Genomic DNA, 251,860 nt, shown 5'->3' with positions numbered 1-251,860 from the left:
TAAGGTATGCTCATGTAGGGATTACATTAACTGATTTTCCAATGATAACCCAACTTTGCATTATTTGGTAAGCCCAACTTGGTTATAATGTATTGATTTGTTATATGTGGCTGAATTCTGTTGGTTAATATTTTGTTTAATATTTTTGTTTCTTATATTCACAAGTGTGATTGGCTTTTTTGTACTGTCTGTTGATTTTGGTATCCAGGCTGCATTAGCATCAAAAATTATATTGAGGATTGTTTCTTCTTTCTATATTCCTTATAATATTTTGGGCAATTTTTGAACTATTTGCAATTATTGAATTTTTGGTCGATTTCATTGATGAAGCCATTGGCTTGTAGGGTTTTTTTTGTGGGAAGACTTTGACTACCAATTCAATTTCTTTAATGGCTGTAAGACTATTCAGGCTTTCTATTTCTTCTTGTGTCATATGTGGTCTGTTTTATTTTTTTTTATTTTTTTTATTTTTTTTTTTAAGTTTTTTTTTTTATTTATTTATTCATGAGAGTCAGAGAGACAGAGAGAGAGAGAGGCAGAGGCAGAGGGAGAAGCAGGCTCCCTGCCTAGCAGGGAGCCTGATGCGGGACTCAATCCCAGGACCCTGGGATCATGACCTGAGCCGAAGGCAGATGCTTAACCATCTGAGCCACCCAGGCGCCCTGTTTTATTTTTTATAAGAATTTGTCAACTCAATCTAATTTTCAAATGAAAAGGCATAAATTGGTTTGCAATACCCTCTCATCTTTTAAAAGTCCCTAACAACCATAGTTTTATTCCCTTAGTCATGTTTTTTAAGATTTTATTTATTTATTGAGAGAGAGAGAGCACCAGAGAGCAGGAGAGAGTAGAAGAGAGCAGGAGCAGAGAGGAGGAGCAGAGGGAGAGGGAGCAGCAGACTCCGAACAGAGTAGGGAGCCCAATGTGGGGCTCGATTCCAGGACCCTGGGATCATGACCTGAGCTGAAGGCAGATGCCACCCAGGTGCCCCTCCCTTAGTCATTTTTAATTATTTAATTTGAATTTTCTCTCTTCTTTAAGCAATTTTTACCCCACATTTTTCAATTTTATTAATCCTCTCCAAAAACAACTTTTGTTGTTAATTCTCTATATTTTAACTCTGATCTTCACTCTATGCCCTCATGTTTATAATATCCCACTTTCTACTTTTTTGTTTTTGTTTGTTTGTACTGCTGTTCTTGTACTAACTTTTAAAAATGGATGTTTAGTCAACTATTTTTATCCATTTTTCTATTCCAATATGAACAGTTTAAACTATAAGCTTCTATGTGTTGCTTTAGCTACATTCCACAAATTTATATATATTTTTTCATTTTACTATGTCATAAATATTTTCTAGCTTCCATTATAGTATCTTTTTTGAAAATGCTAGTATATTTCTTGAGTATAATTTTTCTGCTTGAATTTTTTTAATTGACATGTAGCATAATTACTTTGGGTCAGAGAACGTACTTTATGATTATAATCTTTTAAATGTGCTGAGATTTGCCTAATAAGCCTACATACAGTGATTTTTATAAATGATCCATATGTGTTTGAAAACAAAGTCTATTCTTCAGTTGTTGGGAATAGTTCCCTAACTTCATTAGGGCAAGTTTGCTAATCTTATATCTTCTTGTTTTTTCCACATGTGTTATCAATAACTGAGATAAGTATATTCATGAATATGAATCTAGTGTAAGAAATTGCATTATTTTATTATTTTTTTAATTTTATTATGTTATGTTAGTCACCATACAATAAATTATTAGTTTTTGACGTGGTGATCCATGATCCATTGTTTTCGTATAACACCCAGTGCTCCATGCAGTACATGCCCTCCTTAATACCCATCACCAGGCTAACCAATCCCCCCTCCCCCCTCCCGTCTAAAACCCTGTTTGTTTCTCAGAATCCATAGTCTCTCATGGTAAATTTCATTATTTTAAAATCAAAATGAAATTGACTCCACCAAGAGTTGGTGAGAACTTTGAATCTTTGAATGTCATCATCATCATGGGTTCCTCCATTTGTAGGTCTTGGAATTGAAAGTTTTCTGGTGTTCAGTGCACACTCATTGCCCCAAATCATATAGATTCTTGCTTCAGTGTCAAGCAAGGTCCTTGATGGAGCTGGAATCCCCAGGACTGGGCTCCAGATCTCTAGGGGCACCATTCAGCCTCATCTCTGAATTCCTGTCGTTTCCAGAGCCTACACATTCATGATGGTGTAGGTCTCCATTGCTCGTGACTACTATAGACCATAATCTTCTCCCATTCTTGGGGTAACTCCTCCCAACCTCCCTCCTGTCTTAGGACTCTTCTTATCTCTTACATTTTGTTCTCAATAACTCCTCCCTCAAGAACCTTTAGAAGCTCAACTCAAGCTACTCCATCCTGGACTTAGTGTTGGAAGAATGAGATGCTGAGAGTTAAGATCAGGTACATGTACCCCCCAAAAAAATAGGTATCCATCATTCCACACAAAGGTCAGCACCTGTGTAAATATACTAACAGCTGCCTGGCTTCATAATGTTTCTGTATCGAGTTCCTGCAGTACCACTGAGGAGGCAGCAGTGAGTGGTTGAAAGTGCACCTGGCAAGCATCAAAATCCTGGGCTCAATCAGGCTCTACTTCTTACTTGCCCCATGTTTTTTTTTTAAGGTTTTTATTTATTTATTCATTTGAGAGAGAGCAAGCATGAGCTGGGGAAGGGTCAGAGGGACAGAGAGAAGCAGACTCCCCACTGAGGGGGTGAGCCCCACAAAGCTGAATCCAGGAACCTGAGATCATGAACCTGAGATCATGACCTGAGCTGAAGTCAGATGCTTAACTGACCAAGCCACCCAGGCACCCCACTCCTGCGTTAAGAAGTGTATTAACTTCTTAGTGTCTCTTTCACCATCAAGTGGGGACATGAATTCCACAAGACTGAAGTCCATGAAGGCAGGGCTTGTGTTTCATTTACTTTTGAGTCCGCTGGAACTAACTTCATATCTGCTCTTGTAGGCCAGACCTTTGTTTTGAATGAATGAGTTAATGAATTTCTAGCTCCAAGATAGAGAGGGTCCTTCCAGGAAACTGCATTGTTATTACCTTCCTCTTATATATCACAGCAATGTGAGATATCTTCAAATATCCTTTCACTTACCCCAACCTCAAGTCTTCAGATCAGCTCTCAATATTTTGGTATTTTTCAGAAATTGTTTAATATAAAGTCTGCCCAAGGAAGAGATAGAGGTCACTTAAAAAAAAGGCCTAGAGATGTTTTCCCAAACTGCCTATCATTTGAATACTTATATCTTAAGATGTGTGCAGAGTCCATTTTTCACTCTCTAGTGCCCCAACCCTCCTTCATACCACAGACCACAGCAGGTCAGAGCCACAAGCACCATGCCTCTTCAGATGTGGTCCACAGAGATTCAGGAGATGCCCCATCTCATACCTCAGATGTGGTCATTATGTACAAGAATGAACATCCTATTTGACTTAACATTATTTTATAAATCAAAAGGTCCTTGGTTTCTCTTTCATTTTCTCTATGACTGGCGTGTTTGTTTCATGAAGATTAATTTTCTTCTAATCCCATGCCTTTGCTCAAGAAAGGAAATCTCATTGCCTAGAACACAGTGTAACCATCAAAAACCTCCCCACCTCCGAAAGGCCTGGACTCATGTGGCTTGATTTTGCATCACTTACTTATGTGATTTGTGTGACACTCCATAGGAAGAACAGGGTCCTTTCATATGGGTTTGTCACGAAGTCTCCAGTAATAATCACAGCTCAGTCTCTTGCTGGCCAGAGTCACCCCCGGCAGCACACACACAAATGAACATCACACATTTACAGTTCAGCCTCCCTCCACCTGTCTTCCCCTCCTACTAGTTTTTCCCTCCTTCACCTGCCTTCCTATCATCACATGAATAATCATTTGTTTACCCATCCTAGGATGGCTGTCCATCCTGAGTCTTCCTCTTAATTCAGTTTTCTCTGAGAGGTAGAACAGCTCAGCGCATATGCTCTTGAGTCAGACAGACCCTCATTCAAATCCCCTTTCTCCTGCTTCACAGCCATGTGAAACTGAATAAAAGATATTAACAAGCACTCAGCTTTAACTGAGCAAATGCCATAGAAGGCATTAGTGTTTTCTTCTTCATTGGAATAGAGCAATTTAGCTGTAAGCATGGACTGGACAGCGTTGGTTTAAAACCCAGTGACTGCTACATAATCCCACTTCCAGATGCTCTGGGCCAGAGGAGCACAAAGGAGAAGCACAGACATGCACCCAATGTCAAGTCACAAAATAAGAGGGGCACCTGGGTGGCTCAGTCGGTTTAGCCTCCGACTCTTAATCTCACCTCAGATCTTGATCTCAGGGTTCTGAGTTCAAACCCCTTGTTGGGTGCCTGGAGCCTATAGGAGAGCAGGGATTTCTTCTAAAGAGAACTGTCCTACTGACCAAGTTGAGAATGGTTCCACTGTTAAAAGGGAACAATTATTCTCCACCATACATGTTTCCGGCGGCGGGAGGGGGAGCGGAGCCCTCCCTTACTCTTGCTCTGTCCCGCCCTTCCGCTCTCTCCCACAGGAAGAGGCAGGACCTGCCCTGACCAGAAGTGGATTTTTCTTGCTTGGTGTGTCTTCTCTAAAGAAGGCAGGTCATTTCCTCCCCTCCCTACCTTCCACTGATTTCTTGGAAGATCCTTGCCTTCTAGTCAGGAGAATTTATGGCTTCATAACTTCTACCCCGAATTCTTTCTCACAGTTTAACTTCCGCCCCTACCTCTTCCTTAGGCTCTTAAGAGGCAACCAGCCTTGGCTGCCAGCCTCTGATGCCTGCTGGGAGGTGGAAACGGTTCATCTGGAGCTGGGTTGAAGCTCCCAGGGACAGCCTGACATGCTTTTAGCCACGCCATGTCTAATGCTGAGCAGGCTGTGACCAACAAGCCCCACCACGGTGCGTGCCTTATGAAAAAGTGCTGTAGGAGACTGGTCTTCCTTCCCAGTGAGGAAACGTGGAGGGAGAGTTCAGCAGTCCCACCAGGGGCCGCTTCTGGCCATGCACCTAGCCCTGCAGTCCCCGACAGATAGGATGTGTTTTAACCTCCAAGCAGAGTCGGCTCGAGTCAACCTGAAGACACAGAGCCACATCACAAGTGAATTTGGGAGGATTCTAGTATCTATATGACGTCTAACTCCCAAATGTGCTCATACCTTAGAACTGAGACTGTTCAAGAGTGAGGCTGCTAAGCTGTCCTGAATCTCAGACCCTCTTTTCTGATCTATATACATGCATATATGACATTTAATCATTTTGCAGAACCCGAATTGCATAGAAGTGAAAAAGTCCTAAGCAGCCAGGTGGTCCACTTACAAAGTGCTGCTAAACATCTGGTAAATAGTCACATGGTCCCTAGTAAGCACATCCACATCCAGGAATTCCTGGGCTAAGGTTGGTTATTCCATATGCAGCTTCTCTGTAAAAGAGTTCTTCCTTGAGTTTGGCCAATGGGCATCCCCGCTGAGTCCAAATATTACCTTTCTGGATGTTCATTCATGCACATAGCTGAAGACATTTACTGGCAGCTTAATATTGCCATGCACCATGCTGGGTCCTGGATTGATGGACCATAAATGTAACCCAACTCCCAAGAGAGCCACTGAACCGTGCCTTCAGTCATTCCTCCATCACTAGTCTTGCATTCCTTCATTCCTCTCGTTCTCCCCACTGGACTTGCTCTGGCTGGCCTATATCCCTTAGCAAGTGTATGTCCAGAAATGATATTGGAACCGGTTCAAAATGGAATAAATAACTCCTCTTTTATAATCCACTTTAGAAAATGGACCTAAGTTTAGGCAGTCATGAGGAAAAACAGGTTAAGAATAAAGGTTTGGGAGTCAGTACAGGGAGAAGTATCAGTTCATTCTCTTATCTTGGGTAAGCAAAGCAAATTGTCAAATCTGGTGTCAGCAATTTTACTTTCAATTTGTATCACCGGGGCAATTGGAAGGAGTCCTGAAATAATGCATTTGAAGTGCTTCGTATGGTGTCTGCCCCTTAGCTCATTAAATGTTGGCTATTCTGTGTATCAACAAAACCGTATGTTTCTTTTCACATGTGCTTCTGATCCCAGGTGTTTGTGACACAGTGCAGATCCTAACATCACTGAGTTCCCGCAAGTTTGTTAAACTTGCTCTGCTCCTTCAGCCTGCTATTTGGGATCCTGCATTCATCATATAACCTATTGTCCTCATGTAACCTATTCATCAAATAACCTATCGGGCTTGTCTTCAGTGTACCTTCGATGTCCTCATCCTAGTAAGGTGTGGATAAGTAAGGTCAAGGGCAGAGGCCTGGAATCTGTCTGTGGAAACTTCCTTCCAGATGAGTGTTGATCTTTTAATGAGTATTCTTTGGCCATGCTCATTCAGCCAGTCATGACCTTGTAAAATCTCAAAATCATTTTATGAAGTCCCCCCAGAATGAAATTTGGCTACCATTTTGGTATTATTTTCTTCAGGAAAAATGCTGTGTCTATGGAACATGAAAAACTCCTCTAGTTATTTTTTTCATAAAGTTCTTACATTTCACTTGCTTCCTCCATAAGTCTGTAATTCAACATTTTCTGGCACAAATCAGAATCAAATAATATGGCTTGCCTCGAAAGAATACTACTTTGTGAAAAACTTTAATGAGAAAATGAATGAAGCTACTTTGCTTTATAAAATTAGTTCGAAATAAAAATTACAGGTTAGAAAAATATGCATAGTTCCTTCTATATAGAAATAACTTGGGTTGCTTTTTAGATAGTATCAAAAGAATATGCAAATATTGTCAAGCAGTTAGCATTAGCCCTTACGGTTTCAACGTAAAGTTTTTCAGATTGGTCAGATAAAGACCATCAGACAGGCTGAAAGAGGCCACATTGCCAATGAGAAAGGGAGCAACGGAGTACATGGCTTCAAATATGCAAGCCTACTGAGTTGTGGCTGGTCTACTGGGCAATTTCAGGGTGGTTTTTAGGGAGGCAATTTTAGGGAGGTTTGATTGACCAGAGGTGCTTAGAACAAGCTAGAAGACAGGCCATATATCCATGGTGTGTAGGCAGAATTCTAATTTGGCCCCCAAGATTCCCATCCCCTGGTGTGCATGCCCTCCCTAACCCTCTCTACTGGAGTGTGAGCAGGACCTGTGAATATGATGGGTTGTCACTCCTACGATTGTTATATTCTATGACAAAAGGACTGTTTCAGATGTAATTAAAGCCTCTAATGAGGTAAGTTTGGGTTAATTTTAAAAAGGAGGTTATTCTGGGTGGGCCTGGTCTAATCAGGTGAGCCTTTAAAAAATGTCCTAGAGATTCAACATGAAAGAGAGTCTCCTGCTGGCCTTGAAGAAGAAACTGCCTTGCTGTGGAGAAGGCCATGTGGAGAGGACTCTAAGTGGCTTCGGAGAGTTGAGAGTGACAGCCAGTAAGGAAATGGACCTCAGTCCTATAATTGCAAGGACCTGAGTTCTGCCAACAACCAGTGAGCTAGGAAAAGGCATCACCATCCTGACTCCTATCTGACACCATCCTATCTGAAACACCAGGTTTCAGCCTGGTGAGACCCTGAGCAGAAGACCCAGTTACCTTATGCCTGGACCCCTGACCCACAGAAAGTGTGAGATAATAGATGTGCATTGCTTCCAACTGCTGGGTTCGTGGTCCTGTGTTCCTGGGCAATAGATAACCAATACATATGGGGACGAGTTAACAGTAGGGAGGAGAGAGGCTCAGAGGGCCCATAACTCAGGAGGACATGTGCAGAGTCAACTGGCTTCCCCGATGGTGTATTTTCATGTAGCCACAAGAAAACCTATTCAGGACTAAGATTTCCCACTGAACATCGCACATGGAGACACAAATTCTCTTTCCCTCCATTGCAGTGGTTCTCAGACCTCAGCATGCATCAGAATCACCCGAAGGGCTTGTCAGAACCCGTGGCGGGGCCCTGTGCACAGAGTTTTTGATTCAGGAGGTCTGAGCCAGGGCCTGGGAATCTGCATGTCTAACAAAAGTTCCCAAGTGAGGTTGATGCTGCTGGCCCTGGGACCTCACTTTGAGGACCACTGATAAATAAAGAGGTTCTAGTTACTTTTACTATTTGACTTCTATATCCAACCTTTTTCTCATTGGATATAAAAACATTTTAACACATTTTTAAAGCTAAGTTTAAGATAGAGAAGCGACAGAAATTGCTATAACTTTGAGTAGTCCAAAGTGTTTTTTTTCTTCTCTGAGTAGCCATCCCAGAACTTGTATTCAGGTGGAGTGATGAGAGACCAATTAACCCAGGCTTTAAATAAAGTCATGTTGTGTCCACAGGTAAAGGTCCATTTGGGGGCCTGCGGGACATCCGTGTTTTCCCTGTTTGCTATCAGCTCCTAGCTCCAGAGCATCAGCAGTCTCTGCTGCGCCCACCATCCAAGGCAAGGCCCCCCCAGGCCCTTGTTCCCAGGTGACAGGTGCTGCAGAGACACAGACACGTGCTTGGGAGGGGCAGTGACTCCCTGAACGTATCAGTCCTGACAGACTTCTTTCTTCACCATGGACCTTCCAAGACTTGTCCAAGGCATCAGACTGGGAGTAAAAATGAAGTCTTGCCTGAGATGTGAAAAGAGCAGGGATGCCACAAAGTGCCCACAAAGCTATTGCAGGGATTCCACTAACGACAAAGCCCCAAAGACCACTGAAGACAAGAGTGGACAGATCTCTCGCCAGGAGAAGCGATACTGTGCAGGGACAGGGAGTGTACGTGAGGGCAAACCGAGAGATGGGGGAAGCAGAGACAGGAAAGGTTCATATTCAATTACGAACATGAACTGAAGAATGCTCTGGAGTTAGATTAAGGCAGAAGCACATAGCTAATGTTATTTTGAGATGTAATTTAAGCATTATTTATTTGTGAGAACAGAGCATTATCATGTTATCCAAAATTATCTCAGTGGCTCACGCTTGTCATAAAGCTTGCTAATAATCTGGGTTGAGGAGGGGCGTGTTGGAGAACCTAACTGAAAACATCTGCTAAAATTGAATATGGTAATCAGGTCTTATTTTTATTATTTTGCTCATGATATAATCTTGGAGGAATGGAATTGAGTGACTATCCCAGTAAACTCGTATTTATATGCAGAATGTAGGTGTCCTTGACTTTGCATTCCAAAATAAAGATGACTGATCTTTTCCATTAGAAAGGTTTGGGTCACCCCAACTGCCAACTTTTATGCTTTTATTTGTTTTTTCTCCCTAAGGAGATACAGGCACTTTATGGACCCTTCCCAAGCTGCTGCAAGATGACTGATGGTTGGACTTCTTTTAATCCAAGTAATGCAGAGTGTCTGAAGCTTTGGTAATCGGATCATACTGACTTTAAAGACCACTGCCAAAATATCCATAGCACAGAGGTTTGGCAACTTGATTTAATCATAGCAAAAGGATTACAAAGTGCAAAACAAGCCCCAAAACAGCTATGAAATGGGCCAATTCAGAAACTGACTCAGGCTAAGAAGTTGTTCAGTGTCGCTGTCTCTCACTTGCTTTGTATCCCACCGCTCAAATTGCCTTCACCTTGGCCAAGGTTGGAGGCATTTGTGATGCACGGAAGAGAAAAGATGTCAAGGGAAATCGACTTGAGATCATAGACACAGTGTCTGGTGACGTGTCAGGCTCAGGGCCGGCGAGTCCCCAGCCACGACACCCAGGTCATCCTGGTGTGGGAAGACCTGGCGAGGTCCTCTGAAAGGCAAGGCACATGGCAAATTTAGAAGCTGTCCCTTGTTTCTTTAGAGTGAGAAATTGTGGCTCTCCGTGACGCTTTATTCATCAACAAGAATACAGTTTGCATTAAGGCTTGTTTGCCGTTCAACAAATGTATTATGATCACAGCAGGAATTAAGGGTGATTCTGTGACCAGGCGCTTATATGGAATTTGTCACAACCTCGGCTTTAGAGGCCCCTTTCCGTTCTGGGCACAAATACGGAGGTTCCAGTGTGAAACCTTTGGTCCTTCTGCTCCAGAAGAAGCTAGGAATAAGAGAGTGAGCAAGAAGGGCCTGTAGAGGCCAGCGCCATTTGGACACCAAATACCCCATTGGTTTGGCTCTCACTTGCATGAGTTCCTGGACAAAACAAAATTCTAGCACAAAACCCAAAAGCTCAGCACACGTTTCTGTTGGGCAACTTGAGTCGCTAAAAAAAAAAAAAAGGTGCAAATGCAGACTCCTGCATAAATCTGATTTGCCATGCTAGGCCAAGCTTGTTTTATTACATACATTCTGCATCCTAAGAACTAATAACTTCATATTGTAAACATTAAGCATACAGAGTTAAAATTCAAGGCCACATTCTATCATTGATTGTCTCTTTTGTCATGTATCTTTGGCTGGCCGAGATCAACTCGTAGTGTATAAATGCATAAGTTATATAATTATTATATAAAAAGAAAAAAAAAACAAACATTGACTTGTATACTTCATTCTGACAAACGCACAGCGTTCGCGACTCGAAGGGAAACCGGGGCCTCTGCTTAACCCAAATGCCTAGGTGGTTTCGGATGGCAGCTACCAAGAAGGCTACCTCTCACCTGACCCTGTGGGGACCAGAGCCCCCACCTCACGATGAGGTCCCGAATGTTTCTTTTAAATATCAGACAATTCCAGTTAAAATTTTCTTTTGACAAACAAACAAACAAAAAAAAAGAGAGATGCATATTTTTGTTTCTGAATTCTACTACTCCCCCCCCCTTCCTCCGCTGCGCGGTACTCTTCTTCTTAACACTGCGTTTGGTAGAACACTGACCAATTAACCCACACGTCTCCTCCACTCGTTTCTCCAAGTCTCCGCACTGTCCTAAGTCCAGTCTCTACTGCTTGACAAGGGTCTCTCCCAGCCCCGTGGCCTCCTCTTCCTGTGCTCCCTCCTCTTCTACCTCCTCCAGCCCTCTGTCTACACCCACACGCTCACTGTCCGCACACGTTCTCAGCCCCACCGCCCCGCCGGGTTCACAGTTCCACAATACTGTCAAGGAGTAAGTTGGCAGCCTTGGGTCGTCTTCACAGCTAGCGAGAGCCGATGGCTCTCCACTCAATGGAAAGAATCTGATTTCACCCAAAAACAGCAAGTGCCGCTGAGTTCCATGTGGCCGTTGGTCCATGGGCTGCAGTCTCTCTCTTCTCTTTCTCTTTTTTTTTTATTTTTGATATGTTTCTATTTTTAAATACAGGTAGTTTTCCTTAAAATGACATTTCGATGGTACATTAGGTCAAGACTGCGTTACCACTATCACTTTACTCTCCTCCCCCCTTGGCATTAGCAGGACCCCAAACTCTCCTCAGAAGTTTGGACACTTCTTAAGAACACTTTCTTTGGCACTTTGTCCTTGTGATGTCATGCTTCTACTTACAATGTCTTTTACATGGTATGTCCATATCCATTACATTTGTAGCATCCTCTTTATTCCTGTAGTAATACTTTAGTAATTCCCTCCCACTAAGAGTCTTTGGATCTCTCCCCTGGATTCCTTCCCCTAGAGCCAGTCAGGCGATTTCATTCCTCTTGAGGCACTTTTGATTCACGTTCTCCAATAGAGTTTGTAGCAATTTCTTGGTGATCGTATGCTGTTGGGAAAGGCCTCCCTCCCGGCTCTAGTAGTAAGTGCCCAGATGAGAAGGCATATGGCTGGTGGGAAGCCTAGTGTTGGGGTATATACCTCCCGTTGGCGAATTCCAGTAGGGGTTTGGGGCGGCGAAAAAACTGGACGATGTCACAGGGAGGGCCGGAGGGTGGGGGGCCACGAAGTTCATCTTCTGTGGGTGGGCGTGATAGGAGCCCATGTAAGGGAGGTCCGAGGGGTATTTGTACAGAGATGATTCTGGAGGGTGGGGCTGCAGGGCCTGGGCGATCCCGTGGAAGTCAAACTTGTAGGCATAGCGCTTCCCGTGGACTTTGGTCATGATATTTTTGTCATAGTAGTAACGGAGGGCACGGCTGAGTTTATCGTAGTTCATATTGGGTTTGCTTTTCCGTTCTCCCCAGCGCCGGGCAACCTCGTCAGGATCGGTCATCTTGAATTCCCCATTGGTGCCTTCCCAGGTGATGCAGTTGGAGTTTGAGCTATCTGAGAGGAGCTCCAGGAGAAACTGCCAAAGCTGGATCTGTCCACTCCCTAGGGAGGTGGGAAAAGGAAACGGGACACCCATGAGAACAGGCTCTGAGCTAAAGGCTTTGTTTCTTCAGTGACAGAAGTGGGCACTAGTGGTGTTCCACGCAAATCCCCTTAACCCGGCCCGTGCACCCATCCCTCAGCTGCTGGGGGTGGCCGCAGCTCTCGTCCTGCAGCTTCCCTCCCTCTTCTTCAGAAAACTGCCCTTGGATGAAGAGGAGCTGCTTCACCCACCCCAGGCAGCCCACGGCCCGAGGGGCTGACACCATGGACCAGAGGCTCATCTCCTTGCCCCAGGGAGGGGCCAATTCTGTGATGCTGTTCCTACTCCGGAGGTCCTCGCAGGATCAGACCATGGCAAGGTTCCGGCTAAGGCCACCAGCCCCCCTAGCTCGACCCCTGCCCTTTTCTGCTTCGTCACCGCCTCTCTCCCAGAAACATATACTTCATTGATCACTTGCACAGGTATATCCTTACCCCAAGCTCTGTGTCTAGGGAACCTGACCCGAGGCGAGGATCCTCGGTGACTATCAGGCGGATCCACTGATCCAAGTCCTTTATGGAATGCAAAGAATTCCTATGGGGCCAAGTTTAGGTTGGTCCCATCCATTTCTGACTTCCTTAGAAGACCAGCCAAGTCCACTTTGTGTTTCAGGGGTGAAAGGGTTTATTTTTCCTCTTTTGTGAGGCAGAAAGTGCCATTATGTTGATGGCAATAATGACTTAATACCATTTATATTGGCAAGGTCAAGTAAAATAATAAAAGTCAGATTTAGGAAATGAACTTCTAAAAGTTTATGGAAAAACATAGAGAATGGAAGTAAACACCGTTATTTCTAACATAACATTTTGCTGGCACCCAGAAAGCAATTCTGTCAAAACTTTTCCTAGAACAGAATTAACCCACTCAGAATGAGGAAGTTTAGAAAATAGTTGGCTCTTTTTCAAACCAGATCACCTATTTCCAGTACTTAGGCAACTGCATCGTAACGGAAATCCACGTGTTGCCCCTGCTCTGCAATGCCAATTGTGTTCAGAAGAGTTTCCAGAAGAAGAACGGTGTGTGGCTGCAAGGATTTTTGGGGAACCAACGAGACTCCAGCTTTGTCTGAGATCTCATTTAGTCGGGGATGCACAGTCAGAATTTTTTTGATCGCACTGGAGATGCGTGGATGTGGCTTTTAGGTTTTATTAAATTCCGAGAAAAATCCAGGCACATCATTCTAGCCACGTTACACTACTTTAAGATGATTTACGGCTCCCCACAGGAGAGAAGCATGCAAATATCGACAGCAGTATTGAGCACCGGGAGAAGCTAAGATGTGCTGAACAGATTTTAGAAGCTTTGCAAGCAAATAAGAGGCATGTCTTTCCTCCCAAACTCCAGCTACAGCATTACCTCGGGCTTATACCATAAAGATTACTTTTATTACACGATCAGTAAATATCAATTGATGTGATAAAATGATTAAAGCAACTTTAACTGGCAACCCTTCAGGGGACTGATGTCATGTAAAAATCAATTATAAATTTGTTTTTTTCCTAAATCCTCCCTCCTCCCTAGCTCCCTATATAAACTGTCCAACTCGTAAGTCCCTGTTTCCACACTGGCTACATGGAAATGGATATGTTTGTGAATTCATCCATACAATAGCATCATGAGAAAGGTCAGCCTTTTCTGAATGTGTTCTGGAAAATTATCATTTTCAGTCTCGCAACACATTTGAAATATATTAACAGCTTGTCGTTCGTCTCAATGGAAACCTATGCTTTTTCCGAACCACATATTCAAACTGTTCCCAATCAAGTTCTATTGCCCCCAACATCTCATTAATATGCATTTAAAAAAAAATACAAAGAATGGTATGAGAAAACCATATGGTTTTAGTATATATATTGTAACCAAAGGATTACTACTTGAAAAAAATTCCATATCGGACCTGGGAATAGGGAAAAACATGGATTTTTTACTTAACATTCCAATGTATGCTTCAATATAAACACATAGAGTTGTCCGAAAATAAATATTCACTGTCAACCTCCTCCCACAGAGAGATTAATTCTACAGATTTTGCATAAATACACAGACCTTCCTAAATAGCCAGAAAAATACTTGGCATTTATTCAAACCTTGACATTGCTCTTAAGAATCTGTCCCTTGCCCATTTCCTTTGTAAACATGTATAGAGAGAACCAGTGGACAAAAGTGGTTCCTATCTCTCCTGCTCCTGAAGAACTAGAAAGTCAGGGACCTAAATTCATGGCTGGAAATTCAAAGATGAGCAATTTCTTATCAGACCATTTTACCCAGCAGCCTTTAAGACACAGGGCTCAGGCCTCGGAGCATTTCAAGTGTCTATGGGAATCAGAGATCTATAACAAAATTCATCAGCTTCCAAATCCGAGCACAGAAGCAAAAATGGAAAATCAGGGGCGCCTGGGTGGCTCAATTGTTAAGCGTCTGCCTTCGGCTCGGGTCATGATCCCACGGTCCTGGGATCGAGCCCCGCATCGAGCCCCGCATCGGGCTCCCTGCTCCACGGGAAGCTTGCTTCTCCCTCTCTCGCTGTGTCTCTCTCGGTCAAATAAATAAATAAAACCTTTTGAAAAAAAAGGAAAATCAATTCCTGTTTAAGTAAATATTACAAAATGCAACATGACGTCAAGCTCATTCATTGTTAAATTTAATATTCATAACAAAATCTGTTGTATTCGCAGTCTAGGGCAGGTTTTCTCACTGTGCAAGAATTGTCAAGGATGCACCATGGCTGCTGAGAACTCGGCCAGTGGTATGTTAACTGAGATCCTTGTGGCCACAAATTTCAAAGCAATTAAAAACAGTAACATTTACTGCACGATAAAGATGCATTTTAGAACATACAACAGGGAATCCAAAACAAGGATACCTAAGCTTTAGGAAGCCTAAGAGGGGTCTGGGTTGCTCACTGGCCAAGCCAACAAGTGAAAGAGAAGCTCTTACATTTGGGATCTGCCCTCCAGCAGCCCCACGACCTCCCCCTGGTCCATCACCTTCCTTCCGGAAAACCCTTCACATCTGTTTTCTAGACCTATCTTGGTAGCAGCTTTGAAACATCAGTAAGGCTTACCGACTTTTGCCCTGGTTTTGTCTAAGGTAATTAACCAAAAAGCTAGGACTGGTGGGAAAAACAAAGACCTCGGCTGTCCACCCACAGGAGAGCCCAATGGGATGAAGGGGGGAGGGGTGCAGCCTGAAATAGAAGGCAATCCTTTAATTTTTAGAAGAAAAGTGGTCTCTTAATGCAATTAAAAGAAAAGAAGAGAAATAACAGTAGCAAAGAAGGTCGACTGAGCAGAAAAGGGCAAAACATCCAAAAGGCTTGTAAAGCACAGAGAAAAGCAGGGCTGGGAATGACTCAGCAGCTGTGGGTCCAGTGGGGGGGGGGGGTGTCCCCAGAGCAGGGCACCTCGGCCGCCACCTGACAGAGGGGCAGAGCAGTAAAGAAAGCAGAGAGGGGTCCAACGAGCACCACGGTGTCAGCCCTTTGGGACCACGTTCTACCGTAGCCGGGCATGCTGCAGAGAAACCCGTGCACACAGCCTGGCCCCTCCATCATGTTAAGCTCCCGGCAGCAGGCGCGTCCCAGGGGGAAAGCTTTGCCCCCGGGCTCCGTGTAGCTCCAGGCAGGACTCGGGAGAGGGCAGGGCAGTACAGTGGCTGGAAGCACCACTTTGGAAACATCGCGGCCTCTGCTGAGTCCTGGCGCTGGCACATACGGGACCTTGGGCAGCTCACCCAGCTCTCCGTGCCTCAGTGCCCCCCTCTGTAAAATGGGGGTGAAGGTAATAGTACTATCTCGCTGGGTCACTATGAGGATGAACTCGGTGCACGAAGGTTTGGACTGAAAATCATGATTTGTTTGAGCTGAAAACCAGAGTTTAAAGAGAGGCACACACCTTGCCTAGAGCTACAAGATGACAATAGGAAGCCAAGTGCCCCCCCCATCCCGTGCACCCCGTGCCCGTTGGCTGTGAAGAACTGCAAACAGTTATTTTCAGGGCGGGCTGATGGCCACTGAAAGCCTACTATGTGCCGGGCACTGTCCTGAACACTTTACATGTGTTTTTTTTAACCCCCCCCAATCATGTGACAGCCCATTGTAGAGGTGAGGAAATTAGAGCCCAGAGAGGTACAGTGACTTATCCTGCTCAAGGTCAGCAAGGGTTGGAACCCGGACTCCAAGCTTGGACGCCAAATCACGGAACAAACCATTGCTTCCAGGCCCGGGTTTCTGCACACACCTCCACACTCCCGACTCCTCTCCAGGGTGTCCCTTCCCTGGGCCCGGAGCTTGGGAGGTTCCCAGTGGGAGACTGGACACTCCCAACTCCAAACAAATGGCAAAGGCATCGCTAACACAGGTCTCTGGGTGCGCGTGAGGCTGGACACGTTTCACTCCCACCATTAAAGAGTCTCCAGTTAGCATTAAAGGAGCCACTGGACATAACCCAAGAAAGCACTTTCAGTCCGTAAGAGAAGCCGCATTAAATGTGCAGCCATTCTGATGGGACAGAAAGCCGCTGCATGGCTTATAGGTGACCCATGACATAATTGTGCAGGGACTCAGCTCTCAGCAGGAGAGCTACGGCCCATCAAATGCACATCGAATGAATATCTGGGTCGGGGACACTGAGATGCCATCATTGTTCTGTGCATGTATACACTATGATGTCACTTTCCACTTCAAATGATTAAGACGAGTTTGCACTGTACAAAGAGCGAAGGCAGGAATTTTAAGTGATGACGGATTTATTTATCAGAGAAAGGGGAAACCGAATCAAACAGGAAGAGGCATTCTCATTCACAGGAAGATAAAAGACATTCCGGGCTTGGGGGGAGAAGACCACAGGAACACAACTGACATGCGGCCCAAGGAGAGACAGAGAGAAGGCCTAATTCGTTATAAACGGAGTAGAACAAATCTTTACCCTCCAGCCCTGAGTGGGGATGTTGGCACCTTCCCCAGGCCCAGGGCGGACAGTCTTTGCGATACAAAGTGCAGTCTTCACCCCCAGTGCGAAGCTGCTGACCTGCCATGGACCGAGACATTTTCCCAGTGCCTGAACACTCCTTGAACTAAATGGAAATCCTTCCTTTCTGTTCTCTTGACCTCATTCTCCAAGCCCTCCCTCCTCCCTCATGCTTACTCAGGGACGGCTTAGCTCAAGAAAATAAAACCGGACTTTGGCGACAGAGAGTCAGGGCTCAAATCCAGCCTCCCTTCTTATTGGCTGTGTGACCCAGGGAAAGTTACCTAATGTCTCTGGACCTCCGATTCCTCTTCTGTAGGAGGAAGATAATGACGAGCCGGGGCTCTCAAGGGGCGGCACCATGGACATGAGTGCTTGCCCAGGCATTACACAGGGTGGGAGCTATTTGTTACTTCACGTGATTGTATTAACGTCCCCGGAGTGCTTCTGCTTCTGTTCCTTTTCCTTGTTCTAATCTATCCTGAACGCCGCTGCCAGAGCCGTCTTCCTGAAGCACCACTGATAATAGTCATCTCCAAACACGGGAATCATTTCTGTTTGAACAGTTTTGGAGCATCATAAGCGAGCACAGGGATGAAGGGGGACCAGAGACCCAGGAGCCTTGGCCACCAGTTGGATGCTTGCTGAAGAGAACAGAGCCTGTGGCTCCATGAAGAGTGGACAGGGTTGGAACCACCTGCGTTCATTTCTCCACCAGAATGTAAGGTCCCTGAGGGTCAAGGACGGTGTCTCCTTATTCCCTGCATTCATTTATTCAACAAATAATTATCGAGCGCCTGGTCCAGTCTCCAGGGCAGAGAAGGAAACAGAACAGTCCCTTCTAACTGCTCAGATGCCCAAAAGGTATTTGCTGAACTAGTTAACGTTACCTAAAACTGAATGTGAATGCTGCAGACACCCAATAATGAAGATATTTCATGTTCTCAAAATATAGATTCCCTTGCTGGGATGCATGCTGATTGAATCTGGACTTTTCCATTTCCAGCCCGATTTTGGCCTCAGTGTTTAGGAAATATACATTCCAGCTTGTCCTTGCAATAGGCCTGTGTCATCTTGGCGTTTGGATGTGCCGTTGAGAATATGCAGCATATGCCGTGAATTTCTGAGGCAGATGCCAGCACAGCTGGTTCTGATCGGTATACAAACAAATCAAACAGTTTGGTGGGCAATGCAATGTGATGACAAGTGACGATCCTTGGCAAGGGACAGGTCACAAGTGGGCCAGTTAAGAACGTGCACTTTCTTCTAGCCTTCAAGTTCAAAAACAGACCGTTCATTGACGATGATCCTGGATCTGAAGCCTTACGGTGGAAATTAAGGTTCTCCTTTTCAAGATATTATTTAATCGGCTTGTGTGATGGGTTCACCTGTGTCTCCCGAAAATGCCTATGTTGGAATCCTAACCTCCAGGATCTCAGAATGTGACCTTATTTGGCAATAGGGTCTTTACAGAGGTGATTAAGTGAAAGTAAAATCAGGGTAGGTTCTAATCCAATATGACTAGTGTCCTTATAAAAGGAAATTTAGACACAGACACACACAGAGAGAGAAGACAGGTAAAGAGACACAGGGAGAAGACAGCCATCTACAAGCCAAGGAGAGAGGTCTGGAACAGATCCATCCTTCACAGCCCTCGGAAGGAACCAACCTTGCCTGACACTTAACACTTTGTCTTTGGACTTCTGGCCTCCAGACTGAGACAATAAACGTCTGTGGTCGAAGCCCCCAAGGGAACTGATACAGCTTAGATTAGCTGATACTGCTCTTTGCTGAAGCTAAAGTCTTAATTCATAATATGACCCATTTTTTTTTTCCATTTAGGCAAATAATCCAATGAGATCTAAACTCAACTTTGTTCAGTTGAAGGGATTTCTCACCGATACAAGTTAAACTTACAAAACAGCCATGGCCAAAAAGGGTAACTTTGTTAGGAGCAAAATCACCAGCATGATCTCACCTGGGTTTGCAAGGCGGCTACTTGTTGGTCCAAGAATCTGATAAGGATCTACAGCAAAAAGAAAAGAAGTCAAATCCCAAAGACCTCATCATGATTTGGTATGAGGTCGCTGGAGGCATAATGCTGACCCACTTGTGTTTCCAGATTTCAGGCTTGAACGTACCCCCACACCAAAGTCACCTAGCACCACTTCCTGTACTGAATAAGATGTCACATGGAATCTGAGCGAAGTTTCTTGCTAAAGGCCTCTTAGCTGGTGGCCAAGCGCAGATTTGGCTCGGGGTTCCCGACACCCAGCTCTCTCCATCCCTGGACGGAAACTGGGCAAACGTGGTACGTCCCCTCTTGGCCCTGGTGCCATGTGGGCTGTGTCCCTCAGCACACTGGTAATCTCCACCCTCCACTGCGCTCCACATCGGACCTGGCAAAACGCTGGCACACTGAACATGGCTTGAAGGTGAAATGAAAACTCATCTGTCAAAAAGCAGCAGCCTGCGTGCAACAGTGCTTTCTCCATATTTACTGCATAGATTTCAGAAATGTTTTAGCAAAATCTCAAGCTATCCCTATTGAAAAGACTGATGATTTGGTCCACATTTTATATATGGAGCCATGATAAAGAAGACAAAATCACATTTATTTCATTTAGGAAGTGACACATTTTCAGAAATACGCTGCTAAATCTACTTCTTTTTTGATGGCCAGCAAGACGTTCCCTCAAACATACCTAGCTGAGGACGCTGGTCTTCGGTTTTGGGCACTGCGGAAGGAGACGGTTGAGCAGCTGAAAATCCAAAAGCAAAAGATAGAGTTAGCTGTAACTTCTATTTGACCATTAGTCTTTGATGTGTTATACTACCATTCCATCGATTATCTTAGTTATTAACATAGTAGTCTTGCTCTTATACTAAGCTGCGTTTAATGGCAAGAGAAGTGCCTTTCTAATGAAACCAAATGTAGACATTGTAGCAAAAAAAAGAGGGCACTTTAAATTATTTTAAAAATTTATAGAGCACTGTTTCCAAAACTAAAAAAAAAAAAAAAAAAAAAGAATTTGAGATACAGATTAAAATGAATCACAGTCTAAACGAAACAGAAAAAGGGAAATCACCAGGAAAATAAAATAAAGCCACGGATACTTTTAAACATGGCCAAGATTAGGAAATCACCCAGTATTTAATCTGTGCCCAGACATCTCTTGAGACTTGCCTTTGTCCTTGTTGAAATACATTACATCATTTGTTTTTTTTTTTGTTATGGAAGTATGGAAGTAGGTATAACCCCAGGAGAGAAAGAATCATTGCCTTTAAAGATCAGTTGCACTTTGTTGCCAATGGAACAAACACTTCATGCATTGAAAAAGCATAGATTCGCTGTAGAAATTGTTATGTGTTCCAAAATAGTTATCTACTGCCTTGTGACATGCAGATTCAAGCAGCTGGGCCAACACTATACCTTTCGACTGGGGGGTGGGGTGGCCGTGACTAGTCCAGGCTGATCTCCTGGGTGGGTCATAAGGTAAATCTGCAAAGACAAATGAATCAACTGAAAGATCAATAATGTAATTTTATAATAGATATAATCTCTGTTTTTTGTGATTGTTGTAATTTTTGTGTTTATTAGAATAAGTATTGTGGGTGGAAATCCAGTAATCCAAAGAAATACCCAACCTGTATTCCATTAGATTTGGGTTTTACCTAGAAATTATCGTTTTGTTTATTCTATTGATCTAACATTTTCACCCATTGAGCTAACAACTCTCACTGACAGATTCTTGCAGACTTTGATGAGTCTTCCATAGAAACTTCCTACAATCACAGGTCAAGACCATATTAAGAGTTTCTCACGATCTACTTTGACCTGCTTCTACCTGCGACCGACCTAAATTCATCCCTTTGTTACCTTCATGACTCATCCAGAACAGTGCTCACAAATTTGGTTAAGTCCACCAATCCTTGCTCGAGGTCTGCCCCTAAAGCCACCAAATGGCACTTAAGTTCCTTTCTCTTTTTCTTCCTTGGAAATGAGCATGGCCATCTTATCCCCTTACTGGCCAGCTGCCTCTCTTGGTGACCCCTCATTTTCTCCTTATAATCTCACCCAGTTATATTAAATCGATCTTAAGTGTCCAGTTCTTTTTCTATGTAAGTATCTACTTTTTGTTTTTCTCCAAATGAATTTAGAATTTCTCTAAAAGAACTGCAGGAAATCAATCTCAAGATTGAAATAACATTGCCCATGCAACATGTTAACAATGAGCCTAGGAGCTGAAGCATAGGGGCACCTGGGTGGCTCAGTTAGTTAGGCATCTGCCTTCGGCTCAGGTCATCATCTTGGGGTCCTGGGATCGAGCCCTGCATTGGGCTCCCTGCTCAGTGGGGAGTCTGCTTCTCGGTCTGCCCCTCACCCTGCTCGTGCTCTCTCTCTCTCTCAAACAAATAAATAAAAATTTTTTTTAAAAGTGCTGAAGCATATGCCATTGATTTCCTTGTATTTACAATGCATTATCATTTGTCTTGTAAATCTTCATTGCACTTCGCAATACAAACTTAACTATACTTCTGCATCCCCAACGCAAGTTCTATTAACGATTATGAAGACTCTAAGTCATTTCAAGGTTCTTCCGAAAACATACTCCAGAACATTACCATGCATATTCTTACTAACTGTGCATACATAAAGTGATTTCTACACGAAATCTCATCACAGATCCACTTCAAAACTATGTCTTCTTGGATTGATGGGGACTCACTTCGATGCCATGTGTAATTCTGAGCCAACTGAAAGCCACAGGCAGATACTTCAGCACACCTGGAAATCGCTACAAAATCTCACTCAAAGTGCAGGGCAACACAATGAGTCTGAAGCCTCTCTTTAAACAGATGATTTGACCCTGTTTTAGACTGGTAATCTGGTGGATCAATCTTCAAAAAGTTTGACTACATTGCTCAAGATGCATCTCTTCCTATTTTCGGATCCCAAAGAGAATACCACTGAAATGCAATGTGAAATTCAACCCAGAGTTGCCTTAATTTATTTGGTCTGTTTGGCTACAAGCATCTCGATCAGTGTGGTCTCTGAAATCCTACCCTCTATAGCTTTGGTTGAGTAAGATAATTTTTCTTTTTAAACTCTGCTATTGCTCACCCCTCCTTCTCCACTGGCATTTTTGCAGTTTGGACCATAAGCCTTTTCCCACTCAGCTCCTCAGAGTCTCACTTTTCTGGTGCTGGGGTTGCACATGGGAATTAAATCTGCAGCTGCTATCAATTTACAACTGAATTTCAACTTAAGTCTCTGGGAGCCCTTTGCACGTGGATACTCATCTAGTCGCATTTTGTCTTAAAAAAAAAATGGTCAGCCAGAGTTTCAGTTTGAAAATTGTCTCAGAAGGAAAACTGGACTAGCAAGACGAATATAACAGCATCTAGCCGAACTCAGGAGCCAACAGGCGCATCTTGACAAGGGGCTTCGGTTGACTGAATGAAAAAGCAAGTCAATACTGAACTATGTTCTAGATCCTAGATCTCAAAGTGTGGTCCGCAGACCAGCAATATTAGCAACATCTGGGAGCTTGTGAGAAAGGCAGAATGTCAGTTCAGAGCTACTGAATCAGAATCTGCATTTTGACCAGATCCCAGGTGACCTGGGAACACACTGAACCGTGTTTGAGCAAGCCTGTTCTAGACAATTTCCAGTACTTATTTCTAGGCAGGAATCTGGGTTCCTACAGATAACGATCTCAGAACTACTACCTGAGCATGTCAGTGCAAATGAATAAAAGTGTGCAAAGAGCTCTAATTTGGGTCCTTTTTACCAGAGAGAATGCTAACAGAATGAACAGCAAATGTCAGCAGGTTGGTCCACTCCCACTTTAAACATAAAAGTATTGCTCATGAAATGTGACTGGAAAAAAACACCCAACTACTAAGAGAAAAATATTTTGAAACCCTTTATTCATAAATCCTTCTTGGGATGTATAACCATGTTCCATCCTCCCTTGAAAATAAGTCAGGACCTAAACAACACCAAGTCTGATTTTTAGCCAAGAATTTGAGATGTTTATATGAACGATGATTAACATGTTCATAAACATATTGCCATGGAAGATAAGTAGGCTTTTGTTTTTGTTCATGAAATTCTGGTCCAATGCTTCCTTATCAGCTACCGCTCACGCGCTGTGGGCACTGAGCCTCCCTCCTGTGGGAGGGGACACTGGGCAAGACTGAATGAAGCCACACCGGGACAGGAGGCCACGGCGGGGCCCCCTCCAACCACAGCACCCCGCAGCATGGCTAGCGCTGGGCAGCTCTCCTCCTGGGCTGCTTGAGAAACTTTGACTCCGTGCACATTTGCTATGTGCCCCTTACTAATAGTAGGACACAGAACTTCTACTATCTTACATTTCATTTTTGGCAGTCAGTTCAACACACTCTCCATCTCTCTTGAACTGTGATCTTTGAGGTAATTAACTCATACACTTGGCAGAAGGTCCCATGTCAGAGAAGAACTGCTTTCTAGCACTGGGTCTGCTATTTCTTCTGTAACAGGCTGTGTGTTTAGAAACCAAAATTCATAAAAGGCATTCAGGGGCAGCTTAGGGTTACCACAGAAGTGTGTTTTATGCCTTGATCCAGATCAAGAAGCACAATACTGAAAATAAGGAGTTTGACTAGTGTTGGGTCCCTCCACACTAGCACCTTGATTTATCTCCTGGGAGCTGGGATTGGTTCCTGTTTTTGTATGAGACTCCTCCCCCCCAACTCACTCCCTTCCCTGGGCATCAGTGAATCAAGACAACATATATATTCTATTCTCCTTCCTGCAGGGTTAAGTCCACCAAGTTTTGTATTCTGCTTTCATCAAGCTTAAAGACGAACATCCTCTAGCCCTCAGGATGTCTACCTGCCCACTTTATTTTTTAATGGACCAGAACTTAGACCACAGGAGAGCTCATCCTCATTCTGCAGGATCCGCACCATGTTTGCAAAGCTGAGCTGAAGGGCCCTGGCTGGTATGGGGCGGGGGGGGGGGGGGGTAGGGAGGATGAGATCTGCGTGCTGTCAGTGAACCTGGATGCTGCTGCAAAGACAGAAAGACTGAGAGCTATTGCTTAGGACCAACCGATAAACCCCTACTCAATGGAAAGAAGTTCTGGAGTTAACCCTAACGTGATTAAGTCTCTCCTTTGTTTTCCTCCAGACCTTCCTCCAGGCTTCTAAAATCCTCTATCAAAGACATGGAAATCTGGGAACATCTTGCATTCCTTTGTCTCCTAGCTGTGCAGATCGCTGTGGTGAGTCTAGCCAGGGTGCGGGGGGGTGGTGGGGGGTGGGGGGTGGGAAGCAAAAAGTGCATTTTTAGCCATAAGCTGGGATATAGCTTTACATAGCACCTGACAGAGGAGAACGTGCATTAGCTGCATTGCCTTGGTGCTCAATTGGTGACAATGTCACCAAGTTGTGAACTCCAACGGGGGAATTGCTTAAGATGCTGAGAAACCCCTGAAGAGCACCAGCTGCAAAGCAAAAGTCAAGGCTGCATTTGCTGGCTCAACCCTCCAGTCTCTTTTGAGAACATTCTAGATGTGTGTTATGATCCGTGGATTGCATGCTGATGGAGGAGGAGAGACGGGATTTCAGAATGTCCCCGTTGGCATACACCAGAGCTTTCCTATAAACTGCCCCTAGGATGCCAGGCAGGGTGGTACATCATGAGGTCAAAAACCAGCATGCAAGTTTCGATGAGTCAGACCTGTCTCTTTCATGTCACCTGAGACCTCAAGGGGCCATGGCTCCAAAAGGCATGTGTTCAGCAAGGAAGGAGGGTACTTACAGGAGAGATGGAGAAAGAGCTTCTAGTAGTTCTAATGTGACACAACCCAAAAAATGCATGAGACATCCTAAAACCATGACCATGAAAAACAAAATGTAAAATGATATGCCGATGTGCTAATGCATTATAAGAGTAGGGGAGAGACGGACCTAAATGCTAACTCAACAATGGGATCATGAAAGGAGGGTGTATTTTGAATCAGGAACATTTGAACAAAGCAAATAGGAGCAAGCCTGGGAAGAGAAGGGAGAGGTATGAACAAAGCAGTGAAATGTCCATGTGTGCATTCCTTCAAGGTCAATCCCTGCCTCCACCTAAGTAGAGCAGTAACTCTCTTCTCCAAGGTCAAACCCCTGAATCTGGCTGTCAGCAAATAGTTCTGGCTTGTTCCGTCTGATTCAAAGTCTTTATAGCTCATATCCCAAATTGTGTGTATCCCCCTTGACAATCACAGTAGCAGTTATCAAAATAGGTATTTTTGATACAAACTGAGTCTCAGAAACGTACTTTACTGGTATGGAGATATGGAGGTGTGATCTCTTCCAGGTCACACACAGATGATGGCCCCAAGGAAGGCCTTATCAGAGCTATGCAAGGTGCATCTGACTTGGCCACCTGTCTTTCCTAGGGCCGAAGCACAGAGGGGTGTCCCAGACATCACCTCCCAGCTCTCCCTCTCCATACACCTGGGAGACCGTATCTTCCAAATCTACTATATCCTAAAATATGAAAAATAAGTCGTTCCAGGATTCACTGTCCTATGTAGCAACAAGCAACCAGCTAGCTGGTCTGATCATTGGGCTGTACCAATGGATTTGGCCAATGTTGTGATCTTTTGACAAAACTCCAACACTAGCTCATGATCCCTGGATTTTGCAGCTCAGTCAGGGGCACCCATGAGTAGCTTCAAACACACAAACAAGCAAGCAAGCAAACAAGCCCTGGACCCCCATTCTAGATAGCGCTTTTTTTTTTTTTTAAGTATGGATGGAAATATTTTTTAAATGCTCACAAAACCTTTGTGATTTTCCTACACTTCTGTTTGTTTTCCCAAGGATTCATTTATAGAGGTAAATGGTGGGGTTCTTCGTGGTCTAGCTCACTCTAGACCCTGGGTCTTGTCCCCAGTTAAATGGCCTGGAAAGTCTCTAACAGGACAGAGGTAAGTAAGCACTTTGGCTAAGCCTTTCCATCGTGTTCCCCAGGAGCAGGGCAGCAAACCCTTCCTCCAACGTTGGAGAAGAGGATAATCACCAGCCTGAAGGTACTAAGGTGGTAACAGGGTAATGTCAGAGTGGGAGCAATTCTGAGAAGCTTCTCCGCTCATGCTATTTAGCTCACTGGTCCCCAGTCTTTCTCACTGCAAAGAAACAGTGGTGCCAAGCTTAGCGCCCTGGACGAGTTCAAAATGAATCTTGTGTAGCCTGGACGTGAGCCAGACGTCAAAGGGCAACAACTTGTGTCTAGGAAGACATGAGTCTCAGATCCATGAACGGATATGGAGAAAACAGGTTAAATACTTATGTGCGTGAGTCTAGATCCAGCTCTAGGTGGCTCTACCGAAACATCGAGACCTTTGGGCCAAGTGCACATGTGCTCCCATGAGCTGGGTCCTTTGTACCTCCATGGCCGGCGCGCAGGAGGGACTCCCTGGACATCTGTGGAATGAAGAGCCAGCTCTCTGAAGACAGGATGCTTTCTGAAGTCTGGCTCATCCTCATGCTCCCAGGATGTAACATTGTGCTTGTCACTAATAAGCCCTGGATAATATTTATTTTTTCATGAATGATATGTAAATCAATTACCTAGAGAAATCCTCAGGAAAGACATAAGGTAAGAGTCTGTTGTACATTTTATCTACCACATGCTTCTGCCCTGAAGGAGTGGCTCTTGTGACCTGCTGGGAGTCTGTCCCTAGCGCTAAGGGGATTCCTCGTGTAAGTCCTTTCATGACCTCGAAAGCAGACGGATTCCTTATTGCCAGGCATCCGGGGCCCATCCTTGCCCATCTGTCTTTTAAAGCAGCTCATTAAGGGGCTGGTCTGCTTTGAATTCTGCAGTCAGGGACCTTTAGTGTGATCTTTGAATGAAATGGTCTGACCGAATTTCGGCTCCCAATCCACAGAGGCAGAATGAGACTGCTCAGGACTCCCTTCAAGACCGAGGATCCTCTCCCTCTGACTCACGTGACTTAAGTCACGGATCTCATGGGACATCCTGGGATGTCTCTCAAGGAACAGATCACACAGGGGGGTTTTCGTACCTGGCCTAGTTGTAATTCTTTGCGTAGCTTCAGGATATACTGAAGTATTTGGGAATATAAAAGCTGCACCCCCTGCAGACAAAAGGAAAGACAAAACATGTGAAGGTCTGTTGTTGTGGTGGTTGATCTCAGCAACAGTGCCAAATCTACTTTGCCCTGTGACACCAAAGGGAGGCACCCCTCCTTAAGCCTGCTGCTCCAGACTTTGGGGAGGAAGGGATGGACAGGCACAAGGGACAGAAATTGATTCTGACTACGGAAGTGGATGGCAAACTGTCCTGTGCCCCGTTCGTGATAAAGTGTCTTGTGTTTTGATCTTACAGCTTCTTGCTGAAGCCCATCTGTGTGTCCATCTCCCTGCCAGCAATCTCATTTTATTAAAAAAAAAAATTCTATGGTGCGATTTTCATTTTTAAATTGCATAAAAATCCATAAAACATTTGAGAGAGCCCTTGGAAAGTCGTACCAAAGGATTACAAATATGTTGCCAAAGACTATATGGATCTTATTAAAAATGATTCCACATCTCTATTCAAATGCATGTTTCCCGGTCTCTCTCTCTCAATCAACGCCCCTGTCATTAGCAGAAAAAAATTCCCTTTCTGCAGTTAGGTCCATTTGGAATTGGTCGTCCTTTTCTTCAATTGTTCAATGTTCCACAGTCACGAAAGTAAGGAAAACAGAGCTTTCTTGAAACTTTCCCCTTGGTGTTATACATTTTTTTAAAACAACTGTGAAATTATCAGAAAATGTGTATAGCTCAAAGGTGTTTCCTAAGAGAAGGAAATTACTTTGTCTAAGTTATTTGTTATTTCTGGCCACAAGGTCATTAATAGGCTGATGTGTGTAACCTACGCTGAAAAAGTGCATGACTGACTCGAAGCATTTTTTTTCTTACTTTACATTAAAACACAACGTTCTGAATATTGAGGACCAAGATTAAGCAGCCATTTCATTGTAACACTCAGACCTGGACTCACTCACATGACACATTTTAAAGTAAACTGGCAAATGGCTGGAACACGGCTGTGCTTCCAAGTGAGGCTTCTTGGCTTATAAGCGGGTTACCCACACCTTGCCAGAACACGAAGGTTTTCCCCTAGCCTGGGTGGTGGCAGAGGGTCCCCGCAGGCTGATACAGTGGGGTGAGCAGCCTGTGGCCATGCTTCTACGATGGTCTCTATCAGGAGGGAGACAACGGAGGCCAGCCAGGAGCACATTCGTCCGCAGAAAGCCAGCTTCTACTATGGGGGGGCAGGGGGGAGGTTAGCGGGGACGAAGGATCCTGTTAAACTCTACTAGGCTCAGGCAATACATAAAGAGAACGCAGAATCTGTGGTTAGAGACAGAATAGCAGGGATTGGGTTAGCCACTAATTTCATATCCTCCAAAATTATAACACAGCTTCCCTTTCAACAAAAGCTCACATAAAGTAACGAACGAGCATTCCTTTCTACTGCCTTTTGCCAATGTCCGAAGTCTGTGCAAGAAGACTAAAGTCAAGACAAGTCAAATGTCCTAAAACGTTTTCTAAAAGGGAAAAATAAAACTCCTGCTTGTCCTAATACACATTCCTTTAAGAATGAAAAGGAAAAAAAAAAAAAGGAAAAAAAAGGAATACTAAGGGCCCCTTTTCATCGAACATGCTTTTAATTTCTACGGTCAGCACAGCGCGTATTTGGGGACTAATAGCAGCAGATTATAATCCAGCAAACATGAGCTAAGGCTATGGCTAAAGGCTAATTCTGCACATCAGCGGGTTAAAGAAGTCCTTTGATTGTCAAAGGGAGCGGGCAGTGCTTGGAAACCAAAGGGCGCCCCCTGCCTGTAGGCTCTGGTACCTCCCGCAAGAGCCTCCCGCATGTGCGGAACCCCTCAATCATCCTCTCTCCATTCTGCCTTCCTGATGCGCTGCCCATCCCGCGTGCCACCTTTAAAGCATGCTACCTGTGGGCAAGACCCTGCATTTGTCCAGTGGGCAAGGGGCAGGGCCAGCATTACCTGTGTTTCTAGCATGCATTAACCGTGGAGAGTTTTGTAAGGCTTTATCAACATCATCTGAAGTCAAATGTGGAAGAGGCGCTACAAAACAAAACAGAAGGAACATCAAAATGAAAAAAAAAAAAAGAGAGAGCGAGAGAATTACCTTCCTTTAAAAAAAAGAAGAAAGAAGGAAGAAAAACACCTCCCCACTCCCACCCTGGTATCCTGGGCTGCTTGGAAATCTCTCCATGGCCCTGCTGCTCGTTAGCGTGTTAAACCCTAGGTGGGCCCATGTTTAATTCAGGGAGTGAGTGATCGGGATGCCAGGCAAAGCGTTTACACCAGAGTTCACACCGCCCCTCTACTTCTGTCCCCTGCTAACCATGCTTGACATCTGACAAATTAAAGCATGCAGCAAACTTGGTGAATTCATGCCCCTGATCGCCGATATGCCATTCCCATTCTGTCAGGTGAAGCCACATCTCATGATCCCAAATGGAAACTTTCCTCCTTTCGTGTGCAGGTGGGATCTGGAGGGGGCTTGGTTTAGCGTTAGGGAGGATAAACCTCATAATTCCCATCTGGTAAGAGACTTTCCATCCGTTTCTTTCTCAGTTTGGGGCACCATGGAGACTCAGTCATGTGTGACCAGATAAAGCTTTGGTTCCCTTTGCCGTGTGATCTGCTCGGTGGAGGTGACCCTGCCAGAGCCAGCTGAAGGCTAACGTGACTTTTTGGCTTCTGGGAAAAGCACTGGCTGCTTCTCATCATGTTCACCTACATCCTGGCCTGGTAAACCACTGGTTCTCTCAGACCCTAAATGAGAATGGAGGGCAGGAAGAAGCTGTCCACAGACTGTTGTGAACGCTCTCAGCTCAGGCTAGCCAGGACCCGCACGACAGTGATCTCTGCCCCGAGCAGGGACCATCTTACTCTCTCTGAGGTAGTGCAGGTGCGAGAGAAGGATGTCAGCGTTGTAGCTCGGGGTGAGCCTCTGGAAGTCGTCCTTGGTCATCTTGCACAGTTCCTTCCCGTCGATGTTCTGGAACAGCAAGACGTCGACGTCCGGAAGGCCATATTCTTTCACTGCCCACTCCAGCCACTGCCGGACATGGTCTGTACTCCACAGCGTAGGATCTGGAAGGGAATGGAACATAATCGATCAACTCCCGAAGAAACATTTCCAGGGCAGAGCCACCTCCCGGGTGGGATCCCAGCAGTGCAGCTTTCCAGAGCGACCCCTTTTCCTGCTGTCCCAGAAGAACAGCCTCCAGCCTGACTCAGTGACCTGTCAAAAGGAGGTGTCTTGGGGGAAAGACAAAAAAAAAAAAAAAAAACTCCAACTGACTCGCACGCAGAGATCATTGCCTTTAAAGGGAATTGTTCTGGAAGTCTAGGATCATTCACACCATTGCCCTCTGGTTGCTTAGAAAATCTAAAGTTCAATGTGGGGATGATTTTTGTTTTTGTTTTTTTTAATCATTCATCTTTTTCACTTACTTTCACTTTTATTTATTGATTTAAAATTTTTTTTAAAATGGCAACTTTCTTTCCTTATTAAACTACGGGCATCTTTATATGAAAATAAAAAGTTCAAGACACAGATCAGGAAGGTGTTAATTACCATCACACAAAACATGTATTTGTACATAATACTGAAAAATACTGACCACAAAATTGGAAATAAAAGTATAGGTAAACCAAAACCCCAGCACCTCCAATGAGCTAGTATTTCTAAGAGAGAGCTGTCAGTTCCTTGCTTTTCCCTCAGAGAATTTGGTTTTGCACCTACCTGGCACCTGCAGGGTAGGGGATGGGCTGGTGGACTTTCACACCCTACAGCATGCTGGCAACGTCATCGTGCTCTGCTGCCACTAATGGGAGGGGACCTGGGTGGGATCCCAGAGGGCACAGCCCCGGGGAGACAGAGCAGGTAATCCCCGATGGATATACAACTGGGACTGTCCCACCTGGACACCCCAGGTGGAGGGATATTTAGGGCCCCCAAATACTGGCAGATGGAAGACACCCAGGCAGAGAGCAGGAGCCCAGAGTTCGAATCCTAGGGTCTCTCAACTTGCTGCAACCCCTGGAGACTGCTTCTCCTTTCTGTATCTGTTTTACATGTAAAAGGAGAACCTTGGCCTTGGTTCTCTGGACAGGCCCTTAGAGGTCGGGCATGCTGAGATGTTCTGATCATAATGAGTGAGAATCCGGTGTAAGGATAAGTCATCCTTTCAAACCACTTTGTAGCTAATAGCTCTAGAACCTTGTTTGGTCTTACTGATGTTTCGGGCTACTCAAGCGTGGGACACATTGAAAGAGATTTCAAGTCTACAAAAGGAAATAGCAGTAACAGTGAGAAACAGCCAGAGAGTCACACCACCAGAGTTCTCACCTCTTCCCTTCCTGCCTTCCTCCCTTCCTTCCTTTTTCCTTCTCTCTTTCCGTCTCCCCTCCCCCCATTTCACACACTAATGTTTCATATCTTTTTTAATTGAAAGAAATTACTTCAAATCCAATGGAAGTCACCCCTTCACTTCCCCCTCCTGAACACTCCAGAAGCAACCACCATCTGAACTTGATGCACACATCATCCCTATGTATATTTGAATACTGTTGCCATATCAACTATATGTACTGTTTGTGTTTTTAAACTTAACATGAATGATACCTGATTCGCTTTTGGCACCCACCACTGTATTTTCAAGATGTGTCCAAGTTAATCCATGTAAGGGTATTCAATCAGGTAAGCAGCTTTTGGGCCCCCTCACATGCATAGACCCAATTTACTGACCAGTGAATATCTGAGTGTCCACCTCCCTGGGTACATGTGAAGGCATCTGCATTGGCCCACAGCCCTGGCTCTATACTGGAATCACCGGGAGAGGGGAGCGTTGAACCTGGTCTCATCCCAGAAGACTCTAACTTAACTCTGCTGGAGGGCAGCCTGGGTATCGGAACTATTAAAAGTTCCCCAGTAATTCTTATGTGCAGGCAAGGTTCAAACCATCACCCCCAGGGCCTCACTGCTCAAAGTGTGGTCCTGGGATCTTGCAGCATCAACATCACGTGGGACCTACTTCAAAACACAGAATCTCAGGTGCCGCTCCAGACCTGCATTTTCATCAGATCCTCAGATGATCCATGTGCAAGCACGGGGAGGTGCTGGCCTGAAGGGAGGACCTAGATGTGCAATTGTTGGGGTGTGGGGCACATAAATGTTCATTTTTTCTGGTTAGGATGAGATTTCCACCAATTTTGTAACACTCACACTCTCAACCAACAATCAGTGCATAGAATCTGAAAACCAGGGAGCACTCTGGTTCTGTGCCATCTGCAAAACCTGAAATGGCAGTGTTGACAGGAAGGTATGCACATTCCTGTGTAATCCAAACACACGGGAATGCTCTGTTAGTCTGTGAAAATGGAGTGTGTATATGGAAGGTTAACTTGTCCACCATTGAGTTCAGATGGCTCTTTGCCATTGGGTCAGGATTTGACCTTGGGGGATAAAATGGTCAAAACTCCAGACTGTTTTTATAAAAGATCTTCTTTCTTCTTTTTCTCATGGCCTGTCATAATTCCTCATTATACTGATACGGATCATATTTAAGGATCCCCAATTCAAGCCTGTGCCCTTCGGTTCTGTGTGGAGGACAGTCATGACCTCTCAGACAGAAGATCCTCCCGTCCGCCATCCTCCCCAGGTCATTTTTCTTAAATCCCACCACCAGGTATTAGCCAAACCCTTCATAATTGTGTTTTGTTTTGTTTTATTTTTGCCTTTAACAACCTAGAAGGACTATTTTGGGGGGGGCAGGAGGGCTGGTAACCACTTCCTAGAAATCAGTTCATTCTGGGAATGCATTTTCTTCTCTTAATGGTTTAACTAGATATTCTAAAAATGATATATAAATATCTTCCCGAAAGTCACAGGCTTCATGTTAAAATGGTAAAATGACATCTTAGGAAGATAGCCAAAAAAAAGAAGTCTAATCTCTCTGTGGTCCCTTGGTGTGCTGCTAATTGGTTTCCCTTGCTAAGCCCAGGGCTGTCATGGCTCATTCAATTTTCCTTTCAGGGACTCATGGGCGAGACCCCAGGGACCAATTCCTCGACCTGCATTGTTCTTATTACCAACATTCTCGCTTTGGGTTGGTGAAACGGCCGTTCTCCTGTACTGTTGGCATGACTATAAATCACTACCACCTTTCCAATGAACAATTCGGCAATACATTTGAAACGTCTTTAAAAAAATATATGTGCATCATCTCTGAACTAAAAATTCCACTTCTAGAAATTTATCGTAAGGAAATAATAGAGGATGTGCGCAACGATTTATTTTCAAGGATGTTCTTTGTAGTGGTGTTTATAATAGCATAACATTGGAAACACCCTAAATGTCCAACCAAAGAGAACTAGTTAAGTTGCGGCACATTTAGGGATGTTCCTGTGATACTTGGAAACTAAAATTATACTGCTGAATAGTTTGATAGGAAAAAATGCTCTAAGTGGATTAAATTGAAAAGTTTGAAAACATTATTGAAGCATAATTAAACTTTGCAAAGAAATGTAAATATACCCATGGAAAGAATTTTGGAGGGCTCAGCAGTAAGAGGTCAACTGTTGTCTCTGGGGAGAGGGTGATGGAGATTTTTAGATTTTTTTTCTTTTTCACTAAACTGTATTTTCTCTTTTTCTCTCCAATAAACATAGTACTTAGGTTAAAAAATTGTTTATAAAAATATATTCTTCTCTTTTTCAAAGTCAAAACAACATCTTATGAAGGATTTAAATACATATATAGATATTGGGACCTATTTTGAAATATATATATTTTATGTATTTTAATATATATATATAAAGAGGGCACATGATGTGATGAGAACTGGCTGTTATACGCAACTGATGAATTACTGAACACTACATCGGAAACTAATGATGTACTATATGTTGGCTAATTAAATAAATTATATATATATATTTGTTAAAGTGTTTTTATAAAACTTTCAAGGGTATAAAATTTTAATCTCCCTTTCTTATGCAGTTTACTAATGGGGATTGCTTCCTTTGAAAAGAATAAAGTTACACAAGGTTGGGTTACTTCTGTTATCTTTTTGGGAATTGATCTCCACATCCCTGCCCTATAAGTTTACAAGCAAAGAATATGAAAAACAAACTATGGCCATATGATAGAGTAAAGACGGACAGTCCTTTCTGACCTGTCCATGGAGTGCCATTATTCCGGACCTACTCTGGAGGTGTCGTAACAGAGAACACTTCTCAAGAGACAAGCCCAATCTCCCACACATGAAGCACAGGACCCTGAGTTTGCCAGATCCCACTGTCTTCATAGGTGTCATTCTCAACCACTCCCATCCCACCATCCTATAGCCACACACAGCTGCCTGCCATCTCCTGAACCAATGTCCCATGCCTATGCCCAAACACCACCCACTGTTTGCTGGACTAGCCCCTTCTTGTCCCCTCTCCTTCGCTCACCGCCTCCTTTGGGCATCTATCCTCGATGATCTTGAGAGCTAAGCACTTATAATGACCCTTTGGGGCTGCACCAATGACAGCCCCACAGTGATCCCCACCCTCCCCAGGACCTGGGCCCAGCATGGATGCTGTAGCTTAGGTAGCGTTCTGTGGAGTTCAGGTCAGTGTGTTGGGTCCCAGCTCTCCCTTCAAATCCATAGAGAGCCCAGTAGAGTCTCTCGGATCTCCTCCATGACCCATAGTATGTCAGCAAAGCTTTCTTCTTCTGTCCCACCTTGCCATCACAAAAGGGGGCTCACAAGGTCCCACAAGATTCAACAGACCTCACCTCCTTCCCTGATGCCCAACTATGCATGGGAAGGAGAACGGGGAGGGGGCCACAGAATGGATCCCAGTCAAGGCATCACCTTTGGCTATGTTAAGGCATGCCATTCCACACCTTCGGGCCCCAGTGAGCAGCGCGACTTAGGCCCCGTCACCTGACCTCATGATGGAGCCTGCTTTTCCTCTTCTAAAAACAACACGCAGAACTCAAGGACCTAAGGAATGACTCCCATAGGAGAAGGACTACGATTCATTTAACTCAAGTAAGAATTACTGAGTATTTACTGTAAACACAAGTACGACGGGAGATTCAGAGGGCGGCCAGGAAAGGGAGAGATGCCAAGGAAAAAGGTAAAGTTTTCACCAGAAGCGCTTGGCTCGAACCTGCATTAACGAAAAGCATTTGACAGAATTCGGGTGACAGAAGCAGGGAGAAGCCTTTTAGTTTAGGGGAACAGTGAAAACCCAGCTTCATACCCGCAGAGGCATGAAACACCTGAGGTGTTGAGGGAGCAGTGAGAAATGGGGTGCGGCTGGAGTAGAAGACTGGAGAGAGAGCACACAGATGTAGGAGGATGGAGATGAAAGTTGGGGTCCCATCAAACAAAGCCTTAAGTATCTTGCTAAGAAGCCTGGACTTTATGATCTAGGGATTTCAGAGTCGCTGAAAATGTCGGAGGAATCAAATTACAATCACATCAAGCACAGCAAACTCGGTGGTAAAATAAAAGGCTTTATTGGGAGCCAAAATACCAGTATTTGGGTTTGGATTCAACCATTGACTAGATGTAAACATTAACCTTTCTGACACTTGTTTTCTTTTTCTGTGGGTAATTAAGTGAATGTTAGGGGAATAGAAAAGTAAATGAGATAATGTATGTGAAACACTCGGCCAACAATAACATGGCAGAGAAATAACGCATCCACACAGTGGATTTCACATCGCAAACTCTGCTGAGATGAGCTAAACAACCTCCTATCGCAGGACCAGCCTCTTCCTTTAAACAAAAAAGTCTGATTTACACTTTATTTTGAGAAGCTTTTGGAGGTGCTTCTGTCAGATGAATCATGAACCGCTGAAGATAAGTTGTTTTGTTTTCAGCCTCCAGGCCAATTGTTTGGAAAACAGCTGTGTCATCAGTCCACATTTCACGGACATCAAAATGGTAAACCCCCGGAGTCCAAGGGAAGAGGGAAAAAGAAGTCATCTGCCTCTGAAGCCTCTTATTTGTATCTTCGATTCCATGGTTAATAGCCACAAGTTTTACGAAGGCTATTTCAGTACATTGAAATGAAAAGAAAAATAATAAAAGCAAAGCTGAGAGTTCAAGAGTTGCACCGTTTAAATTACTGTTGGGGGGTGGGGGGGGGCAAGCGGTGCGTGGGTGGCAGGTTGAAATTATTTTTACATTTCCCTGAAACTGTTTTCTGACCTAGTAGCGTTCCACTGCTGCCAGGAAAATATTAAGTAGGTATTTAAATCAGGCAAGAGGATATTGCATTGCCGAAGACGGACTGAATCTTCACGAAACAGAATACCTCATGCAGGCAAACATCCTGTTTCAGAGACCCCCCCCTCCCAGAGGAACGAATAAAAGTCAGGTTAAGCAAGAGTCAAACTGGTGAGAATAGCAGCCCTAGTGTCATTTTTCTCGAACAATATCCACGTAAAATATTGGCTTCCAGATAGAAAAATCATCCTTGTTTAAGAAAAAAATACCAACAGAAAATGTACCCCTAAGCCATATCACAGTCCTGTGAAGTCTTTGTTTATAAAACCAGGCCCTGGGCAAGTCTGCCAATCTGCTGTCCAAGACGCTCAAAAGCCTGCAAAAATAAGATTTAACATTTCGCCTCCTGGTAGGGAAAGACTTTACATTTACAAAACACGTTCACCAGCGAGAACTGGCTTCACTCTGGGCTTCACTCTACCACAGACTGAAATTTGAACTCAAAAAACCTATAGTCAAGGCTGTTTCTGAACCTTTAAATTTCTTAATTTATAGATGAAGTTCAGTTATCATTTGGATAGCTATTGATTTCTAATTTTTTTGAATTAGGGAATTAGCCAGTGAATGAAGTATATGTAACACTGATTTTTCTTTTATTCTGGTTGTTCTTTTTTTGGTGGCCTACTGTCTGGTCAATTTCTGCAAATGCCCCTTGAGAGTTTAAAAAGAATGCATATTCTCTAATTGTTAAGTGCAGGGTTTCTACAAATAATCATTGGATCAAAATTGGTAACATATACCTAATTTTTAGGTCATTGATCTATCAACTATTGAGAAAGGCAAATTTAAATCTCTCACCTGAAGTGGATTTGTCCTTTTCTCCTTACAATTCTTTACATATTTTGAGGCTATGTTATTATGTACAAGTTCATCATTGTCATATAGTTTTCATGAATGTAACCTCTTCTATTTATTATTCTATTTATTAACCCTCAATTATCTCCACTAGTGCTTTCTGCTTTCTCTTTCCACTTTTGTCAGGTTTGTTTTGATTAGAATTTGACTAGTACCTCTTACTCCATCTGTTTGCTCTCATTCTTTACAATGCTTTTGTAAACAGTGCTTCACTGACTTTCGAGTATTTTTTTAAAATCTAGTCTATCGCTCTGTCTTTAATGGCAACTTTGGCCTCCTTACACGTATTGTTACTGATCTGATTTCTGCCACTTTACTGTGTTCTATTTACCTTGCTTTGTATGTTCTTTATTCCTCCTTTCGAAGTATCTTATTGAATCGATCTATTTTTCTTCATTCCCCTTTTTTCCCCTTTCTCTACTGGTTTGGCTGTTTAACATTCTAGTTCTATTTCTTTACTTGTTACTCTTTAAACAAAATCCACATTTAATCACCAAATATATCCTTCTCCCAAAGAAAGCAACGAATTTAGAAATCTTGAGCTCTCATCACCTATCCTTCATCTTATATGGTGATATTATCCAATGTTTTTATGCTACCCTGTTGTGCTCCCTACTTAGGATGCTGTGGCTGATACTCTATAACCATTTCTCTTTAGATCTATTCTTGTATCAACCAATTTCATTTCTCCCATTTCCTTCTTATCTCACTCCCTTCTTCTAGGATCCATTTTCTTTGTTTATTAAATCTCTTGTTATTTCCTGAAGTGAGGGTCTGTTAGCAACAAACTTTGACCCTTTGTTTGAAAGTATCTTTATTTCCCCCACAATTTACAGAATGGATTACAATGCACTCTTAATGAAGTTTTTCATCACATTCCTCTGAGGTTTATTTCACACTGGCTTCACCAAGCTACTAAATGAGTCTGTGGCAGGGGAAAAAAAAAAAAAAAAAAAGTTAAGAGCCCAGAAGAGAGCTAGAATTGTGTCAGTTTCTCCAAGCTAACTGAAGATTTTCTTCCACTGCCCTCAGTGTTCTGTGTCATTGTTGAGAAGTTTGGTGTCCTTATAACTGACATTGTTTTCAGATAGTCTTTTTTCTTTCCTGGTTTTTAAGTACTTTGTCTTTGGTGTTCTGCGGTCTTGCCAGAATGTGATTAGTGTGGACTTCTTCTTATTTATTTTTCTCTGTCTTATGCTTCCCATATTTGGAACATGGTCTTATTCATCAATTTTGAAAAGTCAGATTTTATCTCTTCAAACATTTCATCTTGTCCATTCTCTTGATTCCCTCTTTTCTGGAACGTCTATTAGATCTACCCAGCACATTATCATGAGCCCCTTCCCTGCCCTTGACCTACGCTCATACTCCATCTCTTGGTCACTGTCCTGCACCCTGAAAACAATTTCAAGTCTACTTTCCTTAATTCACTCTTTGGCTTTTTCAAGTCAACTGTTTAACCCATCTATTGAGTTTCTGATACTTTTGAATCCTTTTTTGTGTTTCTAGGAGTTCTCCTGCTTCTTCTTCAAAATTATCTGTTCTTTTCCATAATGTCTTGCTCCTCTCTTTCTGGTTCCTTCTATTGTGTGTTTAACCACTTTTAAATCTACTTACTTTATATTCTCAGTCCCATGCTTCAATTATCTAACATTCTTGAGGGCTTAATTATGTTGTCTGTTGTTTCTGCTGAATCTTGGTCTAGGTAGATTGTTTCTTCCTGTTTTTGTAATTTGGAGCTAGAGTCATCTTCAGTGAATCTTTATCTGCAGGAATCCTGTAATGTTTGGATTGAAGACATGTCTCTCCAAGAAGATCTCCTATGTCCTTCTGCCAGGTGTCTGAGGTTGTCCTTAGCCCATGACCACTTTTTGATGCTTAATTTCTCAGCCTGGGGTTGCTGTGAGAAACACAGTTATGTGCATATGTACATAGAGAGAGATCAGGTCTAACTCCCTGCTTTGTGGAAGACCAAGAACTCATCTCCTGCCCCTTTAAGACCCAAATCTCTGTATTATGGACACTGGTATCCCACCCCCATCCATGCCAACTGCGAGAACCAGGTGACACAGGAGGGTGGAGTACTCTGTTCTCAGCTCCTTCCTTGCTTTGAGTCGCTAAGGAACTCACTGACTTTCTTCCCACAGCTAGGCATATAAAAGTGTGTCAGACTCCATGCTACATTTTCAGGTGCTCTGCAAGAGGAATACCTTAAGTTCTTTTTAAGCTCAACATTTTACTAGGACCAAGAGTCTTCTCGGCATATTTTTTACCTATTTACTTCAAAACTTTTCCATTTCCAGTGCACCCATCAACCTAGCTCATGCTATGCTCTGTTTCATGCACTTATTCATTAATCGATTGCCAAAAAATTCATTGTACATATTAATCATGCAATACCCTACAAAAGAGTCAAACACTGTAAGAAAATACACCTAGCCTCAGCCTGTTTGAGATTCAATAATTTCATTAATTATTTTATTCAAAAAACACATGACTAAATTATTTTTGCTGGGCTCTAAACATACCTTTGACATTCTGACATGTCAATCTATTTCACTGGAGGGAGTCATTCTCAACTTTTCTTGAGTGGGTTATCTAGTTTTTGGATTTTGTTTTCCTTCATTTCTTCCCTGTGTTGCATCTCCTTGGTTATTCCACAACAACGCAGCTTATGCTCGTGGTGTTTTAGATGCAATGACCTGTTCCACTTTCACGTTTCTCCCTGCTTGGGTTCTCTTTCCAAGGGTTGCCATAACAGAGTACCACAAGCTAAGTGGCTTAAAACAACAGAAATAGGTTGTCTGAGGCTTGTGGAGGCTAGCAGTCTGAAAGCAAGGTTCAGCAGGGCCCTGACCCCTCTGGGGCTCTGAGTAGAATCCTTCCCTTGCCTCGTCTCTCTTCTGGTGGCAGTCAGCCATCCTTGGTACTCCTTGGCCTACTGCACCAGTTCAATCTCTGCCTCCATCATTACAAGGCCTTCTCCCTGCGTGTCTTCACATCACCTTGCCTTTGTGTGTGTGTCTGTGTCCAAAGTTTCCCTTTTTATAAGGACACTGGTCATTTTATTAGATGCACCCTCATGAGCTCATTTTGACTTGATGCAATCTAAAAATACTCTATTTCTAAATAAGGTCATGTCTTCAGGCACTAGGAGTTAGGGCTTTAATGTACCTTTTTGTGGGGCCACAATTCAACCCACTCCATATGCATATGTCAGCAGATCTCCCTCTTGAGTCTAGGGATTTCTCCCAAATGCTTGACCCGGATATGAAAAGAAAAGCTATAAGTTTTGGAGGTCTTACTATATCTTCAGCATTGTTTATGCACTTCACATGTATTTTCTTATTTAATCCATACAGTGTCATACAAAGTAGGCATTACCATCATCCATATTTTGGTGCAGCTGCAGGCCAAAGAACACCAAAATTAAATGACTTTCCAGATCCCAGAGCTAGAAAATGGCAGATTTTGGAACCCAGGTATGGTAATCCCTGATAAATGACTCTTAACCCTAAGCTCTACATGGCCCCCAGACTACCTTGTGGTTGGGTGTCCCATGGGTAACTTAAACGTGAAATAAACTGAACCAGTTCATCTATCTTCAATTTTTTTCTATATTCATTAACATCCGTCCAGCCACTCATGCTAAATCTAAGCTATTTTCAATCCCACCCCAGAAATGTAGCGGTTATGTGCTGAGCAACACAGTAGACTCTTTTGAACATCTCCTCTAGTCTTTCTTTTTTTCCTTAGTCTCCTTTGAAAAGGCCATTTCAGAATCTCTGAACAAATTAACAAATGCATCCCACCATCCCATGTCCTTGTGTTCCTCCCTGGGTAATTCTGATAGGGTAGCACAGGAATGAGAACTCAGACTCCAGAGTCAGACAGGCTCTCCAAATTATTGCCTGGGACATCCTGAGCCATGATCTTGGCTTTTCTAGTTTTAGTTTCTTTACCTGTAAAGTAAGAATAATAAATAATACCTACACCATAGGGTGCTTATGGGATTTAAATGAGATAATACCTTTTCTCCAAAGTGGATGGCCCAATGCCTGACAACACTCAATAGATGGTAACTGTACCATTTCTGTGTTTACGATTTCGGCCACACATATAACCCCAGGGCAGTTTCCTCAATCACTACCCAGCTTATCATCTAGGAATATAATTCACTTTGACTTTAGGATTTAAGTTTTAGCTGGTTTGGTTGTCTGGTTGCTTGACTTGGTCACAGAAGCAATTTAAACAGCTTATAGAAACACACTCCATGATGTAGACATAGCGGGAGAGATCCTTGGGAGTGTTCAGTGGTAGGTGAAATGAAGACATGTCGTCTTACCAACAAGTTCTGTAGCTAGACGTGAGCACGGGCTCTGGTCTTACCTACCTGTGTGAGTGTCCCTGGGAGAGGCGCATCCCTTCCCTCTGGGGCTCCATGTTCTCATGTGTAAAGGAAGAGGTTTGTGATTGTTTTCTCTGTCAACCCGACTGGATCATAGGACATCCAGACATTTAGTTAAACATTATTTCTGGGTGTGTCTGTAAGGATGTTTCCAGAAGAAATCAGCATTTGAACTGGAAGACTGAGTAAAGCAGTCTGCCCTCCCCTGTGTGGGTGGGTGACATCAATTAACCCACTAAGGACCTGAATGGAACAAAGAGGTGGAGGAAGGGAGGGAGGATTTGCTCCCTTTGCCTGGCTTTTGAGCTGCGACATCCATCTCCTGCGTTTAGGTCTCTGGCTTTCATGCTTTAAGACTCAGACTGAGGGGCGCCTGGGTGGCTCAGTCGTTAAGCGTCTGCCTTCGGCTCAGGTCATGATCCCAGAGTCCTGGGATTGAGCCCCACATCGGGCTCCCTGCTCAGCGGGAAGCGTGCTTCTCCCTCCCCCACTCCCCTTGCATGTGTTCCCTCTCTCACTGTGTCTCTCTCTATCAAATAAATAAAATCTTAAAAAATAAAATAAAATAAATAAGACTCAGACTGAAATCTACACCATTGGCTCTCTTGGGCTCTCAGTTTGCAGACAGAAGATTGTAGGCTGCGGGACTTCTCAGCCTCCATAATCACATGGGCTAATTCCTCATAATAAATAAATAAATGGGGAAGGGGAGAGAGAGAGAGAAAGAGATTGGTTCTGTTTCTCTGAAGAACCCTAATACCAAGTTGAACTAAGATCATCTAGAGGCTTGTACCTCCAACTCCTGTGACTCCATGATTCTTGCTAACTGAATCTGGATTACCATTAACTCAATAAATGCACATTTACTGACCTCTGCACACAGGCCACGAGCTTGCTGCTGCTTTGTCTGGTGGTTAAGAATGTGGAAGACATATTCCCCAACTTGCAATCTAATAGAATAGACAGGCTCATGAATAACTAACTCTAATACAGGTTCAAACATAATGGGTTTACCGTCTGAGCTTGGTCAGTGGGTATACTCTTTTTTTTTTTTTTTTAAAGATTTTATTTATTTATTTGACAGAGAGAGACACAGCGAGAGAGGGAACACAAGCAGGGGGAGTGGGAGAGGGAGAAGCAGGCTTCCCACCGAGCAGGGAGCCCGATGTGGGGCTCAATCCCAGGACCCTGAGATCACGACCTGAGCCGAAGGCAGACGCTTAACGGCTGAGCCACCCAGGCACCCCATTGGGTATATTCTTCTATCACTTGTTATTCATCTGCTTTCAAAGCCCAGCTTGGAGATATTTAGGAGGAATCGTGTGAAAGCCATGTGAGCCCTCTGCCACTCCAACAACTCAAAATCTTGACTTTACAATAAGTCAGACCAGCAAAGACTCACACTGGGCATATGCTCTCTATCTGCATGGAGCTGTTCTCTAATACAATTCACTCTGTTTATAAAGGATGTTGCAAGAAACACGCTAGTGAAATGGAGCACTGCAATCACGTCAGAATGATGGTCATTTCTACAGTCTCAGTGGACCCCAAAGGTAAAGTCCAGGGATCCTGTGTGTAGGATTCAGAATTGAGAAAAACATCACCTTCCCTGTGAAACTTCTTTGTGAAAACAGGGATTATGTCCCCACATGACTTTTTATTTTGGCTGCCAGGAAGCTCAAAGCCATCCGATATCGTGGCCAAGCTCATGGTCAAATGTGGTCAAAATGGCTGCATTCTTCTTTCATGTGATTTTGGTTTTCCATTAATATTTTTAATTGCCTCAGGACTGATTCTTAATTTCTTTTTGATCAGTAGTTTGGTTCGTGTATTTATCAGTAGCCTAGTTCACAAGGCATATCAAATCCTCCATGGTACTAAATGGTATATGTGTATTTAAGTATGAGATGTATTCTAGAATATAATGTGGAACAAAATAAAGCATGATAATAAAAGAATTGGTCAGATGTCTTATGAGAAGCAAGTAAGTTGCCAAAAGATTAAACTTGGCTTCCTAGACAGGGGGGGTTGCCCTGAAGAAGGATTTGTGAGCAGAGAATGGAGGAAGGGCATTCCATCGGAGGGAACAGCACGGATGGAGAAACACGGTTGTGGTGATGGAGAGGGTGAGGAGAGCGCGGGACTGGGGGGCAGGATGTGGTAGAGAAAAATGGCGCAGCCTGCAAAGGCATTTAAGAATTGTATCATGAACGGTACCAAGGAAGCTTCTCTTGACCATTCATGTTTATTGTCATCTCGTTCCTCTGATGTTTTGAACCATTTGTCTGAATCAGTCATTTGAGCTCTTAACCCCACACTCTCCTGTCAGGAACCACTGACTTCATGTGGATGGGTCTAATCTACTTCTGACTGGCTCTGGTCACTTCCTCTGTGACGGGCATAAGAGTAGCAAGTCCTCACTGAACACCTCATGAGTTGAGGAGAAGGGACCCAGTACGGAGGGTCTGAGGAAGACAAAATACCAGGAGTTCCAGCCATGGGTGTTTGGGGGGCAAGAATAGGGGATCTTAGGGTACCTGGGTGGCTCAGTCGTTAAGTGTCTGCCTTCAGCTCAGGTCATGATCCCAGGGTCCTGGGATCGAGTCCCACATCGGGCTCCCTGCTCGGCAGGAAGCCTGCTTCTCCCTCTCCCGCTCCCCCTGCTTGTGTTCCTGCTCTTGCTATCTCTCTCTCTGTCAAATAAATAAATAAAATCTTAAAATAAAAAAAATAAAAAAAAAGAATAGGGGATCTTAAATCATATAAGAGCTTTTATTCATGGTGACTGAAACACACTAAGCGCTCAGTGAATGAATGAATGAAGCAAACAAGCAAATGTGACAACTGTTTATCTCTGAGACTTCTGATTGCCAGGAGTGCTCGTGCTCAAGGTGGATATTTAGAAAATAAAAGTAGAAATGTTTGACTGAGGAGTCATTCAATTACCTCTGAAACTAATAATACACTATATGTTAATTAACTGAATTTAAATTTGAAAAAAAGGAGAAATGTTTGAAAAGTGCAATGCTTTTGCACCCATTTTAGGGAATAAAAACAGAGAAAAGGAAAAAAAATCTTTCAAAATGATGTAAGCTGCTAAAACCCGATGTCCTGTTGCATTTTGGTCAGCATTTTGCAACTTTCAAGAAAAGTGGATGAAGACTGCGCCTTCCTCTTTGTTAGCCTTGTTGGTTAGCACATCGCCAGATGCATTGTCAATATGGAAAAAGCTACAGGGACCGCCAGAGCTACAGCCGGCACCCAGAGGGACAGCATCCCCGATGGCAGATGCTTCATGAGATGTCGTTAAACCTAGGTGCTTTAGAATACCAGCTCCACGGTGCAGTGGAGATCCATTTGTTTCTCAACGGTGATCTATGTTCACAGACTTGGCGAGGCAGACGTGGGAACACATGGAAGTCAGATGCCTACATTGTGCCTGAGTTGTCTTTGCTGTTGATAGGAATGCAGCCCAGTGCCTACAGACCTCGTACTGTGCTTGGTCCAGCTTGTCAGAATGGAGCCCAGGGATCCATCTCACACTGTATTCTGTGCCTTTAACCATCCTGGGTTTCCCTGTGGATGCCTTGACACATAGCCTCTGCAGATTTTATTTTATTTTATTGATTTTATTTTATTTTTATTTTTTATTTGAGTATATTTGTCACACAATGTTACATTAGCGTGCCACCAATGATAGGTCCCAAAAATACATCCTAAGGGAGAAGCATTAGGAAGACAAAATTCCTTCCCACCAAATGGGTGACTCTTCATTTTTTAAATTGTTTAGAACATCAAGTGAAATTGTTGGTTATTTCCTATCTTCCTGGCCACTCCTTCTTCTAAAAGTAACCTAGCCTGCCTTTATTGAAAATGGTTAATGTGTATTTAAGTAAAATTTATTTGGTGTCTTCTATTTAGATTAGAGCTTCTCAAACCGTATTATGCATGAAATCACCCAGAAAGTGCATCAACAATGTGGAATCCTTGAGCCTCCCCACATTCAGATTCAGGAAACTTAGAAATGTGCATTTTCAAATCACAAGTCTCCCAGGGAATCCTGATGCAAGTGGTTCTGATCGTACTTGGAGAAACATTTTCCCATCGATGTCCAAATCCAGCTGAGCCAACCAACAAAGTGCCATTTCACCAGGCCACACATGTCTAGCTCCTCGTAAGACTGATTTCACTGAATGACCTACACAGAATAATCTACAACCATGTCAGGAACAGCCCAACCCCGTGAGATATAGACTTAGACATACAGATGTACACCAAATGGACAGACAGACAGACAGGTAGATAAAAAAGTACCAATGTGATTTATTGTCTAACTGGTGTACTTTGAGAGGGAGAGGCACAATCCACAATTTTTCCAGGACACCAGGTATAAGCCAGGGCTTTCTGGAATGTCTGCTGGTCTCACTGATTGAGTGTTTTTCTCATGACTTCCCTGCTCCTCTCCTATGACAGACCAAGGAACACATTTTTCTCTAGACTCAGAATGAACAGCTGGGCCATCCTTCCCATATCACTTTCCTTTTTATCTTATGAACACTTAATCACGTACTAATTGAGGCATCCCCTTCCACTGCCTGTGGACACCTTGGAACCGAATGACACCCACCTCTTGCAACTGTGCAAGATTTAAAAGTTTGAGTTTTAAAAGCCAATGTTTAGAAATAAATAATTTTTTCAGCTATCTTTATGATTTGCACTTGTGAGTGTCATTCATGTGTTTACCTAGTAGGAACTCTATGTGCCAGGTGGAACCAGGTGTGGAGAATTCCATCTACGTGTGCAGAGCACTCTATGGCCAAGATGTGCCTGCATGAGGTGCCTGGGTCCCGGGTCCTGGAACTCGGGCTGAAGGTACAGAGGCAGCAGCTACGGAGCTGCCCCCAGGGTCTGCAATCTCATGGCCACATTGGGGAATTATCTGGATTGTGCAATGCAGCTGTATGTGTGCGTGTGCGCGCGGTGGGGGGGCTTGTGGAGGTGAGTGGTTGGGTGTGGGGGGATGGATGTGTGGTGGGTGGGTGCGTGTGGGTGTGGGGTGTGTGTGTTCATCTGCGTGTCTGTGTATGAGCACACATACATGAAGCTTGGCCAATAACTGAAAGACTCACAACTTGCAAAATCAGCCACAACTAGGTCTCTTACAAACACTATTAACTGAATAACTGCCTGCATTGGTGTGAAGCAACCAAAGGAGGGAACAGCTGAAAGAGGACTTTCTTCAGGGGATGAAACCAATCTTTACACAAAACCTTAAATATGAGCCAATCTGCATGACCATCATTCCACCCATCCAACTGACATGTAATGAGCACCTACTACACAGTATCAGGAATGGTGGATGCTCTGACTCAATTAAATTGGTTCTTTGCCTCTTCCCCATATAAATATCTCTCCTGTTTTCTCAACATTTCCCTTAAGGTAGAAACCCTCCAGTCTGTCCCTGTTGGAAATGATACTGATGACTTCAAAGCACACTGAACCCCTGAGAGAAATATGACCCCAGCGGTAAACAGGGTGAGTGGCACCACGCATTACCTCCTGGGTCTGTGATTCTATGAAGAACCAAGACAAGAATCTCTCCTCGGAATGGTTCTCCCATCTTAGAGAATGAAAAACTTTGTTTGCCTGAACTGAAGAAATGACACTCTTAGGAAACAAGGCTAAGGGAGAGACAGGTGTGGGTGGGTGCCCTTTGGGTTCCTACCTCATTCTGTTCATATCCAGATAGCAGCTGAGGCAACAGCATCCCTGCCCTCCATTTCTCCCCAGGAACACCCTTGCTCTCAGCCTCTTTTAGGTTGCCTGCTTTGGACACTTGCATCTCCGTATTTTTCCCCATCAGCAGGAACCCCCTTCTGTTCTCCAGCTCAGGAGCAAGTCAGGGTTTCCGGTAAGTAGCTCAGCTGCCGTGATCAAACCAAATACAGGGCTTCCGTATAAAAGTCAACTGCCTTTCAATCAATATCAAAACCAGTTTTGTCCCTGTCATCAGGCCCACATGAGACTCCACCTCCGCTGTTTCCAGTAAAAGTCTCACAAGATGCCTCAAGATGAGGGATGGCCCTGAAGGATAATGCCTTTCATATCAACCACACGAAAGCAGCTTCATGCAGTTTGCTGAAAGCCACCACCACCCCACCACCCCACCCCGCCAGTGACAATCCTGAAGTGAAGCTCAGTCCACGAGCCCAAGCTGGATGTTCAGCCAGGTCCTCTGTGCTTCTCGGTCTATATGGAAGGCGACAGAAGTCCATGAAAGTGATTGTACACAGACTAAGGGGCAGTAGGATGGGGATCATACACAGACTAAGGGACAGTGGGATGGGAATCACACCACAGAGGGGACTGGAGCCCATTCACCATCACACTTCATAGAGATGAATTTAGGTGACCCCTAGAGCAAGGCTGAATCAAGTTTGTGCAAACCTCACCCACACACAGGTATCCTTTCATCCATTCTCCCCTCAGTTAATGTTCCTTGAGCACCTACTGCATGTCAGGTGCTGTGCTTGGCCACAGAGGTTGGGCCTTTGGGGGGCTGAGGCTGTATGGAGGGAGGAAGCTAATAAGCAAATGGTCACATGAATGTGCAGTATAATGACAGATGGGAGTGAACACCATTAAGACAAATAAGGCAGGCGGGGGCTGAGGTCCCTGGGTGGAGTCGGGAATGGCTCTAGGTGGGGGGCCCTCAGGAAAGGCCTCTCTGAGGAGACATTTGCACTGAGCCCTGATGAAGGACAGAACTACCTGGAATCAAGGGTTTCAGGCTGAAGTGACAATAAGTCCAGGCTCCTGAAGCAGAGCCACAGGGCGACCAGATGGCCAGCCTCAAGGAGTGACAGAGGGGAGCCCACAGGGTCTGTCTCAGGAGCCGAGACTGAACCCAGCACCTCCAGGAAAAGAACGAAGGGGCAGGAAGGCCTATCTGAACTCTAACTCAGCCTCTTATTAATTGTAGGCCCCAGAAAAAGTTAGTTGACCTCTGGGAGCTCCATTTTCCTCATCAGAGAAATCATGATAAGGATTCCTACTTCCCAAGATTTCCTGAGATGGTGTCTCCAAACTGCTCACCAAAAACCCTGACATTGACTAAAGACTCAGGAAATCATCACTGTGGCCCTGGTATTTTGGGTTTTATGCAGCATGTTTCCTCTGAGGAGCTGTGTGTAAGTCACCTCTCCTAGTCCCTTCAGTTTGGCTCAACAAGTAAGTTCCTGGCATTTCCCTCAAATTCACAGCTATTGCTTTGGTTTGAGTTTAGAATTACTTCTGTGGCAGAGAATTACTCTGGTTCTCAGAATCTGTATTGTAGGTCAGGGATAGCTGGAATTTTTGACTTTGAGAACAAGCAATACATAGCTCCCAGCTTTTTATTTTGCCAGATAAGATTTTTTTTTTCAAAAGCCTACCATCTAGTATGAGTAACACTTCATTAAAAAAAAAATACCTAACACCAAATAATCTCAGAGAAAGGGCAATTTTTCCCTTGAGAGATCACTTCATGGATTTCCACTCTCTCTCTCTCTCTCTCTTTCTCTCACACACATACACACACAAACTGATCGGTGGACATTTCACCAAAGGTGGCCAGACTCCTGCTGGCCTCCATGTACAATAGGTCCTCTAGACCAGTGAGGGTGATGGAAGCCAGAGGCAGGAAGAGAAAGCAGAATGGTGCTCTGGAAAAGCACAGTTTGTGGACTGAGCAAAGTATGAGCATCTGACCTGCCGGGACGATGACTCTGCGCTCGTTCGTGGTCATGTTTGGGGGCGGCATGTGCTTCTCCTCCATGTAGCTGCCATAATTCATGCCCACAGTGTCTGGGCTGCCCACCATCTTCCCGCCTTTTGCCATGCTGCATTCATCCGGGGAGTTCCTGAAGGGGAAGAAGATAAATCCTCCCATTATTGCTGCCACTGAGAAGCCTGCCTCCCAGTCTTCTTATGATACACAGAGAGAACCAAAGAAGGGCGAGGTGGGGAGGCTGATGAAGGAGGAGGAGAGAAGAGAAGCGTCAAAGGGCAAATACAGTGTCTGCTCTGGGCTGAATGACCGTGTCCTCCCAAAACTCCTTTCTTGAAGGCCTGACACCCAATGTAATGGTATTTGGAAGTGGGGCCTTTGGGAGGCGATCGGGGTCCCCATGAAGTCATGAGGGTGAGGGCCCCCGTGATGGGATTAGTGTCCTTACAAGAAGCAGAAGAGACCAGAGGCCTCTCCCTCTCTGTCTCCTCTGAGGATATACAGAGAAGCTGGCCATCCACAGCCCAGGAGGGAGCTCTCCCCGGACCCCAACCCGCCAGCAACTTGGTCTTGGACTTCCAGCCTCCATACCTGTGAGAAATAGATTAATACATTCCTGTCGGGTAAGCCCCCCAGGCTGTGGTCTTTTGTCACTGCAGCCGGAGCTGGGCTAATACGGTGGCCATGCTCGGTTGAAGGACAGGCCAGGCATGGGGGAAGCAGAGCTGCCACCTGGCTTCTGTTTCTTAAGCCAACTCCTTCTGAAACTGTCATGTCAAAACTCCCCTGGCAACAGGTGTTTGGAAACACTTGCAGGGAAGAGCATGCTGCCATTGTCCTCTCTCTGCAACTCTCAACGGGCTGTGTACGCAGATGCTTGGAGGCGACACCAGCTCAGAAGGCACTCTGCCAGGCTTATCCTAGAATGACAGTCCTCTTCTAAAACTCAGAATGAAATCCTGTTTTCCAGTTTCAAATCCCTACCGCCGATCTTTCGATGTGGAGCTTTGAAGGCTCACCATGTCCCCAGCGGAAGTACAGGCAGGTAGGGCAGAGACGCAGGCAGGCCTGGTACCCTGGGAGGCAGTGGGAGAGAGCACTCAGCAGCCCCGAGGCTGGGATGGGGTGTGAAGCCAGCTCTGAGGATGCAGAAAGGGCCCAGCTGCTGGCACCCGGGTAACCGTTCACAGGGCTACTGTTACTAAGGCAGCCACGGTCATTTGGATCAAGACAAACCTGCCTTTTTTTCTGGAAATATATATAGTCAGTGAGATTTGAAGGTTATAGGATATGGTAAAATATCTAATGGGGAAACCCCAAATGGAAAATCCAGCTTAACCAGGAAACAGAAAAATACGTCGATGCCTCTTTGAAGGTGAACCCACAGATCGTTAACTCAAGATCACTGTAGTTGAGGGATCCTGAGAGTTGGGTTACATCTTCTAAGGTGGATTTCTGGCAATTGCCTCCCGGGTTCTACCCAACACAGGGTTTTAGTGCTCTTTGGAATCTCCAAATCTTCACTGGATGTCGGATTTCCCTCCCATGTCTCAGGCCTTGAGGTTGTGGCTCCACTCCAATGAGCTTTTCTTCAACTTCTCCAAACACCTCACTAGTTGGAGCTCTGCAGCCAACTTGTGGAATCATGGAACTACAGGCCTGGCATGGACCTGACCTTCAAGTCTCAGAAGGTCAAAACCATCTGAGGCAGAAGGGCACTCTCTGGGTGGGACAGGGCTGGGGTGGGATGGAGAAGTTCATTCAAGAGCCAAAGGCATGGCAGAGGTGTGGACAGAAAGGGCAGACTGAGGGGCAGTGCCCTGGGAAGAGTTCATTCAGCATCTTTAGAACTCTGAAAAATCGAAGTTTCTTCCCAGCATCACTTGCACACATGCCTGGTGCTGATGGAGGGACCTTAGGGCTGATGGTGAGGAAAGAGCAGGTACGTCTATGGGTAAAGATCATGGTCAGGGTCAGAGGACTAGGGCCCTACCACAGGCCTGGAAATACATGGTCCTGCTTCATGGCATCCTCACAGCTGTGCTAACACGAAGGAAATTTAAAAACAAAAACAGTCTGAGTTCCCATGGTGCAGATTCTCTATATTTCCACCGCTGCCTACACATGCATTACTTCCTGCTGATGCTACTTTTCCTGGCTTCAAACACTTATCTCTAGAAGCCCCATCCTAATATCACAACATGGAATGTCTTCACTTGAGACTTAGTTTCCTATCCCTTTGGAAAATTCCATCAGTTGAGTGGAGGGTGTGTGTTTTGCTCTATTTGCCTCAAGGAGAGGAGTTACTAGGGACTAGAGGACAGAGTCTAAAAGATTTGGTTCTTTCGGGAAAAGGTTTTAGATGCTGCTCAGTGGATGAGCGTGATTCGATGAAGTCTAGGTGAGCACTGCAGGTTCACTCATTTGCTCATCTGTTTAGACCGCTATAGACCAGGCACCTTAAATCCTCTCTTCTCCAGCAAGACAGGTAAGCTTTCTCTTTCTCAAAGAGATCTTAGCACTCCTATGTTCATCCATCCGGCTTCCATTGTGCAAAAACTGCCACGTGAACCCCTCAGACCTGATCTTCAAAAGCTGCACCTTCGGAACATTGTATTCTGTTTTAGCTTCAGAGGAAGAAAGAATGGAACCTCATTCTTGATCATTTCAAATAGTTTTTGTAAAAACTCTAGGGGAACGGCAGCCCCAAAGAGGGGAGAGGGTCACACCACAGGCCTCCAGCATGCTGGACTCAAGCAGGTAATCAAGGCACAGGGGTCCCAGATGTGCTGTTCTTGCTTCTCAGTCATTTCTCCTTGTTTATCCTCTTGGGAATTTTCACAGCCCCAAAGCAGCATATATAGGGGTGAGCCCTGTCCTGTGAGCCTAATCATTATCAGTCCTCTTACAGCCTGGGGCAGCAGGTGCGGGCACCATCTCTATTTTTCAGAGGTTTAAACCGAGTGCATAAAAGAGAATGGCCTTGTTCAGGCTCCAGAGCCAGGAGGGGTCTGAACTAAGACGTGAAGCTGGACAGCCTCACCCACTGTCCACACGCAGGACGCCTCCACCAAGGAAAGGGAAGATGCCGTCCTTACCAGGTAAAATAGGCCTTAATTTCAGAAAGGCATTGAGACCTCCCCGCCCATATGTTACTCTGGTCAAGGCATGCACTGCCACACATGCACAGTTCCTATTCTAGGACATCACTGTAGCCCCTGTTCATTACCCGGCATGGCAGGTGTGGGACCCAACCAGGACACGTCTTAAAAAAAACCTAAGTAAGAGACAGAGACAGTTCTTGGAGTAGAAAATTTTCTTCAGAGGCATCTATTTAGACACCGCTTTATTTAAGGAAAAGAGAATCTTAACATGATTCAGAGAACTGACAAGTGTCTATTTGAAAGTCTCCCAACAAAAACATGTTCAGCTCGTGGCCCAGGTGTGATAAGGAAAGCCCCATGCTGCAGAAATCTGTCTCCGGGCTTACTGCACTGTGACTCCACAGATGTTGTGCATACTGACGTTTGCAAGTCAGCCCGGAGAAACTTCCCAGGAACAGTTTGGTATTCCACCGGCATCAAGCCCTGCCTAAGAGAGAGGGTCACGTGATCTCTACTCCACCATGATAAGGACTTGGACGTTCAATGCATTGCTTTTGAAATGCACATAGCAAAGAGCATCACTTTAAATATTGTATTCTTAGTATTTGCACATGTGTTTTCCAGCGGTTTCTGTAAAAGTTCTAAGGCAATTCATTAGATGCTTGCTAAATGGATAATCGTTTGGTGAATGTGAAATGTCTCTGTCTTATTGTTTGGGGGATGAATTTCTTTATTGCAAATAGGCATCACTCAAGATATTTCTCTCAATGATTCTTTCTTTTGGGGGCACACAGAAGTTATTATGGAAATCAAAATCACAATGAGAGATCACCCCACACCTGTCAAGATGGCTAGTACAAAAAACAAAAGATAATAAACGTTGGCTAGGATGTAGAGAAATTGGAGCCCTTGCACGCTGTTGGTGGGGATACAAAATGGCGCAGCTGCAATGCAACAGAGAATGGAGGCTCCTTGAAAGTCTTTAGAAAAGGCAACCATATGACCCAGCAATCTCATTTATGCATATTTATCCGAAAGAATGGAAATCCGAATCTCAAAGAGATATTAGCACTCCTATGTTCATTACAGCACTATTCACAATGGTCAAGGTGTGGAAACAACTTAATTGTCCACCCATGGGTGAATGGACAAAGAAAATGTGGTGTATACAATAGTGGAATGCTAGTCTGCTTTAAAGGAAGGAAATCCTGCAGACTCTGACAGGGCATGAGCCTTGAGGACGTTATGCTGAGTGACATAAGCCAGTCACAGAAGGACAAATACTTCGGACAAATACTCCCCTTTACATGAAGTGTCTAACGTGGTCAAATTCAGGCAATTGAAGTGGTTTCCAGGAGCTTAGGGAGAGGAGAAATGGGGAGTTCCTAATCAACAAGCATCAAGTTTCAGTCAAGGGAGATGAAAAATCTCTTGAGACCCGCTCTCCAATATTCTACCTTTGGTCAACAATAGTGTACACCCCAAAATTTGTTGAAAGAGTGGGTCTCATGTTAAGTGTTCTTACCACAATAAAATAAATTTCTGTGTCTTGAGGCACCTGGGTGCCTCAGTCAGTTAAGTGTCTGCCTTTGACTCAGGCCATGATTTCAGGGTCCTGGGATCAAGCCCTGTGTTGGGTTCCCCACTCGGCAGGGAGTCTGCTTCTCCCTCTGCCCCTCCCTGCTTGTACTCTTCCTCTCTCCTGCTCTCTCTCTCAAAGAAATAAATAAAATCTTTTTTAAAAAAAAAAAAAAAGGATTACTATGTCTTAACCACATTCTCAAATGCACATTTTCAGGTCTGGGTTCTATTTGTAACCCGAAAACCACCAGTCCGGACAATCCCATAGAGAATGTGGCATCAGTAGAGGGAACAGGAGCTGGGAGGACAGCTCTGTTACAGCAGGAGAAAACCTACATTGGGCTGAGGTCGCGTCGGGAGGGGAAGGCTGGTGCAGAGGGAAGAATTTTGTGAAGGCATTGGACAACAGCTGGGGTGCCATATCACTTCACAATTCCAATTCCCCCACCTCCCCCTTGGGGCCACATAGCTTTAGAAGTCTAGTCTCAGCAGCAACCTCTCAGATCTCCCTGGTGTGTGTGCATAATTGTGGTCACACCAGGGAATAGTGCTGAAAGCCCCTTCTACCTTTGTGATCAAAAAGATGGGCATTGATGTTCTTCTTCAGATAACTGGGCACTCATGCCCAATTAAGTTGGCTTGTTGAGCCTCAATGAACGAACCACTCGTAAAGAGTATGTGAATTGAGATAATGAGCACTGACTTCTTATGACACAGTGGTATTTCAAAATAACGGTGAAGGGACATGGCAAAGAATATCAAATAAATTGGAAACTGCACTAAATTTAAATTCAGGTGAGAAATTGGACATGTCCCCAAACCCCACTGGGTTCTCATAGACTTTCAGAATCAAGGGGCTGGAAGAAGCTCCATTCCCAAGCCCCCAGGCATGACTCTCTAGAAGATACTTAGACCAACAAATGTTTAGTTTATGTGAACATATTTCCAAAGAGGAGATTCCATCATTTTCCTCTGCAACTTTAGAGTTATATTTATGTGGATGTGTGGTGGTTTTGAATATATTTTATTTCCCTACCCTTCCTCAAACTACATGTAGTTTATAAGATTGCATACAAGACAACATGATATAAGGCAGATATAAAAATGCATACAAATGCATACAAAATGATAACATGAATAATCAAAGGAATGGAAGTGAATGGAATGTAAGGCAGAAAAGGAATTAATCATGAAATAATATCAGCACTTTGAGTTGGCTTACTCTTTATAGCTGCTAGAGGTAGGACACCTATTTATCTCTGAGCTTCCTACTAGCCAAAGCAAAGAAGGAAGTGTATCCTGTTACAGTTCAAAGGGTCTGAAACATAAAGATGAACCAGTTACTCAGCAGAAGCAGAAGTTTCTCTCATGGCTTCTCCTGAAGAGAATGGGCGATACAGCACGCAGTTCCCAGTGTCTGATCACAGATCCAAAGCATTCCACACAGCACCAGGGGACTGGTAACAAAACGGTGCTCCAAGCACACAGGTCTCAGCTGCTTCAGCTACAGAAATCAAGAGACTACACGTGCTCAGCTAGTCCTCCATACTTGCCATTTCTTGACACTCTGGAAAAAATCAGGCAACCTAAGAGATCAGGGAAGGGGTATCAAAAATAATAGAGGGCGCCTGGGTGGCTCAGTTGGTTAAGCGACTGCCTTCGGCTCAGGTCATGATCCTGGAGTCCCTGGATCGAGTCCCGCATCGGGCTCCCTGCTCGGCAGAGAGTCTGCTTCTCCCTCTGACCCTCCCCCCTCTCATGTGCTTGCTCTCTCTCATTCTCTCTCTCTCAAATAAATAAATAAAAAATCTTTAAAAAAAAAAATAGAAATAATGGAAAGGCAAAAAGATCTTGAGAGATGGAATGCTATATGTTCCAGTTTCCACAATCTTCTATTTCTGTGCTTTAAACACAAATTCGCCTCTGAGAGTGCCTAATGCATTGTGGGCAAACAAATATTTACAGACCTTACTTGATTTGAACCTAGGCTGTAGGGGTCCTGAGTCCAAGCACTTGGCCACCACACTCTAGGACCTCACCTGGTAAGTCCACATGAACAGTCCCTCTCATGGACGTGAAACATAACTGAACGGACCTCAGAAAACTCCGTTTCGTTACTGTTGGGTATTTTCAGAAGGATATCCTGGGAGTGGCCCCGAAGGCGGTCATGGAGAGATTTGCAGATGTGAGCTGAGCAGGGGTACCCACGTGCAGACAAGTCCTCCAGGGAGAAGCCAAAGATGGCGTGTTGATGGGGACATACGTATGAATTTTGATTAGTCTAGGTTTTTTTAAAAAAAGGTTGATCATCTCAATTTCCAGTTGAATATCAAATGCTTCCCCCCACAATACTTCCTTGAGGTACTCAGCACTGAGCACGCTCGGCAGAGATGATGGGCTTACACTGGCGAGCACGGGAGGAAATCCAAGGAGAGGTCCCCACACTAGGAGGCACGGCAGGAAGGAATCTGATCCAGAACGTGGGCCCAAGAACTGAGGACCAGGACAGAAGCTGGACCATTGGGAAAACTAAGTCAGTCTAAGGTTTTAAGATCAAGTGGAACACAGCCGGGGACAAAAGCTTCATTTAGCTGTTGCTACACATAATACCTTATTTTTAAAAGGGGTAACGCACCTGTGAAAATGTACTGAGAAATTAAAGCCGGGGCTTTGTTTTTGAAAAATAAAATAAACTTGGCATCTGACATCGGTTTTCTCACATCAGAGACTACTTACAGCAGGAGAGATTCCATCATGGAAAGAGCCCACAGTGAATGGCACAGACATGGCCATTAGCTTGACAAGAATGGAGCCTCAGCCCTGCGCTGTGGTCTGTGCTGCGTGAATGGACCTCATTTATCCAAGAAGGTCGCCGAACACAGCCCCAGGCGACAACCCTGAGCTCACTAGCCACATTAAATCTGTGATTCACCCTCACTTCACAACAGTTAGCGGAGGCCCTAGGGCCTTAGAAAAAGTCCAAGGCACGTCAAAATCAAATCTGGAACATCAATATACTTCTAGAAGTGGGTAGAGACAAACCCACAAGCCTCTTGAAAATCTACCTATTTTTCCAAGACCCATTCTTCTTCTTACCCCTGAATTCCTCTTGCCCTTAAGAGAGAACTTCCACTGCCTTGCCGTCTACCACATGCTTTACTTCCAGATTGATCTTCCCCAAATACAAACCCATGCTGGGTACGTGCAGCCTAAGCCCTTCATTGGGCCATAGCACCTTTGGATAAACCCACACTCCCTAGATCCTCCCCTGGCCTTGGGTCTTCTCAATCCATTCAGCCCCTTTAACCAGAGTATTTATGGAGCAAATCTCTCTGCCAGGCCCTGTCCCAGGTGCTGGGGATTCGCCGGTGTCCCTATTCTCTTGGTGTGTGCATTTGAGTGAAGAAAGCCCTCTCCCTGACTCCACCTACCTTTGCCCTCGAAGACCATGTTCTCTATCACCCTGACTCTTATGTGGATAAGCAAGCTAACGTTACCCTCATGCAGTCTTCAGCTCGTCACTGTTTACTAGAATGTGACTATCTTCCCGAATGTTCTTTTTAGTTTATTGGGTGATGAAGCTATGTGAGAGAAATGCAAAGGTTTTATTTGGCGGCTCTGCCCTAAAAGCCCAAAGAGGTCAGTTCCGAGAGAGGGCCCTCCGTGGGAGGTTGGCCCGGGCATGCATTCCGGGCCTGTCTCAGACCCGAATACCAAAAAACCCTTCTCAGGTGGTTTTCTTCCTAAGAACCCTAAAAGCACATACTTACTCCTAATCGACTGAACAAACTCCTAATCGAGTTTCATAGCATGAATTGAGGTAAGTCACCACAAAAGGTATTTTCAGGACCCCAGACAAGGAAGGGATTGTCTGGAGGGCGCCGGGGTAATTTGTGGGTCTGTTTTATTTCTGAATCAGAGGCAGTGGAAAAGCTGCTTCAGACCCCATGGCCTGAGCAGCGGGTGGAGCTCGGCAGTGATTCATGGAGAGCTCTCCGCTCAAACTGAAACTGTAGATGTTTGTCTTCGCAGCTGTGTGTTATTTTTACCCTTACTAAATATGCTCTCTTACACCTGGAATCCCAGTCTCTTCCCTCCAGTCCGGTCCCCTTCCCCCTCTCCAGAGCAGCTGAAGACTCAGTTAATTAAAAATCACCACCAACTCACCAACAGTTAGTTCTTTGTCCCTGAAAGGGGTTTGTTTGAAGGTTCCCTGAGTTTCATTATTGAAGTTTTTATTTCTCTTTACAGCTGAGAATGGATATCAGCAAGATCTTGAAATCTGGGGAGAATTGCATCCTTTTGGGATTCGTCATTTGGAAATAAAATATTCTATAGAATAGGATCTCTATAAATAGTTACCTGCTCAGGATGAGATGTGGCATATTTTCTACCTTGGGAGTTGTCTTTTTTTTTTTGCTTGGAATACTTTCATTTGTCAGAGAGGAAAGAATTAAGCCCAATAGCCACCAAGGTGCTTCAGGTTTTTATTTTCACAACAGGCTATGTAAATTCCGGTTAACCAAAATTATTTCACTTTCAAGACAGAAAATGCCAAAGCGGTCCCCCTGTCCCTTTGCCAATACCCACAGTGATCCGATGGGATTCCCATGCACCATAATGGGGAGCAAGACTCCTAGGCCTTCTTCCCCTACAAAATGGCGCCCATCCACTTGACATCCCAAGAGATGGCAAAGACAGTTGTGAGTGGCTGCTGAGGAGAGGGGATGAGGAGAGGTCTGCTCCAGACTGAGAAGCAAGTAGCAGAGCCTTTGTCTCCTTCCTGACTTTTCCCTGAGTGAGGCTCTCTCAGTCCGTGTCTCATTTTTGCAGCCCAATGAACTGACTCAAGGCCCCTTACGAGTAGGACAAGCTAGGACTAACTGACCTCACCATCACCGTTCGGAAAATTCACTAGCTTGCAAGTCTCCAACACTGTGCCACCCACACCTTGGAAGACGGCCGAGCTTAATTAGGAGGCATCTTGCAGGCCAACTCCATTCAGAACCCTGAACCAGAAAGGAGCGTATGCGGTTGTTGTTGCAGATTTCACTGTCCTAACATAACACACAAAGTCTTATAGAAATTGCAGGAAAATACACATTAGTCAAATCTCAACGAGTATAAGTAGAAAGGCGTGGAGAGAGAGCAGTCCCAGCAAATGACTTACAAGTATCAAATATTGAGTGTTGCACATAAAATGAGGGAAAGTGGCATTAAAAGACCTTCAGCCGAGATTCCATTCTGTAGGTGGTTGCTGGGCACAGCTCAACACAAACAACATCAGGTCCATGAACCGTCACCAGCCTAATACTGAGAAATTTTTTTTATTTTTAATGTCACCCCAGCAAATATTTACTGAGAGCCACCAATATACTTGAATGGCAAGTCTCTTCATGACGCTTACAATTTTTTTAAAGATTTTATTTATTTATTCCAGACAGACAGAGAGAGAGAGAGCATGAGCGGAGGAGAGGGGCAGAGAGAGAAGCAGGCTCCCGGCTAAGCAGGGAGCCCAACGTGGGGCTCGATCCCAGAACCCTGGAATCATGACCCGAGCCGAAGGCAGATGCCCAACCAACTGAGCCACCCAGGTGCCCCCATGCTTACAATTTTTAACATGTGGTTTTGTTTGGAGACATCTGACAAAGGTAATGTGAAGGCGAGTGTAGGTAAATTGACCTGCTGTAATAAATTCAAATGAGATGCAAGTAAATGGTTTTTAAATGTGTACTACCTGCAAGAAATCAAAATGGTCAGGGTTTGGATGTAATGCCTCTGAGACAAGAGACAGAACAGTTAGCTTGTCTGTCCCATGGAGGAAGCTCTGTTGTCTGGCTAAAGGAAGCAGCCTGAGGGAGTAGAGAGGAGTCCAGGCCTGGAGTCCAGGGGCCCATGACAGGTGGATGTAAGCAAGTTATGAAAACGTTTGGAAACTCAGTGGTTTTCATCTGGGAAAAAAGGGGTAGAATCATAATGCCATTTCATAAATTTAGTGAAGAAATTGGAAGGGATATTGTGTATTGAAATCTATGAATAAATAACGGTATACTATGAAGATCCTGATGAATGTTGCTCATTCTGGACGCCTTCTTTCCTGCCCCGAGGACTGGGTCACACCCTCATGCCTGCTACGGCTGGGCCCTGAACATCGCTCTGTTCTGTACTCGTCCCGGGATCCCACAGAAGTTTCTTCACCTTTGATGGGCCATGAGCTTCTCTTCACCCATCTTCATGGCAGCTAACACAGTGCATGATGGAAACACCAACTAAATGTTAACTTAGGGCAGGTTTTCTCAGTTTTACACTATTGACATTGGGGGCCAGACATTCTTTTCGAGGTGGAAGGAGGGGATCCTCTCTTGTATATTATAGGATGTTGAACATCTCTGACCTCCAGCCACTAGATGCCAGGAACACCCTCAGGTTGTGACAATCAATAATGTCTGCAGACATTGCCAAATGTCCCCTGGGGCACAATCACTGTGGTTAACAACTGCTGGTTTCATGAATTAAGATCCACTGAACTTGGGCAAGGAGGCAAGAGCCCCTCCCATTCTGCCTGGTGTTTATGAGCACTAAGTACGTGGCCCCAACATCTGGGCTGGTACTTGGAGGGGTCCAGGCCCTAATCTCAGGAGGATTCCCAGTGTGGTTTGTCTACACCTCGTTTGGGGTATACCCCCAAACCCTGGGTTCATCCCCACTTCCTTCTTTCTTACTCTGTAGATCCGACCCATCAGCAAAGCACATCAGTTCTACCTTCAAAATACGTCCAGAATGCCATCACCTCTCCCCACCCTCCACCCCTGCCATTCTCACCCAGGCCCCAGCATCCCTTACTCTAACTCCTGCAGAGGCCTCCTAGCGGGTCTTGGCTTCAACACAGGAGCCAGAGAGATCCTGCTACGTCTGAGTAACATCACGCCCCTCACCTTTGCCTGCAGCACCCCAATGGTCTCCTAGCTCACTCAGAGTAAAGCCCACAATCACTCGACCCCATTGCCTGTTTGTGGCTTGGGTCACTAAATGTCAGTCACAATTGTCCTCTAACACTTCAGGCTGACCTCGGGGTCTTTGCACTTAGCATCCCCTTTTCCTGCAATATTCTGCTGTTTAACCAGAGGGCATTCTCCCTCGCTACCTTTGGGACTTTATTCAAATGTCACTTTCTTAGAGGTAATGCTCTCAAGCCACCCTACCTAGGATGGCCACCCCCTTTCCTGCTTTATTTTATTCTTAACATTTACCATGATCTAACTGGCTATATATTTTAATTAGTTATCTGATTCAGTGGCCATCTTCTGCATGAGAAAATGAATACAGCAGGGCAGAATTTTTGTGTGTTTTATGACTGTATGTTAAGTACTTAGAACAATGACTGTACACAGTAGGCACTCAATAAATACTTGTTGGATGAATGAATGGCCGCATGCATAATCAGTATGTCTGATGCCAAGATGGGCCAATCAGGCAACTCCATTTTCTGTCATCTTCATTACACCGCGGGTTGTATGCTCATTACATGTTATGTCAAAAGCCCTTGCTATCCGACGCCAGGCTGGAGTTATCCACCCAACAAATCTTCTTCCCAGACCACATAGAGAGGCAAGACCCAGGGTCCCCCGCACAGGCTCAGCCAGGCAAAACCCCACTATGGTGTGAGGTGAGGGAGGCGCTCCTTGGCCCTGGCAGACAGACCACCCGGGAGCAGACCAACCTCCACACGTTGTATTCTCCAGAGCCTTCACTCTGCAGGTCACTCAGTTCTCATCTCCCTGGATCCTGCAACAGAGCAGTGCTTCTCAGACCAGTGAGCATGGGAATCCCCAGGGGGCTCATTAAACCACAGAGTGCTGGGCTCCAGCCCAGAGTCTTGTCTGATTCAGGAGGTGCAGGGTGGGCCCAAGAATCTGCCTGTCTAACCAGCTCCCAGCTGGTGCTGATGCTGCTGATCTTGGGGCTTGACCTTGAGAACCACCACACCAGGGAACCCGCACCTAACTGACTCACACGAGAAGTTAATGACCCCAGGTGGTTTGGGGCTGGAGCTGGGGCAGGATTCACAGCGTGGCACACAAATTCAGTATGTTCCCGCTGCGATGAGCTTCCAGGTGGGCCTACATGGGATTTTCCTCGCCTGTGGAAGGATGCGGGAGATGTCCAATGCAACACGCCTGAGATCCGGCTGGCTCTCTGAGTCAGAGATACTTAGATGCTGCTCTGCGCACAGGACTGCCTGCCTACTCGTGGAAGGCAATTTTGTCGTGGCCGTAGGTGTGCGCGCGTGCGCATGTGAGTGTGTGTGCGTGTGCGTGTGTGCGTGTGTGTCTTGGCCTGTCCGTAGTGGCTTCAGCCTTAACAACCTCACAGCCAATGAAGGCCATCAGCAGGGGGCTCGCTTAGAGGCCAGGCGAGCAGCGCGCCCCCCTCCCCACCCGCAGGGCCTCTGTGTGTACCGCACCCGCAAACAGCTGGTTCAGCTTTGAGAGTGCACGGACGCTTCTCCACTGTGTGACCACGTGGGGGTTTCTCGTGCGTCAGGCTGGAGTGAAGAAAGGGGGAAGGCAGGGTGGTCGTGGACTACTGAGGCTGAGAAATGATGTCCTGCGTCTACACAGCGTGCAGTGAGATTAGTGTCTGCATGCACCGTACCCTCTGATATGGTAGCAGCCAAGCCAAACCCACAATTACTTCCCCGTTGGCTCACAAAGCAGTGGTTCCTTTCTCTCCTGTTTTCCTTTTATTATTTTTTATGGAGGGCTATTATAATGGCAACAGATTTCTTTTCACCACTTGTATTTCATTTCAGGAGCTTGTGAGCACATAAAGGCTGAGGTTTTGTAGAATTCCATCGTTTGGTGAGGAACGGAGTTCCTCCCTCCTCCCAAAGCACTTAGTCTTTTCCTCCTACGGGTAACGGGCAGATAGGGGTAAGATGGTATTCTATGCAGAAGGAGCTAGGTCAGATTCAGGCAAGACCCAAGCTACAGAGTGCTCCTGTCCTTGGGGGTCTCTGCTGAAGAGCAATGAGGGGCCGCAAAGGGAACAGCCCACATGTTGCAGCCAAAGTCCAGTTTTTGACTTAGGTAAATTCTCCTTGAACTTGACTTCAAGAGGTGTGTGTGCCGCATAAAAGTCCACCACATGAAAGCTCACAGCTATGACAATTAGAAGAGGCTGCTGAGCCGGGGGCCAGGAGGTACGCTTCTTTTCTTGCTTCTGTCTCTAAGTCCCTGGCACACCTGGCCTGAGGCTTCTGGCTCGGGGGAGCTGGTGGGGAGCTGGTGGGAGGTGGTGGCTGCCTCTGGAGAGCTGCTGGGAGATGGAGTGTTCAGGAGCTACACCCCTGTCCCTGGTGCTCACACCTTCCTCTACAGTGTCTCTGCCACGAAACCTGCAGGGCAGGACCCCTTTCTCCACGACCCTGCCCCTGCCCCTGATATCTCAGGTAGGGCTGGTACAGCCAGGTGCCCATTCAAGGTCTCCAGAACGAAAGCAGAGTGAATACAAGGTCAGGTCCTCTTGTATTGAGCTGGAACTGACGTGTGTAAGTAACACGCAGTGAGTCAGCAAACCCGGCAGGTCCGATCCTCAGCCATCTTCTATCTGCTGGTCGGACCTCTAGATGAAATAAGCCTTAGCTACGCCAATGGATCTTGAGTATCCCCTTCCTCCACACCCCTTCAGGCAGCCTGCCGTGCTCTGCAGAGCAGACCCTGCCTGGCCACCCACCTCTCAGTACTCTGCTGGGTCCCAGGGAACTACGAATCTGACATACCATCCCCTCTACCACTTCCCATCTAGCCAGGCTGAGCCCCTTAGTGACAAGGAACTGCCCACCCCAGGGGAGCCTCGGTTTGGAGGTCCGAAAGCAACGGCTCCGCCGACCACTGAGCAGCACAGGCTCTGGGAGCACCAGATATGGCCAAGTTTGCTGTGTCCATCTGGCCAAGGCATCACACCCAGCGACTCAACCCAGCACTAATCAAAGTGTTGCTGTGAGGATTTTGCACGGATGCTGTTAACATCTATCATCCATTGACAGTAAATAAAGGCAATCATCCTTAATACTGTGGGTGGGCCTCATCTAATCCGGTGACGGTCCAAAGAGCAAACACTGAGCCTTCCCTAAGGAAGAGAAAGACTGCAGGACCAACTGCTGCCTGAGTTTTCAGCCTGCCAGCTTGCCCTGCAGACCTCAGACTTGACAGCCCATACAACTGCCAGAGCCAATTCCTTAAAATAAGTGTCTAGCCTATCGGTTGTTTCTCTGGAGAACTCAATGGACACACCAGGCCGGCCCCACTCAACTCCAGCAGACAGCTGAGCTCTGGCAAGGGTGGGCAGGAGCCCTGTATCTGTCTCTACTACAGAGAGGATCAATGCATGTCACCCTCCTGTCTCTTGGGGGTGCGTAACGATGACACTTGGTTACCAGCTGACATCTTCATCAGAGCTCAACTCCACAAAGCCTCGGAGGTTCCTGAAGCCCCTCCCCCCCATTTCACACCAGGCCTGCCATTTTCCATCAAGGAAGCATATGGCCCTTGATCAAAGGTAGATGGAGTCAGCCGTGCTCTCTTCACAGACAGCACCTGCCAAACATACCACCATGGATCCGAGAGGAAGACAAGGATTAGGAGACTGACTTCCCTCGGTGGCCACCACCAAAACACGTCACAGTTTGCTTCAAAAGCTGGAACTGCCTTTGAAACTCCTGTGATGGGAACATTCGGAGCAATCCTAGAATTTTGTGAGGGTCTAAGAAAGGAAGGTAGTAAGGTTACCATTGTTCCCTCACAAGAAAACTGATCAGTTCCTCCAAAAACGATTGCATTTCCCAGAAAAGTGACCCACTTTTGCACCAAAGAGGAACGGCCAAAGGGCCTGTCCCCATCAGCCGGGCTGAGGAATGTGGGAAAACCTTCCTGGGAGCTCTGTCCTTCTTGGGGACCCAGCCCCTTGGCCAGGCTCGGCGTTCCTGTCCCGAATCCCTGTGGGGACCTCCTCAGGCTGGAAAGGCTGGCCCACGGCCCCAGCCAGGTGGCAAGTGGATGCTGGCTACTGATGGGAAAAGAAATGGTGTCCACTTCTCCTGCAAGACAGCAGGCTTCTCCTATTTACATGCGGGGAGAGCACCACGGGAACAAAAGAAGGTTTTGTTTCTGCGACACCATCCTCACCTCCTCGCTCTGTCTCCTCCTGAGGCTGCTAAATCCAGGCTGGCAATTTCTGGGGCTGGTCATAGGCCAGGCTCCAGAAACAAGGGATAGGGCATGGCTCACTCTGCTCATGGCTGGCTGGAAATCACCTCAGTGCCCTTTGTCCGAAGTCTTCCTTCCCACTCTCTCCCACAGGCAAGGTCTCTCTTACACACACACACACACACACACACATGCTGATGTATTCTGGGCAGCTAGCCTTGGAAGAAGTACTAAGTACTCTCAGTGCTCACAGCATGACGACCAGTTAACGAGCGTGGAAACATTCTATCGGATGGATAGGTTTACCTGTGAAATACGGACACGTAACCATCAACTGGCCGGGACGTGGCTATCCTGGACCCTTTGACAGCATTTTCTACCAAGGTCCTTCCATCTTCTCGGGACTCTAGGAATTACCGCCTTGCTGGGCCTGCCTTGGCTTGAATTCCATTTAAAGGACCAGCATCATAGCAAGATTCAACACCAGAGTTACCATTCCCATTTTCCAGAAGCAGCCAGATGCACCGAGGGCATGGACTTCTCGGAGCCGGGGAAAGCTCTAACATCTGTGGTCTCCCTGTTTGGCACGTCAGCCTCACCTCAACATTCCCACTAAGGGACTGTGACTTGGCACCTTCATCAACTACAAGTTGACGCAATGATTTCCAGCGCTTATAAAACATGACAATTATAAAAAGCGCATTTAGCATTAGATATATATGTAGCAAAAGGGGCCTATTATAGTTGCAACAGAGTGGAAAATGCACTGGGTGTGGAGTCAAACACCCCTGGTTTGAATCCAGTTACTTTAAGCTGTGATCTTGACTTAGCCAGAAAATGCTCGAGCCTCAGTTTCCTCTTCCATCGAATGGGGACGAGCACTCCTCACAGGGCTCCTTGGAGGACTGATAGCTCACTAGATATAAAAGGGCTTTGTACACGATACAGCACCAGCAAGTGTGAGCTCTTCTTATGATCCCACGTCAGACTGTGCAACATTTAAAAGACATTATCCTGGGGCGCCTGGGTGGCTCAGTTGTTTACGCGTCCGACTCTTGATTTCAGCTCAGGTCATGATCTCAGGGTCCCGGGATCAAGCCCCGCCTTGGGATTCTCTCTCTCCCTTTCCCCCTACCCCTCCCCCTGCTCATGCTTTTTCTCTCTCTCTCTAAAATGAATAAATACATTTTTTTTAAAAAAAAAGAAAGAAATTATCCTTTCTTTGTCCTGAGATTTTACATTCTTTCTGGATATATCTGGGGTCTTATATCATAATTAAAATCAACTTTACTTTTCAAACTCACAGCTGATGAAATGCTTTTGAGTGTCAGGGAGTATTCTGCATTTGATAACACATTCTGTTGTGACCGGCATATCGTGACAAACTCAGGAAAGTTAATACTTAGGCATGCCATCAGAGCAGGGTTGTAAGCGTAAGTAAAGACGAGAAGAAACAGCATGGTGCATTAGAGAAGGGGACAGAGGAGGGAGGAGTGGGGGGGGGTGGAGGCCATATGAAGTAGACCCGTTAGCCAAGTCATACGGCTTGGACATAACGCTGCATTGCCTGGCCACTAGTTGACACTCTCCCTCCATAAAAACTAAGACAGCATTATTTTCCAGGCAATAAAAACCTCAGAGATGAATTCTGCCATATGTGGGCACAGCCCCCCTCCCACAGAGCCTGTGTGCCTGGGAAATAGAATCGAACACCACATCTTCAAAGAGAGTTCTCGGTAAATATACCGAGGTTTTACAACCTCTATCCTCAACACAAACCACTGGAGAACACATTTTCTCAGCTTTGCCCCGTGTTACCGTTCCATGGCCTTGCTTTCTGAAACAATCTTTGGAGGAGCGTGACTCATTTCCATTTGGCCTGATCAAGGGATAGGAAAACCAGAAGTCCCGGAGAACAGGAGTCGGGGGTCGCCTTACCTTGAGCCGTTCACCTGGTTAGGGTTACATTCCATCTTGATGGTGACCCTGGCTGGGGGTTGAGACAGCCAGTCCTGCTGAGGGACGCGGGGGCTCATCTTGGATGTCTGTCCATAGTCGCCGGAGGAGGACGCGGTCATGTCTGTCTTGGTCAGGTGTGGCGTCCCGTAGGCACACTCAAACAATGACTGGTCCTCGCTCACAACCGATAACGCTTCCTGAATGCCCAAAGAAACACACATTCAGGACACGCCGAAGGACAGTCATGCTTCAAAGGGCTGCTGACTTTAGAGTCATTTCTAACTGGGGGCCACAGTTTAGGGAGCTTTCATGGTATATCCAGTTCTATGTCTGAGGAGAAAAAAGTAGCTGGTTTTCTTCCCTCCAGACTCTAACAGTTGGAACCAGCCAGCCCGGGAAAACTTTCCTGCGGGTCTCCGAGCATCTCCAGCTTGACTGCAGCAGTGCGGATAATACCCACTTTAATCTCAACTCAAGGAAGTTGAATTTCAAAGGTCTTAGAAGACATCCAATTGCATGTGTCATTATTTGACAAATGCAATCTATAATTCAAGCAGACAGGGTACAGAATGGTCATGGAGATTAAAAAAAGAAATGGGATGGGTAACACCTAAGAGTCTGGCAAAACAGCCACATTCCCAGGAGATTTAAAAGAAGACGCAGTTAGAAGAAGAAGAGTAAGGGGACGTGGAGCCCCGGAGGACAAACGTACAAAGATACGAATTTTTCCACTTCGAAGTTATTAGCTGAAATAGAGTTTCAAGCGGTACTTCCATGATGGCGAACATCTGGATGATAAATGAACCAGGAAAAAAAAAAAAAAAAAAGCTGTGAATTATCCAGATGCCTCCAAATACCAGGATGTTTAAAATATCTGGATCACTGACTAGCTCTTTTTCTCCTTTATTTTCTGTTCATATCTTTGGTCCTTTGCATGATTTGGTGAAAAGACAACAAGATTCCTCATTGTTGTATCATCAGTTCTTCTGGGGCTTTAAGTCCCACAGGTGGTTAGCTTATGGCTACACTTATATGTTCTATGGCCAGATCAGCAAAGGCAAATCAGATTTGTACATTTCAACCACTTGAATGATATACCAGTGTAGCAGAAGAACTATAAGACGATCCAATTTTGGTTTCTAGCACAGGAAAAAAAAAAAAAAACCCGTGTGATAGCTCATTTTTATTTTATCCCTTTGGCATCCTCAGTATGGCTACTAACTGGTGAGAAGCAAATGCTGCTCAGGTCATACTTTAAAAAAAAATGAAAATTTTGATGCTGGCGGGGGGGGGGACTGTGGAGAACTTCAGTCCAAACTTCTCATCCCCAAATGAGAAAATATGAGCTCCAGAAAGGTCCAGAACTCACCACAAAGTGAGCTGTGGAATTAGGGACACGTCGGACTGGTGTTTTATCACTCACTCCCTCAGACTACGAAGATGCCTTTCTTACATTTCTTGGTTTGGGATATTGTTACATTAGCACTCCCTTCTTCTTCTTCAAGTTGATATTTAAATAAATAAGGACGTTCCCTTTTAGTCACAGAGCCTTACGAAGCAGCATTTCTAAGATACAGACCTCCCTCCTTACCCAGAAGTAGCAGGATCCTTAGGGAACACATGCAATTTCACAAAGGACCCCTCCAAACCCGGTGTGTACTCTGCCACTCGGTCCCCCGCCTACCCAAGGACTAACTTCACAAGTACGTGAACTTCATTACCAGAGGCCTTGCGCTAAGAATCAGTGAGTAGGAAGAACCACAAGGCACAAACAGGGCTCTGGCCCCCAGAGTGGTGGCCAGGTGCCTGTGCATACATAACACCCCGCCACCCCCAACTTCTTAAAAATCCCTTGAATCACAGCGTGTGACACTTGGGACAAGAGTAAGCTGGCGGTTGAAACGGTAACACAAAACATACAAAAGGACAGGTTGTGCCAGCCAGACAGCCAGAATCAGACGCGAGGAAGGGAAAAAAAAAAATCCTAACTAAGGCATCTTTGAATACAGGGCAAAATCAAACAGCAACCACAGAGAGCAACAATACGAGGCAGGAACACCGAAGCTCGGTGTGTAGCAATGGGCACGGGAGGCGTCAGGACAACATGAAGACATGGCTCTCTCTCCTGGTCACAAGGGGAGGGAAGGAATCTGAGGCATCTAAACTTCCAGACGTGGGTGTAAACGTGAAATCGGCATCACGGCACGGACTTAGTGCAGGAGTGCTCTTTAATAAAGACATAAACCAAAGCTTCTTATATAATGCTTGCAGAACAGAGTCTCCCTTCCCATAGCAGCGCTGCACAGAGAGGTTTCGCACACTCAGAATGGGAGACAAGGCTGACAGCCGCCCCCCACTCCCGCCTGGTCCCGCAGACTCCCAGCCCCGCTCCAAGGGGGATAATACACTACGTCATGTTAGCGTCAGCTCGCCCGTGAAGAGAAACATGAATAAATGTGCGATTGATCTCAGAACTTGGAAGAAACAGGGGAGGTGTGAGGGACAGGCTCAGTTTTAAATTACAAGTGAAAAAGAAAAAGATTTTCACAGCAGGAAGAGTCACAACGTCAGAATATTAGTAGACCTCCCAAGGTAAAGCAGGGTATTTGTGCAAACCCTTCCAGGGACCAAGCAAATGGAGAATGAGGTTTAAAAAGTGGACCGAAATCGGAGAACTAAGACAAGGCTCCAGTATGTGTTTGGAGGGTGAGGAACCCATTCCCACATCTGGCAAAGCATTATTTCAGCACATGGTTTTCTAAAGAAAGAAATCAAAGTTAATTGAGATCGATTTAGGGGGAAAAAAACGTACAAAGCTAAAGATAAGGGAGACACACATCTTTTCTTCATAGCTTAAAATTCTCCTCAAAGGGAACATTGCATAAAAAATGAGAAAGGTGATGTGATTCAGAATATCAAAGGTTGCTTTCGTTCACTAGAGGAGAAAGGGCCCACAAAGTGAGGGAGCTTCAGGATAAACATCTCAAGAAGAGTGAAAGATAATCCACATTCTGGAAAGATAGAGCAATTAAAAAAAAAAAAAAAGCATGCCCCAAAGTGATTATAACTAACCCAAGAATGCTGAACACCTAGAATTAAGGTACAGGTCAGGAAAAGGAAACACACAAAATCAATCTCTTTCTCTCTCTCTCTCTCTCTCTCTCACACACACACACACACACACACACACGCGCGCGCGCGCGCACCCATGTAGCCCATTTTAACAATGCGGGGAATAAAAAGAAGCCGGAGGGTGATTTTCAGACCTACTTCAATAGGATAATCACTAGAATTAACCGCTGCTCTTCAGAGGCAAGCAAGCAGTAGACGCCACAGAGCAGCAGAATCTCTTTGTTCATCCATTAGACTTAGCTATAATACGAGACGCGGGCTTCATCATCCCTTTGGTTCGATATGAATGACAAAGCCTACTGCATAGGATTCTCCCACCCCAGCAGCTCTGGGACTTCAAAGCAGGAGAGAATCTCGCCCAGTAGGATTAAAACCAGAACGGAGCTCTGAACACAAGCTGGTAACCAGGAACACATGAATCCCTCAACTCCAGCTCAGCAAGGGACTTCTGGCCTTGACTGACGCTGTCCCTACTTCCCTGCCTGCCGCCTGGCTTCCCTCCTCATCCGTGGCCACCTCACCTACCTACCTGCCTACCTGCCAAGGTGCTGGCTGATGCCTGAGTTAACATGTATAGGTTATGCTCTCAGAACCTTCGGCCAGGCGCGGGTCGGGAGAAACTGCTGTGGTTGCTTTATAGCAGAGAACTCAAAAAAAACCAAAAAAAAAAAGTCAAAACCTGGCAGGAACGTGGCATCATAGTTTTATATGCCTGCCTCTATGTTACTATAAAAAGACCTGAACTTTAGATTGGTGTGTGCTAGTGTGCGGGGGTGTTTTTTTCTGTAGCTCCTGGAAAGTTGGGATAGTCCGATGTGGCAAGTGGCAGACTACCAATGTCATTTTTTATGAACTTATGAGACACACATAAATTCTAAGCAAATTGCCCCCAAACTAAAGGTGCTGATGTGTTACTGCTAGAGTGTTTATTATTTCATATGAATACTGAATACACCAATAACATACGAGGACCATTCCTTTGGATCTTGGTCATGGGACAACCGTCGACGGATAGTTCCAGAAAATGGGGGAGTTCTCAAATGGATGGTATTTCATAGTGTGAGACAAAAATTTGATTTATTTTCAAGGAACTAGTTGTGGGTACAACAGAGGATCCAAATGCTGAGATTAAAAAGATAGTAATAAAAAGTCAAATGCACTTTGTAAGCACACTGACATTTTCGGCAAAAGATGTCAGGGATCCTGAAGCAGATGAATTCCTTTCTGTAACAGATGAATATTTTTGAGAGCCTCCTATATTTCAAGGAAAAGAATTAGAAAAATGGGGTCTGGGCTCCTATTTGCTTCTACTTCGTGATCCCCCATGGTTAAAAGTACTATATTGCTAAGCCAGAGAACCCAACGCACTTAGATTTCCCTGAAAACCGGGCTTGATGTGGAAGCGAGTCTCAGAACGATCAGCTCTTTCACAGCTGGAGCCAAGTGAAGCCCACAGAGGGACACGGTCCTTCCATGGTTTTCAAAAATTCAGAAGACAGCCAGAACTCAACGTCTACAGAACTGGATTCCCAAACCCATCTCCAGCCTCCTCAAGTGTCATGCGCCTCCAGCAGTTAGGAAAACAAGTGGAAAAACTAAATGGAACAAGCACGCTGAGTAAGATGATGGTCATGCTTTAGAAAACATTCTTAAAGAAGTCCTTGTTGTCACAACACAGTGTCCACTCCAGGAAGCCCGTGTCATCTGAAATCAGGAGCCTGCCTCTTCCACTGGGCTTCTCAGCACATTAGCACCCAACACAAAACTCTTCCTTAAACTTCTCCCACATAAAGCCAAGGAGAATTTGGTGCACCACATAACTCCACACCCTGCCATGAGTAAGAAATCTTTTAGCCACTTTCTCTGGACTCACAAACAGCTGATCCATCACAGAACACCCAGGTTTCCCTGTTAATGAAGTGCTTTGCATGCATTTCTTTTTAAAGCCTAGGTCACTGACTTTAAGATACACCATTTTTCATAGTTTCCCAGCTCTGAAATCTGGATGCATCTTACAGTCAATGGTGTGCCATACTTTATGGGCAGCACGTCTTCCTCCTTGGTGGCGGGTGAAATAATGGTTCATTTTATAACCGGTGGCATCTTAAATCTATGAAATATGGTCATTCGGTTTTGACAACAGTCCCATAAAGTCAGTCGTCATTCCTGGATGAGAAAGCGCGATTGAGGAGAAGAGTGACGTCAATCGTGCGGACTAGATAGAAGCAGGGTCCAGAGCTCTGTGTGGCATCCCTCCGTCAGGCTTCACCCTCGCCACTGCCTGGACCTTATGAGAAGGAAGGAGAGGTCAGGCTAATGGAGGTCACGTGCAGAGGGCTTCCTGACCCGGTCTTGTCAGGGCCATGGAAAGAGCAGAGCTGTTATCATAGATAAGAGATGGAACCATCTAGAAAGAGAGGCTGTAGAAGGAAGAGGTGGGAGAGAGTGAGGCAATAAATGCCCAGAATCCCAGGATTTAGGATGGAATTGAAGTATCAGCAGAAGATGGAAATGAACCCTCTAAGTCCAACAGACTCTCCCATGAACTTACAAGCTACGCAGCAATTAGGCCCCAGATAGGTTTCAGTATTTCTTACATAATCAACAAATCATAATCGACATATTACATATGTAATCAACATATTACATAATCAACAGCTGTTCTTTTCTTTGGTCAATCAGATTATTCAGACTCAAACTGATGGTTGCGTATTGGAATGCGTTCATCATAGGTGGGTGCCTGACTTCTCTCAGCGAATAATACACAGGAAAAACAGGGCAGGTGGGAACACCATTTATAAATATGATAGAGCCAATGCCACTTGGTGGCCTTAAATGGATGTCTGCAGACCTAATGATATTGGAAAACTATTTATTAGGTTGTCTCAAGCTTGATTGTTTATAGCTTCTCTTCGAGGCAGACCCCATGCAGTGGATGCTTTTGGAAAGTCACCTCCTACTCACATTTCGGAGAGAAAAAAGCAACACAAACAGAACAGACAATGCACCTAGGGGAGACCCCTGCCCCCCACCATTCACCCAAAACCACACACCAACTGCTCAGGAGTTTTTATTCTAAACATGTGTGTTTTTGCATTTTTGCATTCAGATACAACATATCTGAATCAGATTGCCGACATATCATGTAATAAGAAACTTCATCTGACCAGTGTATCTTTTCATTACAACACACACACACAAAAAGCCAAATATTAAGTTACACAGGACTTGTCAAGCTGGGCGCGAATCATGCTTGCCCTTTCTTGGTATTCTTTTCTTTTAACTCTTCAGCGCGGGAAACATTAAAATCATAGATTAAATGCAGCATCTAGCTTTGTGTCACGTTTTTCTCATTTAACACGTTGTTATTTCAGTCCTTCAAAAAATATAAAAAATCTTGGAGTAACCTCAAAGGAAAAAACGCACGTAGGCAAACGAAGTCCATTTAAAGAGCGTATTTCTCCAATATGGTATCGTGACGGTCTCGGACAAGATGACAACACACAACGTTAGCTCTGTGCTAGGAGAACGAGACATGGGACTGGAGCAGGGATAAGGAGATACATCCAGGTGTGCGGATACACGCTGACACACACTGATACACACCCACCTCTGTCTACAATCCATTTATCCATCCATCTATCATCATATTTACTCATAGAGCACTTGAGGGGACCTTCACATATTCCCCACACTCACTGGGACAGGTGTTGCCTAGATAATACAGAGAACCTGAGTTCTCTCCTTTCCATCTTTCCTCATTTCTTCCTGTCTCATCCTAGAAGGTCCTTTCCCTCTGCTCAGTATATCCCTCTGGAAAACAATGAGATGAAGATGGGCCCCCTGATGACTTCCTGTCCAATTTCTCTGGTCTGAATTCACGGGGTGTCTCCTTGGCTCTGATCAGGCTGAGGTGGCCCCCGGAATTACCTTTGCTCAGATACTTCTCCCCCAATTCCTGCATTTATTAAAATATAAGCACTTTCAGGGCAGGATCCTTTCTGCATGTGTTACTAGCATCAGAAAAACACCACGTTTGCTGCTGTTCCTATTAACCATTAAAGTCATGAAATCCTATTATTACAGCCCCAACATGACGCAATAAGTAGGATCCAAAAACATCTATCACATCACAACAAAAGACCCACGCTTAGGAGATCACTGGGTTTTGCAGCCAGTGACCAGGAACCCAGAAGCTGTGTCACTGGTAATATGTCCATAGTCACCCTCATGGAGCACATGACCGCACAGGGTCTTGCCTTAAATCTGTGTAGGCATAAACTGGGGACTCCATGTAGCTAGGAATATACAAATAAAATAAGGCTTCCTGGAAAATGAGAATTCCAAAGCAAGGAAGAAGCATTCACTGGGGCCTGGAGTTTTGCAGAAAAATTTCCAAGAAAGAGTAGTTCTATCCCACACAATGAAAATGAGCTTTCAATGAACCTGGAGCAATTAGAAAGCCAGCAAACATAATTTTAAAACAACTTCTGTTTACTTGCTCGGTGAAGCGCAGGATGCCCTTTCGAATATTTGAAAGGACAGCAAAAGGAGACTATTTCTCCCAGCGATCAAAGGGTGCACAGTTACAGATCTGCAAGATGAGTGTGTCCCAGAGACCCACCACGCAGCTTGGGGCTGGTGTTAACCACACTGTGCTGTCGACTTAAACATTTGCTATGAGGGTGCATCTTATGTTAAGTGTTCTTATCATACACACAAAAATAAATAAATAAAGAGGGAGGAAGGAAACTTGTTGAGGTGATGGATGTGTTTATGGCCTGGATTGCGGTGGTGGTTTCATGGGTGGATACTCATCTCAGACTCATTAAGTTGTATACATTAAACACATATGGCTTTTTGTGTGTCAATCAAGCCTCAATAAAAAGGTTAAAAAAAAAAACTAAAGGAACAATATGTAAGTGATGTTAATAGCTTCTTTGTTCTCCTACAAAGAAATGTATTTCTTTCCCCCCCCCCAGCAGGTTTCTTTCCTTCTTTAGAGATGAATAAAAAGTGTGAAAACATGTGTGGAAGCATCCTGTTTGTAAGTTTTAGGTGGGAGTTAACGCAAACAATGCAACCACAGTCTCCCCGCCCCCCACACACCCTCCTGTGCCCTTGGCTTTGTGTGGGGCTGGAGCTCCATGTTTGGTTTTGTTTCCCAAATCACCGCCATCAGAGAACACTCAGAGATTATTCATCAAAAGCCTTCATCTTCTTCTTATCCAGTTTTTATTTTTAAGTAATTCATTTGAGATGAAAAGATTTTCTTTTCACTTTTTAAACATTTTTTTAAAGATTTATTTATTTATTTGAGCGAGAGATTGAAGAAGGGCAGAGAGAGAGAAGGAGAGAAGCAGACTCTCCGTTGAGGGCAGAACCTGATGTGAGGCTCGATCCCACAACCCACGAGATCATGACCTAAGCTGAAATCAAAAGTCAGATGCTTAACCAACTGAGCCACCCAGGCGCCCCTCTTTTCACTTTTTATAACCAAATTTAGGATAAACATGAAGATGACCACAATGTAGGAAATAACACAGTAGAGCATGGGGCATTGGTTCTGGGGTCTGAAGACCCGAGTTTGAAGCCAGATTCTGCCCTTGCTCCCTGTGCCACCTTGGGAACTTTGGTGACCTCTTTCTGCTCCAAGGATGGGAGCTTGTTGGAGATGCAGATTCTGGTCTCCAGCCCTGCTGAATCAGAGTCCACTCTGTAATAACATGCCACGTGCCCTGGGGATATTGCATACTTGCATATTCAAGGGCAAAGAGAGCTGCCTCGCTCTTGATGGAGGCTCAATTTCTTCAACTACAAAGACAGCGTTGATAACAGCTGCCCAGCTCCCAGCCAGGTCCATGTTAAATGGACCAAATGAGCCAGCATATGTAAAAGGTTTTTAAAATCTTAATGTTGTACTTCAATTATTATCACATTACAGAAAGTTGATGTGCCTGACCTGAATTCTCCACATGGTTCATGGTTTGGACTATCCATTTCTAGTCATGTTATTCTAGCAAGTCAGATGCCAGAAAAGTATGATTCTCTTATGTGCAATTAGTCACTTATCTTTTTAAGTACTATGTTTAAAAGCCAGGTACCTTTATCTAACATGGGTCAGAGAATAAGTGAGCACCTCTGCTTTTATTGTAAAGAGGACATGAGTCACTTTAGCCCCATTTAACCTTTTTGGTTCCTGATCAGTGCTTGTAGAGTTTTTGGTTGTAATTCTACATTAGTTTGTTTGATATCAACTAAATATAAGTTTCATGTGAGAAAGTATCTGGATCCTCTGGTCAAAACTGTAGCTTCAACTACTGGTACATCCCTTGGCATGCTGTTGGTATTGTCTATATGAGTGGATGGATGGATGGATGGATAGATGAATGGATGGATGATGGATGGATGGACGGCCAGATGGATGGATAGATGGGTGGATGGATGGATGGATGGATGATTGGATGGATGGAGACCCCATGTTCTTATAACATAATCCCTAATTCTTTCCCTAGAATAGCCCATGGCACACAGTTGATGTTCCTCTAACTCCCAAAAATGTCATCTCTTCCAGCATGTGGGATCCCTGATGCTTTCTATTTTAACTTTCCCTAAAACTTTCATGGGTTTTTAATAAACTTGTACAAGGACGTGTTTCTACAGCAGCTTGGCTAAGAAACTCATGGGACCATGCTATCCTCATTTTTGAAGCTTATTTGCCAGGTTGGAATGATTCAGGTTTCAAGAGGCACACAGGACCCTCAGAACAGCACCCACAGTCTTTCGCATTTTTCCTCTGTTGGAACAGTCTATTTCTGAACACGAAGGGCGGGACAGCCTATCATCCCTCTCATCTTCAGAAGGAGCTCCATGAAAAACAGGCGGCGCTATGCTTGGCCTTTTCAAAACACACATGCGTATGCTAAAAATACAGTGCGCTGCACATCTGGAATTGGTCTCATCCATGAATCTCTGACACATGGATTCATTGTTTTCGATAAAATTCCAAGAATTTTATTCATGAGAAAGTTCTGGCACAATGGAAAACCCGGGCAAGCACAAGCTAGGAGCAGCAGATGTCCCGGCCTCCGCCCACGGCGCTGCTGGCTCAGCTCATTCTCATCGGGTTTCGCTCTCGTGCCTTCAAACTCCCAATCCAAACTTCCTTACAAAAGGGAGCAGTACAGCAGCCTTACTTTAAAAACAAAATGGAGGCACTTCCTCCCAAATGGGTGTGTGAGGGCAGATCCGACATGCACGTGTCAGGAGGGGCACGTCGGGGTGTAAAAACAGCAGCAAGAACGCAGGGTCACTGGGTCCAGACACATCTGCTCCCTCAGCACAGCTCAGGCCTAGGGCCGTGACTCTTAACCCCCAAAATGAGGGTCTGCTCTTCTGAGGTTTCCTAAGGTCCCTTCTTGCACCAAAATGAGATCTATTTTATTTAATTAGTGACATACTCTTCCTGCCAGGTCCAAACTGCAAGCTCCACCTTCTCTATCTCCGAGCAGATGTGGAGACGTGGCCATGGGGGAGGGGTGGTGGCGGGGGATCTACCCCCCTGTGCTTCGGGTGCCAAAAAGGTTTTATAAGTTCAGCTTAGAGGTTAACTATAGGCTCTGTCCGTGTTGTCCCGGATTATAATCTCCCATGTCCTGTGGATATCCTCTTCCTTGCTCACCATGAGAAGGTAGGCAAGACCCTGAGAGCTCACTTCATGTGTTCAGGTGTGATTAGGACCTAATCTCCTTCGTGAGAACTCCGAGGCTGCTTGGCACATAAAGCACAGCAGTAATAATAAAGTATGGTTCTACTGACCAAGGTCTGCAGAAGCCCGGACGATCGGGTGAGGGAGGGAGCACAGGTATGAAGCCCCCCCCACCACGACTCATAAGGTCCAAAGACCTCCTTGTTTCCATCCCCATCCCCATCCCCAAATAATTGTTGGCACAGACTGCACACCATATAAAGCAGAGTCGAACATGGACACTTTCTCTCTCTTAGACACCGACTCCCACTGTGGACGGAGCCAAGCCCTCACCCACTGTGAGGGTCCCCTCCCTGCCAAACTTCTGCTTCGGCTCTGTGAGTGATGACGCCGCCCTCCCCGGGGCCGGGAGGCCAAGCCTGTGCTTTGCAGATTTTCCAGGACATAAATCTACCCTTGTTGCTGCTCAGGAAGGAGACCAAGTAGCCAGGGTATCATAACCTTTGTCCCTTCTCTGGGCTGAGCTCATTCTTCTCCCATGATGTAGCATCGAGCACCAGGGAGTACCCCGCCACTGGAACACTTTCATGCACCAACAAGCTGGTTGCCAATGAGACTTGAATTTTATGACTCTGGAGGCGTTGATCTCAAAACCTAATACGTTTGAATTCTTCAATGTAAACTCGTCCAACAATTTCAAACGACCCCTACATATATCATAACTCACAGTGCTCTCTTAGAGTCTAGCTTGAGCCCCTCTGTAAATTGGTCTACTTAGGAAGTCAAAATCACTCTTTAAAACTCTGCAGAACAGCAGGTGGCCTAAAAATTTTCATGAGACCTACGCAAGGATCTAAACCTCGGCTCTTGGATTGCCTCCTTATTTGGGACCTCCGTACTTATTGCACGAACACTCATGGAGAAAGCAGAACCACTGATGTCCATGTGTACCCATCTTTTCCATGAGAGAGAGGAAGTTTCCAGTTGTACAGGCCCACGCTGCACAAAGATACCTCCTGGCTGGGTGAGGGTGGGCACCTGCCTGCCAAGCCCTGTGGCCCATGCAGAGCTAGCTCCCGTCAGATGGGTGGGGTTTTCTGTGTTACTCACAAACCTATTTTGCAGAACCAGCCTATGTGTATATCACACACGGCTCAGTCTACTTAAAAAGGGCGACTTACTTAGAACAAAAGATGATTTGCCTTCCCTGTCTTCTAACTGGAAGACTTGCACTGATCACTACTATAAGCATAGGTGCACTTTAAATTAATTTAAAAATTAAAATGATGTATGCAGCGCCATGTAGCTGAAGTCACGAAGCCACTTCTGCCCCTGTTGAATCTTACGCCGCGAGCTCCCGATCTAAAAGCGAGCAGACTAACACCCCTCTAAAGTCCCGGTCAAGACAGGCTCCCGCGGGCCCTGACATCCGAGGCTGGCTTGCTCCTAACGCAGTGGACGCTGATGCCGAATTCCCACAATCACAATGCACTTCCACAGAACTCATCCTTGCATGTGGGTCTCACTAACGTCCACTGGATTTGCACTCATGTTAATGTCACTAACCTTCATTTTTGCTTCCAAGCAAAAGAGTATATGTGTGTCCGTGTGTGTCTCGGCAGATGGAGGTGACTAAACACAGCCATCCCTACTTAAGTATTTAATGGATTCTCCTCCAACCTTGCAGTCAGGGCAGACTTTGCCCTGCCAGGAAATGAGCTCTCTGTAGCGCCATCAAATCTATACGTCCAGCTTTCCCTTCATTACCTATTCAAGTGCAGGCAATAGACAAACTTTAGAACTCAAAATAAAAGGGCGCCTGGGTGGCTCAGTCGGTTAAGCGTCTGCCTTCGGCTCAGGTCGTGATCCCGGGGTTCCCAGGATCAAGCCCCGCATCGGGCTCTTTGCTCGCCGGGAAGTCTGCTTCTCCCTCTGCCTCTGCCCCTCCCCTCAGCTTGTGCTCTCTCTCTCTCTCGTTCACTCTCTCTCTCTCTCAAATAAATAAAATCTTTAAATCAAAATAAATAAGTACGTATTTGTAGAGTGCATTAGAACCTTGCTGTTCCAAGTCGGATGCTGGGACTGACAGCATCCGCATCCCCTGGGGCCCTGTTGTATATACAGAATCCACGCCCCGCCCCAGAGCTACGGAGTCCAAATCCCGATGGATAAGATTACTAAGGTGAACTGCATGCACAAGAAGTTCTGGGAACTGGGTTAAAATGTGGTAAGGGGTCTGAAAAGAAGGAGAAGGCAGAGCAGAGTGAGGAGGGCCAGGAGGAGAGGGGCAGACTGCTGTTTTTAATATAGAGTGGTCAGCGAGGTTCTCGTGGGGAAGGCGAGGTCTGAGCAAACTTAAGGAAATGAGGGAGCAATCCAAAGGACTCCTGGGGAGTGAGCCTCCCAGGTCACTGAGGCAGAGGAGGGCTCCAGGGTTGAGGTGGGACACTGGGATCAGGAGCAGCAGGGAGGAAGTGCTGTCCAGGGGGAGGGAGAGTGTGACTACTGGCTGAGGAGGGTATCCCGGGGAGGCTGAGGTTGGGCAGAGCCGTGGGCAGGACCTGGCGTCCTGGGAGTGAAGGGGAACCAGGAAAATGTCTTCTTTCCTGAGATGTATAATAGTTTCACCTTATAAGGGTTCTGCAAAGAAAATTCTTTCTTTCTATCTTTTAAGTGGTATTATTTTCAAAACTAAATGTGATCAGAATGCATGCATTATGCATACCGTGTGGACACCAAGAGTTACACCTAATAAGACATGATAGCCGTCCTTTGCCTCCTGTGCGATGGGAACTTCCAGGCATCATCACATACAGAAACTCTGGGAACTCAGGATGCGTGCTTTTCATTCAGCCGGTACGTGGCCAGGACCATTTTTGTGCAACTTTGCACATATAGAAAATACCTCGTTGAGGCTTCCCCGCATCCTGGCCACCTCCTATAAAGGGCAGCCCTCAGGGAAACCAACCACTGGCAGTCAAAATGAACGACAGCACCGAAGTGCTCCTCGGTCCTCAAGTCAGGGCTTAACCCGGGGGCTGATGCTGCGAGGTGTGCAGGTGTTAATAGCTCTAGATGGCGAGCAAGCTGCAGACGGCAGGTGTTACTTCCACTCGGCTCACCTCACGCCCCAGCAAAAGCTCCAGAGCCAGAGAAGGGATTCAGGTGACCAGCTATTTCCTCTTTAAACAAAAGGATAAACCTGCTTTAGGACAGAAGCTTTCAGAAGAACGGTTTCTACTCTGCTTGCCTATCGAGAACCCCGAATTCTCAGATCTTTATCAGTGGAACGTGCCTCCTCGTTGATAAAGGGCGATGCCCCTCTTGCTAAGGAATCTGAATCCAGTGTCCAAATTCAGTGCATAGTCTGGGTACTAGTTTCTTAAGGCTTCAAAACAAAGTAGCCCAGATGAGGGGGTTATTTTTAAGCAACAGAAATTTCATCCCTCACAGCTCTGAAGGCTAGAAGTCCAAAATCAAAGTGCCAGAGGGGTTGGTTCCTTCCCAGGGCTGTGAGGGAGGGATCTGCTCCCAGTCTCTCCCCTTGGCTTCACAGAGGGGACCCCTGTCCGTGTCTCAGACAAGTTTCCCCTCTTTCTAAGGACACCAGCCATGTCGGATTAGGGCCACCCTGAGGACGTCATCTTCACTGGACAACCACTGCGAAGACCGGCTCTCTGAATAAGGCCACGTTCTGAGGTTCCGGGGCTTAGGACTCTAACACATGAATATGGGGGCACCATTCAGCCTGTCGCCGGCTAGAAGTTCCCAGAGAGCAGAGAATGTGTCCATTTCGTTCATTGCTGTCCCCACCTGCCCAGCAGAGTGTGAGGTACCAGACTCAGCACTACAGATCAGTGGTTCTCAAAGTGTGTTCCAGGAACCACCTGGGGGTCCCAGCACCCTTCCAGGCAATCTGCTGCTCCGCCCTGTTTTCGTAACATATGAAGATGTTATCTGCCATTTCCATCCTGAGCCTCTGACAGGAGTGCAGGGAAGCTATCCAGAGACTACAGGACATGGGACAGCAGAGGAGACTGAACACAGAAGCAGATACGAGAATCCAGCTGTCTTCTATTAAACCAGACATTAAAGAGATTTGCAAAAATATAGAACAATGCCGCTCTTCTCACTAAATATGTTTTTGGGAAATATAGTTGTTTTTCACAGAAATGTGTTCTTTACATTAACACATCATGAGTCTATTACTGTTATTTTTAAATGAATTCATAAATAAATGTCTCCAAAACATCTCAGTTTTTGTTTCTAATTCAGTAAATGTCAAGAGATATAATTCCTATAAACAATGGCTTCTTAGCAACGTCAATCATTTTTAATGATGTAAAGGAGTCCTGAAGCCACAAATTTGGGGACCACTGCTGCAGGGATTTAATCTGGCTGGGACACGGTCCATCTTCTCTGAAGTAACCCACAGTCTTATAGCGATAATGTACTTTATGAAGAAAATATTTTTAGTAGCTAAATGCTACAAAAAAAATGAAACCTGTTGGCCATTCCCATAAGTTGACAAAAGGGAGTTCTTATTTTTATTAAAAAAAAAAAAAAAGCCAATCCTGAGTCTCTGAAGATAGCACTTAGTGATGTGTTACGTTTGGAACTCACACACTTCAAAAACCAAGAGTCGGGGAGACTGGCATTTTCATGCCTCCCAACGGCTGAGCGCAGGCCCCCAGACTCTCCGACACTGGACACAATCTACTTAAGAAACGGGCTGCCCATCCCCTCCTAGCTACAAACTACCCACCCACATCTGTTTCCAGCTGAGACTTCTGGAAAGCACTGTGTCTTTTGGCAAAATGGGAGGAGGTCTGTTGAGGGACCACAGACCAGCAGGAAATGAGCAGAGGCTGGAGACCACCTACCCGCTGCCAAGCTGGCTGTGGTTTTGGGGCAGAGCCAACTTGAAAAAGTGGTCCTGGGGCCACGGGGCTACAGAACCCCAGCACAGACGCCCTGCCCATCTCCTAGCACGTCCATTTTGGTGCACTTGGTGCATCTGTGGATTGGGAAGTGGCACTCTCCAATTAAGGCTAAGGACCTCTCTTTTATTTATTTTTTTTAATGACCAGGATATTTTAAGTTCTAAATTCCTCTCTTAAATACTCAGACTTTGGAAGATCCTCCCTGTTTATTTCCTTGCTGAAGATTACATGTCATGTCTCATTTTAAAACAGATTCTCAATAAAATAAAATAAAATAATAAAATAAAAAAAATAGATTCTCAAAGGCATTCAATTCAAATAACCAGTAGTTGGGCACCCACAACCACCAAAACAACCCAGTAGGCAGTGGTGGTAATGACAGAAAGCTGGATTGTCCTCAAAATTGATTATTCTAGACAGACTGTAATTACTTGAATAGAGGGACAAAATACCCGGGGAGAATAGAAGAACAGATTCAGATTTGTCAGGACTGGGGAAATGCAGGCTCCCTGAGAGCAGGGGTTTCTTTCTTTGGTGACTTGGAAAAGTGCCCACACACAGTGCTCCCATGAGGATTATCTGTCATGGAAATTCTTAGTATATGGGTGCTAAGTGCAGTGCTCATTTGTAGATTTCTTTCATGGTGGAGGAAGGAGGGAGGCAGGAGAAAGGGAGGAAGGAACTGGTGTTCATGGACCTTGAAGAATGGAGGAACTGGACAAGTTGAGATGGTGAGGACTATTTTCAGGTGGGGAACCAGTGACAAAAAGCGCAGAAGTAGGACCATCCTCTTTGAGCTGGAGAAGACCCAGGAAAACGAGGGTGAGCAGGCTGTGGAAGCTCAGATTGGATCCACAGGCTGGTCCTCATTTCTGCCCCATCCAGAGTCTTTCATTCTGCACAAAACATGGGCCTCTTACTTCCATGTTCCCATAACTATCTCTCTCCATCCTGGTCACCACCGTCACAGCCTTTCCATCAATGATATTAATCACCTCATCTAGTTTGGGATTATTTCCCTCCTATTTAGGCACACATTTGATTATGACTTAGATTAATTTTAGAATGTAATTCTTTTGTTCCGCATTAATTTCCTAAGATGGCTCTCATGGGCTCACAATCCTGGAAGACCCACTGCCCGATGGGAAGGGATATATGTTGGAAGCAAAAATAAAAGTCAGCAATTTAAAGAAAGCCAAGTTTGGAAAATTCTAAGGACGGGCAATTCTCCATATGATAAAATGGCACTGACAACCCAAACAGGCTCAGGGTCTGTGGAGAATCAACTCATATATCTGAACCACGACTTGCATTAGCCAACGTCACAGACAGTTAATTTCTTTGGTTTGGGACTATGGTCTCTTCTGAATGTGGGACAACTCACAACAAATCGCGAGGTCGTGTGTACACTGAAAAGCAGGGCTCCTTTACAGGAATAATAATCACACTGTGTCGGGACGCCTGGGTGGCTCAGTCGGTTAAGCGGCTGCCTTCAGCCCAGGTCATGATCCCAGAGTCCTGGGATCGAGTCCCACATCAGGCTCCTTGCTCAGCAGGGAACCTGCTTCTCCCTCTCTCTCCGTCTGCTTGTGCTCTCTCTGTCAAATAAATAAAATCTTTAAAAAATAAATAAATAAATAAAGATTTTAAAAAAAATAAAAATAAAAAAATAATCACACTGTGTCACCCTACAGCCCCCAACTAAAGTCCAACTTCCCAATGTCTCCTGGCCCCTAGAAACCCTTAACTCCTGCTGCAAAGAGAGGTCTTGAGCTTGCTATTCTTAATGACTACCCTTGCATTCACTTGCGAACGACCTGAGCAATGAAAGTAATTCCCAATCAACCGGAAGAGGCAGGTTAACTTGGCAAGGGATGGCCAACATCATCTGACTTTCCAGGAAGAACCTCCCCTTCTACTAATTCAAGAAACATGTGCATGTGCTGCTGAAAACCAGGATCTGGTTCTTGGGATTACAGTCACGGAGTTAAGGACCCTGCTCCTTATCTGGATGAGGTGCCACCTTGAATTTCAGAGAGAGATCCGGCACACCACAAAGGCCATAAGCAAGAGGCACATCAATGTCAAAGCTTTTGCTGTCAATGTTTCCGAGGGTGTATGTTCATTCAGAAGAGGGAACGAGCTGGTGTCTTGCCCTGTTGCCCCTAAACCAATCTCTTCCCTCCTCCCTGGCCCCAGGACTTCTATACATTATATGTTCCCAAGAAGGAGTCAGACACCAAAATCTGAAATCAGAAACACATTTTCAAGCAAGTGCATGACGCTAGCAAGTTAGGAGCAGTGGAGGCAGGTGTGTTGGTGGGGATGGAGGAGGAGAAGAGGAGGGAGGTCAGGAGGAATTCTGTGGGAAACCTGGCAGACCCACAATAAGGGGTCTTGAAATCGCCAATGTGTTCTCATCAAATTGCTGATTCCAAAGGACTTGGATCTGAGGCCAGAGAGGGCTCTGCTAATTTGCATCTTGACTTTGGGGTTTCCAAGAATTCATACTTATATCTCAGCACCCAAACAACAGAAAAGCAGGACATGTTCAAGTCACACAATCCGTCGGTTAATTCCAAGGAAAGTCTGCATACCAAAACAAAATGTATACTCTTCTGGCATAGGAGGGAGAAGGGAGCCAAATTAGCAAAATGCACAAGCACACTAGCAGTGTGTCTGTGCAGGGCTACACGGACCTGTCACCCATGTGTCACCCACGCACCATCCACGCACATGGGCTCCATGCACACCCAACCCGGGGTCATTCAGGCCATGGCTTGTTACCCACTCTAGGAGTCACTCAAGCCTTTGTCTTGCTCCCTCCAGCTTCCTGCCTTCTTAAAGCATTCACTGGCCATCAGCCAATGGGGGGAAAAGGTGAAATTCCACTCAATCCACGTCGTGACTTATCAGTGCTTCCAGGAAAAGGCCTGTGGTGGAGAGCCAGGGAAGTGAGATTTGTGGTTCATGCAGATCTGCACCTTCCTCATTACCCAGAAGGTCGGTCAATCAATAATTCTTATCTCCCAACTGGCATGGCCCTGCCTGGCTTCTTACTCTCTCCAGCGGGGCTGCCATAGGGCCCTGCTGAGCTTCCGTGCAGCTCGGTGCAAAGGGGAAAATGTGTACTTCTCTGGATGTGGAGTCGGAAACAGGGGTTAACGTGGAATAGACACTGTGAGCTTAATTATTTTCTAACAACAAAAATTAAACTTGAGACAAACAGAGATTTCTCAAATTCCTTTAGCACCAACCTCAGTTCTTAAAGATCTTTTCCTTGACAAGGACCGATAGAATGACTTTGGAGCTCTGGGATGCCCTAATGAGTGCAGTTAATGATGCTAAAAAAGAATGTCATGATAGAGACAAGAATGAACATTCTGAATTCCCCTTTGGCAACTGCCATCCAAGGGGATTCTTGGGAGAGGGTCTTCAGTTGACCTAACACCCCATGAAGCCACCCTAAATAAACATGCTCTCTCAGCCAAAGCGGTGTGCTCACTCTGAGAATGTGACTGGAAGGCAAGGCCTCGAGCCCCTTGTCCAACCAAAATGCAAACCCGAGGCCCCCATGGAACTGAAGGGACCCCTGGGGGCCCCCTGCCACCATAGACACGTTTCTAAGAAGAACGGTTTCAGTTCTTCTTAGAAAGCCAAGAAACGTGTGCCAAAGTTCAACCTTGTCTTCAGACTCTGGCCACACTTATTTTTAATATTAAGTCTATCCATCTATGAGCTCGTTAATTCACTTATACCAAGCATTTATTGACTCATGAGTCTGGGCCATGTACTGGGACACAACTTCAGGACCTCTCCCAAGACCCAAGGGTTCGATCTACCTGCTAATCATACGTCATGATTGTAGAAAACATTCCCATCTCTCTGAATGTCATTTCATAGAAATTCAGTCATCAATGCTCATAAATGTCATCTATGGGAGCTGGGCTCTAAAGCTTCAAGAAGATCCAACTTTCTCAGAAAAGTCACTGAGTACATACGGATATAATTATCTGCATTCTGTTTTCCCCTAGAATCATTGTATTTATCGCTTTGAGCAATTTTCTTTCTTTCCTTTTAGGAAATATTGTGAAATATTTCCTTTTCTCTTAGGCAATATTAATTTGTAAGAAATGAGTTTTATGATATAATAAGTGACTTTTCATATTTATGTTTGAACAAAGTGAGGAGTATGAAACTAAATTTCCAGGCAGCTTGTAAGCATGACTTGCTTTTCCTTGAGAAAGGAAATAAATGTACAGGCTTATTGTCAACATTAATGAGGTAATGTTGGAGTAGGAATTATAACCCCTCATCTTCCCTCCTGTGGTGCTGCTCCTAGAGTATGTTTACACACCCAGTCTCACTTGGATCTAATATAATCTTTATACACTACAAGTATTAACACCTGCAGTAGGTTACAATGATCTCCCTCGGAATCTGTCCTTGTAAGAATATCATTTGTGTTGCATACGGATGTTTACAATGTATATATAACTTTGTTGCCCCTCATGGTTTCTCTGTCTGTCTCAGGCCATTAAACTGTAAGCTCCTGGAGGGCAGAGACATCTCTGATTCACTTCTGTGTCTTCAGGGCCGACCTGTCAGTCACTAAGTGTGTTCATTTAGTGCAGCCTTGCTTGGTGACTTAACAACCTGGAGCTACAGAGAGGCTCTCTGTGACATGGGGATGCAACTGCATCCATCTGTCTCACCTGTTCTGATCTATAAAACAATTAATACAATGTTGGGCATAGAGTAAGTACTCAAGTGTTCACCGTGAGTGCTGCTGCTATTCTTGTTATTTATACTAAATTGAAGTTCGTGAAAGTAAGCAAACTTGTACAAGGCGATGTGGCAGAAAGAAAGGAATATCAGGGATTCCGTGTCCTGGTCTGCAGCTTTAACTAAGCTACTAAACAAAGTCATAGGATTTTGGGCGCCTGGGTGGCTCAGTTGGTTAAGCGACTGCCTTCGGCTCAGGTCATGGTCCTGGAGTCCCGGGATCGAGTCCCACATCAGGCTCCCTGCTCGGCGGGGAGTCTGCTTCTCCCTCTGACCCTCCTCCCTCTCATGCTCTCTGTCTCTCATTCTCTCTCTCTCAAATAAATAAATAAAATCTATAAAAAAAATAAAATAAAATAAAATAAAAAAAAAAAAAAAAAAAGTCATAGGATTTTTTTTTTCAAAATCATTTCCATTAATACAATTTTAAAAATCATTTACTTGAAAGGATTCCCTGTATGTCTTTTCTTGCCATGACGGCCTTTACCTTACTAAATACATACTGGACATTTACACGCTGCAGAGCTGAGGGGACAGAAATAGGAACCCTGGCCTCCCTGTGCAGTGGCATCTCTTCTCCTCAACATTTTACATTTTATAATTCCATCGGTCACACTGTTTGATCAATGCAGCCTCGCACCAGGAACCAAGTGAAAATGAGCCAGCTCTCAGCACAGAAAGAGGAAAATCAGAAGTACAGTCAACTTTGGCACCATTACTTTCTTTATATCTGTTTCTAAGAGTCTGTTAAAATTACCTTACTATTAGTAGTTGAGCACGGTGTTGGGTGAGTTCATGTTAAGGACTCACAAGAGGTCACCACAGAAGACGGGAGGGGCTGGGTTTCCAGGGAGGATCTGTTAGGAGTCTGTTAGTTCTGAGGGGCCTTTGAGACCCTGAAAAATCTGAAAGGGGTTCCCTTTCCCGGGGATCCTCATTTTCCACAACAGGTTTATTTAACACTAACATTTCTAAGTGCAGTCAGAAGAGGAATTGCTCTCCATCATTAACAAATAGATGGGGCTTTGATGGGGTGCCTGGGTGGTTCAGTCAGTTAAGCATCTGCCTTCGGCTCAGATCATGATCCCAGGGTCCTGGGATGGAGCCCCGCATTGGACTCCCTGCTCCATGGGAAGCCTGCTTCTCCCTCTCCCACTCCCCCTGCTTGTGTTCCCTTTCTTGCTCTCTCTCTGTCAAAAAATAAATAAAATCTTAAAAAAAAAAAACAAATAGATGGGGCTTTGAATCACGCTGACTTTTTTTGGCCAACAAATTCTCAGACTTTTGATCTTATTGTTCAATTCAGGAAAGAGGGGGATTAAATCGAATTAAGCAAGGAGGCTAAACTCATTTTTTTCACTTGCAGAAAGCTAATTATAGTTTGGTCACTGAGTAATTTTATTATCTGCCTGAGATCTTTAATTAGGTTTGATGTTTATTATGAAGCGTGGCAGATTTCCTTGGAGAAGCAGAGCTGGGATAGAACATAAATGTTCAGTGTCACTGAATATATTCAGAAGAATGAGACATCGGTCTTTTTAATTATTCTAGCAATTCATCATTCCCTCATGAGCTCTACAGACATCACCATTCTCAGCAGGAGGAACTGGCTGAATTCTGGGCAGATGGTCTTCTTTGTACACTTAAGGCATCCCTGGTTCTGTCTGTGAATGGCCAGAGCCCCCCCTCCATGGTCATGGCCACCCAAACGCCCACATGTTCCCGGGCACCCTCCCGCGTGGGAGGCAAGAGGCAGCTGCCTCTATGTGAGAACCACGGTGTGGTCATTACCCTCCCAGCTTTCTTGTCTTTCCTCACTTCAATATTTAAATCAAGTGCTGGAACTATGTACCTGATTTCATCACTGAACTCCATAATCTCACTGTGGTCTTCCTACAAATTAACATAATTTTTACAAAATCTCTAGTGTATATGTATCACTCACTGGCATCCACGACGGCAAACTGAGCTCTAATGAATCTATAAACCAGAGAGCTGAGGTGGTGCAGTGCCCGGGCTATGGAGAAACCCAGCGTCTACTCCCGCAGGCTTGCCACGGCACCGAGGCACCTTGACCTTCCCTAGCTCGTCGTCCAGTCTTACGAGTGTACGTCAGTCCTGCGCGGTATGGGCATGTGGCTGAGCTGACGCACTCTGACAGGCTCCCTTAAGTCCTCATATAATAGATCGTGTTCTGGCGCTCCATGAAATGGATGTTAGATTAGCCATTATGCAAAGTCATTTACTGGACTATGAGTTGAGCACTTGACCGTTTCATGAACACCTTTCGATTACTGTGTTACGTGATCCTTTCACCCCTCTGTATAGACATTGAATAGATTTTATGATGCCTGGTTTATAAAGACATGGGTTGTGTTCCCAAAGCTTGACTTGTGAGTCTGTTGCTTGTAACTTCTCACTCTCTGACTCTCCCAGAGAGACACGTTATGTTCCGGGTGAGTTGGGTGAGGCTTCCACATAAGGGGCTCATGTTTGCAGCCCACATGGAGCTAGGCACCCGGTGCAGGGCTCCTCAGAGAGAGCCCGAGGCCCAAGTTGTGGGAGATGGAGCTCTGAGAGTCAGGAGGGAAAGGAAAGAAAGCAAGCCTTTTGAACAAAGACGTTCCTAAACTGCAATGGCAGGGGGAGGAAAGAAGTCTCAGCTACTAACGCAGCTTCTCTTTCTCATGACCTCGGGAGGAAGTAGCTCAGATGCGCAAGGCTAAGCTTGTCGGCCCTGTCTAGGTGTCCACGGAGCTCACCTCTCCTGTTTTCCCATTTCGAGGAGCCCCAGCAGGGCCCAAAGGATAAGAGCTTTGCAGCCCCGTCTCCACACTTGAACACGGCTGCTCGGGCCGACCCTCAGCTCCAGGCCAGCAGAGCCTGCGAATGGCGGGCTGCCCGGGATCTGCAGACCTGTTTGAGGTCAACTTCCTTCTGAGCTGGGGCTTTGAAGCGTGGGGCACTTTCAGAATACAGCATGGTCTACAAAAACGTACTTCAAAATGAGACGGAGGAAGTGCTCAAAAAAAAAAGAGAAACAAAAAGAGTCAGAGACTCCTCAAAAGCCCACAGGAACCAACCTGAGAGAGAGTTCCCGATGCCCCAGCGGTCAGAGTTGGAACAAGCTGCACCACAAAATAAATCACAGGAGTATCGGATTACGAGTATCGGATTACAACCTGAAGTGCAAACTAAAGATCCAAATACCTCTCCTGATGTGAACAAATAAGGCAATCAAGTAACTAAACAGGGGAGAAGAGACAACTCTTCTTTAGAGAAAAATCCCAAGTGATAAACGTAGAAGGAATGAGGGAGAAAGAAAATCAGCATCAAAAGCCCACAGTCCCAGCAGCTGCAGGGAAGGTGTACGGACAGGCAGCCAGCACTTTAAAGAGAAACAGGGTATCTGAACACCCTCCAAGTATCTCCTGCAAAATGTGTATTGATTACTGTTGTTATACTGATATACGTCCACAAAATCTTTGACACTTCTGGAGCTTAATTCCCCTCCCGCGTGAGTGTGGACTGCACTTAGTGCCTACTTTCAGTTAACTGAACTGACAAGGAATAAGTTGTAGCAAGAGGGAAAGCAGTAACTTTTTGGTGGAGAAAACCAGCAGACACCACCTTCGCCAATGATTCGGGTCAACATCACCAGCAGGAAGGCAGACTGACATCATGTATCCACCCGATCGGAGGCAATGAGATGGACACATCACCTCCTAGGTGTTTTTTCCCGAAGCACCTACAAGCTCTGCCTACCTGGGACAAATCCCAAGTGAAGCACATTCTACAACATGCCTGACCAGTGTTCTTCACAGCCATCAGGGTCGTGAAAGACAAGGAAGAACATGACACTCTCCCAAAGCAGAAGCCAATGCAATGCGGCATCCTGTTTCAGAAAAAGGACATCAGTGGAAAACTGGGGGAATTTGGATAAAGTGTGTAGTTTCTTTAAAAGGAGGAGGTAGTATTGTTTTCTACAAAGAATGAGTGATAGATATTTCGGGCTTTGCTGGCCATGTGGTCTCCTTTGAAACTACAGTGCAAAAGTGGTCAAAGACAACACATAAGTCAATGGGTGTGGCTGAATTCCAATAAAACCTTATATACAAAGAAAAAGCCATGAGCTGGATTTAGTGCGTGAGCCAGGCTTCCTGACTCCTGGATAGTAACATTGTATCAACGTCAATTTCTCAGTTTTGACAAAGGTACCCTGGTTATGAAAGACAATAACACAAGGGGAAACTAGGTAAAGGGATATGGGTACTCTCTGCGCTATCTTTACAACTCTTCCGTAAACTTAAAATTATTTCCAAAAAAAAGTTTTGAAATGAAGTAGAAATAATTGGGGGAGTTGGGTGTCATTTTTGGATGGCCTTTGTTACCCCAACTCTGAACTTTCTTCCCCCAGGGACTGTATTCAAAAATTGGTCGTATGCATGGATCACATCCCACCCTCACGGCCAGTTCCATGTTTCCTGTGTGTTCTCTGCACAGAATGAGCGGTGTCAGGGTCCTTACAGCAGATGAACATGGGAACAGACTGCAAGACATGCTTCCTGAGTATGAGGGAGTCTCAGCCTCAGATTGGGTCCCCAAAGGGGGCCAACAGGAGTGCCTTTGGACAGTCGTGGCCTCATGGTGCCTCTGCTCATAAAAATGGCTGAACAGATCCCACTAAAACATAGGTCATGTGCCATCCGAGACTCGGATGCTGAGCAGTTAGGGATTTGTTACACATGACGGGGAGCGAGGAAAGGTTTTCCTGCAGAGGAGTAGCACACCAAGCTTGTGGAAGGTGGATCCACAGAAGGGAGGTATCATACTCATGAACCAAGAGCACAAGTTGGCTAGATCTGGTGGGGTCCACACCCCAAGGCTCCAGGAGCAGGCGCGTGGCCAGGAGAATACACTCTCGGCTGGGGCAGGAGAGTGGAGCCTGGGTCTTCTTAGTGAGGAAGGACCAAAGGTCCTGATCTGGAAGCTTTAATTGCATTTCTGGGGGCATTTCTGAACCTGAAGTCTGACACCCAGGAATCTCCCTTTGGTGCACCCTGGGCTGCTTGGGTTGAGTAGGGACCTGCTAATTACCTCTTGAACGTAAATTTGTGACTCAGGACATAGCGCGGACACTGCACGGACACTCTGTACTGAACCGAGCCACCGTGAGCAGTCTCCTAAATCTGATTTCCAATCCCTCCAGCCCCGCTTCGCTGTCAACCACACTCAGTCCAGGCAGGTGAGGGCTCGACGAAATAATTCGTCTTTAGCATAAACTCCTTCATCTCACTTGTTCAGCTTTCCATTGTTCTTTGGGATGCTGAGCCCCCCCTTTTTTTATATTAACATGATCTTACATTCGGGGCGCCTGGGTGGCTCAGTCCGTTAAGCAGCTGCTTTCGGCTCAGGTCAGGATCCTGGGGTCTTGGGACCGAGCCCCACATCCGGCTCCCTGCTCAGCAGAGAGCCTGTCTCCCTCTCCATCTGCCTGTCACTCTGCCTACTTGTGCTCTCTCTCTGTCAAATAAATAAATAAAATCTTAAAACAAAAAACATGATCTTACATTCAATTCTCTATATAAAACCATTCTCTCCCTCTCTCTTTTTGAAAAATACTTTAAATAAGAAAACATTTATTTTAGATACCAGTGAGTGGCGAAATAGGAATGATTCAAACTTAATCCTGCCTTGACGTATGGGAAACTGACTCAAATTTGGGAGTGTCAGAAACCAAGAAGTGCTTACAAATACCCTGGAGGAAATGTCCTTCAACTCCGTGGCCACAGAGAAAACAGTCCAGGTGGGAGGTCATGGGGAAGATGGGGTTTGGGGATGCTGCCATTTTGTGAAATGAAGCTGTATTTAAAGGCATGAAATCGATAACATTTTAAAGTTTACTTAAATCCTACCTATGTTAAGTGAGTGGGTTTGGAACTAAACAGGTATAAATTTTAAAAACAGATAGATGAGACAGAGACAGATAGATATGTAACCTCAAAGAAGGAAGTTGGGAAAATGAGCCTAATGGCTTTCTCAGATGGCATCAGAGTAGGGCTAGGCTATAGAAGAATGGCTAGAAGTCTACTCATGAGCAAATCTGTATTTAAGGAGTGTTTCCTTCCCATAAGCAGGAAAATGTAGGAGGGCAATTCTTGTTGATGTGAGTCACCAACTGAGTCATTGTGAGAGGCAAGCCCCATTGTTGGTCCTAGAATCCACTGACAAAAATGGTCATGCCTGAGAATTTCCTGTCACTTCTCTCAACCCAATGGTCCCCAAAGCACTCATGGCTTGTGTATTCCTTAGAAGGACGCCTCTGGGAAACGGTGAATGTCTCAAGGGGAAAGCCAAGAAATGGGAATCCATTGGGCGCCATCTTCCCAAGTGTTCAGACGTCCCATTGTCTGCACGTTGGCCGAGCGTCTTGGGCTACACCTTCTTCTTCTCGCCCCAGGTGCTCTAGGGTCACAGAGCCCCTCTGGGTCCCCAAGTGGGGGCTGTGCTCTGCCGTCAATGCCACCATCCCTCCAAGGCTCAGGAGAGACCCCGCACCAACAATTCCAACCCTCATCCTGCCTCTCTTCTCCTCCTCAGCTTTTTGCCCTGAAAACCATGGGCATCTTGAGGGTTTAAAAAAATCTCATCAAGCCACGAGATAAAACACCCTGCTGTTACAAGGCCACAGAAAAACCAAGAGAGTCCCGCCCATGTAGAAGGTGGCAACTGTCCCTTCTTTTCCACATAAAGAAACAGAGTGAAAGGGGCAGGAGTGGGGGATGGGCAGAATGGGTGAAGCAGGGTGGGAGGTGCAGGCTCCCAGCTATGGGGTGAATAAGTCACAGGGTGAGAGATGCAGCAGAGGAAACAGGGTCAATGGTACTGTAACAGTGTGGGGACACATGGTAGCGGAATTACGCTGAGCAGGACAGGAGAGGAAGGACAGGGAAATGGAAAACTTAGCTTCCTCGTTTTTATTTGGAGAACATGTAATAAGTCTCTAACCAAAAAAATTATCTCCAGGCTTAATGATAATTTATCCTCAGGGAGACGGATGAGTCTAGGTAAAGGAAACATTATAGACACGATAGGACTTCGTGACAATAACCGCTGTGAACAACATATCACAGCATCGCAGGATCCCTAAGTGCTTGTGTGAACTCATGCATGGAACCCACAAACAAGCCTTGGAAAGGAGGGCCTACTGTCACACCCATTGTAGGGATGGGGAAACTGAGCCTTTGCAAATTGACTAAGTTGCCTAGCGCACATCAGCAGGAAGCCCCAGCATTCTAACCCAGTTGCCTCCGTCCGTGCAAAGGGCCTGTCTAACCACTGAGCACGCCACACCAAATGGCCTGGGACTGAAGTAGCTGCAAAGTGGTTCTGAGACATAGGAAACTGGAGAATGCTGGAAACCAGCGCAGCCCGTGAAGAGAGACAACATATAGGACACGGGATGGAAGAAGAAGGGATGGCAACCTAAGTAATCGACGTTTTTCTCCACGCTTTTAACTCTGGGCCCCTGAAAAGGGCACCCCTCCCCCTTTCACTGGTACCCCACGGCCAAGGCATTCGCCAGTCTTGTCACACCTGATGGAAGGCTGCACCGGACTCCACCTGACACAGATGAGGTCTTTGTTAGCGAGGAGGTTCATCGCACTGCTGCCTCTGAGGAATTAGGTCACAAGAGGCCACAATGCCTCTTGTGTATTCAGCACCTCTCCCCACCGACCACACAAGTATAGTCACTGTTCTCAGCCTCCAAGCCTGTCCCTGCCTCAGGGCCTTTGCCCTTGCTGTTCCGCTCAGCGCACAGCACTCTCCCATGGGATATGCAACCACGGTTCTCACGTTTCCTTTCTGTCTTTGCCTGACAGCCTTCCCCAGTCACCTTATCAACACTGGAGCCCCTGTAACCCTGCCACCCTGTGTGTCCCCCACACTTTTTACTGCTGATAGATTCTATCATCACTGTCCCACTGTGCCCTATTTGTCTGTCACATCTCCCAACCCCTCTGGATCGAGACCACTGCATGAGTCCATCTGTCCTGCTTCATACACACCGCCCCCCGCCCCGCACCGATGGTCACTGTGCGTGTCCAACACATCATTAATAAATAAATAAATGAGTTGATTCCCACATGCCAAATCCCAAAGGGATAACGTGGTATTGCTCGTCTGCCATGCTCCTGGAAGAATTTGAGACACACCATAGACATGAAGCTGCCTGTCATCAAATAAAGAAAAATCTGCCTGCTGTCTTTAGGCAAATACGTGATGAGCTCTCCAAAATTAAACCGAAGTCTGAAATGGGCACAGGAATTAAACGAAAGAGCCTCACTGCAGGTGCCCACTGCCACAGAAATTCAGTGTGGACGCAGCAAACAAAACCCCCCACCGCTTAGGTGGAGGGCCTTAAGAATGAAGATCTGATCGGAAGACAGTTTTTAAAAAAATCTTCAACAGGGAACAAAGCCTGTAACATGTCATTCTGTATTACAAGAGCAGGGTCCTGGCCAGAGAGAGGCAATTGCTTTTGCCTTGGGCCTTTTCACGGGAGTGTGGGTTTAAGTGGCCCGATTGTCCTGGCTGTTTATGAGCCCGAGCCTTCGTAACACCCCCGAAATGTGTTCTCCTAAAGATGTTCCCTGAGATATGACAGCGCTCTGCATTGTTTCTCTGCATACCACATTCATATCCCAGAGTAATCCGCCTTTCTTTTAACGGCTGATGACAGCTCCAATGGTTGGGGGAAAATCAGTTGAAGGAAAGGGAAGTCTTGTCGGAAATGAGATTAATCTTGTAACGAGTGTTCAGCTCTGATAACCCATCTGGGCACACAACTGCTTAAACCGGAGAGCAATTAACCTTCACCCGACAAGCTCTGTCCAACCGTTATAAACATTAAAGAGACAGAATCCTCCCCTCCTCCTTGTAGACTAAACAACCAGATTTGAATTCCATGTAAACGGCCTCTTTCTGCAGATGTGCGCCGATGACAAAGGCCGGGGGAGAGGCGGGTCACGGCTCTGCTCGGAACTCAGGTAACCTGGACCTCAGCTCGAGCCCCTGGAGGTCCTTAGCGTGAAAAGTCGCTCAGGGCATTTTTAGATAAAATCACTAGCTGTAGGGTAGTTGGGTTTAGCTGCTTTCATGCAGGAACACATATCTGCTAACAGCAACACGACTTGAGTGGGGTTTTTTTTTTTCCTTTTCTTTTTCTTTTGTCCAACAGTAGAGACATTTGCATGGAGCTGGCCCCTTGCTTGCACTGGGTTCCTCTCCTCCAACCACGCAGGGTACTGCATGAGTAAATGCATCTTGTGGTCACAGAAGGGGGATTTTTTTTTTTTTTTTTAATCTCTGAGAAGTCATTAGCTTTCATGAAGAGCAAACCTGTGATCTTGCCTTTATCAGCACATGCTGTAACCGACTGGGCTAACCAAGTAGGCCACGTACAACACCACTTGGTTAGAGTACCCTCTGGTGAAAATAACTCTCACAACACTGAAGAGAAACCTCTGACGTCACTTAACTTACCAGTCAGGCAATAGCTTTCTGGAGCATTCTTTAAAGATTTATTTTTCTTTATTTGAGAGAGAGAGAGAAAAAGTGCATGAGCCAGAGGGAGGAGAGGGAGAGAGAGTCTTAAGCAGACTCCCCGCTAAATGCAGAGCCTGAAGCAGAGCTCGATCTCATGACCCTGAGATCAGGACCTGAGCTGAAACCAAGAGTCAGACGCTCAACTGACTGGGCCACCAGATGCCCCTGGAGCATTCTTTTATACGGGGCCACTGGGTTGTGTTTATGGACATGGTATTAACAGCAGACAGATAAACGATAAGGCCCCTGTGCCTTAGAGGCGGCTACAGACCGAGGCGGGAACATGATAGACCCCACAGAGCACGTGAACAAGAATACGTGAGCACATGTACAAAGTGACATGAAGGACAGAGGCTATGTACAACCAGGCTGTCTGCTAGTGGGCCTTCCCTCAGATTCTAAAAAAACAAGTAATAAAAGGGGGGAAATGAGAACATTCACTTAGCATGTTCTAAAATTTCTCTCTCCCAAGGTTTCAGTCCAGGCTTCACGATGGCCAAAGACAGCTCTCAAAATACTCCAGGCTGACGTTCAGTCTCATCTTACCCCTTGAACCCGGTTTCTTTTTCCAATGGGTAAGTTGTGACATTCGAGGCCTCGCGGATGTGTTTGTACATGACGGGGCTGAGCTTTCAAGGCCGGTCTCACTCACACCGGCTTCTAGTGACACAATGAGAGAGGAGTGTGGGAGAAGTGCAAGCACCCTGTGGGCCATATTACTACCCCAGGGACACAGTCGGGAGACCGTGCACTGCGTGATCCACAATGCTCTTCCTGCCACTCCTGGGCAGGAGTCGTGAAGGACACCCTGAGGGACTCACCTCTGCCTCACAGGGCTTTATGTCACCTCTGCATTTGCAGCTACATGAGATGCAAGCAGAGCATTCCTTGGGTCCAGTTTTCCCAGTCGCGCTGGGAGCTTTCCCGTGTCTTAGCCAGAGGCAAGGTGGAGACGGGCTGGTCAACTTTTCATCCCGGGGGGACCATCGAGTGCCTTCCAAGTAGACAAGGGCGCACACAAACAACATAACAAGAGCTCCTGACTGGTCCTTGATTGAAATTTGCATGTCTTTCCCAGGAAAACCTTGCAGAGCCTTCATGGTCAGGGCTAAGATGAAGTTCACTTGTTTGTTTAGCGACAGATCCACGTCACAAGACATGACACCGGCAGATATCAAAGCCAGAAGACAAAAATGAAATCATGGTGCCTGCCAGTAACACGGGACATGATGCCATTTTATGAGCTTAGTCTTAGGGCCGTGGAGGTTCAGCTTGAGGACTTAAGCGAAAAAAGCCACAGGAATCACTTTTTTTTTTTTTAGTAAGTTGTAAACAGCACACTCATCCATGCGTCTACACTGGGCCGATGGGGAGGGTGATTGGCTGCCTGCGTAACCAGGCCCCCACGTGATGCCGATGAGCCCTGTGGAGGCCCCAACCTTGCTGCACTTCTTGACATCCACCAAGTAAAACTGTGAGATAAGGAAAAACCACAGCATCACACCCAGTATCTTGTGAAACTGAAGCAGCTGTAGGGCGAACGCTGCCTTACAGTGATTTGTGATTTTGATCATCACACTGGATTTCACGGTGTGATGGCTGACATGCATGCCGAGGAGCCCAACGTGCTTTTCCGGGAAACTGACAGCATTCACAGATTCCCGAGTGGTCCTTGCACAAGCGTCATGCCGGAATCCCAGCATCGGCACTCGGCGGTGAGGATGATCGAGGAGCGGCCGCCCGCTCTTCCAAAGCCCGAGAGAAGCTGCCGAGCTGGAGACCTTGTCTCCCCCCTGCCTTAACGGTGCTCCCCACCCACATCCACCTAGAACCTCAGGATGCGAGCTTACTTGGAAATAGGGTCTTTGCAGATGTAATGAAGGCAAGGATTGGGGGAAGATCATACTGGAGGAGGGCACACCCTAAATCCAACAAGAACACCTCTGGAAGGGACCAGAGAGGACAGAGCGGCCAGATACGCAGAGAGGGCAATGGGTGGACAGCGGTGGAGTTCAGGGGATGTGGTGACAAGCCAAGGAACGCAGGCAGCCATCTGAAGCTGGGAGAGGCCTGGGACCCACTCTCCCTCACAGCTGCCAGAAGCACCTGACCCAGCTGACACCCTGATTTTGGATTCTGGCCTCCTAAACCGCAAGACAATAAATTTCTGTTTGCAAGCCACCGGGTTTGTGGTTATTTGTTATGACGGCCCTAGGAAACTAATACGCTACCTGTGGACAGTTTTTAACAAAATATTTGCCATTTGGGGGCATGGTATGGCCCACTGTTTGCCTTATAGAATTAGCACACTTTCCAAAAGTGCTTGAGTTTATGCCAAGAATTAGGTAAATCCCTGGTTGCAGCAACCAGAGAGAGTCTGAAGTTTTCAGAATAATGCTAAATTTGCTAAATTTTCCATGTAAACTCCTTTGTCTGACAATGCCCTGGTTCTTCTGTTTAGGAACTTCTCTGCTTATACCACTGGGGGAATGAATGTCTGGTTCACGTTCTAATGAAAGTCATCGTCACGTGGGGAGGTGTTTTCACAAAGATCTTTAAATGTCTCAAAATTTTATTTGTTTGAAAATAATGTTAGAAAGTAAAAAAAAAAAAAGCCAATGGAAATTAAAATTTAATTTCTTTAATTTCTTTAGTATTTTTTCCAACCAGCATTTGTGGGCAAATTAGGCAAATTATGATTGTTTTATGTGTATTCTCTCCCCAACAACATCTTAGTTCTCTTAAGAATTCCTTTTAATTATCCTAAGAACAATTAAGAGTGTACGGACCTGAAGTATAATTGGGTTGAGAAACACTGGACCCCTCCATGGCTAATCCAGTTTCCTCTAACTTTTGGACTCCCAAATAAAAGTGTTTTGTTTTTTGGGGATTTTTTTTTTTTTTTTTTTTGCCTTTTCTTTGACTCCTTAAAAACTAGATCATAGTTTTTTGTTGTCGTTTTGTTTTTTTTGTTTTTGTTTTTGTTTTTATAGATCATAGTTTTTGCTAGGAGCGGGACCAAGTCAGATTTATTCACATATGCTGCTGAAGACGTGTTCCACTTAGGGAAAGATTTTGGTACACGTTTGGTCATGTGTTCATGTGTTCGTTCATTCAACAAACATTTTGGAGCAGCACATCACATGCCTGTGTTAGGCGCAGGACAAACAGTGAACCAAATTCATAAATTATGTTGAAAAACAGTTCACAGAAAAAAATATTACCAACATAACAGAATACATTAGGTTTTAGGAAAGATCACATTTTCTTTGGCTTATATAGAATGCCTGAACCAGTAAGGCTCCCTAAGTTAAATAATATGTTTGCTAAACTTAAAATTTCAGTAGGAAATCCAGTTTTATTATCTGGCTTAGATAAGTCTGGTGTTAACTGCTATTAAAGTTCATCTTTATTATAAAGCAGATTGTCCTGCAATCGAATACAAAGAACTTAGCTATTTATGAAAATGTCCTACCACATCATACCCACTGCAGATGTCATTTATATAATAATTACAGTAGAGTAAGCGCCACCTGATTCACCGGTGATTATGGAAGCCCTCTGTGTGAACCAGTACATCGGAAACCAGTGTATGTTTTAAGAAATTAAGTTGGAGCTTCCCTGAAATTTCAAAGGAGTGGCTGCAGTAACAAAAAAAAAAGAGAAACAAATAGTGCCCATCATAATGCATTAAACACAACTACATTGCTGCGTGCCCAGAAAGACTTTCTGCATAATGGATTGACCCAGCTGAACACAGGCACGACCCGAGGCAAACCTTGGACATATAAACAGTGTAGGTCTTGCCACTTAGCAAAAGTGAAAGCACTGCTTGGTTTTGCCCCATCCGGACAGGTGTCATGTAACAGAACGCAGGCTGCCAGAACCGTATTTCTGCTTCTAGTTTTCATGTGGAAAGCATCTCCAGCTGTGGCCCAGAGAGGGGCATACACTTATCGGGCACACGCTCACAAATGTTCCAATCACAGATGCTGGACAGCCCCGTGATCATCTCCCCTTCCCTAACATGGGCAGGTTCTTTAGGACACACATGCTTAAGTCTAACATTAGGGCATTCACAGGTGACACAGGGACATTCAAGACACTGGTCCCAAGATATAGAAATAATTCTGTCTTCTCATAAAGCACAACTTCCCTCATCAGCTGTAGGGGCAACTAACACAATGCTGTGCAGATAATAAGAAGTCAATAATTGCTCTTTGTATTAAATGAATGGATTCTCCACAACATGTGGGCAAGTGTCACCGTACTAATTAATGCACTCAGTCATGCATTTATCACCCAGGTAGATAGTCATTTGTTATTGAATAGATATCTAATAAAGGCCTGCTGCTTACTAGGCATGTTCATCACGAATAAAAAATGACATGATGACAGCCATATAACTTAAGGCACAGAATCCTGAATTCTAACAACCAGTGTTTTGAGAGTTTCTGGTCTTCAAGGAGGTTCCCCAGGTCCTTAATCATGGACATTAGCTGGCAATATGAGAATCTGATAGATGCTTCCTCTCCTCCTGTAAAGAACGAACCAGCTGTAGTAACCGTTTCAAACTAGCATTTGACTTCTTCTACTCTAGGGCCCCTCCAGAGACCAGCTGTCGCTCCCCATTGCAGGAATGCATTCATTCATTCACAGAAAAGACGAAGGAGGTGACAGTGAACACCTCACAGTCCTCCATCTTGGTTTTTCTATGGATCCTCAAAATTGTTGGTTTTCTGGGCTCGTGAAAATGCAGCTGAGTTCAGCGGCTAAAACTTTAAGTCACATGTTGCTTGAACCATTGAATGAACCCCCAGTGGGGACTCTTTTATGGTGTGTCTACTATCCTCAAAGAAATAGCCTGAGAAAGAAGCAAATAATATATAGGGAAAGACTCTCATTTCTTTAGATGAAATAGATCAATGTCTCTTTAGATAAATACCCAAAACATATTGGAGGATACCTTTCAAAAGTCGAACACTGAAACAAACACAGTCAAGAATGGATTACTTCAAAAAAAGCAGATAAGCTATGAGAGTAAATTAAATACTAGGAACAAGACTAGGGTGAGTAACCAAAGAGCTCCTAACAGCAAACATTGTTTGCACCTGAATGCACGTGACTCAATGGGCGAACCATCAAGATGCAAGCACTATTCTCATAACTCACTCTGTTCTACAGATGATCAATTGAGGTGCAGAAAGGTGAAGTCACCTTGCCAAGGCACTGTGGAGATAGGATCTGCCTCAGGCAGGCTGGTTCTGCTCCACAAGACAGAATATGGAGACTTAATCTCTAAAGAGGATGATAAGAAATTCAACCCTTACTCCTCTTTTCTTCTCCATTCTGGAAAAAAAGGAAGTGAGTAGGAAAGGACTCTTAAATATGAGCTTAATTTCTTAAACGTTATTACTTTCTAAAGAATATGTCTCTGTGCATGGAAAAAAGACCAAAAAAATAAAATAAAATAAGTACCAAGTCTTCACAGACCCTTCATGGTGTAAAATCAATTATTTTAATTTCCTTTTCTAAATGCTTATTTTCTAAATCCTACAATAATTGTTTTTGAAATGGGAGGAAAAGAACAAAGGTTTTATGATTGTTGTTGTTTGAACAATATGTTATTCAATGGATATATTGAACGTGTATCCACTTCAGGCTAAAGAAAACAAGACAAAACAAAACCAACCACAAGCCCCAGTCAACAAGCAGTGGGGATTTGCAGGGAGGATGCCAATAGGGTATGCTCCATCCCGTATCAAAGTCAAGCCCATCGGCTGTAAAGCCCTGCACCAGCATCACAAAACCATGATTCTGGGGGCACTGGAACCAATATAGACTGAGAAGATCAGAGAAGTCAGTTTGCAAAGAAGCAGAGGTGGTGGAAGGTAGCCTCTGAAAGGAGGCATGTCGGGGGACGCCTCAGGGAGTTTCAGCAAAACCTAACAAAGCTGCACAATCAAGGTGCAGAGGAGGAAAGCAGTCTTCACTCCAACAGGAGGATCCTAAGATTTTAGCGTCTTCCAACAAGATGAGCAGAAGTATATCAACAAATGAAAATATCTCTTTGGGCAAGTCCACGTCAACGCAAGCTAGGTATGTGTACTGAGTGATTGTAGATAAAAGCATTAGGGTATACTCATGTACTAGCCTCTTCATGAGACAGGACTACATCTAAGCACGTCTGGCAGCTTCTCGGGGTCAAGTACAATCGGCCTCCCCACCTGGCGGTCATCAACACCTTTGGAGTAGGTATGGGAGGAGGAGCCCTACCGGACACTGTGCTCCTGACATTGCAAAGCAAAGCGCCCAGGAGCTTTTGGATCATCAAAGGAGGTGCTTTACCATGATGTGACCCAACAATTAAAGGCAGCTCAGTTTTCTGATTATTTTCAGGACCTGTAGGAGATGCGGGCGGAGGTGGAGGTTTCCGTGTTTGGAGTATGTAAACATCACTCTTTGGAGTTCTGCCCATACTTGACTTGAGTGGTTTTCAGGTGCTGTTTATTTTGTTTAGTTTATTGTTCAGTGTTACTGTTTGTTGACTTGGTATATTATTTTCCCTTACAAAGGGGCCAGTCGGTAAGGACACATCCTGTAGATGGATAATTGATGATGCCCCATTGTTCAATGTTTGTGTGTTGTGGTTTTATGTGCTTTGGTTCAAAGGACCTAAACAATGCATTCACTGGAACTTAACAGCCGGTGTAAAATCAGCACAGAGAACAATCTGTGTTCTGAGATTTTTGTACCCAAATCTGGCGATCTCTGCTTGCTTGAAGAAAGCAAAATCTAAAATGACCTTTACTCTAAATAACCCCAGAAAAAAACAAACAAAAAAAAAAAAAACTGCACTTGAATGTCCAAGAGGCTTATTTTCCACCAACTACCAAGGCAGACTCACTCATCATTCACAGTGATTCACAGGAGAATGAGGTGCCTCCACGACACACCTCTTACTCACGGACATGACTGTCTGGTTACACTTATCTCCGTCAACAACAGCAAGCAGACAAGAGCAAGGATGGGAACGAGGGACTGAAGCCACGACTTTAGAGACGCTGGATTTTCCACAGCTTCGAGATAGAGGATCCTGCCAGAAGATCTGTAGCAACAGGTTTAGCCCCCTTGGAGAAGAGATAGCGAATGGCGAGCCACACATGTGCGGGGAAGTTTCCAGTGGGAGCCCTTCCTGCTGCCATGTGCCTCTGGCTGGCCTGGCTATCTGCGTAGGAAGTGAGCGCAGGAAGTATCTGTCTACAAACCCTTTATCCTCAAGGCAATTGCTGCAGCAGCATTTTACTGTTTACCAAAGCAGTAAACATGTGATCTAAAAAAAGATGTTTTCCATCCCCAAAGAACAAGGCTTCACCAAAATATATGTGTGCTTATTTCATAAGCAGCCTCTTATCAAAACTGTTTGCGGTACGATTGTGCTTCCCATAGAAGTGAGTCAATGGGAACGGCTTTTTAAGGAGGACAGAAGGTAACTCTGTTGGGAAAGCCCAAGAAACAAACAGTGGTTTTCTTCACAGGGACACTTCTCTAGCGAAGTAAACTTTATTCCTCCTCTAAAGCTTCACGCAGACTTAACAGAGCTCATGGGCTCTGGCTCAAAAGGCCAAGTCAACAAGACTATTGCGTGAACTCACATGGGTGGGATGGATAATTCCCAAGTCAGATAATTCATAGTCATGTGTATTTGACCTTGGACAATATTCTTATTTTACATGTGGTTCTAAATGCACTTCTAATTCTAAGAGTTCACATATGGTGAAGTAAAAGATAGAACTCGAAAGCCGACGTGTGGCTAGGGGTTTTGATGACATTTACCAGGCACTGAGTCCAGTCTTCCCAGTACGTCTTTCTCCCAGACTGAAGAGCCTGCCTCGTCCCAGGTCCCTGGGAGGAGAGAGGCCGCAGAGAATCCGGGACACCCAACGTGATGTGAAATGTGATGTGAGCATCCTCAAGGGTCAGAAGGGTCCTTCCTCCTCATTACTGTTGTCCCTTATGGTTTTGAGCCCTCCACTGGGTTGTGAGCTATCGCCAAGAGGGAGAAAGAGGAGGGAAGGAGCATGGAGGTGAGAAGTACAGAGAGAAGCAGGGAGTGACAAAGCCCCAAGTGTCTTCTCCCAAAGCGGTTGCGCATAGACTCAGCTGCAGGTCACCTCCAGGGCAGATAAAGAGCTGTGAGTAACGGAGAACTCGCTGTCTGTAAGAGTTTTTACTTCATAATAAAGGAAAAAGAACATATTAGAGGAACACTGGCTACTTGGAAAAAAAAAAAAACCAACCTCAATTCACAAACTGTTGCAGAAAATGAAAAGAGAAAAACAAAAAGCTTTTGTGGATTTCCTGATTTTATTCCTAGAAGAAAAATTTATTTGACTCGAGTGAATAGTAAAATTAGCTAACGTTTATTAAGTACTTCGTATGCACTCAGTAACTTTCAGTTAATCTCACCAGGATCCTGGGAGGTAGGGACTATTATTATTCCCCTCTCACAGATGGAAAAACCCAGATATTGTGAGGTTAAGTACTTGTCAAGGGTGAAAGGCCAGGAAGACCATTTCCATTTTCCCCAAGAAGGTGCAAAGGCCCAGGAGAGGTGAATTCATCTGCCGGCTCCCACAGCATTAAGCTCCGGCCATCGTCTCCCAGGCTAGCCCTTTCCCTCCTCCCCTCCCTTCCCCTGAAAGCAAGATAAGACCAATCCTTTCCCCACAGAGGCTATTTTAAGGATGCTGTGAAGACACGGAGGGTTATCAGTGTCCCCCGGGCACGAGATAAACACAGGCTGCAGGTGCTCTACTTCACCTTCAGCTTTCTGTAGCTCTTTGGAATATCAGGGAATACACACATTCAACACAGATCCAAGGAGCACTTCGCAATATTAAACCACACATACTTTTTTTTTTCTTTTTTAACTTGGAGCAACGTCTTGGGAAATCTACCTCAAATTGAGACACAAACTAATTGTGTTGACAAATTCTGAAGTGTTGTTTCAACAGCTTCCTCTTCCTCAAAGGTGAGCATCCCATGCCTACGGTTAAGTCTGAAAAATAAAACTCAGTAAAAGGCCCAGTGGGACCCAAAGGGGACGGGATGATGCACTTGCTACCAGCCCTGGGGGGAACATGCATACGAGAGCAGGGGGAGTTTTCTCTTCAGGACAGACTCTGCATCCATGAAAAAAAAAAAAAAATCAATCTGCTCTTCTGTAATTTTATAAGGGGAAGAGAGCTGTTCAGTCACCAAGGTGGAATGATTTAAAAGTGGCTCTGTGAAATTCAAGAGCGTGGGTTCTTTGCCTGATACGTTATAAACATTCTTGACTACGTTCTCCAGAACTTGACATGCATTGTCTTGGACAAAAGCATGGGAAGTAACAGCCCTGATGTCCATGTTATGACTGGATTATGATGTGGCTTTAAAAATAAATAATTCTGCTTGGCCTTGGCATTTCTTTTCTACGTGTCTCAACACTTATCTGTGCACAACAGAAGGTTACCGTTCTTCCCAGCGTTGAATCCCACGAGCACCCCGCTGAAAGACTTGTAAGGCCTGATGGAAAACAGGGCTGCGTTTTTGTGGCTGATGCCAAGGCGAGAGCAAGGAAGTGGACACTTGGGATGAGGAAATTTAAATCAGCAGCTGATTTGGAACCTGGAACCACTGCCCCTTGGATATTGCCAAATATGGGAAAGAATTCGTGTCACCAAGCAAATACAGATGGGTGCTGGAGTTCTAGGTCTCGAATTTTCTGGCATTTTATCTTGATTAGTCACCAAAAGTAGAATAATTGTTGCCTATGGAGTTTTTCACACAAGAGTAGCAACAAAATTAGCCAGTTACAATAATTTTCATTATTCAGTTACTTCATGTATCACTATGTCATTTGATACAACAGTCTTCTACACAGCCATTTAATATTTGAGGTGAGGGCAAAGAGCAGGAGAAAGAGATCATAGGATGATAAATTGAGGGGAGACAAATGGATTCGTGTTACCTAAGCAAGATCCTCAGCCTCTCTAATCCTCTACCCTTGTGTGTACAAAAAGCAACACCATCTGGGGGCATGAATATCACAGGAGATAATGTGAATGCCTAGCACAGAGCCTGGCCTTTCTTTATGCAGTTATGAGGATAATGTTAATTTGGATTAGGAATTCAAGATACAACAGCTACCTCTTAAAAACATTTCTCTAAAGCTCTTTTAAACACCAATTCAATTCTATGTAATTAGTTTTTATTTAACTAGGAGAAATATCTCTAAAGAAATACAACTTCCATTTAAAACCTACAATAATGATTAATTACTCTGACATCTTAATTTTCTCTTTATGACTTCAAAGGATTTTAATTTTTAAAAAAAACTAACAAAAAAATTTTTTTAATTTTAACAAATATTCATTGAACCCCTTATCCTTTGCCAGTCGCTGTTGAGGACAAAAAAGAGGTGGGCAGGCTGTCAGTAAGAACGAGTTCCAAGGCTCGCACAGGTCCGTATACATGAAGTACTCACAGAGTATTCACACTCGAAAACACAAACAGAGCTGGGAGTATGTGCTGACAAGAGACAATGAAGCGTAAGAGAACGGACAGAATGAAGAATGATCTTAAACTTTAGAAAACATGCCTCAGCCAAGTTCAATAAGGGGAATGTGTGGGAAATAAGTTTGATCAAACAGAATGAAGGCATGAATAAGAAATAGATCCAGAGGTCACAGTGGCCACCGGTTGAAATAGGTTCACAGCAAAAAAAAAAAAAAAAAAAAAAAAAAGTAATGAAAGACTATAAGTAAGGAAACACAAATAAAAGTGAGATGCCGGTTTTGCCTGTCAGAATGGCAAAGACTCAGAGGGTAAAATGTGCACAGTTGTGTTGAGTGCATGCAACTGGCCTCCTCCGTGGCTAGAGGCAGGAACGGGTACAATCTTTCTGAAGAGTCAAGTGGCAATTTTTTTTTAAATTGACAAATATTTAAATTGCCAGTTAAAAATATGACTTTAAAAATACGTATGTCCATTGGCCCAACAATTCCTTTTGTAAGCACTAGTAGTAATAAAGTGAATTTCAAACAAATAGATAGAGAATATATTGCAATGTAAATACCGAAAAATTGAAAGCAATATTATTTGCTGAAATAGAATATTGGTTATATAAATGATAATACTTATTTTAGATGGGATATAATGAAGCCTAAAAATTCTGCTTATGGAAAATGTTTAGTGGCACGGGGAAATTCATCTAAAACAACGTTAACTGAGAAAACCTGGATGGATAGTCAGGTGGATAAAAGGACAGAGAGAAACATACAGTAGGAAAACACACACCAAATGTTAGTAATTTTCTCTGGCTGGTTGGGATCAGGAGCAATTTATATTGACTTTGTAATGATTTTTTTTTTTCATCTTCTCTACAGTGAGAATGTTTTATTACTATAGTTTGTGCAAAACAACAAGATGTATTTTTCAAAATTAATGAGAAAACAGAACAGTGGAGATATTCCAATATTCCTATTCGTGCCCTAAATCAGGAGCAAGATGCCCTGCAGACCTCTGCCCTCCTTCAGCAAAACAGCAAAGAGCCTCTGCCCTCAGAGCAGAGCTAAGCCAACCCTCTGACCGGCCACACCTTCAATGACCCCCTGCATGCTCTACCTCCCTGTGTGTTTGGTACCTGCCCTGCTGCACACTAACCCAAGGACCCCCATAAGCTCCTCCTCCTCCTGACTTCTCCTAGCTTGGTGCCTCCCAGACCCAGGTGTGGCCTGCCCTCGGTGGGAGACCACGGTACTGACACGTAGAAGTGACCCTGTTCTTTTTGAAAGCACTGGAACAGAGTTCTGTGTGGCTCTGGGCTTCAAAACCGAAGCAGGATAAGGAAAGGCTCAATCAACTGGGATGGTCCAATGGCATCTGCCGTGTATGGAGCACATATGGGACGGAGGCTCTATAGACTTCAACTCATACCAACACAGAACAGGATAGCCATTAGAATCCCATTTTACAGGTAAGGAAACTGAGGTCAGGTGAAGTCACACAGGGCCACCTGACTAGCCGGGATCCAAATGCAGTTGTGCTTGTAGCGGCCACCTGATGTAAGAAATTAAGTCTCAGGGGCCGTGTGACAGAATCCCCAGGGCAGAAAACAGCTATCCTCCATCCCGTTGGAACAAAAGGAGGAGGTGGGTCCTGTGGCATCTGAGGTGTTTCCTAGCCCCGAAGATCCTGCCAGAGCACAGTGTTCCACCAAACACTAGAAGGGCCTGGACACTGTCTCTGTCACTCTTCTCGGAAGATCTTAGACTTCAGAGAAACTCATAGTCCTGGCTTTCCCACGGCCTCCTGCACGGCGAGTCTATTCTGCATCAGCCATGAAATCAGTAGATCTGCCAAATTACTGGGATGCCACAGTGGAGTTTTCTGCTGTGGGTCAACACTTCTACACAGGGAATCTTACTCCGAAGTTCTAAACACAGAAGTAATATTTTCCTGAAGGCATCGGCAATGGTTGTTTTATTTATTTTATTTTTAGGTATGCTTTTTCAAGAAACCTAAATAAGCATAAGTATGTGTGTGTAGAGATTTTTTTAATAAAGGTCTATTTTGCTAAATAACGATAATAATGAGATAATCACTTCAAAGAAAATGTAGATAATTCAGAAATGATTCAGGCTTTCAGAACATTCTCTGAGCGCAGAACAATCCTACGTCAGAGTGTTTAATGGCAAAGAATCCAAAAATTTCACTGTTCCCTGTTCTCCTTTCCACGGTCACTGAGTCAGTGCCCCAAGTGGACAGGTGCACACACACTCAGGGAGCTGGGGAGACATGTGCTGCATCCGGGGGGGCCAAATTGTATCGGGGAACTGCCCACGAATGCAAGCAGCAAGCACTTTAAAGTAATGGCCTGGACTTCCACTTTCAGGCAAGGACAGAAGATCAGGGCCTGCTCTGAGCACATGACATTTATATTTGACATTCCTTCCACTGTCACTGAGCTCCCCCCCAAAGTAAGGAGGGTTGAAACAATTCTCATTCCGCATAAGCCAATGGGCTGACGAAAAATCTCATGCCTAGAGCCATTCAACTCATTAACCATATCCACCAAACCCCTAGGAGATGAACTTTTTTCATATAAACCTGAGCTTTTTACTAACTTTCCCTTCACGCATGATGGCAAATATTCAGAGTGCCCGCTATGTGCAAAGCATGAAACATATAAAATAAGCAATATGTTTTTAAATTAACACCATGTTTCAATCATCATCAAACCCTCCAAGGTCTGTTAAATCAAAGTAACTTCTTTAAACAACTAAATGAAACAGTAATAGTGTGCTCCCTCATGGAGCCTTGTAACTTTCCACATCCTGTCTGTTTCCTAAGATGCTTTCACTGGCACTGCCCTCTCCTTGTCCTTCAATGTCAGATCTCCGTGATAACGGAAAATCCCCACATTCCCATTCTAAAGACTAAGGATCTTGAAACCCTGGGATCAGGGATTGTAACGTGGGGTTCACGGGCCATCAGAGGAGTCCAAGAGTTGAACTGTACTTGGACAGAATTTGCTTGCTTTATCATTCTAAGTATCACATTATATGCATTTAAAAGCATTTATCCTGAGACAGGATCATAGACTTCATTAGACTTGCCAAGTGACCCAGGGCGTAATGAAAGGGTCAGGGAAGTTTCTGGGAGATTGGATTAAAAGTCCTAACCGAAGCACAACCAAAGTTCCAAGGCTAACAACCGGCTCCTTGGAGTCTGGAAGCAACACCATGCTGTTCCCGTGCAGAAGGAAGGAAACGGGGTGTTAAGCACCCTTCAGTTTTGTCAGATGGTGGAAATGGCAAAAAGCAGATGGAAGTACCAAAACTGATCCATGAATTACCTATGGGGACATCACCCTTGATGCTCACATGTTTTTATGAGAACTCTTATAATCTGATCCTAAAATCCATGGACACTTAGAGATAAATGGGCACTCTCAGATAAGCCCCCAAAATTCCTTTACTTCTTCCAATGGAAACTTCTATTCCCAGTTCCAAACACCAAGAGAAAATGATGACGAGAGTCACAAAGACGGGATAAAAACATCTAACTTTTCATAGTGCCTCACAAGGTCTTATAAATATTAATGCAAAAATAAAAAAAGACCACTCCAATGGGGAGTACCAAATTAAGTGTATCTGATGCTTAATCGACTAATTGATTTATTTACTGAAACAACAACAACAACAAAAAAAAAGAACAGAGTGTGTTTGAGACTAGAAATTGCCTGTATGACAGACTGTTTCCTAATTCCAACAGACAGCCTTAATTTTCCTTATGCTAATTTGAGCTTTGCACTCACATAATTAAAACTGCTGTCAACAGACTCGGGCCGCCTTTTTCTACTCTGTAAACAAGTCTGTAAAATCATCTCATTACTTTACCCAGGAAGCCCAACAGAACATGTTTTAAAGGAAGTTACCTATAAAGATGGGCTATTTTATTTGAACAGAGGATTAAAAAGAATCTACTTGAAGTTATTTTAAAGTTCACCTGAGATATATACAATATACATATAACCAGTGCCATCAAATGTTAAAGCAAGCATAGTATCCTGGACAAGTGTTAACTATGACCCAAAATTTATTCTGGAATCACAAAACATTCAAGCTTCAAAATACCTTCATATCTCCAGAAATGTATGCTTCGAATTAAACAGTATAACACATTTTGTATGTTTCACAAAACATACCCCACATTCTAAAGGACAGGCTGTTATTTCAGTGTCCTTCAATACACTCTTTTTTTTTTTTTTTTTTTGGAAACACACAATTACACTCAAGCTATTCAAAATTCACAAAGAATATTTGATTTAATTGTTATGAAACATGGACGCAATTAGGAGTGAAAATAGGAATAAAAAGGGTAGCATTTTGCATTATAAAATCAAATAATTTCTGCTCATCTAGTTGAAAGAGGGGCACATCAAACCCCCAATTTTAAAATTCTTTCCCATGATAGTTACATTTCAGGAGATTCCAATCCTTGAAGCCAAAGAAAGAAAAACCTCTATAAGGTTAGTCTTTGATACATGATTTTTTCATATATATTACTGAACATTCCATGAAAAATAAAACACACCTTGAGAAGTAAAAACTGAACAAAGCTTTTAAGACACAGTTCATATGGTGGGTATTCATCATACCCTCTAATACAGACATTTCAGATGCCAAACCAAGGAGGGTCTTTGAAAATGCTTTGGCCCAATTCTGGGCAAACTTCCATATTCATGAGCTTTCAAATTAACCAAGACCCTGGATGAAAATACAACCAAATGCCTCCCGCCTATATGCAACAAAACGAAAGACACGCAACTACTAGAGCTTTCTTTCTCTTCCTTTCAGTTATGTGTTCGCTGCTGATTTTTCTCATTTCTACAAATGTCACCAAGGCAGGGAGGCCTTGAAAATATTTCAGCAGCCCACACTTCACAGACTCCATGCTGCGGCCTTGCACTAACCATCTGACTGGCTTCGCTTACAGGAATTAGGCCAGGTTTAGGTTCCCAGGCACATGGATTCACCTCCCCATTAATTTCTCTATGCTATCTACTAGCGACATTTGCAAGAAAAACACATCAGACCACATACCCCAGAGCCCAGAGCAGTGGTCGGCCACCACTCTTCTAGTCCCACAAACCAACAATGACGAGCAAGAACGTATACTCACAGCGCACAGAGGAGTAGTATTTTATTAAAGATAACTATGTCACCCAACAAACCGAATTACCACCATTTGAGTTATGAGACCACTCCACTCTCAGCATGAAGGATCCAAAAACCAAGTCAACATTTTCGTGTCCCATGACCAGCCGCCACTCGCCAGGTATCTCTTCGTTTCCACTGGGGCTGGCTGGCACCCCTGAGGCTAAGGAGTCATTCAAGAGCATCCAGAAGATCAACATTTACCAGCCCATCTTTTTCTCCGACCCTGCCCTCCAACCTCTCCGAGTCCATTGCCTTCCAGCAGATCACACATCCACGCACCGCTAGGGATAGTTAAAGAATACGAAAATTCAGACGAGCTCCAAAAAGCCTTTGCAAAAGTCATCCACAGCACTCAACAGTGAATTTAGAAACCCCAATTTTTTTCTGAGTTTGAAGTTTTTAAGCCTTGCGGATGGTTGGAGTAGGAAAAAGGAAATTTACTAGGCAGTGCAGAGGAAATCTTGTTGTCCTCTATTGTGGCAGTGGGGGTGTTGCCCAATCCTGACTTATCTGCCTTGATAAAGGAAACCAAAGAAAAGAGTAACAAGCACAAGATTTTGTCAAACAAAAAGGAACCCTTTCCTTACCTTAATAGTGCTGGCCATAATGCAATCAAGTTTATTGATCGTTAATAAATGTTAATAATAATTATTGCTTCTCTCTGACCAGAAAGTAGTTTTGATGAGGTTGTTTAGAGCGGATGAGATTGTGCTAAGTCTGGGAAATGAAGTCAGCCAATGGCAGGAAGAGGTTTCTATTGGTCCTGGCGGCCCAGCCCGAAGAAACAGGATATTTGGGAGTGGAGAGATAAGGGACCCTGAAAACAATGTTGTTTTTCTTGATGATATGCAGCCAGGAGATTTTTTTTTTAATTAAAAAAAAAAAAGGCATCAATTGCTTGGGACAAGGACTGCCACAGCAGGTGTGACTTGGTGTGCGGCCGCCGTGTGACACGCTGCCCCGGGGCAGGATGCAGATGTGGTGGGACTCCGCATGGCTTCACACGGGCCACAGGCACCTCGGAACGAGGCGCAGAGGGCCCCCTACAGCTGGGGGTCGGGCCTTCGGGGCCCCCCCGGCTCCCTGGACCTGCCCCACGACTGGGACTCAGGACTTGAGCCCCTCCTCCCCACACACTCCCTGTCCCTTTCTCCCAAAAGGAAACTCTGCAGGTAGACCTTATTTCACGTTAATGGAATAATAATACATTTGCTTGCGGACTTTTAACGGCAGTTAAAACGTGAGTTTTCCAGAAGAGTTTCATTTTCTCTTTCCAAATACATGTGATTTTTATTTGTTCCACAAGAAACCAGCTGCAAACACCAAGACTCGAGAACCAATAAGGTAAGCGAGGCAAATAAAGGGAGAAATAACCCTGTCAAATCCTCGTGTTTAAATATTGATTTAAAATCCAAAGAACTAAAAATAAATAAATAAATAGATAAACAAATAAATAAAACCCAAATAACTAAAATCATACTACAAACGGTTTATAGGGTGGGCAAGCCGATCCCGCTCTGACAAAAGTCAATGTTGCAGACCACAGACCCTGAGAGAACGCTTGGCTCTGCACAGATGCCACGTGAAGACCTCGTTAAGGGTTTGAAAATCCCAGCTGCAAGTTCAGGGCCCCACGTCTGTTTTCCACTCAAAGGAAATACAGCTAATGGAGGCCTGAACATTCCTTAGAGGATTTCAGGCCTTTAATTACTCATTTTCAGGAAATTACTTGTTCTCTGGAAGAAACAACGTTTTGCTTTGAATCTCGCTACACGAAAGTGGGACCGACTGGGGAAGAGGTGTGGTCTCCACAGGGGACCCCGCAGAACAGGAGAGACCAAAGCCTGAGTCATTCAGCAACGCTCGGGTCCAGGGGTTGGACGGGCCGGGGAACGGATTTCACTCAGACTTCAGGCCGGCATCTGTCCGAGTTCTATAAACTGGCCCGGGTTCCCATATCTCCTATCGTCCCCTGACTCACCCCCTTGTGTTAGGATAGAAGGACGAGGAGGAGGGAGAAAGAGACAAACCAAGAAACAACGGACGACAACAAAGGGAAAAGAGAAAATAAAAGAAATCCTGTTCTGGGTCAAAATCAGAACCTTCAAGTTCTCAGCATCTACACTTGGAGGGGATGTTGATTTCCCCTCTTTTCATCTCTGAACAATGAACAAGATGGCAGGCTGATTATAAAATCTTGTTTCCCTGAACATTTCAAAGCACTGAGTTGTTTTATCTGGGCGGCTTCCACAAGGATTCAGGAGTGCTGAGAAAAACGCTCTCGGCTCCACCGGGATTCCTCGGTTCTGCTCTCCCGAGAAGCATCAACTTTAAATGTTAACCCCAGTACCCCAGTGAGCCGTGCTCCTACGGCTTCCCCAAAGAGCAGCCTGAAACAGGATGAGCCTGGGGAGAAAGTGCTGCCTGGTCTTCCCTCACCCTCATCTCCTGGTTCCTAACCCACCTCGCCCCTTGTCTTCCCCCAGAGACCTCATTCTTCCCAGAGCCTCTGCTTTTAATTCCTTGGTAATTGCTTAATTCAGCTCTGTAAACAGTGAAACCTCTTAACTCTTTAGGCGGAAATAAATTTCCAACATACAGAAACAAAAAAATACAAAGGACTCTAAATAGCCTTCACCCAGTTACCCCAACTGCTGATAATTTACATCATTTGCTTTGCTTTCTCTCTCTCTCTCTCTCTAATATTTATGTATAATGTCTATATGTGTATATTCACATATATCCTTTATTCTTTAATTAATAAAAATATTGTTTTAGTAGAGACTAATTTTTTTGCTTGGATACTTAACCAGATGCTACTATTTGGTCTACTTCCTGAAGATTCTATCCATGTTTCATCGTGTCAAATTTTGAAAATGCACACAAATATAGAAAGTGATCTTTATTAGATCATGTATGAGTTGTAATTCCTGCCACGAATTTTTAGAAAGTCAAATCTTCCTCCTTTCTGATGACAAGATGTTCAATTGATTCTTAGCATCTTCAAAGACAATAATTCCTGATCTCTGGAATAGCATCATAGAATCCAAGCCTTGTAGTCTCTGAATATTTAATGCAAAGTTATTTTTTTAACTTTGATTGGCTATTGATAGTATAAGGCATATCTATTAATTAGCATATAGTAGTACAGCAGCCACTTCCTAAACATTATCCTGGGGGAATCATCCAAAGATAAAGATATCACTTTATCCTTCCCTTCACACCTACCCCAAGCCTACACCTGCAGCTGGCCTCAGCACCAGATCACTCAGCAGCCTAAGGATTGGGCACCTTCTGACCAGGCACCAGCCCTCCTGGGGGGAAGACACCCTTCAGGTAACCAGACAGACTCATGTCAGGGGCCATACAGAAGAGAGGCACCACCTGGGGGCCATCCTGTCATAAGCCTGCAGGACAGACAGGGTCCTTCTCCACCCTCCCCGGAACACAGTAAACACCACGCTGGACTAGTATGGCCTCCCCGTGTCTGTGGACATCAGAGCCCATGACTAAGTTCTGCATTTCTATTTTTACCTACCCATCATGGACCCATTACCCACAACTTTACGAAAACACTTTATAAGCCTATTCCTATCTTGAAAATGAAAAAAAAAAGGATATAATGTAAAATCAACCATACATTTACTATCATGATAAAAGGGGCACTATCATTTTTGGTCTTAAAACCATGTCTTCCCATTTTCTAAAGAGTCCACAAATTCCCATCCTTGTTCTGTCACTAACTTCTCTGGGTGGGATACACAGAGGAAGGTCAAGAGTTGAGACCCTTTAGATGAAGGCAATATCGTTCTAAAAGTGGTATATGAGCACAGCAAAGACATAATGAACCATAATTTTAACTGGAGACACAAAAGAAGGTTTGCTCATGAATGATTGATCCCTGTATTAAACATCCATACATTGGGATGCTCATCATCATTGAAAATATTGCAGGAAAATTATGTAGATCAATACTCAATAATACGGAAAATTGTTATGATATTAAGCCTGGTAAGTTAAGAATCCGGTGATAAAGGAGAATTATATCACAGACCCATTTTGCTAAAAGGAAAAAGGCAAGACAGAAACACTAGGAGGCTATATACTACGCTACTAATGGTAGAGACTCTTCCTTTTCTTGTTTGTTTTCCCTCCTCCTCCTTTGGTTCATCGAGATTTCCAAACATTTACAGTAAGTAGAAATTGAATTTTAATGTAAAAGTTCTAGGAGTAACATGTAATGTGCTGTGTTTTTATAACTATCTGTATAACACGCAGCTCGCAATACCTACACTTGTCAAGCTCTACGTGTGCGTACCAAAGCTCAGGGTTCCTTTTTAAATGTCTACAGCAAGAAGAGAGTAGTTCTTTTTTTTTAAATTAATTTTAGTGACGAAACCCAGAAGATACTCAATGTGTCTTGTCACAGCCATCTCACCAACATTAACCCATCCAGTCAGGATTAATAAAGTGCCTTTTGTACGCCAGGCACTCTGGCCAGCTCTAGGAACTAGCAAGGATGACCGGGCTCTGTCATCTGAGTGTCCTAGCATTCAGAAAGTCTGTGTTTGTTTACTTAAATTCCGCCCACATAAAACTGCAGAGCCTGGAAGCAACCCATGAAATGCAAACTTTTTAAGGGTCAAACAATAGGACAAAGTGCTCTATATTGTCCCTAACATGACACATGAATCTTAAAATGTATAATGTTTGGATTATTCATGAAAGCCCTGCAAGAAGGATGTCCCAAGGATTCTTGCCAGGGACATGCCTGAGATTATAGATAAGGATCCAGCATCTGGAGCTGCCCCCACAATGGAAAACTCCATCCCTCAGTGGAACTTTTCCGTCTATGCCAATTGGAGGATTTGCCTGAGAACATACACAGCAGAAGGCGCTCTTGGCCACCAAGGTCACTCATTATATGCCGGTTAAGGACCGTTTTTCCATTCAAAGCATACTTGGTGAGCACAGTTTCACTCCATTGGGGAAGACTCTGTGTGTGTGTGTGTGTCTGTGTGTGTCTGTGATGCCCTCCAGCGACACATTAAGATATAATCCAATTACAATTTAAATAACTATTGTTTCAACACCTTCTCGAAATGTTTAATATATTCTTCAGCATCTTGGTTGATTTGAACTCATCTAAACCGAGGAAATTGTTATCACATACTAAATCCTCAACTTCTCAACACCAAGTTGCAATTTCCTTAATTTTGAAGCGTGCGTCAGTTCTGTTCTATGGGCTCCAATGGAGCAATGATTTCAATGAACGCAATTTCATAAGCATCACATATATTCTCAAATTTTGACAACTTTGCTCTTACCTAATTCCCTATGCCTCTAAAAATGCAAGAGTCTTAAAACCAGTATTAGGAACCCTAAATATGTCCATTTATTACTCCGGACTATAAAGAAAAGAAAAAAAAGAAAGAAAGAAAACCCTAAGAACAATTATTCTGCACAATAATTTAAAGGAACTTATAAATTTCCTGCTTCAGTGGATCATGATTCAATATACAATGTGTGAACCATTAAATGCATCTCAAGGTCTTCATCCATATAACTGGGCAGAGATAAGCAGAGCTGTCACAGTCTTCAGATTGCACTGGTCACCATGAGGCACGGTGTACCCACAGGGCAGTCTAGCACCCACGCCACAAAACTGGAGGGGACACACAACTGGCCTGGGGCCATCCCACCTAGCAGTCCTGCTCCTCTGCCCTCAGATCTTGAGTACTATGTCCCAAGTACTTCCTCAGCAATCACCCCTGGCCACCCTGAGAAGTTATCTTGAGCTGTCTAAATTAACTTAGATTTTGATCTAGTTAAGACTTTTAAGGTTTTTACGTGCGTCAGTCTGACTTATAAGATACTGGATATCAGCCTCTATTTTTGTCTTGATATTTCATAAATTATTTTGTAAAGAAACTACATACTACTTTTTAAAGAAAGTGAAGTTGCATGATAATGTCCCCCACGCCCCCCCACGCCCGCATAATGGAAATTCACAGAGGCGTCTGCACTAGACAACTGCTCTCCCTGCTTTTATAAAGTCTGTTTTGAGTCAGATTCACGTGGCCTTTCTTTGTATATCACTTACTATGTTTCCGTATTTGCTAATTTATTTATATCACAAATGGAATCAGAAATGAAGCCAAGGAACAGAACGTTTGTCATAAATAATGCATTTGCATTTGCAAGAACCTGAAGCAGGCAAGATTTAAGGGAGTCGTATGCCTACACTTGAAGGCAGGTGTGTGCACGAGTGCGTGTGGCTGTGGTTACACTGTATCCTCCGGGCACTGTGCCTACCCCCTGTATTTACCCTCCAGGCACTGCGCCTACCCCCTGTATTTACCCTCCGCGCATTGTACCTACCCTCTCTGCACTGTGTCCTTTCCCTGCAAAGTGATGTGGAGGAGGCTCTTTCCCTCTTGGGGGTAAAGCGTGCACTTCAAACGGAAGCAGGCCAGTCCTTTTCCAGCTGAGCCTTGCCGAAATGTGTTTAGTCTGTTTAAACGCACTGACTCGAACTATAATGTAGGTTAATTCACCGTCTTCATTGGATCTCAACGCAAATCTCAGCCCATATTTTGGGAAAAACTACAGTATTGGGGGGAACAAATGGAAATGTTCTTTCTCTATCAATTGATAGGCCAGAAGACAAGCTGGGATCTGCCTGGTGGATGCTATTTTAACCTTTACTTACAGGCACAAAAATAATCCTGCCTCACGAATTTTAGGAAGCAACCACCTATTGGCCAAAGAACTTCACTGGTTTGTTTACTTGCTAGCTAGAAACCAGAAGCCTTGCAGGGACTTTCCTTTCAACTGCTTGAACTGTTGTCACTAGAGGGTGCTAAATGTCCCTTTAAAAGGCCCTTAGAGGGACTATGGGTATGACTAATTCTTCACTTGACACTTTTTGAATTGGTATCATTATCCTACATAGTCGTCTCATTTTTATCCATTCATATTAAAATCCAACATGCATAATGCGGAAAACTTTCTTGGAAAATTTATACTGTTCATCAGTATAACCTAAGGAAATATACCTGGATAAGGAGCAAAGATAAACTATACAGATATGCACCTACGATAAAGGCATCACTTTTCTGGGTGAGATTTAGCCACGGAAACTCTAGAATTGTTCTACACCACTACCAGTAATTCCAAACCATAAAAAAATATTCTACTTCCCAATAATTCTAGATGGTTAGATATGTTCCCCCATGCAAGTCCCATCAAGTTAACAGGTCAATTTTGAGTGCACTTGTTTTCTGTGTAATCAATGCTGGTATCATCCTAGCACCTTGCCTAAACTCAGATGTTACAAGATCCTTTCCAGAGATGAGAATTGTGGGAAGGATGTGGATTATACCATAATATGTGAGAGATACTTTATAGTACCTTCAATTTTTTTTTCATTATAATTTTGGGGATATGTTTATAAGGCATCACTTATAAAAATGACATGCAATGTTAAAATATATAAAATATATATTAAATAAAGTAAACTTTAAAATAAGAGGGTCTTCTTGAAAATAATCCTATTAATGTGATTACACTGACTTCTAGGTCATCTAAACGCTAAACACTTAATGCAAAACACAGTGCCTTGGAAATGTTTGCAAAAAAGTTAACTGATTTTGCAACTTTCCTCTTTTTGTCTTCACTTGTATCTTATTTTATTTTATTTTATTTAGGGTGGGGGAGAAGCTGAGGGAGAGGGAGCAGACTCCTCTCTGAGGGCAGAGCTGGACGCGGGGCTCCCAAGCAAGCTCCACACCCAGCATGGAGCCCAACGTGGGGCTCGATCTCACGACCCTGAGATCACGACCTGAGTGGAAACCAAGTGTCAGACGTTTAATCCACTGAGCCACCCAGGCGCCCCTCACTTGTGCTTTAAAATGTCTGCAGTTTTTCCTTTCCCCCCTTCTACTTTGGTTCCTATACCGAAGAAGAACGAGGTCAGTGGGTGACACTTGCTTGTGTTCGGGGCTGTCTGGAGGCGGCGCTGCGTGGGGGTAAGGCTCCGACCTCAGAGGAGGCCACAGTAACTGTGGTTGGCCATGGATTTTCCTCTGCGTCTGCCAGTAGAGCAGAGGTTCATTTCCAATGCACTCTACGGACGGATAACTGGACGGATAATTAAAGCATTTTTTCTTCATCTATTAGTCTGAGATTTTTAAAGGGAAACGAGCTTCACCCTTCCGCGTGCGTGGCACAGAGCGGAGGGGAGGGGACGAGGCGTGGGAAACGGTAGCGGGGGGCCCCTTGCCCAGCCTCCCCGCGATGCCACTCTAGATAAAAGGCACGGGCTGAGGAGCAGAGCAACTCCAGGCTCAGCAGAGCTGGCATCCACACTACTCCTTGCCCACAGTTAGCAGCTTAGGTGGAAACTGAGGACTGGGAGTGCCCAGCGAACGTGGGGGTCACCAAGGGAGGCTGACACAAATGTGCTGGAGGGGAAGCTGGGTGATACCCCTCAGAGAGCAGGAGTCTGGCGTAGCGCCTTGCTCGCGGGGGCCGGCCTCATCCTCATCCGCTCAGTGGGTCAGGGAGCCAAGGACTTTCCATTGGCAGATCAACTGGTGACTCTGCAGGTTTTTCAAGGGAGGAGTGAGCACGCACTGAGCACCCTGCTCAGTGCCCCACAGACCAGGAGCAGCAAACCCGCCCCCCGGAGCCCCCAGGGCTCTGTCACTGTGAGGGCACCGGGCAAGCGCTTGCCGAGTGAATGAGCGAATGAAGCGTGACAGCGCCAAGAAGAGTGCTGGCCAGTGGGCAGCCCGGAGAGGCCCTCAAAGGCCCAAAGTCTGACTTGAACTTGAGACTGCACCAGGATGAATGAATGACGTACTTCCCGCAGGGAGAGGCCTTGAGACAGGCCCAGGCCACCCGTGGCCCAGCTGATGAGGCGTGGCGGAGACCAGGTGTGGTCACACCACAGTCTCCTTCCTCCGTCTTCAACAGAACGTGCCCAGCATCTGGTTTTCAACTGCTTGCTGACCAGTTTCTGGGGAGACTGTCATTCCAAGTTAAGATGAAAGCTGGTACTCGTGAGCCAGCCGCGCCTCCCCCACGCGCACACACACAGTAGGGAATGGTAATAAGGGAGGCAGACAGATGATGATGAAGAGAGTGACAGGTGCTGAGAGACAGAGAGGCTGGCTGGCTGTCCCACCACCATGCCCCGTCCCCCAAGTGTCCAGGCCACATGACCTGGCTAACTTTAGGGGTGACTTTCTCGAGCAATTCCCCCAGATCGAGCCATGGGAAGCGAAGAAGATAAATGGTCTCTAAGAGACCTTCCAACTCTGTATGTTACAGGATTTCCTTCTCAATAATTGAACTAACTCTACCGGGCAGTGAGAGGATATTCAATAATAATAATAATAAATACTGAGTAAATAAACAAGCAAATGAAGGAGTATATGCCCTCTATTTTGCCTGCATCGTGATATATTTACAATAAATTTATCTGAATTTCAAGTTAAATAATAGCTCCCCTTTTTATGCTACATAGCCCTTGCAATTTTCCAAAGTAACTCTGACTAAAATTATTTCCAACTAAGCTATTTCAGCAATTGGGTTGGTCCCACATGCAATTATTGAAAACAATTAGAATGACAGATCCATTGCATTTCTAGACATTTGCCGTATCACCCATGGCGACTGTATTTCCAGATAGCCCAACAAGATTTCCCATCATATGTGCCCATCTAATAAGGTGACATTGACATTGTTCCCATCAAAAGGTGGGGTCCATGTCCCCACTCTTCGAAGCTGAGAAGACCTGTCACTATAGCGTAAATTCAGCTATGTGCCTTCCAAGGCTGCCTCTAAAGATGATACAGCTTCCTTCTGATTTTCTTGGCAACAGCCACGATATAGAGAGAAAGCCCAAGGCACATGGAGGGGCCCTCTGTAGGCATTCCAGTCCTGAGTCCCACCAACAGCCAGCACCAGCCCCAGGGGTGCAAGTGGGGCAAACTTGCAGATGACTCCAGCCCCCGGCCACCCCTTGACTTTAACCATCTAGGAGACCCTGAGTGAAAAATGCCTCTCTCATCCCAGTCAAGCCCTGGTACCATGACGGACATAAATAATAAAATGTCATTGTGATTTTAAGCCACCAAGTTCTAGAGTGATTAGTTATGCAGCGAAAGGTGACTGGGACACCCTGAGACATTCCCTTATTCAAAAAGACTTTTGTAATATTGTTACAGCAACAAATCTTCTTCCTATGTGCTCGTTCATCCAATCTTTACTGGCATTATGCTCAGCATTGTGTCAGGCGCTGAAGATGTGGGAAAGAAGAGAAGCGGACTTCAGCCAAACACACACCAAAGAGCACATATTAGTTGGCGGGCGGAAGATGCCAAAATTACAACAACATTGGACTCAAGAGAAAGAACCTAAGAGGCAAACATCAGGAGCTCTTCCCTCCCCTCTTCCCCCCACTTCCTCTCTGCTCATTACAGATACATGTATCTTGGGGTCACCTGAGCCCCCCAGAGTAGGGCCCCCCGCCGCCCCACTGTGACTTCCCTCCTCAGTCCCTGCCCCAGCCTTCCTCCTGCTGGTGCCCTGTTCCCATTTTCTGGAAGCATCTCTGCCCATCAACCTTAGGTTACTTTCCCAAGGAGACGTGGGAAAGCTTTAATTTCCCCTCTGTGACTCCTACAGAAACGGGGCTGGTAAATGAGAAGCAGAGGGAGAGGGTTCATTACCCCCAGTTACTAAAAAGAAAAGCCCCAGTGTTTGGAAGGTGTTATTATTTCCCTTGAAACATTAGCTCCTGGAAACCAGGGGCTCTGTCCCCCGTGCAGTCTCTCAGGCTTCCAGGATGCCACGGGGGCTCCCATCGGTCAGTTCTGACCGTAATGAGAGCCATCTGGAAGGCCACATGGTGGGCCCAGCCACCCGCTGCACTAGAGCTCCACATGGGCCGGGGTGAGACGCTCAGGGACACACAGTGGGGCTCCGTCTCCCAGAACCACAGTCCAGGATGCTCCTGCCCCCAAAAAGAGCCGGACAAAAGCAGCCGTCCTGGTGGAATTTCTCCCCCAACATCCATGAGGCTTCTTAAAAGAAGGTAAGTTCTCTTGCTTTTAAACTCACATAGGAATTCTTGTGGATGAAGCGCCTTTCCTGGTCCCAGCAAGCCGGAGCACCCAGACCTCACCTCCCAGACGCTGAGACATTCGGATCGGGGATATTGGATTCCCTGTTACTGAAAGCTGTTTCGAACGTTTCATCAGGAATGGAAACCATTAATGTGTCTCGCATGCCGCTCTGTTTTATGGAATTCTTGCACGGGGGAGCTCTTTTTATTGTATTATTTTCTTTAACAGCCAGAAAACTGGGAAGTTCACAAAGACATTTTTCAACTGCCTGAAATGACCCCTAACCTGAGAGGTTTTTGCCTAATCTGTAAATTGGAGTTAGAAGTATTGCAGTACCTTTGGAGTGGGGGGTTCTTTGTCTGTAAAAGAGCAGGGAAACCACTAACAATGAGGCTATACATACCTTGTGCTTCTTTGTTAGTGACTATAAACCACAAGCATATGGGAAGCATCAGTGGCCACCTTGTGCTGACCCATGGAAGTTGAGGCTAATCCAGACCATTCTTAATAACTCAAAACTGCCACCCTTTAACTTTCTAATTTTTTTCTCACTTACAAGTGCAAAAAAGAATTGACAGTACGCATTAAAGTCCATTTCCTTCTGAACACATACAGATTTTCTCCGATAGGAGCCAGGAATAAACGCTGTCCCCACTCAATTGTGCAGCTGTGAACCGAGCCTGTTCCAGCTTAGGTGCTCATCGCCTTTAACAAAGCACCATCGAGAAGGGGAGAATTTATGCCGAAAATTCGATGTTCCTGTTGTTACCTTTTCCCAAGCACCAGGAAGTGCAGAGTTAAGTGAATTATTAGACTGTTGGTAAGTAAGAAAACAGAGGTTTCGCAGGGAAATCCAGCCATCCGAAATGCTTCCTGAGCATGGAAACCGTTTTAATTTCCAACCATCTTCCTGAATTTAAAAGTAACGAATGTATGCGAAGGAGAAAAATCAATAGATACAGAAATGATTCATAACTCCCCAAATGAAGAAATCAATCATTCTGCACTAAATTTGAACATTCTATCGATACTATGTCTAATCTGCTAAATCCAAGAGGAACTCTTTTAACATAAAATCAAATACAAAATTGTTTCAGACACTGAATATTGTTTTTTGCCTGAAAGCAGACACAAGGTGGAATGAGTATAGATGCAAGGCTAGACATTGATTGATTTTTTTACAACTATCAATACAGCAATGACATCGTCATGCGACACAGGACTTCCTCATCTTCCACTGAAATTACGTTGATGCAGAGATATAGCTGGAAAATGAGAAGACATAATCATATTACCACATTTCATTGATGGGAGACTGTGGACGGTAGATGTCATGCATGATCTAAGGCATCACAAGGAAAGAAAAAATAATTCTGCCCAACAAAATTAGTCACAATATTTTCTTATCCAACAGTTGTAAGACACATCCCAATTTTTTAAAATAAACATGTGCCTCAGAATAGATGAGATAGAGTCTATTTATGAAAGAGCAAACCATGAAAGCACTAAAATGTTATTTGGAACAGACCACAGGGGTTCTCAGCCTCAGCACTGTCAACATTTTGGGTTGGATAATTCTTTGTTTTTTTGGGGGGGGGGCTGTCCAGTGCATTGAAGGATGTTTGCTAGCATCCCTGGCCTCTGCCCGCTAGCTGCCAATAGCCCCTCCCCTACCCCTAGTTATAACAACCAAACCTGTCTTCACACATTGTTAAATGTCCATGAGGATGGAGTCAAAATCACGCCAATTGAGAAACACTGGAACAAAGCAATTCAATTTGACCAGCTTCGCGATATAATTTAGGCTGTGTATTAATGACAGACTGTCAGCCAACTGGAAAGTGTATTATGGGATGAGATGTATTGATCCAAAAACCATTACATAACAGAGAGCTGGTGCTCAAACAAGAGTGTGTATTGGACATCCCAACAGACATGATATAAAAAAAAAAAAAAAAAACTTGGAAAAGTGCTCAACAACACTCATCATCAGGCAAATGCAAATCAAAACCACAGTGAGATATCACCTCACACCTGCTAGGATGCCGATTATCAAAAAGAAAGAATAAAAGTGCTGGCAAGGATGTGGAGAAAGGAAACCCTGGTGCACTGCTGATGGAAATGTGAATTGACACAGCCACTTCGGAAAACCATATGGAAGCTCCTTGAAAAATTAAAAAACGAACTACCTTATGATCCAGCAGTCCCACTTCTGGGTGTTTAACCCAACAAAATGGAATCCACTCTCTTGAAAAGATATCTACACCTTCCTGCCATGTCGACTGCAGTGTTGTTCACAACAGCTAAGACATAGAAACCACGTACGAGTCCAGGGACCGATGAATGGATAAAGAAAAGGTGGTGCATACAGACAGTGAAATATTACTCAGCCATAAAAAAAAAAAAAAAGGGAAATCCTGACATTTGCAAAAGCATGCATGGACCTTGAGGATCTTATGTTAAGTGAAATAAATCAGACACAGAAAGACAAATACTGTATGATCTGACTTACACGTGGAGTATTTAAAAAAACAAAACTGAACTCATAGATACAGAGAACAGACTGGTAGTTGCTAGAGGCAAAAGAAGGGTGAGTGATTTGAAAAACCAGAATTTGGATAAAAGTAAGTCACTCTCACAAGATCTCACCATTTATAAACTATCCAATAAATATTAAAAGAAGTTAAAGAAAATCAAAATAAAGAATAATATTTTGGGCCTATCCATATGACAAAAATGAAAAAGTTTCATTTTGGCAGCACTAGTAAGGATGTGAAGGAAAGAGCACTCTCATTCATGTATATTAGGAATGAAGATTAAGATCTTATCAAAAAATAATTTGTCCTTTCACTCAGCAATTTCTATTCTGGAAATCCACCTTTTAGAAACAGTCTCAATAAACAAAGACATGGGTGTAAGAATATTCACTCTAGCACTCTTTTAGTAATAGTTAAAAAATGAGAGTAAGTTGAACATCTATCAATCGAAGGCTAGATAAACATATTACACAGTATTAAGAAGAATGAGACAATCTAAATTCACCACGTAGAAAATGTTCCAGGTATATTAAGTTCAAAAAATTACCAAACATAGGGCACCTAGGTGGCTCAGTAGGTTAAACATCCAACTCTTGATCTCAGCTCAGGTCTTGATCTCAGGGTTGTGAGTTCAAGCCCTGAATTGGGTTCCACACTGGGCGTGGAGCCTACTTTAAAAAAAAAAAGTTTGTAAAATAGTAAGACTTGTTGGTAAAAGCTTCTTGAGGGAAATTAAATTTTAATTGGGTCCCATGCAATTAGCATGTGTTCAAATGGTAGGAAAAAAGTGACAAAATCTTTTAGGAATAAAATTTTTAAACTTGGGTAAAGGATTTGGTTCAAAACGGAAGGTACAAAGAAACTATAGGCTAAGATTATTCTGAAAAAATTGTGTCAGAGTGAGGAAATATCTTGACAGCTACAGACAGGTATTTGTTGCTGATTCATTTGAGCAATGAGGACTCACAAGAACAATCCAAAGGACACCTGACATAAAATGCTTCTGATTAGAACACATTTTATGACATTACATGAAGAGATGCCTGTAGAAATTATGTGTATCTTAATTCTCACTTGAACCAGGTTTGGTTCTGAAAATAAAAAGTGGTCAATATGAGCTAGATTAAACAATTATGTTACTGTTTCTGTAGCTAATACCTTACATGGAAGAGGCGAAGGTATTAATCTTAAGAAGTTAGGAAAAAACAAAGAAAAAAGGAGGAAAATAACAAAGATATGAGTAAAATTAATAAAATAGAGAATGACCATACAGTGGAGGAGCTTAATAAAGTCAAATCTTTGAAAAGATAAGTTATTTATAAGTCCTTGGTGAGTATTTTTTTTTTTTTTTTTTTTTATTCATGAAAGTCAGAGAGAAAGAGAGAGAGAGGCAGAGGCAGAAGGGAGAAGCAGGCTCCCCGCCTAGCAGGTAGCCCGATGCGGGACTCGATCCCAGGACCCCGGGATCATGACCTGAGCCGAAGGCAGACGCTTAACCGTCTGAGCCACCCAGGCGCCCCAGTCCTTGGTGAGTATTAAGGAAAAAAAGAGAGAAGGTAAAAATAGCTTAAGAATGAAAAAGGAGCCCTTACTACAGATCTTACAGACTTTAGAAGGATTATAAAAGAACATTATAAACAATTTCCTATCAACAGATGTGAAAGTTTAGATGAAATAGATAAAATCTTTGAAAAATATAATTTGTCAAAAGTTCCAAAGAAAAAAGACAAAATCTGAACTCCTAGAATTATTAAAGACATTGATTTAATCATCTAAAACCTTCCCAAAAGAAAACTAGAGAAATGGAAAAAGGAACATTCCAGGCCCAGACTGACTTAACAGCAAATTCTAACATACATTTAAGGAAGAACTAATGCCAATCTTATATGAACTGTTCTAGATTACAGAAAAAAAGAAAAGTTTGACTCAAAATGTGACTAAGATGTTATGAGAAAGAAAAATTATAGGCTAATCTCACACATAAAAGCAGATGCAAAATAAACTGAACAAAATCTCAGAAAACCAAATCCAACAGTATATGAAACAGAATAATGTATACTAATGACGAAGTTCAGTTTATTCTAAGACTGTAGGGCTATTTCAATCAATGTAAATTATTGAATTTAAATTGTAAAGGAGAAAAATCATGTGGCAATCTCAAATAAAAGAGGGAAAAACATTTAATAAAATTCAATATTGATTTATGATAAAAATTCTTAGTAAATTAGAAATAAAAGGGAACTATCAATCTCATAAATGGTATCTATGAAACCTTATAGTAAGCCACATACTTTAATGATGAAACACTGAGATTCAATCCTAGGAGAAAAGACAAAGAGGCTCACTATCACCACATATATCACAAATTGTACTGGAGGTCCTAGTCAATACATAAGGTAAGAAAATGAAGTAAAATGCCAGGAGATTAGGGGAAAATAGATAAAACCTTAACTATTTGCAGATGATAATCGTTTTTTTACCTAGAAAATCCAAGAGAATTTAGAAATACATCATTAGAATTGATAAGTTTGGGAAGTTTGCTAGCCATAGGTCAATATAGAAAACTCAGTTTTATTTTTATATATCATTAATAAAAAATACAATTTTAAACAATACTATTTTCATTAGCATCAAAAATATCTTAAAATACAGGAATAAATTTAGTACAAGATGTGCAGGACCTCCACACAGAGAACTACAAAACATAATTGAAAGAAGGGTTAAATAAATGGATAACTATACCATATTCATGGAATGAAAGACTTAATCCTGTAAAGATGTCAATTCTCTTCAGACTGACCAAGAGATTCAATGTAGAGCCAATCAAAATTGCAACAAGATTTTTGTAAAACTTGACAAAGTGATTCCAAAATTTATGTAGAAATGCCCTGGGTCAATAATTAGAATAGATGCCCTGAAAGAAGGGTGAGGTAGGACAACTTGTTCTATCCAACATCATTACAAAGGCACAGTAATTAGGTCAGAGTGGTATTCACACACAGGTATGAACAAACAAAACAATGGAAAAGAAAAGACAGCCCAGAGACCGATTTACACACATATGAACACACCGTTCATGACAAAGGTGGCATGAGAGCAGTGAAGAAAGGAAGAAATCTCTAGAAAATCATGCTGGAGAAACAGGATATCCATATGGAAAAAAGCAACCTGACAACTAACCGATTCCATCAAGAGTCAAAAATTAATTCCAGACTAATTATAAATATAAATGTGAGGCAAAACAATAAAGTTTCTACAACATAATATAAAAAGGTAGCTTCGTGACTTTGGGATGGGAAAGATTTTATTAATAAGGCATAAGATCACTAACTATAAAGGGCAAGACTGATAAATTGAACTTCATTAATAATTAAGAAAAAATTAAGAAATTTTTTTCATCAAAAGACACTACTAAGAGAATAAAAAAGCAAGCAATGGAGGGAGAGATGATATTCTTAACACATCTTACGTACTATTCATATCCAGAATATGTAAAGAATACCTGTAAATCAATAAGAAGACACACAACCCAGTGGAAACACTGGGAAGAAAACTGAACAGTCATTCATAAGAGAAGCTCCAAATGCCCACTGAATATATGAAAAAGTCTTCCACCTCATTATTAATCCAGGAAATGCAAATTAAAACCACAATGAGAGAACAGAACACATACATCAGAATGTCTAAAACGAAGAAGACTAACAACACTTTTTGGCAAAGATATGGAGTGACGAGAACTTGCACATGCAGCTGGGGTTTAGAAGATATGAGTCAGGGTTCTTAGAGAAAACACTCTATTCAAAGAGGTAACAGGAGAGAGTTTCACAAAAGAACTTACGAAGGTCAGGGGAGAATTTAGTAAGCGCTAAAGGGTGATGAAGTCCTGAGGGTTAGCACAAGGGTAAGCCATCATGATCCTCAGGCTCAATTCCTTTTATATAAAGATTAAAAATGAGGCAAAGCTATACTATAGTGACTAGGTGTGCACATTTAGATGAGAAAGTACAAAGAACGGCAAAGAAGCAATGATCAAAAATTTAAGATAATATTTACCTTAGAGTGAGGAGCGAGGATGGGGTGGGGAACAGGTGAGTCTGTTCCTGTATTATAATTAATCATGGTGTATGTGTCTTTTTCAGGTACTTTCCTCTGTGTGTTACACTTTAAAATTTTAAAAGACTAATAAAAAGGTGTGCGTAACCATGAGATATTAGATGTTAGGCAAGCATTCTCTTGTTCTCGCTGATAACGTTGTATCTGGCTACATGGGGAGGATATAAATCAGGACAGAGACCCTGATCTGGGAGAAAGGAACAATCGAGAAACACTTTGCCATCCGATCAGTTTCCAAACAAGAGAGACTCAGATCAGGTCATAGAAAGCATTTTGTGTAAATTACCTTTTACATAGTCCCCTCTTTGAAAGAAGGAAGGAAGGAAGGAAGAGAGAGAGAGAAAGAAAGAAAGAAAGAAAGAGAGAGAGAGAGATAAAGAAAGAAAGAAAGAAAGAAAGAAAGAAAGAAAGAAAGAAAGAAAGAAAGAAAGAAAGAAAGAAAGAAAGAAAAAAAGAAAGAAAGGAGGGAGGGAGGGAGAAAGAAAGAAGGGAGGGAGGGAGAAAGGAATGAGGAAAGAGAAAGCTGCAGAGCTACATTTTCTCTTCAGGCCAGCAGATCAAAACTTTCACATGAGGAATACTTTTACAGGCAGCCACAGGAAACTCGGGGTCTGGCAGTGAAAAAGGGGTAATTTTGCCTTGCACGCATGTATCAGTTCCACTTTTTCCAGGTGGGAGGAAGTAGGGAGCATCATAAATACTTCTCATGACCCTCACCACTCCTTGACGAGGGTCACCTCCGCGAGGGCCCTCACCCAGGAGATGGTGTTCATTTAAAACCCAGACCACAAATCAGAGCCTTTTATAGATGCCGAGGAGCAGCCCTCCGAGCGAGCGACCAGCTAGTTCGGTATTCCCCAGCCAGGCATAAGCTTGGCACATCAGAGAAACAGACAGAGGACTGGAGCACTGTGAGCCAGGGCAGAGTAATTTCATCCTGCGTCTGCAAGGTGGGCAAAAGCCAGATCACACTGAGGGCTTTGGACTTACCCCAGTATGGCAGGAAGCCACTGGGGCTCAAGAACATATAGAGACTCTATGATCTGACTCACACAAAGCAAAGGTTGGTCAACACACGAGACAGAAGCTGGGAGAACCCAGCTAAGATGCCATTGCACCACCCGGTAAGGGATGAGGGACCAGGAGCTCCTGGAGGAAGAATCGCCAGGCGGGGCTGCTACACTGGAGGTAGAAAGTAAAGGAAAGAAAACCAGACATGATCTGTGGTCTCTGGTCATTGTTTTGTTGTATGCCTGGCCTTAGTGACCAGGAAGATAGTGTTTGCACTTTCCAGAGTTGGGAGAGACTTGGAAAATTCTAGTAGAGGGAGGGCAGATCAGGATTTGTACTCAAAGTCGAAGGCACTTATAAACATGCATGTCGAGATTCCAGTTAGGAGAGGGTGATCAACAGGGAGGCAAGATTGTGTGGATCGTTGAAACGTAGGTGGTTTTTAAGCCACGTGCTGGGATCACATTTTTTAGCGGTGGGGGGAGAGGTGAGTTAGACGACAAAGAAGAGGTGAATGAAGCTGGGTCGTGAGCTTCTCTATCACTTAGAAGCTGAACAGAGAAAAGAAGAGGCAGCCTATGACCTCGGGGCAGGGCAGGACTTGGCAGCAGCGCTGAGTGACCACTGGAGATTTGTGGTCGAAGATTTAGAGACCAGCCAGCACTGTTCTGCGTGTTTTCTCAGGCAACCTTCAGCAGCTCAAAGTGCAGTGACTATTATGTGGGCCAATCATCACAAAAACTTAATAGGTGTGTCTATTATTAGCCAGATTTTATAGCTGAATGTATGGAGGCACAGAGAAGTTAAGTAACTTGCCCAAAGTCCCAGCCCATGACCCAGGAGGAGATGGTTCTAAAGACGGAGGTGAGAACAGGAATCCATGAGCAATGTGTTTCTAAATCCACATTTCACATCCAGAAACACTAATAGGATGCTATCTCAAAAGGAAATAAAAAGGTACTCTGGGACAAGAGCAGCTCATAAAAAAGAAAACTTACAAAAAGACAAAATGTGGAATTTAAATTAAGAACAATACTCAGAAAAAAAAGAAAAAAAAAAGAATAATACTCAGGGTTATCAGGAAGGGTATGGTCCATATAAATACAATGTGAAGCATCACTGTGTGTGAATCAAATGAGAAAAAAAAAAAACACGATACAAATGATGGTTCACTGAATTTGCTTTTAGGAAACCGTAATTCAGGTTTTAAATTTTGGAAGCTAAAATAAAATAGGGAGCGACTTAAAAAATGCAGGAATTTGCCGCCTAAATTAGGCATAAGGATGACAGAGCACCTCTGAGCAGGCAGGAGTCAGCCTACTGGGAACTCCCAAGCGAATGGACTTAATTTGGTAGTTATGATCATCGTAAGTTTGCTCAGATAAGCATGTGCAGATCTTGGCACCCTTACTTGTGATATTCTTGATCAAATATTTACAATTTGTGGTTTGAATATTAAAAACACCGCCTGAATGAAACTCTGATATCTCTAGGTAAAGGTAATAATTAGGCCTCAGGTCAGCTCAAGTTCTCAGTGTAAAGGGTGATAATTTGTGTTCTGTACAATAATTACAGATAGCACCATATGAAAACAGAGAGTTTTCTCTTACAGAAAAACTGCTTAAATCTATACCTAGAGTAGCATTAATAATGTTTCATATGTGGTCTCCTCCCCGTGAATAAGCTGAGAAAAAAAAAAAGGTTTGCCTTTAAGAAGAGGTATAAGCATGGCCTGTTTCATATATAAATTTTGCTCAAACATAGTTATTAAATTAAAATATCTAAAACAAGATTTGTCCTTTTCTAAAATGCAAGGTAGGATTTACTTCTGAAGTAATGGTCTTTACAAAATACGCATTTTTGGTTTCCTTTTTCTTATTATATCTATAAATCTACTAATAAAAGGTTTTGTCTTGATTTACTAACATTTGAAAAGATGGATTATATTGGTATGGGAAGAAGAGGATGTCATAAATTAAAAATCCATACATGAACTGTATTCTCTTACTTACAATATGACAAATGATTGTGTAAAGTTACAATCAATAAAAGCTACTTGAAAGTTATAAAACGGATTTGGCCATAACTGCTCTACTAGTAATGTTAAAACACTCCAACTATTTTTAATTATCAGTTTATGGTGTGGATCAAGCATGTCAAAATATTTCATTGTAATCAAGCAATCATCTACATAGGGCTTCACATCTCAATGTGAACCTTTGATCAAATGTTTCCCAGGTATTTAACAAAGTTCAATAAAGGTCCTGTCTCATAAATCAATTTCAGACCAGACAAAAGGAATAAGCAAATTCTTGTTTATTTCAGTATTTTGTAAGTCAATTTCAAAGACAGCTGTTATTCTCATGTGACTTTTCAGTAGAAACCTGAGCAATCTCGCTTTAACAATCTGTTTAGATACGATACGATGGAAATAAAACAACAAAAAAAGAAGGTATAAGCTCTATTAATCTATTTCTCTTGGACATAAAATATGTTTGGGGAAGAAATGAGTTGTTCCATATGAGCTAGGGTAGTTATTTCTTACGTGGGAGCAACTTTGGCTCTGCACAATGTTTTATCAAAGGAGGCTTTGTGTCCGGGTGAGAACGGTTTTCCATTCAAAATCATTTCATTAAATGCCATTGGATCACACGCTTCCAGGTTCCCTCCCTGAAATATGGCCTATATAAAGTTCTTTAAAAAACACACATAGGTGGGGGAGGGATGCTAAAAATAATATGGGTTAATGTTTATATTCTGCTTATGTTTTCTAAGTAGCTCTTGCCTGGGCCCTCAGTCTTTTTAAATAAATTATCCAATCACTGGTTGTCTGTCACGGATAACAATCCGTTATGTTGAACCTGTACCTTTTCATAGAATCAAAACAGCAGTGTTATTGTTGATACATCTTCTATAACACCAAGTCTGTGTTTATAGTAAACATTCCAATGAGCATCTGTCACTGACATCTCCCCTCAAAAATACTCGGAAAAAAAAATTTCTAAGAAAACACCTTCTCTTTTCTACTTCACCTGGAGAGTGGCGTTGGTTGTTATAATAATGACATACACCACTAATTCATCATATGCCAGGAATCACAGTAAATGCTTTATATACATTAATCATCTGAGTTCACTCTTGCCAGAATCCTATGGACTGTGTGCTATTCTTCCCACTTTACAGATGAATCAACTGAGGCTTAGACAGACTAAGTCCTTTATCTAAGGTCAGAACATAGAGGCAGGGCCAGATTTGCAACAAAGCTCTCCCTGAGCAGAAAACGGGCGGTCATCCCCACCTACCCCTCTGAGCTTCCACCCTTGGTTTCTGTCCTGGGTCTGATCCTCACGCCATTCATTACTGTAATTCTCAGTAAAATCCCAGCTACCCATGTGGAATACTCATCTATATCTAGCCCCAATTTGCTACTGGATTTCAATGTTATTTCATATGAAAACAATCAATAGCAGAAGGGGCCTGAGTCTGGTTTCAAAAACATAATTCGAAAGGAATTCACTCTGGAAGCCCCAAGACGCCCAGTGATCTCCGACCAGCACCCTGGAAAAGCTTCTCAGGTACCTTCACTCTTCTCTGGATGCCTCCATCCATCTAAAAATATACATCTGCCTCCTCCTGCCCATAAACAGAAACAGAGAGTTCCAGTATCCAAAGGCAAGGCTCCTCTTTTAAAAGGCACTTTGTTTTTGTAGGTGTTCAAGGATTTGGAATCAAAGCAGCAGAATTATTAAAATTAATCCAATTTTCTTTCATTTATTTTGTTAGTTCATACCTCTAAAAGATATATTTTGGAAGGCACCGTTCAACCCAACCATTTACAAATCAAAGCTTTCTCTGGAATCCCAGAGACCTAACCCAAGCTAGACAGCGACGCGCTACCCAGCTCCTGAGCCCTCCCCACTGGAAGGAATATGGAATGCGTTATTTGATTTGTGCTCACATTTAATTACAGTGTCAAAAATCTAATTTAAATGGCTTTAATCATCTGCCAAAAGTATGAGTCTTTCTGGCTTGAGTTTCTATAAACAAAGAATAAATTCAAATATATCACAAAGTGGCAGCACCTCGTTGACCCTGGACGAGAAAGGGCAACAACCATTGCTCTCTGGGAAGAAAGTCAATGTCTTCGTAGACATAACTCTTTGCCGGTCATTTCAAACGATGAGACAGAACAGGCACGAAGCTGAATGAGCTACCTGCACCCAAATCCCACAGCCTCAGTCACCCCAACCAGCCGCACCCGAACAGAGCTGCTGCTGACTTGCCCCCGCTCCATTCTGGAGCATTTTCCAAAATATCATTGCATGTCTAAAATGTAAGAAGCGTGATGAGCACTGGGTGTTATACACAGCTGATAAATTGTGGAAAACTACATCTGAGGCTAATGATGGTATGTTGGCTGATTGAATAAAAAATAAATAAAAATAAAATAAAATATAAGAAGCCAAAGATCCCTGATAACAAAATGTTGTTATTAGAAACTCCAAATTACAGGAGAGATGATAAGAGGTTACATACATTTTCTTCCATGAGAGGAACCACCTGGCTGAGGAAGCCCCCAAAAAGCAAGGAACTCCAGAGCCAAAAACAGTGTCCCTTATTTTGGAAATATTTAAAAGTCTTTAAGGAGAGATGTCAACCTCAGCACTTCGGGAAATAACTTCGGCCTCTTCTGTTTGAAATCCTTCCTAAAAAAAATACAGAACTGGTGCAAAGCACAAGAGCTCATGCTAATTCCAAACAATGAGACCAAAAGTCACAAATTAAGGACCATCATCGTAGAAGGTATGCATGCTGCTTTCCACATTAAGCCACAATCAGAAGGAGTAGAGGTTGAGGCAGAGTTAATAGCACTTGTAATTATAGCAAAAGATCAGAACTTAATTTTAAAAACTAAAGGGGAAATTTATTTCATATATTCCAAGAAAATGAGTAAAGACGACCCAAGAGAACTCCCAAGAGCCATCTCTGCCGGTGTGATGTGGATGAAATCATGGGCAGTGAAGGTGACCCCACTCACATCTCCTTCCTCGCACCTGTCCCACCACCTGGCCTCCGGCATTCACGCTCTCAGCTCCCTGCCCTCGTTCTCTGTGAAAGGCCACGTTCACGCTCACGGTGGTCCCTGCCTCGCAGACTGCTGCCTTCCACGGCTGCCCAAGCTCTGACCCTCCTCTGATTCGGGTCTGTGCATCCAAATGCCCGCCAGACGGCTCAGCTGGAGGAACCCTAGCACTTCGATGAAACGTGATCCAAATGGAGAGCAGCGGGGTCCTCCGTGCTTTCCCTCCATGCGCCCCACAGCCCTCAGTCCCCGAGCCAAGATAAAGCAGCCGGTCGTGAGCCATCTCACAACCTCAACCCCTCCAAGTAACCCAGCTCCGAGATCCCACTGACTTTGCTTCCTAACTGTTGCTACTTCACTGACTTCGGCCACAGCTTTTCACGGAGAATCAGAGGCATTAACTATATCCTTGGGAAAAGTGATGCCCACACACCTCCCACCTCCAATGGCTCACAGGAACTGGCAAAAAAAAGAGGAGAAAGCAAGCCTGAAGTCTCACGGCCTTCCCCAGTCCTTCCGGAGTTCATATCTTTGGTTGAGATATGGGTCTGTGGGTATGAAAAGGTGGTAGACTAGAAGCCCGAGGAGCCAGCCACAGGGGTGAGCCAAATATCCAGCTCGTTTTTTCCTTAAGGCATGAAATCAACAGAGATATACTCAGATTCTATTTCTTGAACATAACACCATGTTGACTACTGTGGGGAAAACGGTAAACTCTCGGGTGGGGGGTGTGAGCTCGAAGACACATGGATTGCAAGAGAAGTCTTGAAGAAGAGAAGGACTGAGAGGTTCACTGATGTGGCCTGTTACACTCCCAGTGCACGGGAACACAAGGAAAGTGATGTTCTCTTCTCTGGCCTGTGGAAGTAGCATAATCCATGAATGGACCAAATTCCCTAGAAGCAGGAACCCTGAGCCAGAGGCGATTAAAAAAGAACTGCAACCACCTCTGCACCTCTCTCTCTCACTGAAGTCCATTTGTAAAATATTATGCTAGATAAATTAGCTTTATCTACCATAATGTGGATCACAATTCTGTCTGTGATGGCAAAAAATCTGGAGACTACCTCGAAGAGTCAAAGCAAGACTATAAGGCTATATTGGGAGTCTATACAATGTCACCAGGGACTATGTCATGGCAGAAAAAGGTACTCATAATTATACTGACAAACAGATGGAGCAATTAATAACATTCCAAGTGAACAACTTTTCATTTTAGTAATTTAAATCATTTTGTTTAATTTTTAAAATAAATTTCTTATTTCACATGTAAGGAATATAACTTGATTAAAATAAATCAACATATTAACTAAAAGACTAATACTGAAAAATATCAGTAGATATTACTTCTGTGTGATGGGGCCAAAGAGGGTTTAATTTCTCTTTTTACTAACTGTATTTACTAAAAGGTCTACCATTATTAACTTTGTATTAGAAATGTTACTTTTTTTTTTTTTAATTTTTTTTTTATTTATTTATTTGCAAGAGAGAGAATGAGAGACAGAGAGCATGAGAGGGAGGAGGGTCAGAGGGAGAAGCAGACTCCCCGCCGAGCAGGGAGCCCGATGCGGGACTCGATCCCGGGACTCCAGGATCATGACCTGAGCCGAAGGCAGTCGCTTAACCAACTGAGCCACCCAGGCGCCCTAGAAATGTTACTTTTTAAAAAAGTACAAGTATATTAATGTTATTAAGACATGGGAAGGCATAAAATGAAGCAGCAAAAAAAAAAAAAAACATAAAGAATTGGAAAATTATGTGAAGTATTCTGACTGTGGCCATAGTAATCAAGAAAAATCCTCGTTCTGAGCATCTTATTAGACGATGACATGGAATTTTCACCATCTGCCAGAATCCACCAGTTTATATAGTAAGAGAGTCCACTGATCTCCATCCTCATATCTGAGAGTCATTTTCCAGGAGAGACAGGGAGCAGCCCAGCGAGCAAAGTCCCGGGCAGGAACAGACACAGGGCCTGCCCCACCCTTGCCTGCGGGGAAATTCAAGGCCGCCATATTAAACTGAAGCTGTGGGAAGAAATTTCCACCTGGCCTGAGGACAAGAGTGTGGGGTCGTCCTGGAAGGCCAGCATTTGCTACATTGGGGGTTTCTTGGAAAAGAAATGCTCAGGCTCCCTCCTCAGGCTTCTGGAATCAGAACTTCTGAGACAGGCCAGGGAATCATGTTTAACTTGTCCTCCAGGTTGGAAACCCTTGTGAAAGGTAACTCCCTGCGTGCTTGGTACAAGGATAATGCTCGGTGAACACTGAGGAATGACTGGCTAAATAATCCCCAGATCATTCCTTAGAATATCAACTTCCCAGCCAGCATGTTGGCGGCCACAGATGATAAACAGGACTGTGGTCACAGTGAGTGTCTGAAGAGGGCACCCTGATTCTGGCTGACGGAAAGGGCACCCATGGCCTTGTCTGCCTCTGCTCCTTGTAAATGGGGTCCCAGCCCCACTTCTCTAGGAGGGACGCCAAGGAAAGGAGGAACTTTCCACAGAGAGCAGGATCTGTTAAAGACCAAGGGGCAACTGAATATGATGTGAATGGCTTGCCCAAAAAAGCTTTGAGGTCAAAGGTGACTCAACAGGTACCCCGATAAAACCTAAATGTGACCTCAATAACGTGTGATTTTACAGAATTTTCTTCAGCATGCCAAGGAGTTGGGCACCATGTAGTCTCCTGATTATTAAGTGACTTCGCTCCCAGTAGGGTTGTGGATTAGTTTCCTGGGATGGCCCTAGAAGCCCAGACAGGTGGTCCAAACAACAGGAATGTCTCACAGTTCTGGAGCCAGGAGTCTGAGCATGAGGTGAGCAGGGCTGGTTCCTCCGGAGGGCTGTGAGGGAGAATCTGCTCCATGTCCCTCTCCTGGCTTCAGGGTTGCTGATAATTGTTGGTGTTCCTTGGCTTGTAGATGCATCACCTGGATCTCCATCTTCACCTTCATGTGGCATTCTCCCCGTGTTATGCATGCGTGCATACGTGCATGTGTCTGTCTGTCTGTCTGTCTCCCAATTTCCCCTTTTGATACGGACACTAGTCCTACTGGATTAGGGCCCACCCTATTCCAGTATGACCTCATCTTAACTTAATTACATATGCAGTGACCCTATTTCTAAACGAGGTCATGTTCTGATGCGCTGAGGGGATTAGGCTCCAACGTGTGAATTTCATGGGGACATAATTCAACCAAAAACAGGTTGTTTGGTATTACATACTCTAGGAAGCTGTAGCGAACTTTTTCAAAAATGATTGTTTATTGAGTTTAGTTTAATTCATTTGTGAATATCCTTCTTGGCAAGATTTAGCTAAAATATTCAGCTGCGCCAGGATATTAGCATTAACAATAGAATGGTCTTTGAATACCAAGTCTGTGTTCCAATTAAAATTCATAGCAAACTTTTCAGGTCTAAAGGAAATAAGGAAATCATTGTCAACCTTTTGAGTTATTTCCTTTCAGTTATGTTTCCAAGTGTACGTTTGACAAATAGTGGTGTGTAAAATTTTTTTTGCCAAAAATAACGGGATTTTCTGGGTACATCATTTCAAAAATCTGCTTTTTTCGTTAATTATATTATGACTATCTTTCCACGTGGATACATAGAGCTTTACATTGTTATTTTAATGGCTGCCTAGGACTCCCTTGAATGGCTGGGTCAGGGATTATTGCTCACTGGTTCTTCCCACATGTGAGGCACAAGGCCACCTCTGCGCCTTTGTCCTTGTTCCTTGTGCTGGGAAGGCATCTTCCCCCATTCATTCATATGCCCAGGTGCCCCTCACCTTCTACAAATAATCGCTCAGACTGTGCCTTCTCTGCAGGCTTGCTGCCGCTTTAGGAAAAACCCCAACTCCTTCTTTCCTGCACCCCCTGTTTTTCTCTGCCCAATTTTTCCTCATCTCACTCAACACCTTCCATGCATCCTACTTAATTACCTTGGGAACCACCTCCCCCGCCGGAATGAAGGCTCTCAGTGGAAAGGGATTTCAGACATCCGGGCAGTTTTAACCCTGGCCAAGAGCAGTGCTCAGCATGGTGCATGTACTAAATAAAAAGTGTTCAGTGATGGAACCACTTTTTTACTAGTAGAAAATCAGGTCACTTCTGATATTCCAATAATAAGAACAAAGTTCTTCTTAAACTTGCCCAGTTATTCAGTTAGGGGAAAAAAATCTAGAAATACTATTAACTTGCAGGGTACAAATGTTTTAAAAGTGTGTTGGTGCCAAAATTGTACCTCCCACTCTATTATCAAGCTTACAACTTATAAATTGTAATTATAAGTTAATTACAAATTGTTTTCAGATACATTATCACATTTAAATCACCCAATAATCTAGCAACAGCTAATGGTATATTAATTCACCCCAAAACCTATCTAGTCCTGAGGCTAGACATTTAATTGAAACATCCTCATCTGGAGTTCACTGAGGGAAAAACTGGTGTTAAGTTTTGATCCAACAGAGGGATGAATTTGAAATTTAGTTCTCAGGAGCCAACTTTTTAATAGCATGTTTTCAGCCCATCCTATGGAGGTAATTTTCAAGGGGTAAAGTTGAGCACTTTTTACAAGATTTGGAGATAATCAATTAGAACATGGTTTAAAAATTCTGAATTGAAAAAAAATCTTCCTGCATTTGTTCTCAGACTTAGTATTATTAATCACATGTCACATAAACAGAGGCATGAGTAGGTCATGGTTAAAACCCCATGGTTAGGGGACCCTTGTTTATCCTCTGCTATAGACAAGCCAGTGTCTATGGCATTCGGATCTTAGTTAGGAATGAGCACTAAAATCCTCAGTTGCCCAAGTGTTTGTCTGTCTGTTTAGAAAATGAGCTACCTGTCGGAAGTTATTCAGAAATTCACTATGCTTAAAATTTTTAATAAATTCCTTAGGAAGATTTTGAAAAGTTATTTTATTTATTTGTTATTATTTCAAAGGATTTTATAAAGCCTAATAAATTCCTTAGTATTTATTTATTTCGTTATCACTATTACTTTTTAAAAAAGTTTTTAAACTTCATGTATTTCTCAGTAATTTCCTGGACACATTGGACATTTCCAACCCTTGCAGTGATGTGGGACCATGTGACAGGCTCTGGCCTATCTGTTCATAGACCAGAAGTGAAAGGTGTCACTGATGTCCTCAGGATCATATAGTTCAGATATGAGTTCTATGTGCTCATCTTTCCCTGCTAAGGTGGCCCCAGAAGCCAGGTGTTGATAGGACGGTATCCTAAGATGGCAGAACTTCCATCAGCCCGGGTGCCTCAGGGACCATGTGGTAGCACATGAAACAAACGCTCATTAAGTTAGGCCACTAGGATTTGGAGATCATGTGTTCCCACAGCATGACTTCGTCTACCCTGATATCACACTCCTCAGAGCTCCATTAATGGGGTCACCAACTTTACCATGGTGTTCTTACATTCCTGGAAGGATGGACCGAACCAGGAAACTGCCTGTCATTTCTTTCACTCCTCGGGCCAGAATGTGAAAGCTTTCCAATTTGACCCAAACCCATGGGCTCAGGTACGCACATCAAAAGACAAGAACACAAAGGAAAGTTCTCATACCATGAAAACTTGCTTATGGTGCCTGAGTGGTTCTTGCTTCTTCTTCCATATCTCAACCTTCTCACTCACTATGCATTTCGGGTACATAATCAGACACCAAATGCATAATGCTGCCCCCAGAGGAGATATAAGTGAGAAACAGTCACTATATGTAATATCAGTGTCATAGATGAAAACACAGGGGAGGAGCAAGATGGCGAAGGAGTAGGAGACCTGGATTTCATCTGGTCCCAGGAATTCAGCTGGATGGGGATCAACCATTCTGAACACCTACGAACTCAAGAGAAGATCGAAGAAAAGAATAGCAGCAACGCTCTGAACAGAAAAGTGGCCACTTTCTGGAAGGTAGGACATGCGGGGAAGTGAATCCGAGGCGATATTCGGGAGGATAGACGGCGGGGGAGGGGGCCTCCGACGGCCGCTTCTGGCAAGTGATAGAGCCGCGGAGCACAAAATCGGAACTCTTAGAAGTCCGCTCGCTGAGGGATGTCACTCCAGTCACTAAGCGGGAGGTGGAACCCTCGCAGGACAGTGTGGTCTCAAGACCCTCGGGTTCACAGAAAGACCGGGGGTGCCTGAGTGCGGCAGAGCTCCCAGGTATCGGAGCAGGGAAGCCGGCTGCAGAGACGGAGCTGAGGCGCGGGCTCTCAGCTCAGGGTTGCCATAAACCGTGATCCACGGCACAGTCTTTTTCTTTTTTTTTCTTTTTTCTTTCCTTCCCTTTCTTTTCCCATGGTTTCAGGTCTCTTCTCATTTGTTTAGTGTATATTTTCTGCGGACGTTGTTACCCTGTTAGCATTTTGTTCTCTCATTCATCTATTCTCCTCTGAACAAAATGACAAGACGGAAAAAATCACCTCAAATAAAAGAACAAAAGGCAGTACCGACTGCCAGGGACCTAATCAATACAGACATTAGTAAGATGTCGGAACTAAAGTTCAGAATGACGATTTTAAAGATACTAGCTGGGCTTGAAAAAAGCATGGAAGATATTAGAGAAACCCTTTCTGGAGAAATAAAAGAACTAAAATCTAACCAAGTCGAAATCAAAAAGGCTATTAATGAGGTGCAATCAAAAATGGAGGCTCTAACTGCTAGGATAAATGAGGCAGAAGAGAGAATCAGTGATATAGAAGACCAAATGATGGAAAATAAAGAAGCTGAGAAAAAGAGAGATAAACAACTACTGGATCACAAGGGCAGAATTCGAGAGATAATGGATACCATAAGACAAAACAACATTAGAATAATTGGGATCCCAGGAGAAGAAAGAGAGAGAGGGGCAGAAGGTCTATTGGAGCAAATTATAGCAGAGAACTTCCCTAATTTGGGGAAGGAAACAGGCTTCAAAATCCAGGAGGCACAGAGAACCCCCCTCAAAATCAATAAAAATAGGTCAACACCCCAACATCTAATAGTAAAACTTAACGAGTCTCAGAGACAAAGAGAAAATCCTGAAAGCAGCTCGGGACAAGAGATCTGTAACCTACAATGGTAGAAACATTAGATTGACAACAGACCTAACCACAGAGACCTGGCAGACCAGAAAGGACTGGCATGATATACTCAGAGCACTAAATGAGAAAAATATGCAGCCAAGAATACTATATCCAGCTAGGCTGTTATTGAAAATTGAAGGAGAGATAAAAAGCTTCCAGGACAAACAAAAACTAAAGGAATTTGCAAACACTAACCAGCCCTACAAGAAATATTGAAAGAGGTCCCCTAAGCAAAGAGACAGCCTAAAAGTAACATAGACCAGAAAGGAACACAGACAATATAAAGTAACAGTCACCTTACAGGCAATACAAGGGCACTAAATTCATATCTTTCAACAGGTACTTTGAATGTAAATGGCTAAATGCCCCAATCAAAAGACACAGGCTATCAGATTGGATAAAAAAACAAGACCCATCGATATGCTGTCTGCAGGAGACTCATTTTAGACCCAAAGACACCCCCAGATTGAAAGTGAGGGGGTGGAAAACCATTTACCATGCTAATGGACACCAAAAGAAAGCTGGGGTGGCCATCCTTATATCAGACAAATCAGATTTTAAACCAAAGACTGTAATAAGAGAGGGGGAAGGACACTATATCCTACTTAAAGGGTCTATCCAACAAGAAGATCTAACAATTGTAAGTATCTATGCCCCTAACATGGGAGCAGCCAATTATATAAGGCTGCTAATAACAAAAGCAAAGAAACACACTGACAACAATACAATAATAGTGGGAGACTTTAACACCCCCCTCACTGAAATGGACAGATCATCTAAGCAAAAGATCAACAAGGAAATAAAGACTTTAAATGACACACTGGACCAAATGGACTTCACAGATATATTCAGAACATTCCATCCCAAAGCACCAGAATACACATTCTTCTCTAGTGCCCATGGAACATTCTCCAGAATAGATCACATCCTAGGTCACAAATCAGGTCTCAACCGGTACCAAAAGATTGGGATCATTCCCTGCATATTTTCAGACCATGATGCTTTGAAACTAGAACTCAATCACAAGAGGAAAGTTGGAAAGAACTCAAATAAATGGAAGAGCATCCTACTAAAGAATGAATGGGTCAACCAGGAAATTAAAGAAGAATTTAAAAAATTCATGGAAACAAATGAAAATGAAAACACAACTGTTCAAAATCTTTGGGATGCAGCAGAGGCAGTCCTAAGAGTAAAGTATATAGCAATACAAGCCTTTCTCAAGAAACAAGAAAGGTCTCAAATACACAATCTAACCCTACACCTAAAGGAGCTGGAGAAAGAACAGCAAATAAAGCCTAAACCCAGCAGGAGAAGAAAAATACTAAAGATCAGAGCAGAAATCAATGAAATAGAAACCAAAAGAACAGTAGAACAGATCAACGAAACTAGGAGCTGGTTCTTTGAAAGAATTAACAAGATTGATAAACCCCTGGCCAGACTTATCAAAAGGAAAAGAGAAAGGACCCAAATAAATAAAATCATGAATGAAAGAGGAGAGATCACAACCAACACCAAAGAAATACAAACAATTATAAGAACATATTATGAGCAACTCTATGCCAGCAAATTAGATAATCTGGAAGAAATGGATGCATTCCTAGAGATGTATCAACTACCAAAACTGAACCAGGAAGAAATAGAAAACCTGAACAGACCTACAACCACTAAGGAAATTGAAGTAGTAATCAAAAATCTCCCAACAAACAAAAGCCCAAGGCTAGATGGCTTCCCAGGGGAATTCTACCAAACATTTAAAGAATTAATACCTATTCTTCTGAAACTGTTCCAAAAAATAGAAATGGAAGGAAAACTTCCAAACTCGTTTTATGAGGCCACCATTACCTTGATCCCAAAACCAAAGACCCCATCAAAAAGGAGAGTTACAGACCAATATCCCTGATGAACATGGATGCAAAAATTCTCACCAAAATACTAGCCAATAGGATCCAACAGTACATTAAAAGGATTATTCACCATGACTAAGTGGGATTTATCCCTGGGCTGCAACATGCGCAAATCAATCAATGTGATACAATACATTAATAAAAGAAAGAACAAGAACCATATGATCCTCTCAATAGATGCAGAAAAAGCATATGACAAAGTACAGCATCCTTTCTTGATCAAAACACCTCAGAGCATAGGGATAGAGGGTGCATACCTCAATATCATAAAAGCCATCTATGAAAAACCCACAGCGAATATCATTCTCAATGGGGAAAAACTGAGAGCTTTCCCCCTAACGTCAGGAACACAGCAGGGATGTCCACTATCACCACTGCTATTCAACATAGTATTAGAAGTGCTAGCCACAGCAATCAGACAACAAAAAGAAATAAAAGGCATCCAAATCGGCAAAGAAGAAGTCAAACTCTCACTCTTTGCAGATGATAGGATACTTTATGTGGAAAACCCAAAAGACTCCACCCCAAAACTGCTAGAACTCATACAGGAATTCAGTAAAGTGGCAGGATAGAAAATCAATGCACAGAAATCAGTGACATTCCTATACACCAACAACAAGACAGAAGAAAGAGAAATTAAGGAGTCGATCCCATTTACAATTGCACCCAAAACCATAAGATACCTAGGAATAAATCTAACCAAAGAGGCAAAGAATCTGTACTCAGAAAACTATAAAATACTCATGAAAGAAATTGAGGGAGACACAAAGAAATGGAAAAACGTTCCATGCTCATGGATTGGAAGAACAAATATTGTGAAGATGTCAATGCTACCTAGAGCAATCTACACATTCAATGCAATCACTATCAAAATACCATCCACTTTTTTCAAAGAAATGGAACAAATAATCCTAAAATTTGTATGGAACCAGAAAAGACCCCGAATAGCCACAGGAATGTTGAAAAAGAAAAGCAAAGCTGGTGGCATCACAATTCCGGACTTCAAGCTCTATTACAAAGCTGTCATCATCAAGACAGTATGGTGCTGGCACAAAAACAGACACATAGATCAAGGGAACAGAATAGAGAGCCCAGAAATGGACCCTCAACTCTATGGTCAACTCATCTTCGACAAAGCAGGAAAGAATGTCCAATGGGAAAAAGACAGTCTCTTCAACAAATGGTGTTGGGAAAATTGGACAGCCACTTGCAGAAGAAACTGGACCATTTCCTTAACCACACACAAAAATAGACTCAAAATGGTTGAAAGACCTAAATGTGAGACAGGAGTCCATCAAAATCCTAAAGGAGAACACAGGCAGCAACCTCTTCAACCTCAGCCGCAGCAACTTCTTCCTAGAAACATCACCAAAGGCAAGGGAAGCAAGGGCAAAAATGAACTATTGGGACCTCATCAAGATAAAAAGCTTTTGCACAGCAAAAGAAACAGTCAACAAAACCAAAAGATAACCGACAGAATGGGAGAAGATATTTGCAAATGACATATCAGATAAAGGGCTAGTATCCAAAATCTATAAAGAACTTATCAAACTCAACACCCAAAGAACAAATGATCCAATCAAGAAATGGGCAGAAGACATGAACAGACATTTTTCCAGAGAAGACATCCAAATGGCCAACAGACTCATGAAAAAGTGTTCAACATCGCTCGGCATCAGGGAAATCCAAATCAAAACCTCAGTGAGATACCACCTCACACCAGTCAGAATGGCTGAAATTAACAAGTCAGGAAACGACAGATGTTGGCGGGGATGTGGAGAAAGGGGAACCCTCCTACACTGTTGGTGGCAATGCAAGCTGGTGCAGCCACTCTGGAGAACAGTATGGAAGTTCCTCAAAAAGTTGAAAATAGTGCTACCCTATGATCCAGCAATTGCACTACTGGGTATTTACCCCAAAGATACAAATGTAGGGATCTGAAGGGGTACGTGCACCCTGATGTTTATAGCAGCAATGTCCACAATAGCCAAACTGTGGAAAGAACCAAGATGTCCATCAACAGATGAATGGATAAAGAAGAAGTGGTATATATATACAATGGAATATTATGCAGCCATCAAAAGGAATGAGATCTTGCCATTTGCAACGACGTGGATGGAACTGGAGGGTATTATGCTGAGCGAAATAAGTCAATCAGAGAAAGATATGTATCATATGACCTCACTGATATGAGGAATTCTTAATCTCAGGAAACAAACTGCGGGTTGCTGTACTGGTGGGCAGTGGGAGGGCTAGGGTGGCTGGGTGATAGACATTGGGGAGGATATGTGCTATGGTGAGTGCTGTGAATTATGTAAGACTGTTGAATCACAGACCTGTACCTCTGAAACAAATAATACATTATATGTTAAAAAAAAAAAAGAAGAAGAAGAAGAAGATAGCAGGAAGGGAAGAATGAAGGGGGGTAATCAGAGGGGGAGAGGAACCATGAGAGACTATGGACTCTGAGAAACAAACTGAGGGTTCTAGAGGGGAGAGGGTTGGGGGGATGGGTTAGCCTGGTGATGGGTATTAAAGAGGGCACGAACTGCATGGAGCACTGGGTGTTATACGCAAACAATGAGTCATGGAACACTACATCAAAAACTAATGATGTAATGTATGGTGATGAACATAACATAATAATAATAAATAAATAAATAAATAGATGAAAACACAATGGAGCAAGATCAAAAGGCTTCCTTGTTCTTCTAAAATGTTTCTCCGGGGTTCACACAGACAAGAAGTGAGTCATGACTATAGATTACTTTGATCATACTTCTCTTCGAGTAATACTGAAGTAGTTATCTCTAGAGTTGTGGCCCATAGGACGTCCATCTCCCTAAAAGGATTGTGTATGAGCATGGACTAAAGTTTTGCCTAAAACATTCCCCATCCCAAGGCCATCTGGATTCATTCACTCATGCGCTGCAAAAACATTTGTTTATTGAATGAATACCACGTGCCAGGGACTGTTCTAGGTACTAGAAATACAGCGATGAATAAGCCAAAACCTACCTCCACGGCACTTACATTCTAGTGTGAGAAACAGACAACAACAACAAAAAATCTATAAATAAATTTATAATATGATGTCAGATAAAGATACATAGGAAAAACTTAAAATAGCCAAAGAGATGAGAGATGGCTCTTTTTGGATGGTGTGGTCAAGGCAGGACCCTCCAGGATGACTCTTGAGCAGAGAGCTGAAGATTGTGAAGGAGTAAGCCATAATGATTTATGAGGGAGAATGTTCTGGACCTTGGAAACAGTGAGCACAAGGACCCTGAGGTGGGAATGAGCATGGAATATTCTGGAACCAGCAAGAGCCAGTGTGGCTGCAGCAGAGTGAGTTAGTGACTCTGGGAGACAGGCCAGATCATGTATGGCCTTGGGAACATCAGAAGGAATGTGGATGTTATTCAGATCGCCAATGGAAGTATGTGATAATAATTTTTCTGGTTAGTAATATCACCTGATTTGTACATTGAGAAAAACACTCTGACTTCTGCTTGGAGAAGAGACTACAGGGGACCAAGAGTGGAAGGAGAGGGGTGAGTGAGGAGTTATTTGAGTATCCAAGAGGATGATCTGATGGTGGGAATTAAGGTGCTAGAGGCAGCGATCCAGAATGGACACGTGGAGATATGTGTAGAGCCTACAGAACTTGTGGATGGATTGGATATGAGGTAAAGAGGAGGAAACAAGGATGCCAAGGTTTGGGGCCTAAACAGCTCGGTGAATGGTCATCCCATTACTAAGATGGATAGTACTAGGGGAGGAGGAGCCTTGGGGGAGGGAGGTGAGTGATCAACTGTCTTCTCAGAAGCTCTAAAGGGTTCAACAGAGTATCAGGTTAGTATTAAATACCTAATGGACTAATGTATGTCTTTATTCCTTCTGTCAAGGTATACACCACCACATTAGGTCCCTTTTAATAGTCCTGATTTAGACAGATACAGATGTAGAAATAGGTAGAGATACAGATGATATAGATGTACCACATTCTTCTTATACAAAGTCAAATCAGGGGTGCCTGGCTGGTTCAGTCGGAGGGGCACCTGGCTCTTGATCATTGGGTTGTGCGTTTGAGTCCCATGTTGGGTGTAGCAATTACTTAAATAAATAAAAACTTTTTTTTAAGATTTTATTGATTTATTTGACAGAGAGATAGAGAGCACAAGTAGGCAGAGTGGCAGGCAGAGGGAGAGGGAGAAGCAGGCTCTCTGCTGAGCAGGGAGCCCGATGCGGGGCTCGATCCCAGGACCCCGGGATCATGACCTGAGCCAAAGGCAAACGCTTAACCAACTGAGCCACCCAGGCACCCCAATAAAAACTTTTTAAAAAGTCAAATCACCATTAACATTTTGGTACTCATCCTCTCATCACTCTCTCTAAACATAAAAACACACATGGATACGATTTTCCACATACAGGTCCTCTATTATATGTACTGTTTTCATTTTGAGTGGCATGTTCATCATTGTTATTTCTCAAGGGTAGGGTTCCAGACTGTTTTTTAACTTTATTGTTTATATTTTTTGTAGATTATTTACACTTTTTATTTTTTTTAAAGATTTTATTTATTTATTTGAGAGAGAGAGAGAGAGAGACAGCAAGAGAGGGAACACAAGCAGGGGGAGTGGGAGAGGGAGAAGCAGGCTTCCTGCGGAGCAGGGAGCCCGATGCGGGGCTCGATCCCAGGACCCTGGGATCATGACCCGAGCTGAAGGCAGATGCTTAACAACGGAGCCACCCAGGCGCCCCTATTTACACTTTTTAAATGAGCAAATAGTTATTTATGTAACCACACACATAAAAAAGTAGTGGAATTCTCCAGTGAGTCTCTTCTACGGGTAAGAAGACAGCAAGCCAGAATAGGGGGCAGTGGGCTCCTATTACACCTGCAGGTGACTCACAGGGAGCTCCTCTAGCTTCGGACATTGCCCTCTGCCACTGAGCTCCAATCTGAAATACACCGTTCACATTTAGTTGTAGGCTGACCAGCACAGAATGAACGGTCAGCATTTTTCAAAGTGATGGGAATACACCCATGGGAGAAGAGCCAGGCTGGCACAGGAAATAAAACCATGGGAAAGAAGAGTGAGGAAACCAGGGAACTATCTTGGAAAAAACAAGAATGAGAGGGGCGCCTGGGTGGCTCAGATGGTTAAGCGTCTGCCTTCGGCTCAGGTCATGATCTCAGGGTCCTGGGATCGGGCCCCACATCGGGCTCCCTGCTTGGCGGGGAGCCTGCTTCTCCCTCTCCCTCTACTGTTCTCCCTGCTTGTGCTCTCTCGCTCTCTCTGTCAAATAAATAAATAAAATCTTTAAAAAAAAAAAAACAAGAATGAGGGGTGCCTGGGCGGCTCAGTCAGTTAAGCGTTTGCCTTCGGCTCAGGTCATGATCCCAGGGTCTTGGGATCGAGCCCCGCGTTGGACTCCCTGCTCATCGGGGAGCCTGCTTCTCCCTCTCCCTCTGCCTCTCCCCCTGCTTGTGCTCTCTCACTCTCTCAAATAAATAAGAATGAGGATTAGCTGGGGCATGAGGGTATTGTCCTCATCTATTTGAAAGTTTCCATTTGGAAAAGGGATTTCCTCATCCTTTGGGTTTTAGTAGTTCTGGAGGGTCTAAGACCATGGGGTGAACTTTTCAGAAAGGCCAAAATGTTCTCCCAGGGGAAAAAAGAGGCAAGGGAAAGCTGCGTCAGCTTCTGTCAGGATTCTGTGGAGGATATTCATCAGTCGGGTGCGAGACAGGTGGGGATAGCCCTAAATTTCTCTCAATCTACAGTCTACATTGCTTGGTGTCCTGGAAAGGAGGAGACATCATCATTTCCCTAAATCTCTGATACACAGAGAGTTACGTGCTCAACTAGTACATGGCCGTTCCCAATGACAGTGACAGAAGGGGGGAAAGCGGACTCTTTCTAAATAGTGAGTTTGACTTCAATAGGATTCATTTTATAATTTGAAAGCTTCTAAAGGAAATCTGAAAACGTAAAGATCCACAAAAGCAAATGATCTTCCAAGTCCTTTCAAGGTTTACAATCCAGGGTTTTGTAGTTATATCTAAACATAAAAATTCCCTTCTCAGAAAATGCTCGAAGTGTTTAATTCTTGCTCAAAAGGATCTCTATCTGGGCAGCAGCTGAACCAAAGCCCATGCCAAACATTCATGCCAAAGAACAAGGACTGGGCCCACAGACATGAATATTAATCACAAATCATCATACACGAGACCTTTCATTACCAGGGTGGTGGGCAGAGAGCGGGCTTCAGGTGTGGCCTTTCTTGGCCAAGGTTGAACCCTGAGAGCAGGATCTGAACACATGCAGCTCACAGGACCATCGGAAAGCTTGAAGCGCCTGCCCTACACATCTGGTGACCAGTGGTGTAGACTCCCCATGGATGGGATGTCAAGGCATCATTATTCAAAGTGACCCTCCCTCAATTGGGATAATCAGAAACAGTTCACAAATCAAATAAGCCATAAGATTCTTCATCTTCTCTAGGTAACCTCCCCGCCTGGTGACATCACTCAACATGTGGTGACATGGTTTTTCCACAACCTTTTTTTTTTCCAAGATTGGAATCTGGCTGAAGGCTAAAATTACCACTTAAAACAAGGATTGACCCTTTCTTGACACTTTGAAGAAGGGTCCGTGTCAAAAGCTACCCTTACCCCTTGGACTCGCCAGAGGGAAAACCTCTGCTTGGCTCTTACGGGACATGTTCTTCGTTAACTGGTAAAAGATTTTTTTTTTTAAAGGCCGAAATGAATAAAGAGATGCAAACTTTAATTGTTTTATAAGCCTGGCTTGGATATATTAAGGCAATTGCTATTTTATATGTAGAACAGGGGCAAACAAATCTCAAGAGATTAAAAATCATGTTCTTGTGGTTTTCTTTTAAAAGCTGCAAATTTGAATTCAATTTAAAAAGTCATGGCACAGGGACAAAATAAGAAAGAACAAAGCTGGGAAAAATGTCCGTACCATTCTTCAGAGTCAAGCGCCGCTGCGAATGTGCATGTTTTCAATTACGTATTACGGCTGGGCGAGCTCCGGGAGACATCGCCAGACAGAACCCAAATGCAGGGTGTTCGACAGAACCCAATCCAGCAAAAGCTTCACAAAGTCCTTCTTTCAACGGAAACCACCGTGTAGACAATTCAGTTCAGTTCAAGAAAGGAAAACTTACAGAAAAAAGGAAAATAATATGACATGATTTCTCTTTTGCCTTTCAGTACAAAGGTAAGTTGTGTTGGCATAAGAGCCAATACTTTGTATTTTCTTGGTTGCTTTTAAAATAGCACTTAGAGAGAGAAAGATAGAAAAAGAAATTCTTGTTTAGACCATCTGAAATCATAGAGCCGGAGGACCTTCCTTCCATTATTCACAGGCACAGAGGGACGACCAAAGATAATGGAAAGCACACTTGGACGTTTTGACAAGATACACTGTTAGATAGGAGTCAAAGGTGCTCATTACTGGCTTGGAGCTACAGGAAAAAAAAATATCAAGTTTTTTCACATAATAAAGACACACTAGCTAGAGGTGGAGAGTCTATTTTAAGGGGTGAAATGTATTTGTGGCCTTCCATTTTAATGGCTAGCAAATGATTTCTGAAGTGGCTCCTAAAGCTTAGTTCATAAAACGAAAAGATGCCCCCCCACCTCGCGCCACCCCCTTATCTGAAGCACTTCTAGTTTGGAAACAGGGGGCTCTCTGCGGAGGATTCGAGAGGGGGAACTTTATGGGAAAGGCTGGAGCTTCAGGAGACCTTCCGTAAGAAGAAGAACTAAATGCAAAGATTTCTGGTTTCAGTCCCTGGCCTCGACGTGTTCAACACTGAGAACAGACCGTCCCCGGGCACCTCGGATATCCTGAAGAGAACGAAGCTCTGACAATGACATGGCTTTCGCACACTCTCCCAGCTCCCTCCAACTCCACACCTGGAAATGGAAGGTCTCTAAGGATAGCAGAAGTCACTGCACCCTCATGCTCTCACCGGTGATTCACACGGGAGGTCGACTCCAAAGAAACACAAAGAAATCAAAACTACATCAATTGACGCCCCACGCCTCCCAATGCTGTATTGGTTCTCAACTGACTTTAGAGACTTTGGGTCAAAAATAGCTCCCTAGTTAGCCATAGAGCTTCCTGAGGACATCATCTTTTTTTGTCTCTGTGCTCCCTGACCTGGGAAGTCAGCAAAATGCCTGGTGAACGAACGTGAACTCGAGCACATTGAGACTTCTGATTTCTCAATCAAAGGATATATAAAAAAATGGACATTTTTCAGAAGAGAATTACTAGAACCCAGAGCTAATGCCCACGCCGGGTTACAAAACACTTTTTTCTAAAAACATGTCTTAACAAGAGAAACAGAAATCTGACTCAGTAATTTGAACCCAAGTTAGCATGTGGCCAGGGCAATGGGACAGCTCGCCTGGAACCCACAAACGGGTGTCCTTCCTGCGGAATGTGCCGGTGTGTTTCTGCGATCAGTAAACCAGCCATGCTCTTATGCAAATACAAAAAAACTCACCCCATTGAAAAATGCGTTTCTTCTTATTTTAGCGTTTCTGCGTCAGACTCAAAGAAGCCTCACATAAACGATTAAAGACTTTTCAGTAGTTCTTCCAAACATACGTACCAGCAAGCGCTGTGCACTTCAATCCTTTTCAGTGAATCCTCTAAAATGAAGGTTTTGAAGATGCTTGCCAATGGAACGTCCTGCCTCACAGCTATAATATTTTTTAAAAGGCATTCAGTTTAAATTAATATATTTGGCCAGACAACCATATTAAAATTTTTGTTATTTTTTCTGTTATAATGGTAGCCCTTGGTATGACTAGTCTTCTTCAAAAATCTGTAGAGTTATTGCTTCTCTCTTGCCTGGGGTACATCATGTGTTTTTCATTTGAGTGTGCTACACTGCAATACCTCATTAAAACAAACACTTAGCCTAAACGAAAGTCTTCATATCAGGCCATGAAGGGCGTACACTCACTTAGAAAGTTTCAGAGCCCCATAACTTCTTGCAAACCACTCTCATACCAGCTGCTAAACTGATATTTAACTCTGCCGGGTGATGTCACAGTATCCACGGTCTTAAAATGGGACTGCCTTCGGCAAGTACTTTTTTCTTATGCAGTAAGCAAGGGGAGTTTCAGTAGTAAACAGAGCCACTTTTTCCTACATGAAAAACACCTCCCCCAAAACACACACGTGTGTACATGTGCGTGCACATGCACACACACACACACACCAGACTCTTCCCTTCTACTTGTACCGCAACCAAGAGTCATAGTACATTCTGTGCAAATAAACCCTTTATAACGTTCCTCTCTCCTGCTGGACAGCTCCTTCACTCAAGGATTTCCCACCACAGACAATACCGTCAAGGTCCGTTCTGATCATCACTGTCGGCATACCATCCTAGAAAGACTCACCTACAAATCTAAACTTCTGTGTGGACCCGTAAGTCATCATTGACAGTGATCAATTTGTACTTTTTTTTAAAAAACTACGTCTACTATTTTTCTTTTAAGATTTGAGAGAAAAGCTCACTTTGGATGCTTCAACGAAGTTGCTTTGCCAAAACAATGCCTGATTCAGTTCTCAAAAGTCACACATAAGAAGCCTCTGACGTCCGAATATGGTCTGCTTTGAAGAATGATTTCTTAAAACGCACGGACTGATCGAAGACAAGCAAGTGGCACTCAATAGCTTCATTCATCAATCCTAAAAAAAAAAAAGTTTTGTGCCTCACACCCAGAATGATGGCTACTATAAAAACAAAAACAGGACATGAGTGTTGGCGAGGATGTGGAGAAATTAGAATCCTCGTGCGCTATTGGTGGGAATGTGAAATGGTGCAGCTGCTTTGGAAAATAGTATGGAGGCTCCTCACGAACCTAAAAACACCATCCGGCAATTCCGCTGTTAGGTAAATACCCAAAAGAATTGAAAGCAGGGATGTGAAAAGATTATTTGTATACTCAGGTTCATAGGAGCGTTCTTCACAATGGTGAAAAATGAAAACAACCCAAGTATCCATCAACAGACGCATGGAAAAACCAAATGCGGTCTATACATATGATGGAATATTATTCAGCCTTAGGAAGGGAAGAATTCAGACACCTGCTATGACATGGATGTGAGTCTGAAGGACATGATGCTGAGGGAAATAAGCCGGGCACAAAAGGACAAACACTGCATGATTCGACTTCTCTGAGGTCCCCGGAAGAGTCCAATTCACAGAGACAGAAACCAGAATGGTGGTTCCCAAAGGCAGGGAGAGGTGGGAACAGGAAGTTGTTGATTAATGAGTTTCAGTTTTACAAGATGAGAAAATTCTAGAGATTGCATAACAATGTAAACACACCGAATATCACCGAACTCTACACTTAAAATGGTTAAGAGAGTCAATTTTATGTTGTGTGCATTTCACAATTAAAAATGAAAACAAAATTAAAAATCAAAGCTTTTTTTAGCACCTGTTACAAAAAAGAAATATTTGGTATTTTCCACTACTGACTATTTCACAATTTTCAAAGCACCTTTCCTCAGTTCCTCCTTCATTCCTTCCTATAGCAGGTATTTATAGGACCCACAGTGGGTATACCTACGAGCTGGGCAACCCAGAAGACCCTAAGATGAAGCAGGGTGAACCCCACACTTACAGACCTTGGAGGGATATAAATACTGATAATTTAAAGTAAAATGTGTTCACTGCCACATTTTCAAATATTCTGCCATGCTGGTCCCATAAATTCACTTGCATTTACAAGTTAACATGCTTGATTTTGGTACCAGCTCACTTTTCATAAGAGAGATACAGACAAATGCTTTAGGATTTCAGAGGTAAAGGAACTTCCTGTGAAATCCACATCTTCAGCCAATAAGGAAACACAGGTCCTTGTGGTTTTTGTAATCAGCACTATCTTTTTTACGCGATGCACAAAAGCTCATTTCATCCTCTCTGCTTCTCTGCTCTGCCTGAGGACCCCGTCTGAGGTCATCCTCTCTAACGGCAAGCATCACGTGACTGGTGAGCCGTCAGCTCTCTCTGCACCCTCGGGGATGGAGCTCGAGTGAGGATTCCCAGCAGACTGTGGTTAAATGCTCTCCTGGTGAATCAGCCCCGAAAACAGACTCTCCCAGTAGATGGTGAAGTTGTCTCCAACCAACCCTAAATTCCATGCCATAGCTCTGGGAGCCACCAGAATCGTACAGCCCAATCTCCACCCAGGGCCCGACCTGGAAACCCGGTGAGAGAACACCAACAAGTGTGAGCCATTTGGGGAAGCAGCTCACGTGGAAATAATTGTGGTTTCCAGAACAGCCATTCTATTCTCTCCCAGGCCTAAAATACCCTTCCTTCTTTTGATCGACCTTGAGAACACCTCTCCATCCTTCCATGCCCTCTTAGCCTCACCTCCTAAGTGAAGCCTTCCCCTGCCATGTCGCCTGTTCTTCTGTGTCCCCTAGGGTTTTGTGCATCCTCTGTCAAAAGCACCGCTCGCAAGGCCGTTTCCAGAACTGCACCTGGAGGCAACAGGCCACGCTTCTGAAGTTCTGATCCCGACTCCCAGCATGGTGGATGGAAGGAGGTGTGAGCAGATGGGGCGATGGGGGTCTCATCAGTATTCATCTTTCAAAGTGCTACATGAAAAATGTGCAACCAGCCATGGCCAATCTGTACTTAAAAATGCCCAAAACTGATTTGGCTGAAGTTATATCAACCCTGCAATTTCTTTTTACAAGTGAAGTCTTCACTTAACAACAACAACAACAACAACAAAAGATGCATTTTTTTTTTTTTAGCCAATGAAATCTCAGAATTGAGTGCTATCAGAGGGAAATAGAATTAAATGTGTCTTCAAGTATCCTTGGGTCTAGCTGGTCTTCCTTCCTTCACAGTACCCGGACGGTGGAGACAGGGCAGTATCCAAAGTGACCAAGGGGTCAAATGAGAAATGGGCCCCATCCAGTCACCACTCTGCCTTCTCAATGAGCTGCACTAGGAGAGGCACGGGCGGGGGGCAATCCAGATTTCTGGAATTGGTGTGTGGTCGGAGCTTGCCCTGGGGCTGCATGGCTAAGGTAGTGAACCAGTCTGTCAGCGATCACGGTTTCAATGGACTCATGCCATTTCACAATGTACCCCAGGCCTTTGCTTTCAGCCACGTGGCCAGGAGGGACTGTTACTGGCCCGGACCCTGGGGGGCAGAAGGTGCCCTGGGCTCCTGCTTGTACACTGAAATCAAAGAGCTCAATGTGACTCTTGTTCAAGCTCTGCTCTTGACCCACATGTGGCCACCAGCACAGCTACTTCTCGGAGATTCATCTTCTATTCTGGGAAATGACACCGGGCTTCTGTCACAGCTGCAAACCCCTTCCCCCGTCCCCTCCACCCCCCACCGAGACCAGAGACTGCCCAGTCTACGCAGGACCACTGGGCAACCGAATGGCGTAGAAGACTTCTTACGCAGGAATAATGAGCTTGCTTAAGTTCTCAGGATCTCAGGTTTCTCACCTCTAAAATGCAAAGGAATAAGGCTTCTTTGACCTTATCACGACAGCATAGGTCAGAAGCTGACCTATTTGGAAAGACACTTCAACGATAGGAAGAGACTCTACACAAACATGCAGTGTGGTGGTCCTCATTCTCCACCTATATTTTAACTCACCAACCATCTCCTGAGCCCACAGAGAATGCAACAAAAATAGTAACTTCTAGATCGGTGCTGTCCTGATGGTCTAGCTACCTGTGGCTACCGAGCAGTTAAAGGCAGCTAGTCCAAATTGAGATGCACTGTATGTGTAAAAAACACACTGGATTTTTGAAGATCGAGAACAAAAAAAAAAAGTAAAATATTTCATCATAATTTCTATATTGATCACAGGTTGAAAGGATTCCATGTTGGATCTCCTGGACTCTCCATGAAGATACCGAGGCAGTAAAGAAAGTATTCCAAATATACACATGATTAGAATTAATTTCACCTGTTTTTTTTAACTTTTACTCTTTTTCATGTGTCTGCTAGAAAATATAAAATCAAATTTTATTTCTATTTCTACTGGACAACGCTGCTCTAAACTGATGCATAGGACTTTTGAGGGGTTTCTTTTTATTATTTTATTTTTTTATTTGAGAGAGAGAGAGCAGGGAGAGGGAGAGGGACAGAGGGGGAGGGAGAGGATCTGAAGCAGACTCCACACAGAGCACAGAGCCTGAAACGGGGCTGGACCCCACGACGGTGAGATCAGGACCCAAGCAGAAACCAAGAGTCAGACGTCCCACCGACTGAGCCACCCAGGCGCCCCTTGAGTTATTTCTGAACATGGGAGGACGGAAAGAAATCAATGATTAAACCCCAAAAAGTTAACAATTTGAGATATTTGAAATCATGACCGTGTTTTCTGAAGAGGTCATTGAGAGTAGGTTCCTGGCCACCGAAGCCTCTGCCTCAGTTCCCTCCCCTGCACGCTCCTGTGCGCATGCGGGCTGGGCGGTCCTGAGCAGTGAGCGCCACGCCACATCCGGGAGGCAGCAGGTGCACTAACCCTGGGTCAGATCAGCCTCCGGTTCCTCTTCCACTCCAGGTCTGATGTGCAAAACCAGCACCTCGACCTCAGGATTTTTTTAACATCATTCAAAAATAGTTTTCTATTGCCATCTTTTAACAGAGGTGAAACTCACAAAACATGGAATAAATCGTTTTAAAAAGTGAATAATGAGCAGCATTTAGCACCTTCACAACGTTGTGCAACCACCACTTCTATCGAGCTCCAAACCATTCTCATCATCCCAAAAGGAAACCCCGTGCCCATTAAGCAGTCACTGTTTGGGGCACAATGGGTTGCCCTTAGCTTTACGTTAAAATTTAAATAAAATTATTAATAAACTGCAAGTGCATGGTGAGTGGACTATTTAAGACCTCTCAAAATCCCAACATGGGCTGATGCCCTTCCAATGCGACAGAAGACACTGACCAGGATGTTCCAGGAGAACAACCCTCGCCCCTACAGGGCGAGGCGCAGCCAGGGGTCAAGCTCCGTGATCATCAGTTAGACCTAATCACCCCCTCATGCAGCAACACACATGTAGGGACCAGAGCCTGCTTTCTGGATCTTTCCAAGGTAGGTCTCTTGTTATCTCAATCCAATCCTTCCTGGCAAGTGGGCTCTTCTCCTGAGTGTAAAACTGTTCATTCTGCCTCCAAAAATATTGGCCTCATGTCAACTGACTGACTGACTTCCCAGCTCTGAGTGAGAGGACACAGTGCTGATGACAAGGGAGGCTGGCTCACTGGTGAGCTCAGCAAAATGCCTGAAGAGGACCAGGACCCAGGTGCCATGTCAGGGACCCAGGTCCCCAGTATGGCAGAGCTCCTGAAGATAGTGTGGAGCTGGTTAACGCCCCCTGGAGGGGTCCGGGGGGGGGAGTTAGTACATTTGACACCTCACCTAACTGGACGTGGTCACCTTTCTATGGAGCTCCCATGGCCTTTCTGGAGCAGACCAAAAGGCCAGGGGAACATGGGCATTGTGTGCCTGTCTTGCCTTTCTGTACAAGGTTTCAGAGTGCTGTCGAACCCATCTGGATGAAAGATGTCATCCAATTATAAATTCTTATTACTCTTTTTATTGCCTTGTAAGAGTTCTGATGCTGGCTTTCACATGCCCACATGTTTCTGTTTAAGACGCTTCATTCAAATCGAATTTGAAGAGAAGTCCAGATTACCCAACCACAATGACCTGAGTAAAAATCCTCTCAATCATTTTGGTAATCCAAATAAATCCAGAGCATGAAGGTGGGTTGCCGGCATAGCTCTGGCTAAAAAAATGCACTGTCTCCTATTTCACCTTACGTTATTATTATACACTTAATTATACTGTATTTATAATAACGGGAAGGGCTTATTTTATGCCATATATTGCCACTTGCTGGAGAATAAAATGAGCCTTACATGGTTGACACTAATCACTGACATTATCTGAAAAAGCAATCATAACATGAATTTTAAGGCAGTGAGTCAGGCTTAAATAGAACTCAAGCAATTTAAAATTTATTTTGTGAACGACTGAGGTTCAAACACCATCAAATTTATTCAAAAAAAAAAGTTTTACTTGAAACTGATTTAAAACACAGATCGAATTAAATATACAATCTGTAGTGTATTTAACATCAGAACTTGTGCGATTCAAGTAGAATTCATGTCACTCTTCTTAAAAATAGATCATCTGAAAATATCAATAGCTTTAAAGTAAAAATACTACACCCTGTTAGTTCTATCACTTCATCTATGTATCTAGCAAGATGCCCTGAGGTCCTTCAACATAAATTACTCAAATTACTGACTTTTCTTTGTATGTATTTTCTAAAGGCTTGTTTATGAATACCACTGATAGATCTGCTATGATTCTCCGAAGGCTAAAGATGTTTACAGGACAAGTGACATCATCTCCATGATAGGCTTAACTGTGTTTATACCAACTGGGCTTAGAGGGTCTTCAAAACATGGCTTTAAAATCTTAGTTATTATGTAGCTTAATGTGTTCCTGATGTGTCTGGAGTATGGTACCTCTAAAAATAGAGGAATCATTTGTGAAGAGAAAATGAACTACTCGTCCAATCTATCTTATGCATGACTAATTCACATTCTTCTAAAAGAATGTGACACCTAACCTGGGAGTACCAACGATATGATAAAACAGAAAGAAAAAAAAAAAACACAACACTAAATAGGTATTCTATACAAGTCATTGTTACATAAAAAATAAAAAGGATATTTTATAGAAAAAAATCCACAAAAATATACAAATTATCTTATTACTATTAGCAAATTTACTCTTACCAGTTTAAAACTGTTAGAAGTTTTTTAAGTGTGTTTTTACTACCTGAGAGTCTTCAGATGAAAGCCCACAAGCAGAACATACCTAACGTGGCCACAAGTTTCTATTTGAACTCTCAGTGATGGAAAGTTCTGTCCTTTGAAATTTAGTTCCACTGGTGGGTGGCCAGTTGGAGAGAACTGATCTTTCTATGGAGCTGAAAGCACCCATTCTGTAACTTTCCCCATTAACGCAGGTTCTGTCCTCGTCTAGATTTATGCAGAACATGTATAATTTGTCTTAGACGCCATAATATCTAAAACATTCATCATGCTCCCCAAAACCTTCTCATCTCCGGGCAAAACATCCCTCAAAATGCCCTCCAGATGACGTGATCTCAGATCTTTATCCTCCTGGTCACACTCCTGCAATCCCATTCTATTTACCAACATCCCTGTTGACGCATCAACTCTGGATGCATACGTTGGAAAAAAAAAAAAAAGACTCTACACCAAAATATTAGTGGAAAGCATTTCTAGATAGAATTATGGACTATTTCTATTTTCTTCTGTTCTTCTGTGTTTCCCTGATTTTCTACAGTGGGCATATGTGACTTAGATAGCCACGTCATTCAACATTCACGCCTTCACCCACCATCATCAAGCACCCACCGTATGTCAAAAACTGTTGTGTGCAGTGAGCATGCACAAACAACAAATTAGAAGCTCTGTCCTTGTGAACTTGCCTTTCATTGGAGGAGACGTGCAGTGAAGAAGGAGGAGGAGGAGGAAGCGGAGGAGGAGGAAGAGAAGTAGTAATGGTAATAGCAGTAGTAGTAACATGAATAGCATGTGAGAAGGTGACATAAAACTGTGAAGGGGAGTAAGAGTGAAGTTGGGGGGGGTCACTGGTAAATAGGACAGTCAGGGAAGGCCTTACTAGGAAGGTGATAAAGACCTGAAGGATATTGCATAGAACATTCCAGACAGAAGGAACAGCAACTGCAAAGGCCCTGGGGTAGCAACATGCCTGAAATGCTTGAGAAACACCAAGAAAGCCTGTGTGGGTGAGGTAAAGAGAAGAAAGGGTTAAGCAGTAGGAGATGAGATGGAAGAAGTAATGGGGTCAGACTTTGTAGGGCCTCATGAGCCACTGGGAAGGCCCAAGTCTTCACTCTCAGTGAGATGGAAAGCACTAGAGGGTTTGCAGCTGTGGAGTGGCATGCTCTCACTTAACGTTTTTAACAGGTCACTTTGGTTGCCTGTGGACAGCAGACCCACAAAAGGTCAGAGCAGAAGAAGGGAGGGTGGTAAGGGAAGCAGAGTCAGGATCCACACATGGGATGATGGGGGCCCAGACCAAAAAGCCAGCAGCAGAGAAATGCCCACATTCTGGATTCCCAAGATGCAGCCCCCAGGATTTGTGGAGAAAACACAGTTAAAAGAAACGTCTGGAACTAAATGCAACACTCCTGATGTGGTCTTACGACGCAGAGGAGATAGGGTTTTACATTTCCTTTCTCAGAGTATCTTTTTCCAGCAAACACAGAAACCCTCACGCCGAGCCAGCCAACATGCTGAGAATGATTAAGTAAGGTACACAGCCCGTGCGGGATCAGACCTACCGAGGGTGAAAAGCTCTCTAAGGGCAACCACTCCCACTAACCACAGCCTTCCCTCCTCCATCTTCCCCTGGCTCCATCTGAAACTCCCTGCATCCTCATGAAGGCTCCTCTTCCTGGACTAGTCTCTGTTTTTCCAGATCCTTCATCAACTCATGGCCCCACTGACCTCCCCGTGGGCAGCCCTTTATCCTCCTCCTGGTACCCTGAAACCTCGCATCTCCTTACTAATCAGAAGCCTGGCCACCTCCTTGATCTCCCCTTTCTCCACCCACCCCCGAGACGAAGCATTGCTGGAGAAATCATGCCATGCAATGGTACTGGTCAGGTCTACCACAAATCCCGGAATTGTTTAAGTTCATTTGGAATCTACTTCGACTCCTGAACTTTTTTGTATTCATTTCTAATTCACTTCCTATGTAATACCCAGCACACCTGTTGGAGACCTGGTATTTTCTTGCTCCTCACCCCCAACTCTCTGACCTCACTCACAGAGGACAACCTTGTTCTCTATCTCCTCAAGAAGACTGAAGCCACAAAATGTAAATTCTTTCACTGTGAGCTTCTCACTCTCGAGGTTTCTCTATAGCTTCACCCATAATCTCCCCCTTTTCTCTTGACTCAGAGGGATAAGCTCCCTTGCACCTTTCCAAATTTAACCCTCCATCTGTGCCCTGGATGCAGGCACTAAGACATTTTTCCAGCATGTTGTTCCATCCACTGTCTTGACCCTTCTTCATCTTCCATCTTTCTTTCTGCAATGGATATGTTCTCCGTGCAAGAGAACTTTCTTCTATCCTAAAACAAATAATCCAAACCATCCCTTGACTCCACATAAGTGAACACTCAATATCTCACCTTCCCTTGTTTCAACAAAAGCTGGTTGAGCCACTCATGTGCTACAATTGTCGGACACAAAGGCAAACATGATATAGTCCCAGCCTTCGCCACCATATTTCTCAAAAGATCACTCAACGCTATACCATTTCACCTGTGTTTTCTTTAATTACTTGCAAGATGGCTTCTAGAGAACTCTACTGAAAGGTCTGGCATGATGAACCACACTCACTCCCAAGAGTGAGACCCTCCCCTTGCTCTGTGATCTTCAAAACCCTCCAGCTCCTGTCTCCCAGGCTCCAGTCCACCCCTTGCTGGACATCGCTACTCAACTCTTAAGCCACAGGTCAGAAACCAAGTTCTCCAAACTTCTCCAGCCTTCTCTCTCCTGTCCAACTCCACCTTTTCCTCGGGAACCTTCTTATCCCAAGAAATGGCACCCCTCTCTTCCAGGCATCCCGGCCCAGCCTTCAGTAATCCTTAGCTCCTCCCTTATCCTCATGCCTTGGACCCAGTGGGTTTCAAAGGTGGCTCTCCTGCATATGGCACCTTAGTGCCATTGCCCTCCTCCATCTTTCATGTCCCACGTCTTGTCCCTTTGTCTTAAAGCCTTTCTTTCACCCAAAGTGAGTGGCAAACCCTTAAAACCCCAAAAAATGTTTTGTTATTTTTTGTTACCACATCCACTTGTATTAGAACTTTTACGCTATGCCCGACCTTCCCAACTCACACAGAAGTGCTCCAATGACAGGAATCCTGTTCTATTTCTTTTTCTGTCCATCACAGAGCCATACACGGTGCAACCACAACTGGACCATGCTTCCTTCAGTCTTGCCTTACCACACCCTTCCTTGAGCAGGTGTTTGCTCCTGTGACATGACATCGGGCAGTGCTTACTACACAATAACGTTTGCCACAATCACAATATTGTGACCTGAGCTCATTTTTCAGTGCTCACGCCCCTAAGAGAATGCATTTCTTCTTTTTTAATTTAAATTCAATTAATTTACATATAACGTATTATTAGTTTCAGAAGTAGAGGTCAGTGATTCATCAGTCTTATATAACACCCAGTGCTTATTACATCACATGCCCTCCTTAACATCCATCACCCAGTTACCCCATCTCCTGAACCCCCTCCCCACCAGCAACCCTCAGTTTGTGTCCTATGATTAAGAGTCTCTTATGGTTTGTCTCCCTCTCTGGTTTCATCTTGTTTTCTTATTTTTTTCTATTTTTGTTTTGTTTTTGATATACAGTATTTAACGGCTCTACTCTGGGGCCAAGGCTTTTTCCTCCTAATCATTATGTCTACATCGAAAGAAACACAGTAAGAGAGAGCTGGAAGTGAAACAACCTGGTCTAAGAAACAACCTGGTCTACGAAACAACCTGGTCTAGTCCCCAGCCCTCAGTCCCCACAGAGAATGCTTATACAATGCTTATGAGAGGCACCAGCTCCTGGGCTCAGCCTCCCAGAAACAACTGCACATCTGGGGAAATGGAATGCCCAGACAGAGCCTCCCACTGCATCTGGCTGTCCATCTCCTGTTGAGCTCCCCCCTCCCTGAACATTTCTTGAGAGTAAGAATGATGTTAATTAATCCAATTATTTCTAGTGCCCAGGAAATGAATCAATGATGACTTATTTCTTGTTTGTGATGGATATATGAACTGGTTCTCAACTCAGCTGACAACCATGGGGAATAATATTCCTCGAAGGCGACTGTGCTTGTCTGTAGGCAGTGTGCCTGTTTGTAGAATTTCTTCCTGTAATTTCTTTGAGCTAGAGTATGAGCTTGGGTGTTGGAAGAAGGAAGAGTCTAAGGGATGACTCATGGGGAATTTCCCATCTCCACTGGCCTAGTCTGTCCTGAATCACTTCTGAGTCAGTTCACAGGGTTAAATGAAGAGACATGGATTTTCTGCCACCTTCTTGACCTCAAATGTCCTGATGTGGCCTCCAGTTTCCCATGTATGCAGCTATGGATTTTTTCCTGCCAAGATATTTGGAATTGGGTTAGTGATGAAAGAGGGTGTGTTTCTCATTGCACAGCAAGGTCTCATGGCTGACAATATGTGGTGGACTATATATAATATTTACAAACCCCACAATAACATATAAAATATAACATTCTGGCATGACAGAAAATGAACAAAAAGACTATTATTTTGCAGTCATAGAAAGAGAAAGAGAAGAAGAAACAAAAAGAGAGTCACATACGTAGACAAGAATGTGAAATGATGGACCTACAGCTCCGCTATGATCCAACCAGGTTTCTGCAGCACTTTGTGGGTTCAGCAGACACTGGCTAAGCATTTGCCAACATCCCCTTCCTCCCAGGTGCCCAGCTAAACTACATTTCCCAGCCTCCTTTGCAGTCAGGTGTGGTCATGTGATCGAGTTCTGGCCAATGGGAAGTGAGGGGAAACCTGGCCTGCAAAACACTCGCATGGGGGAATCCCCCGTTCTCTTTCCCACCCAGTGGCTGAATGGAAAGGCTTCCGGGGCCCACAGAGAAGGACAGAGGCTGGGAGGCAAGGCGGCTGGGTCCCTGAACCACTGCTTACAAGAAAGAGAGCTACCCTGGAGAGCCACATCACCAGGAACAGCCTCAACGGACCCAGGGAGAAACACTTTTGACTAGAGAAACTGCAGGGTTTGTGAGAGCTGTTAGCCTTCCCTGATTAACCCTGAGGTCGTTCCTCACTCCTGCCCGGCACCCCAGCCAAACCGAACCCAGTAATCTGAAGTTACGCAGTAAGGAACTGGCATCTTCCAGCTTAGTGATCATCTCGTAAGCACTGGGTCTTCCTGCATCTGCCGGTGTTTTGAGAGACTCTTAACTTGGACACGCACAAAGTACATGGATTCAACTACCCAAAGCTACAGGTGCTCATCAAGAGAAAGTCCTAAATGTTCCTGTGTCCTGGCATGGTGATATCATGTAGTACGTTCCCTGAAGTGCCAAGAAAAGTGCTCAATCACCCCCAATAACTATGGAAAAATGAGAAATTTGGAACTTTCTCTATTTTTAGTTGCTAACATATGCATTTCTGCAAACTTTATTTAAAGCCAAAAGAAATATTTCCATATTGAATTTCAGTAGTGCAATATGCTGTTTTAGAATTAAATTTTTAAAATCTGGTACATAAGGATCTGTAAAGTTATGTAATCTCTGCTGCGTTTCACAGTGTTGCTCCACCTTGCGAGTTGTAAGTGGATTGCCAAGGCTTTGTGTCACATGCTATTAGGGAACATCTCCCAGACTTCTAGGGCCCCACAGGGGAGTTTTAAAGATCTGTGAGGATCAATGACCCAAAATATAGTAGCTTGAGAAAAAGCTAGTATTTTTTTTTTATTGGCTAAATGTTGGACAACTTAGAAGTCTTGGGACTTTAACCAAAGAAAACAACACAGTGATCATTTAGATGTGAAGCTCTTAAAGGTGCAGAGTAAATCATAACCACATGGGGGAAGACGCCATGTGTTGTGGACAATTACCCTGGATTCTTCAGAAGACTTTCAAAATGTTCTAGGTATGTCTTTTGAAGTGCTTTTCCCACAAAGATGTGTACCCCAGCACCACCTCCATATTTAACCTTTCTTCTTTGCTCCTAAAGATACAGAATTAACTGAGATTGGGGACAAATACAAAGTTTTTCCTTGTGTGTCACCAAGTGAACAACATTTCTAAAAACTATGTATTATTTGGAACTATTATTTGACATATGCTGTTGGCAACTGGCATTTTATATTTCATTTTATGATTTTTTTTTCTTTTAACTGTAACATGGTATTAAGTTCCTGGTGGGATGGAGTTCTGGTGTCAGACGTCCAGCAGAGACCAACTACTGAAGGAGAAGATGCTTAGAGTTGCCCCAAAGTTGGTCTGCTGAACTCAGCCCGCCATGGATCTCAAGGGTACAGGAGGTCAAAGCAATGGCAGAAGTGGACGAGTAAGGTGGGAAAGGGGGCACAGTTCACACCCTTCTTCCACATGTGGTTTCACAAGACGAAACAGGTCAGAATCAAAGGAGGCAAGAAACCTTAAATTGTATGGAAGACTCAAGTTTAAGAATTAAATGAACTTCTCAATACCTGAAAATAAAATTGTGCATTAACCATTATAAGGAACATAACACTATCAATGACCTGAGATATCATTTGAGTGTGGAAGAGGGGGTGCCTGGGTGACTCAGTCGGTTAAAGCGTCTGCCTTTGACTCAGGTCATGATCTCAGGGTCCTGGGATCCAGTCCTGCATTGGGCTCCAGACCCACATTGCGCTCCCTGCTCAGTGGGGAGTCTGCTTCTTCCTCTCGTTCTGCCCCTCTGCCTGCTTGTGCACTCTCTCTCTCTCTCTCAAATAAATAAATAAAATCTTTAAAAAAAGAGAGAGAGAGTGGAAGAGAATATTTCCTCTAAACGGGTGTGCACTCGCTGATCCAGCTCATTCAAAAAAAAAAAAAAAAAAGTTACATATATGTATGTTGGCACTCCAGTAGATGAGCATGATGATTTGTAAAAATCATATTGGTAACACTTTTAAATTTCAATCTTCAAGACGGAATAAGTCATAATCCCTTCTACTGAGGTCCTATTTAGTAGGCATTCTATTTTTCCAAAGGCATTCCAAAACTTCTCGTCCAAAGGCAAAGATTACTGTAGGTGTGCCTCAAACAAGAAATACTTTTCCACCACTCTCCAAATCCTCAAATAGTAAACAGTAAAAGCATGGTAATACAAGATGGAACAGTGTTTAACATCACCACGGCATTCCTACAAGCCTGGAATAGATCTTCTTTAGGAATTACTTTATTTCCAATGATATGTCTGTAAAGAAAGTGGCTTTAAGTGAGCCAAATGTAACAAGAGAAGAAGCCTCGCAGATACACTTATTACCACACACAGAGGTAACAAAGATTACAGTGCAAGATGAGGGGTAAAGCTAATGATCCCAATGAATAAGGCAAAGACATTGAGGTACCTTTAAAAGAAATGAAGTCATGAGGGCAGTATTTGTAAACAGTTTAACCATCAAGACAGAGAAGACTGAGAAATGTATAGTCTTTCCTCAAGATGGAGGGAAACACATAAAATAATGTGACTGTATAATCAGAACATAAAATATCAGAGACCGGGAAAGAGAAGAGAGATCGAGATTCAGGCAAACAGAAGAAGCACTACAGTATGAAGCGCGTCTGAAGGCGCCCACAGGGGACAGAAAACTTCATGGAGCATGGAAGCCACAGACCCTGCTGATTCAGGAAGCCTGGAAGGTGAGGAAACAGCAGAACCAGAACAGGGAAACCCATGTCAGCATCCTCCCCCAAATGTTTTTTCTGGTCAAAAAAATTCCCAAATCTAGTAGAAGCAGGAGGTTGAAGCAGAAGCATGTTGGGAACAGGAGTAGAGTCACCTCCTGGTGACACATGCGGGGACCTTCCTGCTTTCTAGCACAGTACTTGGTAGGGAACAGATTGCCTCCCCCTGGATCCCATTTCATTTCAAGCGCTAAAGACAATGGCACAACGAGGCCCAAGGCAGACAAGACTAAAGCCCAAATACTGGACTCAGATGCTGGGAGGTGGCGCGGAGTGGGAGATTGATGCCATGCCCAACACGATGTGGGTGTCTGAATAACCAACAGAATTAACCAAAAGCCTTAGAGAAATTTAATGTCAACCCTGAATAACAGAAGAGGCAGATGATATCATAAACAGAGTAAAAAATGGTTTGTCCAGAGGTTTAAACCCAAGAAACATTCAAACAATAGAATTAGTTACTGTGAAAGGATTTTTTAAATAATCATCATTTTTTTTTAAGCATTTCAACTTTCCATCATGGTGGCACTGGGTAATGGTGGAACTCTGTGACACCAAGTGCCCCAATCCAAGTGCTAGGGACAAGAGGCTTATTCCATGTTGGGAAAATCATATAGATCTTGTGAACAATAGGCATTTACTACTGAGCGGGAGATAATCCTACAGATGGTAACAATGGAGTAACAGTGTCAAGCAAATGGTGACCGTGTGGACTTTTCAGAGGAGCTTGCTGCATCCCATTCTTCTGCAGATGCCCAGAGCAGCCGTGGAGGGATGCCTCTCGGCTCTCCCTTCAAAAAAGAACCCAGCATTCACCTGAGCAGCCCCCAGCTGTTCCCAACTCCTGCTCTGCCCCATCCCAGACAGCCTCGAGCCAATAACTAAACACAGTGGGGGGTGAGAGCCTGGCCACATCTGCCTAGTGCAGGACCCCTCCAAAGGCCACCTCTGCTCCAGGGCTCCCCACGGGGCTGGTCAGACTGTCCAATCTGTGCCTGGTCTGAGGCTCTCCTTGCCCAAACCTACTCCATCCTCATTTTATCATTCACAGGCACACCCCACCCCATCCCCTCTAATAAACTTCTTGCATTTCTAATTCTGTCTCAACATCTGCTTCCCAGGGAACCCAACTAATACAATGTTCCTAAAACTGATACTAGGGGGAAATGACTTTCCATGCCCCAAAAGGAAAATCAACTTTCCAGAAAATAAAGCTTCCTATAATTCCGGTTATCCATGGTGTTGTTTGGCCATTTTAAAGGCAACAAACAAGCATCACACATTTTAATCCTCACTGAGTGAACTGATGATTGGAACATTATTGTCATTATGACACAAAATAATTAGGGTTGTATATAACATGTTACTTTTCTGTTTTCAGGTAAATTTAAGTAGTTTTACTTGATGCAAAAATGATAGTACTTAAATCCCTTAATTGATTGATATCATGTGTTAATATTAATCAAAAGGTTTTCTAAGACATACACTTTTTAATAATGTAAAATGTATTAAAAAAAAAAAACCTGTGAAGGCATTATGGCTAATTGAAAAAATCAGTCAGAGAAAGATAAATATTGTGTGATCTCACTACATGTGAATCTTAAGAAACCAACCTCAGACACAGAGCAGCATGGCTTTTGCCAGGGGCTGGCGTGGGGAAATGGGGAGATCTTGATCAAAGGGTACAAACTTCCAGTTAGAAGATGAATAATTCTAGGATGTAATGCACAGCCCGGTGATTATAGTCAACAATACTGTATCTTGAAATATCTTGAAATACTTGAAAGTTGCTGAGTAGGTCTTAAATGTTCTCACCATTAAAAAAAAAAAAGATAATTAGGGGCACCTGGGTGGCTCAGACAGTTAAGCGTCCGACTCTTGATTTTGGCTCAGGTCATGATCTCAGGGTCGTGAGATCGCGCCCCGCTCCAGCTCCATGCTGGGCATGGAGCCTGCTTAAGATTCTCTCTCTCCATCTTCTTCTGCCCGTCTCCCCATTTTCTCTCTCTCTCAAAAAAAAAAAAGGAGAATTATGTGAGGTGAGGGCCATGTTAACTAACCCTACTCTGGTAATCATTTTGCAACATATCCATACATGTATCAAATCATCATGCTGTATACCTTAAACTTATACAATATTAAATGTCAGTTATATATCAGTAAGGCTGGGAAAAGCAAAAACAAAAGACCTCCTGTTATATTTTCTTATCCATAGCCACATTTCGTTACCAGGTATGTGTTACAGCACGTGGTTTAGAGGTTGTTTTTGTGTGTGTGTGTTTGTTTTTTTATTTCAGTTTTGAGGAATCAAGTAATGGGTCTTAACTTTTATTGGATATATGTGAAATTTTCATTCCTAAAGAGTAAGAAATAAGTGCAGCAGCATACTGTTTAAATTATTCATAAGATAAAAATATCTTCTCTCTTTGGGTCTGTTTTCTTTCCTGATGTCTTTGTTCACTGCGAATATTGTCTATTTATGTGTAATTCTTCCAAGACAACCTCTCCTGAGAGCCAAATAGGAAACCACCCAGCTAGCCTAACCTGCAGGCTCCAGGTCCCTTATCTAATGTGCAATGAAATAGGTAAATTTACATAACCTTTTTTTCCCCCAAACAATAACAGAAAGCAAGTATTTGAATTGAGAGTTGTTTCAAACAACATAAGTCATGAAAAATGTGACTTGTTTTTGACTGTTCCTTTGGCATACACTTTTGATTAGGGACGAATAAATTTAAACATAAAAGCATTTTAAACTTGGGGTTTAAAACAAAGGACATAAGAATCACATGGTTAGAGTTTTATATTTTTGTCAGCCTCAAATTCAGTTGGCTCAATACTACCACTACTGTAAAATTTTATGAGACTAATTTGGGGGTCCATATAAATTGGTATTATTGTTTATTTTTGGATATTGATACTAGCAGCATATTAGCAGTTAATGTGTAATGCAAATGAATAGTACTTTCCAGAAAATCCACAAAGAATCACTAAAAAATTAATAGCCACGCTGCAGTCAAATTTGTTTACTTTTTTTTAAAGTACATTCTCAGAATTAACATGTACTCTCCATTAAGCAATACACAGCCAGGATTTTAATTCAACCCTGGAATTTGATCTTTAAAATTAAAAGAAAAAAACCCCAACTTTCTCTGCTATTTACAGTTCCTGCTTTGGGATAAATCCCAACATCTGGATACCAGAATCAGAGCAGCAAAAATCCATGGAGACACATGTGCAATTTTATGCCTGCAAACGCACTACTTTTTAGGGTGAAACCACGATGGTGCTTCCCCCCTCATTTCTTACTTCACAGAAATCCTGTGGGGCGTTTTCCGAACATATCCAGAGTAAGAAATCATATATGATAGATCACAACCCACTATATACACACTCGCATGTAGAACTAAAGGGAAAGTTTTCTCAAATAACACGTTTGCTTTCTGTATGCAGCGCACGCTGAGAGTTTCCACGCTATTCCATTCCATTTCCCTTTGTTAATCCCAGCCTTGACTCGCTTCCACAAATGGGTCGTGACCTGTAATCTGAAAACCAGGGCTTCAGAGCCTTGCCCGTAAAAAGGTTGGCCCTCAGGCCAGCAGCCCCGGCAGCACCTGGGGCCTCGCGTGTGCAGAATGTCCAGGCCCCCCGAGTCCCCAGGTGATGCGTCTGCACAAGGAAGTCCGAGAAACCCTGCTCTAGAACACAAAACTGCGGAATGAGGACCTGTCATCTGAACTGAATTTAGACCAAGAATGTGTTTCAGGACAACCTTTGTTCGAAGAAGCTCTGTCAGTCCAGTGACTTCAAGAGGGCATACATTTTCTGGCAGGATAAGTGAGTGCAAATGAAAATTTATTTTCAACTTCATGAACTGCCTCCAGTGGGTTTCCATCGCTAGCACAGGGTTCCTGATCTGGGATCCCCGGGACTCTGGGGACAGGTGTGCAGGGCTGCTGAGTCAGCCGCAGGAAGTTCTGGGGGCATACGGGCGTGTGTGTGTGCACGCATGTGCACATGCACTTATGCTGGGGAGAAAATATATAATGTTTAGCAAATCTCTAAAGAGTTCCATGATTCAAAAAAAATTAAGGTGAACTATCAAGCTATGAAAAGACCTGGAGGAACCTTAAATGCCTATTACTAAGTGAAAGAAGCCAATCTGAAAACACTCCATACTGTATAATTCCAACCATATTACATTCTGAAAACCACAGAACTATGGAAATAGTTGAAAGATCAGTGGTTGCCAGGGGCTGGGGAGGGGATAGGTGGTGGCAGGGAGCGATGAACGGACAGAGCACAGAGGATTTTTAGGACAGTGAAATTCTTCCGTATGATTCTACAGTATCCTATGATATGATACCTACCATTATATATTAATCTAAACCCATAGAATGTGCAACACAAAGCGTGAATCCTAATATAAACTATGGACTTCGGGTGATAATTATGTCAATGTGGGTTCATCCATTGTTAACAAATGCACTACTCTGGTGCAGGATGTTGATAATGAAGAGGCTGTGAGTCTGGGGGGTAAGGGGGAGAGGGGGAATCTGTACTTTCTGCTCAGTTTTGCTGGGAACCTAAAACTCCCCTAAAAATAAATATACATAAAAGTTAGAGGACACATTGCCCTTGAGAACACATTGTCTCTGTTGCACATCAGTGTGTGGTTACAATCATACCTATAAGGGAGGATAGAGAAGTATAAAGAGTAGGTGAATACCAAATGGCGCCCTCTGTCCCAGAATAGAACACGGTCCTTGGATCATTGTCATTTCATTGGGACCGTTGCTACTTAATTCAATCAACACAGACATGTTAAGTATCTACTAAGAACAAGGTACAATGAGAGACAATAAGAACCAAGCGATCCCTTTAAGTCATGTATAATCTAGCAAGCAGAGAAAACGAGCACACAGATATCATTATATGGTAACCATCCCCTCCTCTCTCCAAATGGCAAGGAGCCAGATGTTGAGATTTGGAGGGTAGAAAGACAAAAGCAAGAGGCCAGAAGAGCATAGGGCAAACAATTCAGTTCACTGTTGAGTGGGCAATGGGCAGACAGGTATAAGCACTTGGACAGAGACACCAGCCGTTTCCAACCTTGACCTCTTCTGGTCCAGTCTGTGCCACATCCTGATTGGCGTGCCCATGCCCCTTGTCAAATATTTGGATTATTTATCCTTCAGGGTCCCTTAAGGGGGGACTAGCAGGAAAAAGCAGCCGCAAAGTGATGCTGGGTTTATTCTGCACAGAATGAACAACTCCAGATGGAAGAACCCGGCTTTGATGCTAAAAGCCAACACTGCGCGTCTTCTGTGAACACTGAACACCTTTGTGGGTGGTTCTTAAAAGAAAATAGGTTTTTCTTCTCTTTTTATTAAACAAGTCAAATACAAAACTGGGAAACATATGGAAGTAAAAATAAGAAAAACATCATGGGGCGCCTGGGTGGCTCAGTTGGTTGAGTGTCCCAACTCTTGATTTTGGCTCTGGTCACCATCTCAGGGTCCCCACATCAGGCTCCATGCTGGGTGTGGAGCCCGCTTAAGATTCTCTCTCTCCCTCTGCCCCTACCCCCCGCTGTTTGCACTCTCTCTCTCTCTCTCTCTCTCTCTCTCGCCAAACAAAAAAAAAAAAGAGAGAGAGAGAAAGAAAGGAAAATCAGATAAGAACTGCCTACATTTGAAAGTTAAGGGAAAGATAGTAAAGAAAAATATCAGTAGGTGCAAGCAAAAAAAAAATGTTTATCTCATGGGTGTAACTGCAAAAATTAAAAATCAGAATAAACATAAAAACCATCTGTATGACAAATACAACATAGCTCAGAGTTAATATCATTAAAATACAATTTATACAAGTTGTTGAGAAAAGCACTAACCCTTCTAAATCCTAACTGTGAGAAGAGCTGTCTACAGGAATCTACTGCAGCGTTCTTCCCTTTTATGTTTGCACCACTCCAAGGGGACTTCTGGACCCTCCAGGCAAATCACTGCTGCCAAGGCTGCCCATAACTTCTGAGTTGTCAAAGCTGATGGTCCTCACCTTTACCTTCTACCCACTGGCTCTTGCTCTCAGCCCTGCGTGGGTTCCTCCTCCTCGCCCCAACCTCTGCATGTTGGAGGGACTCAAAGCCCATCCCTAAGGCTCTTCTGTATCTGGGTCCCTGGGTGACCTCATCTAGTGACCCAACCTTAAATGCAAGTTTATGACTCAAAATGTATGACTCAATCAGATCATGTCACCCATTTTGCTTCAAACCCTCCAGTGGTCCCCAGCCCCCACATGCAGGACAAGATTTCAGAGTCTTTCCCCTTGCATATCAGAGCTGACCCATATGGCCTCACCATCACCTCCCCAAGCCCACATCCAGCAGCTCTACCCTCATTCTACACCAGCCCCCAGTCTCCTTGCTGTTCCTTCAACACACCAAGCAAGCTCCTTCCTTATGGCCTTTGCACACATTGTTCTTACTCTCCAGGACACTCTTCCCCCATGTGATGATGTGGCTCATGCTCTCACCTCTTCGGCTCTCTGACTGAATTTCAGCTCCTCCAATGACCTTCCCTCACCTCTGTGTAAAATGGCACCTCTCCCTCCATGATCCTCTTGCTTACCTCTTGCTTACCTTACATTTTGTTCTGGAGAATATCAACCAGCATTGATGTATGTATGTTGTAATGCTGGTTGTAATACTGTAATGTTACATGTATATAAACATATCCTATCTCAACTCCTAGAGTGTAAGCTTCATGCAAGTAGGGATCTTATCTGTTTGGTTCATGCTCTACTCCCAGCAATGTTGAATGATTTCATTGAAATGGTCAAAAAACTGACCAAAGAGATAATGTAACTTGCTGATAAATGTATGAAGTGATCACTTGCACAAGTTTCCAAATGAAATACCATCTGTAAAATTCCACTTTCCACCCGTCAAATCAGCAAAGGTTAAAATTCACAACACAGTGTGATCAAATACTTGTTGGAGAAGTAAAGAAAGGCACAATTGGGTGGGGGAGATTGGTATCAAAAGCCTTAAAAAGTGTCGGTGCCCCTTGAATTTATCACGGTTTCTGGGATTTATCTCCCGCTTCTGGGAGGATTAACCCGGCGGCGTGGGATAAGCAGGTGAGGCCCAGTAGGAGGAGAACAGCGTGCAGAGCCAAGAGGGACTCCAGCGACAGCACAGGAGGGGGACGATGCAGACCTGTCCTCGTGCCACACAGAGCAGGGGCTATGAGGTAGACACGAATGAAGAGGTGAAAGAGAGAGAAGAATTAAAGAGATTCCCTAAATTTTAAGCCTGGATCCCTGGAAGAAGTAGCCACCATGAGAAAAAGAGGAAGAGGACGACATTCACAAAAATGCTTACATGATGATGACAACAGGAACCACTGCTACTTACTAGATACCGTTCTAAGGCCCTCCCATGGATCACCTCACCGGATCCTCCTACAAGCATAGGGGATAATGCCTTTCTCCTCACTTCAATGATGGAGACCCGGGGCTCCCAGGGGCTCAGGAGCTTGCCCAAGGTCAATCAGCAAAGGTTCTGCCTGAGATCGTAAAGTCTGGCTTCAGAGCCTGCCTGCTCACCCACTACTCTGTAACTGTGCCCGAGGTGCTCGAGGCCAACTGCATACAACCTCTAACCATTCTCCTGGGAAGTGATCTGACTCTCCTCCAGCCCTGCTTACACTTCCTGATAAAACTGGTGCCCCCCCTGAAGGTCAGCTCTCTGAATCTCACAGTGAGGAGTCATCAGTTTCCGGGGCACGGTGCAGCGTGCCCGGGGGAGCATGCCACTGAACCCCAGTGCATGCATCCTGAGCACAGCCCCCAGCAGTGGGTGATGGAGCTCCACCCAAGGGGCGCAGGAAGCCAGTGGGGAGACAGAACGTACAGCCCAGTTCCAGCAAACCCCGCATAAGGTATCTGCAGGCGGGCCCATCGGATGATGGAAGCCTCCACTGTTTTTGCCATATCGGATGTCTGGATATCTTTAAGCATTATTATTTTCTGATTACAAAAATAATAAGCATTATTATCTTCTGATTATAAAAATAATACACATGCATTGGAGAAATTCTGGCTCTTCTATGTTTAATTAAGTGCCATTACTCCGCAGAAAGAAGTGTAGCTATAAACAGTTTCCAAGTCGTCAGGCTTGTCGGGATGTGTGAACCCCGCTGGAATCTGATCAAAGCTGATTTATTGAGGGAAAAAAAAAAAGCAGCGTATCAAAGGCTTACATCATCTTCACAGTAACAGACTCTGGGGGGAGAACTGGGTCTCTGCTGAGTATGTCTTCAAAAGGACAAACTTCCAACCCTCCTGTGAAGCGGTGACTATAAATCAGGTTTGCAAATAGGTGCGAAATGTTTACGACTCAATGGGTCTTTTGACACCCAGGTGGGGGTTAGGTAGTGAGCTCCACACTTCTCCCCGAGGATGGGGTACCTCACCACCAGCCAGAGAAGTCCCCCAACCCCTCTCTTGGGAGGCAGGCTGGGCACCTTCTTGCACCTGCTCCGTGTTCCTTTAAGAGTCCTGCTCACATGCTGGCTTCTCCGGCTTCCCAGTGACCACACATTTAACTCACTTCCTAAAACTCTTCTAGGACCTTCCATGACACACAAACAGGGCTTACGTGTAGCATCTTTTATCGTCAGGAACATTTAGCGTCACGCCCAAAGCGGCAGCCACAGAAATCACGTGGGAAAGAAGTCAGTTCAGCAGTTCACTGACGTACATCTGTCCATTTCTCTCCTGAGTATTCTCTCTCCTTCCTTCTCCCCTTCTACTACTACTATGTAAGAGTATGCTAATATGGAACATTATCTATTAATAATATAACAGTATGTTACATAACTGCCATATTTAATATAATATATTGCTATATTGATAGTATTAATAATATATTAACATATTGATATCTTATATCAATATATTGTTATTAGTGTTAATAATATATTAGTAACAATATTTTATTAATATAGCAATACATTCTATAATTACTATAATATATAAATATAACAAAACATAATATATAACATATATTAATATTATATAACCAATGTGGTATTAATAACATCATAATATATTAATAATAATATGTGAAAGGAATAATAAGTGCTTAGCATGTGCCAGGCACCGCCCTGAATGCTTTAAATACATTATCATTCACTAATTTAATCCTCAGGATTCTACAAGACAGGTACCCTATTTAGCTCCATTTTACAGCCAAGGAAACTGAGGCAGTTGGTAAGTGAAACCAAGTTTCCAACCCAGACTATCTGACCCGAATACACTTAATAAGCAAAACATATAAAAGCTGAAAGGAAAAGGAGAAGGGGGAAGAGCCACAATTAGAAACAAACCTGAATAAGCCTATTTTTCAGTCCTTTCGATGTAGAAGCATCAGGAAACCTGGACGGAGACCTTGTTTATTTCACGCTCCGCCATCCGAGATCCTCACACAAAATCCTGGGGGGCAGGAGCTAGACTAGCTAAAAGTGGACCACAGAACCGGGCCTGGCTGTCGTCCTCGGAGGACAGAGGGTCAGTGTGGCAGCGGAGTGACCGACTCCAGGCATCTCTAGGCGTGGTGGCACCTGAGCTGTTCTTGTGACCCATCAGTCGCGTGGAGCATGCTCAGAATCACCCCCGTGCTTCCCCTAATGTCTTCCCCACCTTCATCCCTGTGTCATGTGGACACACTTGCCAATAAACAGGAAAGTGTGATCCCCAGGAGGACCCGAGGCCTCGAGGCGGTCTTCGGGCAGAAACAGCGGGACAGGTGAGCACAGGTGGGCACAGGTGGTGTGAGCGGCACAAGGCGGGCAGGGTGAGGACGACCAGTGAGATGTGGGGAGCAGGTCAGGCAGCTTCCCTTAGATGCCTGCCCAGCCCCCCACCCTGGGTTCCTGCTCTACTGCGTGCAGCGCCATATCCCAGGTGTTTGGGAACATGTGACTTGCACCTGGACTGCAGGTGCTGCATCTCTGTGGTCCCTTATGCCCCCACCCACCCCCAACCCCGCCATGGGCACATGGAAGGCTTTGATAAATGTGGTGAGCCACTCTCAGCGCTAAAGGCAGGGGGACTCGCTCAACTCAGAAATGGCTGGAGCTGCCCTGAGAAGCTCATGCTCAGCCTCAGTGCAGACTCGGCTCTCATCGTGGCCCGCCACCCGGATGTCCCTTGACCAGCGCGGACTCCCACCTTCTGTCCTAGACCAGCACTGGATCAAGCGATCTCTAATGTAACGATTTGCTAGAGTGCAGAGTGGTTTACAATTAGAAAGTATCTTGCCAAGCATGATTTCACCACGAGCTACCCAGCTCCATCTTCCCTTCCTCTTCTTTTATCCTTCTTTACATCCTAATTTATTGTAAATATCACTCTTACACAAACAGGATAGGTAATAATTTGTGCACTTTAAAGAACAGGAAGCAAACAGCCTTGTATGCGCTCCTCAGCTCACAACAAGCAAGACCAGGACCTCAGATGCCCCTTCCAGAAGCTCTCCCCTCCCCGACAAGGTAACTCCTCTCCTGAAGTATGGACTCGACATGGCTTTTTTCCTTTTTCGACACATACATGTTTCTATGAAAACATAATGTTTTTTGGTTCTGCCACTTTTTGATCTTTATATGTGGAATCATATAAAAATTTATATGTACTGGGCGCCTGGGTGGCTCAGTTGGTTAAGCGACTGCCCTCAGCTCAGGTCATGATCCTGGAGTCCCTGGATCGAGTCCCGCATTGGGCTCCCTGCTCGGCGGGGAGTCTGCTTCTCCCTCTGACCCTAACCCCTCTCATGTGCTCTCTCTCAAATAAATAAATAAAATCTTTAAAAAAAAATTTATATGTATTTATTCTCCTATGACTTGTTCTTCCACCCAACCTTGAGAATCATCCGGATTAATACACAGACACAGGTAGACACTTGTTGATTTTCAGTGCTGTATAGTCTTCTCTTATAGGACAGGAATGCCATTTATTTATCCATTCTCCTGGTGGGCACCTGGGCTGCTTAGTTTTGCTCAGGTACATGTCCGGGTGTCCAAGTGCAACAGGGGGCATGTCCAGGGGTGGGGCCACCAGAGCACAGGTGGGTGCATCTTTAGCTTTAGAAGGTAATACTCAACTGATACCAAAGTGGTTATACTGGTTTACACTCCCACCAGGGTGGAAGAGAGGACCCTGTGTGCCACATCCAAACCTCTGTGCTATAAACCTGTTTTATCTGTATATTATTATGTTTTCCCTTATCCCTTAGCCACTTCTCAAAGCAACTAGCCTACATGCCCCACACATGCACCCATCTACTCTGTTGTGGTCACCGTGTTTTAAGTTTGTGCACATGCATGGAAATTATGTGATGTTGTCTGCGAAGTGTACGTGTTCTCATGAATGTGAAAAGCATTATGCCATAGAGCGCACTGTTTTAGATTTTTTTCACTCGACTTAATATTTTGTAAGACATACCCATGCCGCTCCATGTGTATCAGCAACACTAATAAACACCGTATCTTTAAGATGGGTGTTACCCCCACTTATAGACTACCACAGGAACAGCTCCCTACAGGTCAGCACTCAGTGGGGTTTTGGTGTGTTACACGTAATAACTCACTGAATCCTCACACTGACCCCACAAAATAGATGCCTGCATTTCAGACAAAAGGAAAACCAGGCACAGAGATTAAGGAACCTGTCCAAAGTTAGTAAATGATGAAACAGGATTTGAATCAAGTCTTTTTTTTTTTTTTTTGAATCAAGTCTTAAGACGCCAGAGCCCTCGCTCTGATCCATGGCACGAACCTAGCTAGGATGTATGACTCAGAAGGTTTTGTAACCAGCAACTCCAGATTACACAGCTCATGAACCAGTGAGTGAAACTCACATCCACGCTGTTCCCCTCGGTCCCGTCCTCGCTCGGTCAGCTGCCAAACGTACGGCCTTCGATGTGAATGGCAAAGGGAACAATTAGAAAATGTGCCAATCAGGGGTCTCTTTAAAGCTGTAAACTTGACTAATACGTTAACCCTCTTCATCAAATGTTAGTAAATGAAAATATTAAGATGGAACTCTTGAGAGGACATGCAATAGCGGAAATTGAAAATTCCTTTATCAGAATGAGAATTAATGACCAAAAGCTTGAATCCTAACAAAATGAATCTGCAAGTCCTTTTCCCTGCAGGGGCTGATAGCATGGGTCCACCTTTGGCAGTGATGGACTCTACCCCCGTGCAGAGCAGAAGCATGGCCACACGAACCTACCATGCTAACATCATGCTTCTGGAACATGTAAGTTTAATTTCTATTATAAGAAAGGAGGTGGAAGGGCCAGCCAAGAAAGACAAAATGTGCTGAGTGGGGCACCTGGGTGGCTCAGTCATTAAGTGTCTGCCTCCGGCTCAGGTCATGATCCCAGGGTCCTGCGATCGAGCCCCACGTCAGGTTCCCTGCTTCCCCCTCTCCCACTCCCCCTTCTTGTGTTCCTTCTCTCACTGAGTCTCTGTCTGCCAAATAAATAAATAAAATCTTTAAAAATAAATAAATAAACAAAATGTGCTGAGTGACTTAGTATTATCACCAACAGAGAATAAGCTAGTCTTTTTTAAAGTCCTGCTCATTTTCTTTGTTACACTATTTAAATCAAGAATGTTTTCTATTTCACAGTTACTTACCATCCCTCCCTTTTATTATTATTTCTAGCTCCTTAAACATATAAAATGGTAAAAGCAATTTGTTCTGGCAGAAAAGAACTATAGTAAATCATGCAGAATAAATTTCTTAAATACCAAAGAAACACTGCTTCCCTCCAGATCAGTCTATGGACACACATGTGAAGGACACATAAAAGTCTGTCTCCCTGCTACCTGCCACGTGAAGTCACTTCTGTGGAGAATTCACGTCCTTTTCAGATGAAAAAAATGTTCAGTAACAATGCACCAAAGACAAAAATCTTCCACTATTTACATTAACACACCCAGAGGAACTATCCATATGCCATTTATAAGAATTTCCCCTCCCAGAAATAAAAGCTGCACTCAGTTCCGAACCAGAAACTTCTCAACACATAAAGTATTACTGAATAAATTTCCCAAATCAGGTACTTTAAGGAAATGGTGGAAGGCCATCTATTTTTCTAACTTTGTTGTCAAGGACACCAATTTCATTTACCAAAAAAAAAAAAAAGGAAGTCCAAGAATAATTATTCAAATTACAACAGGTGGAATTTGACAGATTTACAAAGGAGACAAATGTCTCTAATATTCTCTCCAACGTGGAGTCAACATCGGCTGTTAGGACCTGCAGCTTCAAACTGCCAGTTCATCTTCAACACACACAGAAGCCATTTGAGTTGAAATTTATTTTTAAAAAACTTTCTGGGTTACCATTTCTCTTCATCCTTCACTTACATTTATGGTAACCACTACGATGATAACAAGATACATCAGAGCTAAAAATACAGCTCAGTCCTGAGATCAAATAGGGACATTGCCACTAAACACATTTTCAGAGATCATGTTTCTCAGGTTTATCAGAGGCTGTTGGCCCTTGATGAATTAACTTTTACAAATCTGTAATAATTCCTTGCTGACTTCATCTTTTCCTTCTGGTTAGCTAGGAATAAAATGCCAGTCAAAATGAATTTCGGTTGTTGACCTTCATACCCTGAAGTGTAGAAGATACTTCTTGTATCACCTTTTCTCTGTGAGCTTGTATTTGCATCCCGCAGCTTCATAGTCAACAGAGAAGAAAAAGAAAAATGTCTTCCCCACCCTCATCCCTGTGTCATGTGGACACACTTGCCAAATATGTCCCAGGTAGAGTAACCTTATCACACCCTCAAGAGATTTCCCACTTGCATTTTGTGGACAGAACTGTCCCACCCCAGTGAAACATCACACAGAAATCACATTGTAGTGTCCCCCAGAAACACCTGCTCCTCCCCATCTCTGAATGAAATCCAGAACCCTCAACACTCCCTGGGTCACCCCTCTTTCTTAAGGAACGCACTGAACTCATTACCTCTAAACCCATTTTTGAATGTGTACAAATGTGAATTCCACATGGTACGTAACACTCCCCAATGTATTGCTTTTAAAATGCATGTGGGCATGTGTATGTGAGTGAGTGTGTGTGATATGAGAGGGCGTTTTATATTTTAGCCAAAAAAAATCCTATCATTTTTATAAAATTATATTTAGCCTTGCGATTATAAGCCACTGTCCATTTTCAATAAATGTTTTATGCCAAGAATAGAGATTAGTAAAACCTACCAGGCCACTTAGGGAAAATGAATTTATATGGGGAACGTGAAGAACCAGCAAGGTGTGAATGACTTGGGCCGGTGTAGACAGCTGAACTAACTAGTAGAGGTGTAGACAGCCTATCTGGGTAATGGAGCTCAAGCCCCAGTGCTTCCTGCAACTTGGATCTGGGTCAAGTTATTAAAACCATCACTTCACTTCCTCCTGCGGCTATACCCCGCGGGTTCTGTAGTGTTGGCACAAACGGGCCAGCTTCCTCTTGGGGACTTGGGGTGGCTCAAGTCTCACTTCCTCAGTGCCTCACCTCCAGAGGCCCCGGGAGGCGCCCCGGGGGGACAGTGTGCGGGACAGCTGCTGAGATGCAGCTGTGCCCAGGGGAAACCACCTCTGAGCCGGGAAGTTCAAGCACTCGGCCTCAGGTAACCCCAGGCAAGCGTCAAGGGGATGGAATTCAAGCAGAAGCTGGAAGAATCTGAATGGGGTCAGCGATCCTCTGCGAAAGGCCAGGCGGTAGGTATTTTCAGCTTTGCCAGCCACAGGGTCTTGGTCACAAGCACTCACCTCTGCCATCAGAACACAAAAGCCGCCACAGACGGTGTGGAAGTGAGGGACAGTGGCTGTGTCCCACCACAACTTTCTTTATGGACAATGAAATCTAAATTTCGTATCATTTACATGTGTTACGACATATTATTCTTCTGATGTTTTTTTCGACCATGTAATATTGCGAAAACCACCGTCTTAGCTCATGGCGATCTAAAAACAGGTGGCGGGCCGGAAGTGGCCCACTGCTGAGGGTGGCTGCCCCTGCAGTCACTGATCTGTGGGCAGGCAGCCCCGGAAACCCAGCCGAGGAGGAAGCTGCCCGGCCAAGGTGACACCTACCTTGATATGAGCTGCTGGGTCTGGGACAGTCTGAACCATGTCCTTCAGCAGATCAGCCCAGTCACCGTCCGCTCAGAACCGGAGACAGCTGGGAGACAAAAGGGGGCAATCAACAACCACATTTCTGAGTTTTGCTTTCCATTAGGACCCAATGCAACACACTGAGGGGAAAAGAATCACAGCAAAAACCTGTTTGCCCGCAAGCACCTTTTAGGCAAGCAAATGAAGTGCCGAGAAGAGCCCCGTGTCTTCTGTTGGGAATGTCACCTACTTAGAGCCCCCATCAAACACCGGCCTGACAAACCCAAACAAACCCACTTCACGGGCAGCTCACACACGTCATTTTACACGGGCAGCGTCTGTGAGTGATCATTTCAAGGAAGAAATGAAACCAAAAATGAGACATTTTCTAGGATCTTGAGAGAACTTGCTTCTGACTTCCCACCAAAACCAATGCCATTCACACATCCTTTTAAGCGTCACGATTAAGCTCTTCATACAAAGCACAGCGGCCGTTCCTGGCACCCCTAAATGGCAGTCCCTGGACCAAGGGCTCTGCAGGCATGTTCTCCTTTAATCCCGACCACCACTGAGAGTCAGCAGCCCACTGTCCAGTCAGGGACATGGAGACCCGGGGGCGGGGGGCATTGATTTGTTCAGGATCCCTGGTTAATAAGCAACGGAGCCAGAATTCCAGTCAAATTGGCCTGGCTCCAGGGCCCCTAAGACATTTCAGTTTGACATGATGAACAGGTTTCACTCTCTATTTTGGAGATATGTTAATTCACTTTGTTTTTTTTTAAGATTTTATTTATTTATTTTGAGAGAGAGAGAGTGCGAGAGAACACAAGCAGGGGGAGCAGCAGAGAGAGAGGGAGAAGCAGGCTTCCTGCTGATCTGGGGCTCAGTCCCAGGACCCTGGGATCATGACCTGAGTCGAAGGTAGACGTTCAACCCACTGAGTCTCCCCGGCTCGCCATGTTAGTTCATTTTAAAAATTAATTTCAATTTAAACGAATTAAATTCCCAGGTGTCTATACTCGAGGGATCAATACGTCATCCAATATATTCCTTTACTCAGATTATAAACCAGTGTGTTCTGGCTACTGTCTGTCTGCCCCTTCCCATCCCCAGAGCCACTCTCCACAGCCCTCTTCCCTGTCCTACTACTACTCTTAGCAGTAGTAAACAATGAAATAAAAATCAACAGTTCTACAGGACGATACCCACGAAAGCTGTCTCTCAAGTCTACCATTGACCACATTATTCCAGGGATATGCAAAAGCATTCACTGGAGCCCCAACCGCTTCTGTGTTCTGCCTTTCCCATACTCTCAAGGCGCAAACACATCCACTCCCAACAAAGATGGGCTTCTCACGGGAGGCCTCCAACTCCAGGTCTGCACACTTATGGTCTGTCTCCCAAAAGGGCTCCATGGACTTCTCCCCAGATCTGGGGGAGCTTGGCTGGACAAGGGAGACAACAAACGTGAAAATTTAGGCAATACTTTTTTACTACAGCCAACTTTCTTGATCTTAGAAAGTGTGTAGAGTTTCTCTCTAAGCCTAATGCAAGTCCGTTTTTGGATAATAGTTGTTAAAAATGCAAAAGGAATAAAGCACGGTCTTGAAATTGAATTGGGCAGCGGTTGACGGGGACCCACGGTCTTGGTGTGCTGTGAGAACAGAGGCTAGGAGAGAATGGGAGTCCGGTGAAAGCTCTCATGAAGCTTGCTCCTCTGACCCAGGAACCTTCAACTCCCCCAAGACCATCTCCTCAGGAGAGCAGAAGTCACCTCAGGAAAACAACACTCTGATCCCAAGGCCATTCAGCCTGACAGAGGCCCATCCTTGAGCCCTCCTGACGAAAGGAAGGCTCCCCACTGCAAGACCCCACGCTCAGGAGCAGACTATTCTTTCTCCATGTTTTGGTGTCCCCCAGGGCAGCTCACCCTACACAATTCCTCCTTCCCTGCACACACATGCTTCTGCTCACAGCAAGAGCTGAAGCTTGTCCCCTCCCAGCAAATGAGCAGAAGGAACGTTCTGGGAGTCCCGAGCCAAGGCCTTAAGAGATCCAGAGGATTCCTCTTCTTGCCTCTGGGAACCCAGTTCCCACACCTCACGCAGCATGGAAATGTGGCCAAGGCCCAAGGCAGGTGCGCAGCTGACAGCTAGCACTTCATGCCAGACCCACAAGGGAGCCATCCTGAACATTCTAGAACGTCATCTCCCAGATGACCACAGCCCCTGCCGACGTCAGGAAAGCAGAACTATCCAGCTAAGCCCAGGCAGCCCACAGAACTATGAGAGACAATAAATCAGTTGTTGTTTTAAGCTACGAGGCTCAGGGATAGTTTATTACACAGCTGGATAACGTGAACACCCTGTAAGTATTCTAGATACCTAAAGAAGCTAGAGTACCTTATGGTTCACTGCCACACCATGGTATATTACACGATGGTTGCAATTCCCCTCTCTTCCTTGTGTCTATGCCTTTTGCCATGTGACTTTGTGGTTCTCTCACTAAAGATTGCAAACTTGCTTTCCCAGCGCTTGTTTTGGAGCTGTCCATGGGACTTGCTTCAGGCAACAGGATGCAGCAGCAGGACAGTGTGCTCGTTCCTAACGAAAGCCTCAAGTGGCATGAATAGCTTCCGCCTGCAACCTGCCACCACCATGGGAGCAGGCCATGCTAGCATGCTGGAGGATGAGAGGCATGCAGAACAAAGCCGACTCATCCAGTCTCCCCAGCCAAGACTATCATCTGATAGACAACCAAACCCCAGGCCTAGGAGGGAAACTTCAAGACAAAAACTGACCAGCCAAGGTCAACCCGAACGGCCAACCCACAGGCTCAGGAGCTAAATAAATGCTTCTTGTTTTAAACCACTGAGATTTGGGGTGGTTGTAACACAGCCTTTTTATAACAGTAAATTACTAATACACACAATTTGCCTTGAATAACTAGGTTATCAAGCTCCCCCTTAAAACTTTTCCAGCTAGAGAGATAAACAGAGACTCAAAGAGTGGCTTCAAAGGAAACAAAGTTAGTCCCAACACAATCATCCCATTTCCATCCAGCTAAGAGACGTGACCTCAGGCAACGGTCCTCCCCTCAAAATAAGTTTGGAAACTGAAGAGTAACCAAGACCCTGTTACCAGAAGGATCTGTGAGATTCTCAGAGCCCTTCCTAGAGCAGCTGAATCCCCGCTTCACAGGAGGGGACACTGCCAGCCTTCTGGGGATACCAAGTATGCTGAAATGGAATCAACATTCTGGATGTCCAAGACCACAGAAATGTCACAGCTGTGACAGCAGCCATTCCATCTGTGACCAACCAAGAGATAAATTTAATAAACAATTTTTTGTGTCTCCATCTTTGATGGGGAAGCTTCGGGTACTTTCAATGCATCAAAGATGAAACGGCAAGGAAGGGAATATATAGATTCCAGATGCAACACTGCCCCACCCCTCAAGGGGAAATGGGAAAATAATTATACAGATATCAAGAGGTGCCATATGCGGGTCATGGACAACACCCAGAGAAGGGAGAGAGCTGATACATAAGGAGAGCCAAGGAGGTGCCACCAAGGAGCCTTGAAGAACAAGAGGCATGTGGGCTGGTAGGAAGGCAGGGAACAGAAACCCCCCAAACCCCCCCACATTAGGGAACCAAGGTATGTGACCCTAACCCACAACAACCAGCAGGACCACCATGATCAGAGGAATTTCTTAAACATTCACACGAATGGCGCCCCTCCCTTGCAAACCAGATTAGCTAAAAAGCAAAGCACCTCAAGACCAAGAGGATGAAAGTTCTACCACTTAGCATGCCCCCTCCCCCCACAAATATCCTGGACTGTTTCTGCAGCCATTCAGGTGCCTATTCTTTTCTCCCCCTTGGGAGGAATGTTTTGGATTTTTTTAAGAGCACTTTTAATTTACGTTTGTGTTTCTAATGATCATTTTTCAAATATTTAGTTGTTGATGAATGACATTGGGTTTTATATCACTGTGGGAACATTTCCATTTCCTATTTTACCTGGCTTTGAACCCTTGCAGAACTTGAATCCATGTTGTCTAAAAGCCCTTTCTTTAATATGTGTTTCTTGTGATCAATTCATTCGGTACTATGTATGTTTATGACTTTGTGTTTCAGGATCTGACATTATTTCATCATTGGGTATCTTAAGAAATAAAATGCATTGACATTCAATAGAATTCTACTTGTCTCCCTTCTTCATCCTTATTTAAAAAATACCAATGTCTAACTAAAGAGTAACAAATATTTGACTTGAGTTACTTGAGTACAATGGCATCAAGTATGGACAGACACACAGCGCAAAAAGGAAAATAAGCACTTCATAATTAGGGAGGCAATGCTGCAAAATGGTTAAGAGAAGACAGGAATATTTGCAGGGTTGGGGCAAGAATTAGAAATGGAGGGGTCCTACCCCTCCTTCTCTACCAAACCCCAGTTCTGTCCCTATGCCAGGGGCCCCCCACATAGTCATGTGGACCCAGCTGCCCTGTGGGCCATGCTTCCCCCCTAGGGAAATATAGGGAATCTTCCAAACAAGATGGACTCCAGGAAAGAGGCCTGTGCAGGCCCCAAAGATGCTCAGGCCAGTTTGGGCAGGAGCTGCAGGTTCTCAGGCACCTCAGGTGTGGTGTGGAATGGGGGATGGGTCCTGGAGGGCATGGGGACAGGGCTCTCTGGTGGGGCAGCGCTGGATCTGAGTTGGCGGTGCAGGGTCTGGTTTTCCTCCTCAGAAACCTAGAAAAGGCTACTTCACCCTTGAGGAACTATAGTTACACCATCTGTAAAATGGGGATAATACAACTGTGGTATTAAAAAAAAGAAAAAGAAAAAGATATTTGGTCTCTGTCCCCAGTTCCTAGCACAGAGCTCTTAAAACCACTGGATTTTCCTAAGGGAGAAGAGCAATAGAAGCATCTCTTGTTCTAATGAAGTGACCCCTGGAGGACACCCAGATAGCTTCACGGCAGTCTCAGACCACGCTTTGATGAGAAGCCTGGGGTTTTCGTCCCCACCCCCATCCTCTGGGGAGAGAAGGGCTGGAGAATGAGTTAATAATCGATATTCCCATGTGATGAAACCTTTTTAAAAATTCCTGTATGACAAGAGTCAGAGCTTCCAAGTTGGTGAACACATCCATGTGCCTAGAGGGGGCACATCCCAACTCCATGGGGACAGAAGCGCCTGCTCTCAGGACCCCTCTAGAACTCACCTATGAACCTCTCCATCCATCTGTTTACCTGTATCCTTTATAATAAACCAAAGTAGTGAGTACAGCATTTTCCTGAGTTCTGTGTCCTTCCAGCAAATTCCTGAGTCATGGAGGGAGATGTGCGAATCCCCGACTCTGCAGCCAAGTTGGACAGAAGTGTAAGTAATCTGGGGAGGGATTGGATGGGGGAGGTCAGTCTTGTGGGTCTGAGCCTTTAACCTGTGGGGCCTGATGTTAACTCCTGGTAGTGTCAGAATTGAATTACATTGTAGGCTACCCAGCTGGGGTTGGAGAGTTGGAAAACTGGTTGATGGTGTTGTAAAAGACACCACATATCTGATGTCAGGAGGGAGAAAAACTCCTCGGGTATCCACCTCCAAACTGATGGTCAGCGATTCACGCACGTGTGAACGCAAGGTTTGGCCAGTGTCAGTTCCAACTGGTTAGTGCCTGAGTGAGACCTCTGTCTGGCTCTCTCCCCGGCCAACTCCATTAGGCTTTTGTGAAGATTACATTAAATTATGCCTAAGAAACCTCTTGCAGTGCTAGGCATACAGTAAGCACTTAATAAGTGGTAGTCATTATGATTAAGAAAGCAAAAACTCGATGCGGTATAAAATGTTGCAACTTTGAGAAAAATAATTCTCAATAAATAAATTCATAAGGGACCTTTGTCAATTGACTAAAAACATCCTTCATTTAAAAACCGGATGTTTAATTTTAAGCTAACTAGTTTTCAGTAAGTAAAAACGTTTCAGGCAAAATGACTCTAAGCAAACCCATGATAATGAATCCATTCATCGAATGAGCTGGTCATCAGGCACACTTGCTCTTGATGAGTAGGGACCGAGCCCATGCCAGTCTTTTACCAGCAAAGCCAAGTCTACCGTAAGAACTGCACAGATCTGATTCCTGCCAAGAGCATGGGCACCCTTCCCCCTAAAGGGAATGGGAGGAGGGGAAGCAAGTGAGACACTCAGCCAGGGCCCATGATTGAAAGAAGCACTGCTTCTCAGGCCTACCCCAGTCAGAGCCCTGGTACCTACATACCAGAAGTAAGCAAGAGAGGCCGGTGGGAGGCAGAAGAGTCAACCAAATGCACCTTCACATTTATCTACAAAGACGAATTAGTGCTGCTTCAATAGGATATGGCTTATCTTTCCAAATAACTACAAATACCTATTGCAAAAGGTTGAACTGAAGGGTTGGGGGTCCTAACCCCCAGATAGCTCAGAAAGCATCCTTACAGGGCATGGGGTCTTTACCGAAGTTATCAAGTTACAGTGAGGTCACAGGGTGGGCCCTAGCCAATATGACCAGTGCCCTTACTCACATAGAGGACAGATGATATGAAGACACAGGAAGAAGACGGCCATCACAAGCCAAGGAGAGAGGCCTGGGACAGCCTCTCTCTCACGGCCTCAGAAGGAACCAACTCTGCCCACGCCTTGACCTCAGACATCCAGCCTCCAGAACTGTGAATCTATTTGTGTCATCTGAGCCTCCAGTCCGCAGGACTTTGTTACAGCTGCCCTGGAAAACTAATACACCTTTATTGAGCGACTTGCTCAATGTTTCAACTTACAAAGACTAGTGGCCCTGATTTGGGGGGTGGGAAGGGGGAAAGGTGTGCCTCAGGAATCACATCCAATTTATTTGCACTCTTTCTTACCAGACACTAACTCTGTTCAAGGAACGTCCCAGTATTATTATCCCATCTAGTAATCATTCTTGGCTTCATTTTGGCTAAAGAGAGCCTTTTTTAAGTTCTGTGGCCTTAATGAGTACGAGATAGGCCCACCATAACCAATTCCAATCCGTGAAGTGCTTTTCTGAGAGAAGCCTGATAGTTCCCAACAGCTAAGGGGCATATTTTGTAGATAAAGGGCTGAAATCCTCCACCTTTTTTTTTTGCAAAATTAATGAATGCACAGATGCATCCCCCTGTGTGTGCCTCTTGAGATGAGGCTTCCACTGAATTCAGGTGAAATAACTATAAAATAACCACAAACCAAACTTAGTAATATGACAGGAAAATGTAAATATCATAAAGCATAGATATCTGTAGATACTGCCCTTGGCCTCCAGTCCTTCTGGAAGGAGAAGACGAGAGCAGGAGGCAGCAGAGAAAGGAGGGGTGACAAGGTCAATACTTGTAAAGCAGTGACATAACCAACACTCCCCTGTGTTGGTGTCAGGGGATGGCAGGTGGGGCCGGGTGCGGGTTGTCTTCCTTAAGGGAGACAATCAGTGGAACCAACACGATCCCTCAACATATACCAAATGCTCCAAGGAAAGGTCTTCGGTTTTGGCTTTGGTTTTGGCTTTTTCACCGTGATAAGTGTCCTCTTCAATCCTCATCACCTATTTCACCCATCCCCCACCCACCTCCCACAAAGGAAAGGTCTTGGAGGTCTGGGAACACAAATAATCAAATATCCAAGATGCCAAATATTCATAGATATATCTGTATTTTTTTTTTAATTCTTCACTAGGAGAGGTAGGTTCTCTGGGATTTTGTTTTACCTTTAATTGCCCTTGGCCCCACCATCTTTTTTCTCTTCGAGTCATTGGTCTTGCTTTTGGTCAACACTGCTTTTCTTGGGTCTTCAAAGATCTTGGAACAACCTGAAAAAGAATTTAAATATATTAAACCTTGGGTTTTTTTTCACCAAAAAAATAACACCAAGGATCAACAGTATGTTTAGTGACAAAACCTATTTCTTAAACATTATTTTAAAATATCCTAAAAGGAGAATAAACGTAAACTCCTCCCCTTAAAAAAGGGGGGGTGGGCATGGGGGTGGCAACATTCCTCCAGGGAAGCTCAGCGTTATGAAGCAAAAATGAGGAGTGAAACACAGGCCAAGCCTGAGCTGGCAATACTGAAGCCCACATACACTTTTGCAAAGAAAATATTTTGAAAATGTTTTCCTTCCCTTACAGACCCCAGCCTTAGTAATGATGGCTTCCCCAAATCATTCTTTCAGCACTTTTGTCTGCTCAAAACAAAGAGTAACAGGGCTTATTAAACACCCCGAGAACTGTAATTAAACAGTCATTTTCGTTCCAGGAAAGAAACAACCCTTTTAATTTGTAGATGCTGAGAAAGATCCATATTTTTAACATTAGAACACGACCAAACTGAAATAAAAGAAAGAGAGAAAGAGAGAGAGAGAGAGAAGTCTTCCTTAGAATATGCCTGTCGCCACAGCTCTAGAATCTGATCTCTTTTTTTGGAGATACAGGAATTTCTGTGCTAACGCAACTTTCCAAGTAAAATAGCCAATCCCAAAATATTATATTTAACAGAATCCTCACAATATGACAAATTGCAAATGGCAACTGTTTCGGTTGAAAATATTTTCAAACTAGAAAATGTCTTAAGTATTGCATCAAAATCAATATTTGCCATGGGCAATAGTATTTCTAAATGTTTCCGCAGCCCCGCTGACCCTCCCACTCTGCTCGGGGCGCCTGCCAAGTCCATCTCAAGTCTTTGGGCCTGCGCTTTGGGACAGTTTATCCAGTTGCCCAGTGTACCCACAAAGTGTTTGCTATGATATGGAAAATATAAACTTTTGGGAAAATATTAGGATCCAAAACCACATATAAATACGATGCCGATATTGTAAAAAGAAAAAAGTGCTAGATGGCCTAAAGACAAAAGGGAAGGTAGAAAGAAAAGGGGGCAGCTCTCAGGAAGGGCGTGAAATCACTAACAGAAGCGGGCTTTGAGTTTCCAATGTGAATTCTGAGGGAGTTTTATTTTTCTCTATTATTTTCTTCTGGGTATTTTCTTGATTTTCAGAATGAAGAAAATTCATCTTGATAATGAGAAGAAAACTCAGCAATGATCATTTTCTATCCCTGAACATATTTTCAAAGCATTTTTCCAGAGAGCAATGTGTGACTTCTGCCCCCCAGCCTTATGAAGCCAGGTTGGGCTCCCCTTCTCAGGGACTGGATTTTCAGCAGGAAAGGGGAAGGTAACAGCGAATTAGACCATGCTTTGCCTGGCCGCACAGTCCTTGAGTTCATAAAGGTGTTCCCAAATTCCCTTTTCTCGAAATCCAAAAGGCAATATTGATTATCACTTGGTTAAATGCTTTCCACAGGCAAGTGGTTAAAATCATATTTAGTTTCCAATTGCTGAAAAGGGAATAAGAGTTTTAAAAGCGTGGGTTAAGATTTACTATCCTATGTCATCCTAGAGTATACTTGAGTGCCAAAATCTCTACATGCCGAAAGAATAACCTGATTTATGACTGAATATTGCTGGACCTGATTTAAAGACAAGAGTAAAGCCCAGAGAAGATTCTATTAAATATGTGCAATGGGTATTTTTAAATTAGCATTATGGTGTTATTAATATTTCATTTATCCAGAGGGCACTTATCTGACAACACAAACTATCCATAACACAGCTGAGAAGCCCCAAAGGATCCAAAAAAATGTCACAGAGTCCGGGGAGAACAGCTTTGCCAGGGAAAGGCACGCTACCAGCCGCATGAGGTAACTGCTGGCCCAATCAAAGCAAAAAATCAGAAAATTATGCAAACCAGACTTAAGAACTCAAAAAATACAGCCATTTGAGAACTCTGGCTTGAGAGCATACAGCTTAACCCTGCCCAAGAGCCCCTGGTCCTGCAGAAAAAGCAGAGATCAAAGAACCACATGACCCATGTGAGGACCAGACCCCCCCCAAGCCTGCCACGGTCAAGGACCCCAGTCCACGCCACCCTTGGATTCAGTGAGGCTCCGTGTTCTCCCCAGTCAGAGGAAGAAGACTGTTTGTGGTGGTTAGAAAGTGGCCACTGGCGATGGGTAAAGCCAAACTCGGCTGAGCACCTGAAGGGCAAGCTTCATTTGCCAAAGCAGCCCTGGTGCAGCAGAAAGACCCCTGGGCTAGGGGCTCCCGGCTGGTGCTGACCCAGCAGCCTCAGTTTGCTCATCCGCAAGCCGTGGGTAAGAGACAGGTGGTGCTGGTAAGAGGGAGGTGTAAGGTGGTGCTTAGGGCCGTGCCAGCTGGACAGACGAAGGCATTGTTGTTATGTTCCAGGCGGTGTGACCTCCCTGCTCCCCAAATGCACTGGACAAGGAGCCACTCCCCACACACAGATTTTCCTGGCCACCTCACGTCCACAACAGCATGTGTTTCATAGAGGAGGTGGGCTCCTGGGAAGATGCACAGCTCCATGTCCAGAAGAGCTGCCTCCATGACCAGAAACAGCCTGGATAATGGGCAGACAGCAGCCTTGCATGAGAAGAAATGGACAGACATATGCCAGGGACAGAGGGGCTGCAGTCATCACTGTGGTCCTGGTGAGCACGGCCACGGAGGAGACTGTTCATTCATAACCTGCACACTTGGGGCCCTTCCTCCTTTACAGAAGGAACCCCAACTTCATTTGGGTGTACAACCCCTATCCCAACATGCCCACTGCGAGGGTAAATCCTATCACTGCGCACCCCTTCCTCTTGCCACTGGTTGGCTGGCTTAGGGATGGGCGATTCAACACCAGGGAAATGAGCTAGAGGACTTCCAGGAAAAGTCTCGCAGTTGCTAGAGAAAGGCCATAGGATATTGTCCTCTCTGTGTGACGATTGGAGCTGGGACAGCCATCTCAGGTCCACGAAGGGAGGCAGCCTGAGGAGGAAACTAATATGCTGTGGATATCTAGGGGTGAATGAAGGAGATCTTCTGGGTTTCTACTTATGGTGAAGAAGAGCGCAATTACCCAACCCTGGAGGCAGAACTATAGTACCTATGAACAAAAGAGTCACTTTTGGCTCATTTACCATCTCACTCCAACTCAAACAGACATGCTGAATATGCTCCACAGTTTTAACTTTAAAATAAAATGATCCAGGGTGGCTCAACTGGTGAAGCACCTGCCTTCAGCTCAGGTCATGATCTCAGGGTCCTGGATCGAGTTTTGAGTCGGGCTCCCTGCTCAGCAGGAAGTCTGCTTTTCCCTGTCCCTCTGTGCTCTCTCTCTCAAATAAATAAATAAAATCTTTAAAAACAAAGCAAAAAATATTAAAAATAATAATAATAAATAAAATAAAATAAAATGATCGCTGGAAATTAGCACAGCCCATAAATCTCTCTATGTAAACAATGTATCTAAGACTTAGAGAACAAATAAAAATTATCAAGGTGAGTAACCTATTGCCATTGTACATGTATTGAGAATCTAGCCCTGGAGATGGGGTAGAACATGCCCTCAATAAACACAGGGTTTGATGGAGGGACAATACTTTTAGTTAAATGACTGATTGGATGTAGAATAAGGGGAGAGTCCCCAGAGAGGGACAAAAGAGGAGGCAATTCTATTTAGCGCCATGGAATAGCAATGCCTCTCTGGGGGTGTTAGTATGGGATGGGCGCTTAGCATTCAATAGGTAGGAATGGGGCAAAGAGCACGCAAAGTGGAGGAGACAGGTGAGCAAAGGTATGAAGGTGAGCAAGTGTACTTAGGAGACGTGTGCTGTAAGGAGAGTGTCTTTAATCTCTATGTCCACTTAGGGGACAGAGTGTGAGCTCAGAGATGTTGAGTGACTTGTCTCTATAACTTAGAAGTTCCATTGGTATCAATGATAAATATCAAGTGCCCACTGCCTTGTTTGACCCCCCGTTTATGATTGAGGGGAGCCCCTGACCTATTTGGAACACTGAAGGAGAAAATAAAACAGCCAAGAACACAAGGAGGAACAGTAAGAGAATTAGAAATCTAGAAACGACCCACAGCATGGAATCCAAAGAAGGACGTCCAGTAAGACAGAAATAGTTCACAGCATCTGATCTGCAGAGGGATGAATGAACATGAAAAGTTCATTCGACCAACCACATGTATTGGGAACTGGCTCTGGATCTGGCAACTCAGAACCTCTTGGGGGCCTCTAACAGTGCTTCAGCAGAAAGGTCAAGCAAACCAGTCTCCAAATGGATGCGTTGAGAGGATGTGTGGAAGTCAGTGCAGGCTTTTTTTTTTTTGAGAGCAAGAGAAAGAGAGAGAGAGAGCATGAGCAGAAGAACAGAAAGAATCCCAAGCTGACTCCGCACTGAGCGAAGAGCCCGATTCGGGGCTCAATCCCAAGACCCGGAGATCACGACCTGAGCTGAAATCAAGAGTCATACACTCAACTGACTGAGCCGCCCAGGTGCCCCCAGTGCAAGCTATTCTTAAGAGAAGTCGAGCAGCCAAGAGACAGGAAGGGGGAGAAGTTCAAGGACAAAACACCGGTATATTCACCCACCCAGTACTTGTATATCTACTGTGTTTCAGAAAGTGCTAACAGTTAGGGATGCAACAGGGCACAAGTCTTGCCCTCAAGAAGCCTACGATCCACTTTGCTTGCTTTTCTTGTCTATTGATGATGAGCAAAGAAGGACTGTTTATGGGTAGGATCGAGGGACCCGATGGAGTAGAAGACATAGAGATTCTAGAGACAGAGGGACCAGGGACGGCCCACGCTGGGAGAGACAGAGGAGAGGCCAGACAGAGCAGCAGGTCGGGGGGGCCAGCTACTGCCACAAAACAAGTGGCGTGCTGTTTGCTGGGTAACCACCTGCTCTCCCAGGGAAACTGGTGTGAAGCATGTGGCAATTTCTGTGGGGTAACTGTTGGCCACCACGACCCCCTTCAAGGAACCAACAGCCGTCGCTACCCGCGGAGCTGGACAGAGATGCGCACGATCGCTGTAGCAAGCCCGCAGAGGCCGGCCCTTGCACACGTGTGTTCCAGAAGCCAGGAGACAAAGGAGCCTGAGGCTACTCTGAAGGAAGGGGGGAGAAGGCAGAGGCAATCTGTGGAGAGCAGCCCAGACAGCTGCTCGCCCAGGGGCTGAGTCCCTGCGAGAGTCGCTCCTGGGAGGGGCAAACGCTAGGGAGAGGGAGTTCAAAACCCAGAAACAGTGAAAGGTCCGGGGGCTCCTAAGTTGCTTCCATATCAGCTCTCTGCTTCCCGAAGCTGGTGAGGAGCCCAACACGTATGCTGCGTGTTGCTGGCTTCCCCCAGGCTGACACTGCGAGTGCGCGCACAGGAGTAGGTTTCCACTGGTGAATCACCGTGCTGTTTTCTGCTTGGACTTAGAACTCGGGGAGGCTGTTCTTGGAATCTTAGAGAATCCCCTGAAGGGTCTCCTTTTGCTCTCCATCGTAAAGAAATGTTGCCAAAATAAACAAGAGCAGTTTTGCTGGGAAAAAATGGCAAGGATCTCCATGTCTGAGCCACGGAATGGGTACAACTGTATGCTTCTTATCGGTTTGCTTGGGTCTGGTTTGGCTGTTGTTTGGTTTCATTTCACTTTGTGATTTAGGGTCAATCTTTTGCCATTGTCGACCCTAAATCGACCTCTGGCCACAGTGCTTCCTCCTCATTCTTTCTTCGTGGGGAGAACAGAATGAAAAGAAACATCAATGCGCCCATACACACGGACTCTTGCAAAGCCCATGCCGCTCTCGAAGGAAGGACCCTTCTCCCGTTCTCAGCCTTGCCCTTCGCACGTGAAAGCATCAGGCTGACCTCAGAGTGGAAGGTGCGGCTGCCAGTTTCCACCAAAACCAAACACACAGCAGCAAAACAGCTCCATGGCCTCTCAGTCTGGGGACCAGGATCTGCCTTGAGGTCCCAGTAAAAATGAGACATTTGAAGGAAAACAAGCTGCATTTGAAAGGCGGGTGACATCAAGAAAGAGAAAACAGCTATAAATACCACTTCTCTCCCCTTGTACACTGAGCCTTCTGTTAAAGGAAACACATTTACTAGAGGTTTTTTTTTTCCTAAGTTCAACTGGAAAAACATAAATATTTAGTCATTTCATAACAGCAGACAACTGACAAGCAGGCCACAGGTTAAAGGAACATTATGTATTTCTAAGAAAGTTCATCTAACAGAATGTATCTTTGGGAACAGAATCCCAAAGTCTGTTTTAGAAACAAATCCTGACCTTCATAATGAATTTTGTCTTGATATAATCACAAGATCAAATCTTTTTTTTATTATGTTATGTTAATCACCATACATTACATCATTAGTTTTTGATGTAGTGTTCCATGATTCATTGTTTACATATAACACCCAGTGCTCCATTCAGTACGTGCCCTCTTTAATACCCATCACCAGGCTAGCCCATCCTCCCACCCCCCTCCCCTCTAGAACCCTCAGTTTGTTTCTCAGAGTCCATAGTCTCTCATGGTTCGTCTCCCCCTCCAATTTCCCCCACTTCATTTTTCCCTTCCTACTATCTTCTTTTTTTTTTTTAACATATAATGTATTATTTGTTTCAGAGGTACAGGTCTGTGATTCATAAGTCTTACACAATTCACAGTGCTCACCATAGCACATACCCTCCCCAATGCCTATCACCTAGCCACCCCATCCCTCCCACCCCCCCACCACTCCAGCAACCCTCAGTTTGTTTCCTGAGATTAAGAATTCCTCATAGATATAATTACAAGATCAAATCTTAAAGATGGCAAATGCATTGATACCATCTTTGCAAATAATGAGATCCATTTCATATTTTTAAATTAACAGCATGGGACAGAAAAATCAAAAACACTGTTAATAATACATAATTGTTTTTGAGGGTGTATATGAAAATCACTAATTGCCAGTTAAATTCATTGATGTTGTATTAACATCTCAATGCTATAAACAAAAAAATGCAAAATTCCTGAGTGGCAAGACAATCTATAATAGAACCAAAATGACAACAATGTAGATTAATAGAGTCAGGGACCCAAAGAATATTCCAGATCATCATTATTAGGTGAAACCCACCTGTCGGCATCACCCTGATGCTTGCAGGAGGCAGATGTTTTTATTTTGAATAGAGTAGGAAGAGGCAGATCGGAAGAGGGTAGAAGCTTTCCTAAGAAAAATCAACCAGCATAAAGGCAGAAAGAAAAAAGAAGAGAAAGATGCTGAAACTAACAATGTAGAGAATTCTCTACATTATCTGCCATTATTGCTCTATTATAAAAAATAAATAAAAAGGCCAAATACTTATAGAATACCAACAGGGAAAGTTTACCCTGTACCCTTTAAGGGTGAGGAACTTCAAAGAGCCTTGAACTCACCATGAAAGTATTTCTCTGCCCACTGGCTTTGCTCAAACCCTTTGGCAGGCTGGTGATGGCTATTTCACCAGCAGGAGCTCTGAACCCAGCTTTTCCATCTCCACTCTAACTTCTGATGAATTTAAGAGCATTGCATAAAGATCACCTTATTTGTACTGGACACAATTTGGAAGTAAAAATTTTTTAATCCTCCTACGTATTTTAAATAGAAGTCATGAGCCTCGCCACGAAAGCCCTTCAGGGGCGCGGGGTTTAGAACCTACTTCCCGCTTTACAGCTATGCATGCCATCCATATTAGCTTTTCCGTGCGCTCCACCATTAACGAGTCGTTCAGTAGGAATTAACTGATCACCCCATGCAAAAGCCACGTCCTGGGGTTTTGGAGGATAAAAACATTCCACGGTGTGTGTCTCACTCCCAGAGAGTCTACATGCCTTGTAAGACAGTAAGCTTGTGGACTAAGGCTTTATGATTCAGACTAAGGGACAGTAAGAAGCCCTGGGATAGCTCAGGGGAGATGAAAACAGACCTTCAGCTTGGGGCAGCAGGATCTAAATGCAATCCTAAGGTGAGACAGACTTCTTATAGACATGAGAGAGGAGTATAATCCAGGTAGAAAGAATTAACACAGTCCTTGTGTATAAAGGGCGCACAGGGGCGCCTGGGTGGCTCAGTCCGTTCAACGTCTGCCTTCGGCTCAGGTCATGACCCCGGAGTTCTGGGATCAAACCTGCATTGGGCCCTCTGCTCGGCGGGGAGTCTGCTTCTCCCTCTTTCCCTGCCCCTCCCTCTCCCTCTGCCCCTCCCCCCAGTCGTGATTTCTCTCTCTCTCTCTCTCTCAAATAAATACATAAAAATCACAAAAAAGGGGGGGGCGCACAGCGCAGCCTATTTTCTGTGAGGATTAAGTGAGCAATATGGGAACAGCCCTCTGTCAACAGCCTAACCATGTCTTTATCATCTTTGCCTCCTCCTGAGGCATGGACGAGAGCCTTGCAAAGCAGGACAATGACCTCAAACAGGGGGCGTGGAGAGAATCAGGTGTCTCTCAGGCACATGTTCCAGAAAAGTGGAGAAGCAAAGGGCCCAAGGCGGGGGGAGATGGTGGGCACATCGGCTGGATGGTTAGGACTCTGTGGGTCACAGATGCTGGACACAGACCACTGGGGGAGCGAGAAGTACCGGCTATCAAGCCTGACCCTTATTCTGAAAATACCAGCTGGAGATTTCCGAGCATCTGTGGCATGGAGTTTCCAAGGAGACTTCTGGGAGGATTCACGAGGTTGTGACTGCAGGGAGGGAGAGGCCAGGACCAAGCAGCCCAGCCAGGGAGGGAGGCTGGGGCAGCCAAGGGACGCCGGACGCAGGATGCCAGAAGCTGGCGACTGACTGGGCCCAGAAAGACGGGGGAAAGGGGGGAGAGAAGGGAGACAGGGGCATGACAAAGATGGGGAGCTCTGTTTCAGCCCCAAGAATGGGAAATGTCGTCCTCAGGCGTCTGACCCACAAAGTTGGTCAAGGTGAGTGGGGGCTCCGCAGCTCTGTCTTGTCAGGGACTAGGACTCCGGCCTGTGCGGGGTCACCTCAGAACAGAAACATGGCGGAGGCCTCTTCCAGGGTTGGCTGCACTAAGCAGAAGCCAGGGACCAAGCTTCCAGAGCTGGGGTAAGACCCTCTCTGCCCCGCCCCCACACCTGTCTGTTGAACCAACGCTCTGCCAGAGCATTCTTTTCTCACCCGAAATCTCTTTGAATTTTCACTTTGCAGCACTCATGAGGTCACAGCTACAGAGGTCATTCAGCAATTGTATTTTCTCTTGCTGGGAAAGAAGCTAGTTACCAGAACTCTTCTTTGTTGGCGTAACCCTCTGGAATCTGCTGGGTTTTGCAATCCCAAGACCAGACCTTCAAGCCTGGCTCTCTCTAAAGGAAGGGGGCTGGTGGGGGGAGGCTTCTCCCTGCTCATCTCATAGTAGATAGAACATCTCAGTCTTTGTGTAAAAAAACAAAGGCATCATGAGCCAGGGAAGACCACAAGGCCACTGCCATTCCTCTGCATGACCATAACGGCCTGGTTCATCAGTCCAAACTCCAGGGTCTTTGGGGGCATTCATTATCAGGCCCATTTAGTGAGAAAGCCCGGTTATTACTATCCTCAATTCTCTAGGTAAGGACACTGAGGCTTACAAAGATCGCAGAGCTGGTGAGTGGACGAACAGAGACTCAGACCCAGGATTCAAATCCAGCCTCTATTACTCCATGAACCGTGCTGTCTCCTGAGTGGGGGGAAAGGCACAGCCGGGTTCACCCGCAGAGCCAAGATTCCCCGAAGCTTTCTGTGCGCCCTCTCCACCGTGGGGCCTTCTCTCAGGCCCCACAATCCTCTTTGATGGTCAAAACCGAGGAAAAGTATTTAAAATTCACAAGTAATCCCCCAAAACTTGTATTAAGTTCTTTTCCATAAACCATTTAGTGACTAATTAGTTAACATTAACTGCACTTGCTATGTTCCAAGAACCCTTCAAACTCTTTAAATAGCTTATTTAGTCCTCACAGCAGACCTAGAAGGTAGGTATTGCTATTGTATCTGTTTTATAGATGTGCAGTTGGAGGCACAGAGAGGTTAAGTAACTTGCCTAGGGTCACACAGCTTGTCTTCTCACATATGATGGTATCAACGGGAAGTAGGAGTAGATGGAAGTAGAGCGGCCGAGCTCCCCTCCCAAATCCGAGAATTGGCATCTGCTCAAATTTCCCATGGAAAGCTCTCGAGGCTTTTTGCTTTGGGAGGCTGCCTTTTGTGTGTGGGAGATGCGGGCTGACACGATGGGGTGGAGAGTGGGAGTGTGATTTCTGGGTCTGGCCATGCCACGTCTGAAACACCAAGTGTGGGGGACACCTGCTGGGAGGGTGCCTGAAGTCACATTCTTGAACTTTCAGGAAGGCCGTTTGGGCTGGGTGAGATTTTTGGAAGTCAATCCGGAGGAGTGATTCCTGAAACTTAGGATTTCAGAGGTATCCGGTAAATGAAGGCATTCTTGGGAGAAACTAGGAGGCATTAAAGCAAAGCCTAGCCTGCGTGTACCCATACACGTGGATTTTTGGCTTCGGGACAGAAGAATTAGTTCTGTTGGGTAGTCAATCCAGTGCTAATGCTTCAGAAGAGCCATTCAAGGTTGGAAGCTGCCAGGGCCCAGGGACTGGTGCCTGCCCCCAGTGAAGAACCTCTCAGACAGGTGGCCTGGAGCCCCCCGAGAGCAGGTAAGTAGAAGGGGCCATGCTGGGAGCGTGCTGAGCTACCATCTACGGCGAGGCGAGATGCCCTGCGTGTCCTCTCGCGCCACGGGGCCCATGGAAGGTTGCTGGGCTTCTGAGGCAAGTGAACCTTGAGGGAAAGAGGCTGGATGTGTACCAGGGGTGAAGAATCTGGGGACAGGCTGGTAAACACAGGGGACACCACGCTGCCACAGAGAGCTGTGGTGGGACGTCCCTTCAGGAGCCCTGAGATCCCCACCACCAACACTACATGAAAGAGAGCCAGGGCTGGGACCTCAACTGCAATCAGTCTTTCAGCAGCACCCCCTCGCTGTCCTCTCTCTTCCTGCTCCAGCCCTGGGGCGCCAGAGGCAAAGGTCAGTGGGGAAGGAGGAGCAGAAGAGGGAGTGGAGGAAGAAACGGAACCAGCTGGGAGACAGGGAGCCAGCCATGGGCCCATTCCAGGTCTGAGACAAGCTCAAGATGCAGAGGATCTTTACACGGACTGGAAAATGGATGAGAAAGGGACTTTTATTTGGTAGATTTGTCTGAACTTCTCAATACTTGAAAACTGGACTGTTAATGCGTATCTAGAAGTGATGGGGAAAGTCTGGCCCAGACAACACTTAGAGCTGGGGTGGGAAAGAGTCTCAGACTTGAGCAGTGAGTGTGGAAAACAAAGCCGCACGCAGCACTGCACCCAACTGGGTCCAGCTAATTCAACCAACAGGGACGCTGGTCTCTAATATGCACGGTAGAGGGCCGGCCAACAAAGTCAGGTCGAATTAGGCAGGCATCAGGACCAGTCAGGCCAAGAGTTAGCAACAGCCCACCTGGTCTCTCACAAAAGATGGGGAAGCAAGAAAAGGCCAAAGCACTGAGCAGGGGGTCCAACCTCAAAACAGCAAAGACATCTGCAAGAGTGAGAAGCATCAGACGGACAAGTGCCAAGACACAGAACAGTCCAGAGCAGCCAGCGACCCAGGTTGGCAGTAAACCCACTCCTCCACCCCCACCCCACGTGCCCTGTCTTTGGCTCAAAGATCTTGGGACTGCCAAGGCAATTAGCAAGAATACCTGGGGGGTAGAATGGCTGGGCATCAAGGCAGGTCTAAGAACACCAGAGTCAGAAGGGCTTGCCTGTCAGCCAGGGGCTGGCAGAAATGTTCAGCTATATAGAAATTTGAAATTCACAGCTAGGTTCTCCTTTTCTCTCAGGGTAGGCGGGTGGAACAGAAAATGTCCCCTGAAGGACAAGACTCAGAACAGCTCCAGTGTGGTGTCACAAGGACCCCACCTGGGCCATAGGCGGCAGCCCCCCCCAAAGTGCAATGAAGGGGCACAGCTGGAACCCCACCCTATGTGGCTGCCCCTCTCCTGCCAGGCCTGCAGGACTTCATCAATCATATCAACCACCCCTCCTTCTTCTTGAGATGAGTGAAGGGTAGGCAGGAGGAGCTCCTTGTGTTTGCCCAAGAGATGCAATAAGAAGAAATCTTAAATAGGAGAAAATCATTGAACCAGGTGAAGTAGAATTAAACAACTAATGGATATTTCTGGCTGAAATATGCCAAGAGGTTTTTGCTTGTTTTGTTTCTTTATGTTCTAATTTCTTTTGGACAACCACTAACTAATATAGAGTGTGCTCTAGAGCTGAGCCAAGATTATCATTTTGAGACTTCTGGCCATTTCTAAACTCTGATATCGCTCATTGCAAAGTAAAGGCAGGCCTGGGATTTCAATCTGTCCATGTATCTAACCCCACTTGAGATTCCCTGGCTCCATGATTTTCACACTTGTCACAATTAGTTATTTGCTTGTTTGTTCCTCTCTGGTTATTGTGATTGAGTTTACAGGGGAACAATGTCAGCCAGACCATCACCTCACCCACTGGACAGAGGGTTCACCAGCTTTTATCGTTGGGACTGACAGAGGTCATAGGATACAGAGAATCACTGGATTCCAGGGTTGGTCAGAAGGATGCCCACCCCCTACTCCCGCCAACTCAGACGACAGAGCCCAGAACATAACAGCTGTACCAGGCAAAGATCCAACCTAATGTTCAGGTATCACCAATGATGGGGATCCCAACTGAAGGCTCAATTGTGAAATACTGTGGTCTAGAAATGGCTACGGTTTTGTCAAACCTAAAGAAAATCAAGGCAAATCCCTCAAGGGACAAGGACAATGTACTAAGCTACCTTGTGAAACAATCCAACGCCATGTGATTGTAACAGACATACTCACTAGGGAAAAAAAACACATAGATGCACAGATATACATAGAGAGAGATAAATAGATGATAGATGGATGGATGGATGGATGGACAGATAGATAGATAAGCAGATAGATAGATATTTGAGCCTTAATTGCTAAAGGCAATTAAGAGAAATCAGGATAGATATAGGGTAGGGATTAGAATCACAAGTAAACATTATTCCCCTAAAGGAGAAATTTCCCTCATTTTAATTCTTGGATTACTTAACTCCCACACTTCTCATTCCCTTGACATGCTCCATGCGCACTCTGCTGTGAACATGATCCTCACACAGCTTTGTGCAAGCTTTCTGTCACCACTTTTAAGGAGGAGGATTACAGTTAGCGCTTGGAGTCATGAGAGAAGCAAGTTTAAAATATATCCATAGACATAAAGAAATCAAAATGCATACAAGTCAAAGCTTAACAAGCACTTTGCAGAAAGGAAGTTATTTTATGAAGAACGTTTGGAACTTGTGGAGGCTTTGAAGGACCTCTGAGCCACTTCCATTGTCTTCCTGAATGCTTTTCATCCTGTTCTTTGCACTTGGCATCAACCTCCTGCTTCTTGATTTAATTTACGTTTTTAACTTTTGACACTTCCCTCGCAAATGTGAAGGAACTTTTAAAAAAGAAACCCAAACAGCTGTGCAAACATAAGATATTGGAAAATCAAATGTTCCTTGATAAATATTGATTTAAATGAGGGGAAAGGTGGTGAGGACTAGAAAAGCAGCCCCTGATGTATTTATCGTCAGGAAACCCACCCTTATCGGTAAAAATGCTCCCACATTCTGTCAACAGCAACCCAGAGCAACGACCCTGTGACAGTCACGCTCTGTCACACATTCCCGTGTGGGCTGGGTGGTTTTTCCTTCTGTTCCTCTCAAGCCCTTTCAGAGAACATCTCTGAACCCCTAACAGTGTCTGGTGCTTCATGTTCCACCCCTTTAAGCGGCTGGAAGTTTCTTGAATGAAACACAGGAGGCTTTTACTTCTGGAACTCTAAGATCTGGGGAAAGTCCTCAAAGAAAGTGTGATGCCCGTTGGTACGAATTTCCTCCTGAGAAGTGAAAGGTAAACCACATCAGAAAGTTGCTGAAGAGCTTCCTGCCTCTCCTGAGAACAGGCTCCCCTTGCCGTGGCCGGGGCGAGAGCACAACCCCCGCCATCTGTCCGTCCGTCCATCCGTCCGTCCGTCAGGGCAGGGAGCGTTCAGACCTATACCAGACAGAAGCACAGGTAGGCATGATCTTGTCCAGCGTCGGCACTCTGAATGCTCACTGACATCAAACTCAGCGAGCTCAGAAATGTTCCACTTTTAACCCATGTTATTATATGGGTATATATGGGTATATATAAACTAAAGAAGTTTTCTTTGAGAGGGTCTCTGGGCCAGAGGAGGAGAGCTGAAACATGTCCAGACCAGATCCTTCTTCGACAAAAATGCACATGGAGAAAGACAAAGGTCTCAAGCAATGGGCCTTGTCTGAACATTTTCCAGGATTTTCAGACAAAATTTTATGAAAACCAACAGACAAAAACTGGAGCCTTTCTTTGGGGTTCCTGTTCCTGGGACTTCACGGAGAAGCTCCACCTGCATGGAAAACAGTGGATGTGGGGCCTGCCATGCGAATGCCTGGCTTTTTCACTGGTTCTACTGAATTTATCAGCTATTTTCCAAGCAAAATCACAAACTCAGACAGAAATAAGTTCCTCCAGACATCACCCAGCCCAGGTAATACTTGACCCCATTTCTGGATCAGGAAAAGTCCCTGAGAAGGTTTTCGGTCATCCTTGGAGAAGTGAAGGGAAAAGTGGAAAAACAGTCATTTTATTCATGAAGCTGAATTAAAGTAATTCAAAGTCTTTTCCTTTCTTCTGAGGTTACAGTTGACTCTTGAACAACACAGGGATTGGGGCACCCATCCCCGGCACAGTCAAAGCCCATTTGTAACTGTTGACTCCCCAAAACTTAACTGCTAATAATAGCCTACTGTTGACCTTAAACTAACACGAACAGCTGATTAGCATATATTTTGCACATTATATGTAGTATATACTGTCTTCTCACAGTAAAGGAAGCTAGAGAAAAGAAAATGTTATTAAGAAAATCGTAAGGAAGAAAAAATGCATTTATAGTCCTGTACTATATCTAAAAAGTCCACGTCCAAGTGTATCTGCGCAGTTCAAACCTGTGTTGTTCAAAGATCAACTGTATATTCTTTACTTTTGTTTTTTGGGGGTTTTTCGGTGTTAAAATCTTTCATTTGTTAAATGCTGTAAAATTACAGAATAGGTGTTTTTATTTTCTTTTTTAATGTCCTAGTATTTAATGTCCTTATTTAATGTCTTATTTAATGTCCTAATTAACAGAACTAATTAACAATCCTGTTTCCTTCCCTTTTATAATTTTACTACTCTCATGTCTCCTTGCTAAAATCTCCACAAAACTAGGCAAATTTCATTAGATACCTGCAAATATGTGTTATAAAATAAATAGGAGGAAATGCAAAATATTATATACAATAGGATAATAACCAGGAAAGACAATACACAAATATGATATGAAATGCAAAATGGAGACAGCTGCATATAGATGGTATAATTAGGACAGTGCAAAATTTGTTTTAATTTCTTTTTAATATTTCTACAGAATTATCTTTTAAATTAAAAGAAGTTTTGAGTGAATTATGTATTACTATAATGAGCAGATCAAAAGATAAAAACATAAAAATTCCCTATCAAAGCATACACTTTTCTCTCTATAACCACTGGAGTGTGTCTTTCCAAAAATATTCAAATAAACGTTAGCTCTCTTATCACTTTCATCATTTCTGCATTATGAGTATTATTTACTGTATCCTAAGTATAATCCAATCCGCATGTCCACGCCGGGTCCTGAAGAACAGTCTAGACCACATTCAAAGACCCTTCTCTGATAGGGTAAGCTTGAATGGGAGTGATTTTAAAACCCTCATGCAATTTCTATTAGCTTCATGCCACTACAAGAGTCACAATCCATTTGCTCTCTTATTGCGAGTCTGAAATGTTAACTGGAGAGTATACTTTATTACAGAAGATCTTACCTCTTCTTCCCCAATTCCCACTGAAGATTCCGCTTTGGTTCCCCTTAAAACAATCTTCCCACTATACCTACAGTTAACTAGTGAGAAGTTTTTAAGAGGGTAGATCTCATATTAAGTGTTCTTCCAATAATAATAATAATAATAATAATAATAAATAGTAATAGTAAATAAATGTTCAGTGGTTACTCCATGAACTCATTTCCTCCATCTGTCCTCCCTTCTAATTTCCTTTTGCACATAGCTGCAAGTTTAATCTCTTGTTGAATCCTCAGTTTTCCCATCAAATGAATGACATGATTTTTTTTGTCTTCCTCCCCACTTTTTAAACTATCAAGAACTATCTATACTATCCCAATGCTTTCAACACCAGCAACAAAATTAAATAAAAAATAAATCATCTTTGGGGCGCCTGGGTGGCCTAGTCAGTTAAGCATCTGACTCTTGATTTCAGCCAGGTCATGATCTCAGGGTTGTGAAATCGAGCCCCACATCAGGCTCCTTGCTCAGTGGGGAGTCAGCTTGAGATTCTTTCTCTCCCTCTCCCTTTGACCCTTCCCCCGCTCACGCTCTCTTGCGTGTGTGCTCTCTCTCTCTCAGAAAAAAAGAAAAGAAAATCATCTTTGAGTAGTACAGTATGCCTCCCCATGGTCCAACAAGATTTTTAAAAATGATTTTTCTTACTGAATGTCTGCTCTGTCCCTGGACTTAACTAGAAGTACAATAAATATTCTTCCTAAAAAGCAACCATAGGCCATCACATGGCAGACTCACCTGAGACAGTCAAGCCCTATTCCCATTACAAACACATTGAAATGCTATGGAAAAGATAACCACCAACCCCCATCACCCAGGAAAAGAATTTATATAATAGCTAAAAGAGAAAGAAATTCTCAAGATCCAGAATCAAAGACAGAAATTAAAGCAAGAGTAGTTAAGTGCTAGCTGAAATCACAGTAACCCTTAGGAATTGGGGTCACAAATATAGATCTTAAGGACTTTGGGTGGGGTTCTTAGGCCCAAGTAGGAACCAAGGACACAGCTATGGCCCAGAGGAAGTAGTAGAGCTGGAATTAGAACCCTCTCTAGGAAGAAAGTTTGTTGTGTGCCTAAAGCCAGATGCAGAAAAAAAAAAAAAAAAGAAGTCATCTGCAAGAACTCATTTCTGTAATCTGCATAGTATATACCAACATAGATGATGATGATTGATAGATGACAGATAGATAGATAGATAGATAGATAGATAGATAGACTGACCCATAATGATCAAAACTCCTAGGGCTCTGGCAGAAGTAAACAGAAAACCTACTTTGTAGAGACACTTTCACATTTTCACATTTTAGGGTACAGTGAACTTACCAAGAAAAACTAATCCCCACTGAAGATGAGATCACAAGCAAAGACTACAAAGGACACAAAGAAGAAACTAAAATGAGAAGATCTTAGTAGATGTGACAGATGCAAAAAAAGGATGAGCTCCCCAAACACTGTGGATAAAAAATCAAACCAAAAGAGACCATAAAATAAGTTTAAAATGACTTTTTCAATAACTACTTTTTGATGAAAAACAGCACAGTATAGTGCTAGTAATAGGCAGAGAAATAATGATTGAAGACAATATAACTGAAATAATTGAATAATAATTAAAATAATTGAAGACACTTCCAGAAATGAAAAACTTATTAGACAATTTTAAGAATTAATTATTCACAAATGATGAGAAGAATCAGTGAACTTCCTAGAAAGAAAGAAGTAAAGAGAAAGAGTGAGACATATGTTAAGGGGCATGGAGACTAGAAAGTGATGTCCAAGCCTATTAGGATTTCCATGATGAGTGAGTAATGAAAACAGGGGATTAAAAAATATTCAAAAGAGGGGCGCCTGGGTGGCTCAGTCGTTAAGCGTCTGCCTTCGGCTCAGGCCATGGTCCCAGGGTCCTGGGATCGAGCCCCACATCAGGCTCCCTGCTCCGCGGGAAGCCTGCTTCTCCCTCTCCCTCTCCCACTCCCCCTGCTTGTGTTCCTTCTCTCGCTGTCTGTCAAATAAATAAATAAAATCTTTAAAAAAAAAAAAAAATATTCAAAAGAGATGCTTAGGGAGAAATCATAACCAAATTAGAAGAAAGAAATGTGACTGTAGAATAAAAAAATTTTTAAAAAAGAGTCCTTGCAAAATAAATATAATCAAATCCCCATTTGGCCCTATTGTGACGAAACATGAAAGACCAAGCATTAGAAGTGGCCAGAGGACACGGGGAGCCGGGTGGCTTGGTTGGTTAAACATCCAACTCCTGATTTCAGCTCAGGTCATGATCTCATGAGATGCAGGATGGGGGGCTGCACTCAGCAGGGAGTCTGCTTGAGATTCTCTCCCTCTGCCCTCCCCCTATTCACACACCCACTCTCTCTCTGTCAATCTCTCTATATAAAATAAATAAATAAATCTTAAAAAAAAATAGTGGCCAAGGTATAGAAAAGAGACTAGCTACAAAGGAGCCGGTGTGAAGGGGATAAGTTTCTCCCCAGCAACAACAGATGCCAGAAGGCAATAAAGTAAAACCTTCAAAGTGCAGAAGGACGAGAACTGGGCACCTAAAATTCTGTCCGGCAAAATGATCATTCAAGAGGGAGGGCAAATGGAAGAAATAGGGAGGTGAAGACCAAAGAAAGAGTTTACCGCTCACAGATCTTTAGTTAAAGAACTACCAATGTAGTTCTGTAGTAACAAGGAAATTAAGTCTGGAAGGAAAAAAACAAATACATTCAAGAACCAAAGGTAAACTAAGACTATCAGTTAGCAGTTGAGAGGTCCAGATAAACACTGATACAATTAAAACGATGATCACGGTGATTGAGTGGGGGAGGATTGTATTTTTTTTTTACTTTTTTAAAGATTTTATTTATATATTTGTCAGAAAGAGGGGGGGAACACAAGCAGGGGGAGCAGCAGAGAGAGAGGGAGAAGCAGGATCCTTGCTGAGCAGGGAGCCCGACGTGGGGCTCGATCCCAGGACCCCGGGATCATGACCTGAGCTGAAGGCAGATGCTTAACTGACCGAGCCACCCAGGCGCCCCTGGGGGGAGGATTTTAAAACAAAGTGGGAATAACAGTGTGGGGCAGAGGTTGCAGGGCAGACCGAAGCAGGGCCTGGGAGTCAAGAGTCTGGGGCTGGGTGGGAAGAGGAGAGACATAGGCCTTGACTTTCCACGTCGTTGGGTGAGGAATAATCCTAACACAGTAGCAGGAGCCCAAACTGACTAAAAGTAGAATGTATATCTTCCAAAACCTATGGGGGAGGGGGGAATGAGAATAAAGACATCTGATAAAGTCATTAGAGGAGTAAAAACAGAAAAGCACAGAGTAAGTTAACAGTAGTAAATACAAATATATACTGAAATTATATTATAAATATACTTTATACAAACAAACCTCACTAGTCAAACATAAATATCCTCATTTGGGGATTTCACCCCACACATGCTGGACAGCCGGAACCAAGCGGGGGAATGAATAATAGAAAAAATCCCCCCCTCCGTATCCCACAGGGAGGGAGGAAGGGTGAAATCATGTAAGAGTTTTTAATTAGACTAGACCCAACTTTTAAATGGCTGAAGGAGACTGGGAAGTTCTTGAATCTACCCAAGATATCAGTGAGGGATGTAAAGAGAGACTCATCCACATGGGGACGAAGGCAGAATTAAACACACACGCACACACACACAAAAAAACAAAAACCTGTCGAATGTGTCCGTTACATACAGGTTTGAAAAAACACAGATTCAACTAGATCTAACAGGCATTCAAAGAATCCTGCACCAAATAGAAAAAAAACACACTCTTTTCACACCCACATGGAAGACTTATAAAAACTGACTATGTAGTAGGTCCCAAAGAAATAGCCCACAAATGCCAAAGAATGGATATCCACCTAGCACATTCTCCCACCACAGCAGAACAAAATTGGAAATAACAAGAAGACATCTCAAAAAAAGACTTTTAAGCAAAAAATACTCAAAATGATTATGAGTCAAAGAAAATTATGAAATAGAACCGAATCACCACAAAAATCAGTGTATGAATAGGTCTACATGCATCCATACGGATAAATCGCAAAACAGCATGTGGTGGGAAAAGCAAATGGCAGAAGGATATGTGTGGAATAACAGGAGTACTTGTGTAAAAACATTTTAATGCGTCTCTGGAGTACACACGTGGAGGGTGTGCCGTGTGCAACACATACGTGCAGAAAGCCCAGGCATGTGAGGAGGAAGAAGACACCCATTTCTGGATACTGAATGGAGAAACAAGGGACAGGGCTGGAAAGGGATACAAATCCACTCCATGTGTAAGTTGCATTTCTTTCAAAAGAACATGAAAAGAAAATATAACTACGTGTTAGCATCTGTTAAATTAGGTTGGTGAGGGGCACCTGGGTGGCTCAGTCGTTAAGCGTCTGCCTTCGGCTCAGGTCATGATCCCAGGGTCCTGGGATTGAGCCCCGCATCGGGCTCCCTGCTCCGCAGGAAGCCTGCTTCTCCCTCTCCCACTGCCCCTGCTTGTGTTCCCTCTCTCGCTGTCTCTCTCTCTGTCAAAAAAATAAATAAAATCTTTAAAAAAAAAAAAATTAGGTTGGTGAGCACATTGATTGTTTTTGTTGTTTTTTGGGGACTGGGCTTCTGTGTGTGTCAAATACACAGAATTAAAGGAAAGAAAAGCCCCTGGAAAACTCCCAAGTTATTTCAGCACACCTGCCACTCTTCTGAGCGCTGGCTCGTGTGGGGACAGACGGGCGGCCACAAGGAGGGGACAGCGGGTGAGCCAGTTCACAGGGCTTCTGCAACTGACACGGAAGCACCAGGTCGGTGCTCAAACACAGAGCAAGCAATGGAGTTAGCTCAGACGGGTTTCCCCCACCCCCAAAAGGCTTCCCAGGAAGGAACGAGAATGGGTGTTGTCCCGGATTCCTGAAAGTCAGACCCAAACTCAAGACCGTAAAGGGGTCAAGGGCAGCCCGCGGCCCCCGTCTCCGCCCAGGTGCACCCACCCCCTGCCCCCAGCTTGTCCCTCTGCACACCTGGTGCCGGCAGCCAGCGTGTGCAGAACAGGGGGGACTGGGTTCCCCCAAGTTTCCACGAAAGCCCTATTGTCTGACTGTCCCCCCACCCCCAGCGGGGGAACGGAAGCTCCCCGAGGGCAGGAACGTCCTTCAGTCTGCTTTGCTGGCTTCGACATCCCAGCACCCAGGACAGGGTCTGGCACGTGGTGAAAAAGTAACCGACGCCTGTCACCGAATTAGGAAAGTCGATGACAAAACAGAAGGGGGAAGGGTACGCTTTTGTTTCCTGGGGTATGAAATCCGTGCTAGGCAGGGGAAAAAACGGGTTCTGTGCTATTCCTCTTTTCCGGAGTCAAAACGTTAATGGCTTTGATTTTTTAAATAAACTAAATTTAGTCAGAGACATTTTAAATCATCTTTCTCAAGGAAGTTATATGTACTCTAGCTCATAAATAGGAGGAAGAATGTGGGTGACATTTCCAACACTTTGGCAAAAGCCAGCCAAGCAAAGAAGATCCGAGATGTCCTAAACCCCAATGCTGTCTTGCACATGAAGAACTCCATTTTACAAAATTATAGTCATAAAATGCTTAGAAAAGTTTAAAATACTATCTAAATAGGATCTGAAAAGCTTCCTCAAAAATAGTTTTGTACAAATGTGATTGATTTGGATTCCTTTTCTCTTTTTTCTTTTTCCTTTTTTTAGAAATAAAACGATAGAAGCAGCTTTCTGATGAAAGCATATTAGTAAAAATTTGATATTTTATTTGGTTTAAGAATATTTTCCAGTTTATGTCATTATACACAATGGCTTCTTTGTAATATGCCTATTTTTTTATTTTTATTTTTTATAAAAGATTTTATTTATTTATTTGAGAAAGAGAATGAGAGAGAGCACAAGCGGGGTGGGGGGAGGGAGAAGCAGATTCCCCACCAAGCAGGGAGCCTGATGCGGGGCTTGATCCCAGGACCGATCCCAGGACTGATCCTAGGACCCTGAGGTCATGACCTGAGTGGAAGGCAGACGCTTAACCAACTGAGCCATCCAGGCGCCCTATGGAATATGCCTATTTTTTAAAAGGCTAAAAGCATGTGTAATGGGCAGATTCCATTTACACTAAGAGCATTTGCACTTACTAAGCCCTATATGTCCCTTTTGAAAAGGGTCCTTTGCCTTTCCTCATCTTCCATTTCAACGGAATTATTTAAATCCTCATGAATAAACAGATTTAGATTCCAAAATAAAAATTAGCACAAGCAACTGCTTTTCTGTCTATTGTTGATGCAGTGACTAGAATAGGAAATCCGATGCTCTTGCTGTCATCAGAGTTGTTGCATGAATTCATTGCTTGGGAGCCACTCAGGAAAGCATGCCACGTGACCACATTCCACGACGATGAAAAGCACAACTCCCCTTCCTTCCCTGTTTGCAGAGGCTTGCTGGTCACTTTCCTGAGAACAAAAGAATCCTCCCCCAAGTAACACTGTCCCCAAAGCGCTGACATCAGCAAACACCAGCAGGTAATGCACCTGCAGACTGGTACTCTTCGTGTTCACTGTGCAGACCAGCAAGCAAGAGCATCACTTTGCTCTCCTCTCCAGTCTGTTCCCACCAACAGTCACAGCAGTGGACAGACAGCTGTCCTGGCTGAAACGGTGAGAGGGACAAGCGACCCTGAAGCTGCTACATTCCTTCTCATCAAAATGGCAAAGAAGGGACTCTATACGTGCAGTTGGCTGCCAAAAGCGGAGGAATGTTCTACCAAGAAGGGGACCCTATACATACGCAACAACAGGCTTTGGGTTCACCAACATGACCAGCCCTTGCTCAGCTCTGCCAACCAAGCTTCTTCAGGACACAAGGTCAGCTCAGAACCCCGATATCTTCATCCCTTGTATCCTGCCCTCTGAGTCAAGGTGTTTTAGAAACACAGAACTATGGACTTCAGAGCCACTCAGGACTTTGGAGATCATCCCAGTCTGCTCTTCAGACAGATGAGGAAACTGAGTGAACTCTTCCTCAGAAAATCCCTGAGGCATTCTGCCCTCTGGTTTTATAAGCACTGGAAGAGGACCAGCTAGAAGTGCCTACACTCAGAGCCCAAAGCCCAGCTTCCTTTCTAGCACCTTCCTCCCTCCCCAAAGTAATATTACACAACTTATATAAAGAAGGAGCAGCTTTAACCCATTACATGGGTCCACAGAAGGACAGTGACATAAAAGCATGGGAGCGTTGGCCAAGAAGATGTAAGCACATATCTATTCTGAATTTCTGAGAAAGTTTTAGCCTCCTAAAATAAGCCCTGCATGTCCTTTGTGACATCCTCTTTCTTGCATCAAAATCAGACGCAAGGCTGCACGTGGGCAGCCATCTTGGAACCAAGCAGATGAAACCACCTCCGAAGGTGGCAGAGCGGGAGCTAGAAAGGGTCTGGGTGGGTCTATGATGAAGGACATCCTTGAGCCCTGGACCAGGACTGCTCCTGTCCACATCGCTCCTTATGCAAGACACACACTCTGAAGGACACAGGCCAACCAGAAAGTTGGAGAGAAAACACAGAGTATGCTCAGCTTGGCCCCAGCAGAGGGTCTGTTGGTGTGGGGAACCAGCCTACCCAAAGGCACTAAGCTGGTCTGCCATGTTGCTCAGATTCCTGGGACAGGCTTTCTCTCCGGCGGGGGGCCTGAGGTTGTCCAGCCCAGCCTGTGACTAAATGACTAAGCGTGTATCAGAGGTGACAGACCCATCAGCAAGCATATCTGTGTATTTACTAAGGCAGAGATTACAACCCTGCCCAGCAAGGGAAGTTCCACACTTGGCATTACCCAGCTCAGCCAGAAGCAGAGAGACACCAAGAAACCGTGTGTACGCACTCAAGTCCGTCACTAAAGCCCCTGGTGGAGTTTAACTGGCAATACCAGTGCTCCCCACACACCTGGACCGCCTCATCAACAGACAAAATGCCAGTCACATAAATTAAATTGAGAGGTGCTAGGTTACCTGGCTGAATATAATGAGGATCTGAGCAAAACATCCCAATGGACTTGTCAGAGCCTACAAGTCTCCTGGTTCCTATTGCTTTGGTGAAGCCACCGTGCGTGGGGAAGGCACCTGCTCAAAATGCAGTAGCACAAAGAGGGTGGGATCGTAGGCCCTGAAGGCAGGGCACGTTCCAACTCTGGCTCCGATAGGTACTGCTTGTCGACCTTGGTGACGCTCACGACGTCCCCGAGCCTCGGTTTCCTCGTGAACAGCAACCACCTCAGAGGTCGCTGTAGAAATACCGAGACAAGGTCTGCAAAGCACCCAGCATGTAGAAAGCCAGATAAGGAAATATATATATTAATATGATATGAAATAATAGTGTCCGCGCCAAATGATGGCTGATTATTAGGATGCAAGATTGAGGCAGCACTCTGCCGGTAAAGTGTTCTTCCTTTCTTTGGAAAAAAGCTCCAGTTGGTAGCAACTGCCAGTTTCCATGGTGCAAAGGCTCCCACCGTGGCCAACCTCCAGCCACCAGCGAGATGTCAGCTGGAGGCGAAGTTGGGAAGAGGTGCCTACGGTCAGCTCCCGTGAGCTGGAAAGAGCTAGCAACAGCTCGCTGCTGGCTTGAGCATCGTGGCCACACTCCCGCGGCTTCTCCTGTGTGTGGCGTGACGCCTAGCATGTAGCGGGCACTAAGAAATATTTAGTGAATGAATGAATGACTATGAAGGCACTAAGCTATTTTCATCTCTTAATAATGGGGCATAAATTTGAACTGGGACTTAGAAAGCAAAGGTGTGATGAATACGAACTGAATCAGGAGGGCCTATGTTAAGGGCATAGGCTGGAGACACACGGAGAGCAAGGAGGCTCAGCGTCCAGCACCACCCCAGGAACACCGCACGCGGTCAGTAAGTGTCTGCTGAACTGGACTGCACTGAAGGAGGGCGAGCTTAAGTCTGCTCAGCAAACACCCAAACCAGAAGAAATGTATTCGTCAGGCTTCTCCAGAGACACAGAATGTGTGTACATGCGTGTGTGTGTGTGTGTGTGTGTGTGTGTAAAGAGATTTATTATAAGAAACTGTCTCACACGACTGTGGAGGCCAAGAAGTCCTAAGATCTGCAGTCAGAAACCGGGGCAACCATGAGAGCCAGCAGCATTAAGCTCCAGCCTGAAAGTTGGCAGCCTCGAAACCCGAAAAGAGTCGATGTCTCAATTCAAGTCTGAAGGCTGGAAAAGACTGATGTCCAAGCTCAAGGCAGTCAAGCTGGAGAAGCTTCCTCTTACTCATGGGAGGGTGGGGCTTGTTGTTCTCTTCAGGCCTTCGACTGATAGGATGAGGCCCACCCTCGTTGCGAGAGCAACACACTTTACTCAATCTACCGATTCAAATGTTCCTTTCATCCAGGAACACCCTCACGGACCCAGAGACATGTCTGACCAAACATCTGGACGCCCTGTGGCCCAGTCAGGTTGACACATACAATCAGCCATCAAAGGAGCCCCGGGAGCCTTGTCCTCCCCCCTCCCTCATTTATACGGTAAGTACCACCTTGAGGAAACACAACCTAACATGCTGCTCAGTTAATGGAGGTGACTCTTTATTTTAAATATAGTTCAGCTTTGATTTCTGAAATTTCCCTGCAGCCAAAGGATTCTAAAAATACCACGACAAGGAGCACCAACCAGGAAACTCCCTGGAGATCCCCAAAGGAAGCGATGAGATGTTCCTCTCAGCAAAAGTCAGTCTGTGCATCAAGATACGTTGAGAGAGACAGCACTTCATGAACCCGCCTGCCTGAATTTCCAGCAAAAAGACGGAAGGCACCGGGTCCCATTCTGCTTCTCCGAAAGCCACCTGTGAGTGACCCCACCTTGGGATGACACAGTCACATTAACAACACTGCTGGGTCGTGGTAAATGTCGTCTATTCCCTCGTGAATTTTGGCAGAGATGACCTCAAGTTCTTCTGATTCTAAGATTCAGTGGCTCCGTAAATATGTCTGAAACACAGAGGTTTCATGAAAAATTCCTCTGGAAGGAGCTGCTCATGAGGAAACACGGGTCCACCATGCTTCTGGCACAGAACCCACATCCTTTTCCAGCCACAGCAGATCTGGAACAGACATCCAAGGAGGGGCCCACAAACCGGTCCGTGCTCAGCCTCCCCCAAGACCCCAGACCTAAGGGGAAGGATAGACGACCGTCCCGCACTGGGGAATCCTCAAGCACTCTTGTCCACAGCTGACATTCAGGGGAACATTTTGTTTGATAAGTTTAGATTTTTCTTTAAAAAAAAATACCCAGCCTTTATTTTCAATGCTCTTGAAGGATTTTTAAAAGAATGAATAAATGTAGCAGGTACACAGTTTAACCTCCTTCCTCACCAACTTCCCTCCTGATAATGTTCACAGAACAAGAAACAGAGATGGTGCAAATCCTGCACTCATTTTTTTAAAGATACTATTTATAAGGAATCTCTACGCCCAACGTGGGGTTCAAACTCATGACCCCGAGATCAAGACTCGCATGTTCCACTGACTGAGCCAGCCAGGCACCCCGTACCCATTTTTTTAAGATATTATTTATTTATTTGAGAGAGAGAACACAAGCAGGGGGAGCAGCAGAGGGAGAGGGAGAAGCAGACTCCCCACCGAGGAGGGAGCCTGATGCGGGGCTCGATCCCAGGACCCCAAGATCATGACCTGAGCCGAAGGGAGATGCTTAACCAACTGAGCCACCCAGGCGCCCCTGTATCTATTTCTATTGCACATAATGACTCCAGTCACCGGGAAACCTATTTCACGTGGGTGATGCGGAGATTTCCCACAGCCCGGCATTATTCCCAGTTTATCGTAAGCATGCAGTATGCTGTGTTCAGATTCAAACTGGACACCGTTTGTTGTCGTGACTTCCTAGAGTTTGCTGAGAGTCCGCTGCCGAGGGAGTCCCAGGAGAAACCCCTGTGCAAAGCAGGGTGGCGATGGCGAGGAAAGCAGGCCCTTACTGTACCCTGTGCGGACACCCTCCCAGCCACCCAGTCAGCCAGGAGCCACGGCTAGAAGAATAAAGGGAAGTAGGCCTGAGGTCCACGAGCCGCATATCACTTTCGCTTACTTGTCAATACCGGAGGACAGGGATAGAGGCTTCCAGAACACCACTAGTCGGACTGGAAGGGAAAGGAACCCAGAAAATCAAGGCAAAGCCACATGGGGGAAACAGGCAGAATCCACCACAACAGCCCAGCCCCAACCAGAAGCTGGAAGTAAGACCCTCTCGTGAGAGTTGCTCTGAGTAGCAGAAGTGACCGTGCAGCCTTCGCAACAACAAGGCAGAAAGATGATCTGAGAATAAACAGATTCGTTCAGGAGAAGGTAGGGATGGAGGCGGCAAACATCTGAATCATAAACTGGCAGAAGCATGCATGTCCCTTAAAATCCCAACTGACAATGAAAAAGTAACACAGAGTCATAATTAAAAAGGCAACTTAGATAGAATCTAACAGACATTCTTTGGCCCCAAAAGCAAGAGGCTTAGTTGGTGACATTTTAAACATACATAACTATAAGCTGGACAAGAACGAGCAAGTTCCTTCATCTGGGGACCAAAAAAGAAAGGAAAAGAAAGAAAAAAGAACAAAAAATTTAAAAACGTAACAATAAAATGGACAATCCTGAGCCCTTTGGAAGATTCTTCCAGCAAAAGGCAACGGCCTGTTGGTGATGTCGCTGTGCCGTCTCCAGCACACGAAAACAGCAGCATGAAACCCAGGACCCCCCGGCATGGCCTTCCGCTGAAAAAACAGAGCACGGAGATTAAGGTGGGTTAATCAACTGAAATGGGTTCTAGCTCCCCTCTGCCACTCCCCAGCAGCATGACACTGGCCACGTTCCAACTTTGTGCCTCCGCTTCACAACTATCAAATGAAAATAAAATCATACGGCCCCCCACCAGGGTGCTGGGACAATCAAGTGGGTCACTGTGTGTTCGAGAGCCAAACCCAGCTCTGAAAATTTAGGTAGCACTTAATAAATCAAAGATAGTATCTAAGGAAAGAACTGCGAAGGACCCTACAGTATTAAGAAGATATAATTCGACCAGGGTCATGCAAAGCTGCGTTAAAGTGGGAAGACCACTCGGTCGGCCAGATATTTGAAATCAAATCAAAGCAAATTCAGGCTCTGTGATCTGTTGCCATCCGCTTGCCCTGACTTCACCAGGATGGCATGAGTGGTGGACTTGACCTGTAGACTCAGTTCCTTCCTCACTCACCAGGCAGCCCAGACGCTGAGCTGAAAATATTTCACGGACTCTAGCTTCCTAAGCCAAAGGGATCCGGAACTGTGGCCCACATACCTGGTGTCCAGAGATCCAGAAAAGAGCCTTTGGCACTTATAAACGACCTCTCTCCAATATGTGGCATTGTTTCATTCTCCCGTCCTTCCTCCCACTCCCTCTCCCACCTATTCTCACTGCAATCCTATCCTACTTTACTACCTGGCCTCAGAGTTCATGAAAATTGTGACCCGTAGTCTTCCATGCAAAAAAAAAAAAAAAAAATGTTTTAAATGGTGCCTGAGATCTTCTAGCAAACTGAAGAGCATCACTTTTCTGAGATTCCAGCTAATGGGAACAGCTCAGGAGACCCAGGTAAATCTATTATATTTCAATCTACATTGCCTGACAGAGTTTATAAGACCACAATTTATTACCAGCCTTATGGCTTCATAAATTAGCTAGTCAAGCTACTGTCCTATCTCAGAGCACTGTTTTAACCATGAATTTATGGTATTCTGGCATAAAGTAGCATCATTGCCATCACTTTCCAGTACTGGGAGCATTAATTTTATCCCGAGATATAATTCATCACAGTTATTATGAGAATACCAGCATAAACAAAAGATGAAGAAAAATGTGTGGGCTATGGTCTAATTGCCAGAATCAATCCCAAAAGGAAAGGGGACACTTGATCAAGTCTGTAATCTTTGGATGAGTCTCGAATGTGATGATTCCAACTCAAAAAGCTGTGCACACTTGAATAGGAAAATATGCAGTGAAAGGCCCGTTGAAAATCCACAGAACACCAGCCAAGCAAAAGTGTTGTACCTTATCAGAATATCTGGGCTGTGTTCCCTCTGTAAATCAGCATTTTCAGTGTTAGATAAAGAGAATCCTAAATCAGTATTATATTTCCTCAACGTGACCCGGTGTCTTCAGCAAGGATCTTCTGCTCTTTGGCTGTTTGGTCTGGTCTGGTTTTATGTGGTCAGTTGTGGGCTTGGGTTGGTTTAGGGGGTGGAGAGATTGTACAGCAAAAAAGCTATGATCTGTTCTTTTGTTCCTGCTCATTACTCCAAGGACTAAAACCACCGCCAATTCAACTATCCTGCCCACATGTGCTGGCCAAGTGGGCCTTTGGTTTGTAGCTACAGAACCCTGGGGCATTAGGCAGCTCTGATGAAGGCAGAGCATCACCATCCGAAAATGACCAAAGAAAGAGAACGCTGGCCTTATTGATTTTAAAATACAGGCTACATTGTCTTCTGAGTAAGGAACAGATATTCTAAACCACTAAAATGTGCCCATCATCAAGATTTTAAGGATGCCACAAGCAGCTGGTATTATCAATGACATCTTGGGAGGGAAAAAGCATGGATTTGGGAGACAGAAACATGTGGGTTCAGAGGTGGACTCCAGCACCCCATTTTATCCATGGACAGGCCTTCCTGCCCACCAGTCCGGGGCCAAGTCAAGTGGTGGAGTTGGGGCTGGGTGGGCAGCAGCCCGGTAAATTTGGTCCTGAAACAACAGGTCTAAAGAGCTTGGAAAGCAGAATCCACTTAGAAGCTACTTACATACACTCGCCAAGCAAAGATTGTTTGGTTAGAAGGACCTTAGACATACTCCAATACTCTTCACCGCTGACCCCCCAGGGGTGAAGAGTTGAGGGTGATGCTGAGGGTTTTCACAATTTAAGAGAGCACAGACTACTGGAAGAACAAGTTTAAAGATGCCCATTCAGGGGGCGCCCGGGTGGCTCAGTTGGTAAGTGTCCGCCTTCGGCTCAGGTCATGATCCCGGGGTCCTGGGATCGAGCCCTAAATCGGGCTCCTTGCTCGGCAGGGAGCCTGCTTCTCCTTCTCCTTTTGCCCCTCCCCCCACTTGTGCTCTCTCTCTCTCTCTCTCTCTCTCTCTCTCTCAAATAAAATCTTAAAAAAAAAAAAAAGATGCCCACTCAGTATCCACGTGAAATGCCAAGTCAACAGTTGGATATCAGAATTTGAGAGTGGGGGATGGTCAGCAATGGAAATACGGGGAGTCATCGGCACATGGGTAGGACTGGAAGCCATCGGCTGGATGAGGTCACTGCAAGGAACAGACTAACCCCCCTCTGTGATAAACGGATTGAGGTAGATTACCATGGATTATGGTTCCAACTCTTCGTGCCCTCCCTCCTATGATAAGATAATGCAGTTCTCGTGGTCTTGTGACTTGATCTCGCCTTCCAGTGCCCAGAGTATCCTTTCCTCTCCCTTAACTTTGAGCTTGGCCACATGCCTCACTTTGACCAATCAATGTGGGCAGAAGGGACCATGTGTCAGTTCCACATGGCAACTTGAAGAGGAATGACAGGTTTCCACTTCCCCTTATGCTTCCTCCCACCGCCATGAGAAAAGCATGCTCCAGAGACAATGTGGGACCAAAATGGAGCCCCCATGGAGCCCAGCTGGGTCTAACAGAGCTACATCTGAATAAGAAATAAGTATTTGCTATTACAAGGCACTGAGATTTTTAGGGATGTTTGTTACTGCAGCAAAAGCTGGCTAATGCATAATTGAAAGCAGTCCCCCAGTAGAGACATCCAAAAACCATACTTAGCCTACCTCAAAGATGCTAGGCCCCTGAGCCTAAGAGAGTTCCAGGTGGCTGACAAGGTCAGCCCGAGGTAAGACTATGAATTGGTTCAAGTGTCCCATTAAAACTTCTAGACTTTGCTTAGGTGTTCTCCACCTCCCTCCACAGGAGTGCCTTTCCAAGTGAAAACCTGCTCTGAAGAAGAGTTCTCACATGAGTCATCGTGGCAGCTCAGTTCAACAAATACAAGATTCATGAGCCAGCAGAACTGCTCATATACAAAGGTGAACACAACAGTCTTGGCCTTCGGTGGGCTGACATCCATCTACTACTCACTGAGTGCATAAGCCTGGGAAGTGACGGAGGGTGGAGACTGCCTTCCATCTATAGGGAAACAGGTGACTGCTCTGTAAGGCCACCTGACCCAGCGGCCTCCAGGACTCTGGCTCATGCCCAGACTGCTCAGGTGCAACCCAGGTATTCTAGGCCGCAGGGAAGAGAGGTGGGCACATCCTGGCAGACGCTCCTCAGATGCCACCATCCACTGCGCAGGACACACCTGTCACAGGCTGTCAGCTCAGCGGGGGCACTGGATAGACCCTCATTTTAACCAAAATCTGGGCTTTTCACTCTCCATGGTCAAATGCAACTCACCAAATGGCGTGCTTCTTTGTATTCTGAGCCAGATCAATGCCGAAGTTATTGAAAGCTGGTTTACATCTAGGAAAATGAGGCTCTGTCATTCTTAAGCAAAAGGTTTCTTTGGACTCTTTCAATATCAAATAGCTAACACACACACACACACACACACACACACACGCAGGTGCACACATGCACACGCACAATGAAGCAAACAGAAAGGAAATGAAAGCAGATTCATTTCGCTTGCAGTGCAGACTGGATTAAAACACAGAGAACAAGAGCCCAATTTAAGACTTCCATACATTATCTCTGAAAAATTCATCATGCTCAAAATATGATGAATTCACTTATCTCTTCACCTGCCAGGCAGTGTTTGAGGGTTTTGTTACCCGACAGTAACACGTTCTGCAGTATTACCTCATAACAGGGCTCTTCCATGTCTTAGCTTGTTTTATATACCACCGGAGCAGAGATCCCAAGTCCTAGGCACTGATGCACCCCCTTTCAGAAATAAAGCACATGCATTGCTTTGCACTGAAGGCAATCATAGGACTAAGGCATATAATTTCACCTGCCTGGGAGGAACTGAGTTTGAAATGAATCTCTGCATTTGGGCTCCTTGCCTTTGACACCCAAGCAGCATCATTCCATAAATAAACGGGACAGCATTAACCCTCAGCCATCATACCCCTTGAAGGACATCTCCACTGTATCTTTCATAAAACACAATTCAAATGAGTCATTTCTTCCCAAGCAAACTTTTTACAATAATTTTTTAAAGCTCTCAGAGTCGTAGTAATCACATATCAAATAAAAACATTCTTGAGATGTTTTTCATTTTGAATAGTGAAACTATTTATTAAAGCATGTCGGTTTCTTTATCCTCCAGGTGGTATTTGAAGCTTTGGAGAAAAGTTCCAAGCGAAGCCACCAACTTGACTCGGAAGTCCTCACTCCTCCCTTCTGGGTCATCCCTGGCCTTTCGGCCGCCCATCCTGTGGTCCGGCCTCTGTGTGCCGCTGGCTGTCTCCAGGATGCACCAAGCACTCCGGCTGCACGCTTTGCATATAGTGCTCGGAATCCGCCTCCCTACTCATCCCAGATAATTCCAATTTGCCCTCTACAACCAATGCATGTACCCGTCCTTCTGGGAAGCCAGCCCTGACCCCTGGGCAGTCTTGGTGAAACACCCCTTCCATGGCTCCTCCTAGAGCACCTGCCCGCCTCCATCCTCGTGTGGAGTGGGGAGCACAGCTCAGCTGGATGGCTTTGAATCTCAGCTCCCCCACTCACCAGCTGTGTGCCCCTGGGGCCACTTAACTCTTCTGCCTCTCAGTTTCTTCATTGGTAAAATGCGGATAATAAGAGCACCTGCTTGATAAAACTGTGGTAGCGATTAGACATCTTAAGAAATGCAAAGCACTGGGGCGCCTGGGTGGCTCAGATGGTTAAGCGTCTGCCTTTGGCTCAGGTCATGATCCCAGTGTCCTGGGATCGAGCCCCGTATCGGGCTCCCTGCTCGGCGGGGAGCCTGCTTCTCCTTCTCCCTCTGCCTCTCTCCCTGCTCATGCTCTCTTTCTCTCTCTCTCTGTATCTCTGTGTCTCAAATGAATAAATAAAATCTTTAAAAAAAAAAAAAAAGGAAATGCAGAGCACTGAGAATAATAATTGCAACAAGCAGGTGCTCCCATCAGTTACTTTTATCAGAGCCCTTATCGCTACATGCTAGAGTTCTCTGTACATGAGGCTGTCTCCCCTTCTGCACGGTGAGCACTCTAAAGAGAGAATGTCTTATTATGTTCATGTCCCCAACATCCAGCAAATATTCTGGCACGTGGAAAACCTACTTCGAGAATGCTGAATGAACGCATGAATGAATGAAATAAAAATATATATTCGTGTATATTCACATAGCATTCCTGCTCCATTGCTCCCAAAAGACAACGTGATATCATAACTGCTCAAAGAGGAAGGACGAACATTATGTCACACATCAACCCCCCTACATCCTTTGAAGATTGTTTTTAGAACAGAAATAAACTCTATGCACACCTTATGGCATGAAGCTGATGTTTTTAAAGATAAAGGCATTCTCCAAAAATACTGACTTACTTCATCCAGAATATTCATTTTCAGCACTACAAGATCATGAAGGAAAAATGAAACATTGAGAAATATATAAATTTCTCTCTTAGGGGTGAAGGTTTGAAAAACATGGCCAACAGACACATGAAAAGATGCTCAGCATCACTTGACATCAGGGAAATCCAAATCAAAACCACAATGAGATACCAGCTCACACCAGTCAGAATGGCTAAAATTAACAAGTCAGGAAACAACAGATGTTGGGGAGGATGTGGAAAAAAGGGGAACCTTCCTACACTGTTGGTGGGAATGCAAGCTGGTGCAGCCACTCTGGAAAACAGTATGGAGGTTCCTCAAAAGGTTGAAAATAGAGCTACCTACGACCCAGCAATTGCACTACTAGGTATTTATCCAAAGATACAAATGTAGTGATCCGAAGGGGTACATGAACCCCAATTTATATAGCAGCAATGTCCACAATAGCTAAACTATGGAATAGAACACAGATGTCCATTGACAGATGAATGGATAAAGAAGATATGAGATAGATATATACATATATATCTGTATACACACACACACACAATGGAATATTACTCAGCTATCAAAAATGAAATGTTGCAATTTGCAAGGACGTGGATAGAAATCGAGGGTTTTACACTAAGTGAAATAAATCAGTCAGAGAAATAAATATCATATGATTTCACTCATGTGTAATTTAAGAAACAAAATGGATGAACATAGGGGAAAGGAAGGAAAAATAAACTAAGATGAAAATTGAGAAAGAGGCAAACGATAAGAGACTCTTAACTCTAGGAAACAAACTGAAGGTTGCTGGGGGGGGGTGGATGGGGGATGGGGTAACTGGGTGATGAGCATTAAGGAGGACACTTGATGTAATGAGCACTGGGTGTTATATGCAACTGATGAATCACTAAATTCTACCCCTGAAACTAATTTAAAAAAGAATAAATGTTAATTGGTTAAATAGGAAAAAAAAAAGATACATGATCTCTTGAATTACCTTGTAGAAACCCAGCAATAGTGAAAAATAAAATGTAGTCTTCCGCCATGTAATCTCGCTATGCCTGAGATTAAAAAACAAACAAAAGACCTCAAAAAAAAAAAAAAAGAAAAAAAGAAAAAAGAAAAACATAGTGATTTGGTCTGCTTGTATCATTAGTTTTGAAGAGTTGCTAATCTTTCAAATACTACCCATGTGGCCGCCCTTGCATTCACTAACTTGTTCTCCAGGAAAGAGGTCAAATCCACTTCCTATTAGGAAGCATTAGTCTGTCAAGGTGCTAAATGAGAAGCCTAAAGCAGTGAACATTCATTCTGCTCAAACAACAGAAGGCAAAACGTGCCCTCAAACTTGAGCACGGGGTGAGGCACAGCTTCCAAGAAGCCAAAGGGAAAAAAAGAAGTCCTAAATCAGCCTGACCCTGGAGAGTTGGCTTCAGGATCCAACCTCTATTGGTTTTCACATCAACACTTTACTTTTGTTTGTTTGTTTGTTTTTAAAGATTTTATTTATTTATTTGACAGAGAGAGACACAGCGAGAGAGGGAACATAAGCAGGGGGAGTGGGAGAGGGAGAAGCAGGCTTCCCGTAGAGCAGGGAGCCCGATGGGGGGCTCAATCCCAGGACCCTGGGACCATGACCTGAGCCGAAGGCAGATGCTTAACGACTGAGCCACCCAGGCGCCCCAACACTTTACTTTTGAATGGGTCTGTGATAAAAAACATGGCCCCTGCACCAGCTGCTTTGTTGAAAGCAAAGTATTCGGCACTTAATTAATTAATATTGTTAGCATTATGGTGACTATTTAGGATCATCTTAGATAAACTCATTGGAGCAGCCCAAAAAAGCCCACGATGATAAGAATAATATTTGAAGCTCATTTGAATAAATGCGCTGACAGACAGACTGAATTCTGAGTCACCTCAGAATAGAGTGAACCCCAATCTCTTCTGCAACACTGGTGCTCAAAGTGTGGTCCGTGGACCACCTGCCAATTTGCAAAATGTTCATTCCTCATCCAGGAAGAGGGAAGTACACCAAAGGAGAAGGGTCTGGAAACTTTTACAGCAACGTGACATCACTGTGATGTCAAATGTGTACTCAGTGCACCCGTTCCTCCAAACAGGGTGCAGACCAGCTCAGATGCCACATCGTGAGCCAGCGTGGTCATGCACTGGTAGGGCCACCTCATAATGTCTGACATTTTAAAGTTAGTGTGTCAACTATAAGCCAAAAATGTATTTAAAAATGAGGAAAAAAAGTAAGCATATAGTTATTTTTATAACTTGCGATTTTTACATCTTTTTTAAGTTGTATCATTCTTTCTAAATGTATAGCTTAACACTGCAGCTAAATAAGGAAAATAAAATATGTATTATCTATTTACAACCCTAATTTACTGATGGTCTCTTTTTGGTCAAGAGAAGACATGTCTTTTCCGAATGTGGCAATCCCAGTAAACCAAACAATGACAAAGGAGCTAATTTTGAAGAAATTAAGATGAAAAAATGTTGTATTTGTTTTAAATGGAAGTATGATCCCTCCTACAACTGAACTGAACTCCACTTTGTAGCAGTAATTGATGGCGAAGGGCCACAAACACTGTATGTCATTGGAAAAGATATATTGGCAAGTGAAACAATGAAACAATGAAAGTGTAAGCAGTATTTTACACACAAAATGGTTTCTAAAAGCTCAAAAAAAATATTTGCAAGAAATAGCATTCACTGAAAAGCAACAGAAGCAGATGTCCAAATCTCATACTAAAAAACCAAAAAACAAACAAACAAACAAAAACTATTGTTTTTGTTTTTGAACGCTCCTTACGAAGCAGTACAAAGGACATAAAATCGCCCAGACATTAATGTAACAGTGTGTCCAGTAAGTCTACTTAGAAATGCTGGGTCAATCTCTGACCCAAAAAAGGGTCGATCGAGTACCACTTCCCAATAACAAGACAACGGTGTTCTCCAGCATGAGCGGCTTGCAGAGTCTCAGTGCGGGAGCCGAGCCTGAAGCACCTGCCCCGCAAGGGGGCGTGCACCTGAACACACTCAGCAAACTGCTTCGGTGCTTGAGAAAGTCCCACCACAAGGAAAACAATGTCCGCTCCGCAACACACCTGGTCACATGGGACATGAAAGCTAATGCACTGCATTCAATATTCCTATCTTAATTTTTTTTAAAAGATTGATTTATTTATTTGAGAGAGAGAGAGAGCACGAGCAGCGGGAGAGGCAGAGGGAGAGAATCTTTAAGCAGATTCCCCGCTGAGTGCGGAGCCCAACGCGGGGCTCGATCTCACGACCGGGAGATCATGACCTGAGCCGAAACCAAGTCAGACGCTTTGACTGACTGAGCCACCCAGGCGCCCCTATATTTCCACCCTTATTACGTGATATTATAATGATGAGCACAAAGGAACTCAGGGTTTCCTAAGAAACCAGTTTTTTTCCAGCTTTTTAAAGATATGACTCGCTCATTTGTCTGACCTCCTTAGGATTTTTAAATATTATAACACTCCTATGCAAGGAAGAGATGCAGTGCTTCTTCAATGCATCTTTATATAATGATGCATTATAGGAATCCAGAAATATATAAAACAAGATAATGGGGACACCTGGGTGGCTCAGTCGTTAGGCGTCTGCCTTCGGCTCAGGTCATGATCCCAGGGTCCTGGGACCTTTGGCTCAGGTCATGATCTCAGGGTCCTGGGATCGAGCCCCGCATCAGGCTCCCTGCTCGGCAGGAAGCCTGCTTCTCCCTCTCCCACTCCCCCTGCTTGTGTTCCCTCTCTCGCTGTGTCTTTCTCTGTCAAATAAATAAATAAAATCTTTAAAAAAAAAAAAAACAAGATAATCATAGTGGCTAACTCTAAGGAAAGTTACAGGGAGCTTTTTTTTTCTTCCTTTTGCTTCTCTGTATTTATAATTTTTTTCTACACTGAATTACACTCATGTCATAAAGAAACAAAAGACCACAGAGTCAATAAAAGGGTTGCATGAGGTCAGCCATTTAAAAACAATTCTCAAGAGCTTTGCCCGTCTAGGGGACCACGCAAGCCGTCAATTACGATGAGCCCCGTACGCTACCCAGAACCACGAACTCATCACTCTGAATGTGATGACCTCACGACTGAGGAAAGGGTCAATTAGAACACACCAGGGCCCTGACCAGTCGCCTCCTGCACACCCACTGGCCAAGCAAAGAGTCAGAGTATCCACCTCAGGATGTGTCCGTAACAAGACACCTGTGAACACAGCAGACTCGGCCGTGCCAATCTGGCAACTCAAAGAACCCGGCTGTTTCCTTCCCACAGCAGTGAGGGGCCCTCACGGGGGGTGCGTAGCCCCTCACTGCCCATCCCCACTTCTCTTCTTTCCAGCTTCCCAACCTCTTCCCTCCGCCCGCTCCAGGCTCTCAAAATAGCACCTGTCATGCTCCAGAGTCAACCAGGCCCAGTCAAGCATTTTTACACCATTTTTTATAAATAATCACTATTCATATCTCCATTTATCAACTTTTTTCTCTTTTATCAAGAGATACGGAAAGCAGCAATACACAGCTTTTATGTACGAATGTCATCCAAAGTAGCCTATCCCCAAACTATGCTAAACTAATTATTGTTATTGTTATCATTACTATTAACTATTGCAGCTAAGAAGGGACCTGTTTTTAGGTGGGCAACATTTACAACTGAACAGTCAAGTTTCCCATGCTGAGCACACGATTCACAGCATCCCACAGACGCTGGACAAGTTATCTAAGGCTTGCAGATGCCTGTTTGTGGAGCTCTCTAGTTGGAAGCAGTGAGATGTACACTTCTGGATGAGAAGGTAGGAGACCAAAGTCCCTCCATCTCTGCTCAACCCCCAAGCAGGTAACCCGAGGCAGATCAGCCACTCGCTCTGCACCTAGCCCAGAAGCAAAGTTAGATGGCTTCGAGAATTGACATACCAGGTCTCTATGACCTCAACGACTGAGCCACCCAGGCACCCCTATTATTTCTTTTTTTAAAAAGATTTTATGTATTTATTTGACAGAGAGAGACACAGCGGGAGAGGGAGCACAAGCAGGGAGAGTGGGAGAGGGAGAGGCAGGCTTCCCACAGAGCAGGGAGCCCGATGTGGGGCTCGATCCCAGGACCCTGGGATCATGACCTGAGCCGAAGGCAGACACTCAACAACTGAGCCACCCAGGAGCCCCAACCGTTATTATTTCTTTAATCAATTTATCTTCTGTCATTTACAAGTGAAATGAACCGTAACTATACATTGCCCTTTTGCTCTGGCTCTGATGAGAAACCCCTTCGATGGAGAGAGGTTTTATTTATTTATTACACACTATTCACTGTAATCACTCTTAACCAATAGTTTCTCACTTCTCACTAATTTACTGTGTTCTTAAATTGATTTTTTTCAGTATCAGATATTCTAAACTCTGTTATGGGAATTTCCAAATGTATACAAAAATAGAGAAACTGGGGTGCCTGGGTGGCTGGTCGGAATGTAAAATGGTACAGCCGCTGTGAAAGGGTGCATGGAAGCTCCTCAAAAAGTAGGATTACTACAGGATCCAGCAATTCCACTTCTGGGTTTATACACAAAAGAACTGAAAGCAGAAAATCAAACAGATACCTATACACCAATGTTCACAGCAGCACTATCCACAATAGGCAAAAGGTAGAAACAACCCAAATGTCCACCAATAGATGAATGGATAAACCAAATGTGCTACAGACATAAACGGCATGTTATTCAGTCTAAAAAGGAATGAAATTCTCATACATGTTGCATCATAGATAAACCTTAAAGACATTCTGCTAAGTGAAATAAACGGACACAAAAAGACTGCCCCAACTCCAGCCATCACATCAATAATCCAGCAGGTAGGAAGGATACAGGAAAGGAGAGTGTACACCCTTTAAAGATTCTACCTGGAAGTCCAACCTTCCCTTTAGGGATACTTCCTGGAGATTGCACACAGCCCTTCTGCTCACGTTCTAGTGTCAGCTGCACTCAGCTGCAAAGGAAGCTGGGAAATGTGGTCTTTGTTCTCGGGGAGCATGCAGGAGTTCTGTTACTAAGGAAGAAGGGAAGAATGAGTACTGACAGACAACAAGCCATCTTCATACACATGAAAATCACCTTGAAAATGTTTTTTTGGCCAAGTGGTAAATCTTCAAGGTTTCATAGGGTCATGTGCAGAAAGGGGGAGCTTTAAGAAACATCTGTGACCCAGTGAGCACTCACTCCTTGGATGAGCTCACTTTGAAAAACAGCAAGAATCCAGGGACATGCCATATAAAGACCATTACTCACCATAGACCTGCCCAAAGGAAGAAGGACATGCAGCTGAATTGAGAAGCCTGTCAAAGAAAAAAGAAAGAAAGGAAAAGAAGAAAATAAAAAACAAAGACGAAGATAAAGGATGCCTCATCCTCTCCATTTCACAGAATTTGAAACACAGCAAAAAAAGCTCTTATAATCTGGCTGCATTCAGCGCTGGCAGAGACCAGGAAGACCCATCGGCACATTGCTAACGTTTCAGGTGGGGAAATGTCTTCTTAACCCCCAGGCATCCGTAGGCATCCTGCCCTCAGGAACAATGATGCAGCACCTTCAAAACACAGGGTTCCCCACACTGCGCTTCCCATTAAGGTTGTCTTTGCTTGAACATTTCTCAGGCTGAGCACACGATTTCACATATTCTCACAGTCAAGAGAGAGAATGGGAGTTCCTATGAGTCATAGAAAATTTGGTTTTAAAAAAAATGGCATCAGGAAGAATCAGTAACACTAAACGCCCACATGTCTCGTCTCTTTAAAGCACATTGGGGGAAATTTTGCTTTTAGTGGTAACTTAACATTCTGTTGCTGCCTTATATATATCATTCGCTGCAGAAACAAAATAACTAACAGCCTGGGAAGACTTTTATAGCCTGCCCATCCTTTTTAAGAGATGGCACGGTTCCAATTTTGACCTCCTTTTTTTTTTTTTTTTTTTTACTCCTTGGACAAAATCCATGCAATCCTCAGTAATACTAGAACAACTCTGTGTTACTGCGTATGCACACCTGATTCCTGTGCCTTTTCCACCCCTACGTTGGCAAAGATCTGTCCACGGAGGCAAAAAACCCCCGTACCCCTGTCCCGACCTCCTGGGTAGCCCTGGCGCCCATCCCAGCTCAGCCCTCCTGGCATCTCCGGTCTCCTGCCGGGTCCACCGCCTCAAGTCAGGAAGCACTGCAGACCAGGCGCCTGCAAACAAAATCCCATAGACGGTTCTAGAGGGTGTGCTTCGCCTGGGAAACCCAGCTTAAATGTCTTCTGCCTGATTCATCACTCCACCAGCACGACACTAGAGAAAGTCAGCTCTCAAGTTCTAAAACGCTTTAAACCCTCCCTTATTTTTGTATTTATTACCCAACTCATATTACAGTTTTCATATATGCCTTATCTCTGAATCACACATCCTAGTTTGTCCGAGACAGTCCTACTTTAGCCTGTTGTCAATAGAGTTATTTATGGTGTCTTCTTTCACTCCCAGTTTGGAAGAAAAGTTACACGGATACCCAATTCATCGCCCAAATTTGTCTGTGAACTCCTTGATAACCAGACTCTGTCCTGATCACCTTGCCATTCTCCAAGGACCTGCATATAGCACCTGACCCAGGTGTTGAAAGGAAGAAAGGAAAGAAAGAAGAAGGGAGGGAGAGAAGGAGCAGGAGGAGGAAGGGCTCTCTCCTACCCCCCTTGCTCAAAATTCAGTCATGAGTCCAATATAAGGAAGAGCATTTGAAAAAACTACTTGATGGGGAGCCTGGGTGGCTCAGTCGGTTGAGCGTCGACTCTTGGTGTCAGCTCAGGTCAGGATCTCGGGGTCGTGAGATTGAGCCCCGTGTGGGGCTTTGTGTTCAGCAGGGAGTCTGCTTGAATTTCTCTCTCCCTCTCCTTTTGCCCCTCCCCCTCTCTAAAATAAATAAATAAAATATTTTTTAAAAAAAGAGAAAGAGGGCTCCTAGGTGGCTCAGTCGGCTAAGTGTCTGCCTTTGGCTCAGGTCGTGATCCCAGGGGCCTGGGATCGAGTCCCACGTTGGGCTCCCTGCTCCGCGGGGAGTCTGCTTCTCCCTCTCCCACTCCCCCTGCTTGTGCTCTCTTGTTCTCACTCTCTCTTTCTGTCAAATAAATAAATAAAATCTTTAAAAATAAATAAATAAAAATTTTAAAAAGAAAAAGAAAAAACTACTGCTCCCACAGGGAGGGACAGAACACAGTGGTTATGATGCAAAGCTGTAGATTCGAATTCTGGTTCCATCCTTTACTCTCTATATGGCTTTGAACAAACTGACTGACCATTCTTCCCTAGACTTCCTTACGCATATAATGGATGTAGTAAAGGTGTTCCCCATATACATGGGACCCACAAGCGTATGAACAGATTATCAATATCACTAAGCATCTGAAAAGTGCAGGTCAGGGCGCCTGGGTGGCTCAGTCGGTTAAGGTTCTGCCTTCAGCTCAGGTCATGGGATTGAGTCCGGCATCGGGCTCCCTGCTCATCAGGAAGCCTGCTTCTCTCTGTGCCCCTTCCCCTCCCCGGCTCGTTCTCTCTCTCCCTCTCTCTCTCACACACACACACACACACAAATAAATAAATAAAAATACTTAAAAAAAAAAAGAAAAGGGCAGGTCAAAAACACAATGAAATACCACCTCACACTCATTAGGATGGCTACAATAAAAAAGTTTTTTTAAGAAACAGAAAATGGCATGTGTTGACCAGGATGTGGAAAAATCGAAACCCTTGTGCACTACTGGTGGGACTGTAAAATGGTACGACTGTTGTAAGAAACAGTATGGAGGTTCCTAAAAAAATTAAACACAGAATTACCGTATGATAATACCCATCACCAGGCACATTCTGCATGGAGCACTGGGTGTTATGCACAAACAATGAATCATGGAACACTACATCAAAAACTAATGATGTAATGTACGGTGATTAACATAACAACAAAATTTTTTTAAAAAAAGGTTACCATTTCCAAACACCACTATGCCTGAAATTACTGAGTATTCATATACCCAAATCATTGAAAGTTAACTTAATTAAAATACTTGGCATATACTTGTAAAAAAAATCTTATTAGGATATTAAAAAATATAACATGAATTTTTTAAGAAAAAATATTATCTGCAACTTCTTCAATTCCATAAGCCACAATTTGAAGTCTCAGATTATTTTCTTTGTCTTGAACTTTTAAGAGCTGTCCTATTTACTGAATGACAAGGGTTTGACTGGGCAGGCATCGATGCCCAGAAAACACATGAGTGTTTTCAAGGGCAGTGTGATGGGGCTGCCATGAAGCTAACATAGTCAAAGGAAGCACTGAGCCCAGATCACAAAATGTAATGGTCCTAGATTTCTTAGGGACTATTCTGGTCATGACTTTCCAAGAAGAACACGGATAGGAAAATAAAAAAATGTCCATACAAATAAAACCAATATATGAGAGCTAAAAAAAACATATTGTATAAAATATGCATTTTATACAAAAAAACTAGCTGTGTTTTGTCTGCAAAGAGAGATGTTTAAGGAAATATGCATTTGAAATACATGAAGACCAAATATTCATCCATTTGTTCAGTTTTGAAATTATTTGATAAATATTCATTGAAAGACTTCTAGGAACCAGGCATTGTTGTAGGTATTAATCATACCAGTAATGAGCAAAAAAAAGCCACCTTACTGGGTTATTCTAGAAGGTAAAAGTAGGCACAATGACGGATACCATCTGAGGTCAGCCTAAGAAGGTACATGCTGACAAACGGAACGAGCCCGAGATGGAAAGGACCATTTAGGGAGGGAGTGATCTCCCCACCCTGGGACGATGCAGGGAGAGACTACGAGCATTAAGAATGCCAAGAAGAAACTTCTACGCTAGGTTCTAATGATCTGGTGTAGATAACAATCTACCTCTCTAAACAGAAACACAATGAGGTCCAGTTTTCAAACACACTGAGGGGGAGAATATCTGTGCACACAGAGTGATTTGGGGATATGATGTTCAGAGAAGCTTCACTACTGACTTCACTTGACCACCCGAGCAAAGACCTAAAGTGATACAGACCTATAGGAAATCTGCAACACTTGTACCGGAAATAATCAGCTGCCTTTGCATGGATGCATACTAATGCGCCATTATTAGAATCTCGATTTATCATATGGTTTTTCAATTTATCATATGGTTTCACTTATTTGTGGAACATAAGGAATAGCATGGAGGACATTAGGAGAAGGAAGGGAAAAATGAAGGGGGGGGCAGAAATCGGAGGGAGAGACAAACCATGAGAGACTATGGACTCTGAGAAACAAACTGAGGTTTTAGAGGGGACGGGGGTGGGGGGATGGGTTAGCCCGGTGATGGGTATTAAGGAGGGCACGTACTGCATGGAGCACCGGGTGTTATATGCAAACAATGGATCGTGGATCACCACATCAAAAACTAATGATGTACTGTATGGTGACTAACATAACATAATAAAATTAAATTTAAAAAATAAAAAAAAAGAATCTCAATTTTGATTACAATAGCACAGCATTTCACCTAGAGGTTGTACCCTTCCCTCTGAAACTTCACTCCAGCTTTGAAAAATATCACAAAGATAACAACTAAACATAACTGGAAGCGACCAAGATACCCTTCAACAGGGGAACGGATACACAAGCTGCAGTCATCCATACCAGGGAATATGATTTGGCCATGAAAATAAATGAGCTCTCAAACCACAGGAAGATATGCAGGGACCTTAAATGCCTAGTACTAAGTGAAAGAAGCCAGTCTGAGAAGGTTACATACTATGTGATTCCAGCTCTATGACATTCTGGGAAAGGCAAAACCATGGAGACAGTAACAAGGTCGGTGTTTGCCGTGGGTTCGGGGGAAGGGAGGGAGGATGAGCAGTGGAACACAGGGGATTTTTAGGGCAGCGAAACTGTCCAGTAGGATACTATAATGGTGCATCCATGGCATTACACATTTGTCCAAACCCACAGAACAGACAACACAGAGTGAACCATCATGTAAACTATGGACTTGAGTTGATAATAATGTATTGGTATTGGTTCATCAATTATAATGAATGCACCACACTTTTATTTTATTTTTTTTAAAGATTTTATTTATTTATTTGACAGAGAGAGACACAGCGAGAGAGGGAACACAAGCAGGGGGAGTGGGAGAGGGAGAAGCAGGCTTCCTGTGAGCAGGGAGCCCGATGCGGGGCTCGATCCCAGGACCCTGGGACCATGACCCGAGCCGAAGGCAGACGCTTAACGACTGAGCCACCTGGGCGCCCCTGCACCACACTTTTAAAAAAATAAATAAATAAATAAAAATTTAAAAATAAAAAAACAAAGAATCTATGCTGAGATAGCAAAAAAATACTAAATACATAAATAAATAAATAGTAAGTAATTAAATAAATGGAAAAAAATCATGAGGAAACTTCACAGGCATGTCTTCCCTTATGGAAAAAAAAAAAGTTCTCATTTCCCAAATTCAAAAACTGTTGCAAAAGAATTGAACGTGCTACTTTCAAAGCATAATTATTGAGTCTAAAATACAACATGATGACAAACCACTTTGCAGTAACCTTTCCATGTTTAGGTAAGGTTGACTGCAGAGCTGATAGCTGAGCCGTAAGCGTTTGGGGACCACGTGATAGCAATCCCCTCAGACTATCACCACGTGTGTTCAAACGGGGTTGACCCTAGCGTGACTCAGGGTGGAATGAGAAACAGGATATGAGCTATTGGGCGAGGGTCCCCCCTTTGCCAATCACCGGTCCTGCAATATTGGACAAGGTCACTTTGGCAGGTGTCTATTTTCTCAGACAAAAAACGGACAGAATAGGCCAACTAGTAGTTTTCACACTGGTCCCCAATGGGAGAGGGCGTCTGGGGACAATGGGGGTGGCGGGATAGGGCAGGGCAAGAGTGCACTGGCTTCCACCAAGAGTTACACTCAATTGGGAGGGGGTATTTATTGGGCTCTGATGTACAATTTTAGTTGAATAAAGGTCTCCTCAAGCTAAGTAATTCTTTTTTTTTTTTTTAGGAGACATCTGGTTCCTTTTCCCTGAAGGTATTTGCTCAAGCCAAGGAATGAAGCACCTGTGAGTGAAGAGCAGATGAAAGCTGGAAATATAAAAACTTGAGGGAACCTTTCTTTCATTTTCAAGGGGATTATCGAGAGAGGAATGTACTTTGGCTCCTGTAAGCTCATCCAATATCTGATCTCCCACCTTGGCCACTGCTGCAGGATGTCATCCAGAGTTCCTCTCCAGTTCCAGCCGCCTAAAGGGAGAAAGAATCCCATCCGGATTACTGGGGCCCCATGTTTGGAGGGACGGGTGGGCACTGTCTGGGTAATCGCTCTACTTAGAAGGAAGCAAGTGTTTATTCAAGGTTAGTTATCAGACAATAAGACAAACTATCAAAAAGGGAAGAGGCAAATACCCACAATGGTTTACAGACAGGAATCATGGACTCTTAAGTCGTAAGAGCCCTAAACGAGGAAGGAAAGAAAGCCACGGAGGGAAAGATGCTGTGGAAAGTTACGCAATGGGAGGCACATCTGGGACCCGAAGCTGGTCCTGCCAGTGATGATCTATTCTAAGCAAAGATCTAAATGAAGATCTTCTGCTCAGTCACCAGCTTCTCTTTGTCTACTGGTCGGGGTAAAAACATCTCAAATTCCTTACCTTCTTGGACTCTACAGTGAATGAAGACCCAGGACAACAGTGTGCCCAGAAGCAGCCAGGTTGGCTGGAACTTGCCAGCACAGCGCCCCCAAGGGTCCTCGTCTTCCTTTCCCTCCTCGGCCCAGACAGATCACCCCATGTGTCCCGCCCCACCCGGAGAGGAGATGCCAGCCCCACAGGCAAGCTGAGGGCAGTCCTCTTGATAAGTACCTAGAAAAACTAAGGCAACACTCAAATCCCAGTTATTAAATCTGGGAAAAGACAAAATATAATCGCAGCATATCATGTGGCTGCCTTCTCACACTTACACAGTTACAATAATGTTCGCAGTGAACATTAATCTAACTGACATTTTTGCTTAACTACACGGGAAGGATGGAGGAACGGAAAATGGACGGAGGGGCGGGACCTCAACTCCCATCGTCCTTCATAGAAAATCGGTAATATCCACATTGAAAACTCAAGAAGAAGTGCCAGGAGCCCAGGACTTATAAATATGGAGAGAAATGACAGAAGAAGAGCCAAGAACAGCTAAGGGAAGGTGGAGGGCAGAGAATGAGCATTTTTTCATGATAAGCCCAGAAATACCATTTCACTTTATGCATCTGTTATTATTTTGAGAGGAAAAAAATAGCCATTAAAGTAGAAAAGTGATAAAAGGCACAGGGGACCTCCAGAGTGAATAAACTCGACATCTGATGGGTGCTGTGTGGGAGATTTCTACGGACGGGTTAGGATCCCAGAGAGGCATAAAGCTTGGTCCCATAGCACAGTCCCTCGCTCCTGGCCAGGGCTTGGCATCTGCCCCGCGGTCTGACCAAGGCTCCTCGGGGAGAAACCGGCCCCAAATACATTCTTCTCCATGATTTTAGGAACATGCTCATTTGTTTATTTAGGTCATGTCACAATACCAAAAAACTCAGCGAAAGCCAAACAGCTCACTGTGCTTCCTTGGTGTTACACAGACCTCTTCCCCAAGTCCACGTGCAAACTCTTTTCCTCCTTTGCCTTTAAAAGCCTTAGAGCTTAAAGTGTAAATTAGTTGAAAAAGAAAAAGCTTCTGAATGATAAGTTGGTGGTGTATAGCAAAAGATAAAAATACGGGCCCTGATCACACATTTCTACTTCCAGGAATGTATCCTAGTCTTTGGAAAACTGTGCAACACGGTTTGTAACCATGATTTCCAACCCTAAAGGCATGTGAGAATACTGACTTCTAGGCCTCACCCCCAAGAGAGCCTGATTTAATTGTTCTATGATGGGGCCTGGGCATCTGTACTCTGCAGCCAAGATAGATAACTCTGGGATTATAATAAAACGGAAAACAGTCTAAATACTCCATGGAGAGGACTGGTTAAATCCATCACAATAGGACCCTACAATGGAATCCTAAACAGTCTTAAAATAATGTGGCAGAAAGAAGATATTTCATTAAACATATTCATTGACATGGGCAGATATTTACAATGTGTTATTAAGTAAAAAAGAAAAAAAAACAGGTTCTACGAACTTCGTATGTGATATGATCTACTCCTGGAAAAAGTATATATGTAACAGAATCACCACTATTCCAGAATGAAATGCACCATTGTCAGTAGCCATAACATCTGAGTGTGGAAAGATTTAAATATTTTTGTTTATGTGTATGTTCTAAAATTTCCACAACAAAGTATTACGGATACCACCCTCTCAAGTTCCAAAATGCCTAGACATACCTCTGGTAAGCTTTAAACATTTTAGCACTGTTCATACAGACTTCAGCTCACACCCGCCCTGCTGCAACCAATAAACCCACACACATGTTCCCAGACTTTTCCCAGGGTACTCTACTGCCTGCCAAGTCTCTGGGGGGGGGGGGGAGGGCGGAGAACAGCCCCTGGGTTTCATCTTTCCTTTGCAGGTAACAACATTCGGCTGCCTCAAACCCAAAATATCCTTGTAATTTTGTTGCACCCCCTGACCTTCTAAATTCACCTTTCAAAAAAAAAATTAATTAACTTAATTAAATTAAATTAAATCACCTTTCCAAGTCTGAGGGTCCTGAAGGGAGCACCTAGATGATTGTGAGGAAATCCCAAGCACAGCCTCAATCCCTCCCATTCCAGCGCCACTGAACCATTCAGCATTCCTGGTGGAAGATGCTGGAGCACTAGAGACAGAGGGGTGGGGAGGAAGAACCAGTTCTAATAGACTTTCAGAACAAATATGCAGTTTCCTAAGAAGCTTGCAACATGAGGAAGGGGCTGAGTTTCAGACCACTGGAAGGGGGCAGCCTCCTGTTCTCAGCAACAATAGCACGGTCCCATTGCCTTCGTCCTTCACGCTAACCACCTAATGCCCACTCTCTCCTTGAAACCCCTTCTTGGATTTCTTTTTTTTTTTTTTTTTTTTTTTTTTAAAGATTTTATTTATTTATTTGAGAGAGAGAGAGAGCACATGAGAGGGGGGAGGGTCAGAGGGAGAAGCAGACTCCCTGCCGAGCAGGGAGCCCGATGCAGGACTCGATCCCGGGACTCCAGGATCATGACCTGAGCCGAAGGCAGTCGCTTAACCAACTGAGCCACCCAGGCGCCCCCTTCTTGGATTTCTTACGTCAAAACTGCCCACTAAAAAGAACCACGCTGCAGCATTTCAAGTAGTTATCTTCAGCAGTTTTTGAAACTTAAGATAAAAGCCATTACAACCAAACACATGAGAAAAAGGCTTTAACATGCGGCCGGGTTTGAACAGTCTATTCTCCGGGTCCGGCCCCTCGCCAACCTTGCAGCAATCAGGCAGGACACTGGCCCAAGCAGGAAATCTAAAATTAGATTTTACTACCTATAATGGAGGATTTATGGGATGGTTTAATTAGCAGTCTCAGGACTAAAACCCGAAGTGGAGGAATGAAAACATCTATCTGGACATACCCAGTGAGCCCGCACGCCCTCCATGAACTCACCTACATTCAGGGAAGGGGGACAGAGTGAGGACCCACCTCTTCCCTCTCCTAAGCTTGACACGGGCCACAGCCAACAGCACGGTGGCACCTGGTCCTTTTATTGAAGAGGCAAGTGGAGGTCTTGACGCCCCACCAAGAAACTAGGTGTTCTGAAGGTCAAAAGAACCCATTCAATCCAGTCCTCTCCTGAAATACCCAAACCACAAGAACAACACTCAAAAGGTCAAAAGAAGATTCTACTCGGCCACAATGTATCCGAGAGCGTTGCCGTTGCACCTGCAGTTGCCACATTCACTGCTGGCAAGAGCCTGTGAGCACTCCCCCAGGACCATTCTGGGTCAATGTAAAGAATAATGAAACTGTGTGTTTGTGTAAAGTCCATGTGTTCAGAGAGTTTTCAAGTAAATAAGAGAAAAGAACAAAGGGCTGGAGCCTGTGTTGGCTGGGGACAGGGGCTGGGTAACAAACCCCATCCCCTTGAGGGGGGTACCCGCAGCTGAGTGCCCGCAGAAACCACGCCCGGGGAAGGGGTTTGGAAGGCAGGGGTCACTGGAGACCGGTGTGACCACACACGGTCCCTTTCTGTGCCCCGCACTGCTCCCCTCAACAAATGCTAGCGGGCTCGGACGTCTTCCCTCCAGGTGTCTCCAGCCACACTCTCCCCTCTCTGGGTGGCGTCCCTGGACCCAGCATGGGGTCAGATATGCCAGATTGCATCAGCGCCGAGCCAGAAAGAGAAATGAAAAAGCAGGGACTGTGGTTGGCTTCTTGACCAGTGAAAAATATGGCTCCAGTGAGCAGGGTCACTTTTCTCTAGGCAAGTCAACATGACAATATTCCCACGGAGGAGAAGAGTCCCTTGAAAAGAAACTTCCGTTTATTACCACACACAACAAAATGGGGAGACATCTTTGCTTTTAAAAGTCTTTTCTTTTTTTTAATTTAAATTCGACTAGCCAACATATATCGTCAGTTTTTGATTTAATGTTCAATGACTCATTAGTTGCATATAACAAAAATCTTATTTTCTTAAAGATTTCAACTTTCCAGGATAAAAAGCACTTTTCTGAAGTCCCACTTGTCTTGTGAGGGCTGGTATTTAGGTGTGGTTTCTTAGTATCCTGGAGCCTTCCTATATTGGGATAGCAGGTGCCTCGGTCTATAGAAATCCCTTATAAGGAGATCAGCATAGAACAGTCTTATTCTACCTGAGTAATTAGCAGGAGAGTAAAATTCAGTACAATTCGGGTCCTCCTCAGACTTCTGTGAATGTGGTCTAGGAAGAGACAGTTTAACCTTCTTTCTAGGCTCTGGTCATGCAGTTACCACAATACAGGATTATTGTGATATACGTATTAAAATATCATGTAATATACATACACACAATCTATGTAATATTGTATAATATATTCATATATTCATGTAATATTATATAATATTCCTATTTATATGATATATTCATATATTATATATTTTCATATAATATATAATATATTCATATTCATATGTTCATATACTCATAAGAGCTCACATCTATTAAAAGGTTTGGAGAGGAAAAATGCCACACAGAAATCATATTGAATAAAACAGAGCCAAGCAGGGAAACAAGTCTGAAATGACCTAGGAAACGAAACAGTGTTTGATATTTACTCTTTCTGGATACAGATGTGGAGGGGCTTCGTGTCATCACTGACCCCGGTTCATTAGGATCATCAATGTTTTCTAAGTTCCTGGGCTGTTCCACAGTCAAAAATCCCAATGACTAAGTTCAAAGAGAATTCCCCAGAAAAACCACAGCAAAAATAAGTGTCAGCTAGTCGTAGAAGGTTGGATATATAGCCTATAATATAAATACATGTCGCGTAAGTAAGTGTTCAGGCACACATTGTGGTATGTCATCTAACGTGACCTGATTACCAAAAACACAAAAACAAAAACAAAAAACAGATCCCGATTTTACTACTGTGGCACCCACTGTGTGAGGAGTCATAGTGTGAAGAGGTATTTTTAGTGAATTTTAAGGGCAAGCACTCATAAACTTCCAAATCTGTGCCCCATGTGACCATGACATAGCATTTGGTCATCCTGCTGCTAATTGTCAAAATTCTGACTGTGGGTCACCGCTGACTCAAACTCATGTCTGTCTGTAAGACATTAAAAAGAGGCCATTTGGAAAGAAGAAGAGGGGAAAGTTTAAGGAGAGCAAGCTTTCATAACTAGCTGGTGCTTGCTGGGAGTTAAGCACCTCTTAAAACACACACAGCAAAGACAAAAAGAATCCACGCCAACGTACCTTTCACATTCCAAATCCAGGGCACAGACAGCGCCGGGGGTGGGGCAGAGGGAGCCTCGGGGTTCTGCGGGGCAGCGGGGAGATGCTCGCATAACCACTTGGATCTCCTGCCTCAGATGGAAGCAAGCTTCCTTGTGATGTTCCAGAAGGGAGGGTACCGGCAGAAAATACCGTGACACTTCCTATACCACGAGCTGGAGGTAAGCATTTAAGTAAGAAACTTCATCTGTGTGCCTTCGTTCCTCCCAGTAACATCATTTCTCAGCTGGCCCTTCTAGAAAATCGGGGACCGTGCCCTCCCCGGGAGAACAAGAGTGTTATTTGTGGGGCTGCTCTGGGGAGGAGAAACTCAAATGCGGCGCTAGATTCTTCCCGAGCTGTGCTGGTTTCACAACACACATTTCTCTCCCTTCCTAAGAATCTGGCTTTTCCTTCGTGCACTTTTTTTTTTTTTCCCCTATTTTCGGGATGGTTGGGTCACTTCTAGTAACTGTGCTTGAGCGCGGCTGTCAGCCCCGGGCGTGGGCGGGCCCTTCCGACTCTGGTCTGCCTCACGGGACACTCACCCTCCGTCTCTGAGTCAGTTGCCTTTTCATGGAAATACTATTCAATGATCATTTTCATAAAAATTCATGCTGGAGCAGTTTTGTTTCTCTTGACACTGACCCAAGTGTTTTTCTCTTCTGATTGATTTTTGGTTTCAAATCAGCATGTCTTTTTTGGTTGTTTATTTTTTAATATATTTCCATCTTTACTGGAGGGGAAACATTAGCGTCAATGTGATCCAGCTGCACCAGATCGGCCACACGACCCGCATTTATACATCCAAGGGGACGGGAGAAGGCTGTCTGGAGAAGCCGGAGGGCTGCTCCCGCCCAGACTCAGAAGGAAAGGCGGTCTTTCCAGGGGCTACCATGCGAGGGGCCACTGGCCACTGCAGGCTTGTTTTTGCAGCGTGGGTGTTTTGGCAGCCCCTCTGATCTTGTCCACCCTGAGTCTGATAAAAATCCTACCACCTTTTCGCGTGTGGCAGGAGTGTGTGGTCCTGGAGTTTGCAGGTTTAACGGAGCCCTCCGAGAAATACAAAGGGAGCCGTCAATTGCCTTTTTCTTGATCACTGTTTTCAGGCCACACTCTGGGGCAGATGCCCTCTCTTCTCTCAAAGGAAAGCTTTTTCAAAGCTAAGCACGGGCTTGCGTACTCCCAAAGAAGCTAAAATCAGTTCTCGGAGGATGAGAAAAAGTCTTCACTCTTTTCATGTATAAAGTACAGATTATACCTGAATGCAGATATATGTGTGTGTGTATAATGTAAAATTCCTAAACAGATAAGCAGGGTGTGTGTGGTATTAGATTTGCATGTGGGGGGAAGGGGCATTAGGGGGAAAATGTCTGAAAAATCCATCTGCAGCAGACTGGTCAGGAAAAAAGTTGATTAAGTTAATTTAAGGCTAAGGGTACCTGCATCAGAAAACATTGTTTCTTCTGGAGGGGTTTAGCACCAAAGCCTCAGTGACAAGCAAATGCTGTCTGTACTTATTCCCATCTGCTTAGGATGCCCCCATCACTATTCCTATAAGAGTGATGCTACCTTGATAGGCTCTTTTGCCAACAGCTCAAACACACATCACGTCTTGCTTTAGAAGCCAGTGGGTGCCGAGCACAAGAAACAAAACCAGAGAAACAAAAAAAAATGAAAAAGGACAGAAATAAAGAGCTAATGATCTGAGACAAATGTAGCCGATGAGTGTACTTACTCGAAAACCTCAATCTAGTTTTTAAGTGTCTACCAACTGAAGATTTCTCGGGACATCTTTTCATTCCCTATGAAGTACCCAAGGCAGCAATCTTTGCCTTGCCTTAGTCTGTTACGAATCTTGCTTATTCCAAAAGGGAAGCATGCATGTAACGTTCTCAAATACATGATATGCAATTCTTATTTCACTTGCTTGGAGCAAAGACTAAAAACTAGTTTTCAGTCTTGTTTCCCTTGCCAGTGGAAACAGAACGAATGCTGATCCTCATTTCCACGACTTCTTTAATCTAGGGTGGACCAGAATTTATTCCCCACTTCTCAGGACGTAGCCTGTATTTCCAACAGGGCCAGCCATGATGCTGCTTCGCGTCTTCCTGACCTGGACTGGCCATGTTCTTGCCAGAAAAAGAAATGGAGTCATTTTACTCCTCATCTCCGAAGTTATGTACACCAGTATCACCCGCTATAGAAATTACATGGCGACGAGCTCAAAGGGTAATTTATGGAGCATGGACAGTAAATGGGGTGTGTGTTCTGTCCTTCCTAAAAAATCCCAGACGAGGGCAGACTTAGGAATAATTTTCAAAAATCAGGAAGTCTGCGAAAATCCCCCCACTGTCTTACAAAGACTGCATGCTGCTCATCAAATCTCCTAAGACCTCGGGGTCCCTCCCCCTCTGAGGAGGTCCCTGGACCTGACTCCTAATGGCCAAAACCAAAGAACGCAGGCACCTGCCTCCAGCAAATCCACTCAGATTCCCTCTCATTCCCAGACACAAATTTCCATGAAAACCAGACACAGGACAGAAAGCAGAGCAGGATATTCCAAAATCGCTTCAGATCTGCAGCCTGATTTCATTAGACTCTCCGGCTTGTTTCTTTTAGCCCCTGTGCATGCCCACGGCAGGTGAAATGTCACTGGCACTGCCGTCTACACCCATGAAGTCCGTAGGCTTAAGGAAACCCGCCCGGTGCAGGAGAGATAGGAGACTGTGGTGCCGAGGGGGACATGGGTCTGTCCAGGAGTCAGCAGGAGGAGGGAGGCACTTAGTGATGCTCCGAATCCTTGACGAAGTGGCTCTACGGGGTGTTACTTGTCATGTCGCTGAACCCATCCCCACAGCCCTAGAGCATACGAAAGCTGTTCAGCCCGAAAGGAAAAACTCTACAGTTGTCGTTATTAATCCAAGTCTAACTAAAGATCGCAGCTTCCAAGAGCACACGTTGGCCACACATTGGTTATTTCACACCCACGAACACCCAACCTGAGAAGCTGGTAGGGAATGTGTTTGGGGGTGGGTAGGAGGCAGCCCCGCTGGCTTTCTGTCCCTTTCGTCGCGCAACAATCCTGCATTCAGCACTTTGTCTCCAAGGTCCTCCCTGATGAAGGGGCAAGGACCCAGCGCAGAAGCGACTGGACACTAACCTTCCCTTGCGAGCCACCGGGCCAGCCTCAAGTTCTAGTTGCCAGCCACGACACGGATTTTCCTCCAAGACTTCAAGCGCACGTGGCTTACATCACGTGGTCTCGCACCCACGCTCCACGGAGACCACTTGCCTCGCACATGCTCCTATTTACACATGTTCACTGAACGTAACCCCAAGTGAATTATTTAAGAAGTCTTAATGTGCTTCAGACTTCTCAAATAGAATTTGGACCTTAAATTAAATGTGTACTCCCGTGGGAAACCGGGAGGAGGAACTCGGCCCACGGCATCAGGTGGACAGGCAGCGGCCCCAGAAGAGAATTTCAGTTTACCTCTGGAAGGATCTCATCTGCTGGCCCAGGCTCCGTGTTGAACGGAACAGGATTCGACTGCAAAACTGCATTTGTTATAGCGGAGCCGACTGCACGCAGATTTATCTTTATGTATTTATATATTTATAAAGATAATCTTGCTTTTTGGTTTGTCCCTCAACGGCCTTCCAAGGAAGCACCCGAGCCACCAGAGCGGGGTCACAGCATAGACGAGAACACACAGCCCTGTTCCTTAGTTTTGAGGTTTGGGTTTCTTTTTTTAAATAAATCCGAATATTCTTTGTCCCTTGTGTTCGGTTGCCAATAACTGTACATATGAGGTGTTAAATTTGATACAGGGATTAGAGTGGAGAAAAGCCACATGCATTTTACTTAACACAGTTTTGGGTTTTTTGTTTGCTTGTTTCTTTACAGTAAGCATTGCCCACTGGGAACAATGCAGCAGAACAAGGACAGGGAAATTCCCTCAACAGGCACTAGTGATAATGAAAGCAAACCATTTACAAGGGAGCACAGACAAGGAGTTTACTGCAGACCAGGCCCTGGAGCTGAAAACAAATTTCTTATTCAGGGAAATGTGAATGAGTAAGAACCTACAGTGAGGTTTTTTTTTTTACTTTGCATAAAAATTAAATTAAATCTGAACTCTAAAGCATGCATATGGTAAAGAGCTAAGTTATTCAAAGACACATCACACATAGCACGTTGATAATACCAAGTAGCATATGAACGACACGACTGACTTTGTAAGACTTTGCCATGAACTTGAGTGTTACCTAAAGAGGGAGAGGCCTTGTTAGATGAACCCGCCGTTACCCAATTGTGTGAATACGTGCCCTTGAAAGTTAATCCTGCAGCAATCCACCTCACAGATGTTCTTTCTTTCCCAGGGATAGCAGCACCTCAAGAATGCTATTCTTCCAAATGATAAATTGCATTATTCTCAAGAAACTGTCTGCATGCAAAACAAGAAATCTGTCATCATCCTGGAATTATATTTAAACAGGGAATATTCGAGGAAGATTTTTACTCATGAAGTTGTCAGAGCATGATTCCAATAAAAGCAGCACCACGCGTTACCAGGCATGCAAAGCTTCTGCCTGAAAGTATTTACTTTGTTCTTTAAAAGTATGTAGTGAGTCAACAGGAAATTATATATACATCTTCCCTCCAATTAGAAAACTGCAAATTGAGTACTAAATATGTCATGCTAGCACTCAATTTTTTATTGGTATCATATCTGCCTCCACAGTGATACGCTGGGTGAGATCCAAAGGAGACACCAAATAACAAAATTCTACTCCTGTGTCGAGTTATATAATGGATTTCATGGTTACTGATTATATTAAATATGATCCCCTAGCCTAAGATTCTAAACCTGCACTGTCTAATCATACAACAACCGCTAGCCACGTGTGGCCACTGAGCCCTTGAAATATGGTCAGTCCAGACTGAGATGTGTTGTAAGTGCAAACTCCACACTGGAGTTTGAAGATTGAATATAAAACGTAATAACATAAAATGCCTCACCAATATTTATATGCATTGCATTGAAATGATAATATTTTGGACGTGTTGTGTCACATGAAATAGATTATTAAAATTAATTTAACCGGTTTCGTTTTCTTTCTAATGTGGCTACTGGAAACTTTAAACATTGGCCCCTGGAAATTTTAATGTGGCTACTGGAAAATTTAGAACGAGCCATGAGACTTGCACTCCACTTTGTCTGCCCAGCGTTGCTGCCTTGACCTTCCACCGTCTCTGCCCCTCTGGCACCTGCTTCCTCCTTGTCACTTTCTGGAGTGGGCCTTCCTCTCCGACCAAGGGAGTTCTGGAACTCGATTCTGCGAGTCCTTACTACCTGTGTAACTCTGACCTTAGCACTCCCAAGCCTCACCCTGATATTCTGGAAAATGGGGGCAATAAGGGCCCCTCCTTCAAAGAGCTGTGGTGGGGGTGACTCTGACAACCCACACCCCCAGCCTCCACCATCTGGTGCAGACATTGCTGTCAGGATCCTCCAAACACCACACTCACTCTCCCTTCCCTGTTGTAACACCATTTCATTCCCTACCTTGCAACTTCACACTCGGGATACTGAGGTAAGTGTCTAGATTGGTCCCTCCAAAACCGGGGAGGGCCGGGCAGGTCCCGTGCTACATGACCCAGCTCCCGGGCAACCCTTCCAATGCTCCAAGCACCAGCAGTACCTGACTCCCCTGCCCTGCCCGCCAACCCCCTTCCCACTCCCCCCCAGCCCTGCCTAGAGAGCCAACACAGGGCACGGGGCAGCTCCAATGCCTCCTCCCTCGGGAAGCACTCTCTGATCTTCCTACGGTGTGGTTTAGATCACTCTTCGTACGATTTTTGTAAGATGGGCTATTTTATTTATACTCTACCTTGTTTAAAAAAAAAAGATTTAAAGTGATCTACAAGGATATATGCAATATAACAAGGCTTTTAAAAACTCAGAAATAGAGGCACAATAAATACTAAAGATAGAGCTGAAGAGAAACGAGGGTCAGAGCAGAGGGTGGGAGCTAAGACCATGGGAGCCCAGCGGGCAGGCGGTGGGGGCCACGTGCTGGAGCTGGGCCACCCAGCCAAAGGCTCACACAAGTACTCCTGATGCTGAGACTGCAAATGAAGTTCTCCCGTCGGTCCATAAGAGATCAGGGCTTGTGCGATGGGATAAGAAGCTTGCCCTGTGTGATGCATGGGTGGTCTCTGCCATGGCCCCCAAACAGCACATCAGAGCACTTGATGTAGAAGCCCCGCAGGGGCCCCGGCTCACCGTCACACCGGCCTGGTCTGAGCAGGTGGCACTACTGAATGAGCCACTTTTGTTAGCATATGAAGTCACAGCTCTCTAGATCCCGTGGCACGCGGCTTCACTCCCCGCTTAGTCCCTTTCCGTATTTCAACTTCCTCAAGGTATAACCTGAGGCTTCCCCCAATGCCCTCCCTGAGAGGGGTCTTGCGTAGAATATCAGACAATAACATAGTCTACGAGGCAACTTGCCACTCCCCGACACAGTCTGCACGTTCTCATCTCTCTCCCTGTACTTGCCTTTCCGTGACCTGGAATGCCCCTCCTCCGCTGGAGTCCTGAACCTTCACAGCCTGGATCAAATCTGACCACAGACCAATCTCTGCCTATCAGCATTCCCAGCCTTCCTGGGCATGCCTCTTGCCTTACATTAATTTCCACCTGCAGATATTTACCCCAAGGACACTGCTTTCGGAGTGAATACTATTAGCTACTTGGAGTGGAAAGGGCTAGAGTTTTGTTTACACGTTGTCAATACGACTAGTTGAAAAAAGATGGGATGCCTGGGTGGCTCAGTCGGCTAAGCATCTGCCTTCGGCTCAGGTCATGATCCCAGAGTCCTAGGAAGGATCGAGTCCCACGTCCGGCTCCCTGCTCAGTGGGGAGTCTGCTTTTCCCTCTCCCTCTGCCCCTCCCCCCCGCTGTGCTCTCTCTCTCTCTCTCTCTCTCTCTCCCTCTCTCTCTCTGACAGATAAATAAAACCTTAAAAAAAAAAAAGAGTAATTCAAGCGGGTCACTAATCAGGAGTCAGACAAGTAGATTGGTAAGCTCCACGCTGAAATTTTTT

The 251,860-nt window shown here is 44.3% G+C and overlaps 1 protein-coding gene and 1 long non-coding RNA gene across 8 annotated transcripts; one reads left to right on the top strand and one right to left on the bottom strand.

Moving 5' to 3' along the window:
• Window positions 1–9,224: 9,224 nt before the first annotated feature.
• On the bottom strand, window positions 9,225–244,859 carry ERG (ETS transcription factor ERG). 7 transcript variants are annotated; one of them, XM_078073261.1, is made up of 12 exons: window positions 233,047–233,373; window positions 192,911–193,012; window positions 185,130–185,217; window positions 67,475–67,692; window positions 49,626–49,777; window positions 30,207–30,410; window positions 29,292–29,372; window positions 27,291–27,362; window positions 20,648–20,716; window positions 19,920–19,976; window positions 19,193–19,240; window positions 9,225–9,779 (listed from the first exon to the last, which is right to left on the bottom strand). In XM_078073261.1, exons 3-12 carry the CDS (start codon window positions 185,166–185,168, stop codon window positions 9,712–9,714), a joined length of 1,008 nt encoding a protein of 335 aa, XP_077929387.1. In that variant the 5' UTR covers window positions 185,169–185,217; window positions 192,911–193,012; window positions 233,047–233,373; the 3' UTR covers window positions 9,225–9,711. The 7 variants fall into 7 exon arrangements, with proteins under 7 accessions (XP_077929387.1, XP_035974311.1, XP_077929118.1 ...); XM_036118418.2 differs by lacking the exon at window positions 233,047–233,373 and adding an exon at window positions 244,727–244,859 and having other exon boundaries at window positions 9,450–12,207; XM_078072992.1 differs by having other exon boundaries at window positions 9,450–12,207; window positions 233,047–233,369.
• Window positions 97,019–99,093, top strand: LOC118552155 (uncharacterized). The gene is made up of 3 exons (XR_004925383.2): window positions 97,019–97,113; window positions 98,145–98,247; window positions 98,751–99,093. It is a non-coding gene; the product is annotated as an uncharacterized LOC118552155 (long non-coding RNA).
• Window positions 244,860–251,860: the final 7,001 nt, after the last annotated feature.

The sequence above is a fragment of the Halichoerus grypus genome, chromosome 1 (genome assembly GCF_964656455.1).
Source record: "Halichoerus grypus chromosome 1, mHalGry1.hap1.1, whole genome shotgun sequence".
NCBI lineage: Eukaryota > Metazoa > Chordata > Mammalia > Carnivora > Phocidae > Halichoerus > Halichoerus grypus.
This window is presented reverse-complemented; position numbering and strand designations above follow the sequence as displayed.

Bases quoted from the DNA above. Each gene is read 5' to 3' on its own strand.
- ERG (XM_036118418.2), bottom strand. From the start codon at position 185,168: ATGGTTCAGACTGTCCCAGACCCAGCAGCTCATATCAAG. The intron at 30,411-49,625 runs GTCAGATGCTCA...ATTCCCTTCCAG, and splicing joins CAGAGTCATCGTCCCGGCAG to ATCCTACGCTGTGGAGTACA. The intron at 19,241-19,919 runs GTATGTTTGAGG...TTTTTGCTGTAG, and splicing joins AGACCAGCGTCCTCAGCTAG to ATCCTTATCAGATTCTTGGA.